Below are 288,358 nucleotides of genomic sequence, written 5' to 3' on the forward strand. Positions count from 1 at the left end.
GGAAACCACCGCGCCCCTGCAGCAGGCGCTGGCGGGGCGGAAGGCTGCGTGGGTGAGACAGGGGGCCTCCCCCAATCGATCAGCGGAGGCGCGTCTGCACCCTCGGTCTCATCACCATCTGACTCTGAGTCAGAGGTGTCTGAACTAGTGCTTGACTCTGGCGGCTTGCGAGGTGGCGGCTCACTCTTACAGGAGCCGTCTGCAGACGAAGCCGACCGAGTTTCCTGAAGCGCGTGCCGTGCCTCTAGCAGGGCAGGGAACGGACTGAGGCCCGTAGCAGCTTCTGCCTCAAGACAAGCACGGACGGTTTCCCAGATAGGGACCAGGATAGGGTCCATGCATAGGCCCGTCCGGCGCGCCCGATCTATGTCCTTACCAAGCTTTATCCAAGAAGGCAAACTGAGGCTCCCGGAATGGACAAACCAAGGGGCGAAAGCTGCAACATCGTCAAGGAACCGCAGGAGGGAACCCTTCTTAACCGAGATACCCCGCTGCTTCAAGAGGGTCTTTAAAGGAGCTAACAAAGGTGAACTTCCTGACTGCCCCATGCTTGCAGTCGGCACTGTACCTTACCCACTCGGGGAGCTCTCCCGAGCCACCGGGGCTACCTGAAAACCCGCGGCCCTTAGCTCTCGCGTAACAAGCGGCACTCACCTTTCCGCGGTGATCAGGCGCGAAAAGACTACCGTGAACTCCAGAAGCGCGTCCTCACCAGCAGGTCGAGCGAAGAGATTCCCCGTACGGGCCACCACTTGTCCGGGACTTCTCGCTCAGCGTCAAGCCCCCGGCCGGCGAAGGGGACAGAGGAGAGAGAGACAGACGCAGACAAACCGACTTGAATGGCAGACACGAATCCGTAACACGCGGCGGTTGTGAGCACAGACCTTTACTGGAGCTAAGCTTGCATTCTTTGTAACAGGTTCCACGCGGGCTAAAATACCCCACGGGGGAGCAACCTCTATGCGGCCGTCAGGTACGGCTCCCTGCGGGTCGTCTCGCTTTCCCCGTCCGGGTAACGCCTTTATATACAAAATCCAAACCCAATGGGCTAACGCCACGTATACAAGGGTGATTGGTAGACAGGGTTGGCGGGCGCGTACGTCATACGCGGAGGCAGGATGCGGGCGCCATCTTGGCTCACTCGATGGGCGGGGGGAACTCTAGAGCAGGCTGCGGCGTGTCCACTAGGCCCGACCCGGGAGGCGGCTCTCCACAGAAGACCTCCTGGGCAGAGTGCCACTAGATGCCACTTCTAAGTTTCTTCTCTGCTCCTGGCCCCACGCCAGCCCTGGAGGTTCCTCCCTGTGTGCTCCCCCATACCCTGAGTTCACCCCGAGGCTCACCAGCATTCACCCCAATCCTCCCCTCTCTCTGGCCTGGCCTCCGTGGATACAAAGGCTCAGGCTGCAGAAGGAGAAGCCGTGTCTTATGTTGCAGCTCTGAGCCTGGGATTTTGATCCGGGCTTAGCAAAGCGGTACTTTGACACTAGCGGAGCTTAGGGGCTGAGAGATGTCCCCCCTGGGGTGGGCCAGCCGGGTTCCAGGATGGAAGAGAGGGGGCCGGGTGGAGGGGAGCGGGCTGCACATCAGAGACGCCCCCAGCCATTGTCTACACCTGTTAGTGTATGTGTGTCCGTGGGTGTGCCCCGCGAGGACGCGCTTGTGGGCTGCTGAGGAGGCAATGGCTTCACATGGGCAGGAGCAGGCAGGGGTTCCCCAGAATTTAGGGGCTCTCAGAGCCAAAGCAAACCACCGGGGAGGGGGCTAAGCCCTGGCCTAGTTTGCAGGAAACTTCAGGTCTCTGGGCTAGTCCCTGCCTCTCTGGACTTCACTTTCTAATTCGTTTAGGGGGTTAGACACGCTCACTGGGGCCGGGGTGCCTGGCTCCCTCACCCAGGCAGGGTGGTGCAGTTTAAGGGCATGCACAGACCTGGACTCCCCTAGCTCAGGGTCACAGTAGACCCGGTGGGACCGCGGGGTGGCGGGACCCTGCCCATGCGGGACAGAGGACGGTGACGTAATGGGATACCACACACCCCCTACCGCGTGCACATGCACTGCACCGACGGCCCACCCCCGCCGATGCCAACGGATTCCCTGCCACACCCGTACTGGTGCGTGTCCTCCTCTCTCCCTGAGTCCCTGGGACAGGACAGGGGCAGTTGGGCGGGATGGGGAGGCTGGAGTTGGTGTGCGTGGGAGCCTGAGAACCAGGTGGGGGCTCTGCGGACCAGCAGGGGACAGTGGCCCAGGAGGTCAGGAAGAGGCAGGTCAGGGCCCTCCCCTCCCCTGCACCTCTCCCCATAGCAGGTCTGTAAGGGGGGAGGAGACCCAGGGGAGGAGGGAGCCCCCTGGATTGTTCCAGGTTAAGACACAGTTTCTGAGGACGGGGAACCCCTCCCAGCCCAGTGCTGTGCCCATTTTGCAGAGGGGCCATAGGCTCCAGCCCTCAGGGCCCCCAGCTCTGGGGAACCAAGCGCAGCCTGAAGGTGGGACCCAAAGACCCTGCTCTGTGCCATCCCTGGACAAGTGCTGAACCTCAGGGGCTTGTTCTGGGCTGGAATCCCCAATTCCAGCGGCTCTCCAGAGTCCAGGTCCCTCAGACCCTCACCTACCTGTCTTTCATCCCTGCACCCACTTTGCCATGGAGGAAACTGAGGCACTGGGAGGCCCTATATTGTTTCCTGTTACAAGGCTCTGATGGGGCTGAGCAGTGGTTCTAAACCCCAAATCCTGTGCTTTGCACAAGAACCCTGAGGATGGGCCCCTTGGCTCAGCTTTGAAGGTGAGACAACATGGATGGGGGTCAATGCATGGGGGGAACACTGAGCAGTGGGCTCTGAGTGAGGATAGCCTGCAGCTGTTTGGATGCTCCAGGTGTGGGGTGTGAGACCTACCTGTGGGGTCTTTCCTAGCAGGGTGCTCAGGGGATGGGAGGTTGTGGGCATCAGGTCACCGACTCCGTGTCTTAGCACCTACCCCTGCAGGGATCCAGACAAGCCTTCCCCTGGTGGCAAACAGGGTCTGGAGGTGGAGGCTGCTATTCCCAATCTTACAGGTGAGGAAACTGAGGCTCAAGACATAGCCAGGCAGATGGAGCCAGAACCCAAACCTCCACGGCTTCTCCTTCCCTCCCTGAAGCTTCTCCGATGATGACAATGATTGAGACCTTTTCTGAGGTTCAGTGAGCAGAACCCACAAGGAAGGGAAGGGCTGCAGCCACATCCACAAGCTGTTGTGCAAGTGGAGTGTCTATACCTTGTCTTAAATGTGGACTCATCCATGTGACGCCACCCCAGCCCCTTCCTGCCATCCTTGGGGAGCATCTGAGGAGCCCTTTGTCTGTCATGGTGACCACCCCCAATAAGGTGTGAGCCCAGAGCCCAGCCTGACCCACCCAACATTTGCCTTACAGGTGGGCCCCAGGTACAGGGAATGAAGCTTCAGGGGGACATCGATGGGGACTCAGCTTCTTGGGATTGATGGCCACATCTGCAAAGTCCTCCTTTTTGCCACCCCCAAACCCCAGCAGAAAAGCAAAGGACACTCCAACTGGTAAGGTGTGAACTGATGATGCTTGGCAGGGCCTGTTGGTGGGGTGAGGTGGGGTGGCAGGGAGCTGACCTCACACCAGGTCCTCCTGTCACCTGCAGGGACCTTGTAGGACAAGGACTTTGAGGAGTGATGCTTGCAACCCTCCATCATCAAGGGCAACACATACAGAAATGAGGACTTCATGGACCACCATGCTGAGGGCCTGCTCACCCACCATTCCCTTCCAGCCCCCTGCACCCTGCAGGAACTGCACCAGCAGCCAGAAACCCAGACCCTGCCCTGTTGTTCACGTGTGGAAGCTCCAAAGCTGAACTGTCTAAAGTCAGCACAGAGACAGGGATGTGGTGCAGGAAGGGTTCTCATGGTGTTCCCCAAGCCTGTTGCATGGCAGACCTTGGTGCACCTCCCTCAGGCCATACAAAGCACACCCTCTGCCTGGGGCTTGAGGATATGGTCACATGAGCTCTGATCCCACAAGGGGACACTCTCAGATCCCCTGTTCCCGAAGCAACTCCTAAGAGTCCTACAAAATGTATGCTCTGAAAAATGTATGACAGGATACAAAATTTTCAGAATGTTATCCCTAGAGCAACAAAGCTGGAATTGAATAGTGACATGCCCAAGACCCTGGGTGTCTGGAGAAAAAGGAAAGAGACAGGAAGAGAGAGAAAAGCTAAGACTCTGAGAGAGCAAGTGCTAAGTCTGGTTCTTAAGCTGCTTTGGAATTCAGAGTTGGTGCTGGAGATGCTCGTAGCTCTTGAGTTGGTGCTATGGCCACCTTCTCTGTGGATCAGGCACTGAAGCTGGTTCTGACTCTCAGGTTGGTGCTAGAGCTGGCTGTTTCTGGCTAATATCTGTCACTGACTCTATCTGTGGAATTGGTGCAGGAGCTGGCCTGTGACATGGCTTTATCACTTGAGTTGAGATTGCCTTTACCTTGGGAGTTAGCACCTAAGAAGGCTGTACCTCTGAAGCTGGTGTCACAGCTGGAGTTGGTTCTACCTTAAAGCTCATGTTGACATGAGCTCAGGTTTTGCTGCCTAATGGACAGTAATTGGTGCTCTATCTGGATCTGGACCAAGAGCTGGTGCTAGAGCTGGTGCTATAGTTGGCACAGATGCATTGCAGCTGGGTCTAGCACTGGACTTGCTGGTAGAACTGATTCAGAAATTTGTTCTCTGTCTGCATATGTGCTCAGATTGTTTTGCAGTGGGTTGTTATCAGAAGCTGGTGTTGTGTCTAACACTGGAACTAGCCTTGAGCTGGAACTGGAGATGACTCAAGTTTTGTATCTGTATGAGAGCAGGTGCTGGAATTTGTTTGGGTCTGTACCTGACGCTCACTCTTGTTCTGTCTTAGGTGGCTCATGATCAGTCTTCTGAACACCACTCCCCTTCTTCAGGGACCCCTGACCCATATTTCCTCTGCCTCTTCCAACAGGCATCTGGGCTCCATGATGGCAGGAGGGCCAGGGTCATCTCTGCTCATTGCAATGCACTTGCAACAGTAGGTGCTTCCTAATAATTGCTGGGTGGGGGCTACTTGCAGCAGTCTTCTTGTGGTGCTCATTGCACCTCAACTTAAAGCTCATGTGCCAAGTGCTGCCTTATCTTTGCATGCCTTGAGGGTCTCCTCCCTCTAACACTGTCCTCCTGGCACCAAGAGAGTGAGATGGGGTCCTGTTTGTGGGGAAGAAATGTTCTGGAAGTGACAGTGATGATGGTTGCCAAGATTGTAATGTACGCAGGATGCTGAAATGCACACTTCAATAGAGTGTTAAAATACAATATTTAATTTAAAGTTTGTTCTAACACTAAAAATTAAATATAACCACATATGACATGAAACATACTTATGAATGTAGTTAAGAGGAAGAAAACTACCTTCACTGGAGAGGGTTAAGAAGGTTCCTTTTCTCCAGTTCCTGGCTAGAGCAGGGTTGGCAGCTTCAGTTGGAGGAAGGGTTGGCTGGAGCTTGTCTGCTCCCTCTCCCTCGGATGCAGCTGCTCCTTCTGAACAAGGGCTCCCTGCCCAGGGATTGGGGTGGGGGGTGGGGGCAGCCAGTGTTCCTTCTGCTTCGTGTGTGGTCCTGGTCTTGTCATTTTGAGCTGGCTCAAAATCCAGAGCTAGCGATAGTGTTGGTGCCAGCTCCATAGCTTGTGGAAAGCCTGGAGCAGTGCTAGCTCTCAAGGTATTGCTTGCTTTGATGCTGGTGGGAGAGCAGGAGGTAGACCTCACAGAGCAGGTGGCCCTGGAGCTGCATAAGGAAGAATATATTCACCAGCATGATGGCCTTCCCTGGGAGCGCTCCAGAGTCAGAAAATGCCTCACTACCTGTGCAATGTCCAAACCCCTGATTCCCAGTCCAGGAGTCCTTCTCAGTCAGAAGCTCAAATAAATATTCTGACATTCCACTTTGCCCCTAGCCCAACTCCAGCCCTGGAGGCTCCTCCCTGGGTGCTCCCCCATATCCTCCCCTCAGACTCACAGTTACCCACCACAGTCCTCTTACCCTCTGGCACAGCCTCCTCTGATATCCTGGAACATATGGTGAGAGCTGGTAGGAGCACAGGTGAAGAGGTGCAGGGCACTGACCTGTTGACCATGGCCAGCCACACCAGCAGTTGCAGTTGTGGTATGCCCTGGCTCATGGTAGTTCTGCCCACCCCCAGCACCTCCAGGAGTTCATCACACAGGGCCAGGCAGGGTCAGCCTTCCTATAGCTCATCTCCCTCGGTCCTCATCATGACCGTGAGATGTGTGTCCTCTCACACCCGGCCCTCAGTGGACAACCCTGAGGCTCAGAGGAGTGAAGTTACATGCCAAGGCATGTGGCCCTGGCTGGCAGACTCAAGTGTGAAGAGGGGCATGGCACTGACCTGGTGACCAGCTGGACCATAACCTGTTGGTGTGGGATGCCATGCCGTATGTTCCCCTGGAAGGTAGAGGGGACAGAGCACTCCCTGCCCAGGTGAGGGGGCACCAGACGCTGCCCTGGCTCTTCCCACCTGCTGGTCCTGAGGACAGGCTGCACCCATATGGTCTCCACATTCCAGCAGACTCCTCTTCACACTGTGGGTGGGTTTGGGGAGGGGAAAATGCAGTCACCGGCTCCACCAGGACCACCAGGAGGGTGGGGAAAGGAGCTCAGACCTGGAAATACCAAGTATTCAAGGACTGAAACAGGAGATGGGACATGGATGTCTCTAGTAGAAGAAAGTCTCAGCTTTTTGGGAGAAATTGTGGTGGGGTAGTGATATCGTGTTAGTGCCCTCAGGTTATTTGGTTACCTGAGTGATAATAGCACCTCCCTTCTAAATAGCCTGTCATAAGAGCAGTATCCCCTGAGACAGAACCCAAACCTCCACCAGCTGCTCCTTTCATCCCTGAAGCTTGTCTGATGATTACAGTGACTGAAGGGGCCTTTTTTTGAGGCTCAGTGAGCAGGATCCCCAAGGGAGGGGAGGGGGTGCTGCCAGGTCCACAAGCAGTATGTACAAGGCAGGTGACTGTGCCCGTCTTAAATGTGGAATCACCCATGTAATGCTATACTAGTACCTACCTGCTGTACCTGGGGAGCAAAGGAAGAGCCCCTTTGCCTGTTGGGCGGCCCCTCTCTATCAGGGTGTGAGCCTAGAACCCAGCCTTACCCACCCCAACCCTACCTCACAAGTGGGCAACGTGTACAGGGAAAGAGACTTTAGGAAGCCATCGACGGGGACTCAGCCCATTGGGATCAATGCCCATATCTGCAAAGTCCTCCCTTTTGCCACCCCCAAAGACCTGGAAAAACCCCATAGCCCCCTGACTGCAACATGTGAGCCAGTCATGCTTGGCAGGGCTCTGCAGCTGGAGTGTGGTGGCAGGGGGCTGACCTGGTGCCTGGACTGGCTCAGGCTCATCAGCTGGCTGTCCTGTGAATGGGAAAAACACACACTTGACATTATACCCAAGATGGCACAGAAGCTTGTGAGTGAGTTGTCTGTATCCCTGAGGCTGTTGGAAGAACAGGAACTGAAGGTGGTTGTAGCTATGGAGATGTTGTTGGAGCAGGTTCTGGGGCTGCATGTGGACCTCTAGTTTGAGACTTGCTCCTAACTCTAGAGCTTTCTAAAGCTGGTGCTAGACATGGTGCTGGAGCTGCTTGTATTTCTGGAGCTGCTTCTGAATCTACAGCTGGCTCTGTGGCTGGGCCTGGAGCGAGTGAGCACTAGAGCTGGTGCCAGAGCTGTGGGGTGTGAATGTGTGAGGAGCTCTGTGTCTTGCTGGGGAGCATCAGAGAATTTCTCCCTCCATTGCTTGACTCATGCAGGGAAACGCATGGTGTTCCAACCCCAAGTCAGGAATGGGGGGTGGTCTCTGTGTAGTCCGCCTGCACTTGGAGGCAGGGAGAATGCGGTGTTTACAGAAGTCCTCTGAGTAACAATGCAGCCAGACCCGAGGATGGGGGACACAGTGCTGTAGGGGAGGCAAGCTGGAAGCTGAGTCAGAGGACTGTCCTGTCCCCATCTTTGCCCTCTGAGGATAACCTGAGGGCTGGTCCCCTGTGCCTGAGCTGCCCCACCAAGCTGAGTGCTCCCCATGTGCTCTGCCTCAGTGAGCAGCTGGGCATGACACTGCATGTCAGAGCCACAATGGTGAGCTCCATGTCAGACAGGCTCCCTCAGGGGCTGTCTCTAAGCCACCAGCCTCCCCTATGTACCCAAGAGGTACAGACCCCATTCATGTGTCCTTCTGACTCCTTTCCTCCTGAGGAGATGCCCCCAGACCCAGGCTTCTGGTGGAAATCGTAAGATATGTGGGAACAGCGTCCTGCCCAACCTCTCCCAGGGACAGTCCTCCAAACTCCCTATCTGGTCTGTGGAGCAGGGGCCCCTCTTCCTGACGCAAAGCCCACTATCCTTTTCAGTTTACCCTAGAGGTTACCTGAACTGTTACAACATGGGAAACGCATCCTTATCTATAGGCCCTTCAGGGGTCCCCTCTAATGTGCTGTGCCCCTCTTTTCTCATGTGGTCTGGGGTCTTGTCTGACTCCCCAACTAGAATGGAAGCCCAGGAGGCAGGAATCTTTGTCCGGCTCACTGTGTTATGCTTAGAGCCTGAAATGTGCCTGCACATAGTAAATGCTCAGTAAATTTGTGTTGATTGAATGAGCCATGACCAGAATCATTTCAGTAATGAGTGTACCTGGGTCCTGTGCCAGGCCTTAGGTGATCATGTACTCAGTGTGCCAGGGATGAGGGCCCCCTAGATGGAATCTCAGATCTCCCATACAAAAGGAAGAGTAGGTTTACCCACATTTACAGGGTCATGAGGGGTGTGTGAGATATTGATCCATAAGCCCCCCGCCTTTCCAGAGTGAAAACACCCATCTGAGTGGGATGATTAGTAAGGCTGGGAGAAGGTGTGGCAGGGCAGACCAGCAGATTGCTCTCTGGATCCCTGGGGTCAGAGGGTGAACTGTAAATACAACGGTAGGCCATGAAGATGAATGTGACACGATGAGAAAAATAAACAGTATAAATCCTCCTTTCCTATATTCCATCTAATACGGAAAGACTGACTTTGTACCTTGCCAAGGCAGACAGGGTGTTGGGGTCATGGATGGGGAGGGGCAGAGGTCCCAGTGCTTGGGGGGAGGGCTGTTGACCAATCCAAGGGCAAGTGCAGGGCGTGAGCTCAGGCTGGTCTGCAGGTTGGAGTCTGGGCCAGGTGCCCTGCTTTGCCCTGCAGGGCTCTGGGAGTGGGAGGAACACCCCACTGCACCCACCCTCACCCTGGGCCCGTGCTGCATCTGTGTTCCACGTGGGGATCCAGCACCTGGCAGAGGGGGCTGGTGTGGACCACCCTGTCCACCGGCCCCTCACTGACCCTCTGTATGGAGTTCTGCAAATTGGAGACCAGCAGTGGGACTCGAAGGCATCAGGGCAGGCTTGGCCATGACCTCAGGAGTTCCCCCAGGGGACCTTCTCCACTCAAGTCAGACTGGTCATGGGTCTGGACAGATCTCCAGCCTGTGGGCCATGAGCTGACAGATGGAGGTTCAGGATGCATGTAGGTACAGATGCCTTCCCCTCAGTACTGGTCTTCCCAACATGCTGGGTAGATCTGGGTGGAATTGTTACTCTCCACACATACATGGAGGCTCAGTGGGGCAACCCATCCAAGACTGTGCCCCCGTCTAAAGGCAGAGTCCAGACCCCAGTGCCCTGGCCCAGACTGGCCGGGCACTGCCAGACAGACACCTGCACCCCATCAGAGAAGGAGCCTCTCCCTGGCGCTAGGGCCTGTGGCCATCCCCATACTCATCACTCATCTGTCCACTCGCAGACTTCCTGTGCTGGGCATGGGCAGCTCCTCTTGGCTGGCCTGTATAGCCCTCGGTCAGCCTGTTGAGTCAGAGGAAGGGTTGCCGGGTCCCCAGCACCCACATCTGCTTCCTTTCTTTCTGCTCACAGAGGCCCTTGGACTCAATTGAGTGACACAGGAGTTCCCAGCTTCATCTCTTCATGAGACTGGGGTGGGGTGTGAAACGGGACAGTTCTCTGATTTGGCTGACAGCTGGGAGTTCCAGAGACCACCATAATGGGGTCAATTTCCTTTGGGGTCTCCTCTGGCTGTCCCCCATATCGCCACACAGAAAGGAAATACCCTGGTTTGGAGGCATTGATTCTCCCAGTAGGCGCCAGACCAGGCACTGTCTTCAAGTTCAGGCCAAATCCACAAATCAAGGTCACCCTGGGCCCTGCAGCCCCAGCTCCCCCTCCACTGTCCAGGGAAGAGCCAAGCTTGCCATGGGGAGGAGGAGACTGGGGGCTGGGGTGGTCATTAACCTCTGGGAGGTGCAGGGAACATCTGGGATCTTCTAACCATGCACAGGTTTACCACCTCACAGTCAGTGCCACAGCAAGTACTGTGGGGTCCTGCCCCCCGACAAAGCAAGTGGGAACTCAGGCAGGGACCAGCAGAAAGTGCTGGAGGGCCTGGGCCTACCCGCAGTCTCTTCTCCCAAACCCTGGGCCTGACCTGGGACCCCGGGATGGGATCTCTACTGTTTTATACGCCACAAAGCTGCAGCTATGCCTTGACCCCATCTGCTCTCCTCTCCATGCCTGACAACCATGACCCTAGTCCTGCAGCTGTCTGACAGCAGAGAGGGAAACAGCCTGGACAGCAAAGAAATAAATGAACAACTTCAGGCTGGAGGTATCCCTAGTGTCCCACTCACCCCTCCCCTTCCTCCTCAGGCCCACGAGGACCCTCCACTGCCCCTGCCCTGACCATAAAGCTCAGCTCACACAGGTCTTCCTGGGAATGGAGCTCCAGTCTCTCTCCTGCTTTAGCCACCCTGGAATAGAGGCATCTTTGCCTGGGTTCCCTTGTCCAGCGCAATTTTGTCTTTGCCAGTAGGGACCAGGTGCCCAGCTTCCAGAGGGCTGTGACCCCCAGTGTCTGTGCCTCTATAGGGGGGGACTTGGGGGTCCAGGACCTCTTGCTTCCTCTCCAAACCTGAGAGCACTCTGGGGGGCCCAGGAACCTTCCCCTGAGAGTCCGTTTCCTCTGACCCCAAGCCTCCAGCACACTGTGCCTTTCTTACCCACCAACCCCCTCAGCAGCATTCCAGGGAAGTCTACATCTATTTTTAATTAATACATTTTGTTATAGAAGGTGTAGATTTATAGCAATTAGCATTAAAAAGAAAATACAGAATTCCAACATACCACCCTATTGTTAATACCTTGCACTAGTAAGAAATATATGTTATAATTCATGGAAGAATGTTTTTCAAATATGCTATCAACTATAGACCATCATTTACTACAGCGTTCATTGTGTTGTACAGGCCTAAGTATTTTCCTTTAATTTTTATTCTAGTAACCTTAACCATACCATAACCCTAACCCCTAATCTTAACCCTAACTCCAACCCCAACCCTAAACACTGACTCTGACCTAACCCTGACCCTAAACCTAATCCTAAACCCTAAAGCCTAACCATAAAGCCTAACACTAACCTCAACTCACCTTTCAGTCTGTACTGTAAACCTAATCTATTATACCCTATTATTTAATAGAACCCTAACCAAACCCTCATTCCAGTACTCTCCATAATCCTGCATTGTTGGTGCACACCCTGCCTAATCTTTCATTTCACTGTTGTCCTAAATCATAGCTTCTAACTCCAACCTCAACCCTGAGCTAAATATTATTCCTCTCCTCTGACCTGTAACTCTAACTCCTAACCTCTAAATGTAACCCAAAGTGTTATGATCATCAAAACTCAATTCCACTCAATTCCAAGCACAAGTTTAATTCTCACTTGAATCCAAACTCCAGCCCCAACCACAACCCGAGCTGTGCTTTACCCTGACTGATTAATGCCAAATGTCAGTTCTCACCTTAACCCTGATTCGCCACCTGATCCCACTTTCCCAGTGTAAACAGGCTCTAAAGGCACTTTCTGCTAAGCTCCCAATTACATTTACTCAAGAGCAAGTCCTGCCCACACAGCACACTAGGATGGAGACACTCCTGTCATCACCCAGCCCTGAAAGGCCCCAATCCCTCTACACACCACCGAGAAATAGGATGTGCTTCTGTTTCTGATTTTTTTTGCTAAGTTTTTATTTTAATCCAAGGACTTTGCTTCATACAAAATGTCATTGTAGAAACAACAGCAGAATTCAAAGTTTGGTTGATAAATAGCATTCAGGCAGCAAACTAGTCAATCACAGAATTTTTTTTTATGTAAGTCCCAATTGAGTTGCATGGTTGGGACCTATTTTTTTTAAACACTGTTCTTAAATATAAAGTTTTGCAACAAACCTTTAATTTATATCAAATATAATTAAAAATTAACAAATAAAGAATACATTGTATCAAAAGTACGAAGATATACATTTTCATGCACATACTTGTATATATGTATATATGTATATATTTTACATGCACACATAACTTGTTCAAACTACAGCCACTGCTTGAATGGTTCCAGATGCAGAGAACTGGTTGATGCATTTCAAATTTGGCAACTCACTGTGAGATTTCAGGGGAAACATGATAACTTGAGAAGAGACAGTACAGTCCATAGTAGGAAAATAAGATAAAATATATTTTCCCCCTCTCCTTGTAATTTCCACCATCTCCAAATCCTAGAAGAATTCAAACAAGCCAGTGAAGCTGTGTGGGTCTAGAAAAGGAGTCTCAACCCAACCTAGTCTGGGGAAGCACAGCTGTGGTTCTGCACAGAATGGACCCAATCAACACCCAACAACAGAACATGGGCTTGGGGACAGGGTGAAGAAACTGGAGACAAGAAAGGATCAGAATACACCTCCCTCTACTATGCAATATGAGCACAGCAATCACGTGCACAGAGATTCCTGTTTAATTTTATCCTGTTGGGATAAAACGCTGTTAACTTCAAAGTTTCGGAGTGTTGTGCCTTTGTGGAATGAAAATCTATGAGAAGGCTTGGTCACAGTCATGCTGAAACCCTAGAACAGGTGGCGGCCTCATTTTATTTCCACGGAACATGCATCTCTTGTTGCACAGCCCTGTGGGCTAAGGGCACCCATAAACCTGGACACACACACCTACACACATCTGCACACAGGCAACACACAGGTTTCTTTAAGGAGAATCATGAGGCAAGAGCCAGTGGGAATATCACAGAGATCCAACAAAGAGATCACCTGAAACTTCGAAATGTGGAGGACACTGCAGAATCTACCACCTCCATGCCCTCTTCCCTGTGGGGTGAAGGGCCTCTCCTTTGCACACACTGAGCACTGCGCTGAGTAGGGCATCCATTCTGACCAGGGCCCATGAGGATGGATTTCATTTGACCACAGCTTTTCCATATTTGCATCTGAAGCCAGTGCTGAGCTTTTGGTGCCCCCACCTCACTGCACTCATGCGAGTTTCCCCTCAATGAGTCCCCTGCTCTGAGATCTGGCCACCAGCATTCCTGGTGCCTTCCTCCTGTTCAGATGGACCCCCCCATGATGGCCCCATACCCCATACCAAGCTCTGCATCTTCTCTGCTAGCTTTTTCCCTCTGGGGTCTCATGTGAAAGGAAACTTAGTTCCACACACAGCAGACTGTGCCCTCCTTCCCTGAAAAATAACACACAGGACGGGTTGGAAATGCCTGTGCCCAACTCACAACCCCCGGCCGGTGCCGCAGGCAAGGCCTGCTAGCACCCCACGGCTCTGCGGCTTCCCAGGAGACTCCAGGCTCCTGGAAGCCAGCAGGGAAGTGGCTGCCTCATCTCCACCTCGCGCTTCCTCCTGGCTGCCGCTGGCGCGCTCTGCATGGACGCCAGTTTGCTAGTTGGTCGCTGGGAGGGCCCCACGGGGTGACGAGAGTCCAGAGTCAGGCACTTGGTCTGCGGGAGCCCCTGGTCGCTGCCTGCCGCTCCAGGGCATCCCTCACGCAGGTTACGGAGACCCACGATGGGCGGTTAAGATCTTTCTAGTGGTTTGGTTTGTAAAAAATTATGTTAACATTCCCTTCCCCATTTTTCTGGTTTTCTATTTTTTCTAAATCAAGTATATAGAAATGACAAAAGAGTGAGGGTGGTGTGGTTAAAACCCAAAGTCGCCAGCATGGATATTTTCCAGATCTGGGCCCTGCCAGGGCTGACGGCGCCCCGGGAAAGGACGAACACGCCGGGCCAGGCTCCCAGGGCGCCGGCTGGAAGGGCGCGGAGGACAACTGATGTGCGTGTGTCCGCTGACACTGACGAGGAGGACGGAGCCGCGGGCTCTGGGGTCCCCTGGCTGCGTCCCGAGGCCTTGTCAGACCTCCAGACAGGCTCCGCCCGCCCATCCGGGAGCGCACGGGTCCCCACCAGACTCAGATCTCGGAGACAGGGCGGCACCGCAGCCGCAGACCCCGGAATCCCTTACAGAGAATGTGGGTGCACCGCGCCCCTCTCGGCCGCAGCGTATGGGGCGGACAGAGACGGCACGCCCCGTGAAGAAGGGGCTTGTCACCCAGCAGGACCCCCAGGAGCCGGCGCCCGGGGGGCAGGCCCTCGCCCGCCCCAGCGCCCCCGGAGCGCGGCGTGATGATAAAACTCATCAGCGCCCCCCACCCGCGGGAGCTGGTGCCCGGCCAGGCTAGCACCAGTCGTCGTGGGCGGGGGGCTGGTGGCAGCCGTGGCGCGCGCGGGCGCCCGCGCCGAGCCCCAGGGAGCAGTGGTAGCCATTGGGCACGCGGCGCAGGTGGTGGGACTGGGAGGTCAGCGAGGAGACGTAGGACGTCCTCGAGGAGCGGCCTGAGTTTGTGGCCACGGCCTCCTCGAAGGTGAGCGTATCCTCCGGCGGGGAGCGGGCAGGGCCCTCGCTGCCCAGGCGCTGGCCCAGGGACGGGTCGGAGCCGATGCGGGCGCCGGGCACCAGAGGCTGGCTGGGCGCGTCGCGCTGCAGCAGGGCGTTGTGTTCCGAAAGGCCCCGGCTGAGCCGGCCAGGGGAGAAGGCGGGCAGGCTGCTCTGGGCGCCGGCGAAGTGGATGGGTGAGGAGTTGGCGGTCTTGTAGGTGATGCTGGGGCGGGGGGTCAAGGGGGTCTGGGGGAGCTGCCTCCGCCCACCACGGCCTGGGGTGCTAGCACCAGATGTTGACAGCAAGGGGCTCCCGTTACCTGAACCACTGCCCTACACGGAAACGGAACAGAGCAAATCAAAGATAAAACCCAGACAGACACAGAGCACGTGGTTGACACACAGAAGAGGGGCCAGCAAGGAGGGGCAGGAGGAGGGGGTGGTGTGGAGGGACACGCACAACGAGGACAGAACCGAAGGCCACACAGGACAGTCGGGGAGGGACATAAAGAAGCAGTTGGGAGAGAGAAGTGAGGACTGGGGCAAAACAGCCACCATTCCCGACAGAGCCACCTTGGAGGGTCAGGGAGTGGACGGGGACCGAGACCACCTGGGGAGCAACCGAGGGCCTTGAGGGCAGGGGCAGCAGGAGGGTGGGGGGCAGTCCTAGGGCTGGGGGTCTGCAGCCCCTGCTCACCTGCTTCTGGGGACCCTGTTCCTGCCCTGCCGTTGGGGACGTGGGGTGGCTGCTGAGGCAGGACCGGGGCTCCCGGCCACCAAAGCGGTCGCAGGAGTAGAAGCGCTGCTTCTCGGAGGAGGAGGAGGAGGACTGTTTCCGCTCCTGGGACCGGCCGCGCTCCTGCCTGCGCTCACGCCGACATGGGGCAGGGCCCTCGCCTGTGGCGCTGCGTGGGGCTGCCCAGAAAGAGGGAGTCAGCGCAGCCAGGGCTGAGGGAGCCCTCCCCCGAGACCGTGCCATGGCGGGGCTTTGAGCCGCACCCAGCCCGCGGGTCCATGGGCAGTGGCCCCATTTGGCTGGGACCCAGACCAGGGACGCACCCCTATTCCCAGACTGGCCCGGACGCCGCCAGGCTCGGGAAGGACTGCTGGGACCCCCAGACTGGCTGCAGTCACTGGAGGCACCTCCCACCCAACTCCCCACTCAGACCCAGGGACAGTGTCCAGGGCACACGCACCGCCGTCCACGTCGGCAGCCAGGCTGGGCCCCTTGTCCAGGGACTTCTGCTTCTTGTCCCTGCGCCGGTGGCAGCGGTGGTGGTGGTGGTGGGGGCCCGGGCCGGCCGGAGCACGGTCCAGGGCAGCGTAGACACGGAGACAGGGCCGCTGGGGGGCCAGGGTGGAGATGGAACGCTTCATGGGGCTGGTGCCGGGGGCAGGCTGCGGGAAGAGGGGCACGGTGGGCTCTACACACCTTGAGCCAGGCGGGGCTGGGACCGACACCCCCCACGCCCTCCCTTAGGGGGCCTTCCCAGACGGCCCATGTACGCTGACAGCTGTCTCCAGTCTGCCCGTGCCTGGGGGGACTGGGCAGCCCAGCTGACCCACCATGGACCCTGGCACCCCACTCACCTCCTCTACTAGGAGGCCAGAGAGGGGCCCAGGGAGGCAAGGCCCTTCTTGAGCCGCATCCTTGGCCCTGGCAGCCCCTGTCCGTGCCCACAAGACCCATGCCCATTCCCAGCCATGACCAGGGTGCAGCCCTGTCTGTGTCCGGGGCTCATTTCACAGCACCAGCCACTCCCAAGCCAGACTGTGGCCACAGGGCAGCTGGAATTGGGCCTGTCGTGTAGGTGCCTATAAGTGACCAGAAGGAAGCAGGCAGCTGTGGGGGGTCTAACGGCCTTTCTGGAAGGGCTCTAAAGAGGGGGTTCTGCAGATGCCACGCAGTGGCGGTGGGGTCCACTAGGGCCTCTTGGCTGACCTGCTGCCCCTCTGTCTACTCCTCAGGAGCTGTCAGGCTGGCCCACGGCCACCTGTCTGTCCAATGAGGAGACCAATGCCAGACACAGGCCTGACCTACAGATGGCCAGGGGACCCCCAGGGTGTGTGGGCAGGCAATGGGCTGAAACTGGCAAAGAGAAGGTGGAAGCAAGGGTGGAACATACAGAAAAGTCAGCAGAGAGGAAAGAAGAAAGTAGTTGAGAAGGCTGAGGAGGAAACGCATTTTGCAGGCGATGAGAGAGAAAACCAGAAGCACGGAGACAGCAAGCCCAGCCCAGCAGGAAGTGAGAGGGGCAGTGAGTCGTGAGAACAAGGTTCAAATTAAGAGGCCCAGAAGCAGAAACCACAAAAAGGAACCAGGGACAAGCAGATCAGGAGACAGTGACTCTCCAGCAAGGGAGAGGCAGAGGCCCTGGTCGGGCCTCGGATGTGCCAGGCTGCAGACGGGAGGGGTGAGGCCACCGGACCCCCAGGCAGGGTTCACGGCCTTCCCACAGCCTCCGCTACCTGAACCCCTCTCTGGCCCCTCCTCAACAACGGGAACAGGTGGGTCCGCAGAGTTCACCAGCAGAACGCTGGTGTCCTGCCCTCCATGGACCTGGGCCTCCAGACAACCCACCTGTGTTTCTGCGGCCAGGCGGGGCATGGAGGCGGCTCGGCCCTGGGTCTCCAGTCCGGGTTGAGGCTCCCCATCGGGGCCTCTCAGGGCCATATCCTGCATTTGGACACCCACAGCCTTGGGACAGTAACAGAACCCACCAGTTAGCACCTACCACAGCACTGCCCAGTTACCCCCCACCCCCATCACACCTCCCCCCAGCCCAGTCACCCCCCTGCCAGGCCTGATCGCACAACCCCAGTCGGTCACTACCTCCCCCTCAACCCAGGGAGCCCTCACCAGTGGTCCTGGCTGTACCACAGGGATCTCCACAGAGTGGCCACGTTCTAGTGGCACCCGTGCCTCGAAGGGCACATCCTGGGTCCGCTGAGTTCCCCAGGAGACAGATTCCTTGATGCCACTCTCCTGCGTTGGCCTGTGGAGCAGAAGGATGTCCTCAGGTTTAACAGCTGTAGATCACAGAATACCCACCAGGAGCCCAACCCCTCAACCTGCTTCCACCCATCCATGGAGGGCTGGGCCTGCCCGGAATCTTCACTGGCTGCAACCATGGCCAAGCTTTGGGGCTTCAGTCAACCCTGCCCTGGGCATCCCTTGAGTACAAGACCTCCAGTACAGGACCAAGCAAAGGCACAAAGGTCAGGACTCAAACTGCCTCAGAGAAACCAAATGCTGCAGGTTCACCTTGGAGAAGCAGGTAGAACCCTAAGGCTGACGGAGCAAAAGATCATCAACCGTGGTGCTCTGGAGCCCACCACATGGTGCTCTGGAGGCTGATGAGCCCTAGGTCCATTCAGCGAGTTCCCTGGCCTTCTGAGTCTAAGTGGTCTTCAGTGAAAAGGGTGCAGGGATTGTCTCTACCTCATAAGACTGCTGTGAGAAGGGTGAGGTTGCATGTGTAAAGCTTGCATAAATGGCTAGGAGCTGAAGAAATAAAGAAACTGGCCATGGAGGCAAGAGGCTGGGAAAGAATTGACATGACCCCCCTCCCAGCTTGCTTCCTGGACCTCGGCTGACTTACTTTCAACCTTTTGGGAGGCTCCTGGGCCTCACATCTAAATTAACTGACTCAACCTCCACCCAGAGGGCCTTTGCACTCCCAGTTCCCTAGAGTGACCCCAATCTTCCCAGGGCTCCATCATTTAGATCCCTGCCCAAATGCCACTCCTGTGGAGGACACCCCACCTGCCTTTCTTCAGTATCCCCTTATCCTCTTAATATCTGTATTTGCTACCAGCTAGAATCTAAGTGACATGATGCTCTATGAGGACTGGAAATTTGCCTAACTCACTGCTCATTCTCAATAAATATTTATTAGGTGAAGCACTGAATAACTCCAGACATACAGGCTGGTGGTGCTGGTCACTCTTCGAGCTCCAGAGGTGGAACCTCAATGTGTCCGTGTGAACTGTTTTGCACCCCAGAAAAGCCATGTCCTTTAATATTGATTCAATATTGCTGGGGTCTTTTTGATTAAGTTGTTTCCATGGAAATGTGACATACCCAATTGTGGGTGGAAACTTTTGATTAGGTGGTTTCCATGGAGATGAGTCTTCACCCATTCAAGGTGGGTTTTAATCCACTTACTGGAGTCCTTTAAGAGGGAGTCATTTTTGAAAAAGCTACAGAACTGACACAGCCAGAGACATCTGGAGATGCAGAAAGGAAATGCCTGCAAGGAAGCCATTTGAAGAAGCAAGGAGAGAATACTAGCAGATGTCACCATTTGCCTTCCCAACTGACAGATAAACCCTGAACATCATCAGCCCTTTCTTGAGTCAAGATATCTTTACCTGGTTGCCTTCATCTGGACATTTTTATAGCCTTAGGACTGTAGACTTACAATTTAATATATTCCCTTTATAAAAGATATTCCATTTCTGGTATATTGTATTCTGACAGGTTTAGCAAACCAAAATCAGATTTTGGTACCACAGAAAGTGCATTGTTGAGGTTTGCAAATGCCAAACAAGTTGGAACAGTTCTTTAAATGGATAAGGGGAAGATTCTGGAAGAGTTGTGAAGAGCTTGATAGAGAAGGCCTAGAATGCTTTGAAGAGACTGTTGGTAGAAATGTGGACTCTAAGGATACTTCTGATAAGGCCTAAGACAGAAATGACGCACCTGTTATTGCAAATGGGGAGAAAGGTGATCCTTGTTTTAAAGTGGCAAAGAATTTGGCAAAACTGACTACTGGTTTTGGATGGAAAACAGATTTTAAAGGTCATAAGCTGAGATATTTAGCTGAAGAGATTTCCAAATTAAATGTGGAAAGTATTGCCTTGTTTTTCCTTGCAGCTTATAGTGAAATGTGACAGTAAAGAGATAAGCTGAGAACTGAACTCTTGGATACAAAAAAACCAGAAAATGATGGTGTGGAAAATTCTGGGCTTCTGGAAAGGGAGGCCCCAGAGAACAGTGCCCCACATGAGGATTTAACCAAACATAGAAGCAGTCAGACATTACTGGACAAACAAGGATTTGAGATGGAATTGTCCAGAAAGGATGTGTGGAAAGTTCTATTATTTGATGGACATGATCCCAGTATACTACATAGAAAACCAACAAGAGTGTTGTGGGATCTGTATAAATGGAATCACTGCCAATCTGGACAAAAAGGGACAGAAAAGGGACAAAGTGAAGGAGAAATGACTTCAGAGGCAGAAGCACGGAAGCTTAGGTCTGAAGCCAAGAAATGTAGGCCCAGGAGAGGGTGAATTCACCCCAAAGGCAGAGGGTGGGCCTTCTGCCTTGAAGAGTTTTGGTGCCTCAGGCCACAAAGAGGGTGGAGCACATTCTTTGGTGGTTGGGGAGAGCCTTGCTGCTATCACATTGTTCTAAGGGGGTTGAACATGTGCCCCAGAGATGGCAAAGAGCCTGGGTGCTGTCCCAATGTTTGGAGAGAGTGAACCCAAGACAAAGGTGGTCTCCCCAATGTCCTCCAAGGTTGTAACCCTTACCCAGTGTTTGGAGAGAGTAAGGCTTCTTTGTAGGTCCTTGTAAAGTGTGGGACTGCTACTCTCTCAAACCCTGGGGATAAATGACTCTCAGACTTTGAAATCTAATGGAGTTTGCCCTGCGGTTTTCAGAACTGTTTGGGTCCAGTGACCCCTGTGTTTCTTCCAGTTCCTCCCTATGGAAATAGGTACATTTATCCTATAAATGTCCCTCCTTTCTATACTGGCAGTGATAACTTGTTCTGAGGTCCAGAGACAGAGGAGAATTTTGCCTTAAAACAAGACCATGCCTGTAGTTGACTTTGATGAGCTTTTGTACTGGTTTCTTTGTATTGTAATTGCATTGTTCTTGAAATGGTTTAAGGCTTTTTGATTTGTAGTGAATAAATGAATTTTGTATGTGCAAAGAACATGTCTTTTTGGACTCCAGAGAGTGGAACGTGCCAGTTTGAAACCTTTGTGTACCTCAGAAAAGCAATGTTCTTCAGTCCTGAGTCAACATTATTGGGTGGGATCTTTTGATTAAGTTGTTTCCATGGAGACATGACCCACCCAATTGTGGGTGGGACATTTTGGTTAGGTAGTTTCCATGGAGCTGTGTCTCCATCCATTCAAGGTGGGTAACTCATTGGAGTCCTTTAAGAGGGAATCGTTTTGGAAAAATCTGCAGAGCTGACAGAGTCAGAGACCTTTGGAGATGCAGGAAGAAAATGTCCCCTGGGAAGCCATTTGAAGAAGCTGGGAGAGAAAGCTATCAGATGTCACCATGTGCCTTCCCAGCTGAGAGACAGAAACCCCAAACATCATCTGCCCTTTCTTGAGTCAAGGTATCTTTCCTTGGAGCCTTAGTTTTGTCATTTTCATAGCCTTAGAACTGTAAACTTGCAATTTAATTCCCTTTATAAAACCAATCCATTTCTGGTATATTGCATTCCAGCAGCTTTAGCAAAACAAAACATTCATGGTCTAAAAGGATCAATATATCCCATTTTTTGGCCACAATGGTAGGCTTGGAAATGGGCATAAGACCAGTTCAATCACTTGCTGAAGTTTCTGAGAAGAAACATCTTTCCAAATCTTCTGAAAGAGGTATGCTGGGATGAGGACGTGAAGGCTAGAGTTGCTGTAGCCCGTGCTGGTGTGTACAGAGAGCTGCCTGCAGGAAAGGCTGGCCCTGAGAGGAAAGGACCATTGGGAAGGTGGAAGCGAGGCCACGATGGCATTGCTAACCCTGAAGTCACACCATGTCCAGAGCCAGGTATGTGTTGAAACTGCCCAGTTTAATGGCTCAATAAAAATGCCCCCAGAGGAGACTGTGGGAAGATGGCCAAATAGGAAGCTCCAGAATTAGGTCCATTCACCAAAATGACCATCGAACTGCCTGAATCAGCTATTCTGGAACTCCAGAGTCTAACGGAACACTTGCCGTGCACAGAGAAGATCTGGATGAAGAGGATGGTAAATTTGTAAACATCAGTGAGTCTCACCTTCCTCACCCCCCTGTAGGTGATCGCTCACCCCCTGACCATGTGGTGGCAGCTGCGGAGACTGCAGCCCATATTCCTAGTGTGGCCCACAGGTGACAGGGTGGACAATAAGGACCACATCATCCAAAACCTGAAGGTGTGTGGACTGACTGCTGATTAATGCTTTTTATTGTTTCAAAGCCTATAAGCAGAAGCTGCAGAGGATCTAAAGAGACAGGCCTTCCCTCCCTCCCTCCCTCTCTAATTTACTTTCCTTTCCCCATTTGGGAGCAAACATGATGTGGAAAAGCCACAAACCGATGGCTCCAGCCCCCCAAGTGAAAAAAGAGCAAGCACAGAAGAGAGGGAGCATAGGATTTCTAGAGTTACAGCAACATAATACTCAGAATGTCAAGTTCTCAACAAAAATTCACACCCAAGAAAACAGGAAAGTATGGGTCAAATCTGACAGAAACTATCCCTGAGGAAGCTCTTACATTGGATCTATTAGTCAAAGCTATTATATCAACTGTCATTAATATGTTCAATGAAATAACGGAAACCATGGGAGAAGAACTAAAGGAAAATAGGAAAATATCATCTGGGTAAAATAGAGAAAGAAATTTTAAAAAGGAAGAGAACAGAAATTCTGAAACTGAAATTAATAATTGAAATGAAAAATTCACCAGAGGGATTTACTAGCACATTTGAACAGAGAGAAGGAAGGAGCCACAAATGTGAAGACAGGACAATTGAAATTATCCAGAGCAAGGAGTAGAAAGAAAAATGAATAAATAAAAGTGAACAGAGCCTGAGGGACGTGTGTACACCATAAGGTGTACCAACATAGGTGTCACAGTCTCCGAAGGACAAGTGAGAAAGGGACAGAAAAAGAATTTGAAGAAATAATGGTGGATAACTTTCTAAATCTGATGAAAGACATGACTATACACATTCAACAAGCTCAATGAACCCCAATCAGGATAAACTCAAATGAATCTACATTTAGATACTTTGTAATGAAATTGTCAAAATCCAGAGAAAGAAAGAGCAAGAGAGAGGTGAGGGGGAAGAGAATACTTTGAAAGCAGCAAGAGAGAAAGAGAGAATATTTTCAAAGTTTAGCAAGAGAGATGCAATGATTCACCCGCAAGGGATCCTGAAGAAGATTAGCAGTCTATTTCTCATCAGACACCACGAAGCCTAGAAGGCAGTGGAATGACATATTTAAAGTCTTTAAAGCAAAAAAAAAACTATCGACCAAGAATTCTAGATCCAGAAAATTATCCTTCAAGAATGAAAGACAAATTAAGATATGTATAGAAAACAAAAGCTGAGTTTATTGCCAGAAGACCTGCTCTATAAGAAATATAACGGGTCTCTTTCAGGCAGAAATAAAAGGACAGGAGTGGGCAGTGCAATGGTGGGCTCAGTGGCAGAATTCTCCCCTGCCATGCCAGAAACCTGGGTTCGATTCCCAGTACCTGCCCATGTATAAAAAAAAAAGAAGAAGGACAGGAGGCAGCAACTCAAAGCCATAAGAACCAATAAAGAACAATGGTAAATAAAGAACAAAGGTTCCTGTCTTACTGTACTTTGGGTTTGCAACTTCTTCTTTTTTCCCCTTTATGACTCAAAAGGCAAATACATAAACCAAGAATTAAAATCTATGTCAATGTACATACAATGTATAAAGATGTAATCTTTGACTATACCATTATAAAAAGGGAGTGGGAGAGATTGTATCAATTGAGTACTTCATGTACTCCTGCAATTAAGTTGGTATTAGACAAACTAGGTTGTTCTTAGCTTAAGATATTAATCACAAAAGTGACCACTAAGAAAATAAGTAGGAAATAGAGAGAAAAGGAAAGAAGGGAACCAAAATGGTACATTACAAAAAACACTAAATACAATAAAGGTAGTAATGGAGTAGTTGGAAAATACAAGACAGAGAGAAAAACAAATGGCTAAAGTAAAGTAAATCCTTATCAGTTATTACTTGAAATGTAAATAGATTAAACTCTCCTATTAAAAAGCAGAAATTGAAAGACTGGATGAAAATAAAAGCACAATCCATCTATGTGCTATTTGCAAGAGAATCACTTTAGATGCAAAGATGTTGAAAGTAAAAGGATGGAAAAGATATTTCACACAAATAGTAAGAAAAACAGAGCTGGGAGAACTATATTATTGCCTGAAAAAAACAGACTTAAAGTAAAAAAAATGTGTGCTGCTCTGAAAGGATGTATGGACCCTAAAAAAGCCATGTTTTAATCTAAATCCCACTTCATAAAGGCAGAATGATCCCTATTCAATACTGTATGTTTGAAACTGTAATCAGATCCTCTCCCTGGAGATATGATTTAATCAAGAGTGGCTGTTAAACTGGATTAGGTGATGACATGTTTCCACCCATTTGGGTGGGTCTTGATAAGTTTCTGGAGTCCTATAAAAGAAGAAACATTTTGGAGAATAAGAGATTCAGAGACAGCGGAGCAGAACGACATGGCCACAAGAAGCAGAGTCTACCAGCCAGCAACCTTTGGAGGTGAAGAAGGAACATCCTCCCGGGGAAATTCATGAAACAGCTCCCAGGAGAAGCCAGGAGAAGCAGCTAGCAGATGACGCCGTGCTCACCATGTGCCCTTCCAGATGAGAGAGGAACCATGACTGTGTTTGCCATGTGCCCTTCCACTTGAGAAAGAAACTCAGAACTTCATCAGCCTTCTTGAACCAAGGTATCTTTCCCCAGATGCCTTAGATTGGACATTTCTACAGACTTGTTTAATTGGGACATTTTCTGGGCCTTAGAACTATAAACTAGCAACTTATTAAATTCTCCTTTTTAAAAGCCATTCCATTTCTGGTATATTGCATTCTGGCAGCTAGCAAACTAGAACAAAAAGTTTACATGATACAAAAAGGACATTATATATTGATTCGATCCAGAAAGATAAAATAATTATGACTATATACAGACCTGTGGTGGTTTGGAGCTATGTAACCCAGAAAAATGTTTTTTAAAAAATTAATCCAAAGACTGCATGTGAGGGCAGGGCCAAGATGGTGGCTTAATGAGGAGTGGGATTTATTTCGTCCTCCAGAGCAGCTAGTAAATAACCAGGGACAGTACAGAACAACTGCCGGGGCCACATCAGTGACTGGACACACAGCATACACCAGTCTGGACCAGCTGGACCAGATGCGAGCCCACCCAGAACCGTGAGTCCCCCAAGCTGCAGCAGCCAGTGCCCCTCTCCCACAGGCTGCTTCCCAGAGGGGAAAGGAAAGAGATTTTACTAGCAGCAGGGGCTGAGCACAACCAAGCCCCAACTGTGGAATTAATTAACAAATTCTGACTACTAATAATAGGCCCCCACTCAGCTGAACCGTGAGTAAAAGCTGAGGTTGCTGGATTTTTGCCCCAGCGCAGAGGGAGCAAGGCTGATGGAAAAAGAAAAAAAAACAGGGTTTTTTTTTGGTTCAGATAGCACATAATACTTAAAAGGGTCTGGACCCTGAAGGAAGGGAGGGGGCACATAGGACCTGGAGATACACAAAGCAACATACCAACTTAAACTCTTGGTTGGTAAACCTGAGGAATGGGGGTCCTGCTCTGAAAAGGATTCTTTTTTTTCTTTTTTGTGGCTGTGTTTCTACAGCTTGACTGCTCTTTGGATACTGCTGCAAGGCTTCTCAGGCTCCACTGCCCCAGGCATAGGCAGAATTAAGCTTGTTTGAGAGTTTGTCTGGAACCTGTACCTTCCCCAGGTGAGGGGTGGGGCCCAATCAAGTGGAACCCCTCCATCAAGGAATTTAGACCCCAGGGTCTGGAAAACTGAAGCGATTACATCCAGCCTACAACCTCTCCTCTGTCTCAACCACGCCCCCAGCAGGGAGAGTCTGCTGAAGTTAAACATACGGCATTAACTTACGTGGGACCTGCAGGCAGATAAGCGACACATATCAGGCAGGACAGGAAAAACACAGAGTCTAGAGGCGTCACAGGAAAGTCTATTGACCTGCTGGGTCTCACCCTCAGGGAAAACTGATGCAGGTGGCTCCTTCCTCCTGACAGGAGTCAATCAAGTCTGGGAAAATCTGACTGGAGTCTGGAATACCTAAGTAGACCCTCCTAAGAAAAAAAAAAGGCACCAAACAGGGCAAGAAACAAGAAAACAAGAACTGAAAAATTCTGATCTGTTAAACAAAACCTAAGCTAGAGGTCTAAAATAAGCTGAACTGAATGTCAAAGAACAGATAGAAAACAAAGCCATCCACCAAGAATAACCTAGGTTAAAAAAAAAGTAAAAACAATCTCCAGAATAAACTAAATAAGGAAATTAAATGCCTAGATGCCAGCAAAAAATAATGAATCATACTAGGAAAACTGAAGATATGGCCCAGTCAAAGGAACAAACCAACAATTCAAATAAGATAAAGGAGTTGAAACAATTAATTCAGAATGTTCGAAAAGACATGGAAAACCTCATCAAAAATCAAATCAATGACTTGAGGGAAGATACAAAGAAGGCAAGGAATAAACAATAAGAAGAAATTGAAAGTCTGAAAAAACAAATCACAGAAATTATGGGAATGAAAGGCACAGCAGAAGAGATAAAAAAAATGGGAACCTACAATGTTAGATTTCAAGAGGGAGAAGATAGAGGATGGGATATCTGAAATCTGACGAGCAAAAGAAAATATAGGGAAAAGAATGCAAAAATATGAGCAGGGACCCAGAGAATTGAAGGACAACATGAAGCACATGAATATATGTGTTATGGGTGTCCCAGAAAGAGAAGAGAAGGGAAAAGGAGGAGAAAAACTAATGGAGGAAATTATCACTGAAAATTTCCCAACTCTTACGAAAGACTTAAAATTACAGGTCCAAGAAGTTCAGCGTACCCCAAACAGAATAGATCCAAATAGACATATTTGGATCCAAGACACTTGCTAATCAGAATGTCAGATGTCAAAGAAAAAGAGAGACTCTTGAAAGCAGCAAGGCAAAAGCAATCCATCACATTACAAGGGAAGCCCAATGAGACTATGCATAGGTTTCTCACCAGAAAACATGGAGGTGAGAAGACAGTGGTATGATATATTTAAGTTACTAAAAGAGAAAAACTGCCAATCAAGAATTCTATACCCAGCAAAATTATCCTTCAAAAATGACAGTGAAATTAAAACATTTTCAGGCAAAAAATCACTGAGGGAATTTGCAACCAAATTCGTGGCTCTGCAAGTAATACTAAAGGGAGCACTAGAGCTGTCTCTAGAGCACTAGAGACAGATAGGAAAAGACAGGAGAGAGAGGTGTGGAGAATAGTGTAGAAAGGAAGACTATCAGTAAAATTAAAAAGAAGAAAAATTAGATAGGACATATAAAATCCAAAAGGCAAAATGGTAGAAGAAAGTACTGCCCTTAATAACACTAAATGGATTAAACTCTTCAATCAAAAGACACAGACTGGCAGAATGGATGAAAAAACAGGACCCAACTCTATGCCATCTACAGGAGACACATCTTAGACCCAAGGATAAACATAGGTTGAAAGTGAAAGATTGGGAAAAGATATTTCACGCAAACAACAATCAGAAAAGAGCAGGAATAGCTATACTAATATCCAACAAATTAGACTTTAAATGTAAAACAATTAAAAGAGACAAAGAAGAACACTAGGTATTAATAAAAGGAACACTTCAACAAGAAGACATAACAATCATAAATATTGATGCACCAAGTCAGAATGTTCCAAAATACATGAGGCCAACACTGAAAAAAGAAATAGACATATCTACCATAATAGTTGGAGACTTCAATTCCCCACTTTCATCAACGGACAGACCATCTAGACAGAGGATCAATAAAGAAACAGAATTTGAATAATACAATAAATACATGCAATAATAAAAACAATAAATGAGCTAGACTTAACAGACATTTATAGAAAACTGCACCACACAATAGTAGGATACACCGTTTTCTAAAGTGCTCATGGGCCATTCTCAAGGATAGACCATATACTGGGTCAAAAAGCAAGTCTCAATAAATTTTAAAAGATTTAAATCATACAAAACGCTTTCTCAGATCATAAAGGAATGAATTTGGAAATCAATAATAAGCAGAGGGCCAGAATATTCACAAATATATAGAGGCTCAACAACACACTCTTAAACAACCAATGGGTCAAAGAAGAAATTACAAGAGAAATCAGTAACTATCTTGAGGCAAACGAAAATGACAACACAAAATAACAAAATTTATGGGATGCAGCAAAGGCAGTGCTCAGAGGGAAATTTATTGCCCTAAAATGCCTATATCAAAAAAGAAGAAAGCACAAAAATCAAGGAATTAACCATCCATGTGGAATTACTAGAGAAAGAACAGCAAACTAACCACAAAGCAAGCAAAAGGAAAGAAATAATGAAGATCAGAACAGAAATAAATGAAACTGAGCACATGAAAACAATCGAGAAACACACAAAAACCAGAAGTTGGTTCTCTGAGAAAATCAATAAGATTAATGGACCCTTAGCGAGGTTGACAAGAAGAAGGAGAGGATGCAAATAGATAAAATCAGAAACGGAAGAGGAGGCATAACCACTGATGCCACAGAAATAAAGGAAGTAATGAGAGGATACTAGAAACAACTTTATGCTAATAAACTAAACAATGCAGATGAAATGGAAACTTCCTAGAAAGGCATGAACAACCAACACTCACTTGAGAAGAAATAGACGATCTCAACAAACCAATCACAAGTAAAGAAACTGAATTAGCCATTAAGAAGTTCCCCAAAAAGAAAAGTCCAGGACCAGATGGCTTCTATATTAGTTAGGGTTCTCTAGAGAAACAGAATCAACAGGGAACACTCACAAATATAAAATTTATAAAAGTGTCTCACGTGACCATGGGAATGCAGAGTCCAAAATCCTCAGGGCAGGCTGTGAAGCTGAAGATTCCGATGTGGGGTCTGGATGAACTCCACAGGAGAGGCTTGCCAGCCGAAGCAGGAAAAGAGCCTCTCTCTTCCGAATCCTCCTTAAAAGGCTTCCAGTGATTAGATTAAGCATCACTCATTGCAGAAGACACTCCCCTTGGCTGATTAAAAATGGAATCAGCTGTGGATGCAGCTGACATGATCATGATTTAATTCTATGAAATGTCCTCATTGCAACAGACAGGCCAACACTTGCCCAAAAGACAAACAGGTACCAAACCTTGGCCAAGTTGACACATGTACCTGACCATAACAGCTTCACATGTGAATTCTACCAAACATTCCAGAAAGAATTAGTACTAATCCTGCTCAAACTCTTCAAAAAAACTGAAGAGGAGGGAAGGCTACCTAACTCATTTTAAGAAGCCAACGTCATCCTCATTCCAAAGCCAGACAAAGATATTACAAGAAAAGAAAATTACAGACCAATCTCTCTAATGAATATAGATGCAAAAATCCTCAACAAAATTCTTGCAAATCGAAATCAGCATCACATTAAAAGAATTATACACCATGATCAAGTAGGAGTTATCCCAGGTATGCAATGACGGTTCAACACAAGAAAATCAATTAATGTAATACACCATATCAACAAATCAAAGCAGAAAAACCACATGATCACCTCAACTGATGCAGAAAAGGCATTTGACAAAATTCAACATCCTTTCATGTTGAAAACACATCAAAGGATAGGAATAGAAGGGAACTTCCTCAATGTGATAAAGGGAATATATGAAAAACCCATAGCCAACATCATCCTCAATGGGGAAAAACTGAAAACTTTCCCCCTAAGATCAGGAACAAGACAAGGATGTCCACTATCACCACTATTATTCAACATTGTGTTGGAGGTTCTAGCCAGAGCAATTAGACAAGAAAAAGAAATACAAGGCATCAAGATTGGAAAGGAAGAAGTAAAGCTCTCACTGTTTGCAGATAATATGATACTATATGTTGAAAACCCTGAAAAATCCACAGCAAAACTACTAGCACTAATAAATGAGTACAGCAAAGTGACAGGTTACAAGATCAACAGTCAAAAACCTGTAGGGTTTCTATACACTAGTAATGAACAATCTGAGGGGGAAATCAAGAAAAAAAACTCCATTTACAATTGCAACCAAAAGAATAAAATTTTTAAGAATAAATTTAACTAAGGATACAAAAGACCTGTACAAAGAAAAGTAAAGGAAATTGCCAAAAGAAATAACAGAAGACCTAAATAAATGGAAGGGCATACCATGTTCATGGATTGGAAGACTAAATATTTAAGTTGTCAATTCTACCTAAATTGATTTATAGATTCAATACAATGCCAATTAAAATCCCACAAACTTACTTTTCAGAAACAGAAGAACCAATAACCAAACTTAGCTGGAAGGGCAGGGTGTCCTGAATAGCAAAAATATTCTGAGAAAGAAAAATGAAGTTGGAGGTCTTACAGTACCTGACTTTAAGACATGTTACGAAGCTATAGCAGTCAAAACAGCATAGTACTGGCATAAAGATAGATATACTGAACAATAGAATTGAATAAAGTGGTCAGATGTAGACCCTCTCATCTATGGATAATTGATCTTTTTCTTAAAACATTTTTTATTGTATAGTATAACATATACAAAGCAAAGAAATAAAAAAGCAACAGTTTTCAAAGTACTCTTCAAAAAGTGGTTACAGGGCATATCCCAGAGTTTGTCATGGGCTACCATACGATCCTCTCATATTTTTCCTTCTAGCTGCTCCAGAATATAGGAGGCTAGCAGGCTTAAATACTTTTTTTATCATCACAATAAACTTTTTTCCTTCTTTTTTGTGAACAATAACATATATACAAAAAAGCTATAAATTTCCAAGCACAGCATCACAATTAGTTGTAGAACATATTTCAGACTTTGATATGGGTTACAATTTCACAATTTTAGGTTTTTACTTCTAGCTGCTCTAAAATACCGGAGACTAAAAGAGATATCAATTTAATGATTCAGCATTCATATTCATTTGTTAAGTCCTATCTTCTGTGTTTAATTCCACCATCACCTTTGATCTTTCCATACCTTTCATTGGGGTTGTTTGGACTACAGCAATTCTCAATTTCTGATATTGGAAGGGTCCGTCACTAAAATGGGGTAGGGAGACAGAACTCTCTGATGTACTGGAGAGGCTGGGCTAGATTTCAGGACTTATCTGGACCAGGGACCCATCCGGAGGTTGTAGGTTTTCAGCAAGTTACTCTAGTGCCTGGAACCTTTGTGGAATCTTATCAATCGCCCTAGGTGTTCTTTAGGATTGGCTGGAATGGTCCTGGTTGGGGGTTGGCAGGTTATGATAGGTGGCAAGGTCCACCTGAAGCTTGTATAAGAGCAACGACCAGAGTCGCCTCTCAATTCTATTTGAACTCTCTCTGCCACTGACACTTTATTAATATACACTTCTTTTCCCCCATTTGTTTAGGATGGAATAGTTGATCCCACAGTGCCAGGTCTGGATTCATCCCTGGGAGTCCTCTCCCATGTTGCCAGGGAAATTTTCACCCCTGGATGTCATATCTCATGTATGTGGGAGGGTGATGATTTCACTTGCAGAGTTGAGCTTAGAGAGACTGAGGCCACATCTGAGCAACAACAGAGGTCCTCCAGAAGTAACTCTTATGCATGCCTATAGGTAGTCTAAGCTTCTATGCTAGCTACATAAGCTTCACAAGAGTATGGACAATTGATCTTTGATAAGGCAGTCAAGCCAACTCACCTGGGACAGACAGTCTCTTCAATAAATGGGTGCCTAGAGAACTGGATATCCACATGTAAAAAAGAATGAAAGAGGACCCCTATCTCTCACCCTATAAAAAAATTAACTCAAAATAGATAAAAGATCTAAACATTAGATCTAAGACCATAAAACTTTTAGAAGAAAATGTAGGGAAATATCTAATAAATCTTAAAATAGGTAGCAGTTTCCTAGACCTTACACCCAAAGCATGAGCACTGAAGAAAGAAAGAAATGGAAACTCCTCAAAATTAAACACTTTTGTGCATCAAAGAACTTTGTCAAGACACTAAAAAGCCAGCCTACACAATGGGAGACAATATTTGGAAATAACATATCAGATAAAGGGCTAGTATCCAGAATATATAAAGAGAATATTCAACTCAACAACAAAAAGACAGACAACCCAATTACAAAATGGGCAAAAGACATGAACAGAAAATTTCTCAGAAGAGGAAATACAAATGGCTAAAAGGCACATGAAAAGATGTTCAACTTCCCTGGCTATTAGGGAAATGCAATCAAAGCCACAATGAGATATCATCTCAAAGCCACCAGAATGTCCATTTTCAATAAAACAGAAAACGGTAAGTGCTGGAGAGGATGTGGAGAAAGAGGCACACATATCCACTGCTGATGGGAATGTCAAATGATATAACCACTGTGGAAGGCAGATTGGCGGTTCCTTGGGAAGCTAAGTATAGAACTGCCATATGATCTAGCAATACCATTGTTAGGAATCTACTCAGAGGACATGAGGGCAAGGACACAAAAGGACATTTGCACATCAAGGTTTATAGCAGCATTATTTACAGTTACCAAGATACGGAAATAGTCAAAATGTCCATCAACAGAAGAGTGGCTAAACAAGCTGTGGTATATACATACAATGAAATATTATGCAGCTGTAAGACAGAATAAAGCTATGAAGTATGTAACAACATGGGTGGACCTTAAGGACATTATGCTGAGTGAGTCTAGCCAAAAACTAAAGGAAAAATACTGTATGGTCTCACTGATATGAACTAATATTAGTGAATGAACTTGGAGAATTTCAATTAAGACAGACACCATCAGGAGATAGAAACAGGGTAGATCTTGGGTAATTGGAGCTGAAGGGACAAAGATTGTAAAACAGTCCCTTGTAAATCAGTGATTTTAAAAATTCAGAAATGGACAGCACAATACTACCTAACTTTAATACAATGCTAGTACACTGAATGAAGCTGAATGTGAGAATGATAGAGGGAGGAGGGCTGGGGGCACAAATGAAATCAGAAGGAAAGATAGATGATAAAGACTGAGATGGTATAATCTAGGAATGCCTAGCATGTACAATGATAGTGACTAAATGTAAAAATTAAAAAAATGTTTTTGCATGAGGAAGAACAAAGGAATGTTAATACTGCCAGGTGTTGAAAATAGACGGTAATTCATAATTTAAAACTCTAACTTATATGTGAGACTAAAGCAAAAAAAATGTTTATTTGTTATAAATTTATATTTTGACTAGTGCATTTCCTAATATAACTTATGTGGACAGTTTAATTGAACACCATAAATACATGGAACCTTGAGTAGGGCATGAGATTTTGTAGGTTTGGCCAGAGTGGTGTCCTGATAAATCCCAGAGTAATTTGAACAGTGAATAAAGAAGTATTTGCAAAGTTCAAATACTTGGGGGAATGGCGAGAAAGGGGGGAAATTCAACTTTCCCATGTGGAGAATTCCTGATATTCTCACAAGCAGTGGGAACAACCAAACTAATAGGTTGAGCCCTCTATCTTGGGGTTTGTTCATATTAATGTATCCCCACAAAGGATAGGCTAAATCTACTTAAAATTAGGCCTAAGAGTAATCCCCAGAGAACCTCTTTTGTTGCTCAGATGTGGCCTCTCTTTCAGCCAACATGACAGGCAAACTCACTGCCCTCCCCTTCTCTACGTGCAACATGACTCCCAGGGGTGTTGACCTTCCTGGCAACATGAGAGAGAAATCCTAGAATGAGCTGGGGGCTCAGCATCAAGGAATTGAGAAAAATTTCTTGACCAAAAGGGGAAGAGAGAAATGAGACAAAATAAAGTGTCAGTGGCTGAGAGATTTCAAACAGAGTCAAGAGGTTAGCCTGGAGGTTATTCTTACACATTATATAGATATCACCTTGTTAGTTAAGGTATAATGGAGAGGCTGGAGGGAACTGCCTGAAACTGTAGAACTGTGTTCCAGTAGCCATGTTTCTTGAAGATGATTGTACAATGATGCAGCTTTCACTATATTATGATTGTGAAAACCTTGTGTTTGATGCTCCTTTTATCTACCTTATGGACAGATGAGTAAAACATATGGATTAAAAATAAATAAATAAGGGGAACAAATGTTAAATTTAGTAGATTGAAATGCTGGTGATGGGGGAGGGGGAAGGGGAGGGGGAGGGGGTGGCATGTATGAATTTTTTTGTTTTTTCTTTTAATTTATTTTTCTGGATTGATGCAAATGTTCTAAGAAATGATCACGGTGATGAATATACAACTATATGAAGATACTGTGAGTTATTGATTATATACCAAGAATGGAATGATCATATGGTAAGAATGTTCTGTGTTTGCATATTGTTATGTTCAAAAAAATTTTTTTTCTTAATTAAAAAAAAAAAGTTCATCCATTCCTGTGGGTGCAAACCCTTGTAAATAGGACCTTTTGATGAGGTCATTTCAGTTAAGGTGTGGCCCAAGTCAGGGCCCAACTCAGGATGGGTCTTAATCTTATTCCTGGAGTCCTTTATAAGCAGAATGAAATTCAGACAGACAGACAGCCACAGAGGGAGAAGCCAGAAGCTGAAGGTCAACAGAACCTGAAAGAGAAGGGAGAGGCCAGGAGAGGCTGTCATGTGCACTGCCATGTGACAAAGGACCAAGGGCCAAGGATCACCAGCAGCCACCCCCAAAATACAAGTCTTTAAGAAGAGCGCATTGCCTTGATGATGCCTTGAACTGAAATTCTCCATGTCTCACCACAAGCTAACAAATTCTCATTGTGTAAGCCAATCCATTGTATCATATGTGCTTTAGCAACAAGGAAATTAAAATAACATGTAACAAGAAATCCAAAATACATGTAGCAAAAATTGACAGAATTGAAGGGAGAAATAACTCTACAATAATAGCAGAAACTTCAATACACTATTTACAATAATTGATAGAATATCTAAATGGAAGATCAATAGGGAAATAGAGGACTTAAAACTCTAAATTAATTACACTTAATGGACATCTATAGGATACTCCACCTGCACACGCATCATTATCTACGGTAGGCCATATGTTAGGTCACCAAAGAAAAATCTTAATGAATTTTAAAAGATTGAAATCATACAAAATATATTCTCTGACTCAATGTAATGAAATGAGAATTCAATAACAGAAAGAAAACGGGAAAATTTACACACACATGGAAATTAAACAACGTGCTGTAAACCACCAATATGTCAAAGAAAAAGCTCATAACGGAAATTACCAGTGAGTGAAAATGAAAACACAACATACCAAAACTTATAGGATGGAGCAAAGTGTGCTAAAAGGAAAATTTATAGATGTAAATGCCTACCTTAAAAAGAAGAATGATCACAAATCAGTAACCAAAATTCACACTTAGAGGAACCAGAAAAAGAATAGAAAACTAAGCCCAAATCTGCAGAATGAAGTAAACAGCAAAAGTCAGAGTTAAAACAGTGACAGAAAAACAAGAAAGAGAATAAATGAAATCTACAGTTTGTTCTCTGAAAAGATCAATAACATCAACAAACCTTTAGCCAAATTGACAAAAAATCGAGAGGACACAAACATCATACTCAACATAGCTAACATCATATTCAATGATGACAGATTTCAGAAATGAAAATGGGGATATTTACAACCAACCTTACAGAAATAAAAAGGATTATATAAGAATACTATGAACAACTATATGCCAATGAATTAGATAACCTAGATAAAACAGACAAATACTTCAAAACATACAGATTACCTAAACTGATCAAAGAAGAACTAGAAAATCTCAACAGACTTATAAAAAGTAAAAGAGATTAAATCAGCAATTAAAAAAAAAAACAACAAAGAAAAGTTCAAGACTGGATGATTTCAGTGCTGAATTCTCTCAAATGTTGAAAGAAAATCTAACACCAATCCTCAAACTCTTCAGAAAACACAAGAGGGGTAAATTATTCCTAACTTATTCTAGGAGGCTAGTTTTACCCTGACACCAAAGCCAGATAAAGACAGCACAAGAAAAGATATTAAGAGACCAATGACCAATATACTTTATGAAAATAGATTCAGAAATTCTCCATAAAATACTGGCACGCTGAATCCACCAGTATATGAGAAGGATTATATACCATAACAGACCAAGTGGGATTTAGCCTAGGAATGCAAGGATGGTTCAACATACATCAATGTAATAACGCCACATAAATAGAATGAGAGGAAAAAAAAAACCCACTATTAGCTCAATAGATACTGAAAAGGCATTTGAAAAAATTCAGAAACCTTACATGACAAAACACTCAGAAAACTAGGGAAAGACAGGAGGTTCCTCAATACCAAAAGGTCACTTATAAAAAACCCACAGTTAACATCATACTCAATGATGGCAGATTTAAATCTTCCCTCCTAAGATCAGGAACAAGACAAAGCTACCTGCATTCAATGCTGATATTCAATTATGCACTACAAGTTTTAGCCAGAAAAATTAGGCAAGAAAAGGAAATAAAAGGAATCCAAATTGGAAGTGAAGAAGTAAAATTATTTCTATTTTCAGACAGCATGATCTTATATGTAAAAAATCCAAAGGAATTCACAATAAAACTGATAAATGAGTTCTGCAGTGTGGCAGGGTATGAAGTCAACGTGCAAAAAAAAACAACTGTGTTCCTAAACACCAGTAATGAAAAATCTGAAGAGGAATTAAAGGAAACAATTTCATTTACAATAACATCTAAAATATAAATATAAGAGATAAAACTACAAGGGTCTTAGATAATAACAAAGGGGCATATCTTCATGACTTGACATCTGGCAATAGAGTCTTATATTTGATACCCAAACCATGAGCAACGAAAGAAACAATAGATAACATTTGTTTTCATCAAAATTTAAAAATTTGTGCATCAAAGGACAGGTTCAGAAAATGAAAAGACAATTGACAGAATAGGAGAAAGTAGTTGCAAACCAAATATTGGATAAGGGCTTAACATCCAGAATATATAAAGAAGATTTACAATACAACAACAAAAAGCTTAATATCCAGAATATATAAAGAACATTTACAATGCAACAACAAAAAGCAGAACCCCTATTTAAAAGATGGGCAATTAGCTTGAATACCCATTTCTCTGAAGAAGATGTACAAATGGCAATAGACACATGAAAAGATTCTCAACATCATCAGCTTTAGTTTAATGTAAATCCAAACCACAAAGAGATAAAACATCACATCCACTAGGATGACTATTACTAAAATAAAAAAAGCAGAAAACAAGTGTAAGAGAGGATGGGGTGAAAATGGAACTCCAGTGGACTACTGATGGGAATAGAAAATGGTGCAGCCACTTTGGAAAAGTTTTGTGGTTCCTCAGAAAGTAGCATAGAATTACCATATGATCCTCAATTTCACTCCTAGGTATATGCCCTAAAGCATTGAAAACAGAGACTTGGACAGATATCTGTACAATAAGATTCAGTGCAGCATCATTCACAATTGCCAAAGGGTGGAAGCAACCCAAGGATACATCAACAGATGAGTGGATCAACAAAATGTGGGCCATCCACGCAATGAAATATTATTCAGCCATAAAAATAAGTGAAGCACTGGCATATGCTAAAATGTGTGTGAATCATGAAGACACCAATAGAGCGAAATAAGCCAGGCACAAAAGGACAAATCTTATATGATTTCCCTTATATGAAATTCTTAGAATAAACAAATCCATAGAGGCAGAAAGCAATCCAATGGTTCTCAGGGATGGGGAGGATGGGTATTTACTGCCGTATTAGCTTGAGTTTTGGTTTGGGATGATGAAAATAGTCTGGAAATAGTGGGGAAAGTTACATTGTATTATCCTTGCACTTAAAATGATTTTTAGGTTATATATATTTTTACCACAACTAAAAATAGATTTAGATGAAAAATCTACAAAAAGAAAAAAAATACAATCCACTCCCACTTTACTTCAGTGTCTTCTTTCACATGCATTAATTACCCATATCTATATAGGTATGTTTCTGGATTCCATTGCTCTATTTGTTTGTTCTTCAAACAATGCCATACTACCTTAATTTCTGTAGCTTCCTAATAAATTGTCATTTCCAGGAAAAAATGGTTAAATGATTTCTATATTATGTATATTTTATTGCAATTTTAAAAAACATCCTTATTGCCTAAACCAATTTGGTTGAGTATTCCCTTACTTGCAAGAAAGAGTTGTGACTCATTTATGTGGAAACTATAATCAGAGAAATAAGTGAAGTGCATTTTCCTAAACTGAAAGCCTGGCTCAGATCAACAAGAGAGACAAGACCACTGCAGCTCCTCCACCCCCCCAAAATGAGCACATGCCCCCCCCCACGCACATGAACACACACACACACACGCACACTCAGAATCAGCTGACCACTTTTCTTGAGAGAGCTCACTGTCTTAATCAGAATCTCCATCATACACTAGCTTTAGAAATTACTACAAAAATGGAAACGTCTTAAAAGAGTGCGAGAGGTTAGAACGCCAACATGCCATTTAGAGAAAGGGGTGAGCACTCTGAGGTGAAGACAGGTATGTCTTATGGTCTGCAGGCACTAGCGGCTGAGGTCCAAGCAGAGGCAAAGAGATTATGTGTGTGCAAAATGGAAAACAGTCGGAAATGATGGAAACTGAAATCACTGGTTTCAACATTCTTGGAGGAGGCACCTTGTCTCATAGTAAAGGCATTATTTTATATGTATACATATATATATATATATATATATATATATATTTTTTTTTTTTTTTTGGTGGGGTGGGGGATACATGGTCTGAGAATCAAACCTGGGTCTCCTCCTTGGAAGGAGAGCATTCTACCACTGAACTACCTATACACCCGAGGCATTACTTTTAAAATTCACCACAGTAAATAGGCCATGAGCAGAAACAAAACTTGATCAGCTTTCTGGCAGCACAGATAATACGTGCATGGCTGAGGTGCCCAGGGGTGCGGTGGGGTGTGTAATCTGGGAGGGCCCTGCCCACTGTGTACACAGAATACTCACACGGCCCCGCCATTGCTGAGGGAGGCGGAGCTCTTCTGCCGAAGGAACACGCGGGCTCCTCGGAGCACAGCCGGCTGAGCCTGCTCCAGAGTGGACTTCAGAGGGTGGAACAGGGACACAGGGCCCATCTGCAAAGGGGCAGAGGGAATAGGCCATGCTCTGAGGTGGGGGGGACAAGGCCACATGCCTGTGGCACCAGCACAGAGTCCTGACCACCTGCTCCAGCTGCACCTCAGGACAGGGGTCAACTTGTGCCCAGGCCCAATAGTGGAGACCTTTGCTCCTCTGTGAGTTCAGATCCATGGGCCTCCTGCCTCCCCCTCCCCTAAACAGGCATGCCTTCCAGCAGACAGGGCTCAGGCAGCAGCTGGCTTGAAGGGGCTGCTCCTAGTCTTGCCAGCCAGGGACTTCGGGAAAGGCTTTTTACTTTGGGGAGCCTTGGTTCCCATTCTGCAGAATCAAGGGATTGGGCCAGAACTGGAGGGCAAAGATCCCACCTCTCCATCCACTGGAACCAACTGGAAGAGGCTACCTGGAGCACTGGGTTAAGCTGAACTCTGGGGAGATTTCAGGACTGGGGGAGGGTGCTGCCTGCTCAGACATGCGAAAGGGGCTGTGAATTCCTTCCAGCTCTGAACACCTGGACAACCTTCTAGACACATGGTCTATCCCACACGGTGACTAGAGGAAAAAAGGCTGAGCGGGAAGCTCACTTTCGTTGAAGGATGACATCAGGAGGGCTGGTCCCTAGTCAGAGCAGAACAAATCATGGTCTGGACCCAGCAACTGAGATCTCTTTGGGTGCAGGGAAAGCAGATTCTACCTTCCCAAACAACACTCACCAAGTATTCTTCATAACTTCCTCCTTTCTCACACTACTTTAAAAAGTGATGTTGCCGAGGCCTCTGTTCTCAGGCCCTGAATATGAGCTTCCCAATATCCAGGGAAAGCCAGCTAAAGGTAAACAGAAAAGCTGTACTGGTTTCTAGACTTTGGGAGCTGCAGGGGCCTGAAAGAATCCCTCATCTTCCTTCTTCCACTGCACTTGCTCCCAGAAGGGGCATGGGTTTCTCACCACTGCCAACCACCCGAGGAATTCAGAGTCGTAAGGTCTGGGAGTTACTTCTTGGAAACCTTGGGATCACAGTACCTGGGATAGGCCTCCCGGAGCTTGGTGAATCTGGTCTCTGGTGGTTTTGTTTTGTTTGTAGAAGTCAAATATCATCAGTGCTGCATAGACTTTCCCCACTGTCATCTCATCAGCTGAGAGAAGAACAGGGAAGGAACAGAGTGATTGCAGGTTGGGAGGAGAAAAAGGGACAGAAAAAGCACAGCATATGTGGGGGTGGAGAAAGGTAAGCCGTTCCCCCATGCCCCCTGCTGCCCCCACCCTCCTAACTCCTCCTGTTACACCCCCTGCTACCACTCTGACCCTGTCCCCTCCACCCCACCCCAACTCCCAACCTCTTACACCCCCACTCCCATCTCACTGCCCCGGCACAGGGAACCCTAGAAAATGCCCGGGATGGAAGGGGCCCTCAGGCAGGCCACGGGGCTCCTCCATGAGGAGTTCAGTGTCAGGCTGCTGAGACCCTGGGCTCACTTCAGCTGCACTGATGCCCCCTCATTCCCCCCACCCCACCCCTCGGCTTCACCCAAGGTACTTAGTCAATTCCCTCCTAAGAAAGTGGAGTCAAATTTTGCCCTTAAGCATCTCTAGTCCTTTCCCGTGTCTCTAACTTTAGTTGAGCCCCGCACTGGAAGTCCAGTTCCCCTCTGCGCAATGGAATCAACTCCGGACATTTCCCCCCATGGCCCTTCTCCTGTGGGTCAGAACAACCAGGACGAGGAGGGCAGCCCACCTCTCCCAGGAGGAAGGGCCTGTGAGCAGCCCCCTTGGCCCCTCCCGAGCCCTCCCTGCTCTGCTTCTGAGCAGGACACAGACTGGGGGAGGGGCACCTCTTGGCCCACACTCACGTTTATGGGGTGGCACCAGCAAGTCCAAGGTCTTCTGGGGCAGGTTGGCCCACACTGAGGAGATCTCCTTCCTCAGCTCCGCATCCCACTGCTGCTGCTTCGTCCCGGCTAAGGCAGGACCAGGGCAAAGGAAGAGACAGACGTGAAGAAGGACCCCACGACTCCCGTTGCGGGAAATGCAGAGCCGGAGCAGGCAGAGACGTGTGCGGCAGGAAGGTGAGGCGGGGTGGGGGTGGAGGGTGGGCTTGGGGGAAGTGGTGGTGAGCAGAAGCATGGCCCTGCAGGCTGGGAGCCCTCTAGAGAAGGTGGTGTGAAATGTGCATGTGCACGCGCATACCAAGCGTGCCCACGTGGGTGTGTGCATTGCATGTGTGTGCTAGCAAAGGGGTGGCGACTGGGTGGGCAAGGGATGAGGCAGTGTACAAATCATTCATCACCCACGCATTCAGTGTCTGTGGGTGCCCACTAAAGATCAGGTGCTGGGGCAGAAAAACAAGAACAGAACACTGCTCTTCTGGACTTCATGCTACAAGAAAGCAGGAATAGGTTAAAAATAAGTTTGTTGGAGAGTGAAAAGTGTCAAGGAGAGGAAAACCAAAGCAGAAAAGAGGGTAAAACGTGCTGAGAGGGTTTACAACTTGGCGTAGGGTGGTTGGAAAAGGTCTTATCAGGAAGGTGGCTTTGTGTGTGACCCTGAGGACGGACCGGATGGGATGTCAAGATCAGGGCCTTGCAGAGGTCAGGGGCATGAAGTGAGGGGTGGGGCAGAGGGAGAGGGCCAAGACTGAGGCAGGAAGCCAAACGAGGGTTATGAGCAGAGGAATAAAATAATTTGATGTGTCTCGTTTAAAAGCCAGGTCTATTAAGGTATAAATTATGTACAGTAAAATTCACCCTATGGTTACACTACTCTAGGGATTTTGGCAAATGTAAATACCACGTATCCACCACCAGTTTCATCACCCCCAAAATCCCTCCACACCTCCTTGTATTCAGTCTTCTAGTTCTACTCTTAACCCCTGGCAATCACTGAACTTTTTTGTCTCTTTAGTTTTGCTTCTCCAGTATCTCATACAAATGGAATCATACAGAATGTATCTCATACAAATGGAATCATACAGAATGTATACATTATGTAGCCTTTTGACTCTTACTTCTTTCACTTAGCGTGATGCACTTGAAATTCTTCCATATTGTTATATGTATTAGTAGTTTGCTTTTTTTTATCACTATTGTTCCATTATATGAATCTACCACAGTTGGTGATTCATTCCTTAGATGATGGGCATTTGTATTGTTTACAGTCTGGGGCAATTATGAAAAAAGCCACTGCAAAAGTTGTATACAAGTTTTTGTGCGGATATAGGCTTTCATTTCTCTTGAATAAGTACGTAAGAATGGAATTGCTGGGCTCTATGATAAGAAACTATCAAACTGTTTTCCCAAGAGGCTGTACCATTTTGCATTCCCACCAGCAATGCCTAAGAATTCCAGTTGCTTTGCATTCTTACCAGCACTTAATATTGCCATTTTAAGCAATTACCTTAGCCATTAGAGTAGCTGCAGTGTTATTGTGGGTTTGATTTGCATTTCTCTAATGATCAATGATATCGAGCATCTTTGCATGTCTTTTTTTTAATTTTTGCCTTTCATATATCTTCTTTGGTGATTTATCTATTAAAATCTTTTGCTCATTTTTATTGGGTTGTTTGCATTCTTATGACGGAGTTGTGAGAGCCATTTACATATTCTGGATACCAATCTTGTATCACATATGTACTTTTCAAATACTGTCTACAAGTCTTTGACTTGTCTTTTCATTTTCTTAAATGTCTTTTGAAAAGCAAGTCTTTAATTTTGATAAAGTTCAATTTATAAACATTTTTCTTTTATGATTCATACTGTGTTCTAAAAAATCTCTGCCTAACCCATCATTGCCAAGATTTTTTTCCTGTATTTTTTTCTAGACGTTTTATAATTTTATATTTTATATATAGGTCTATGATCTATTTCATGTTAATTTTTAGATGGTGAAAGGTATGGGTCAAGATTCTTTTTTTTTTTTTTTGTATATGGATAGCCAATTTTCCAGCACCATTTGTGCTAGAAAAGATTATATTTCCTCCATTAATTGCCTCTGCAACTTTGTCATTAATCAACTGACCATAAATTGGGAATCTATTTATAAGTATTCTGGTCCATTGATTTATGTCTATGATTAATGTAGCTTTTCTAGTAAGTCTTTTAATTATGTAGAGTGAGTTCCTCAACTTTGTTTCCTTTTTTCCAAAATTGTTTTGAATATTCAAATTCTCTTTTAAAAAATAAATTTTAGAATGAGCTTGTAAATTTATACAAAAAAAAAACTGTGAGAATTTTGATTGGGATTACACTGACTCTATTGATCAACATGGGGAGAACTGATCTCTTAATAATATTGAGTATTCCAATCCATGAACATACTATAGCAGTCAACCTATTTAGATCTTTGATTCCTCTGAGCAACGTTTTGAAATTTATATCCTATATATCTTGCATAGCTTTTTTAGTTACCCAGCAATAAGTAAACATTTCATGGTCTTGGTGCCACTTTAATGGAAATTGAAAAATTTTCAATTTCCATTATTAATTGTTAGTACATAGCTTTTTGTATATTGACCTTAAATTATGCAACCCTATACCTATTGATTAGTTTTAAACACTTAAAATAGATTTCTTATAGGGGTAAGGAAGATATTGTCTATATTTTAGAAACACACATACTCTTTGAGACCAAAGGAAGAAGGTTTATTTTGTCCAAAACATAAATTTTCTGTAGTACATAATCTAACTTAACCTGTCTGAATAGCTCATTTGAACAACTGAAACACAGGGAGCCCAGAATAAGAACGAGGGCCTTTAATCCTGTATAGCATAATGTAATAGCTGAAAATATCCTAGAATATATTAAGCAGATAACCAAAAAGTATCAGCAAAGTCCCTTGAGGGATGGGAGAAAAAATTTGGAAGTATTAAACTTTACCATGGGGGAAACTCTTGATACTGTGTCAAACATCAGAGACACCCAAATCAATAGGCCACGCCCTTAATCTTGATGCTTACTCTTGTGAAGCTTATGTAGGTAGTGGAGAAGCTTAGCCTGCCTATAGGTATGCCTGTTACTTCTGGAGGACCTCTGCTGTCGCTCCGATAATGGCCTCACTCTCTCTAGGCCAAACTCTGCAAGTGAAATTGTCCTCCCTCCTACATAGGACATGATATCCAGGGGTGAAAGTCTCCCTGATGGCATGGGAGATGACTCCCAGGAATGAGTCCAACCCTGGCACCATGGGATCAACAATGCTATCCTGACCAAAAGGGTGAACAGAAGTGTAACTTATCACATATCAGTGGCTGAGAGAGTTCAAATAGAGTTAAGAGGTTACTCTAGAGGTCACTCTCGTGCAAGATTCAGTTAGACATTACCTATCATAACTTGCCAAACTCCTACCAAAACCATTCCAGTCAATCCTAAAGAACACCTAGGACAATATATAAGACTCTACAAATTTTCCAGGCGCTAGAGTAACCTTCCTGAATCCGATGACTTACCCTGGACCAGATAAGTCCTGACGCCAAGAGGGCCCAGCCTCTCCAGAACATCATCTAGTTTTATCCCCCTACCCCTTATTATCGACAGCCTCTTCCAACATGAAAAAGTTAGAATGACCATAGTCCAAATACCCCTAAACAGTGGGATAGAAAGATCAAAGGAGATGGTGTAGTTATGCAGAGGATATAGGTTTAACAAACGAATATGATTGCTGAATCATTATACTGATATTTCTTTTAGTCTCCAGTATCTTAGAGCAGCTAGGTAAAAACCTAAAATTGTAGACTTGTAACCCATACCAAACTCTGTTCTACAACTAACCATTGTGATGTGTTTTGAAATTTATTGTTTTGTGTACATGTTATTTTTCACAAAAAAGAAAAAATCGATTTTGATGATAAAAAAAAATATTTATTCCTTCTAGCCTCTTAAATTCTGGAGCTGCTAGAAGGAAAAATCTAAGATGATGGTATGGTAGCCCATGACAAACTCTGAGGTCTGTCTGGTAACGACTTGTTGAAGAGTGCTTTGAAAACTATTTCTATTTTTTCCCTTTGCTTTGTATATATGTTATATTATACAATAAAAAAGTTAAAATAATAGAATTCTTGGGATTTTCTGCATAGATAATCGTGTCAATTGTGAGCACAGGCAATTTCATATCATCCTTCCCGATAGGCAGATCACTTTTTTTTCTTGCCTTATTATACTAGCTAGGACTTCAAGCGTGATGTGGCATCAGGCATCCTTGCTTTGTTCCTGATCTTAGGCAAAGGATTCAGTAACAAAGGTTTATGTTCGCTTTCTGTGCATTTGAATTTTAAGCCATACAGAAGTAAAAGACACAGCACTACAAATAAAAAAATGCAATAATACTGGCATATAGATTTACCCATATTGTTACCTACATCAAAGGTTTTTATTTCATCATATGGCTTCAAATTATTGTCGAGGGTCCTTTCCTTTCAACCTAAAGGACCCCCTTTAGCATTTCCTATAAGGCAGGACTACTGATAATGAACTTCCTCAGCTTTTGTTTGTCTCCATATGTTCTACTTTCTCCTTAATTTTTTTATTCATTCCAATGGAGTTCACTAATCTTATTTAAAGCATAAATTACAAATTAAGGCACTCCAATATTGAGTGCATAGAATTCCTCATGTGTAATTTCTCTGCCTAGCTTACATAGTCATAGATTTGGACTTTTCACTTCTATTAGATGTATCCTGTGAGTTCTCTCACATGGTGTATCGTCACACCAACCACAAAGGGCCTTGCTAACAGCATTCATATGGATTCTTTCCTGTGTGTCTCCTTATTTTACCTGCAATAGTACTGATGACTAAAGCCAACAACATGCTGATTTCAGACAGTTTTTTTTTCTTCAGTATGCGTGTTCTCTGGTGTGCTGAAAGGTTAAAACTATGGCTGAAATCTCTTCATATTCCAAATGTGTAGTGTGAATTCTCTCATTCCCTCTACAGTCAGAATATTAAAGTCTTCCCCACGCTGATGACATTCATAGGTCTCCTCTCAAGTGTGAATAATTTCATGTTGTTTTAGGTTAGAAAAATTAAGGTGTTCCCGTATAGATGACATTCTTATGGCTTCTATCCACTGGGCATTATCTCATGTGACCTAAGCGCAGAACTATAAATGAAAGCTTTCCCATATAGACGACATTCATGGGGTTTTCCCCTAGTCCAAGGTCCCTCATATTGTCTGAGTGTAGAATAATAACTGAAGTTGTTTCCACACGATGGCATTCAAAGGGTTTCTCTCCAGTGTGAGTTCTTTCATGTCATCTAAAATGAGAAAACTGGCTGAGGGCTTTCCCACATTGAGGACATCCATAGGGTTTCTCTCCAGTGTGAGCTCTACCATGTTGTCTGAGGAAATGACAATGAATGAAGACCTTTCAACATGTATGGCACACATATGGTTTACTCTAGTGTGTGTTCTTTCATGTTGTCAAAGATGAGAAGATTGACTGACGGCCTTCCCACATGTATGGCATTCACAGGGTTTCTCTCCGGTATGAGTTCTCTCATGTTTTTGAGGATCACAAAGACTGACTGAAGGCTTTTACATTCATAGGGTTTCTCTCCAGTGTGAGTTCTCCAAGGTTGCTTGATGTCAATAAATCTAATGAATGCTTTCCCACATAGAAGGCTTTCATATAGTTTACCTCCAGTTTGAGTCCCTTTGTATTGTCTGTGGACAGAGCTTTCAATGAAGGTTTTTTTTTTTTTCCTTTTTTTTCATGGGCAGGCACCAAGAAGCGAACCCAGGTCCTCTGGCATGGCAGGCGAGAACTCTGCCTGCTGAGCCATCGTGGCCCTCAATGAAGGTTTTAGTACTCTGATGGCATTCATTTGATTTACTTCTAATGTGACTCTACTTATGTTCATTAATAGATGACTTGTCACTGAGGACTTTTCCAAGTGGATTGCTTAAATGTAGTTTCTCTCTCATGGGAATCAATCCATTTGGAGTCACTGTGGAACTTTCTTGCAAAAAAATACATCTGAAGGAATTCTTTTGAGTGAGTTATCTCTAATGACCTGACGTCATAATTGCCATACCTATAGGTAAGTTGTATTAATATGATTTCTTGCTTTTCATAGGCAATTTTCCTGCCTGGAGTCTGGTTTTGGAGCAATTCCATTCCTTCTCTCCACACTGCGTCTTCTCGTGCCAACTGGGAAAACACATATGATTTGCAGACCTGACATCCTACTGAAACCAGACTACTGACATTCTCCTATATCACTTATCTGAACAGCTTTCTCTAGGATGTCTCTAGCAATGCCCACCCTTCCTGGTGAAGTCTATAGTAACACCTTTGAAGGTCATTAACTCTTGTGTTAGCACTGTCAATAGCTCAGCTGAAGTGGCCTTTCTTTGGATTTTCACTCACAACCAGACAAGCAGTAGATGTGCAAAGTGTATGCTTCAGGCTTATTTTCTTAATGGGAAGGAGACAACCAGCCAAAGCAGAAAGGTGAAGACACTGAAAGGTGATTTTTTTGCCTTAGTTTATTTGTGTTGATTTGCTCCACTTTTCCTGGCACTTCTTTTGCAGGGGGGAGAACAGGTTCTCAAAATGCAGGACTGAGGTGTTCAGAAGTGGAGAGGGTAGGGTTCTCCAGAGAGCATGAGGTATACACTTTATAGTTTTCAACTATTTAGCTGTGGGGGATATACAGTAGTGCCCTGAAGTCAAAAGCTATAGTCACTGTTGCCATCTTATGTCCACTGTGGCTGGCTTGCATGTCACAGGGTATTGCTCCCTTTATTGTCTCACAGGTCTCCTTTATTTTTGATGGATAGCTTTGCCAGGTATATTATTCTTGGATAATATTTTTTTTTCTTTCAGCACTTTAAATATGTCATCTCAATGCCTTCTGGCCTCCATAATTTTTATTGAGAAACTGAATGTTAATCTTATTAAGAATCCCTTGTACATGGCACATCGTTTTCCTTTTGCTGTTTTTAAGAGTCTATCTTTCTCCTTGATATGTGATATTTTTGTTATGTCTTAGTGTAGATCTCTTTGGATTCATCTGCTTGGTATTTGTTGAACATTTTGGATTTGTATATTCATAACTCATCAGATTTGGAAAGTTTTCAGTCATATTTCTTTTAATATTTTTTCTAGCCCTTTGTCTCTCTTTTCTCCTTCTAGGACTTCTATGTTGAAAATACAGGTATGTTTGATGGTGTCTCAAAGGTTACTCAGGCTCTTTTTTCTGGTCTTCAAACTGAACTATTTCAGTTCTCTTATCTTTAAGCTCACTAATCCCTTCTTCTGCCTCCTCCAATATGCTGTTGAACACCTCTATTAAAATTTTCTTTTCAAGTAGTATACTTTTAAGTTCCAGTATTTTCATTGGGTTCTTCGTTATCATTTCTATCTCATTATTAAAGTTCTCATTTTGTTCATATGTTGTTTTCCTGATTTCTTTTGATCATTTGTTCAGTATTCCTTTAGTTCATTTGTCATTGAGAGAGTTGTTCTAGGATCTTTAATTCGTAATTCCAGGGACTGAACTTCTTTCAAAATGTTTTCCATCTAATTCATTTTTTCCTATGATTGGGCCATGCTTTCCAGTCTCCTTGTATGTTTTGAGATTTTTTGTTAAGAACTGGACATTCTGTTGGGTCATTCTGGGAATCTTGTTCTCCCAATCCTTAATCTTCCATACCAAGAAGAAAATAAAAGAAAAAAGGAAAAGAGAGAAAGAGAGGAAAAGAGGAAAAAACCACTAACAAGCATACAAAACATCCACACACAAAAAAAAAAACCAAAAGAATTTTTTTTAAAAACTGCGCACTCCCTCTCCAAGTCTCTCACTATGTGTCAGTGGGAAACCAGAAGCTGCTGCTGCTGTTAAGGCCAAAACCTAGGCCAGCATTTGGTGTTTAACTCTCAGGGATCCACCAGAACAAAAGATACAAAAAAGAAAGAAAAAACCCAATCAACCAAAAAGAGAGAAATAAAACATGTGCTGGCTCTTTATGTACTAGTATGCTTATGTAAGCCTAGATGCTGCTGCCAATAAGGCCAAAACCAAACCTAGTATCTGCACTGGGTCCTCAGAAATCTTCCAGGCAAGGAAATGCTCACACATGGAAGGAACAAAAGCAGCCAAAGATGGTGCACTGGTCCCTTATGTCTGAAGGGGTGCTGGTGGGAGGGCTGAGACTGGGGCCAGTTTCTGCACTGGTCTCTGAGGGATCCCCCAGACTGAACTTGACCCTCAACCTCAATTTGGAGCATGAAGTTTACTCAGCTGCCCTGGTCCAAGACAGGTGCTCTGGGAACCTCTCCTGCATTTTTGCAGCCACTGCCATGGGGATGAGCAATGGGGGCTGGTTACTTATTCATCCTTTCACTCACTAAAGCCGAACTCTCAGCAGCCTCTCACTTCATCTGGCTATCCCACAGTTGCTCTAGGTGGCCAATCTGGTTCTAGGGTTACCATCTAGTTAATTCTACTTTCTCTTCTCAGCTTGTTCATTTTTCTCATGGAGGGAACAATCTGTAGAATTCTCTACTCTACCATTTTGTGCTTCACTAATTTTAATCTGATTTTCAATAAGATCATCCCAGCAGTTGTATTTAAGGTAAACTGGAGGGGCAAAAGCAGAAGCAGACCAGACAGAAGCTACTGCCACCATCCAGTCACGAGTCAACAGTGCTGGGTAAAGGCACTGAAGTAAGGAGAGAGTGATTCATCCACGATCTAGCAGCTGGCAAGGGGAGAGTCAGTGTTTAACCTAGCCAATCTTGGTCCATAGACTAACTTTTTAATCTCTATGTTTTACAGTCTAACAAGGAGAAATGTGCTGGGAGAAGGAGAAACAGAAAGAGTAATATCATCCTTCTCCGTTGTTGGCAGATTCTTTTATATGTGGAATAGAAAGAGAAATATAATTTGAGACCCATTCCTGATTCTCTTCTTTCTGGGTATGTTATGGACATGTGCACCCAGAAGAGACATATTAAGGTCCCTTCTACCTCAGAATGTGACCTTAATTGGAAACAGGGTCATTACAAATGGAATTGCCAAGTTAAAATGAGGTCACAGTAGTGTATGGTGGATCCCAATCCAATATGGTTAGTGTCCTTAAATAAAGAGGAAATTTGGATCCAGATAGAGAGATAGGGGAGAGCACCACGTGACAACTTAAACAAAGAATGCACGGACTTCCAGCAGGGAACAGATTCTTCCCCATAGACTTCAGAGGAAACCTGGCCCTCCAGCACCTTGATTTCAGACTTCTAGGCTCCAGAACTGTGAGACAATAAATTTCTATTGTTTAAAAAAAAAGAGCAAACAAAAAAAGAGGGAGGTACCACTGGAGAAAGAGTGACCATATCCTGGGTATATTCTGAAGGTGGAGTCAGGAAGATCTGAGAAGAGATCAAATAGGCATCATAAATGGGGTGAGGAATAAAACAAGGAGATGAGGATAACTCTAAAGTTTTGGAGTTGAGCAACTGTAAGAATGGAGTTTCCATTTATAGAGATGGGGAAGACTGTAGAAATACCAGGTGCTCAAAGTGGGCAAGTAAACTTTGGAATGCTTAACGGACCTCCATCTGAAGATGCTGAATAACTTGTTGGGTACATGGGTCTGGAGTTCAGGGGAGAGGTGATAGATTTAGATTATCTTTAAATATATAAATATCTAAAGACGTAAAATTAGAATCCACGGTATTAAAGCCAGGAGAACAGATGTAATAACAAAAGAGTGAGTATAGATTCTAAGGAGAAAAGTGAAGATACACGCACACTCAGAGATTGGGAGGTAAGAGAAATAAGAAAGTTTCAAAAAGCAAGGGATACGAGATGTTAAACAACCCAGAACCTGGAGAGAGCCAAGGGAAGCCAAGAATGAAACCCAGCCCTGGGGAAGCAAAGGGAGGAACCTCCACAGAAACCTAGGCTGAAAGCAATGGAACCAAGGAGCAAGGAACCAGGAGATGCCAGCCACGTGACTTTCCCAGCTGACAGGTGTTCTGGACGGCATCAGTCTTTCTTAAGTCAAGGTAACCTTTTAATGGTGCCTTAATTTAGACATTTTTTAGACATAGACTGTAAACTTGTAACTTATTAAATTCCCCTTTCAAAAGCCAAAAGAAAAAAAAAAAAGCAAGGGATGATCACTTGAGAGAAAGGCTGCAGATAAGTCAAGTAAGATGACTGAGAACTGGCCACTGGTTTAAGAATGTGAATGCAATTGGTGATCTTAAAATGGCAATTTCAGCAAAGTGTTGAGCTGAGAATCTAATTGAAGCAGATTCAAGAGAGACTGGGAAAAGATAAGTTTGAGACAATATAGATGAACCTCTCAAAGAGACGGCTATTGTGAAGGAAGGAGGAAAACTAGGGATGGTACCAGAAGGGTCCAAGAAGGACATTCAGTCACAGCACGTGTATAGATGGGCAGAGAAGAATTGAGAGTGCTGGAGCGGAGCCTTGGAGCAGGAGCCGTGGGGTGGCTGTGATGAGGCCATAAAAGGGAAAAGGTAGAGCTTAGAGCACAGGTGCAAGGATGTGAGGCAGGGTAGGAGAGCCTGATTTTCTCTGCAAAGCAGGAAGCACAGAACAGATCGGGGGGAGAGGGGAGCTCATCCTCTCCTAGCCCTCACGCAGGCCACACCTGAAGACAGTAGGATGGGGAGTAGCAGAGGGCTTGCTGGCTCATAGGCTGGGATGGCCGGAGGGACGGCAGCTATGGTGAAGCTGGCCAGCCTGCACTCATCTGCATCCTGCCTCACCACTCACCCACTCTGGGCAACAATGGGCAGGCTGTGTGACTTCACTCCTCTCTCCAACTCCACCCATGTGCAGTGCTAACCCACAGGGCAGTGCTCAGAGGACAAGGTTGCCACAGAGAAGTATGGGGCAGGGCCTGGCCCAAGTGGGCACCAGTATCCTCAGACCCCACCTCCCAGCTGGGGTGTCCCCTCCTGGTCTCGCGGCCCCTGTGGCGGCATCCACGGCCCCAGTGCCACCACGCGTCCTGCTCACCTGGAGCCAGCTTGATCTCCAGGGCAGTGCGGATCAGGGCCATCAGTGTGGACGTGAAGTGGACCGTCATGTCCTCGGTGGAAATGGGCATGTTCATGCGAACCAGGCGCTGGGGAAGGAGAGGGGCGGGTCAGGGCCCAGCTTTGCAGCCACATCTCCACACACATGATCAAGCAGTGTTGGGGTCCCCAGAAGTGGGGGCTGAGTCCCAGGGGTGGTCCCTGCAGGTGCCTGGGCTGGGGCCAGGCTGGAGTTTTGCCAGCATTTGGACTCACCCTCATCTGAGCTGAGGACTCTCCTGCCTACAGAAACAGGAAATCCCAGGGAAGGGCTGTAAGCTTGCTGCCTCCTGAGGAATGGGCTGGCTCCAGCCAGGGACCTCTCTGCACTGCCGCTGGCTGAGGCGGGGCTGTGTGGCCAATGCAGGTGGGACCTAGGTGGCAGGGGCCCACCCATGATGGGGGTAGGGTGACCACAAGGCCATCTCTAGTAAGGCCTTGAAGGTGACAAGCTGGCTTCAACTCAGTTCCAGGAAGACTTCTGCCCTGGGGCTCTTAGCAGCAGTGCGTGTCCTGGCTAGACGGAGGGGAGGCCCAGAACCTGGGCTTCTGTTCCAAGCAGTCAACAAGCTGCATGGGGCCAAGAGGGAAACAAGTTCTCCAGCCAGATCTGGGGGTGCCCTGCAGTTCTGCTTCCCCATTTCCCCTGAGATGACCTCGCTGTGGTTTTCAGAGACAGAATAGCTGGAGCCAGCACGTGCCCTGTGACCTTCAGGCAATAGGCAGCAGCCTGGAACCAGGATACAGTGTGACTCTGGCAGTGACTTCTCCAGGAACCAAGAGGACACCAGGGTAAAGTGGTGTCCCCAGTGTGTTGGGAAAGACTCTCTCCCAAGCCTGCACCTGCTCTCTGGGACACAGGACAATGCTCCCTGAGACAGGGCAGCCCCCTCAGCTCCTCCAAGGAGGCCATGTGGCCCTGCCCCCACATACTGATCCACAGCCTGAGTCCTCAGCCTACTGGCGGGTTAGGGAGACACCTGCACAAATCGGGGCCCAGAACTTGCCCCCACTGGAATGCTGGCAAAGGTCCACTTGGCAAGGCCAGTCCCAGGCTCCAGGACCTCATGGGCCTCCTGTGTGACGTGCAGGAGAGTCTGGCCCCGGAGCCCAGCGCTGTGCTGAGGCAGGGGCACTGCTCTGCCAGGAAGATGGCGTGCAGAAGGGAAGAGGAAGAGCAAGTCGATGACCTTCCACTCCAGAGAGGAGAACTCCGTCCAGGGCACGCCAGGGCCACACTGGGGCTCCCATGGCCCACCCCAGACCCCAAGGGCCAGGATGCTCTGGAGAGGCAGAGGGACCTCCCTTTGAGCATCTGGGCCTTCTCCAGTTGCTAAGCCATCCACCCCCACCCTGCCTCCTGGTGCCCAGCTGAGAAGGAGCCTCAGTCCCCACTCCCCACTGCAGCCTGCGCTTGCCCTACCCCTGGTGCCTGTATGGACAGAGCTCTCTTCTTTGGGGCACGGCTTGGCATGCAGGGCCTCAGGCAGGCACAGCACACATGCATCAGTGGAGGGACTGAGGGGAGACCTGACATGAGTGTGTTAGAGGCCTCAGAGTGGGGCCTGGTGAGCTTGGGGTGGCTGGAAGGGATGGTGACGGAGGGCGGCCAGGACAGGGTGGGAGCAGTCTTGGGGCTGGGGCCCTGGTACCTGCCGTCCTTCAAGGAGTAAGCCCTGGAAGGGTCCTCAGTCACCCCTCCTTATCCCTCGGCTGCCTGCAGCTCCTCCCCCTGCCTGAGGCTGCCCCACTGCACAGTGGCTCTGAGGGTCCAGATGTGACAGCAGGCACTGCCCCTTTGCCCCTGCTTCTTTCTTAACCCCCTTTTCTGCACTCCGAGGCTGGGAGACAGCTCCCCCACCCCCAGCAGGGTCTGCAGCCTGGGATAGGTCCTGCCGCGTGTTCCAGGAAGCTTGGCCTGGGTGAGGACCCGCTGAGGGCAGCCTCACGTGATGTGGACTGCAACGTCTAGGGAAGGGGAGGGCAGAAGGCAGTGTGGGCTCTCAGAGAGGCAGCCCAGGGGTACCGTGTCACTACAGCCATGTCCCTCTGTTTGGGAAGGAAACAGAGATGGAGGAGCAGAGTAAAAACAGTCACCCAGCCAGGCGCAGACGGCCAGAGAGGCAGATGGACAGACAGACAGACCACGAACTACAGGACATCCCTGAGGGCTGGGCTGGCACATCTAAGGAGAAGACAGAGAGCCAGAAGGACCCCAGCACCAAACCCAGCCCTAGCAGCCTCCCGGGGTGGGCAGAGGGGACGGCGTCTACCTTATATGCAACTCGAGCAGGGCATTTCTTCCCCAGGCCCAGAGGTGGGGACATGTGTTTCAGCATCTCAAACATGTCACTGTAACTGATGCGCCCACTGGAAACCCATCCCCGAGAGGCGGAGCACACATGCGGTCCACGGAAGGAGCCGGGGGTGGGGGGGGGACAGGGAGATGGGGGAGGAAGCAGACAAGAAAACAGATCCAGTTAATCAAAAACATCCGACCAAATGTCCAAAATAAAAATAAGTAAGATGAGGGATTCCTCTGCTTTACTTTTGTCCCCACCGTGGCACCCTCTCCGCCCACCCACCCCCTCCCTCCTCTTCCTGGAGTTGACGGAGAGACCCCAGAATCTCACCTCCACGCTCCAGCCCCCCGGCAGGGCAGTGGGTGGGATGGTTGGTGTCTAAGCTAATGAACATGGAAGGGGTGAGGAAGGGCTGCGTGGGGCTGGCTTTGGGTTGTTAATTTCTTATTTTACTTTTATGAAACCACAGATTGTGCCAAATCAGAAAACAGCTGTTTTCACCATGCCAGGGAGAGCTGGTAGACAGAGTTATGTGACAGGTGGGGCTGGGGCTTGGAGAATCACAGAAGAAACATCAGCTTTCTTTCATGGTCAAGATTTGCTTCCAAATTAGCCTAGAGGCTAAAAAGACGGAGAGAAATCCAAAGCAAAGCAGAAAACTAGAGGGGAGCCACACTGTCCTGAAGGGAGCCCTGAGACTCCAGGGCCAAACTCATCATGGGCAGGTCCTCACCCTGGCCCAGAGATGCCCAGAGGCAGGGCCCAGGGCAGGACACGGGATCAGAGTGGGCGGGCAGCCTGCCAGGACGTGGCCTGATGCCCACTCGTGCCCCCTGAGGCAGTGCCAGGCGTGGGGCCCAGGTTCCAGCAACCTCTGGACTCGGGGCGTCTCCTCCGATGGCCAAGTCTTTCTGAAGCACAGAGGCCGCCAGGCCTGGCTCCTGTCCCTGCACCCCCGGGAGACCTGCCCTGTGGGCCTGGGGGACAGAGTCATGGCCAGAGTGCAGAGAGAAAAGGGCAGTCTCTCCTGGCAGGGGGCCGCCGTGGCCTTGCCCAGGAGTGCCCGGAGCTGGTCCTCTGGATGGGGCAGGTGGCTACCCCTGCTCCCCAACTCTGGGGATGCCTCTGGCCTGGTCCGTAAAGCGTGGCCCAGAAGGACAGCAGGGGGAGACACTGCTCTTTGGGGCAGGCTGGCCTCGCCCCACAGCCAGCCCAGAAGGCTGTCCTGTGCACTGTCTCATAAGGCTGCCTGTCCCCAGCCAGCTGCAGGAGGGGGGAGGAGACGGGGAGCCCAAAGCGTCACAGAGGCTGAGGGGGCGGGGGAGAGGCGAGGTGGCATCAGTCCCGACCGGGCCAGGCAGGCAGGGCGCGGGGCGCATGTGCCGTGCCTGCGCCTCGGGCAGGGAAGAGTATGTTGGATGGAGGCTCTGAAGTTGCAAACCTTGTAGGCCAACCTACGAGGGCAGCTCGTCCCTAAGCCAACGGGTGGCGCAATACAACGCAACAAACTGTACAAATCCTTATAATGAACGCGGCAACTGGAAAGGAAACGTCAGAGGTTACGGCCACAGAGGCACGAGGGAGCCCGCCCGCCCACCCCGCCTGCGGTGGGAAGTTGGGCTTTGTGCAGTTGGGGTGCAGGCTAGGGTTGGCCACCCTGCGGAGGGACAGAGTCAGGGCACTCGGGAGGCGCTGGGGAGACTCCTGGAGCAGGCAGGAGGCAGGCGTGCCCAGGTGGGACTCAGAGGCACCTCTGGCCTCCACTCACCGCCTCCCCCAGACCTTTCTGGTACCCACCCAGCCCCTCATCTGGACCCCTCTGGGCTGCATGGTTGCTGCTGCACTCAGGGCCCCTCCCTGACTGCACAAGTGCTCTCGAGTACTGTGGCCGGCCCAGATGCCTGTTCCACTTGGTCCCGTTACCCCAAACCCCATCCCACTCTAGGCCCACCAGCCTGGCCAAGGACCTTCCTCTCCCACCCCCATCCCAGGGCTACTGCACTTGCACCCTGGGCTCCTCACTCCAATCAGTGCCAAATCAGGCTGAATCTACTCTGAGAATGAGGGGAGGAAAAGGGAGCCCCATTTTACCCACGAACCCCAGGCACTTGCTAATGCACGAGGGGCTGAGTGCGCTGTGAGTGCTCTGAGCCCCACAACAGCCCCTGCCCCAGCTCAAGCCTTCTCCTTGGCACCTGTCATCCTGGTGCCAACTGAGCCCACCAGATGCCACCAGATGAAATCATAGGTCTGATGCTGCCACTCCCTGAGTCCAAAACTACCCAATTCTCCCCACTGCCTAAAAACTAAATTCCTGTTTTACCCAATTTCAAGGCCCTTCTCAACTGTCCTGCTTTCCTTTGCAGCCTCTCTGAAATGCTTCTACTCTCCAGCCAGACATGGTGCCTCAGGGCCCGTCGCCTTTCTCTGGGGCCCAAAGGCTACACCCCTGGAGGCCAGCTGGGTGTGGCCTCTCCCTCCACAGGCCCTGGCTCAGAACCAGGGGCCCCTGCCACCCCTACCGCCCCTGGCCTGGGCTCAGCCGAGAACACTTTGAGTCCCAGCCCCCAGCACACCATAGCTGCTCAGGAAATGGGGACTGGATGGATGGGTGAACATGAAAGTGTGCACGGAGTTTGCTCAAAGCAGGTGTGACTGCTACTCTGACTCCTTTCCAGGTACCACACATCACACTTCACAACACACCGAGGCAGCAAAAGGGAGGCGGGGGGATGGAACAGAGAGCAGCAACTCAAAATCTTCTTTCTAATCCCTGCACACACATGCACACACCCATGAACACATGTATGCATGCACATGTGCACACACTCATGCACACCCTTGCATACAAGTATGTACACATACATGCACTACATATGCACACTGCAGACATGTGCATGCACAAAGCTGGCACGCACTCACATCACTCACAAATGCATGTGCATATGCACTGACTATGGATACACATATACAATGCACACATATGTGCACACATGCCTGTGTATGTACACATGCTTATATGTGCACACATGTACAACAGACATGCACACATAACAGATACACACCCACACATGCACTTGCACACACTCCATACACATGCACACTTGCAGCCCACATGTGTGTATACATATGCAGTACATATGTGCATCCACACATGATGTACACGCATGTGCATACATGCATGGAGGCTTTGGAAATTTCACAAAGTTTTGTGATTTCAAAATTTTTCCTAAAGAAGAGGGACAGATCCAAGTAATCACCTGGGCAATAAAGATAACTGCACCCACCGTGGAAGCTACTTAAAGTTTCAAGGCACACCTGGCCTTCAAGGAGGCAGCACCAAAACCAGGGATGCTGTGCCATCTCTGCAGGAAACCCTCACCCAACCTGTGTGGAGAGAGGCTGTGTTTTCTGCCTGGGCCAAATGTGGGAGCAGTGAGTTCGTGTGGGAGCGTGGGCTGTGGTTCCTGACTGTTAGCCTGTAGGTCTCCTCTTGGGCGAGGTTTATAGTTTGTATTTTACTCTTCAATAAGCTCTTTCTGCATCATGTTGCCAATGGCCTCTGCCTGCCAGGGTTCCTGCTTCTAAAGCTCTGGAATTTGGAAAACAATCTGCACCCTCCCTCTCCACATCCACAAAGCTGATTCCATTTCCTGCATCTCCTCCTTCTGCTCTTGCATGAGGGAGCTTCAGAAGACCTGGGAACACCAATGTTCAGGGGCTGCATCTGTCTCTGCATGGCATGACCTACATTTGCCCGTTAGACCAAACGATAGTCTACAAAGCCTCTGTAGTTCTCTGCAACATGAGCTCCTTCAGAAAAATGTTTCAGAAGGCTACTTCAGATCCCAGAGTCAGGATGGCTGCCTAGAATTCACCAAATCCTGCCCATTGCCCGACAAGTCCTGCCCTCCGAGCTGAGGAGAGACCTGGCAGATGTTCTGGACATTGCAAGGGAAATGTGTGACTGTCAGCACACAAAGGACCGGGAGAACAGCTGGGCAAACCATGAGATATAATAACAGCCAAGCTTGGCCTGCAAATAATGTGGAAAACACAATGGAGAAACTGTAGGCTGGGAGAGTCTAGGGCTCCTGTCAGAGGCCCTGATGCTGCATGTGCCCCAGGAGTTGTACAGATGGGTAGGGCCTCGCACCCCTTTCCTCTGGGCCCTCTGGGGAGCTGATGAGAAGGATGAGGGAGCCTCGTTCCACAGCCCAGACAAGCTCCCAGGTCCTCTGGGCCCTGGGGGTCAAAGAGCTCCACATACCACCCCTGCTGACTTTCCATGCAGAGAGATGCAGCAGCACCTGTGAGACCCTAGGACTGGGCAAAAGGCTGCATCCAGGCTCAGGGCTGTCAGCAAAGGCACGGAGCCCCTCCCCTGACTGTCTCCTGCAGGCCCTTCCACAACAGGGAGTATGGGAGATGGGGCCATGCGAGGGGTGAGGGCAGCAGCCAGGGCCTGGGAGAGGAGGGCACGGGCCACGCTACATGTGGCTCCGCGTCTTCGGGGAGTGCCAGCCTCACTGCGCACTCACACACCCACTCATTCACTCGCACCCTCACTGGCGATGGGGCTCTATGGTCTCACTCCAGAGCCAGATTTTTAGCCACCTCCATTCCTGGTACTGCCTTGCGCAGAGCCCTCAGCAAACACTGCTTGGTGAATGACGGAGGGAGGGAATGAATAAATGAGGAGGGAGTGGACGGACAGTGGACAGGCAGTGCCCATGCGTGTTGCTAGCATCTTCCTGAGGGCACGCTCAGCTGTGGGTGTGTAGGAGTCTCCCAGAAGGCGGCCTCACCTGTCCCTCCCAAGCCACACCACCCCTTTTTGAGACCCTTGTTGTGTGTAGAAACGAACCCCCTTTCACCCACAAGCGAAGGCTCTCAGCCCCAAGCTTGTGCAGTCGCAGGGGGGTCCACCAATGGCAGCATGCCAGACTCTCCAAGACGGAGGGGAGCAGGCAGCAGGAGACCACCAGTCCCTATGGGAGAACTTCTTAAGGCTCCGACTGCTTTTTCCCATGACGCCCTGAGCTCGCGAGGATGATGGGACCAGGAAAGCGGGCCTCCTCCTGCCCCACACCCTCTCCTGCGAGGTGGGCATGGCCGCCGAGGACACGGGGCCACTTACCACGCGGCCGGGTCATATTCAGCCCAGACGCGGATGAACTCGTCCAGGTGGTGAGGCCCTAGGATGGAAGAGTCCCGCGTGAGGTACTCAAAATTGTCCATGATGACGGCCACAAAGAGGTTCAACATCTGCAGGCAGGATTAGAGAGGGGACATGGAGAGGGGCCTGGCCAGAGCGCACGGGCATAGGGAGGGGCAGGCAGTGCTGCGCTGGAGGCTGTTCTGTGGGGCGTGCCACCAGCCCATCCCCCTCCCCTCCCCTGCAAACCCCACACCCCCCGCCAGGGCAGGCTTTGCCCAACCCTGGGATCCTTGTCCTCTTTCCCTCAGACCAGCCTTTAAGGAAGGCTTTGCAGCAAGCAGCTCCGAGCTTGAGAGGTAGGCAGCATGGGGCCTCAGCACAGGCTGACCATCCCGGAAGTGAAGAAAGCCAATCCTGCTAAGCCCCTGCTTCTCCTCTGTGCCAACATCAGTGGTAGTCTCGATGCTTCAACTGTTTCCAGGGCCTGGCCCCAGCGTTGCTGGCAGGCTGTCACAGCCTCACCTCTAACTACTTCGTCGGTTCCCCTCTATTCTGATCATAACCAAACCTCAACCTTAGCCCAGCCACCCCTCATCACAGTTTCGCTTTCTCCTCACACTACTACACTCAGAGCAGCCTGGCCCAAGGGCTGTGTAAGACAGCAGCACACTCTATGAGGGGCGCCTGGGGACAGTGCTGCCAGCCTCATACCTTCTCTGTTTTAGTCGTGGCCAGCGTCAGCTGGGAGCAGGGACAACACTTCCAGGGGAAGAAGATACAAAGGACAGTGGCCACCCAACACCCACTTCTGTGGGGAAGAGGAAAGACTAAGCATGGGGATTTTCCCCAATTCGTTCTGGCCATGTCCAGGGATTGCTAGCCCCTGGGTGCTGTGGCCTAGACAACGTGGCCAACTGCATGCTGGCCTTACCTTCTTCCAGAGGGCCTCCCTGCTGCCTATGGATCTTCGGTGGCTCAGGGGGTGATCCCAATGTGCAAATCCTTTCCTTGCTTTCTAACAAAGCTCTGTACTTCTCCCACCTACAGTCAAGCTCATCTGTCTCACTGACCACCCTTCTGTGTCCTCCAAAATTCACAACCCAATGTCAGCAGAAATCCCTACATCTTCATCATACCTGAATGTTCTCTGCATCTTCTCAGCCTGGCTCAACACTGATGTCCCCTCTCCAACCTCTTTGAAAAGTCACCTGCTCCATAATGCCCTTGTCATCTACCAACCCCCTCTCCTCAGCTATGGAAAGCTTAGCTCCTGGCTCACTGCTTTGTCCTCCTTGTGCTCCTGTCATTGTTCTCGTGATGGGCAACAGCTGCCTGGCTTCTCAGGGCCAATTCCTCATGCCTGCTGCCCACCACCCAGTCCCTTGTTCCTGGGCTTGTAGACTAGGTCACTCCAGGCAACTACCAAAAGCATGGCCTGTACCACTTCCAAAATCTAGATTCCAAATGCCCTGTTCTCACCATTTCTTCTGTCTGTGCAGCTCACTTCCTCTGGTCCTACATTCCAAAAATCCTTTGTCCACAAAGGCCCTCCAAAGCTCTGACCCTGCCACTTTCTCTGTTTTCACTTCCCTCTTGACTCTGCTTTGGCCCAACCCCAATTATACTCTTACATACTTTCGGAGTCCCAGGACCTTCTTTCCCTTCTTATACTTAACTGGGAAATTCCATATCTGAAGAATCCCCTTCTCTGCCCACTCGACCAAGGGTGAACATGGCTGGAGGAGAGCATAAGTAATGCCGCCTGACTCACTCCAAGGTCACGAGCGTGAACCTGAGTGCCCCACAGCACTGGCCATGGTCTGGAGGACTTGTCTACTCTTGCTGTTTTCCTCAGCTCACGTGGTCTTTTGAACCTGCTCCAATATGGCTTTTAACACCACTTCACAACCAAAGTGCTCTTGTGAAGGTAACTTTCCAAACCCAGTGAACGACTGATTCTCAGGCAGGGGCTTACTTGGTCTCCCAACAATATTTCACGTTATTGATCATTCTTTCCCTCTTGAAATGCTTTCCTCCCTTGGCTCTTGGGGCTTCTCCTGGTCCTGGTCCTGACTCTCCACTCTTTGCTGACTATAACATCTCAATTTCTGAATCCAATGTTTCTTTTTGACCCCTAAATGCTCCAGGGCTGAGTCACCCCCTCTTAGCAGTCCATGCTCTTGCTGACATCAGGGCTTCTGACACACAGATTCTCCTAGAGAACTTGTGAAACTCAGAACCTTGGGTCCCATGGCCAGAGATGCTGATACAGCAAGTCTGGGGAGGGGCCCAGGAATCTGCATTTCTAACAAGCTCTTGGGTGATGCAGTTCCTGGCCCACGCTGGGCAGCAGGGCCCAGGGAGACCATGCAGCCCATGAACACACAGACTCAGACAGTGCCTGATTTACAGCTCCAACCCACAGTCTGGGAGGCATCACAATTCCCTCCCCCTCTAGCCCCACACTGCTGCTCCATGGTCTCCCTGACTCGGGATCAGCCTGCACCCCCAGTTTCTCTCACACCATGTCCAGCCCATCAGCTGTGTCAACTGCACCTTCACAATCCAGTCTACTGCCACTGGTCATGCCATTTCCATTTTGGCCTAACCTTTTTCCAGGGCACCTGCATCTCTAATTGTCTCCTGGCTCACTGTATGGCCCCTTCCTGATGAAGCACATAGAAACCAGAGCAAGGTTTTAAAACACAAAACAGACCATGCCACTCCTCTCCTTGTCTCCTAGGGGCTTCTTGCCGGGCTTAGAATAAAGTCCAAGCTCCTAGAATCTAGCCCAGCATATGCTTGCCCTGTCCCACTACTCTCTTTGGCAGACGCACCCCCAGCATGCTGACTATACAGCTGCCTGTTTGTATCTCTTTGCCACAGTGGGAGCCTGTCTAAAAGGTGGACACTAAGGGATGACTGCCCCCTGGGAACTTAAAACCCTTTCCATAGAAATAAAGGCAGGTGCTCTCTCTCTTTTTTCTTTTTTTTTTTTGCACGGGCAGGCACAGGGAATCGAACCCAGGTCTTTGGCACTGCAGGTGAGGACTCTGCCACTGAGCCACCATGGCCCGCCCAGGTGCTCTCTCTTGATGAGTCCTTTCTAGGATTAAAAAGGCCATCATCTCTGGATGGCCACCAACATGGAACCTGCTTATAATGTGACGGATCAAAATTGGTGCTCACCAGGTGACACAGGGTCCCAAGATGGCAGTGGAAGGTGAGGCAGGCAGACGCAGGTGAGACAGCCCAGGGACCACAACTCACCAGAAAGGAGCAAAGAAAGATGAAGGAGACGAAGTAAAAGTAGGCAAAGTCGCTTCCACACTCAGTGGCATTGGCATGCTCGTCACAGGCCTGGTTGCTGAGACAAGACAGCATGATCTCATGCCAGGCCTCCCCGGTGGCACTCCTGCAGAGAAAGGCAGAGCATATAAGCCCAGAGAAGCACAACCCTGAGCTCCAGGCTGAATAGAGGCCCCCATGAACAGGTAGGAGTACCAAGCACAACCCTTTCTGGTCCCCACATGAGAGCTGGCACATGGGCCAGGCCTAGCTAAAAAGTGGATGCTTCCTAGGAATCTTCTGGCATTACATTTCCAAATTGACCATTAATTGATAAAGCACTAATTTATAAAAACAGTCTACTAAGCTGGAAGTACGGTGCCACAGTGAACTTTCCTTTGTGGACACCCGGCACTGCAAACCTAACATGCCTAAGCTCCTGATCTGCCCCCAAAACTTGCTCCATCCCAGCCCTCCACGTGTCCGCAAACAGTGATGGTCCTTCCAGTTGATCAGGGCAAAGGCACTGAGTCATCCTTGGCTCCTCATCTCTCCTTGTCCTCATCCTCAGCAGCTTCTACTGGCCACAATTTAATTAGCAGCAGACTCTTCACACCTGATCCACAGACCATCTCCTCTCCCTGGAACTGCTGCAGGAGCTTCCACCTCATCTCAGGTCTACCCTTAGTTCCTAGAGTCACTTGGCGCAGCAGCTCAGTGGGCCATCACCAACACAGGTCAGTCATGGAGCAGAACCTCTGATGACCCCTGGCACATGGCGAGAGTGGCAAGCCTGTGACCCAGCGGCCATCATCTCTGACCTCCCCTCTGGCTGTGGCCCAGGCTTCCTCAGCTTCAGCCACGCTGGCCTCAGAGGCCCTGCAGACACACTGCTGCCCCCACCATCAGGGCCTTTGTTCCTTCACTCAGGGCCAGGAGACACAGCTCTACCAGAACTGCAGAAGATTGGGCAAAAGTGGGGCCCACTACCCCCTGGCCACAGCGGGGAGCTGCCCGTAGGAGGGTGCTTCTGCTGGGTCTGGCTGATCGGGGCTCCTGTGATATACAACACCAGGCAGGATATTAATAGATAAAGAAATAAAATTAACCTATCAGCTAATGCTGGCCCGGGTCAGGAGGGTGCTCTGGGCATCCCTTGGGCTGAGCTGAGGCCTTGCCTTGATGCATGTCCATAAATGAACAGAAGTGGTTAAACCACTGGAAGGGCCCTGTGCTGGCTTGAAACTGCTGTGTACCCCAGAAAAGCTGTGTCCTTTAATCCTGGTCAATATTGCTGGGTGGGAGCTTTTTTGATTAAGCCGTTCCCACGGAGATGTGTCTCCAACAGTTCAAGGTGGGTTACTTACTGGAGTCCTTTAAGAGGGAACCATTTTAAAAGCCTAGAGCAGACAGAGTCAGAGACCTTTGGAGATGCAGAAAGAAAATGCCCCCCTAGAAGCTGAAATGAGAAGCCTGGAGAGAAAGCTAGAAGTTGTCCCAGCTGACAGGGGAACCCCGAATGTCACTGGCCCTTTCTTGAGTCAAGGTGTCTTTCTTGGATGTTTGGACATTTTTATGGCCTTAGAACTGCAAACTTGTAACTTAATAAAAATTCCCTTTATAAAAGCTGTTCCATTTCTGGTAAATCACATCCTGATGCCTTTGACAAACAAAAACAGGCCCCAACACAGGGTTTGAAGTCAGAAACCCTAGGTCTGAAGTCAGCAACCCCTCACCAAAGCTCTTCTCTTCCATTCTAGGCTAGGGTGGTAGCCTTGGCTGAAGGAGGGATTTAGAGGCAGGGAGATACGTCCCCCTCCTGTCCACAGGATGCCAGGATAGGCCCAGCTCCCACTGACAGATGGCAAACCATACCTGACAGCAGCAGCTGAGCTAAATGCTTCCTCATCAGGGAGGTGCCAGAGCTTGGGCCAAGGGTCTCTGAGCCCAGAGACAAGCTGCGTGGCCCCCAAGGCTCTACTCTGGCTGCCTGGCTTGGCTATATCACTGGCGCCTAGGGACTTCAGCGAGCGATGGGGCAGATGGAGAGCGAGTGCTGACCTAGCTGCTTTGGCCAATGTTCTGTCTGTCTCACCACACCTCTCAGACCACAGTCCCAGTGGAGGCCTCTCTGCTGCCCCCAGGGCACAGAGAAAGACTATGAGGTTCCTAGGTCACTCTCCCTTAGCCACTTCCCTTCAATCCATCCTTAAGGGAGCAGGCACTGGGAGCCCTATGGAAAGAAGGAGAGAGAGAGAGACAGAGACAGAGACAGAGAAGAAGGAGGAGGAGGAAAAAGAAAGGAAGAGGAGGAGGGTGGAAAAGGAGAGGGAAGAGAAGAGGGAGGAGGAGGGAAAGGAGGAAAGTGAGGAGGAAAAGGGGGGGGAGCTGGAGATGTCCAGACAATTTGGGACTGGAGGGGTGTGGTCCCCCAGGCTGCCCCTGACCCCTGTCCTCCCCGAGCCGGCCCACGGGGCTGGGGAGAGCCATCCAGGCTCAGAGCCCAAGCAGTATACCTGAACAACAGCATCAGGGCTTGTAGGAAAGTCCGGAAGTTGTTGTGCCGATTGATGCTGGTGTCGTCGTCCAGGGCAATATTCCCAAAAACCTGAGGTGTGAAGAAAGACAGTGGGTGGCCAGTGCTCTGCAGGCCTGGAGTGTGGGGGCACCCATGAAGGGCCTCACGAGCTGGGCCGCCCCTCCCAGCAGAGACACCACTGGTCTCTGCACATACTGTTGCCCTCTTGGCTGTCTGGCTCCACCTCTGTGCCTGCCCATGGGTGTGAGTTGATGGGGCTGGTGGAAAGACGGCCTGAAGCTAAGTTTACATGGGTTCTGATTCCTGCAAAGGAAGTGGCTTCAATTCCTGCTTTCATCAATGATTACAAAGCAGTGATGAAACTGGCAATAGCTCTGAGAGATAATTTGAGAATTTCTTTAGAAGTTTCTCTGCAAATAACACAAAGGATTGAGAATTTCTTTGGAAGTGACTCTGCAAATATCACAAAGGATTCTTTACCCATTTTGTTTTTTTCAGGATAAGAAACACAATAATTGAACTTAGTGTACAATTTGGCATTCAGCTGAAAAACTTACAGAACTTTAGTATCTCCACCAAAAAACAAAGGTTGGTGACATACCTACTGTTGTAAAGCACAGGCCAAAACAGGAAAAATATATACAGTTGTTTAGAATGCTATCTGATCTCAACAAATTTTAAACAGGAGACATTTCCCTGAAATAGATCAGCTTTCACCTAACTTCTAAGACACTGATGCTATCCCACGATACATTAACATTTAGGTCCTGTAAAGATTTTTCCATTCCTACTGCTGCAAAGAGCCAGATGCCACATAGTCATGACTGGTGCAGGAGTTTGCATCTTTTCAATGTTCTTCCAAAACAAGGGACAATAAAAAAGGTGTAGATGACCTACATGAAGCATCTGACATGGCAGCGACAGGATGCAATTCTGGGGGCCTCCCAGGTGGGGAGTAATAGCTGCCTCCCCAGATAAGGGGGGAGGGACTGTCCTCCAGAGTGGATCCCAGGCCACTGCTCAGCAGGGCGGAGGCAGCTCAAATTCCTGTGGATGTTCTCCCGCTCCCCCAGCCTCACCAGCCCCACAACACTGGCCAGGTCTGAAGGCCACTCACCAAAGTGGGGTCCCACTTGAGAGCGGGACGATACATGTTCTGGGAGGGAAGGAGGTGAGGGGTTGGGTGCAGAGCCCTGTGCCGCCCAGATCAGCTACATGGCCGCAGGCAAACTGCCTCGGAGGCCTCACCCCTAACAGTTTTTCTGAGAACTAAGTAAGTACAAAAGGTAATTAAAACGATAGCTGGGTCAGGACAGGTGCTCATCACATGCCTGCATGTGACTCCTGGATGCCCGGGGCTGGGAGCAGGCACCCACCTGCATGCCGATGATGGCGTAGATGAAGAAGAGCATGGCGATGAGCAGACACACGTAGGGCAGGGCCTGCGGGGACACAGGCTCATCAGGGGCAGCCGATGGCCGCACACAGACCACCGCTGACCCCCTGACCACCGACCATCCAATGTCTTCAACTATACATTGGGATCACAAACCTACCTCAAACCTTTGGTGAGAATTAAAAAGGTCACCTATGGACAACTTAAAACCTACGTATGAATGGTGATAGGACAGTAATTACTAATAAGGAAATGTCTGCTCCGGCCCTGGCCTGGCCCTCGGAGGAGAGCCCTGGGTTTGCTTCCCGCCCCAGGGCTCCCCGCGGCTGGGAAGGAGGTGGGAGGCCTGCACGCTCCGGGGTGCGGCCCCGGCCGGGCTTCACCTTGAAGGACTGGACGAAGGTCCACAGCAGGATGCGGATGGTGTAGCCCTGGCGGAGCAGCTTGATGAGCCGCGCGGCCCGGAAGAGGCGCAGAAAGCTCAGGTTGATGAAGTTGTGCTGCGGACAAGAGAGGGGGGGGCCTTCGGAACTCAGCGCCCTGCAACTTCAGGCCAGCTGTTCCCACCCACAACTTCTCCCAGGTCCCTGTGGCCCCGAAGATAAACCATTCAAAAGAGAGGTTCAAATAAAAAATTACCACTTCACAGTCTAAGCAGCAATCGGCCACCAGGAAACCTTTAAAAAATAAAGCTCATCACTGCAAACCGCTTCTCATGCAGCAAACCAGAGAAACCCCACCACAGGAGAAAAGCACTCCAAAGCAGCTCGCAGCTGCCAAGGGGAAGCTGGGATGAGGTCACCAGGGACCTGGCCTCAAAGTAAGGACCCTGGACAGTGACCGTCTCTTCAGGACACAGCGGCACTGGGTGCACCTACAGGGGCCTCTTCTGGACTCACTGGCCGTGCCCTGCCCTTCCTGGCTCAGCTGGGACAGCAGATGGTGGGCAGTTCTCACAGGCACCTCAGAGCCGTGCGGGTCACAAGGGAGGTGGCCAGGTCTGCTCTGGAGAACCCAGAGAAGGCCTGAGCACTGCCCCCTCATCCAAGGGGCTCAAAGTCAAGCCCCAAGATCAATCCATAGACACCCCCCAATGTCTGGGAGTCACGGGCTCTGGGGATGTCTGTGCTCAGGTGGGGCACCATGTGCAGCCGGCCAGGGCCTGCCCTCTGTCTACTCGGCAAACGCACACACAGAGCCTGCAAGCAGCTCCTACACTGGGGTTTTCAAATGTGCAGACAGCTCAGGCTCAGATGCATTTACACTGTCAGAGTCAGTCCTCAAGGAGGGAGGAGAGAACACAGCACACGGGGCAGGTGGAGGCGTCTCTCTCCCAGTGCTCACAGACACTCCAAACTTTTCCATCTCACAGCAGGATCTCTGACTGGTTTCTCCTGGACACAGGGCCTTCCAGGCTCGAGGGCAGGGGCATGGGGGCCATGGGGAACCCAGGACAAGAAGGGGCCAAGCATGATCTAGATCAGCAGAAATGGACCTCAGCAGGGTGTGGGGCGTGCACTGGCGCTCCAGCCAGTTCCCACCCACCCTGCCGGGGAGAGTCACAGGTGGCAGCTGCCTGGGTCCAGCTCACAGGCAACCCGTGGCGAAGCAGCTACCCTGACGAGAGGAATCCTCGGGGAGATGGTGGGGGACAAACTAGTAGGGAGGGGCGCTGCAGAGTGGGAAGCCAGGCCGAGGACTCCAGCAGCAGCTCCCACCCACCTCTGAGCCCAGCTCCATGGGCACTGATGTCAGAGGTGGGGTTAGGAAGCCCCAGGGAGTGTAGGAGTGGGGTAAGGATGCCCCCGCCCTGTCACCCTGGCCTTGGCTGGGCGTCTCCTCTCAACACCCCATGGTTCTGGGGCACAGGCAGCAGATGCTGAGCCCTTCCTCACACCCAGAGGCACCCAAGGGAGCAGGAAGCTCTGTGTCCTAGTGCTCTACGGGTTGGGTCAGGTCTGCCCCACATAGAACTCCTCCTGAGCTCCTGCTGGGCAGCTGGGATCCCTGCACTGCAGAGGCTGAGCCCAGGCTGGGGCATCGGGGCCGGCCACAGAAACCTGCTTGCATTACTCAGCTGCCATTCCAAAAGGGACCGGAGATCTCTTTTTGGAAAAGAAAATATATCCACATCCACGTGCATACCCATGTGGTCTGAAAAGAGGTGACGCACACAATGAGGAAGGGGTAGAAGGTGTGGGTAAGGGGTGGGGCTGCACAGACAAGCACTGTGAGAGGGGGAAGAGGCCTGAATCAGTGCAGTCTGAAGCCAACAGGACATCATCTAGACATTTTCATGGCATCAGATGATCTCAAAACTCAAGTTCTTCCCCTCCAGCTGTAAAACTCTACTCACAAAACGACGGCTTTCTCTAAAAGGACTCCCAAGCACCTGCTACTTCGTACGGTTTTCCATAGCCCAAACTGCAAGTTTGCTCTGCTTGCAAACACCCTTGCTCTCCTCTCAGAATTCCTGAGTGCTGCCAGGCAGCCCCGAGCAATACAGTGGGCGGCCGAAGGAACCTCGAGCTCCTGCTATGCGGCTCCTGGGGCTGAGCCACCTCATGCTACCTCAGCCATCCCTACATGACCCTGACTCAGGAGGACACTCTCCAGCTCCCTCACATTCCACAGTGGCCACCAGCCCTCCCAGCCCGTGCCTCGGGCCAATCCCCAAGGCAATGTGTGGCCACACACAATGTCTGCCAGCGGGACGGGGCCAACGCAGAAGGCAGAAAACTGTGCTGAAGAACCCAGGCTCTGCAGGTGTCAGGACCAAACTCATGTCCTGCAAACATCCCCAATTCTGAGCCAATCCTAACAGGGGAATGTGCCTTGACACTCCCACTCCAGAGACCCCTGTCTCCCTCCTCAGCCAGTTCCCAAAAATCAAACAGTCCCTGGGAGGGCTCTCAGAAGCCCCTCCGGACCCCCCCCCCCCCAGGAGCCGGGAGAGTGCAGAAGAGGCCAGAGGTCCCAGGAGGGCAATGGGCCTGGAGTCCCAGGAAACGAGAGAGGAAGAGGAGCAGAGCGAAGCAAAGCAGAGCAAGGCAAAGCAAGGCATTTTAAGAACAGTTTAAAGTCATGAAACCAACCGTGTCCTATATGTGATGTTTTCATGGATGGATATTTGCATATTATTTACAAAGTGATGGTTTGAGCAGCACAACACACAGACGGAGACATGGGTTTTCGCATTGCATGTTGATTGGATGGCGCGAGTCAGCAGGTAGGTTAAGGTAAATCAAGAATAAGAACAGAAAACAAAAGAGAAAATGAGTCATTGGACAAGCAAAAACTCAAACTCTGAACATATCACTGGGAAATTTTAGATTTTGGTAAACTTGGCATATTTTTCTTAAAATGCATCAAATCAAAACATTTTTGAAACCTGTAGGCTATGAAGACAGGGTGACAGTCATTTGCATTTCTGTTTGTAATGCAAATTCAAAGATGATTCACAGGTACTTTTTAAAAATATTTCCAGGCAAAGAAATCAATGTCAGTTTTATGCTTCTTTGGAGCCCTCTCCCTTGGTGCCCTTGCTTAAGACTATAAATCTATTTTGACTTTTTAGGTTGGTGATGGGAACTGACACTCATATTTTTGCCTAAGGAAAAAAGTACATTCACAAAGCAAATGTATGAAGTGACTGCTTCATGAAAAAAAACCACGAATCCACACGACGGGTTTTGTTTCATCTTTTCTCCTCCAGGCAGCACAGGTGATGAGCTGAGCTGAGAGCAGGGGCACCGGGCACTGTGAGCTTGCAGATGGGGCAGCTGCTCAGAGTCATGCCCCACCACCAGCCTGAACTTTGAGGGCCTGGTCAAGAGCTGGAGGTGGCCCCCGTGGAGGGGTTGGTTTGAAGGAAGGCCCAGCAGCCGAGGGGCCACCCGCATCATGCGCCTTGCGTGCTGGCCTCTTTGGGCAGCAACTCCCCACAAGAGACCCCTGCGTACAAGCGGTAACCCCCAAAGCTGTGTCCTCAGAGGTGGGAACTTAGGGCTTGGATGGCTTCACCGGGAAGAATAAAGATTTCTGTTTCCAAGGAGACCTGTAGGAATGAGAAATGCAGCCTACCTGCTCCTCTCAGAAACCACCTGGACTAAACAGCCCTGGGCAAGACCCACACACAGCGAAGGGACGGGGACTGGGGAAGGCATGGCACCAGGCCATGTGGACAAAACCACCTCAGCTTGGCCCAAATGGCAGCACTGGGCTTTTCTGCCTGGGTCACTCAGATCATTAACCTTCTAAAACCATGAAATATATCACACGAACAAAGGAATATACATAAATGAATGCATACACACACACACACTTAAAAAATAATGAAACAAATATCCATGTATTTGTCAACCAGCTTAATAGAGAGAATATCACCACAGATTTTCAAGCCCTTCCTGGCTGTCCCCTCCCTTCTCCCCAAATGTAGCAACTATCCTTCATTCTGGTTAACCGTTGCCTTTATTTATATTTTTATCACAAACTCTTAAAATGCCCATTTTAACCTACACAAAGGGATCATACTGTAAGTCATCTTCCCAGGCTTGCTATTTTTGTGCAACATTTCTGAGAAGCAATCATATTGACGTGATGTAACTGACTCATCTGTCCCTGCTGCTGGCATTTCACTGAATCAACACACCCTTGCTGATGAACACCAGTGGACACGTACGAGTTCCAGAGTTGTGCTGTCATGAGCAATGCTGTCACAACCTCCTGGGCAAGTGCCTCCAGGTTCACCAGTACAAGACCCTTCCTGGGATACACACTGAGAAGCGAGGTTGCTGTAGGTGTGCATATGCTCAACGTTCCTGGTAATGCCAAACTTTTCCAGGGAAGTTGAACCCATGGCCACCCCACCTGCAGTGAGAGTTCTGACTGCTCCACATCTTTGCCAAGACTTAGTATTATCAGGATTTCTGATGTCTGACAAACTGGTAGGTGTGTAATGGTATGTCAATACCATTACAGTTTGCATTTCCTTGATTTTATTTTCCTGTTTTTTTGGTCATTCATGCATTCTATTCTGTAAAATGCCCAATCATTCCATTTGTTCATTTTTCCACTGGTTGTTTTTATTTTTCTGATTGGCATCAACCCTCCGCCAGTTATGTGGAAGTCCCATCACCCTCCGGCCATGGCTTTGCAGCTTCTTCTCAGATGCCCGGCTCCTGAATGCTGAGGTGTCCCAGAGCTCAGCTGTTTTTCTCACCTTCATTGATTTCATTCAGTCACATGGATCTGATACCATCTTGTATGCTTGTGATTCCCAATTTTATGTGACCAGCTTTGTCCTCTCTTCCAAGCTCCAGGCTCATATGTTCAGCTGCCAACTGGGCAACTCCTTTGGGAAGTCTAGGGGGTGTCTCAAACTTAGCCTGCCCAAGTTTGACCAGCTGATTTTTTCCACCTACATTCTTTCCCATTTCAATTAATAGTAATTCATTTTTCCAAGTGCTCAGGCTAAAAAGTTTGGTGTCCTTCTTGCCTCGTCTCTCAGGCCTACAGCTGGTCCATCAGCAGCTCTACCTTTATACATATATCCAGAATTCGATAACTTCTCAGTGCCCTAGTCCAAGTTAGGGAGTGCTCCCCAGCACTGATCCTGCACCACCCACACGTCCTCAAGCCTGAGCATCCCACATCTCCATCTTTTTTTCCCAAGGGTGTTTCCAGGTCAGGCTGGAAAACTAATATTCTCTGAGCACCCCTCCCAGCAGCCTTCAAGCAGCTGCCAGTACCCCAAGCAACTTGCTGCGTGAAGGCTCGCCCTCTCCATGGCTCTCAGAGCTCCCTACTAGGATTCAGCTCTGTTACCACTGGGTGGATCACGTGGTGACAAGCCTCCTACTGGCTGCCCTCCTTCCCCACCTCACTTCCCCCCAGGATCCACTCTGGAGAACCGCACAGAGACAACCCCCGTGGTCTACCCACTTTGCTTACAGTCTCCAGTGGTCAGTGTATCTCTTCAGAGGTCAGTCAGAGCACACCACAAACTCTCTGAAGGCCCCTAGCTCACTCCAGAGCCAGTCTTAGTTGACTTCCCCTCTGCCCTTAGCCTCACTTCCTTTCCTTCCTAACAGATGCCACAAGGTATCTGTGCTCATGGCTGCCCTTAGAAGGTGCCTTCTCAGCGAGCGAGCTCTGTCACCTACCCAGCTGGCCACATTCACCAACCTCTTGAACCCCTTCTCTGCTTTGTTTCCTCCTTACACTTAATGCCCATCTGGCAGGGTATACATTTCCCTTACTTTCTCACTTATCTGTCCTTCCCACCAGAACGAAGCTCCAGAAGGAGGTAAGCCTTTTTCTTTTAGCACCAGTGCTCAGAATAGAACCTGCAACATGGAAAGCAATTAAGTGCACACGTGAAGGGGGTGGCACAACGTCATCTGCTCACGGCTTGGTCTTTCATTTTCGGGGTGACCAGAAATTTAATTTTTCAGCATTGTTTTGTTTTAATAATGGCGAGTGCATTTAAAAGTCGTAAAGACAATTGCCTGTATTTTCTTCTAAGAGCTTTAAAGCATTGCCTTTTATACTTGAGTCTTTCATCCATCTAAACTGACTTTTGGTGAATGGTATGAACTAAGACCCGGGTCTGTTTTTCTGGCATTGATTACTGACCACGCCCACATCAATTGTTGGACCCTCCCTCAGAGCAGTGCCAGTGCAGTCATCACAAATCAACTTCCATAAACGTGGGAGCCTGACTCAAGACTCCTGGTGCCTTCATGATATGCCCAGTGATCTTTATGCCAATGACACAGTCTTACATATCAGAGCTTTATAATAACCTTATCTCTGGCCAGACATGTCCTTCCTGCCACCTCAGCCACCCCTTATTCTTCTTCTTAAGTGTCGTGACTCTTCTTGTGCCTTTGCTGTTAAAAAGTTTTGAACCAGCTTGTCAAGTTTCAAAACAAAACAAAAATCATTGCTATTCTGTAGGGACTGGATTGAATCTATAGATCAATTTGGGGGAAATCAACACTGTATATTAGGGTTTTTTTTATACACTGCTGGCTCTGGTTTACTTACGAGAAAAGAAATAAAATAAAATGGAGTCATTATGGCTAAAGAGATTTTAAATAGGGTTGGAAGGCCATTCAGGAAGTCATTCACTCTACACACTCGTACACTGGCAACCGAGGGACAGGACAGAAATTCACCCATACGGATTCCACACTGCACCAACTCCGGATAAGCCATGACGTGCAAAGGAGGCCCCAGTGTGCCATGGAACCCTCAACTCCACACCGTGGGCCTGGGAAATGCTGCACAGTGCTAACAAGAACACTGGCATGTCCTTCACCAAGAACTAGTGTCAGTGCTCAGTGGTGGGTGCCCACAACTGGACGCATGGGCCCAGAAAACAAAGTTCCCCAGGCAGCACCCCAGGGGCCCAGGGGCGAGGTGAATGGGGACTCCAGGTGTGAAGCCCCAGTCCCTGCGCTGGCCCTAAGCCTCATCCCTCTCACTGCCAAAGCAAGAGAGAAGTCTGCCCAAAGCGGGGGTGCTGGGGCCTTCCAGATGTGGGCTGGGTCCCGGCAGCCCGCAGTTAGGGTGTGGGGCCTGAGGGCCAGGGCCCCTTGGCCAGGCGACCGGAACAGGAGAGCAGAGGGTGGACACTAGCCCAACGGGGGCCAGCACAGTGGCCTTGAGTGCCTCTCACCAGCCCCAGGTGCAGCTTCCTAGATATGGGGACAAACCCCTTCCAGGCCCTCCCCAGGACTGAGGGAGCAGCCTGAGGTGGGGATGCACTGAGTCTAGCCCCTGGGGACACTGCTGCCCTCCTCACGATTCACCTCCCAGCCCCTATGGTTCTGCTGGGAGCACTTTGCATGAGCCCTCACCTCAGAGCCTGTTCCTGGAAAAAGCAAAAGAACAGCCACAGATGAATTTTTCTGCTATTTATGCCTAACTTAATGTCTTGTACTCCAAGGGTGTTGTCTTTATGAATCAGAGTCTTTGAAATTTGTTGAGACTAGTCAATTCTCAGAAAAAATTCACATTTGATAGAATAAGAATCTCTAGGCGTTGGGGCTGTGCTTTATATATGCACATTAAATAAGCCTAATATTTTAAAATGCTCTAAGTTTTATGGTTTTCACTTATGTATTATTTAATGCCAATTTATTAGACTCACAGAAATATAAAGCGTGCACCTTTTCCTGTCGACTGCTATTCCTGAGCTCCAGGTGACTCTCCACACAGCCTGGCGGACCATGGGGGCCACTTTCTTATCCAGGAAAGAGCATGTGCTGACACGATGCCAGTCCCCGACTCTCCCCTGGAGAGCAGCAAGTGCTCCCGGGGCCTGGGGAGCAGCCTCCAGAGGCAACCACTTTGGGGCACTGGAGGGGGCAGGAAACACCACTTACCGCAATCTCCGTGACTAAAATATCAGTAATACTTCCCAGCACAGTGACAAAGTCAAAGACGTTCCAGGCATCTCTGAAGTAGTTCTAGAGAGAAAGAAGGGCCGTTAGGGCGAGGGTGGGGGGCTCTGCAGGCAGGGGCACAGCTAGCGGCAGGAGGGAGGGAGGAGGGTGAGCACTGGACACTCAGCACTAGCTGGGAGGGCCGCCCAGCAGAGAGCGGGCCCCAGTCAGGTGCCTGGACACTGGGACGTGTGGTAACACCAAGGCACAGTGTCTGGGGAGAACGGCCCGGCCCAGGCAGGGGGCACAGAGTGCGGGTAGCTGTGGCGTCCGAGCAGCCCTCCCAGGGCCCCTGCAGCTTATGTATGATCTTGGGGGTTCCAGGAACCCCAGCTCTGATGGTGAGCCCCGAGCACCTCTGCAGGGGAGACAGCAAAGCCACGCACCAGCACCCCAAAGGCAGTGATCTTCAGCGCACACTCCATCGAGAACATGGACGTGAACATGATGTTCAGGCACTTCAGCATCACCTCATACTCGTCGGGCGCCCCGTGAAACTGCCGGAAGACGAGCGCTGTCAGCCGTGGGCACAGCCACCTCGGGCGCCCCACGCCCGGGCTGACGAGCCCTTCCCCTGCTGCCACTCACCTTCATCATCAGCACGACCGTGTTGAGGGCTATCATGGCCATGATGAAGTACTCGAAGGGTGGGGACACCACGAATGTCCACGTCTTGTACTGGAACGACTGCTTGTTCTGCGGCATGTACGTCGTCAGGGGCTTGGCACTGATGGCGAAGTCGATGCATGCCCTCTGTGCAAGGCCAAGGGGGCAGGTGAGCAGGGAAGAGACACGGGGAGCAAGCGGGCACCAGCAGAAGGAGCTCGCTGTGCCCACCTCGCCCAGGCCCCGTGCAGAAGGAGCACCGACAGCTGCCCGGAGCAGGCTGCGCACCTCGTTCTTTTCCAGGCTGCATTCGGACATCACCTTGTCCCCCTGCTCCTGGAAGGTGATGATGATCAAGGCCACGAAGATGTTGACAAAGAAGAAGGGGAAGACCACAAAGTAGACGACGTAGAAGATGGACAGCTCCATGCGGTACCCAGGACTCGGGCCCTGCTCCTCGTAGGTGGCATCCACGGAGTGCTTCAGCACCCTGCGCCAAGAGCCAAGCCTCGGGAACGGGCACCGGCCGGGGCCAAGACCCACATTGCAGGGTGGAGGGAAGCGACACCGGGCCCAGCAGCCCTGCTACACTGAAGTTGATGCCCTGTGGTGGGCTCAACCCTTCCCTGCAGGGCTCCTGCCCAGACTGGAGGAGGACCCCACAGGGAGGGCTCCAGGGTACCTGAGCTCCACCCCAGAAACAGAAGGTAAAAGAGGCTTGGCCAGTCCACTCACCTCAGCCACCCACTCACTCCCAGTCCCCTGCCCACCACCCAATCACTTCCAGCCCACTACCCACTGACCTCCAGCCCATCCAACTCATTCCAGGCCACTACCTGTTCAGCTCCAAACTACCTACTTATCCCCAGCCCACCCACTTACCCCCAAGTCCACCACCCACTTACTCCCAGCCCACCCATTTACCCCCAGCCCACCACCCACTCACCCCCAGCCCACGTACTCACGCCCAGCCCACCACCCACTCACCTCCAGCCCACGTGCTCACGCCCAGCCCACCACCCACTCACCCCCAGCCCACGTACTCACGCCCAGCCCACCACCCACTCACCTCCAGCCCACGTGCTCACGCCCAGCCCACCACCCACTCACCCCCAACCCATTTGCTCACGCCCAGCCCACCATCCACTCACCCCCAGCCCATGTGCTCACGCCCAGCCCACCACCCACTCACCCCCAGCCCATGTGTTCATGCCCAGCCCATCGCTCACTCACCCCCAGTCCACGTGCTCACCCCCAGCCCACCACCCACTCACCCCCAGCCCACATACTCACGCCCAGCCCACCACCCACTCACCTCCAGCCCACGTGCTGATGCCCAGCCCACCACCCACTCACCCCCAGCCCATGTGCTCACGCCCAGCCCACTACCCACTCACCCCCAGCCCATGTGCTCACGCCCAGCCCACCACCCACTCACCTCCAGCCCATGTGCTCACCCCCAGCCCACTCATCTTCAGGAAAAAGCCCTGGGCTCAGAGGGTTCCTCCCATGGAGAGTCTGCTCCTGGCACACTGATTCTACCTTCTAAGGGGGAAGCCCTCCCCACCCCAAAGGGATACTGCCCACAACCCAGTGTGGCACTGAGCCCACCCCTCAGGGCTGTCCTTAACCTGGGCCAGTTCGTTCACTCAGGGAGAACCAGGGGCACACTCTTGGGCCTCCAGCCCCTGAAAAGGCCCCTGTGACGTCCTCTCTGGTCTAATCTCCTCCTCCCCCAGGCTGCCAACTCCTGGAGGGCAGGACCATGCTTCGCGATCCTGCACCTCCAGCCCCTGGCCTATCTGGCCGGCCAAGATGAGACAGTGGCCACTCACATGGGCCACCCTTCTCCCGTGGACACGGTGAACAGTGTCAGCAGAGCCCAGAGCACGTTGTCGTAGTGGAAGTCGTATTTCTTCCACTGCCGGGGCTGAGCCTCCACTTCCTCCTTTTCATAATCCAAATACTGGCCCCTGGGGGTAGAAGCACAGAGGAGGGAGAAGTTAAATCAGGATCCAGAGTAAACCCAGAGATCTATGATCAACTGACCTTATGAGAGCACCAAGACCATTCAATGAAGGGAAGGACAGTCTCCCGAACAGACGGTGCTGGGACACCTGGAAATCCACACGCAACAGAGAGAAACTGGACCTCCCAACTCACAACTTGTACAAAACTTAATTCAAAATGGACCAAAGGCCCAACTAAACTAGAAAATTCTCAGAAGGAAACATAGAGATTACCTTCCAGATCTTATATTTGGCAACAGTTTCTTAGATATTCACCAAAAGAATAAGCAAAACAACCAAACAGATAAATTAGTCTTCTTCAAAAGTGAAAGCATTTGTGTTTGAAGGACACCATCAAGTAAAGCACATAGACAGTCCACAGGATGGGAGGAAATGTCTGCTATTCATATATCTGATAAGGGACCCAATAAATAAACAACCCAATATTCACATATCTGATAAGGGACCTGATAAATAATAACCCAATACATAAATAACCCAATAAAAAAAATGGGCAAAGGACCTGCATAAATTTCTCCAAAGAAGTTATACAAATGGCCAATAAGCACATGAAAAGATGCTCAACATCACTGGCCATCAGGGAAATGCAAGTCAAAACCACAGTGAGACACCACCTTGCGCTCACTGGGATGACTAGAATCAAAAGGAAAGATAATACCAAGTGCTGGTGAGGATGTGGAGAAGCTGATTCATATGTTGCTGGTATGAATGTAAAATGGTGCAGCCACTTTAGAAAACAGGATGGCAGCTCCTCAAAAAGGCTAAACATAAAATTTCCATGTGACCCAGCAATGCGACTCCTAGGCACAGACCCAAGAGAAGTGAAAATGAATGTTCGCTCAAAAACACACACAAATGTTCACAGCAGCATCGTTCACAACAACCAAAAGATGGAAACAACCTGAATGTCCCTCTACTGATGAGTGGAAAAACAAAATGTGGTCTATCCATATGATGGAACATAATTTGCTGCAAGAAGAAATGAAGTGCCATGACATGCTATAGCATGGATAAGCCCTGAGAGCATAACACCATGTGAAAGAAGCCAGACACAAACACCGGGCATGATATGCTTGCATTCACGTGGAAGCAGGAGGCAGCTTAGTGGTTGCCGCGGCCTTGGGGTGGGCTGTGAAAGACAGGGTGTGCTAGCTAAAGGGGATGGTATTTTTTTGAGAAAATGAAAATGTTCTAAAATGGATAGTGGTCAGGGTTGCACAAATCTATAAATATGTGCAATTGTGCACTTTAAACAGATGAACTGTATACTACGTGAATTGTATCTAAATTAAAATATCCCCAAGAATAGAAGAAAGGCTGCATTGCAGTAGGGAAGGATGGTTTTGTCAAATAAATGGGCCAACTGGAGAAAAATTATCTGAACCTCATGCAACACACAAACATCAACTCCTAACAGATGCAGATCGAGATGTGAAAGGCAAAAATAAAACTTTCAACACATAAGAGAACATCCCCCGATCTTGGAGCACATTCTTAAACATGGTTAAAAAGAAAAAACTAGACATAAAAGAAAAAAAAGACAAACACTGGACTATATTGAAATAAAGAACCTTGTTCTTTAAAAGAACAAAGAATTTAAAAGAATAGAAATCCCCCTGCAGAGGGGAGAGGATGTCTACCAGCCACAGGCCTGGTAAAGAACAGGCACTTACCAAACAAGGGTGCTGAGGTCAAACAGCCAGGAATCGAGGCTGCAGCTGGGCAGGACACCCAGACACCGCCCACCCCAGGCACCTCCCAGCATGGCTGCTGGCTCGGGGCTTGGAATTGGCCAGCCCAGCACTGGGGTGCACGGCAGCCCCATGAGACCACGGCGGGAAGGGTGGATGGGTGTTTTCAGACAGAGCATCCACAACCATGCACAACAACATGGAAGAAGCTCACAGACACGAGGGAGCACACAGGGACTGACCCCACAGTGCATGGACTCTACGGCGGGAGGAAGGGTGCAGAGGGCTCTGGGGTACTGTGCTGCGGTCAGAGGGCAGGCTGAGGGTCCAAGGAGTCAGCACCTTTCTGTACGTACACTCAAAGGCTGCGGAGCTCTGTGCCCACAGACAGCAGGGCCCTCTGGCTTTAGACAGCTGGGCTCTCTCTGGCTACAGTCCTGGGATGCCTGGAGCTCATCTGAGGGTTCCTGGGGCGGCAGTGGGAGCAGAAGAGCACCCTGCCTCTCTCCAGGGTGGAGGCTGGTGCACCTCTCGCCCACTCGGAGCCTTGTCGGCATCCCCTGACACACACACCTGCCCAGCCTCAGTTTACCTGCAGTCCCTCTCCAGCTCCTTGGACTTGTCAGTACAGTAGAAAAACTTCCCCTTGAAGAGCTGCACAGCGATGACCGCGAAGATAAACATGAAGAGCATGTAGACGATGAGGATGTTGAGCACGTTCTTCAGGGAGTTCACCACGCAGTCGAACACAGCCTGCAGGCGAGGGGGCATGTGAGGGGCCACTGAGGCCCAGATCTTGCAATGCCTGCAAGGAGGGTGGTGCCACACCTGGAAGTGGGAACCAGACTGCGATGGCTCTCTCTTATGCAGGAGGCCTGCGCCTGAGCTCGTCCCCAAGTCTGTATGTGGGAAAGCCCCGGGTCCTGCCAGAGGCTCTGTTGGTTGCTGGAACCAACAGGGGACAGACTAGAGGTAGCTGAGCAGGTGCCGGGCCCAGCTGCCAGGCAGAGACTCTGAGAGAATTTCATGGCCCTCTCATCTGTGGCAATCACCACCTGGGACTGGGGAGAGGGTCTCACATTCTCCAGTTTCTCTGAACATGCTAAGAAGACAGCCCTTTGGGTTTTCTGAAATGTGTCTGTTTGCCTGCAACAAGACAACAGGCCACCACCATCTTCTAAGCTCCTGCCCAGTGCCACCCACCCCCCGCCACGAGTCAGCAGCAACCCAACCAGCCCAACTGCCACTCACAAGACATCTGTTCCTGCCAGACCAAGTGCCAACTCCTCACCTGGACCCACAGGGCCCCTGGCTGTCTTCTCTAGTCACCTCCCAACCTGGCCCCTGCACACACAGATCCTAAGCAAATTGTCTTTGGTATGTTCTCATGTTGTTTAATGTTTCCAAAGCTCAATTTTCAAGCTGTTAATATTAACACCCTACCATGCAAGGTTTTGGAGGCTTGGATGAGTTAAGGCAAATAAACGAAAGCACTTGGTTCTCACTCTTTCCCCTTCCCAGGGCCCTCCCTAGGAACCCTGCTTCCCCTGAGTCTCCATCCCCTCCCATGCTTCTCTGCTGCTCCTGGCACTCTTGCCTCAGTACACAACAGCTGTTGTTGAGAATACTCTGCTCCACCAGTTAAGGAAGAGAAATCTTACCAAGGGGACCTAGAGCTGAAAGACACCCCTGCAGGGCTGAGATCTGAGAAGTTAAATGTGGGACCTTCCCTCCACTCTGCAATAGGGACCAGTCACATGGACACACACACACAGCACTCAACCACAACTGCACACATGTGAATGCACACATTCAGGCACATGTGCACATATCCACACACACGGACAGGTGTACAGCACTTATGGATGCATATGCATAAGTGCACAATCAGGCACACACAGTCCTTATGTGCACACACACAGATACATGTATGTGCGGACATGCATGCACATTCACACATGTTCACAGAACATACTATGTAACATCCACATGCACATACATGGACGCATGGACACATGCATGTGCACACAACACATGCACACACAGTCCATACATGCACATACATGCATATACATACGGACATGCTGACGTGCATACCTGCACACTGTATACACACAGGCGCATGCACAAGTGAATACTTGAACACATGCATGCACACACGCATACAGAGAATATGCACAAACATCCAAGCCACATATGCATGATGCACACACCCACACACCCATTCACACTCACATACTCACAGCACACACTCATAATCCACATACAAACGTGCACATATATGCATGCACACATGTGCAAACATACATGCATATACACACATGCTGACATGTGCATACACATACATGCACACTATACTATGCTCACAGCTCCTCCATAGGCACATATACACACGTGAATACATGAGCCTACATACACACACATGTATACAGAACAAATATACACACAACCCACACATACACATGCACAGATGAACACATATATTCACACCTGCAAACTGCTCACAGCATACACACTCACCAACATACATACACTCAGGTGTACAAATGTGCACACTAAACAATCCATACATGCCCACATGTAGGTACATGTGCAAACACTTGCACATGTGCACACACACATGCATGCACAGATGCACACATGCACACCAGCCTGCCCCTCCACTCTGACTCTAGGCTCCAACCTTGAGTTTAGGCAGCCGCTTGATGGTCTTGAGAGGCCGCAGGACACGCAGAACTCTGAGAGACTTGATGGTGCTGATGTCTTTCCCTTTGGATCCTCTAGAAGGGAGAAGCCACAGATGCAGGCGGGCAGAGGACACACAGGTGTATGGCTCCCATGCAGCTCACCGCCAGCTGTCACACACCTCTTTCCCACAGGCTGTGAGGCCTCTGCCTCTCACTTCTCCAGCATCACAGCAGATAGAGACCAGAGTAGGGTCAACAGATACTTGGGGGTCGGGGGAATCCCAGGAGGGAACGAATCCAGCCTCTGGGGCCATCACCCCTGAGCTCCCCTGACCCACCCCAAGACCAGCTTCCTCTGGCCACCGTGCTGAGGCAGAGCGCTGAGCAGCATGTGTAGAGGGTCCAGAGGACACACTTTCTCTCCTGCCAGCTCTGTGCCTGCTTTGTCTCTTACTAGGAAGCCTCCTAGATCTCACCCCTTCCCCTCCTGAGTTGGGGGCTGCCCCTAATCCCCCTTCCAGCTGCAGCATTCTCACTACAAAGTTCCTCATGAGTTCTGACAAAGCCCTCACTTCCTTTATCATAAAAGGAGGGTCCCCTAAGACATCCAGAAGAGTCAGCTGGACTTGCAAGGGGCAGGCTTGGGTGGGAAGAGAAAAAAGAGTGTGGTCTGAGGGGAGGAGCCACATGAGACAGCACCACTGGGGCTGCAGCACCCACCCAGAGCCCCACACCGGCCCCGGGGCCAAGTTCCCAGCTTGCAGCAAGTGTGAGGAAGCGCTGCCTTCCCGGGCCTGAGGAGGCAGGAAGGCAGGCAGAAGGACTGGCCCTGGCAGCATGCGGCAGGGGTGGGTGGGGTGGGACCCCGAGAGGGCCGGCAGTGGGTGGGGGCGTGGGAAGAATTACCCCATGAAGCTCCTACGGAGAGTCCAGCAACAGGAAGACAGAGAGAGCACAGTCAGCAGAGACAGGAGGGGAGCCCCCGGAGGGCTCAGAGAAGACGAAGACCCTTTCCCTGGTCCCTGCCATCTGTCGGGGGCCATCCTCACGTCTGGACTCACCCCACAACTTCCCAGGAGTCTCCCCAACCTGCCCAGCCTCCTGGTGTCTTCCCATCCCCAGCTACCCCCAAGGCCCCAAATCCCAGCCTTATGAAGCTCCCCCTCTGTGAGGGTCACGATGGCCCAAAATCCTGGCCAGGTGATAGGGAATTCAGCCCAAAATCCCAAAGGGGAAGGGTGCACAGCTGACCATGCCGTGCAGAACAGTGGAGGGCTCCTGGGCCAGGTCCTCACCTTGGAGCTGCTAGAGCTGCTCCAAAGGACCCACATGACAGGCCAGTGGAGGCCCAAGACAAGTGTGGCAATTCCAGGACCAGGGGCATGTCAGGGACTGGCCTGGGCACCCCCTGCCTCAAGCACAGACGGCCTCTCAGGGCAGGGGAGCCAGGACAGCCAGGGAAGCCTACAGGGTTCCCCTCTGCACCCCTCCCATCTCCTGGAGCTGCAGCCTGGCTGGAGGCCAGCGCAGACGTGGGTACTTACGAGAAGGCAAACGCCACGAGGGCCCCACTGACCACAATGAAGTCCAGGATGTTCCACAGGTCCCGGAAGTAGGCCCCAGGGTGCAGCAGCAGCCCCAGGTCAATCATCTTTAGGAGAGAAACATGCCCTAGGGTGAGGACTATCCCAGAAAAGAGGCAGAGCCAGGCCCCAGAGGGGATGTGTGTGGCCTGCATCACACCCAGCAGGGGAACAGGACATAGCCTCTGAGGACTCTGGGGGCACCAGCATCCCATGGCCGCTGGTACACACATCCCTCAGAGGTGCTTGCTTGGCGAGATCCACCTGGGCCAGCTCACGGGACAGACCCTCAGGGGGACAGTGGTTGGAGGGACAGCCAGCAGGCTCTGATGGACCTGTGTGCATCCTGCCCTGCCGGCCCTGGCTGATGGCTCTGGCAAGCACAGAAACCCCTCTAGGGCTCAGGCTTCTGGTCCGTAGTAGGGGAGCCGCCACGCCCACTGCAGGAGCCGCGGAGCACAGGGGCGCCTGCTCACTGTGCTGCACACACACCCTACCCTCAGCCACGCCCAGGACCACCACAGAGCTCACCTTTATCACCATCTCGAAGGTGAAGACGCCTGTGAAAATGTAATCCAGGTATTTCAGAGCCTGGAACCAAAAGGAGGCTCTTCTCAAAGGCTGAGCCCAAGGGCCAAACCAGGGGCCTGAGGGCAAAGGTCTTGGGGCGGGGCGCTTTGGCTCAGGTGTCCCGCTGGATACAGACCCCTCCAGCCTCAGCCCCAGCTTGACCAGTAGCCCCCCGCCGCCCACAGGCAGCCCTCCAAGCAAGGTCCACAGGACGGGTCTGCACACCCAGCCACGGGCCCTCACATTGTTCCTGGGCGAGTCCGTGCGCACAGGGTCCTCGGCAGCCAGGGCGATGCTACTCAGGGTGATGACCACGAGGATGACCATCTCGAAGTAACGCAGGCTCACAATGTAGTGGCAGCAGCGACGGAGCCTGGGGCAGGCAAAGTTGGTCACAGCCCCAAGGTGGGCCAGGCAGGGTCCCGGGCTGCACCTGAGCCCCGCTGCGTACTCCCGACCCAAGGGATCCATGAGGAGTCCCCGGAAGAGGCGGGAAAAGGCTGGGGCCAGCTAACTCTACCTGTCGGCCAAGTCAGGCAGGCCACTGCTTTGTAAATAAAGCTGTACTGGAATGTAAATACACCTTCCCATATGTTCAGCCCGAGGCTGCTCTCATGCCTACAAAAGGAGAGACCTCAGGGCCAAAGTGACCAGCTCCCATCCTTTTCAGTCAGGCATCCAGAGAGGAGCCTTTGGCCAACGCTCTTGTGGAGAGCAGGTCTCACCCTAGGGCTTCCTCTGATCCCACTGGGTGCGGCATCCTGCATGTGAGCACAGCCCCTATTTCAGCTGCCATCCCCTCCAGCTGCTCGACCAGCAGTGGTGGATCAACCGCTCGTACTGGACAGCTCTCCTGCTCAGCGGCCACTTGGACCGCCACCATCACATCCCAGGCCCTCACTTCCTTTGGCCACTGCCCTCTCTCTTCTGCTGCCCCTTCCCACCACGCTCAGCTCTGGCCCACTGACCACCACCCGGCACTTCAGCTCAAGGCACTGCTCACGGTGCCAACCACTTCTCACCCTCATTATGGGAACACGCTTCGCCTTCAGCCTCGCTCTGCTAATACAGAATGCATTCTGGGCTGATGGTCTTTCTCGCGGCTGTTTCCATCTCAAGCTCACCTCTACCCCAAACTCATATTCCTGCATCCACTTCCCCGAGTCACCCCCACTGCTCCATCCCACAATCTGCCCTTCTCTTATTAAGGAGACATTCTGGATGTGTCCTTGACATCTTCCCCTTCCATAGGTAATTTATCATCAAATCCTGGAGTTTTTGCCTCAGAAATTTCTCTCCAAACCTCTCCATCACTGCTGTCCTGTGCAGCCCTCCACCCTCTCTAACCTGAGACTGTGACAGCTGGCCAAGGCCCCCCCCCCCCCCACTGCGTCCTTCATCCTTGCTGCTCCTTACTCTTCAAGGGTCATCCCAATTCCTGCCTCCTTCTGTACATGTCCACCTTGCTGTTCCCTCTGCAAGAAATGTTCTTTCTCCTCTTTCACCCGAACCCCATTCACCCTCCAGGTTTCAGCTGTTAGAGAAACCTTAACCTCAGTCTGGGTGATAGGACTGCTGCCCCCAGCACAGGAGCCTGCACACACCTCCTCGCCTGCACACACCTCCTCGCCTGCACACACCTCCTCACCTGCATGCCCTCCTCACCTGCTCCCTCCCCGATGCAGTCAGTGCTGACAGCACACCATCTTTTTCCAGCACTGCCCTACTTCCCACCTGAGTGGGCCAGTAGCAAATGCACAATGGACCCACAACTGTTGACTGCAGATACATGGATGTATGTGCAACGTGAACACAATGCATGTGTGCATGCCCAGGGGTGCTGGTGCAAGAGAAAAAGGTGTGTGTGAAGGGTGGTGTATGCAGGGGGGACACGCCTGGGGTAGGACTGGCATTGGGGCTCAGGGCCCTGGAGCAAAGATGGATGAGCAGGTTCTGTGTACCTCCCAAAGGCCCCTACATCTTGACCTTGGGTGTGACTGGTTAGCTGAGGCTGAGATGGGGGCACCTGTGGGTGTGGACAGCAGGAGCAGGCAGACTGACCAGCACGTGGTTGGGGGCAGACCAAGGGCAACTCACAGGTTTGTGGGGCTCAAACAGAACATGGAGCTGTACGGGACGATGGGCCGGGGGCCACTCCTCATCGCATCATCCGCGTCCACCTCCTTCCTCCCCTCTGCCTGGCTCTCCAGGTCCACGCTTCCACCTGCAGAGACACAGGTCACCCGGGGGGATGCCGTGTGTGCACCCAAACTCCCGCCCCACAGGAGCACACCGGGAAGCAGCCCAAGTCTCGCTGTCCACCCCACCACAGGGCATGTGGCTAACAGCCAAGCGGCACTGGGAAGCCCCCCATGCTGTCAGTGCCCCCTGGGTGGTGATGGCCAGGACTGCCCATCAGAGACCCAGTAATGCACCTGGAGAGAGGCAAGTGGCTGCTGCACTGGGAGGGGCAGCCAGGTAGCAAGACCAGCACAGGGCACCTAGGGGGACAGAGGCAACAGCCCTCTTCCTGGACAGGCCCAGGGCAGTAGAAGGATGCACAGAGAGGAGGCATCCGCTGCAGCAGGGGAGCAGGTGGCCTCCCAGGCTCCATCTTCCTGTCCAGCCTGGCTGGACCTGCCTATTAGGACCCTGAGGAGGGCTCTATCATGCCAGGAAGCTGAGGGGGCTCTGACCCAGCATGCCAGCCCTAGGAATTCTCACTCCTTTCTGGCTCCCCTTGTCCCACCCTTGGGCCTCTCAGCAGCCCCAGGCTCTGCTCCCCACAAACCAAACTCCCAAAAGTGAAAATGGCTGTGGCCTGAGCTATCAATCTTGGGGTTTGTTCATATGAAACTTACCGCTGCAAAGGATAGGCTAAGCCTACTTAAAATTAGGCCTAAGACTCACCCTCAGAGAACCTCTTTTGAGGCTGGGATGTGGCCTCTCTCTCTCAGCCAACATGGCAAGCAAACTCACTGCCCTTCCCCTCTCTATGTGAGACATGACTCCCAGGGGTGTAAACCTCCCTGGCAAAATGGTACAGAAATCCTAGAATGAGCTGGGACTCAGCATCAAGGGATTGAGAAAACCTTCTCAACTGAAAGAGGGAAGAGAGAAATGAGACAAAATAAAGTTTCAGTGGCTGAAAGATTTCAAACAGAGTTGAGAGGTTATCCTGGAGGTTATTCTTATGTGTTATATAGATATCACCTTTTTAAAGGTGTATTAGAGAGGCTAGAGGGAACTGCCTGAAACTGTAGAGCTGTGTTCCAGTAGCCATGTTTCTTTAAGATGATTGTATAATGATATAGCTTTCACAAAGTGTGTGATTGTGAAAACCTTGTTCTGATGCTCAATGGTATGGACAGATGAGTAAAAATACGGATTAAAAATAAATAAATAATGGGGGAGAACAAATGTTAAAATAAATTGAGTAGAGAGATATACTAGTGATCAATGAGAGGGAGGGGTATGGGATATAGTATGTATAAATATTTTCTTTTTTATTTTTATTTCTCTTTCCAGAGTGATGCAAATGTTCTGAGAAATGATCATAGTGATGAATATACAACTGTGTGATGATATTATGAGCTACTGATTGCACACAAAGTATGGAATGTTGATACGTTAAGAATATTCATGTTGTATGTTGACTGGTTTTATTAATAAAAAAAAGTTAAAAAAAAAAATAGCTGTGGCCTTTGTTTTTTTAAGGTAGATTTTGTTTTCCCTGCCTAGTTTTTTTCTCACAATGATTTTAACAATCTGATACATACTTTAATTTTCATGGATGACAGAATTCTTGTGACCTTTTCTAGAAACTTCCAGCTCAGGGACACCAGGGAGATAGCACAGAAACTTATAGCACTTCCCAAGACTGTCTCATTTTCATTTCTTTAAAGAAATATGCAAGCACGGGTGCACAAGTGGTTCACTGTTAGAATGTTCACCTTTCATGCCGGAGACCTTTCTGAACCATGCACCACCACTCCCTCCCCCCACCAAAAAAGGAAATATGGAAGCACAGGGACTGCTCAAGAGCTCTGGGAAAAACGGTGATGCCACTGGAGCCTGCTCAGCCCAGCACCCACTATGGGGACCAGGGCTACCAGCCTCCCCAACCTGTCCACCAGCCATGCTGAAGTCCTGCAGAGGGCAGCAGGGGATGAAGGACAGGGGGGCTGTAGAGAGTGGTGGGGGCTGCAGGGGGCAGCTGCAAACAGCAGAGGCCACAGTGGCCCAGGCTTGCACCCCCAGGCTGTTGTCTCCAGAGAGAAAGGCACCTCCCCCCAGCACAGAGGCATTAAAATCTTCATTTTTGAAAGGGATGCCTTCAAATTTCTCTACTGAAAGTATACTTTATATAATCTCCTAAGAAAACAATTTGGCAAAACTTAAAGTCCCCTAAAAATATTTGATCTATTCATTTAATTTCTAAGACATTGCCTCCTAAGGAAATCAACTACGCACACAAAAATCTGAATTCATGTAGAAGTTTCTTATAAGTCCTATTATGAAAACCAAAAATTATAAAATGTACAGCCATAAAGACTAAGTAAAGGATGCAATATCTATATGAAGCACTATAATACGAAAACTGAAAATGCTTAGATTTTCAATGATACAGGAAAGGCTTATGATATGAGAAGTTAAAAAAAAAGGATGGACTACATATTTGTATATCCTAGATGAGCCAATTGTCACTATACCTTCAACATAAAGAAAAAAATTTACACAATGATCATATTTTACTTTCAATTAAGGAACATTTATTGTTCAAAAACACACTTTTTCAAAGCCAATCCAAGAAATAAACAAATAGGAAAAAAGAACAAGTCTGCACCCAACAAAGAACTCTGCTGCTCAAAAGAAAAGGGACAGGGGTACAAGGGTAGCTCAGAGGTAGAATTCTTCAGAGATAGAATTCCTCAGAGGTAGAATTTCCACCTGCCATGTGGGAGACCTGGGCTTGATTCCCGGTGCATGCACTTCCCCCAAAACAAACAAACAAACAAACAAATCAACAAATGGTGCTGCAATGACAGGATACTCACATGGGAAAAGAACAAAATGTAACCCAAGCAATACAGCATACTAAAAAAAAAAAAAGAGAGAGAGAAGAAGAGGGATAAAGATGCGAGACCTGAATGGAAATACTTCTCATGAAATAGATTTACTACCACAAAATCAAAGACAATTCATCGATTAAATCAAATCAGACCAAAAAAAGAGAGAGGATCAAAATGAAAACTGCAACAGACTAAATAAAATTCATCATTGGAAGTAGGTTATATAATTAAAATTAAAAAAAAGACTTGGCAGTAACAAAAATTAAACCACTGAAATAGCCAGAATCGGAGGGGGCAACAGAGAAAAGAAGTGATTTTCCCTAAAAACAACCACATGTTCTGGATGCTTCATTCTTGTAACAACATTGGGTGAAATGTATTATTTTCCCAATTCTCCAGATGATGAAACTGGGAAGATGCCCTTCTACCAGCCCATAACATGAGTGGTAGAACCAAGACTTGAGTTTAAGTCAACGTGACTTTCCAGGCTATAATGAAGTTTAAAAAAGAAGCAGATGCCGGTCTTCAAGTTAGTCTCAGATTCCGAGGCAGCCGCAGTTCATGAGCTCCTCGGATGCAGGGCTGTTTTATTCAGCAGTGAAACCCTCAACTCCAGCACGGGGCCTGGAAAAAGTATATATATTGCCCTGAGCAGACTGACGGCAAAGTCACGGAAGAGACATCCTGGAGGACAGACACAAAAGTCAAAGGGAGTGACAGAGGCATTTGAATGACAAAGAGAAAATAAGCAGAATGGATATTCAAAGCGTTTCTCAAAGTGAAAAACAAGGAAGGTTCACCACATACTAGGTAAAGTTAGTAAGCTGCAACAAAACACCAAGACTAAGCTTGTCACATTTTTTTTAATCCAAAAGGAAAAATAAATGATCCACAATAATAACTTTGGTGGGGAGGAAAAAAGGACTCTCACAGACCTGCCAACCCTCAGATCTCCCACACAGCACAAGGGAACGGGCATCACTGCGGGATCCAGGGTAGGCCCCCCATTCCAGGCCAAACACTGTCTCTATTGAGGCCCGTCCATGGCCCATGAGGAGGCCAGGCTAGAGGAGAAGCAAGTGGCACCCCGAGACACAGGTGCACTGCCACCCCGCCGGCCACGAGGAAGAGGCAACAGTCAGACAAGGCCACATACACCTGCCAGTGGCCGCAACTCTGACCAGTCATGCAGCCCAGGTCAAAAGCAATATGCACGACAAAAACTTGCTTTTAACTCTAATGTTAGACGCTCCACAGAGCATTTAAATGTAAGTAGTGAACAGCCTAGGGTGTCCAGGCTATCTTGTTCTAATTGCAAAGTTCTTATTTCTTTCATGTACATACAGTAAAGGTATTTTCCCTTCAGTTTAACAGTTCTGTGAGTTGAGACAAATGAAGTCAGGTAATTCAGGCCATAACCAGGATACAGAAGAGCTCTCTCGCCTGTCCCCACCCCAACCCCTGGGAGTCACTGGCCTGGATACTCTCTCTGGTTCTGTCTTTGCCAGAATGCCATACAAAGGGAACAATACAGTAAGCAAACATTTTAGTCTGGCTGCCTTCACTTAGGACAATGCATTTGAGATTCACCATGTACTGCTTGTAACAACAGTATTTTTTACCTATGAGTGGCATTCCATTATGTGAATGTTCCACATTTGTTTATCCATTCACCCACTGGAACGCATTTGGGATGCTTGCAGTTTTTTGGAGGTTATAAATAATGTTTCTATAAATATTCAGGTCAGGTTTGTGGGTAGAAACAGGCTTTTATTAATTCAGGGTGGATTCTCAGGGGTAGAATTTCTGGATCATATGATGCGCTCATGATTAACTATCATTTAAATTAAGTATAACTTACCTAGGTAAAATTTATCTGTTTCTACGAGTTTGGACAAACATGTACAACCACATAAACACAACTCCAATCACAATTCACAACTGTCAAAACACCAAAGCAACCAAAGTGTCCATCAACTGATGAATGGATAAACAAAATGCACATGATGGAATATTATTCAGCTGTAAAAAGGAATGATGCTCTGATGTATACAGCAATATCTTGAGCTGAATGAAAACATATCAAAACTTGTGATATGCAATGGACAACAGAATGAAAGAGGACACTTACCTTACACCCAATACCAAAATTAACTCAAAGTGGATCAAAGAACTAACTATAAGAACCAGCATCATAAGGCTTCTAGAAGAAAACATAGGGAAACATCTTCAAGACCTGGTAATAGGAGGTAGCTTCCTAAACTTTACACCCAAAGCACAAGCAAAAGAATCAAAAATAGATAAATGGGAAATCTTAAAAATAAAGTGCTTCTATGCCTAAAAAGGCTTTGTCAAAAAGGTGAAGAAGCAGCCAATTCAATGGGAAAAAATATTTAGAAATCACGTATCAGACAGACAAAGGTTTGTTAACCTACATACATGAAAAAATCATACAACTAAATAACAACACCGACTTCCGGAGAAGATGGCGGCTTAGTAAGAAGCGCAGATCTTAGTTCCTCCTCCAGAACAGCTACTAGGGGAGTAGAAACGATACAGAACAGCTCCCAGAGCCACGACAGAGATCAAAAAGACAGCGTACCCCATCCTGGAATGGCTGACTGGCTGAGAGAACCCGCTCCGGTGAGATTGTCGAGGGGCGCGGGCTTCACCGGGCAGGGCGGCAAGCGGCCAGAGTTCTTCCCTTCCCCCTTCCTGGGCCGGCTGGGAGAATTGGACAGGCGGTCCCCTCAAGCCGCGGCGGCTGGCGCCGACACAACGCGCGGCCCCCCGGACCAACTGAGAGAATTGGATCGGAAATCCCCAGGCCGCGGAGAACGGTGACGGGGGGGGCCCTGCCAAACACATGACTCTCAGGGAACGGTGCATGCTCCCGGGCGGGCCATGGCGGCTGGCGCCCTCCCGCCGCGCTTGGCGCCCCAGGCCAACTAGGAAATTTGGACGGGCACTCTCCCGGGCTGCGGCGGCCGGTGACCCTCCCCACGTTCGGACCCCGGGCCGGCTGGCACTCTTCCAAGCCGCTTCGGCTGGCGAACTTCTCCGACGGTGAGAGTTTACCAAAGTTAAAGGACCCACAGCACCTTTTACTGGTGGGACCCACAGACAAACGTGTGCCACGAGCACCACCTACTGGGCAGAATAAGAAAAACAGAACCCAAAGATTTCACAGAAAAATCCTCCAAATTGTTGGGTCCAACACCCAGGGAAATCTGACTAAATGCCCTGACGCCAGCAGAAGATAACGGATCACGCTCAAAAAATTGAAAATATGGCCCAGTCAAAGGAACAAAACAATAGTTCAAATGAGATACAGGAGCTGAGACAACTAATGCTGAATATACGAACAGAAATGGAAAACCTCTTCCAAAACGAAATCGATAAATTGAGGCAGGACATGAAGAAGACATGGGCTGAACAAAAGGAAGAAATAGAAAAACTGAAAAAACAAATCACAGAAAGACAGTGGGATGATATATTTAAGTTACTAAAAGAGAAAAACTGCCAACCAAGACTCCTATATCCAGCAAAATTGTCCTTCAAAAATGAGGGAGAAATTAAAACATTCTCAGACAAAAAGTCACTGAGAGAATTTGTGACCAAGAGACCAGCTCTGCAAGAAATACTAAAGGGAGCGCTAGAGTCAGATACAAAAAGACAGAAGAGAGAGGTATGGAGAAGAGTGTAGAAAGAAGGAAAATCAGATATGATATATATAATACAAAAGGCAAAATGGTAGAGGAAAATATTATCCAAACAGTAATAACACTAAATGTCAATGAACTGAATTCCCCAATCAAAAGACATAGATTGGCAGAATGGATTAAAAAACAGGATCCTTCTATATGCTGTCTACAGGAAACACATCTTAGACCCAAAGATAAATATAGGTTGAAAGTGAAAGGTTGGGAAAAGATATTTCATGCAAATAACAACCAGAAAAGAGCAGGAGTGGCTACACTAATATCCAACAAATTAGACTTCAAATGTAAAGCAGTTAAAAGAGACAAAGAAGGACACTATATACTAACAAAAGGAACAATTAAACAAGAAGACATAACAATCATAAATATTTATGCACCGAATCAGAATGCCCCAAAATACGTGAGGAATACACTGCAAACACTGAAAAGGGAAATAGACTCATATACCATAATAGTTGGAGACTTCAATTCACCACTCTCATCAATGGACAGAACATCTAGACAGAGGATCAATAAAGAAATAGAGAATCTGAATATTACTATAAATGAGCTAGACTTAACAGACATTTACAGGACATTACATCCCACAACAGTAGGATACACGTTTTTCTCAAGTGCTCATGGATCATTCTCAAAGATAGACCCTATGCTGGGTCACAAAGCAAGTCTTAACAAATTTAAAAAGATTGCAATCATACAATACACTTTCTCGGATCATAAAGGAATGAAGTTGGAAATCAATAATAGGCAGAGTGCCAGAAAATTCACAAATACGTGGAGGCGCAACAACACACTCTTAAACAACGAGTGGGTCAAAGAAGAAATTGCAAGAGAAATTAGTAAATACCTCGAGGCAAATGAAAATGAAAATACAACATATCAAAACTTATGAGACGCAGCAAAGGCAGTGCTAAGAGGGAAATTTATTGCCCTAAATGCCTATATCAGAAAAGAAGAAAAGGCAAAAATGCAGGAATTAACTGCCCACTTGGAAGAACTGGAGAAAGAACAGCAAACTAATCCCAAAGCAAGCAAAAGGAAAGAAATAACAAAGATCAGAGCAGAAATAAATGAAATTGAGAACATGAAAACAATAGAGAAAATCAATAAGACCAGAAGTTGGTTCTATGAGAAAATCAATAAGATTGATGGGCCCTTATCAAGATTGACAAAAAGAAGAAGAGAGAGGATGCAAATAAATAAGATCAGAAATGGAAGAGGAGACATAACTACTGACCTCACAGAAATAGGGAGGTAATAACAGGATACTATGAACAACTTTACGCTAATAAATACAACAATTTAGATGAAATAGATGGGTTCCTGGAAAGACATGAACAACCAACTTTGACTCAAGAAGAAATAGATGACCTCAACAAACCAATCACAAGTAAACAAATTGAATTAGTCATTCAAAAACTTCCTAAAAAGAAAAGCCCAGGACCAGACGGCTTCACATGTGATTTCTACCAAACATTCCAGAAAGAATTAGTACCAACTCTCCTCAAACTCTTCAAAAAAATCGAAGTGGAGGAAAAACTACCTAATTCATTCTAAAGCCAACATCACCCTCATACCAAAACCAGGCAAAGATATTACAAAAAAAGAAAACTATAGACCAATCTCTCTAATGAATATAGATGCAAAAATCCTCAATAAAATTCTAGCAAATCGTATCCAACAACACATTAAAAGAATTCTACATCATGACCAAGTAGGATTCATCCCAGGTATGCAAGGATGGTTCAACATAAGAAAATCAATTAATGTAATACACCACATCAACAAATCAAAGCTGAAAAATCACATGATCATCTCAATTGATGCAGAGAAGGCATTTGACAAGATTCAACATCCTTTCCTGTTGAAAACACTTCAAAAGATAGGAATACAAGGGAACTTCCTTAAAATGATAGAGGGAATATATGAAAAACCCACAGCTAATATCATCCTCAATGGGGAAAAATTGAAAACTTTCCCCCTAAGATCAGGAACAAGACAAGGATGTCCACTATCACTATTATTCAACATTGTGTTGGAGGTTCTAGGCAAAGCAATTAGACAAGAAAAAGAAATACAAGGCATCAAAATTGGAAAGGAAGAAGTAAAACTATCACTGTTTGCCGACGATATGATACTATACGTCGAAAACCCGGAAAAATCCACAACAAAACTACTAGAGCTAATAAATGAGTACATCAAAGTAGCAGGTTACAAGATCAACATTCAAAAATCTGTAGCATTTCTATACACTAGAAATGAACAAGCTGAGGGGGAAATCAAGAAACGAATCCCATTTACAATTGCAACTAAAAGAATAAAATACCTAGGAATAAATTTAACTAAAGAGACAAAAAACCTATATAAAGAAAACTACAAAAAACTGCTAAAAGAAATCACAGAAGACCTAAATAGATGGAAGGGCATACCATGTTCATGGATTGGAAGACTAAATATAGTTAAGATGTCAATCCTACCTAAATTGATTTACAAATTCAATGCAATACCAATCACAATCCCAACAACTTATTTTTCAGAAATAGAAAAACCAATAAGCAAATTTATCTGGAATGGCAGGGTGCCCCGAATTGCTAAAAACATCTTGAGGAAAAAAAACGAAGCTGGAGGTCTCGCGATGCCTGACTTAAGGCATATTATGAAGCCACAGTGGTCAAAACAGCATGGTATTGGCATAAAGATAGATATATCGACCAATGGAATCGAATAGAGTGCTCAGATATAGACCCTCTCATCTATGGACATTTGATCTTTGATAAGGCAGTCAAGCCAACTCACCTGGACAGAACAGTCTCTTCAATAAATGGTGCCTAGAGAACTGGATATCCATATGCAAAAGAATGAAAGAAGACCCATATCTCACACCCTATACAAAAGTTAACTCAAAATGGATCAAAGATCTAAACATTAGGTCTAAGACTATAAAACAGTTAGAGGAAAATGTTGGGAGATATCTTATGAAACTTACAATTGGAGGCGGTTTCATGGACCTTAAACCTAAAGCAAGAGCACTGAAGAAGGAAATAAATAAATGGGAACTCCTCAAAATTAAACATTTTTGTGCATCAAAGAACTTCATCAAGAAAGTAGAAAGACAGCCTATACAACGGGAGACAATATTTGGAAATGACATATCAGATAAAGGTCTAGTATCCAGAATTTATAAAGAGATTGTTCAACTCAACAACAAAAAGACAGCCAACCCAATTACAAAATGGGAAAAAGACTTGAACAGACACCTACCAGAAGAGGAAATACAAATGGCCAAAAGGCACATGAAGAGATGCTCAATGTCCCTGGCCATTAGAGAAATGCAAATCAAAACCACAATGAGATATCATCTCACACCCACCAGAATGGCCATTATCAACAAAACAGAAAATGACAAGTGCTGGAGAGGATGCGGAGAAAGAGGCACACTTATCCACTGTTGGTGGGAACATCAAATGGTGCAACCACTGTGGAAGGCAGTTTGGCGGTTCCTCAAAAAGCTGAATATAGAATTGCCATACGACCCAGCAATACCATTGCTGGGAATCTACTCAAAGGAATTAAGGGCAAAGACACAAACGGACATTTGCACACCAATGTTTATAGCAGCGTTATTTGCAATTGCAAAGAGATGGAAACAGCCAAAATGTCCATCAACAGACGAGTGGCTAAACAAACTGTGGTATATACATACGATGGAATATTATGCAGCTTTAAGGCAGGATAAACTTATGAAGCATGTAATAACATGGATGGACCTAGAGAACATTATGCTGAGTGAGTCTAGCCAAAAACTAAAGGAAAAATACTGTATGGTCCCACTGATGTGAACAGACATTCGAGAATAAACTTGGAATATATCATTGGTAACAGAGTCCAGCATGAGTTAGAAACAAGGTAAGATAATGGGTAATTGGAGCTGAAGGGATACAGACTGTGCAACAGGACTAGATACAAAAACTCAAAAATGGACAGCACAATAATACCTAAGTGTAAAGTAATCATGTTAAAACACTGAATGAAGCTGCATCTGAGCTACAGGTTTTTGTTTGTTTGTTTGTTTGTTTGTTTTGTTTTTGTTGTCTGGTTATTTGTTTGTCTTTTTTTTTTACTATTGTTATTACTTTTATTTTTTTTCTCTATATTAACATTCTCTATCTTTTTCTGTTGTGTTGCTAGTTCTTCTAAACCAATGCAAATGTACTAAGAAATGATGCTCATGCATCTATGTGATGATGTTAAGAATTACTGATTGCATATGTAGAATGGTATGATTTCTAAATGTTGGGTTAATTTTTTTTCTTTTTTTTCCGTTAATTAATAAAAAAAAAAAAAGAAAAAAAAATAACACCGAGAACAAACAACCCAATTATAAAATGGGTAAAGACATGAATAGACATTACTCTGAAGAGCAAATACACATGAAGAGATCCTCATTTTCACTAGCTGTAATGGAAATGCAGATCAAGACAACCTCACACCTGTAAGAATGGCGGCTATTAAACAAACAGGAAACTACAAATGTTGGAGGAGAAGGAGGAGTTATACAGAGAAGGTAGGGTTTTACAAATGAGTACAATTACTATATCATTATACTGATATTTCTTTTAGTACCAGTGTCTACAGGAGAAGGAGGAGTTATACAGAGAAGGTAGGGTTTTACAAATGAGTACAATTACTATATCATTATACTGATATTTCTTTTAGTACCAGTGTCTACAAGCAGCTAGAAGGAAAATCTAAAATTGTGGAATTGTAACCTATACCCAACTCTGGAGAGTTTGGAGAGGATGTGGAGAAATTGGAACATTTATTCACTGCTGGTAGGAATGTATAATGGTACAGCCACTATGGAAGACATTTTGGTGAGTCCTCAGAAAAATAAATCGAGTTGCCCTACGACCTGGCAATACCACTACTCGGTACATACCCAGAAGAGCAGAAAGCAGTGACACAAACATCTGCACACCGATGTTCATAGCAGTATTATTCACAATTGCCAAAAGAGGGAAACAATCCAAGTTCCTATCAAAACACGAGTGGATCAACAAAATGTGGTTTATACATATGATGGAATATTATGCAGCAGTAAGACGAAATAAGGTCCGAAAGCATATGACAAGATGAATGAACCTTAAGGACATAATGCTGAGTGAAATAAGCCAGACACAAAAGGATAGATACTGTATGATTTCGCTGTTATGATCTTGGTAAAGGTAAACTCGGAGGCTTATGATACAGAACATAGGGCACCTAGAGTTACCCGGAAGCTAGAGGTAGGTGAACGGTTAGCTAATGAGGTTGAACTTAAATGTAAGGAATAGATAGAAATGTAGGCAAGTTTGTTAGTGGGTCCATAAGTAATACGGCCATATTGAGGGTGAACATGATTGAAAGGGGTTGTATAGACCCATGTGTCCCAGCAATTAATACTACAAACGTAAATAAGTTCTTGCATGAATTTCTTCAAAGATATGAATTTTGTACAAAGTGACAATAATAGAAAGGTATGGGGGAAAACTACTATTGGATGCTATGGCCTATATTTAACAGGAAGACATCAACAGTATTGCAGCAATACCAGGGGTAATAATTGTAAGGAGGGACAAGAATTAAGGGGAGGTTTGGACTTTCTATTTGGTGAGGGTGTGTTCATCAGTTACTTTTCTCTTTGGAGCAGTGAAAATTGTCTAAAATAGAGTGTTGATGATTGTACAACTAAGTGAGGATAATGTGAGAAATGGATTGTTGACTTTGGTCATTATCCTTGATGCCCAGTGATGGAGGTAGCTGAAGGATACACTGAATGAGAAGTAAAATGGTGAACTGTGGTGTACACATAGGGTAGAATACTGTGCAGTTACAGAAAGGAACAAAGTTGTGAGGCATCCAACAAGGTAAATGTACACTGGGGACATTATGTGGTACACAATAAGCCAGAAACAAAATAACAAATATTGTATGGTCTCTTTTAGAAGATAACCTATAAGAAAACTGTGGGCCTGGCAACATGGGAAATGACTCCTAGGGGTGAGTCTGGCCCTGGTACTGTGGGATCAAAATGCCTTCCTGACCAAATGAGGGGAAATAATTGTAACAAATAAGGTATCAGAAGCTAAGAGAGTTCAAACAGAGTCAAGAGTCTACTCTGGAGGCTATTCTCATGCAAGCTTCAGTCAGATATTGTTATTTACCATGGTTTGCCAAGCTCCAACCAATACCATTCCTATTAACCCTGAAGAATACCTAGGGCTCTATTTGAGAATCTACAAAAGTTTCATGTACTAAAATGACTTTCCAGAAACCTACCACTCCCAGATGGGTTCCTAGGCCAGATGAGTCCTGAAAGAAGAGGGGTCAGCCTCTCCAGAACATCAGCTAGTTCCATTCCCCTACCCCATATCATTGACTGCCCTTTCCAACAAGAAGAAGTTAGAATAGGCATAGTCCAAATACTCCTACAGATTGGGAGAAGGATCAGAGGAGAAGGAGGAGTTATACAGAGAAGGTAGGGTTTTACAAATGAGTACAATTACTATATCATTATACTGATATTTCTTTTAGTACCAGTGTCTACGAGCAGCTAGAAGGAAAACCTAAAACTGTGGAACTGTAACCTACACCAAACTCTGAAATCTGTTCTATAACTAATCATTATAATGTATTTGGAATTTATTGCTTTTTTGTATACATACTATATTTCACAATAAAAATATTTTTAAAAACTTATGATATGCAGTAAAGTTTGTTACCTGCAAACTTAACCCTAAGTTTGGATGTGGGTAAATGTGTAGCCCTAAATGCTTACATTAAAAAAGAAGAAAGCTACATTCAAAGACCTAAATGCATACCTGAAGGAACTAGAAAAAGAATGGCAAACTAAACTCAAAGTAAGCAGAAAAAAAAAAAAAATATTAGAGCAGAAATAAATTAGAGAATATAAACAATAGAGCGCATCAATAAAATCAAAAGTTGACTCTTTGAAAAGATCAGTAAAATCAATAAACCCTTAGCTAGACTGGCAAAGAAAAAAAGAGAATACATAAACAAAATAAGAAATGAGAGGAAGACAGCATTATTGACCCCATGGAAATAAAAAGGACCGTAAGAGGATACTATGAACCACCATATGCCAACAAATTAGATAACCTAGATGAAACAGAAAAAATCCTAAAAATACACAAGCAATCTACACTGACTCTAGAAAAAAACAGAAGCTCTGGACAGAGCAATCATAAGTAAAGAGATTAAATCAATCATCAAAAACCCTTCCAACAAAGAAAAGCCCAGGACCAGATGGCTTCACAGGTGAATTCCACCAACATTCCAAAGAGAAGTAATATCAATCCCCCTCAGTCTCTTCCAAAAACTTGAAGATGAAGGAACACTAATTCATTCTATGAGGTCAACATCACCTTAATATTAAAGTTAGAGAAAGATACTACATGAAAATGAAATTACTGACCAATTTCTCTGATGAATATAAATGGAAAAAACCATCAACAAAAATATTAGCAAATCAAGTCCAACAGCACATTAAAATAACTATACAACATGATCAAGTGGGATTTATCCCAGGTATGCAAGGTATGCAAAATAAGAAAATCAATTAAAGTAATACACAACATTAACAAAATGAAAAGGAAAAAAACACATGATCATCTTGATTGATGCAGAAAAGGCATGTGACAATATCCAGCATCTTTTCTTAATAAAAACAGTTTCAAAGATAGGAACAGAAGAAAACTTTCTCATCATGATAAAGGGCATTTATGAAAAAACCACTGCTAACATCATACGCAATGGTGAAAGACTGAATGCTTTTCCCTCTAAGATCTGGAACAAGACAAAGATGCCATGCTCACCACTGTAATTCAGAATTATACTGGAAGTTCTAACCAGAGCAATTACACAAGAAAAAGAAATGAAAGCATCCAAATTGGAAAGGAGGAAGTAAAACTTTAACTATTTGCAGATGACATGATCCTATACATAAAGAAAGTCCAGAAAAATCTACAACAAAGCTCCTAGATCCTGCAAAATGGGGGAAAAGAAGTCCAACAAATAAAGTATCAGTGGATGAGAGAGTTCAAATAGATTCAAGAGGCTACACTAGAGGTTACTTGTACGTATGCTGGAGTTGGACACTGCTACCTATCATAACTTGCCAACAACATATTTGAAGAGAAGGAGGAGTATAACAGAGAAGACAGGATTTAACAAATGAACAAAGCGCTGAATTATTATATTGATATTTCTGCTGGTCTCTAGTGTCTTGGAGCAGCTAGAAGAAAAAACGAAAAATTGTGGAACTATAACCTATACCAAACCTTTTTCAAAAAGTTTTTAAAAAATCCCCCCCCAAAAAAGCTCCTAGAGCTAATAAAGAAATTCAGCAAATTGTCAGGGTACAAGATGAACACATGAGAATCATTAGTGTTTCTACACACTAGTAATGAGCAAACTGAGGAGGAAATGAAGAAGAAATTTCATTTGCAATAGCAACCAAAAGAATCAAATACCTACAAATAAATTTAGCCAACAATGTAAAGGGTCTTATATATGGAAAATTACAAAACTTTGCTAAAAGAAATAAAAAAAGAGTTAAGTAAATGGAAAGACATTCTAGGCTCATGGATTGGAAGGCTAAATATTATTAAGATGTCAATTCTACCCAAAATGATTACAGATTTAATGCAATCCCAATCAAAATGACAACAGTCTACTTTGCAGAAATGAAAGCCAATGATCAAAATTATTTGGAATGGTAAAGGGCCCTAAATAGCAAAAACATCTTGAAAAAGAACAAAAGTGGAAGACTCAGACTTCCTACTTTGAAGCTTATTACAAAGTTACAGTAGTCAAAAGACAGACATATAGACCAACGGAATCAAATTGAGAGTCTGGAGATAGACCCTCAAGTCTATAGCCAATTGATTTTGACAAGGCTGCCATGCCAGGTCCACTCAATTGGGAAAGAACAGTCTCTTCAACAAATGGTGCTGGGAGAACAGGTTATCCATATGTAAAACAATGAAGGAGGATCCCTATCTCACACCATATACAAAAATTAACTCAAAATGAATTAAAGACCTAAATATACAAACCAGGACTGTAAAACTCCTAGAAGAAAACATAGGGAAGCATCATAAGCACCTTAAGGATCTTGTGTTAGGCAATGGTTTCTTAAACTTTAACACCCAAAACACATGCAACAAAAGAAAAAGATCAATGGTACCTCATCAAAACTTAAAACTTTTGTACATCAAAGGACTTCATCACAAAAGTGAAAAGATAACCTACACAATGGGAGAAAATACTTGGAAACTATGTATCCAATAAGATTTAATATTCTGAATATATAAAAAAAACCTTCAACTCAACTATAAAAAGAAAACAATCCAATTTAAAAATGGGCAAGAGACTTGAATAGACATTTTTCCAAATGGCTTAAAAGCAAGTGAAAATATACTCATCAGCATTGGCTATTAGGGAAAAAATGCAAATAAAAACCATGAGATACCATTTTACACCCACTAGAATGGCTACTATTAAAATAACAGAAAATTACAAGTGTTAGGATATAAAGAAATAGAACACTCATTTATTGCTGGTGGGAGTGTAAAATGGTATAGCCACTGTGGAACAGTTTCGAACTCTTCAGAAAGTTAAGTACAGAATTACTATATGACCCAGCAACCCCACTACTAGGTATATATATACCCAAAAGAATCAAAAGCAGGGACTTGAATAGGTATTTGCATGCCAATATTCACAGTGGAATTATTCACAATTGCCAAAAGATGGAAGAGACCCACACGTCCATCAAGTCATGAATAAACCCAAAGTGGTATAGGCATACAATAAAATATTATTCAGGATTAAAAAGGAACGAAATTCTGATTCATGCAACAACACAGATGAACCTTGAAGACATTATGCTAAGTGAAATAAGCCAGACACAAAAGGACAAATATTGTATGAGCTCATTGATATGAAATAATTAGAACAAGCAAAACTAGTCAGAATCTAGAATATAGGTTACCAGGGGCTGGACTGGGGGTAGGGAATGGGTAGCTAATGCTTAAATTTTACAGAATTTCTATTTGGTTTGATTACAAAGTTTTGGGAATAGATGATTGTGATGGTAGCACAGCATTGTCAGTATAATTAACAGCACTGAATTATAAATGTGAATGTGGTTAAAAAGAGAAATTTTAAGCTACATATATGTTACTAGAATGAAAATTAAAAGGAAAAACAGGACTGTACAACACAATGAACCCTGTTATGGATGAACTATAGCTAATAGTACAAGTATAAAACATTCTTTTGTGAATTATAACAAATATACTTCACTAAGGCAAGCTGGTAGTTACAGGGCAGTGCATGAAGATGTCATTTTTGATGTATTTTACGCATGATATTTCTGTAAATCTACAACCTAACAAAAGAAATCAATAAAAATATATAATTTTTTTTAATGTATACCATTTCGACCTTCACCTACTGTATGAGACCAAAAGCAGAAAGCTTTATTATGCATAGAACCTAAATTTTCTGTTAACATACAATCTAAATCAACCTGTCTGGATAGCTCATTTAAACAACCCAAACTCCTGGAGTCCAGAACAGGAGGAATGAGACCTTGTAATTCTGGACAGCTTAATATAATACCAGGATACATCTCAGACTGAGGTGGACTGACAATTAAAAAGTATTGGTAGAGCCTCTTGAGGGTCTGAAGGAAAAAAATTGAAACTATTAAACTCTCCCAACTGGGAAAACCCAGGCACCCTCTCAACCACTGAGGACTCCCTAGAAAATAGGCCAAGCCCTGGATTTTAAGGCTTTCCCTTAGGAAACTTATTTCTGTAGGGAAGAAGCTAAGACCACCTATAACGAGACCTAAGGGTTACTTCTGGAGGACCTCTTTTGTTGCTCAGATATGGCCTCTCTCTCTCAAAGCCCAACTATGCAAGGAGAATTGTTGTTGTCCCTCTCCATGGGACATGACATTCAGGGATGAAAGTCTCCTGACAATGTGGGGCGTGACTCCCAGGGATGAGTCTAGTCCTGGCACTGTAGGACTGACAATGCCTTCCTGACCAAAAGGGAGAAAAAAAGTGTAATGAAACAAGGCATCAGTGGCTAAGAGATCAAATAGAGTCGAGAGGCTATTCTAGAGGCTACTCTTATGCAAGCTTCAGTTAGACAGTGCTAACTGCCATGGTTTGCCAACCAACATGACTTCTGTTAACTCTTAAGAACACCTAGAGTGCAAACTGAGACTCTATAAAGGTTTCATGCACAAAATTTGCTTTCCTGGAACACATAATTTCCAGAGGGTTCCTAGGCCATAAATCCTGAAACCCAGAGGGACCAGGCTTTCCAAGATTATCAATTAATGACATCCCCCTATCCTTTAGTGTTGATACCCCTTCTCAATGTGAAAAAGTCAGAACGAGCATTCCCTAAAGATCCCTATAGGTTGGAAGAAGGCTCAAAGGAGAAGGAGTTATAACAGACAAAATAGCGTTTAACAAATGTGTGTAACTGATGAATCACGACATTAACACTCCTTCTAGCTTCCAGTGTTTTGGAGTAGCTGGAAGGTAAAATCTGAAATAGTGGAATGGTAGCCCATGACAAAGTCTGAAATCTGTTATGTAAATAACTGTTAAAGAGTACTTTGAAAATTATTGCTTTTTCTTTCTTTTATTTGTATAAATCTTTTATTTCATAATAAAACTTTTCTAAATGTCCAATTTTTATTTGGGATGATGGACAGTGTTGATACTAGATGGTGGTGACGGCAGCACAATGGCGTGAACACAGTTAACACACTGAGTTACGCATCTGAACGTGATTAAGGAAGAAATTCTATGTCGTACATATGCAACTATAATAAAAATTTTTTAAAACCCACTGAACTGACAATGCAAACAGTGAACTATGTTAAACCATGAACTATATTTAATAGTGTGATTATGATATTTTCTCATCAATTGTAACAAAGGTACTACAATAATGCAAAATGTTAAAAATGGCAGTGAGGAAAAATAAATAAAAAGGAAAAATAGATAAATAACGGGGGATAAAGGGTAAAATAAATTGGGTAGATGGAAATACTGGTGGTCAATGAGAGGGAGGGATAAGGTGCATGGTATGTATGAGTTTTTTCATTTTCCTTTTTATTTCTTTCTCTGGAGTGATGCAAATGTTCTAAAAAATGATCATGGTGATGATGTGATGACATTGTGAGCCACTGACTATACACTACGTATGGAATGTCTGTGTATAAAGATTAATCAATAATTTTTTTTAAATATGGGTGAGTATATGGGAACTCTGTATTTTCTCCATAATCTTTCTGAAAACTGACAAGTTCTCTAACAAAAAATTTTATTTGGGAAGGAAAAAAAAGGTTTTTTTTTACAACTTTAGACAACCTTGTAACTCTAGAGCACAACTACAAAGACCTATGATTGTGGTTCATCTTCAGCTGGACTGAACACCCACCTGGCACCCACTGTTCCCTCCTGCTGGGCCCCCAGCACCTCACCATGCACCTGGCACTTAACCAGTAACCTACAAATCTTTTGGGAAGAGAAGAATAGAGCCTGAGTTACTTCTGGGCACCTGGAAGCAAGGGACAAAGGGACAGGCGTTGACAGCAAAAGCCTTTCTCTCCAGCTGGGAGTGACCACATTGGTTCACTGGGTGCCCAGGCAGGGGCCAACGGAGGAGGACGGGGGCCCTGCTGGAGCAGGGAGACACTCACTGGGGACAGCCGTGCTCTCTCCAGGAGGGCCTGTCAGCATAACTGGGGTGTGCGCGGTAGCACTCGGGTCTGAGGGCTGGCTGCCCATCCGAGAGACGTTTCGTTGATTGTCAGCATCCTCTGGCTGCTCCACCACCTTCTGAAGAGAGGTGCTGGGCAGTGCGTGCACAGTGCCCACACCCATCATCCCACTGGCCTCCACATCGCAGTGCGGCTCCCTGCAACCAAGAATGACATCCCAGGGTCTGACACTGCCCCAGACTCCTGTTCAGTCTGCAAGCCCAGCTCCTTAGTTCCCTACCCAGACTGAGAAAACATTGACCACCTCCTCTGCTCCTCTGGCATTTCGTAAAATTCTTATCATCTGTGCACTTCTGTGCCTTTGCATGTGAAAGGTGGCAAGAGTGGCATCATCACACACGTGAGCAGCAAAGCCATCTGCAGGATGAAGAGGCCTAGAGTTTGAGGCTTCCTAAACCCCAGGCTAGGCCTTGCACTGACCTCCCAGCTATGCACGGGGCTTATAAGGACGGCTGGCTTAGCCAGGCCTCTTTGACCCAAAGTGCTCACAGCCAGGACCAGCCCACCGGGGATGCCTCCCTCCTCCACAGTGTTCCCTCATTTTCTCTTGTCCCTGGCCACTTTACTCTCCTCTCCTACCATTCCCAAGTCAGGGCCTCCCAAGCCAGTACCAACAATCTCTCCACAACCCCTCTTTTCCTCCCGGGCTCCTTGCAATGATCAGACCCTTCTGCCAAGCTCCATACCTCAGCCCTGAAAGGTACCCACAGACCACCGCAAGGGATAGGGCGGCCTGCCTGTAGGTCTCCACCCCATACCCGAGCTGCCCCACTGTCTCCCGGACTCGCCCCTGTGGGCCCAGGGGCTCACCTGGGCTGATGGTTCCGGCCGGCATCCTGCTCCTTGCCCAGAGCCTCGCCTTCCTTCTCCACGACCTCCTTCTCCAAGGACTCATGCGCAGACAATGCCTTGTGCCGCTGCCGGTGCCGCCGCGCGGGCTCCTCGGCGCTCTCCGCCTCCCTGGTGCCCGCCCGCAAGCCGCCGCGGTGCCGCGCCCGCCGCTCGGCCTTGGCCCCGGCACTGGGGACATCCTCGCCCCGCTCGGGTGCGTGCCGGTGGGTGCGGTGGCGCCGCGGCTCCTTTTCGGGCGCTTCCTCCGGAGAGCCCCTGCGGTGGTGGCGCCGGCCGCCCTCCGGACCCTGTCCCGATCCACGCGCGCGCTCACCCCTGCCGTCGCGGGAGCCCGCGGCCTCCTTGCTGTGGCTGCGGCGCGGCCGAGGCCGCTCCTCCCGGGCACCGGGCTCCCCGCCCTCCGCCCGGGGGCCTTCGCTCCGCTCCTGCTCCCCAGCCGCGGGGGTCGGGGCCTTGTCCTTGTCACGGTGGCGGTGGTGCCTGCGGGGCGGGTCCGCCGGGGTGCACGGCGGCCGGGCGGGCTCGGCAGCGTCGGAGCCATCGGCACCAGGCCGGGCCGTGCCCGCCGTGGGAGCGCGCAGGCCGTCACGGCCCGTCTCCACCACCAGGGGCCGGTCCAGGTGCGTCTTCATGTCCGGCCGCAGGTGGAGCGTGGTGGCCAAGCGCAGCCGCTCCTCAGGGTCCAGCTCGCTGTAGAGCGCCTCGCAGCTGGCGCGCAGGTTCTGCAGCCGTAGCTGGCTGGCGCGCTGCTCCCACACCGAGCGCGCCTTGGCGGAGTTCTGCTGCCTGCTGTGGGGAGGACCACGGGTGAGCGACTGGCACCTGTGCCTGCCGGCTGCCCCGCCGCTCTGCCTAGCGTGGAGAAAGCCACAGATGGACACACAGCAATGGAGGGATGGAGGGTGGTGCCAGGGAAGGAGGGAGGAGGGGCAGCAGGAGCCCTCAAGACCCCTCCTCAGAGTCGAGGCAGAAGAAGATGTAGAGAGGCCCACCCAGAGCTCTGGGGAACCGGCTTCCAAATGCCCTTCGTGGAGTCCCTCACCACCCCCCAGACTGACTGCCTGCCTCGGTGGGTGCAGGCTGTGGGGACAGCAGGCACCAGCAAGATGGCACAGACTGGCTCCCAGGATTCGCACCCTCAGCCCAGAAAAGACAAAAGGGGGAAGGAGGGAGAACACCATTCAAATGGGGCAGAATGATGGAGAGGCAGGAGGCAGCCACCCATTCCCAGCCTGCCAGGGGGACCTGAGTGGAAGGGCCCAAAAACACAGCCATTTCTCCAAAAGGCACTCCCCCATATCCACCCCCCAGGAAAAAAGCCACAAGCCAGAAGCAGGAAGGCATTTGTGAGGGGGTCAGAGGAGAGATACGTCCTGATGTGAAGGAAGCCGGGACAGCCAGTCCCAGTGGAGCCGACGTGAGGTATGTGGTGTACCAGGGCACTCAGCACTGCCTGGCAGCCACCACTTTCAAGAGCCCAACGTTGGGACTGGGGCGGGGATGGGGACATGGACGTGCCCCTCTTGGCCACCGATGCCCCCTTTCTTTGGCCCACATAGAGCCAGCAACACCGAGTCAGCCCCACTTCCAGGATAGTAAAGGCTCTTACCCCCTCCCCCACCCCATGTATACTCTACAGCCCCAGTGGGCAAGGGAAGCCTTTGGCATCTGGCTCCTATTGAATAAGCCCCCCAGGTAGGCGACCCCAAGCCCACGCCCCCCTCTCGGCCAGCATCACAGCCTTCAGTCTAGTGAGGAACTCTCCCAACTGGCATGCAGGCCTCAGCTACCCGCACCTCCCTTCACCCAACCCTCGCAGCAACTCCGAGCCCCAGGCACTACTGCTGTCCCCATTTTACAGAGCGGGGGACTAAGCCTATGGAGGGGGTATGTGCTCAGGGCCCCTCAGCGAGGCAGTCAGGGAGCCAGGTTCAGGCGAAAGGGGAGCCAAGTATCTGACGGAGATGTGTGGTCTAGCCAGACCTGGCCACGCTGGTCAACAAGGCAGAGTCGCAGCCCAAGGAGGCCACAGGTGACCTGCAGAGGGCTGGGACGAGCTGGGCCTCCAGCTGGCCCCTCCAAGGCTAATGAGCACCAAGCCTGGCCCCTTCTCAGAGAAGTCTGGGCTACAGGGGTGTGGGAGCCTATGTCGGAGGGTAGCTCACATGTCCGTACAGAACAGAGGAGCCCAGTCTGGGGGCCAGGCAGGGTAGTGTGTGGGTGGCCTCTCTGGCCATCTGACCGCAGCCCTGGCAGGCATGTGCCACCCCAGGCCAGGATCTACTCGTCTCCCTCTGGAAATGCAGCTGGGCCAGTTCCAGAGACTTCCTGCAACTGACCCACCTTCTGTTTCTCTGGCTTCAACCCACAGCCTGTCGCCAGTGGGAACCAAAACAGAAAGTCTGACTCAGCCATTCTGAACCTCGTGAAAACATATGGCAACAAAGAGGACAGTTCATCAAGCTTAGGGAGCGCTGAAGGGCTGGAGGCCAGACACTGCCTCAGGCCACTGAGTCCAGAAACCCGTGACTAGCTTCTGGGGAGGGGGTCCACATGGACGTGGATACAAGTCCTGGGTCCAGCCACAGTTTACTATGAGGAGCGGCGATGGGGCAAAAGGCGAGTGGCTGGAATCCCATGGGCTGTGTCACAGGGCAGGCAGGGGTGGCCCTTCAACCCTTCGCCTGACTATCCCTCCCGGCAGCACCCATAGCATGGAGAGGCTGGGCCATCAGCTGGACCGAAGGGTGCACAGGCTGGCAGGCTCTGGGGCAACTCCCGGGAAGCAAGAGTTGAACCGCGTGAAGTGCTACAGCCAGAGCAGACACAGCTATCCCCACCAGGGCCACACCACGGCTACCCTAGCCCTGCTCCAGCCACGTCCACCAGCCTTTTGGTGCCCTCACATCCCCAGAGACTGCCATCCAGATGCATCTCACTGGACATTCCTGGGCACATGGAGCCCCTCGAGCATCTCCCACTGCTCTCGAATCCGCACGCCCTGCCTCCCTCTGCGGTTGGTATCTCAGCATCAGCCCAGGCCTACCCACTCCTGCCTTCCTGAGACTGCCTCTGCCTGCCCTGGTGCTTGCTCTGTCTGACATAGGGCATCCCATTCTCTGCCCCTGTCTAGCCAAGCACATGTCTCTCACCCTCTGCCCCTCCCCACCAAGTTCACCAGCAGCACAGAACAGACAAAGGCAGTGGGTCGCCTGCCAGCCTGTGGTACCAAGTCCCCCTTAGGGCCTCTTTGCAGAGGCCACATGGAGGAGCCTCTCCACACCTTCCCAAGGCGTGACATGCCGGACAGTCAGCCGTGCCAAGGAGGACAGCACCATGGCTAATGCAGCAACCTTAGGGCCTTGAAAGAAGGTGCAGCAGTTCTAAGCATGGCCCTGCTCCAAGGTCTCTTGCTGGGACAGCCAGCTCCCCTCCAGTGCTTACCACATGCAGCAGCTGCTGTGTGACCCACTGACACCAATGCCTGCATCTTATTCCACCATGTGAATTCGTTATTCAGGATCCAACACACATCCTTACCCTGGGAGGGCACTTGGCCCCTCTGTCCAGGAGCCTGACCCTCCAACCACCCCTCACCTGAGCACCTGGCCTCCTCCTAAGCAGTCAGTCCCGGGGGACGAGCCATCTAGGAGCAGCTGCCCATTGTGAGTGTCTAAGCAGGCAGCTTGCCAGCCAGGATGGGCCACTGCCAGGGGAGGCACCCCAGGGCACCTCTGGCCCCAGTTGGTCTAACGCTAGCCTCGAAGTTGCCCAGCTGCTCTACGCCTCTAAAACAGAGGCTTCCCAAGAACCACAGGTGCAGCTAGGGAAGGAAGGTAGGGCAGGCAGGACTGGGAGGGCCCACAAGTATACTGGCTGGTGCTATCTGCCACCCCTACCCTCTGAGGGCCCTTGGGTGGGCAAGCAGAGTCCCAGCTCCATGTGAGCCACAGAGAGATGATGAGGCCAGCAGCAGCCTGAGCAGTCAACTCAGGAGAGGCAGACACGCTCGAGATACCAGTGATGGCACACGGACAGAGAGCAGACATAGGACAGACAACGCAAGTGAAAGAAGAGGAGGGGCTGAGCCAGGGGGCATCAGGATGCCAGGACGTGGGAAGGCTGCCTGGGAGCTGCCCCATTAAGCAGATGAGTCAGGGGTGGAGGGAAATGTTTGCAGTGTGTTCACAAAGCCACGTTGGGACATCGCAGCAGAGCGACTCACGGTGAGTTCACGCTGGAGACGGATGAGCTGCGAGATACAGTACCTCGAGCTTGCTTTACAAAACTGCACATGCAAGAAACAAAACAGAACACAGGTGAGAAGACAGAGAGAAAGTCCCAGGAAACACAAGGGGCGTGCACCATGCTGGGCCGGGCACGTCCATGAGAAAGCACACTGCTGTGTCCTCTAGGCCAGAGGCGTTCAGAGGGAGAAGGCAGCCAGCTTCTTCCCCCACCTATGCGGAGAAGTCGAACAAATCAAGTGAGCCTCACGTGTGCCAGCCAGCACACACAGCCAGCTCAGGAGGGCTATCTCCCATAGTCAGGCACATGCTGCAGCTTGAAGGGCCACAGAGGTTTTGAGAGAGCCAGCACAGCTTCTCCCTGCAAACCCTAGGGCCTCCTGCCCTGCTGACTTGAGCTCCTGACCCTCCCACAGGGCTGCACCCTGTCTCCTGCAGGGCCAAAAATCGGCTGAGCCCCTTGGCAGGGTCCTTACCTGAGGGGTTTTGCTAGCCCGGCTGCCTGGCCCACCTGCCTCCTGGTGGAGTGCCCTCTCCCGGCCTCCCTGCTCCCCAGAGTGTAGACTCAGCTGCTTCTAGCTCCCTCTGACACTTCCCGGGGAAAAGAGGCTCTTGCAGACCCACTTTCCCTTTGGGTGTGACTCCAGCCATTTCCACATGACTTTCTGGAAGCTTTTCCAAAACCAAGAGAAGCCGAGTGTCCCTCTACAGTCATTTCACTTCACTTCCGCACCCCTGAGAAAGGACCAGCTGCGTTTCAAGTCGCTCCTTCTCAAGGCTGAAGTCCACATGTATCTGTAAGGAGCCAGAAGAAGCTCCCCTGCCCATAGGCCCTGGGTGCAAACAGGCATGTGTGTGAGTGTTTGTGTGGATGTGAGTGTGAGTGTATGAGAGGGTATATGTGAGGGCAAGTGTGCAATGTATGTGCAGGTGTGCTGTGTGTGTGCAAGTGTGTATGTGAAGCAAAGTGTATAAGAGTTATGTGTGAGGGCATGTTGAGTGTGAGTGAGAAGGTATGAGTGTGTAAGACAGTATTATGAGTGTGAGTGACCATGTGGCTTATGAGGGTGTAAGAAGGTATGTATGGGTATGAGTCTGTTGTGGGTGCATGTGTGCATGTTTGTGTGTTTGTGAAGTGGGCTATGGATGTGAGGATATAAGTACATGTGAGGATGTCAGTGTGTGCATATGTGAGTGTATGTGAGCACTGGGAGCATATGTGCATGCAAGTGTGTGAAAATATGTGTGTTTGTGCACGAGTTGTCAGCGTGTGTGCATATGCACAGAGGTTGGGGTGTTGACACAGCGAGAGCCGGGAGGACACGTCGAGCCTGTGCTCTTCCCATATGCCTTGGTGGCTGCAAGCTGAGGGCAGGTTTAGGCAAAGCAGGGGCCGCGGCCTCGGCCAACACAAGCGGGATTCCCACACGGACCCTGTCTCCCGCACACTCATAGGGCCCAGCCGGGTCCTCTCGTAATCCCCAAGCAGCCGGAGGTCCTCGCAACGCTGAAAATGCTCATCTCACACAGCCCACAGCGCGTCTAGGGGCACGGGCTCAGGGCAAGGACAGAGAGCAGCTCACCCTCATGGGCAGGGGACAGGCCTGGGCATGGCTGGCCCCAGCCAGCATGAGTCACCAGGAGAGCAGGCAAGGAAGGGAGTGGGGAGGAGGGCGGGTGGAGGGCAGGCAGCGTGGGCTGCACCCTGGGAGGTCTCCCATCACACTCCTGGGTGCTGGAGGTCAGAGTAGTCCACACTAGGCAGTGGCCTGCTGCGACTGGCTACAGAGAAGGGCACCTTAAAGCCACGTCCCAGGCAGAGCCTGAGAGACCCACAGCTGGCCCTGGGCGAGGGGCACAGCAGGGGCCCTTTCCTGTGTGGAGAGCAGTGTCTCTGACAGGCCCCTGGAATGCTGGTGCTGGCTGCAGAGCACCTACAGGTCCCAGGAGCCCACTCCAGGAGAGGAGAAGGGCATCTCCATGGTAGACCTGAGCAAGTCGCAAAGCCCACGGCTGGTGCCTCTCGAGGAGGGTGGGGAGAAGGCCAGGGGGCCCCCAGACCCCCTTCCACAGGACAGCCCAGTGTCCACCCAGCTCAGGACTGGAGTCGCAGCCTCTCTTCTCAGGACACTAGGGCCACAGGGAAGTGGACACACCCCAGGACAAGGCAAGCAGCAGGGCCCCCATGGCTCGCATGGGCCTGCCCTCTCCTGTCACAGGCCACCACCCTGGCTTTCAGTGCTTAAGGGACAGGGGCCAAGGTGGGGCATCCTGAGATGAGTGCAACCCCAGGGGCAGGTGGCCAAATTGAAGTGACGAAATAACCAACCAACCGTAGACTCAAACTGACCAACTAAGCGCCTGGACAACACCACAAAGCCATGAGCCCACCCGCAGGCCCCCCAGGCCAACTCCTGCAGCCCCTCCCACGCCTGGCCTACCCCAGGAGCCACCTGCTTGGCCTGGAGACAGGGCTGTGGGCCCTGCAAACACCCCCCTGAAAATAGGCAAGAACTGGCCACCACACAGACACACGTTCTCAGCACATGCCAAGGGCACACGAGTCCTAGACCCCCACAGACCCCCACGTGCCATCACACACACTCAGTGCACACATACTGCACACCCGCTCCCAGCACCAAAAGTCACTCATGGTCCAGGCACTCTAAAAAGAGAGGTGGCCAGCTACAGGGTAGGGCCGATGAGCATGGAGTGCTCATGATGCTGGCAGGGGCCTCAGCGCCTGCCCAGGTATGGCGTCTCTGTGAGTAGACCAGGCTCTGTACCCTGGAGGTGCACCGCAGCCAGGCCATGCCGGAGTCCTTGCCTCCTTCCACACACTGTCTTCCCTGGGCTCATCTGCCCCAGCCCTCTGAGGTGCTCCGCCCAGGGAAACCCTGAACACCTAAAGAAAAGTGACTACAGCGTGGCTGGGGCTCTGCTGAGCACCAAAGCCTGGGTTCTGTCCCATGGAAGCCCCTGCCTGCTCCCACCTTTCCTGGTCAGGGGGCTGCCCGTCACCTGTCTTCCTGTGGTCTCTGACCCAACACTGGAACTGTGCAAAGACATCTTTGGAAGCTGTAACAAGACTGTCAGGCTGCCAAGACACCACCTTCAGTCCCCTGAGAGCTTGTCTAAAGCAGACTCCCTGCCTCAGCTTCAAGCCACCAGGGGCAGCTGCAGGGGCCTCAACCACCCTGAGGTTGCCCAGCCAAATGACTGCCACAGCTGGCCCCGGCCTACCCTTTGCTCAACGCCTCCCCTCTTCCCACAGCCACCTCGGGGTTCACAGCTCCTGGGGAAGGGCCATGTCCTCACAAGCTACAGCTAAGGCTGGGGACCTCTATGGAAACCTCCAGAAGGGGTACCCTGGTGAGGACCCAGGCCTGGGATGCTGTGGCAGCCCCTCTCCCACCCCCACCTCAGAGCCTTACGCGGCAATGGAGAGATTGGCGGCAGACATGGGGCTGACTTCAGCCACTTCTTTGGCCTTCTGCAGAGCAAGCTTCTGATTCGCTGCCTCTTCCATCTCCTCTTCATCCTGTTTGAAAGTACAGAAGCTTCTAGTGGCCACCAAGCCCTGTGTTCACTCTGATGCCACTGCATCTCCTTCCTGGAACCCCCCACACCCTGCAGCAGGCAGACCTCTGGGTCTCCCCTTTCCTCGTCCACTGCGTGAAGAGGAGGCCCTCAAGAGTCTCCCTTGGTACCCTCCTGCTTTCTAGGCACAGGCACTCCCAGGTTGGCCCCCAGTGCAGATGTGTGCCCTGATCCTCCTGAGCTCCAGACCCAGGTGCCCAACTCAGACTGGACATTTCTGCTTGTTCGTCCCTCAGCACTTCAGACTTGACCTGCTGAAATCCAAATTCTTCTCTCCTTCTATCCTACTTGCTCCTCACAAGAGTGGGCATGCTGTCCTTATGCTGGCCTCGTCTGCAGAGCGTGAACCCCGAGGACAGAGAGCAGGCTCTGGACCCTGCACCCCCCTGGCCCGGTTGCTGAGCTGTCTCCAGTGGGGCCAGCACTACCTCTGGGCTTCCCCACCTGACCTGGCTTCCCCCAGGGCTCTTCACTGCAGAGGCTGGGTGTGTGCACATGTGCAAGGAGGGGAGCAGATGGCTCCTCGACTGACCCTCTCGTCTGACCCCCAAGTTGCTAAGTGGAACCCATAGGCTCTGCTCCCAGGGCCTGGAGACAAGAGCTCTGAGTGTCCGTGGCTCCAGGTGCAAAGCTAAGGACTCCACGCTGCCCGTCTGGCTGCTGGGGCTACTGCGTTTCCTCCCACGTGGACATGGTGGCCCAGGACCGCGGGGTGCCTCTGGGCACCCCAGCACACAGTCCCCTAATGTCCTCAAATCTGCTTTCAGTACACAAAGATGGCTAGAACTAGGCCACCTGCTGGCTACCTTCCACTCTACCACTGCTGTGAAAAGACCTTCAGGCTTCAGGACCAGAGAGGAGATAAAACTGGACATACCACAAAAGCCCGGGACCCAGGGTCCCTCCTCAGAGCTACAGAATTGGTCCTGGTTTATGACCCTCTGGGCAAAGGACTTCCCCAGTCACTCCAAGGGGTCTCCTGAAGTTCCCCAAAAAGGTCCACAAACAAGTCCTAAACTTGAACTGGCTCATTTCAATGAATAAATAATGCTGTAAGATGTTTTTGAGGGTATAAAGAAGGGGAGAGTCAAGTGGTGTCCTTTGGGCTCATGGCCACTCAGCAAATGCCTGCAGCCAGCCAGCTGGGCCTCCTCCCGTCCTAACTGCCCAAGAAAGGGAATTCTCAAACAAGGGCCGTTCGCCTGAAGGTCGGGCTGCATCAGGCGTGTCTGTTCCCATAAGCAAGGCTCTCACCCATAGCAGACCTCAAAGAGACCATGAGAGCCTCAAAGCTCAAGCAGACATGCCCCTGACAGCTGGGGGGCAGATAGCCAAGTTCAGGGTGTCCTCAGGCCTGGCCCCCGCCCAGGAAACCCTGACACCACAGAGCTCTCCCAACACAGCCACGACTCTCCAGCCCTGCCTGGGGCTTAGTAGAGGTCCAGTCTGGCCCAGTTCTCAGAAGTGGGAAGCCTGAGCAAGGAAGAAAGCTGGACTCGTGGACTCGCAGGCACCGCCATGGACCAGGGCAAGGACCAGGGTGGAAAAGGAAGGCTGGGCAGAAACCAAGGGCAGGTGAGTGCCTAAGGACAATGAAGGCACAAGAAACACTCATGCCACTGCGGATGATGCGGAGCTTCCTACCCAGCATAGCTCCAAGAGGCACCTATGCCTTCACCTTCCTGGCTCCAGGCTTCTGGATCTTCTGTCAGGGAGGGCCTGGGCCAGGAACAGGACTGCTGAACTGTGCTACAAACTCCTGTGGGGGCATACGTGTGTGGCAACACAAAATCACGCAGACATTGGTGCAGCAGGGACAGTGCATGCTGGCAGGGCTCGGGGGCGGGCACGGTACAGGGGTGGAGCGCAGGCGGAACTCTGGGGTGCACACAGTGCAGAGGTGGGGCCCAGGCAGAGCTCAGGGGCGTGCACAGTGCAGCGTGGGGGGGGGGGGGCACACAGTGTAGGGCACATACACAGGCAGCAGGTGACAGCCAGGTTGCAGAGCAAAAGCACAGCTCAGGCAGCTGCAGCCCACAAGGGGCCAAAGCACAAGGAGGGGAGCCTGGGCTGGAGGCCACAAAGCAGCGAGATGCCAGCAGTGCTGTGCTCAGCACCACAGGGGAGGGCCAAGCAGCGAGAAGCCGTGTCCCCAGCAGGGAAGTCACAGAGGGGGACATGTGTTATCCCATCTCCCACTGGGCCTGGACCAGAGATGAAGAGCGAATGGTGCCTGTGGAGGGGAGAACGTAGAGGCACCACCCCACAGCCCAGGGTGCAGCAGGTGGCCCTTTGCCCTTATGACTGCAAGTTTCCCCTCACTGACCAGAGATGACCACTGGTGTCCTTGCTCTGCCTTTAGGGTCTTTAGACCTGGAATTCCGCTAGAGCCCACCTAAACCTTCCCTCTCGTGTCTGACTCCCCCTTCCTCACACAGCTATCCTGAATGAAGCCTCAGTCGTGAGGCTGCAAGGGCTCCCTCCAGGCGACACAGCCCTTCCGGCTCCCCACACTCTATCCTGCCTTCCAGGCCACTCTCCCAGGCAGGGATGTCTCGGGGCCATCTGCCCAGGTTTCCCTCAGCGTTCCTAGCATAGGTCTCTCCAAGCTGCCTCTGCTCTCTCCCTGCACACTCCACGTGGCAGACTGACCTCTGCCTGCCCAGATGCTCAGGGACTCCCCTAGACAGGTGACCTGAGCTGCACCCAGGCCCACAGCGCCTCGGGCTCCACAGGCTTCACCAGAGAGATGCGGGTCCCCTCCCCTCCCCTCCCTGCCCAGCATGGGGCTGAAGGTGGCCTCCTGCCCACATACCTTGGTTAGCTCCTGGGCGTTGGCAAGATTGTCCACCGCGATGGCCAGGAAGACATTCAGCAGGGTGTCTGGTTGGCCCCAGCTAAGGAAGGGAACTCGGCCCCCACACCATCCCCCCAGCCGAGCCCCGGTCCCCCTTGGATAACAGGTCCGTCAGCCCTTGGCATCCGCCTGCCCACCCAGATCCATCTGGCCCCTCAGGCCCTGTCGCTCCCCTGAACACAGGCCAGCCTGGCCTCCAGGACCCACCAGGCTCCCAGACTCTGCTCACTGCCAAGCCCTCTCTCACAGTCTTCCCAGACTCCCCTCCACTCAGTACCGGACCATCCACCCTCCTCTACTGCCCCTAAGCCCAAGCTCTTCAGCCTGAGCTCTGGGGTTGTGCTAGGTACACCCGCACCTGTTGCCCCTCATGAGGGCTTGTGCTCTGCTCACATCTGCCCCTGCATCTGTTCCTGCTCCTCCCCACAAATGCCCCCTGCCTTGGAAGTCTCCAGGGGGCTCCATCACCTGCTGGGTCCTACGGGCTCCAGCCCTTGGCTAGGCTTGGGTCCCTCCCTCTCTGTGGTGGAAAGCAGCTCTGAGAGTCTGCTGAGTGCCCAACACTACACCCAGGACTCTGAGAGCCCCATCAGAGCCCCAAGGAAGGGCTGCCCCCATCCCTATAGGACCACTTGAGGCCACCTCCTCCCCAGCCTGGCCCTCTGAATCTCTCTAAGGTGCCCTTGTGCTGTCACAGGCCTCTCCTTGCACAAGGCTCTCTTGTCCTACCCTGGGAAGTACCTTTTCCCACAGCTCATGCTACCACTGACTGGCACCATCCCCTCAATCTGCGCCCTACATCAGGGCCCTGTAGAGTCGCCCCAGCTGCGCCCAGCCCCATTCCTGCCCACCTGCCCATCTGCCCGGGGCGCCCACAGCTGCCCCCTACTTATCTCTTGGTTCCAGGGCTCTCAGCCCAGCATGGCTGCTTCTGGGTTAGGAATTCTCCACAGGGCCAGCCTGGGCAGTGCAGGGTGCCAGGCAGCACCTTTGACCTCCATCCACTTGAGGGGAGCTGCACTCACTACCCCATCTCCAGACGGTCCTGGGGGCAGCTGCCCAGCTGAGAACCTCATGCTCCGTAGAACTGTAGTGACTAGAGCCACTGTCCCAGTGACTGTGTGCAGGGACAAGGCGATGTCCCTGCTGGACAGAGCAATCTCAGGCTGGGGCAGGCCAGTGCTCCCCCCAGTTGGACTCAGGTGAGCTGCGTCCCAGGGGTCCACCACAGGTAAGTGTGCTTAGGGTATCAGCAGAGCCCAGAGGACAGGACACCCCGGCACAAGGCACAGATTTGAGGAGGGAGAGCACAGTCGCTGGAGATGACCAGAGGCACGCACTGGGCAGCAGGAGAGACTAGGGTGGGGAGAGGCCCGGCCTCTGTCTCAGGGAGGTGGTGCCTCATTTTGGAGAGCACAAGCTGGTATATGTCTAGGGGGATGTCTGTGGCCACCACTGAGTCCCCTCCCTTGGGCCTCAGCCTCCCAGGGGGACGCAGACCTCTCCCTGGGGACCAGAGTCTGCACATGTGACTGAGGACCCGTCTGCGGCCACAGCACAGGGTGTGGGAGATGAGGGGTCACTGCCCGTGACAGCTCAGGGGAGCAGACAGAAGCAGAGTGCATGAGCCAGGTTGTGGGCCACAGATGGGAGAGAGCGTGCAGGACGGACAGGGAGAACAGGCAGGGAGAGCAAGCACAGGGAGAGCAGACAAGACAGGGAGAGCGGGCAGGACAGACAGGGAGAGTGGGCAGGCCAGGGGCCAGCGGGTTGCTCAACATGCTCCTTCCTCAGAGATGACAGCAGGGCACATGGGCCACAGCTCAGGACTTTCCTGGCTGCAGCTAGCAGCACAACAACACCCAGGCTCTGCAGGAATGTGCCTGCCTGGGCCCTGGGTTGGGGCTGGAGCATCTGCTTTAACAGCCTCCAGGGACCAGGCATCGGCTCTCGCTGCAGATTCACCCCTGTGGGTGTCCGAAACACTGCTGCTGCCCACCCGCCTCTCCTGCCCTGCCGAGTCCCCCAGCCTGACCCTGTCATTCTCCTACATGCACCTTTACATTTCTCTGCAACCGAGGAAGGTTTTCTAAGACTAATGCCAGAAATTAATGGATCAACTATATTCCAGTTTAAAAAACAAGCCAACTGCTGCTGTTGGTGACCGAAGCGCCTGCGGCCTCACTATGGCAGGCCCCACCATTTGCCACTGGCTCCCCATGCTTAGGCCGTGTGCCCTTCCTGGTCTGCAAAGCCCATCTCCTCCTCCCAGCTCTCGACGCTCACATTCCTAAGAGCCTCTCTGGTTCAGAGTCCTCCTCACCCTGTGCTCCTGGAGAAAGCTCAAAGCCCATTAACTTCCCAGAGAAGGATACAATTTCCAAACAGCGTCAGGACAATGAAGTAAAAGGACGAGAACATGCCTTTGCTGACTCCGCCTTGCGACTCGATCCCGTGGTACATCACCACATTCCAGTCCTCCCCGGTCAGGATCTGTGGGGCAGACGGAGCAGCAGGTGGACGCCTACAGCTGGCACACAAGCACCCAAATGCCCGCACTCAGCACATACACCCACATGCCTGCATAGCAGCCTGTATCTGGCATATGCACCCATACACCTGTACGCTGCCTGTACTAGGCACACATGTACACCCACATGCCTGCAGGACCACCTATACCCCACACAAGCATCCACACGCCTGCACCCAGCACATGCCTGCACCTGGCACACACGTACACCCACATGCCTGCAGGACCACCTATACCCCACACAAGCATCCACATGCCTGCACCCAGCACACGCCTGCACCTGGCACACACACACCCACACGCTTGCACCCAGCACAAGCACCCACACACCTGCACCTGGCACATACCTCACCCAACACAAATGCACCCACATGCCTACAGGACCACTTGCACCCAGCACACACACAAACACCTACACACCTGTACCCAGTACATACACCCACATGCCCACAGGGCTACCTGCACCTGGCACACACCTGCACCCAACACACACACCCACATGCCTGTATGGCCACCTGCACCCTGCACACTTGTACCTACATGCCTGCATGGCCGCTTCCACCTGGCACACACGCACCTACACACCTGCACCCACCACATGCACCACATGCCTACAGGGTGGCTGCACCTGGCACATGCGCAATCACACACCTGCACCTGACACACCCACATGCCTGCAGGGCCACCTCACCTGGCACACATGTACCCACACGCCTGTGGCCAGGTTTGCTACCTCTGCAGCCCCCAGCAAACTTTCACAAGTGCCAGGAGCCAAGCTGGTCGGACCTGAAGAGGTGAGCACAGCCTAGGTGTCAGCCAGGAACAAGGGGCTGTTCCACACAGGAAAACGGGGCAGTGGTGCCCAGGGCGGCTCAGAGGCAGCGCTGAGCACAGGAGGTGTCAGGCCCAGAGCTGCCCTCTGGCTGTTGACCATTGAGGGAACTGGGCCTCCCTGAGGGCCCCACATCGGCCTGCAGGGCAAGGACACTAGGTGCAATCTCTGTTGCATAGAACACCACTCTCTTCTGTGGCTGTTTTTGGGAAAGTACAAGAGGATCAAATAACACACACTCGTAAGTCCACACCCAAAAGGAAAACTGTTTCTCTCGGGTCATGTGTGCGTCGGGGTCCTTTGGGAAGTTCTACACCATCTTGCTCACCCCAGTGCCTGGTGAGGACACAAGACACCTCCTGTCTGCAAGAAAATGCAGCGGGTACCTCCAGACACTGAGGATGGGCTCAAACTGAGCACACCCTGCAGCTTTCTGTTTGTATTCCATATTATATCTTTGCGGTTTATTCATTTTGATACATATAAACCTACTTTTTCCCGCAAACCAATGCATCGTTTTCCTTCAATTTACTGGTGCATCCTGACAGATAATTCGGAGGTTTCCAATTTTTATTCAGGGTCCAAAGTGGCTGGATCTCACCTCAGCAGCAGCACCCGTGCCCCCAGTCCTCACACCTTCACTGTTTCCCAGTCTGGTCCTCTTCACCGCCGGGACCCGCGCTCCTGGGGGTCTCCTCACTCGCTCTGCGAGACTTCCTAACGCACCCTCGCATATATGCATCCATCTGCAATGCCTGCTGTAAATAATGTCTTCATGCCTTCTGTCTGTTTTAAACTTATTTTTGTATTATAAAGAAGTTTAGCTAATAAATTTTAGTAGTCTTTTCCTTTATGGTTCCTGCTGTTTGTGGTTTAAGAAACCCCTCCCTATTCCAAAGGTCATAAATACTTTCCTCAAATACCTTTAAAGTTTTAGTTTTCGTATTTACGTGTCTATTCCAACTGGAGTCTGTTGTTGTTTTACATATGCATGGGGGTGAGGTGAGAGTCCATTTCTTTCCATATGGAAACCCACTTTTCCCAGACCCATTTTTTTAACACACCATCTTTCCCCTATGGAATTATAATGCCATCTTGCTGCCATAAATCCCTGTCTATGTCCGGGCTCCCTGGTCCGTTCACTTGATGTTTTGTCTTTATATATATATAAAACACAATGTCTTCATATGTGCAGGGGAAACTTTCCCTTCTTGCTCTTTAGAAATGTCTTGACTGTTCTTAGACATTAGCTCTCCCATATTGGAATCAATATGCTAAATTCCAAGAGTAGTCCTGTCGGCATCTGATTTGGATTGCACTGAATTCACAGACTAGACTGGGGAGAACTGACACATTTATCATTTCAAGCTTTCCCATTATAACGCATCTCTCCACATCATCAGTCCTACTCTGAGGTCCTTCTCTAACATTATGTTATTATCCCCATACAAGTCTGACATAATTTTTGTTAGATTTATTCCTGGGTACCTTATAACATATTGTGTTGCTACTATGAATTAGAGTTTTCTTATTTAAATGAATAAGGTTATATAGAAAAGCTACTGATTTTTATACTTCAACCTTGGGTTTAGTGAACTCTCTCATTATTTCTAACAGATTATCTTGGACTTTCTATGTGAACAATCAAATCACTTGCAAACAATAACAAGTTTGTCTAATTCTTTCCAGACTTTCTCCCTCACTTCATAACACTGACTTATAATGCCTGAATACTAGGTACTTTAGTTTGCTAATGCTGCCACAATGCAATATTCCAGAAATGGCTTTTATAAAGGGGATTTATTAAGTTACAAGTTTACAGCTCTAAGGCCACAGAAATGTCCAAATTAAGGCATCCAGAGAATGATACTTTGACTGAAGTAAGGCTGATGCCTGTTACATGGGAAGGCATGTGGCTGGTGTCTGCTGGTCCTCGTTCCTGGTTCCGTTGCTTCCAGCTTCTGATGCCAGTGGCTTCCTCTCTAAGCATCTGTTGGCCCACAAGACAGCTGTTCTGGGGCAAACTCTGGATTTCATCTCTGAGCTTAGCCTCTCCCAGGGCTGGAGATTTCTTCTCTCCATGTTCTAGCTATTTCTGTGAGTCCTTGCTTAGCACCAGGGCTATGTCTGTCAGCACTGCCTGCATCTCCAAACGTCTGCATCCCTATTGACTCAGACCTTTTTCTCTGTGAGCTCTTTTAAGGACTCCAGTAAACTAAGCACCTTGAGTGGGTGGAGTCTCATCTCTATCTAATCAAAAGGTCCTACCCACAATTGGGCATCTCCACAATTGGGCAATTCACATCTCCATGGAAACAACCTAATCAAAGGTTCCACTCTGCAATATTGAATCACGATTAGAGATTGGCTCTTCTGGGGTATATAACAATTTCAAACCAGCACATTAGGCCCCTTAGTTTTTTAATGATAATGTTTCTAATATTTTACTATTATTTATGAGGCTTGCTATGAGTTTTTAAAACAATAGTTTTCTTGAAGTATAATTCACATACAATCCATCCATTTAAAGTAGGCAATTCAATGGCTTTTAATATATTCACAGATATGTGCAATGATCATTACAGTCAATTTGAAAACATTTTCATCCCCCCACACTTACTCCACCCCCCAAAAGGATCCTTTAGCTATCACCCTTCTTATTATGGGTTTTTGGGAAATAATCTTTATGAGGTTTTTTGTAAGTCCAATTGATTTTTAGCATGATAAGATGCTGTTATTATGAATGAAAGTTGACATCTATCAATGATATTTTTCCCTGCATCTACTGACATGACTAGTTTCCTCTTTTAACCTGTAAAGACAGGGAATTCCACTGATAAATTACTGTTTAGCTATGAGGTTCTGTTTTTTAATACCCAGCAGGGTTTGAGTTTTGATTGTTTTATTTTGGACTGTTGGTGTCCACCTGACCAAGCCAATGTGTAGGGTGTCCGCTGTGTGGGGCAGTGCTTAGGGGCCAGGGACACATTGCTTTGCCTACTTCTGGCTCTAGGATCAAGGCTGTACTAGTCTCATGAGTGATTCATTCCCTTCTGTGAAATGAGTTAAGACAGTTATTATCTGTTTTCTGAAGTTGGTAAACTCACATCTGTAACTGACTGGATCCAGGGCAGGAAGCAGACAGGCTACAGTTCAATTTATTTAATGGTTATGACTTTATCCAAGTTATGATTTCTTCTTCAGCCAATTTAATTAATTTATCTTTTCCTATAAAAATGCATCTAAGCTTTCAATCACCCTTGCATTCTTTGGGGTTTCAAAAAAATCTCCCACCTTTCTGTATCATATCTCCCTTTAGAACTATAATTATTTGTGCTTTTTTTTCCTTATCAGACTTGCTATAAAGTTTTCTACTTTATTAGTTTTCCTGAGAACAAGCTTATTATGATTTTGTCAACTGGGTTTTTAGTTTTCTATTTCATTCATTCCTGCTCATATACTATGATTTTCCTGCCCTCAGGTTTTCTTCAGTTTATTATTCATTTTTCTATATTCCTGAGATGAGTACTTAATTATCTTTAGTCTTTCTTGCATTTTGATCACTCCATTTAAAATCTAAATTTCCCTCTAAGTATTAACTCAGCTTTATCTCGTAAGTTTTTATGTTCTTGTTCTATTCTAAACATTTTATAACTTCCATTGTGATTTCCTCTTTACCCCAATATTTAGTAGTGCACCTTTCAGATTTCAAATATAGGGAACGCTTTTTCTCAATGGTCTCTAGTCTATTTAAATGATATGAAGAATGTGTTCTGTAGGGTAACAATTCTTTATTTTGTGGGAATTTTCATTGTAATCTAACAAGTGGTCAATTTCTGTGAGTGTTCTGTGTCTCAAAATAATGAATATGGCATTTGTTCTCTGTTGGGTGCAGAGTTCTACATACGTCAATTGGCTCATACTTATGATCATCAGCGCTTTCACTTTCTTTATAGTCTTTTACCAGCGTCATTCTTCACTCTATAAAGACAAACTTGAAATCTCTTACACAATGGTGGGCTTTTAATTTCTTCTTGTAATTCTATCAATTTTTGTTCAATGCATTTTGAGACTGTTGTTAAGTCATATAAGGTCATTACTGCAAAAGTTTCTTCATGGAGATTTTTTATCATTATGCGATATGCTTATTCTTACTAAAGCTTTTATCTTAACTTCTATTTGGGGCTGATATTTATTTCCAATAACAGCTTTCTTTGGTTAATGTTTACTTAGTTAATCATTTGTATTTCTTTGTTTTTAATTATGTAATATTTTAAACCTTCAGAAAGATAATTTAACAAACATCTACCACCCAGCTTAAGAAATAAAATATCAAAATACGGTCAAAGTTTCTTGACCAGACCCCTCCCCACCCCGTCTCCTTCCTCTCCGCTCAGCTTTCCAACAGTCCCCTCCAGCCTAGACAGGTAAATGGAGTCCTGAACTTGATGCTTACCATTCCTAGGCAAGCTTTTATACTTTTACTGCATGTTGATCATGAATAATATATAATACTGTTTTGTGTTTTTCAACCTTATTTAACTAGTATCTTATTCTGTGTATAATTACAAAACCTGCTTTTTTCTCAGCATTATGTTTGGGACTTATCCATGTTGAGACATTTGGTTCTAGGTCGTTCCTTTTCCCTGCTCTACAAATGCAGCACACTCTTCCTACCCATTCTCCTGGTGATGACCACTCGGGCGTTTTCCCAGTTCTGCAACTACTTTTCACGCTGCTACGATGGTCTTGTAGGTGTCCCTCTGTGCACGTGGGCAAGAACTTTCCAGGGACAAGAACTGCTCACATGAGGCTCCAAGGGGCCAACATATGCAAGTGCTCTCCACAGTGGTCCACCACCTGCCGGCAGTGAAAGGAGTCGCTTCCGTACATCCTCTCCAGAACTCTGGTCTATTCTTTAATTCCAGCCAAATGATGGCCAGGAAAGGGCGTGACATTATGGGTATGATTTTCATTTCCCTGACCCCTGAAAAGACTGACCATAGCTTTAGAGGTTTATTCATCAGCCCTACTTTGAGTTGTTTATATCCTCTGCTCTCTCTTATCACATTAATTTCTTTTGGATTTGTAGAAGTTCTTGATACATTCTGAATACGAACCCTAAGTTAGTTATTTGCTGACACTGGAGATACTTTCTTCTAGTCCATGGCTTGTTGCTTTATTCTAAAAAGTATTTTATTGTGGTAAAATTTGTACGATATAAAATTACCATTTAAAATTACCATTTTATGATATAAAATTTTGGTATACAATTCAATGACAGTAAATACATTCACAGTGTTGTGCAACCATTATGACTATCAATTTCCAGAACTTTTTCTGCACCCTCAAACAGAACCTCCGTACCCAGTAAGCAGTAACTCTCCTCCCTCTCTGCCCAGGGCCCCCAGCTGTGGGGAATCTCTAGTTTTTCTGTCTCTATGAATTTGCCTATTCTAGACATTTTGATAAGTGAAATTATGCAGTATTTATCTTTCTGTGTTTGGCTTATTTCACTTAGCATAATTTTTTCAAGATTCACACATGTTGTAGCATATATCAGAACTTTATTCTTTTTTATGGCTGAATAATATCCATATATATATTTATACACACACACACTTCATTTTAGTTTCTCCATTAATCTGTTGAGGGACACTGAGGTTGTTTCTACCTTTTGACTAATGTGAATAATGGTGCAATGAATACTGGCATACAAGTATCTGAGTCCCTGTTTTCAATTCTTTGGAGTATATATTTAGCAGTGGAATAGTCAGGTCATATGGTAATTCTAAATTTGACTCAAAAAGTTAAACCACCAGAGCAGTGGCTGTACCACTTTACATTCCTGCCAGCAATGCAGGAGTGTTCTAATTTCTCTGCATACTTGCCAACACTTATCTTCTTTTGTTTTGCTTTGCTTTTGTTGTTGATGTTCATAATTGCCATCCTAGTAGGGTGTGAAGTGGTATCTAATTGTGGTTTTGATTTTCACTTCCCTAATGACTAAGGACATTGAACACCTTTTCATGTGCTTGTTGGCCATTTGCATATCTTATTCGAAGTGTCTATTCAAATTCTTTGCTGCTTTTTTACTGGGTTGGTTGTTTTTTAGTTGTTGAATTTTAAGGGTTCTTTACATATCCTGGATATTTATTATTTATCAAAGATATGACTGGCAAATATATTCTCCTATTCTGTGGGTTCTCTCTTCACTCTCGTTACAGTATCCTTTGATGCACAAAAGTTTTTAATTTTGATAATGTTCAATTTATCTAGCTTTTCTTTTTTGGCCTGTATTTTTGATGTTATATTTAAGAAACCATTGCCAAATTCAAGGTCATGTAGACTTGCTCCTACATTTTCCCCTAAGACTTTCATACTTTTATCTCTTAAATTTAGGTCTGTAATCCATTTTGAGTTAATTTTTGTATGTGGTGTGAGGTAGGGGTTCATATTCATTCTTTTGCGTGTGGATATTCCATTTTCCCAGCACCATCTTTTGAAGATACTTGAATGGTCTTTGCACCCTTGTCAAAATTAATCGACTACATATGTGATGGTTTATTTCTGGGCTAACACATATATCCTCTATCTCTATCTTAATACCAGAGCCACAATGTTTTGATTACTGTAGCTTTCTACTTAGTTTTGAAATCAGGAAGTGTGAGTCCTCCAATTTTCTTCTTCTTTTTCAAGACTGTTTTGGCTACTTGGGGCCACTGAAATTCCATATAAATTTTAGGATGGGTTTTTCTATTTCTGCAAAAAACACATTGAGATTTTATAAGGATTGCATTGAATCTGTAAATCATTTCATGTAGTATTAACAGCTTAACAATATTGTTTTCCAACCCATGAACATGGAATATGTTTCATTAATTATGTCTTCTTTCAGTAATGTTTTCTAGTCTTCAGAATACATGCTTTGAGCTCTTGGTTAAGTTTATTCTAAATATTTTATTCTTTTTGATGTTACTATAGATGGAATTATTTTTAGATTATTCATTGCTAGTGTATGAAAATATAGCTGATTTTTATATACTGTATGGTGAGGGTCACGTTTCATGCTTTTCCCACGTCTATCCTGTTTTTGCAGCACCATTTGTTGAATCTTTTTTTTCGGAAGTGCATGGGCCAGGAATCAAACCTGGGTCTTCCGCATGACAGGTGAAAATTCTACCACTGAACTACTCTTGCACCCCTGAATTGTAACTGATTTTGTTGTGACTTTGCATCTTGCAATGTGATATGTTTGCTTATTAGCTCTCACATTTTTTGTGGATTAGTTAGGGTTTTTCAAATATAAGAACATGTCATCTGCTAGAATAATTAATGTTAATTCTTTCTTCCAATTTGGATACTTTTTATTTCCTTTTCTTGAATAATTTCTCTGGCTGCCTAGAATTTCCAGCATTATGTTGAAGAGAAGTAGTAAAAGCAGCCATCCTTGTCTTGTTCCTGATCACAGGGGGAAAGCTTCCAGTCTTTCACCCTTGACTTGATGCTAGTTATGGGCTTTTCAAATATGGCCTCTTTCATGTTGAAAAAGTTCCTTCTACTCCTAGTTTATTAAGTGTTTTAATCATGAAATGGTGTTGGATTTTGTCAAATGCCTTTTCTGCATCAACTGAGACGATCCTGTGGTTTTCTCCCTTCATTTTATTAATCAAATCATTTATTGAGTTTCATAATTTGACCCACATTCCTGCATTCTTGGGATAAATCCTACTTGGTTGTGATGTATAATCCTTTGAATAGGCTATTTTTTGTTTGCTAGTCTTTTGTTGAGGACTTTGTATTATAATCATAAAGAATATTGGCCTGCAATTTTCTGTTTGTCTGGCTTCAGTATCAGGATAGTAGTGGCTTCACAGAATGATTTAGGAAGTATTCTTCCCTCTTCAATTTTGTGAATGAGTTTGAAAGGAATTGATGTTAAATATTCTTTAATGTCTGGCAGAATTCACCACTGGCTTCATCTGGTATGGGGCATTTCTTTGTTGGGAGGTTTTTTGGATACTATCTCAATCTTCTTACTTGCTATATAGATCTATTCATATTTTCTATTTCTCTTTAAATCACTTTTGGTAGTCTGCATGTTTCTAGTAGTTTGTATCTTACATCTAGGTTATCCAATTTGTTGGTATACAGTTGTTCATAATTTTATCTTATGAACTTTTCTGTGTATCTAAAGTTGAAAGTAATGACCTCACTTTCATCTCTGATTTTAATAATTTGAATCTTCTCTCTTTTTTCTTAACCTAGCTAAGGTCGATTGTGTGGACTTTGCAGAGAATCAACATTTGGCTTTGCTGATATGTGCTATTGTTTTTCCATTCTATATAGCATTTATCTCTAATCTTTATTATTTCTTTCCTTCTGCTAGCTTTGAGTTTAGTTTGTTCTTCTTTTTCTAGTTCCCTAAGGGGTCCACTTAGGTTATTGAGGTGAAATCATTCTTCTTTTATAACACAGGCACTTACAACTATAAATTACCCTTCTAGCACTGCTTTTGCTGCATTCTATAAGGATTGGTGTGCTGGTTTGAATCTGTGTGTACTCTCAGAAAAGCCATGTCCTTTAATCCTCACTCAGTATTGGTGGGTGGTATCTTTTAGATTGTTTCCATAGAGATGTGACCCACCCAAGTGTGGGGTGTTAACTTTTTATTAGATGGTTTCCATGGAGATATGTCTCCACCCATTCAAGGTAGAATTGCTTCCCGGAGCCCTTTAAGAGGGAACCAATTTGGAAAGAGCTACGAGAGCCACCAGAATGGACAGAGTCAACAGAATGGACAGAGCCCTGGGGAAGCCATTGAAGACTCCTGGAGAGAAAGCTAGCAGAGGGTGCCATGTGCCCTTCCAGCTGAGAGAGAACCTGAACATCATTAGCCTTCTTCAACCAAGTATCTTTACCTGGATGCCTTAGATTGGACATTTTCATATTATTGCCTTAATGTGAGTATTTTCACAGCCTTAGAACTGTAAACTTCTGTCTTATTGTTCTATCCATTATTGAAAATGGGATACTGAATTTTCCAACTCTTACTGTAGAATTGTGTATTTATCCCTTTAGTTCTGTCAAATTTTGCTTCATATATTTTGGAACTTTGTTTTTAACATTTATATGTTTATAATCATTGTATCTTCTTGATGGATTGACGTTTTTAGCCATATATATAATGTCCTTCTTGTAACCTTATTTGACTTAATTTTTATTCTGACAATAAAGCCACTCCAGTTACCTTCTGGTTACTATTTGCATGTGTTCTAGTTTGCCAGCTGCCAGAATGCAATATACCAGAAACAGGATGGTTTTTAAAAAGGGGAATTCAATAAGTTGCCAGTTTAGAGTTCTAAGGCCAAGAAAATGTCTCAATTAAAGCAAGTCTATAGAAATGTCCAATCAAAGGCATCCAGGGAAAGATGCCTTGGTTCAAGAACACCAGTGAAGTTCAGGGTTTCTCTCTCAAGTGAGAAGGCACATGGCAAACACAGTCAAGGTTTCTTTCTCATCAGAAAGGCACATGGTAAATACAGTCAGGGTTCCTCTCTCATCTGGAAGGGCACAATGCAAACTTGGGTCATCTGCTAGCTTCTTCTCCTGTCTTCCTGTTTCATGAAGTTCCCTGGAAGGCATGTTCCTTCTTCATCTCCAAAGGTCGCTGGCTGGTGGACTCGGCTTCTTGTGGCTATGTTGTTCTGCTCTCCCTCTGAATCTCCCATTCTCCAAAATGTTTCCTCAAACTAATCAAGACCCACCCAAATGTGTGGAGACATGCCTCTATCTAATCCAGTTTAACAACCACTCTTGATTAAATCACATCTCCAGGGAGATGATCTAATTACAATTTCAAACATACAATACTGAATAGGGATTAGAAGAAACGGCTGCCTTTATAAAATGGGATTAAGATTAAAACCTGGTTTTTCTAGGGTATATACATCATTTCAAACCAGCACAGCATGGGCTATCTTCTTCCATCCTATTACTTTCTAAACTTCATTATATCTTTGTATCTAAAATATGTCTCTTGGGACATGAATATAAATGGATCTTTTTTAATCTACTCTTACATTCTTACATTTTTAATTGCAGAAATTAATGCATCTTTATTTAAAGTAATTAGTGATATGGAAGAACTTACTTCTGCCATTCATTTGGCTACTTATTTTCTGTATGTCTTGTATTTTTTTGTTTCTCTATTCCATTACTACCTTTTTTGTATTTAGTTGATTTTTTAATATGTATCCATTGATTCCCTTCTTGTTTCCTCTTCTGTATACTTTTTAAAAGTTATTTTCTTAGTGAAATAACTGAGTATAATCTTGGGGATTATAGTTAATATCTTAAACTTTTAACAATCTAGTTTGACTAATACCAGCTTATCCTTCCATAGTATAAAAACACTCTGCTCCTATGCATCTCTATCACCTTTTTTATAACATTATGGTAAAATATTACATATTTTCACATTGTGTGCCAATAATATAGATTTATAATTACTGTTTTATACATTTCTTTTAAATTATACAGGAAAAAAGAGGCATTACAAACTAAAAGAACAATAATACTGGTTTTTCCATTTACTGATGCAGTTATCTTTACCAGTGTCCTTTATTTATTCATTTGGCTTTGAGCTACTGTCTAGTGTCCTTTCCTTCCAGTATGGTAGCTTCCCTTAAGCATATTGTAGGGAAGGTCTACAAATAACAAATTTCCTTGGGTTTTCCTTTTCTGGAAATGTCTTAATTTCTCCCTCATTATTGAAGGATTGTTTTGCCATATAGCAAATTCTTGGTTCACAGTCCTGAAAGGACTTTAAATGTCATTCCATTGCCTCTGGCCTCCAGGATTTCTGATGAGAAATCAGTTGCTAATCTTATTGAGGATCCCTTATACTTGAGGAGTTGTGCCTCTCTTGCTGCTTTCAAGATTCTTTGTCTTTTTCTTTCAATAATTTGATTATAATGCATCTCATTGTGGATATCTTTGAGTTTATTCTATTTGGAGTGAATTGTGCTTCTTGGGTGTGTATATTCATGTTTTTCATAAAATTTGGGAAGTTTTCAGCTACTATTTCTTCAAAAATTTTTTACTGTCTCTTTCTCTCTTCTCCTTCTCAGACTCTTATGATGTTATTTTGGTACGTGCAATGGTGTCTCACAATTTTTTTTTCAGGTCTGTTCATTTTTCTCATTTTTTAAATTTCTGATCCTCAAATAGGATAATTTCAGTTGCTTATCAGCAAGCTTGCTGATTCTTTCTTATACCTATGCAAATCTTCTCTTGAACCCCTCAAATGAATTTTTTTCTTCTTTCTGCATGGGAAGGCACTGAGAATTGAACCCGGGTTTGGCATGGCAGTCGAGAACTCTGCCACTGAGTCACTGTGGCCCGCCCTAATGAATTTTTCATTTTGGCACCTGTACTTTTTTACCTTTAGAATTTCACTTGGTTTCTTTTTAAAATGTCTGTCTCTTTATTGGCATTCCCTATTTGTTCATACCTAATCCTGATTTCCTTTAGTTCTTTGTCCATGGTTTCTTTTAGCTCATTAAGAATATTTACAACAGTTGATTTAATATCTTTGACCAGTAATTTCTATGTTTAGGCTTCCTCAGAAATGACTTCTGTCAAATATTTTTTTCCAAGAATGGGTAATAATTTCCTGTTTTCTTTGTATGTTTTGTAATTTAAGGATAGGTTTAGCCACATAACCTTTCCTAAGGACTGTGATCCACTTGGTGATTGAGCAAAGGAGGCTGATGAGGAGAGGTTACTTCTTCCTGTGTGGCCACAGGACCACAACTGTCCAGAGGAATTTTGAATGGCAAGCAAAGGGAATCAGAAGGAGGGCGTACAAGGCTAAGCAATAAGAATGGTGAGCTGAGCCTGGGCTGACAGGAACTCAGAGCAAGGGACAGGAAGCACAAAAACAAGTTCCATAGGATTGATAGCCTAAGAGGCTAGGGGCATTAAGCAAAATCTATGGCTTAGAGGTCATGCAGCCTGTGAGACTTTCCCAAGGGTCATGGTGGTGAGACGACATGTTCTCTGATGTGGCACACAAAGAGGGTCAGAAGAGTGGAAATACAGTGGTGTCAACATATTGGTGAGGTCAGTCATGGCAGAAAATGGGCCCATAGCCTTGACTTCCAAGGAACTTGGTTGGAGCATGGGCTCCAGATACAAAACAGAACTGAGGGGCCTCTTATGGTCTTAGACACTGGGGAGAGGTGTTTATGGAGTGTTTGTGCTTTTGTTCTCGGAGAAGAAAAGAGAGCCATGATGCCAGGCCTGAGATGTCAAGAAGATAAGTTAGTGAGTTGAAGCCCAGTATCTGCCAGACAGTCTGGTCCCTAAGGAGCTAAACTCGCCCCTTAGATGGCACTGTAGCATCCAGCTTCCCTCCCAATCAGCCTGGGGTCTAGAACTGGAGACCCACACATTGCAAACCTGCCTATGGTTACTTCCTATGTGATCTCTTTTTCTTTTCTTTTTTTTTTTTATTGCATGGGCAGGCACCTGGAATCAAACCCAGGTCTCTGGCATGGCAGGTGAGAACTCTGCCTAATGAGCCACTGTGGCCCACCCCCTATGTGATCTCTTACGTATTATGGAAAGTTTGTCTGATATGCCAGCTGTCTGAGCTGTGCTCAGGAACCAAGAAGAGGATACCTTCCCAGCACCCAAGGAGATGAGAAGTGAGCAGACCAGGAGTGTGCAGACAGCCTTACCTGGAAGACAGTGAGGATGGCAGCTGGGAAGGTGTCAAAGTTGGTTGTCGGAGTCTCATCTTGAAAGTTGAACCTGAGAAAAACAAGAAATCTTGGGAAGCAGCAGCTCCATCAGAAGCTGTTTACAGACTGCAATGGGCTGCTTTCTCAGAGTCACCAGCCTGGGGGTAACTCCCCAAATCCCCAGTGAGCACCTTCAGGGAGGGAAGGCAGGTGGAGGAGATCAGCAGCAGAACTGTCTGCTCAGAACTCAAACTCCAAGTGGAAGGCTGCTCATACCCTCTCCTCTAGGGCACCACTTACTGTCCCCCGAACAGCTGCATTCCCAGCAGAGCAAAGACCACAATGAAGAGGAAGAGCAGGAAAAGGAGGCTGATAATGGACTTCATGGAGTTGAGCAGTGACACGACCAGGTTCCGCAAGGAGTTCCAGTACCTGGAGGGAGACAGGCAGGTCTGCACACTGAGCTTCACCCTCATCTGGCCCTTGGCTCTCAGCCTGTGCCTTCTGTGCCCTTCTGAGCCCTGATGCTCCCACTGAAATCTCCCCTGGAGTTCGAGACCCACCATCCTGGACTTCTCTACCTGGAGGCCCACTGGGAGGCACAGACACGTGTCCAGTGCTCAGCTCACCATTTCTACTATCTCAAACCTGCTCCTCCTCCTGTCACTCTTCTCAGCAGGAAAATGCCACCATCCATCAGGCGGCCAAAAAACCCAGACTTCATCCTTGGCCCACTCTCCCTCTCCTTCTCCCTGCAACATCCATTGGCCACAGGTCCTGGAATTGTCTGTTTTCAGCAGGCCGATAACAGAGCTGAGCCAGAACACACACCAGCCTTCAGCAGCAAGCTTGTGATAAAAGCTTGTGATAAAAGCACAGTTGCACCAGGCAGTGTGTTCAGTGGCAAGCACCTCCAAGACCCACGAGTAGTATGGAGCCTGCACTTGGGGTGGGGATGTGACAGATCGGTTTCTTAGCCTCCCCCAATGCTCTTCTCCTCCCCATCCTGCCACACAAATACTCCTGAAAGGCAGAAACTGTCCATCTCCTTTACATCTGCATCTCCAGAGCCTCCAACAAGGTCTGGCAAGCAGGCTCCCACCGGAATCTGCTGATGGTCTTGCTGGTGACAAGTCAGTGACTGGCCTCCTCCAGGCATAGCCTCCAGTCCTGGAGGGAACATTCTCAGGAGACCCAGGGTGCACAGATTTCTCAGAAGTCCAAGGGAGTCACCCCCAGGCCCCCAGGGACACGCTAACATGCCTCTGTTCCTTTGTATATGCTATACCCTCACCCTGGAAAGCCCCTCCCTTCTTAAACTGAAACATCTGTTGCTCCTTCAGCATTACTTCAGGTACGAAGAAAATATTAGTAACAATAACATCAACAGCTAACACTTATTAGGCATCCACCATTTACAAGACCCTATAGCGAACATTTTGCAAGTGTGATTGAAATCCTGGAGGTAAACACTACTTCTGTCCCCATTTTACAGGTAAGGAAAGCAAGGTGCAGGCCTGATGACACGAAGCTGTGCTCCTGACCCTCATCATCCGCTGTTCCTATTTCTTCTTCTTCACCTCAGGCCTGCCCCCTGTGCTGCTCTGGGCTCCCCAGAGCTTGCGCTGCATCTCTTGTGGTTGCCAAGCCCTGCACCCAGGCTGGAGAGCCCCAACCAGGTCCAGCCATCCACTTCGCTGAGCTGGCCATGACTGGGTAAGAGGTCACCACTCCAGGTAGAAGGAAACATAAAGCTGTACATGGTCCAGCATCCAGGAGGCCCAGGCCACTCCCAGGTCTTCTACTCAAGGTGCCTGAGGGCTGGCGGGCAGAAGGACCAAAACATTCTGGAAAAAGAATCCAGCCACCTGCCTGGGCGAGTAGGGGTCTGAACTGGCCCTCCTCCAGGCAACTGAGGACTATCCTCGTCCTGAAGCCCCTGAGACAGTGTGCTCTTGGCAGCCTTTGCTGGCACTCACCGGGCCCCTCTCCCTTGGAATCTCAAGGAAAGTGGCGGAAGACTGAGGACATGCCACCCTAAATGCTCAGCAAATGCTGGCAGACCTAACTGGCCTGAATTCCCACAGAAGACCAGCCCAAACTCTGCTGTACATACACCCTCGTGTCCACAGCGGTCTTGGGCTGAAAGTTCAAGTGGATGGTGAAAGACCGATGGGACTTGCTCTATTCAGAGAGATGTCCCCATTCATGATGGGTGGTGCCCATGTGGGACCGAGTGGGTCCTGTGGCAGCAGGTCTGGTGCTTGACCCTGCAAGGCCATGGCCCAGGCTGCCAAGGACACTGCAGGGCCAGGGGACGCTGGCATCCTGCACTTCAGCTGCTGGTGGCATCGCAGCCTCAGAATCCAGGGTGAGGTGAACCCAGGGCAGTTGTGGGTTCCCAGTTGGTCAACCATGGTTAAGAGAGGGTGACCTCCAGCTTTTGCTACTGGTAGAATTGTGGTGGAAAAGTTTTTGTCCCTCTTGCCCTCCACTCCAACCTCTGGCAGGACTGGGACCAGATTTTGTCCCAGCTCCCCTCACTAACTGCATTCCATCAGTTCTTCTATGCAGAATGGAGCAACATGCATACGGGGTTATCTGAGAATCAAATAGGTAAAACTGGAAATTCAGCATCCTCATCTCAGGAGACTCACAACATAGGGTCACGCCCAAGAATGGAGAGAGCAGAGGAAGCAGGCTGGGCAGGGGGGCCCTGGAGGCTCCAGGCTGGTTCTTGGAGGCCATGGGTTCAGGGCTCAGGGGCCACTCCAACACAGGCCTGCACAGGTCACCCTGAGCTCTCTCCCTTCTCTAGAGTGGGGGCTGCAAGGTAGGTGGGTAGATTCAGGGACAGCAAGATGAAAATACTTCCATCTGTTAACATGCATTTTCTCTATTAATTCATCTTTTGAAGGTTGGGGAGACAATAAAGGGGGTTTCATGAGAGGGGATGGTCTGAAATAGCGGACTGCAAGCTATTTGGAGAACTAGAAAGAGGGCTGGCAGCCCCGAGCTAGAAGCGGCTCCAAGGCAGACGTGTCCTGCTGGGATGCACTTGTATCTTAGCATGTGCTGCTTCATAACCATCTTTTAAAATGTAAGCTAATTATAAGCCACAAAAAGAACATCCCGATGGTTGAGATCCAGGCTGGAACCCTGAATTCCTTGCACTATAGCTGGCAAAACTCGCTGGGCCAGAGCTGCCTACCTCCCGCCCTGTCCCGCACCAAGAGCACACATTCCACACCTCACACCCTGTCCCGCACCTGGGAGCACAAAGACCACGTACTTGGTGACTTTAAAGATCCTCAGCAAGCGGAGCGCCCGCAGCACGCTGATCCCAAAGGAGGTTCCTGGCTTGATGGCAGCCCAGACCACTTCAAAGATGCTCCCCACAATGACCTACAAAGGAGACGGCGTTGTGTGTACGTGTCAGCGTCCCCACATGTGGTCACCCTGCATCTCTAGGCATCGCCTGCCCCCACTCCCCGCCTTCCACCCTGCACAGGTCAAGCTCCTTAATCTTCAGGACAACCTGTCCTTCCTGTCACCTCTCAACCCACAGACACTGGAAGTTGGCAAGGAGACAGGACATGGGGCGGCATTATACCTGTCAGTTTCCTGACCTTAAACCCACTTGTCTAATGTCTCATCTGTGCTTTGCCTCAGGCAAACCATTTCAGACAGCCCTGACCACCAACCAGTTCCTTGTAACTTCCCCTCCCTGTCCTGCCACTGCTTGGAGGTTGTCAGATTCATGAATTGTGGTTGACTCTTTCTTCCCGCTGACAGGAGTCCGCACACGGTCACCAAGTGTGCCCCATGTGCTTTATGGTGGGGTAACCCACGGGTGTGGAAGCTGGGGACCCAGAGGTCAGCAGGCCTCTGGCACCTATCCAAGGTGACCATCACCCCTCACATATACTCTGAGAAGGGCCATCCGGCCAGTCCTGGGGGAGTGACTCAGAAAGAGTAGGGGAAAGATTTAAAGTGTTGAAGGAAAAACCCACCAATCTAGAATTCTATACCCAGCAAAATTATTCTTCAAAAGTGAAGGAAAAATAAAAACTTTCCCAGAGAAACACAAATTAGCGGAATTTTCTTAACTATCAACCTGCCTTGCAAAAATGTTAAGTTATTGAGTGAAAAAGAAAATTACATGGATCAGAAATGTGGACCTATTTAAGGAAAAGCTAAGCATTAGAGAAGTAATAATGAAGGTAAAATAAAATATTTCATTTTTTATTCTTTTTTTCACTTTTTATTGTGGCAAAATATATGTTAAAAACATCTTACCCATTTTAAGTGTATGTTTATGTAACATAAAGCATATTGACAATGTTGTCTAACTTTCACCACTATCTATGCAGCACTCTTTCATCATCCCAAACAAAAACACATTATCTGTGAAGAATGCTGCTATAAGTGCTGGTGTGAAAACAACAGTTTGGTTCCCAGTTTCCAATTCATTTGGATATATTTCTAGAAGTGGGGTTGCCAGGTCATATGGCAATTCTTTGCTTAACTTTCTGAGGAGCCACCAAACTGTCTTCCACAGCAGCTACACCATTTTCCCTTCCCACCAACAACAAACAAAGGTTCCTATTTCTCTGCATCCTCACCAACAATTGTTATTTTCCATTTTTTAAATAACAGCTATCCTAGCATGTGTGAAGAGTTATCTTACTATGGGTTTCATTTACATTTTTCTAATAGCTAAAGATGTTGAGCATCTTTTCATGTGCTTACTGGCCATTTGTATATCTTCTTTGGATCAATGACTACTGACGTCTTTTGTCCATTTTTAAATTGGGTTATTTGTCTTTTTATTATTAAGCTGCAGGAGTTCTTTATATATTCTGGATATTAAACCCATACCAGATAAATGATTGGCCACCATTTTCTCTCATTTTACAGATTGTCTTTTCAGTTTCTTGATAATCTCCTATGATGCCCTGCCTTGTTCAAGGTGGTAGAAGGAGAAGCTTCAGGGCTCTATCTGTGCACAGACTCTTTGAACAACCAGCAAGAACTGAAAGAAACATCTTTCTCAAAGCTCCAGAAAACAATTAAAGGATTGCAGTAACGGTGTGTGCTGAATCAAGAAAAAGGCAAGTTTAGAATGACAGGAACTTGTGGTGCCTTGATTGGCTCCTCCCCCGTTCCCTCATCAGAGCAGCATGGAGCTGAACTGGGCTCCCAGTGCAGGTCCCTGGTCTGGGTTCCAGAGGGAGCAGAGTAACCCTCAAGCACAAACTAGGAGCATATATGCTAGGACCAGTCTGTCTGGTGGCAGCCAGAGAGACTGAATCAGGACACTCTTTACAGGACTGCCATCCCAGAACTTGTCTTATGTGTAGAAGGCAGCTCAAAGAGCGGTCCTAAAGAATACTGTGGGAGAAAAACTCAATTCATGGCTACCCAAGGCAAGGATTCTTGGCTATAGGACATAGTGTGCAGTGCCAGGGACCTTAAGGAAACTATTTCCTAGGGAAGAGGGGACACTCATATCCTTGTAAATGGGAGAATTCCTAGGGCCACATGTGCATGCCAAAGATAAAATACATGCAGAGAAATGATCAGGGAGTCAGTCCCCTACATTCTAGCTTCAAGCTATTCTTTAATTCCATTGTATGGAAAAGCTGTGAAACAGCACTCACAGAGACCAATCTGCAAAGACTGGTGTTCTCATTTGCTAGCTGCTGGAATGCAACACATCAGAGACGGATTGGCTTTTAATAAAAGGGGATTTATTTTGTTGGTTCTTCAGAGGAAAGGCAGCTAACTTTCCACTGAGGTTCTTTCTTACATGGGAAGGCACAAGGTGATCTCTGCTGGCCTTCTCTCCAGGCCTCTGGGTTCCAAAAACTTTCCCTGGGGTGATTCCTTTCTGCATCTCCAAAGGCCTGGGCTGAGCTATGAGTGCTGAGATGAGGTATGCTGAGCTGCTTGGGCTGTGCTAGGTTGCCTCTCTCATTTAAGCACCAGCCAATTAAATCAAACATCATTCACTACAGCAGGCACACCTCCTAGCCGACTGCAGATGTAATCAGCAACAAATGAGGTTCACGTACCATTGGCTCATGTTCACAGCAACAGAACTAGGTACTGTCACCTGGCCAAGCTGACAACTGAATCTAACTATCACACCTGGGAAAGCCATTTTCTTTTTTGCCATACTATTTTTGTTGTTTGCTCCTGGGATTCAAGGAAAGTTCTGTAATAATACTTGCTGGCTACTAGTTAAAGGAACAGATGCCTCAGAGTCTAAATTTCAGTGATAACACATTAAAATAGCAAAACGTCCAGTTTTCAATAAGAGATAACAAAACATACAGAGAAATACAAAGTAATCGTTCAAGCAAAGGAGAAAATTAAAGCATTATATACCATCAATGGGGACAACCAGACCTAGGAAACACCTAATGTTTTTTTTTAAATGATCCTAAACATGCTCAAATAACTGAAAGAAAACATGGAAAGGGCTGAGGGAAATCGGGAAAATGATGGATGAACACAAAGAGAGTATCATTAGAAAAAACAAATTTAAAAAGGAACCAAACAAAGCTGAAATTAACAGAAATTAAAAATTCCCTACAGGGACGAAGAGCAGATCAGAGCAGGCTGGAGAAAAAAGTCAGTGAAGGGGATAAACCCAAATAGACTCACACCACAACATATTATAACAAACTGCCAAACGCCAAAGATAAAGAGAAAATTCTGAAAGACATGAGAGAAATAATGCGCCAAATCCAAGGGGCCTCAATAGGACTAAGTACCAATTTATCATGGAAACCATGGAGGCCAGAAGGCAGTGGAATGGCACATGTGAAGTGCTGAAAGCAAGAAAAACAGCAACAAATAATTCTATACCCAGCAAATCTGTTTTAAAAAAACAAGGGAGGGCAGGCTACAGTGGCTCAGTGGCAGTATTTTCGCCGGCCATGCCCGAGACCCAGGTTCGATTTTCTGTGCCTGCCCATGCAAAAAAAAGGGGGGGGGGGGGAGACTTCTGAGAAGATGACAGAGCAGAGTGGAATGAGTTCACCCCTGCTCCATGGAACAAGATAGGCAACAGGGAGAAAATGACCAAGACTGCAGTCCTGACGTATGTAAGTAATCAAACAGGGTCTCTAGAGTCTTTGGGGGAGGAGAATGGTGGGGAAGTATAGGGACAGGGACAGGGAGGTGGGTCAGGTGACTAAATCCCCACTGGGACAGGCTGCACTGTGGGGGGAGGTGCAGTAGGAGGGAGCTGACTGTCCTCGGCTCCAGCCTGCCCAGCTGTGGGATGGGGAGACCTCCCCACACAGGTTATAATGGACTCACAGAGTGCTCACAGAGACTCCGGAGGCAGACCTGATCATTCATCATAAGGGAGAAATAATGAGGGGACAGGCCTCTGGGCACTGGGAGTGATCGCCTGGCTGGGTGCGGGAATATCCACCCCATAGGCGTGGTATCTGGTGGACCCAGCAACATGCAGGTCAGCTGACCCCCAGGTACTGGTCGACTCCCGGTCCTGCTGGCAGGGACCAGCAGTCCACCCACTTCCAGATGGGAGCAGCCACCTTCCCAAGCATTCCATCCTTGAGGCCCTGTGGTCAGGAAGGGGAAGCCGAAGGGAGGAGCCTCGGGATTGCCACCTGCTGGTGAGAATGGGTAAATGCAGGCTGGCAAACATGGCACTGCCCTTTTCTAAATATTCTTGTTATTCTTTTCACCCTTTTTAAAGGGACATTCTTTCTATATATTTTTTACTAGTAGTATAATTGTTTTCATTATTTTTATAGCTATTTTATTTTTATTGATTATTTTTATTTCTTATTTTATATATTATTTTTATTTTATTTTATTTCATTTATTTTTTTCTTAAATTTCCTCTCCCTTAGGTGTGCACCAGTCTGAGTTCACTCCCAATATATCTTGGGGTGTCTCATTTTGCCTCTGGGGCCTATTACTTTTGAGGTGTGTTTTGTTTTTGTTCTCGTTGGTTTTCATGTCTTTATTTTATTATTATCTTTCTTTATTTTGGGGGGAGTGCACGGACTGGGAGTTGACTCTGGTCTCCTGTGTGGTGGGCAGCCACTCTGCCATTGAACTACCCGTACATCCAAACCTAGCTTCTACCAGACCTGCAAGTTGAACTGTACCCCCCACATGAGATCTGGACCTTGATTTGGCGGGGAATTATTGGCAAACCAAGTACAAAATGAAACCTTCAATGAAAACAAAGTTAAATACAAAACTTTAGATGAGTAAAGGAAACCAACTTGCAAGATAAATATGACAAGATATTAACAAAGGCCCAGAACACAACAGAAAATCACAAAGCACCTGAAGATCTGGGCAGTAATGACCCAGCCAAATGACCAGATAAAGGTTCCAGAGGGAACATAGACTATGGAAATACTCAAAGATATTTATAACGAAACAGATGACTGGGAATGGCAATTCCAGGGTGTAAGTCACCTGGAAGAATCTTCTACCCCACATAGGGAAACCCTGGTTACAAAAGCTGAAGAGCTGAGACATAGAGACCCAGAGACCATCCAGCTGGTGCAAACAGCCTAACATGCCCATCTCCAAATGGAGGCCAGGAGCCCTCAGGAATGCACAGAGCAGGAGTCAGGGATGAGGAAGTAAGTAAAGGAACCCTATCAAGGTATTTACCTGCCTCCAAGGCAACAGAAGCTCACCAGCCATGTGAGGATGCAGACAGATCACACAGGATCTGCAGGAGACACAGACTTTGGAACAACCAATCAAAGATGTTCATATAACTTTGCTAAATAAAATCAGATGGATGGCTAGTGACATAAAGGAAATCAAAAACACAATAGAAGAGCACAGAGAAATTCGAAAGTATAAATAGAAAAATAGCAGATTTCATAGAGATTAAAGAGGCAGTAGATCAAATAAAAAATATACTAGGGACACACAACAGCAGATCTGCAGAGGCAGAAGAAACAGCAAGTGAATCAGAGGACAGGACAACTGATTTTGAATGCACAAAAGAGCAAATGGGAAAAAAGATGGAAAAATTTGAATTGGCTCTCAGAGAAACAATGGACAAAACAAAGTACACAAATATAAGAATCATCAGTGTCCCAGAAGGAAAAGAGAAGAGTAAAGGGCTAGGAAGATTAGTTGAGGATATAATGGGAGAAAACTTCCCAACCCTTACAGTGGATATAAATATGCAAATCATAGAAGTTGAATGAACTCCAAATAGAATAAATCCAAATAGGCCTTCCCCAAGACACATACTAATCAGTCTGTCAACTATAGAAGTAGAAAATCCCAAAAGTGGAAAGAAAAAAATACTACACCAAGGGAAACCACACAAAACTGAGTTTGGACTACTCAGTCAGTACTATGGAGGTGAGATGGCAATGGTATGATATATTTAAGATACTGAAAGAGAAAGACTTACAGCCAAGAATTCTGTACCCAGACAAATTGTCCTTCAAAACTGAGGGAGAGATAAAAGTTTTCACAGACAAGCAAATGCTGAAAAAATTTGTCAACAAGAGACCAACCCTACAAGAAATACTAACAGTAGTTCTGTTGGCTGGAAAAAAAAAAAAAAAGACAGGAGGGGGAGGTCTGGAGGAAGGCACAGAATTGAAGAGTACCAGTAAGGGTAACTTAAAGAATAAAAAGAGAAAGAGGGAAAAGAATATATAGATCTGACAAGTAAAATCCAAAGGATAAGATGATGAATTCAAGAAACGCTTTTACAGTAATTACTTTGAATGTTAACAGACTAAACTTAACCACTTAAAAGACAGAGATTGGTAGAATGGATTAAGGAATATAATCGAGCTATATGCTGCTTACAAGAGACTCATCTTAGAAACAAAGATACAAATAGATTGAAGGTGAAATGATGGAAAAAGATGTTCTGCACAAGCTCAAATAAAAGAAAGCGGGAGTAGTCATATTAATATCAGACAAAATAGACTTTAAATATAAAGGCATCATAAGAGACAAAGAGTGACATTATATATTAATAACAGGGACAATTCACCAAGAAGAAATAATGATCATAAATGTCTATGCTCTGAACCAAGGAGCTCCAAAGTACATGAGACAAACAATGGCGAAACTGAAGAGAGCAACAGACGTTTCAACAGTAAGAGTTGGAGAGTTCAATACACTGCTCTCCTCTACAGAACAGCCAGACAGAGGATCGCAAGGAAATAGAAAAGTTAAACAACTTGATAAATGAATTACATCTAACAGACATATGTAGGTTGTTACACCCCAAAACACCTGGATATACATTATTCTCTAGTGCTCATGGAATATTCTCTGGAATAGATCATATGCTGGGACACAAAACAGGTCTTTACAAATTTAAAAACATTAAAATTACTCAAAGTACTTTCTCTGATCACAATGGAATGAAGCTCGAAATTAAAAACCACCAGAGAAAGAGAACTTTCACAAATACAATTAAAGGATATCAGAAAGATATCAGAAGAGCATAAGGAAGAATTTGAAAGATTATACAGTAAAATGGCAGAGCTCATAGATATGAAAGACACAATAGACAAAATGTGAAATATACTAGAGACACATTATAGCAGATTCAAAGAAGCAGAAGGAAGAATAAGTGAGCCAGAAGACAGAACAATTGAACTAGAGCACATGAAAGAATAAATGGCAAGAAAGATGAAAAAAAAATGGAACTGGATCTCAGGGAAATGATGGACAATGAGAGATGCACAAATATAAAAATCACTGGTGTCCCAGAAGGAGAAGAGAAGAGTAAAGGGCTAGGAAAGTTAGTTGAAGATATAATCAGGGAAAATTTCCAAAGCCTTATAAAAGGCATAAATATGCAAATCAAAGAGGCCCAATGAACTCCAAAAAGAACAGATCCAAATAGGCCTACTCTAAGATACATACTAATCAAACATCAGTTGGTGAAGAGAAACAGAGCGTCCTGAAAGCAGCATGAGAAAAGCAATCTACTACATTCAAGGTAAAACATATACGACTGAGTTCAGACTATTCAACTGGCACTATGGAAGCGAGAAGGCAGTGGTATGATATATTTAAGATCCTGAATGAGAAAGGCTTTCAGCCAAGAATTCTTTATCCAGCCAAATTATCCTTCAAAATTGAGGGAGAGATTAAAATCTTCAAAGACAAACAAAGATTGAGAGAACTAGTCAAGAAGAGACTTGCCCTATAAGAAATACTAAAGGAAGACCTGTCAGCTGAAAAAAAAGACAGGAGAGGGAGATCTGGAAAACAGCAGAGTTGAAGAATATGAGTAAAGATAATTTAAAGGATAAAAAGAGAGAGAAAGAAAAGAATATACAGATCTGACAAATAAAATCTAAAGGATAAGATGGTAAAGTCAAGAACGGCTTTTACCGTAATTACTTTGAATGTTAATGGACTAAACTCACAAACTAAAAGATACAGACTGGCAGAATGGATTAAAAATATATAATCCATCTATATGCTATTTACAAGAGATGCATCTTAGACTCAAGGAAACAGGTAGATTGAAAGCGAAAGGATAGAAAAAGATCTTCTATGCAAAGCTGTAATCAAAAGAAAGCAGGAATAGCTATACTAATGTCAGACAAAATAGACTTAAATGTAAAGATATCATAAGAGACAAAAAAAGGACACTATATATTAATAAAAAGGACATTCACAAAGAGGAAATAACAATCATAAATGTATACACTCACAATCAAGGAGCTCCAAAGTACATGAGGCAAACATTGGAAAAACTGAAGGGAGCTTTACATGTTTCAACAGTAATAGTGGGAGACTTCAATACAAAACTCTCCACTGTAGATAGAATGACCAGACAGAGGATCAACAAGGAAACAGAAAAACCAAACAATGGGACAAATGGTATATAACAGACAAACATAGATCATTACACACCAAAACACTAGGATATACATTCTTCTCTAGCACACAAGGAATATTCTCCAGGATAGATCATATGCTGGGACACATACTGAGTCATTAAAAATTTAATAAGACTGAAATTAACCAAAGCACTTTTCTGATCACAATGGGATAAAGCTCAAAATTAATAATCACCAAAGAACCAGAGCTTTCACAAATATATCGAGCTTAAACAACACACTCTTAAATAATCAGTGGGTCAAAGAAGAAATTTCTAGAAAAATCAGAAATATCTGGAGACAAATGATAATGAGAATACAACATATCAAAACGCATGGGATGTGGCAAAGGCAGTGCTGAGAGGAAATTTATTGCCCTAAATGCTTATATGAGAAAACAAGAATGAGCAAAACATGAGGATTTAACTGCTCACCTGGAGAATTAGAGGAAGAACAGCAAACTAACTCCAAGCAAATAAAAGATGAGAAATAATGAAGATTAAAGCAGAAATGAACAACCTGGAGAACAATAAAACATTACAAAGAATCAACAAAAGCAAAAGTTGGTTCTTTGGGAAAAAAATCAATAAAGTTGATGGACTCCTAGCTAGACTAACAAAGAAATGAGAGAGGGATCATTAACACAGATCATAAAGAAATAAAAAAAAAATCATTAGAGATATTAGAACTATATGCTAGCAAACTGGACAACTTAGATGAAGTAGACAAATTCCTAGAAATACACTAATTACCTATACTGACTTGAGAAGAATTAGATGATCTCAACAAACCAATTACAAGTAAAGAGATTCACTCAATCATTAAATATCTTCCCACAAAGAGAAGCCCAATACCAGATGGTTTCACAGAATTTTATCAATCATTCCAAAAAGAATTAACACCAATCCTGCTCAAATTCTTCTTGAGGAAAAAAGGAATGCTACCTGATCTAGTTTATAAGCTACCAGAGTGCAATATACAAGAAATGGAATGTTTTTTTAAAAAGGGGAATATAAGTCGCAAATTTAAGTTCTAAGGCTGTGAAAATGTCCAAATTAAGACAAGACTATGAAAATGTCCAAATTAAGGTATCCAGAGAAAGAAACCTTGGTTCAAGAAGATCAGTGAGGTACAGGGTTTCTCTCTAGCTAGAAAGACACACAGTGAGATCTGCCAGCTTTGTCTTCAACAGCTTCCCTGGGACTCTGTCTGTTCTGTTGGCTCTGGTGGTTCTGGTAACTCTCGTGGCTCTAAAGCTTTTTCCAAAATGGTTCCCTCTTAAAGGGCCAATAATCCCACCTTGAATGGAAACCATTCTAATAAAAAGTTACCACCTATAATTGGGTGGGTCACATCACCATGGAAACAATCAAAAAGTACCACCCAACAATACTGAATGAGAATTAAAGTAGAGTCAAACAGGCACACTACCTAACTCATTTTATAAAGCTAACATCAGTCTAATACCAAAATTGGACAACACACTACAAGAAAGGAAAACTAGAGGCAATTTTGCTAATGAACATAGATGTAAAAATTCTTAACAAAATACTAGCAAATCGAACCCAACACCTCATTAAAAGAATTATATAATATGACCAAGTGAGATTTATACCTAGAATGTAAGGGTGATTCAACATAAGAAAATCAACCAATCTAATACAACACATTAACAAACTGAAAGGGAAAAATCACACAATCATATTGACTGATACTGCAAAAGCATTCAACAAAATCCAGCATTCTTTCCTGATAAAAACACTTCAAAAGTTAGGAAATGAAGGAAACTTTCTAAAGATCATAAAGGGAATATATGAAAAACCCACAGTCAGCATCATACTTAATGGTTAGAAACTGAAAGCATTCCCCTTAAGCTTGAGAACAGCACAACGAAGCCCACTGTCACCACTACTATTCAACATTGTATAAGAAGTCCTAGCTAGAGTAATTAGACAGGAGAAAGAAATAAAAGGCATCTAAATAAGAAAAGAAGAAGTAAAACTTTCATTATTTTCAGATGACATGATCCTAAACTTAGAAACCTTAAGAAATTTTCAGCAAAGTTACTTGAGCTAATAAATTGAGCACAGCGGTGGGATACAAGATTAATGTACAAAAATCAGTAATGGTTCTAATACAATGAGCTGTATAAGGTGACAAGGAAAAATTTCCATTCAAAATAGTGACCAGAAGAATCAGGTATCTAGGAATAAGCCTAACTAGGGATGTCAAGGACTAATACACAGAAAATTACAAAAAATTGCTAAAAGAAATAAAAAACTACCTACATAGGTGGAAAGATATTCCATGCTCATGGATAGAAGGGTTGAATATCATTAAGATGTCAATTCTACCCAAATTGACATACAGATTCAATACAATATCAATAAAAAATTCCAATACCCAACTTTGAAGACTTGGAAAAGCTGATTATCAAATCTATATGGAAGGGAAAGAGACCCCGAATAGCTAAAGATATCCTGAAATGCAAGAGCGAAATGGGAGGACTATCACTTCCTGACTTTAAAGCTTACTGTAAAGCCACAGTGGTCAAAACCGCAAAGTATTGGCACAAAGACAGAAGGATCAACCAACGGAATAGAATCGAGAGTGCAGAGATAGACCACCAAACTTATGGGCATTTGATCTTTGACAAGGTCCCCAAATCCACTGAATTGGGATAGAATAGTCTGTTCAGTAAATGGGCATGGGAGAACTGGACTTCAACCGGACCCCTACCTTAAACCTCAAACAAAAATTAATTCAAAACAATTAAAGATCTAAGTGTAAGAGTCAGAACCATAGAACTTCTAGAAGAAAATCTAGGGAAACATCTTCAAGATCTAGTAATAGGAGGTAGCTTCTTATACTTTATACCTAAAGCACAAGCTGCAAAAGAAAAAAGAGACAAATGGGACCGCCTCAAGATCAAGAGCTTCTGTACCTCAAAGGACTTTGTTAAAAAGGTGAAGAGAGGGACTTCCGGAGAAGATGGTGGCTTAGTAAGACGCGCGGATCTTAGTTTCTCCTCCAGGACAGCTACTAGGGGAGTAGAAACGATACAGAACAGCTCCCAAAGCCACGACAGAGATAAAAAAAGACAGCGTACCCCATCCTGGAACGGCTGGCTGGCTGAGAGAACCCGCTCTGGTGAGATCGCCGAGGGGCGCGGGCTTCACCGGGTGGGGCGGCAAGCGGTTGGAGTCACTCCCTTCCCCCTCCCCGGGCCGGCTGGGAGAATTGGACAGGCGGTCCCCTCAAACCACGGCGGCTTGCGCCCACACCACGTGCGGCCCCCCGGACCAACTGAGAGAATTGGATTGGAAATCCCCAGGCCGCGGAGAACAGCGACGGGGGGGGGGCCCTTCCAAACCCGTGACTCCCCAGGAACGTGCACTCTCCCGGGCGGGCCGCTGCGGCTGGTGCCCTCCCGCCAAGCTTGGTGCCCCGGGCCGACTAGGAAATTCGGACGGGCGCTTTCCCGGGCTGCGGCGGCCAGCGACCCTCCCCGCGTTCGGACCCCGGGCCGGCCGGCACTCTTCCAAGCCGCTTCGGCTAGCGAACCTCCTGGACGGCGAGAGTTTTCCAAAGTTAAAGGACCCACACCACCTTTTACTGGTGGGACCCGCAGACAAACGTGTGCCACGAGCGCCACCTACTGGGCAGGATAAGAAAAACAGAACCCAGAGATTTCACAGAAAAATCTTACAACCTTGTTGGGTCCGACACCCAGGGAAATCTGACTAAATGCCCAGATGCCAGCAGCAGAAGATAACTGTCCACGCTCAGAAGATTGAGAATATGGCCCAGTCAAAGAAACAAACCAATAGTTCAAATGAGATACAAGAGCTGAGACAACTAATGCTGAATATACGAACAGAAATGGAAAACCTCTTCAAAAATGAAATCGATAAATTGAGGGAGGACATGAAGAGGACATGGGCTGAACATGAAGAAATAGAAAAACTGAAAAAACAAATCACAGAACTTATGGAAGTGAAGGATAAAGTAGAAAAGATGGAAAAAACAATGGATACCTACAATGATAGATTTAAAGAGACAGAAGATAGAATTAGTGATTTGGAGGATGGAACATCTGAATTCAAAAAAGAAACAGAAACTATCGGGGAAAGAATGGAAAAATTTGAACAGGGTATCAGGGAACTCAAGGACAATATGAACCGCACAAATATACGTGTTGTGTGTGTCCCAGAAGGAGAAGTGAAGGGAAAAGGAGGAGAAAAACTAATGGAAGAAATTATCACTGAAAATTTCCCAACTCTTATGAAAGACCTAAAATTACAGATCCAAGAACTGCAGCGCACCCCAAAGAGATCAGACCCAAATAGGTGTTCTCCAAGACACTTACTAGTTAGAATGTCAGAGGTCAAAGAGAAAGAGAGGATCTTGAAAGCAGCAAGAGAAAAACAATCCATCACATACAAGGGAAACCCAGTAAGACTATGTGTAGATTTCTCAGCAGAAACCATGGAAGCAAGAAGACAGTGGGATGATATATTTAAATTACTAAAAGAGAAAAACTGCCAACCAAGACTCCTATATCCAGCAAAATTGTCCTTCAAAAATGAGGGAGAAATTAAAACATTCTCAGACAAAAAGTCACTGAGAGAATTTGTGACCAAGAGACCAGCTCTGCAAGAAATACTAAAGGGAGCGCTAGAGTCAGATACAAAAAGACAGAAGAGAGAGGTATGGAGAAGAGTGTAGAAAGAAGGAAAATCAGATATGATATATATATAATACAAAAGGCAAAATGGTAGAGGAAAATATTATCCAAACAGTAATAACACTAAATGTCAATGAACTGAATTCCCCAATCAAAAGACATAGATTGGCAGAATGGATTAAAAAACAGGATCCTTCTATATGCTGTCTACAGGAAACACATCTTAGACCCAAAGATAAACATAGGTTGAAAGTGAAAGATTGGGAAAAGATATTTCATGCAAATAACAACCAGAAAAGAGCAGGAGTGGCTACACTAATATCCAACAAATTAGACTTCAAATGTAAAGCAGTTAAAAGAGACAAAGAAGGACACTATATACTAATAAAAGGAACAATTAAACAAGAAGACATAACAATCATAAATATTTACGCACCGAACCAGAATGCCCCAAAATACGTGAGGAATACACTGCAAACACTGAAAAGGGAAATAGACTCATATACCATAATAGTTGGAGACTTCAATTCACCACTCTCATCAATGGACAGAACATCTAGACAGAGGATCAATAAAGAAATACAGAATCTGTATATTACTATAAATGAGCTAGACTTAACAGACATTTATAGGACATTACATCCCACAACAGCAGGATACACGTTTTTCTCAAGTGCTCATGGATCATTCTCAAAGATAGACCATATACTGGGTCACAAAGCGAGTCTTAACAAATTTAAAAAGACTGAAATCATACACAACACTTTCTCGGATCATAAAGGAATAAAGCTGGAAATCAATAATAGGCGGAGTGCCAGATAATTCACAAATACGTGGAGGCTCAACAACACACTCCTAAACAACGACTGGGTCAAAGAAGAAATTGCTAGAGAAATTAGCAAATACCTTGAGGCGAATGAAAATGAAAACACAACATATCAAAACTTATGGGACGCAGCAAAGGCAGTGCTAAGAGGGAAATTTATTGCCCTAAATGCCTATATCAGAAAAGAAGAAAAGGCAAAAATTCAGGAATTAACTATCCATTTGGAAGAACTGGAGAAAAAACAGCAAACTAATCCCAAAGCAAGCAAAAGGAAAGAAATAACAAAGATTAGAGCAGAAATAAATGAAATTGAAAACAATAGAGAAAATCAATAAGGCCAGAAGTTGGTTCTATGAGAAAATCAATAAGATTGATGGGCCCTTATCAAGATTGACAAAAAGAAGAAGAGAGAGGATGCAAATAAATAAGATCAGAAATGGAAGAGGAGACATAACTACTGACCTCACAGAAATAAAGGAGGTAATAACAGGATACTATGAACAACTTTACGCTAATAAATACAACAATTTAGAGGAAATGGACGGGCTCCTGGAAAGACATGAACCACCAACTTTGACTCAAGAAGACATAGATGACCTCAACAAACCAATCACAAGTAAAGAAATTGAATCAGTCATTCAAAAGCTTCCTAAAAAGAAAAGTCCAGGACCAGACAGCTTCACATCTGAATTCTATCAAACATTCCAGAAAGAATTAGTACCAACTCTCCTCAAACTCTTCAAAAAAATCGAAGCGGAGGGAAAACTACCTAATTCATTCTATGAAGCCAACATCACCCTCATACCAAAACCAGGCAAAGATATTACAAAAAAAGAAAACTACAGACCAATCTCTCTAATGAATATAGATGCAAAAATCCTCAATAAAATTCTAGCAAATTGTATCCAACAACACATTAAAAGAATTATACATCATGACCAAGTAGGATTCATCCCAGGTATGCAAGGATGGTTCAACATAAGAAAATTATATGTTTAATGTAATACACCATATCAACAAATCAAAGCAGAAAAATCACATGATCATCTCAATTGATGCAGAGAAGGCATTTGACAAGATTCAACATCCTTTCCTGTTGAAAACACTTCAAAGGATAGGAATACAAGGGAACTTCCTTAAAATGATAGAGGGAATATATGAAAAACCCACAGCTAATATCATCCTCAATGGGGAAAAATTGAAAACTTTCCCCCTAAGGTCAGGAACAAGACAAGGATGTCCACTATCACCACTATTATTCAACATTGTGTTGGAGGTTCTAGCCTGAGCAATTAGACAAGAAAAAGAAATACAAGGCATCAAAATTGGAAAGGAAGAAGTAAAACTATCACTGTTTGCAGATGATATGATACTATACGTCGAAAACCCGGAAAAATCCACAACAAAACTACTAGAGCTAATAAATGAGTACAGCAAAGTAGCAGGTTACAAGATCAACATTCAAAAATCTGTAGCATTTCTATACACTAGCAATGAACAAGTGGAGGGGGAAATCAAGAAACGAATCCCATTTACAATTGCAACTAAAAGAATAAAATACCTAGGAATAAATTTAACTAAAGAGACAAAAAACCTACATAAAGAAAACTACAAAAAACTGCTAAAAGAAATCACAGAAGACCTAAATAGATGGAAGGGCATACCGTGTTCATGGATTGGAAGACTAAATATAGTTAAGATGTCAATCCTACCTAAATTGATTTACAGATTCAATGCAATAACAATCAAAATCCCAACAACTTATTTTTCAGAAATAGAAAAACCAATAAGCAAATTTATCTGGAAGGGCAGGGTGCCCCGAATTGCTAAAAACATCTTGAGGAAAAAAAACGAAGCTGGAGGTCTTGCACTGCCTGACTTTAAGGCATATTATGAAGCCACAGTGGTCAAAACAGCATGGTATTGGCATAAAGATAGATATATCGACCAATGGAATCGAATAGAGTGCTCAGATATAGACCCTCTCATCTATGGACATTTGATCTTTGATAAGGCAGTCAAGCCAACTCACCTGGGACAGAACAGTCTCTTCAACAAATGGTGCCTAGAGAACTGGATATCCATATGCAAAAGAATGAAAGAAGACCCATATCTTACACCCTACACAAAAGTTAACTCAAAATGGATCAAAGATCTAAACATTAGGTCTAAGACCATAAAACAGTTAGAGGAAAATGTAGGGAGATATCTTATGAATCTTACAATTGGAGGCAGTTTTATGGACCTTAAACCTAAAGCAAAAGCACTGAAGAAAGAAATAAATAAATGGGAACTCCTCAAAATTAAACATTTTTGTGCATCAAAGAACTTCATCAAGAAAGGAGAAAGACAGCCTACACAATGGGAATCAATATTTGGAAACAACATATCAGATAAAGGTCTAGTATCCAGAATTTATAATGAGATTGTTCAACTCAACAACAAAAAGACAGCCAACCCAATAACAAAATGGGAAAAAGACTTGAATAGACACCTCTCAGAGGAGGAAATACAAATGGCCAAAAGGCACATGAAGAGATGCTCAATGTCCCTGGCCATTAGAGAAATGCAAATCAAAACCACAATGAGATATCATCTCACACCCACCAGAATGGCCATTATCAACAAAACAGAAAATGACAAGTGCTGGAGAGGATGTGGTGAAAGAGGCACACTTATCCACTGTTGGTGGGAATGTCAAATGGTGCAACCACTGTGGAAGGCAGTTTGGCGGTTCCTCAAAAAGCTGAATATAGAATTGCCATACGACCCAGCAATACCATTGCTGGGAATCTACTCAAAGGAATTAAGGGCAAAAACTCAAACGGACATTTGCACACCAATGTTTATAGCAGCGTTATTTACAATTGCAAAGAGATGGAAACAGCCAAAATGTCCATCAACAGACGAGTGGCTAAACAAACTGTGGTATATACATACGATGGAATATTATGCAGCTTTAAGGCAGGATAAACTTATGAAGCATGTAATAACATGGATGGACCTAGAGAACATTATGCTGAGTGAGTCTAGCCAAAAACTAAAAGACAAATACTGTATGGTCCCAATGATGTGAATCGACACTCGAGAATAAACTTGGAATATGTCATTGGTAACAGAGTTCAGCAGGAGTTAGAAACAGGGTAAGATAATGGGTAATTGGAGCTGATGGAATACAGACTGTGCAATAGGACTAGATACAAAAACTCAAAAATGGACAGCACAATAATACCTAATTGTAAAGTAATCATGTTAAAACACTGAATGAAGCTGCATCCGAGCTATAGGTTTTTGTTTTGTTCTTACTATTATTACTTTTATTTTTTTCTCTATATTAACATTTTATATCTTTTTCTGTTGTGTTGCTAGTTCCTCTAAACCAATGCAAATGTACTAAGAAACGATGATCATGCATCTATGTGATGATGTTAAGAACTACTGAGTGCATATGTAGAACGGTATGATTTCTAAATGTTGTGTTAATTTCTTTCTTTTTTTTTTCTTTCTTTCCGTTAATAAAAAAATAAAAAATAAAAAAAAAGAAATTATACAGCTCAACAACACAAGAACAAACAAACCAATTGTAAAATGGCAGAGTATATGAATAGACACTTTTCTGAAGAGTAAATTCAGATGGTTAAAAAGCACATGAAGAGATGCTCATCTTCATTAACTATAGGGAAGATGCAAATTAAGAAGACAATGAGATATTATCTCATGCCTATAAGAATGGTGGCTATTAAACAAACAGACGACTACAAATGTTGGAGAGGATGTGGAGAAATAGGAACACTTATTCACTGCTGGTGGGAACATATAATGGTGCAGCCACTGTGAAAACAGCTTAGCAATTCCTTAGGAAACTAAATATTGAGTTGCCCTATGACCCAGCAATACGACTACTACGTATACACCCAAAATAGCTGAAAGCAATGACACAAACAGCTATTTGCACACCCATGTTCATAGCAGCATTATCCACAATTGCCAAGAGATGGAAACAATCCAAGTGCCCATCAATAGATGAATAGATAAACAAAATGTGGTATATATACATACAATGGAATATTATGCAGCAGTAAGATGAAATGGAACGTATGACAACATGGATGAATCTTGGGAACACAACGCTTCACAAAAGGACAGTTACTGTATGATTTCATTATTATAATTCTATGACTTATTATAATTCTGGTAAAGGTAATCTAAGAGGCTACACTGTAGAATATAGCAGATACACAGAAGCTAGAGACAGAGAAAGGTTACCCAATGAAGCTGGACTTAAAAGTAAGGGGATAGAAATTATGGTAACTAATTAGCAGGCTAATAAGTAACATTGCCATACTGAAGGTGAATATGACTGAAAGGGGATATATAATACCATGTATCCCAATGATGAAATTTATGATTATAAATAAGTTCTCACACAAGCTATTTCAATGGTTTGATAGTGGACAAGGAGTCAATGGTAGAGGGACATAAGGAAGGAACCAAAAACGCATGCTATGGCCAATACTTAACAGGAAGACATCAACAGTACCTCAGCACTACCAGGGAAAGTAATTGTGAGGAAGGGACAAGTGATAAGGGGTAGCTTTGATTTGATAGTTGGTGACGCTGTGTTTATTGGTTCTTTGTCATTATGGACCAATGAAAATTGTTTAAAATAGAGAGTGTGATTGTATAACCAAACGAAGATACTGTAAGACATGGTTTATTTTGGACATTAACCACAATGCCCAGTAGATGGAGAGAGCCAAAGGACACAGTGACTGAAAAGTGCAATGGCAAACAGTGATACATTTACATAATAGAATTCAGCGTGGCTACAAAAAGGAGAGACGTTAAGGGGCACACAATGAGCTGAATAAACCTTGGGGGCAATGGGCTGTGCAGAACGGGCCAGAAACAAAAGAGCAAACATGCCAAGGTCTCTCTCAAAAAACACTTATTAAAAAATGAAAGCCTGGATTGTGGGCCCCTATAGCAGCCACGTTTGATCTGAAATTGTGGATGTATTTCTGGATTCTGAGACATTGAGCTATATATGTATCAGCTGGTATTTCCCTGGAACCTTGAGTAGCCCTGTGACACCTGGGTGCCAGAAATGGAGGGCTGCAGCCCTGTATATAGCATAGCTATATACAACAACAGTTAAAGTAGCCAAAAAAGAGATCAGATCAGAAAAACTAATCCAATCTGGCTGGGTCTAATGTAAATTAGAATGCAGTATAAAAGATGATCGTGTATGTACTCTAGACTTTCACCTAATGTATGAGACCAAAGGCAGAGAGGTTTATTACATCCAGAACCTAAATTTTCTCTGACACATAGTCTGCATCAGCCTTTCTGGATAGCTCATGTAGACAGCCCAGACTCCTGGAGTCAGCAATGGGAGAAAAGCCTTGTAATTCAGCATAGCTTACTGTAATACCAGGATATATCTCAAACTATGGTGGGCTGATCATTAAAAAGTATCGGTAGAGAGCAGACCATGGTGGCTCAGCAGGCAGAGTTCTCAGCTGCCATACTGGAGACCTGGGTTCAATTCCTGATGCCTGCCCATGCAAAAAAAAAAAAAAAAAAAAAACTTGGTAGGGTCCTTGAGGATCTGATATACAAATATACATATATGTGAAATTATTAAACTCTCGCATCTGGGAAACCCTGGGTACCCTCTCCACTACAGGGACTCCCAAGAAAATAGGCCAAGCCCTAGATTTTGAGGCTTGCTCTTATGAAACTTATTTCTGTAGGAGAGAAGCTAAGACTACTCCTAATGAGGCCTAAAGGTTGCTTCCAGGAAGCTTCTTTGTTGCTCAAATGTGTCCTCTCTCTCTGAGCCCAACTCTGCAAGGAAAATCATTGCTCTCCCCCCTACCTGGAACATGACATCCAGGAGTGAAAGTCTCCCTGGTGACATGGGAGATGAGTCTGGGCCTGGCACTGTGGGATCAACAGTATCTTCCTCACCAAGAGGGGGAAAAGAAGTGTAATAAAATAAGGTATCAGTGGCTGAGAGATAAAATGGGGTCAAGAGACTATTCTGGAGGTTGCGCTTATGTAAGCTTCAGTTAGACAGTGCTAATTGGCACGGTTTGCTAACCCCTCAACCAATATCACTCCTGCTGACTCTTAAAAACACCTAGGTCTCAAACCGAGACTTTTATAAAGTTTCATGCACCAGGTCTGCCTTCCTGGAACCTGTAATTCCCACAGGGTTCCCAGGTCAGATCAATCCTGAAACCCAGAGGGACCAGCCTTTCCAAGATTATCAATTAACTACATTCCTATTCTTTAGTGTCAATAGCACTTCTCAAGATGAAAAAGTCAGAAAAGGCATTCCCCAAAGATCCCTATAGATTGGGAGAAGGATCAAAGGAGAAGGAGGAAGAATAACAGAGAAAATAGGATTATACAAAGGAGTAAGGCTGCTGAATCACTATATTAAGATTTCTTCTAGCTCCCAGTGTTTTAGAGCAGCTAGAAGGAAAATTCTGAGATGGTGGAATCATAGCCCATGACAAACTCTGGGATCTGATCTGTTCTGTAACTACTTGTTGAAGTGTGCTTTGAAAATTATTGCTTTTGTTTTCTCTGCTTTGTATATATGTTATACTTTACATTAAAAAAAGTTTATTTAAAAATAAGGGACAGATTAAAACAACCCCAGACAAACCAATGCTGAGGAAGTTAATCCCCACTAGACCAGCCCTACAGGAGTTGCTGAATTGAGTTCTGCCAGCTGAACTGAAAGGACACTAGGCAATACACCAAAGCCACGCAAAGAAATAAAGACCGCCAGTGAGGGTGATGGCATGGACAAGCGTAAATGCCAGCACTACTGTATTTCTGGTTTGGTTTATAACTATACTTTCTACTTCTACAGGATCAAATACATAAAAATGTAATGATAAATCAGTGGTTTGGGACCATAATGTAGAAGCACGCAATGTGTGACAAACTACAAAAGGGGGGACAGAGGGGTATAAGGAACTGTTTGTCTATACTACTGAAGTTAAACTGGTAGTAAAGCAAACAAGTTTGTAAAATATTCAAGATGTTAAATTGAAGCCCCATGGTAACTAAACAGAAGACTGAATAATACGCAAGCACACAGAGGTAGAGAGCAGAGCCCGGGGCAGGGACACTGGGGAGTTCATTTATATTGGGGGTAGGGTTTCATAACGGGGAATTGGCAAGAGGACCACAACATTAGGAATGTAATTAATCCAAGTGAATGGAGTACCTGGGAGTGGTTCATATGGAAAGCGTATACTGTGTTTATGTTCCTAATCTTAAAAAAAAAATTAGGAAGAACAGCTAAAGAGACAACAACCATTAAATGCAATATGTGATCCTGGACAGATCTAATAAGGGAAGAAAAAAGGCTCAAATGGACATTATTTGGACATATGAAAATATTGGAATATAAGACAAAAAGCTTTACATCAATATTAAATTTATTGAACTGGATAACTGCACTTGAGATGGTTACATAAGTAACCCTTATTCTTAACAATATATGCACTATTAAGTGTTCTGCACACAAGTGTTCAGAAACAGGTTGATAGATGGATAGACAGATAAATGATAGATAATAGTGGGGTGACAGATAGTTATATATAGATCGAATGACGGCAAATGTGGCAAAATGTTAAAATTAGCGGATCTGGGTATCTCTGGGATAGGGGAATACTGGAGCTCCCTGAATGGGATTTGTATATTTTTTTAACTGCCCCGTAACTTTAAAAGCATTTCAAAACAAAAAGTTTAAAAGTCCAGATTATCTTTTACTATTCATACTATGGGTGTAAAATCTAAGACTCTACTGCCTAACAGAAAGTCCTCAAGATATTTTCCTGAGGTTCTTTTTTGTAAGTGTTTACAGTATTAACCCTTTTATTTAGGTTATTGATCCATTTTGAATTAAATTTTATATGGTGAGATTTAGGTGTCTAAATTTATTCCTTTGCATGTAGAATTCAAGTTGTCCCTGCACCATTTGTTAAAGACACTATTCTTTCCCCAGTTAGTGGGTTTGGCATCCTTGCCAAAAATCAACTGGCCATAGATGTAAGTGTTTATTTCTGGATTCTCAATTCTATTTCATTGGTGTATGTGTATATCCTTATGCCAGTAATAGTTTTAATTACTGTTGTTTCATAGTAACTTTGAAATTAGTAGGTATGTGTTCTTCTTTTTCAAGATTGTTTTGACTATCTGGGGTTCCTTGCAATTCCATATGAATTTGAGGATCATCAGCTTTTCCACCTATGTAAAAATGGCTGCTGGGATTTTGATAGGGAGTATACTGAATATGTAGATTGTTTTAGGTAGTACTGACATCTTCACAATATTAAGTCTTCCAATCCATGAACACAGCATGTCTTTCCATTTATTTAAGTGTTTAATTTCTTTCAGCAATGTTTTGCAGTTTTCAGTATACAAGTATTTCACCTCCTTGGTTAAATTTATCCCTAGATATTTTATTTTTTAGATGCTATTGGAAGTAGAATTGCTTTCTTCCTTTCCTTTTCAGATTGTTCATTACTAGTTCATAAAAACTCCACTGATTTTTAATGTGTTGATTTTGTACCCTGCAAGTTTGCTCAACTTGTTTATTATTTCTAATAGCTTTCTAATAACTTGTTGGGATTTATTAAATATATGATCATGTCATTTGTGACTAAAGATAGTTCTTCTTCCTTTAAAGTTTGTATACCTTTTCTCTATATTTTTTAGTGATTACATTTGTGATTACAATTAACACCTGATACTAATAACAACCTAGTTTACATACTACCAACTCGTTACAATAGTACACACTCTACTTCTATACATCTATGTCCCTCCCCCTTTTAATGTGATTGTATTCTATTATGTCTTTTTATATTGTATGCCCATTAACACAGATTTTAATTATTGTTGCACACATTTTTTAGGTCATAAAGGGGAAATAAGCAATCACAAAAGTACAATAATATAGGGTCTTATATTTTCCTATACAGTTACCTTTACCAATGTCCTTTATTGCTTCCTTTGACTCTGAGTTTCTGTCCAGCATCCTTTCAATTCAGCCTGAAGGACTCTTTTAGCATTTCTCATAAGGTAGAACTTCTGGTAACGAACTCCTGTTTATCTGTAAATGACTTAATTTCTCCTTCATATTTGAAAGGTTATTTTGCTTGATGTAGAATTCTTGGTTGATCTTTTTGTTTTTCTTTAAGGACTTTAAATATGTCATCCCGCTGCTTTTTTTGGCTTCTGTGGTTTCTGATGAGAAAATCTGCTTGTAATTTTATCAAGGGTCCTGTGTACATGACAAATTACTTCTCTCATGCTGCTTTCAAGATTCTTTTTCTTTGGATTGTGACAATTTCAACATAATGTACCAGTGTGTGGATCTCTCTGAGTCCATCCTTTTTGGAGTTCACTGGGCTTCTTGAATGTGCATATTCATGTCTTTCATCAAATTTGTGTAGTTTGGGGCCATTATTTCTCCAAATACTTTTTTCTTTTCTATTCCTTACATTGGATAATTGTTTGTCTTCAGGTTCACTTATTTTGTCTTCTGCCTGCTCAGGTCTGTTACTGAAAACCTCTAATGAATTTTCCATTTCAATGATTGTACTTTTCAGGCCCGGAACTTCTGTTTGGTTCCTTCTTATTTCTTTTTCTTTATTTTGATCAGACAACATTTTTCCAATTTCCTTAGTTCTTTATATATGGTTTCCTTTAGCTCACTGAACATATTTAAGGCCTTGATTTAAAGCCTTTAAACTAACAGTTCCAATGTATGAGCTTCCTCAGGGATAGGTCTGTCTAATTCTTTTTTTTTTTTTTTTCTTGAGAATGGACCATACTTTCCAGTTACTTTGTGTATTTTGTAATTTTTTGTTAGGAAATGGACACTCTGAGTATGAAGTTATTATAACTCCAGAAATATTATTCCTCAGCTCTCTGGGATTGCTGTACTTTTCTCCTTGTTGAAGGTTGTAGCAATCAGTTCTTAAATTTTCCGCATTATTTTTACATTCAAATAGAGAATGGAAAGAAAGAAAAATGGTACTATTTCTTTAATACTAGTCTCCAATCTTGCCTGTGGATTAGGAACAATGGCTACCCTCCTTGCCAGCTACCCAGTGATCAAAAGGAGCAATTAAAAGCAGTGATCAGCAGTCAAACCACACACCCCAGTATTTTGGATGGCAAGGTCCTATTTGCCCACCCTGGCACCAGAAGCTGCACCAGGAATCCGGGCTGTAGTCCCCACAGCTGCATGCCACGTGGTCAGGGGATGGGAACAGTAGCTACTACACAAAAGATAAAATTCATTGATACTTAGTCCACTTTACCAGCCTCTCCACCCAGCTCCTCCCTGGATGCTGCAAGTGTTCCTCTAGACTCCACAGTAGCCCTTTTGATAGAGTTAGCAATTGCTGGAGTTTTCTACTCTGACATGTTTCTATTTTTCTCATTCTTAACTGGTCTAACAGCTAACAGTGCATTCAAAATAATAATAGCAAAAACTACATTGCATTATTATAGCTTAAAGATAAGTGAAATGAATACCAGCAATGTTATAAGGAGCAGAGGAAGGAACCAGGATAATTCTGTTTTAAGATACCTGCTCCACCATGAAGTGGTATAGTGTTACTTGAAAATGAACTTACTCTAGGAAAAAAGATTGTAAAAGAATTGTAATTAATATGCTAAGAGAGGAAAAATGAAATCCTATACAATGTTCAATTAAACTAGAAGAGGTAAAAAAAAGAAGACAAAAAGAAAAAAAAAGACAAGGGCAATAAATGGAAAACAGTTGCAAATATGGTAGATATTAATCCAACCATATCAACAACTGCTTTAAATGTGAACATTCTAAATATACCACTTAAAAGACAGAAATGCCAGAGTGGACAATAAAATCAATAACCAACATATATTCTCTACAAGAAGTACATTTTAAATATAAAGACATAATAGATTAAAAGGGATGTAAAAAGGTATATCATGCTACCACTAAAAAAAAAAAAAGCTGGAGTATCTATATAAGTTTCAGGTAAAGCAGATTAAATAGCAAGGAAAATTATCAGAGATAAGGAGGGTCATTACATAATGTTAAGTGGTCATATATTCAGGGTGTATGTACCCAGCAAAGTGCCAAAATATGTGAGGCAAAAACTGATAGAACCACAACGAGAAGTTGACAAATCCACTATTTTATTGGAGGCTTTAATGCACTTCTGTCAGGAAGAGACAGATCCAGCAGGCAGAAATCAGTACATGGACAGCTCCATCAGTAAGCTGAATCTAATCAACATTTATAGCATACTTCACCTAACAACACCATCAAAATCACCCCAAAAATCAACCAAGATAGATAGACAGATCCTAGGCCCTTAGACACACTTTATTTGTTGAATAAATTTAAAAGAATAGATATCACAGAAAGTATGGTCTCAGACTAGAATGGAACTAAATTATAAATTAATAAAAGAAAGTCTAAAATTATTTATATATTAAAACAATACACTTCTAAATAACACATAGGTCAAGACAGAATCTCAAGGGAAAAATTTTAAAATATTTTGAATTAAATGAAATTGAAAACACTACTTTTTGAACTTTGTGGGATACAGAAAAAGCAGTACTTACAGGGAAATTTAAGCATTAAATGTGTATATTTGAAAAGAAGAAAAATATAAAATCAATAATCTGTGCTTCCACCTAAGGAAACACAAGAAAAAATTAAATTTAAAGTAAGCAGAAGAAAATAAATAATAAAAATTAGAGCAGAATACAATAAATCAATAGAGAAAATCAACAAAATCAAAAGTTGGCTCTTTCAAAAGATCAATAAAATTGACAAATCTAGCCAGGCTAACCAAGGAAAAAAAAACAGAAGACACAAATTTTACGAATGTCAAGAATGAAAGAGGGGCCATCACAACTGAAACTACAGCCATTAAAAGGATAATAAAGAAATATTGTAAAAAAATTTATACCCACAAACTTGATAATTTTGATTTAATGGAACAATTCCTTGAAAACACAATCTACCAAACTTCACATGAGGAGAACTAGATAATCTGAACAGGTCTACAACTAGTCAAGAAATTTAATTGATAATTAAAAATCATCCAAAACAGAAAGCACCAGATGCAGATGGTTTCACTGGTGAATTCTACCAAACATTTAAATAAGAAATGATACTAAATATCTACAATTTCTCCCAAAAAGTAGAAGCAGAAGGAATATTCCCTAACTCATTCTATGAGGCCAGTTTTACCTCAAAACCAAAACCAGACAAAGCCATTACTAGGAAGGAAAAACAACAGACAATATCTCTCTATATGATCATAGAGGCAAAAATCCTCAACAAAATATTAGCAAACCACATTCAACAATGTATAGAAAGAATTATGCACCACAACCAAATGGGATTTATTCCAGGTATACAAGGCTGATTCAGCATTGAGAAATCAATTAATAAGGCTAGAAAAAATGAATCATACAATCATATCAATAGATGCAGAAAAAGCATTTGACAAAATGCAACATCATTCATGAAAAAAGCTCTCAGCAAACTAGGAATAGATGAGAATACCCCCAACTTGACAAAAAACATCTACAAAAGGTCTACAGTGATGCTTACACTTAAAGTGAGAAACTAGATTTCCCCTCCCTAATATCAGGAACAATAAAGGGTGCCCTGTCTCACTATCCCTATTCAGCACTGGATTGGAAGTCCTGGCTGGTGCAATGAGACAAGAAAAAGAAATTAAAGTATACAGAGTAGAATTTCTGGGAAGATGGCAGAGTGAAGTTGAGTGAGTTTACTCCTGCTCCATGAAACAAGATAGGGGACAGAAAGAAAATGACCAGGACTGTTGCCCCAGGGTGTGAGTAAACAAGGAGGATATTGGGGAGAAGAGCGGTGGGGGGATCAAGATGGGGAGAGCAGGTGGGTCGGGTGACCGAGATCCCCACGAGGGCAGGCTGTGGCACAAAGGGAGGTGTCATAGGAGAGAACAGACAGTTCTCTGCTCCAGCTGCCCCATCTGCCAGCTGGGGAGACCTCCACGCATAGGTCCACAGTTGTCAGAGCCTGTGGGGAGCCTGGAGGCAGACCCAATTGCATACAGCAGGGGGCCAGGCCACAGAGGGGGGGAGCAATTACCCAGCCAGGTGCAGGAATAGCTGGCCCTCCAGGTGCAGTGTCTGGCAGACTTGCCTGCATTCTGGATCAGCTGATCCCCAGGCGCTGGTTGGATCCTCTCAGCAGAGACCAGCCACCTAACACTCCACTGGGTTGGGAGAAGCCCCCACCCCCACCCCAGCATGCCAGCCTCCAGCTGCTGTAGCCAGGGTGGGTGGGGCTGAAGGAGGATGAGCTTTGGGATTGCCACATGCTGGCAAGAAGGCATAAGTGCAGGCGGGCTAACTCCATACCTGCCTAGGTTTTCATTTTTTATTTTTAATTTTTCATAATATTCTTTTTTCTTTTCCTCCTTTTTAAAATATATTCTTTCTATATATTTTTATTAGTTGTATAATTGTTTTTTTCTTTATTTTTATGTTTAAAGATAGTTTATATTTTTATACTTCATTGATTCTTTATTTTCTATTTTTCATTTCACATGTTTTTATTATTCCATTTCATTTATTTTTATTGCTATTTTTTTGTCTTCTCTTAAATTTTCTTTCCCTTTGGTGGGCACCAGTCTGACTTCAATCCCAGTATATCTTGGGGTGTCTCCTTTTGATTCTGGGACCTACTACTGTTGAGATATGTTTTGTTGTTTTTCTTTTTTTGTTTTTCATGTTTTTATTATACTCTTATTTTATTACCTTTTTTTTTGGCTGCAAGGGCTAGGAGTCAAGCCTGGGTTTCCCGCCCGGCAGGCAGTCATACTGCCACTGAAGTACCCATGCATCCCAGGCTAGCTTTTAACAGACCCTCAAGTTGAATTATAACCCCTACATGAGATCTGGGACTTAGTTTAGCAGTATAACTGACAAACCAAATGCAAAAAGAAACCTTCAGTGAAAACCAAATAAATACGAAATTTTAGAAGAGTGAAGAAACCAACTTTCAAGATACCCATATCAACATAATCAAATGCCTAGAACACAACAGAAATTCACAAAGCACGTGAAAATCTAGGCACAAATGGCCAGCCAAATGACCAAATCAAAATTCCAGAGGGGACATAGAACATGGAACAACTACTCAAGGATATTTATAAGAAATAAAGAATATCAGGAAGACACCAGAAGGGGATAGAGAAGAATTTAAAAGATTGGACATAAAAATGGCAGATCTCACAGAGATAAAAGACACAGTCTACAAAATGTGAAATATACTACTAAAAATACATAACAGATTCAAAGAAGGAGAATAAAGAATAAGTGAGCTAGAAGACAGAACAATTGAACTAGAGCACATGAAAGAACAAATGGCAAAATGGATGGAAAAAATGGAACTGGATCTTAGGGAAATGATGGACAAGAGGCTTACAAATACAAGAATCATGGATGATAAGATCAAAGGGTTGGAAAAGTTAGTGGAAGATATAATTAGGGAAAAATTCCCAACCCTTATAAAAGACATAAATATGCAAGTCAAAGAGGCCCAAAGAACTCCAAATAGTATAAATCTAAATAGGCCTACTTAAAGATACATACTAATCAAACTGTCAGCTGTTGAAGAGAAACAGGAAGAACTGAAAGCAGCATGAGAAAAGCAATATACTACATGCAAAGGAAAACAGATAACACTGAGGTCAGCCTACTTAACAGACACCATGGAAGCAAGAAGACAGGGGTGTGATATATTTAAGATGCTGAACAAGAAAGGCTTTCAGCCAAGAATTCTTTATCCAGCCAAGTCATCCTTCAAAACAGAGAGAGAGATTAAAATATTCAAAGACAAAGAAAGATTGAGAGAACTAGTCAACAAGAGATTGGAGAGGAATAAGCAAAATAAGTAAAAGGTATAAATCTAACAATATGTACAAGATTGATATGAAGAAAACTACAAAATTCTGAAGAAAGAAGGGAAATCTAAATAAATGGAGAGCTATCCATGTCCATGGATGGGAAGACGCAATATCATTAAGATGTCAATATTTTTGTTTTTTTGTTTTTTTTCTGTTTTCGTTTTATTTTTCTGTTGTCTTTTTATTTCGTTTTCTGAACTGATGCAAATGTTCTAAGAAATGATCACGATGATGAATATGCAACTATGTGATGATATTGTGAATTACTGATCATATATGTAGAATGGAATGAGCATATATTAAGAATGTTTGTGTTCCTTTCTTGTAATTTTTTTTAATTAATAAAAAATTTTTTTTAAAAGATGTCAATATTTCACAACTTGATAAACAGATTTAACATAACCCCAATCAAAATCCCAGCAAGTTATTTTGTAGATATCAACAAACTGTTTCTAAAGTTTATACGGAGGGACAAAAGGCCCAGAACACCGACACAATACTGAAAAAGAACAAAGTCTTCAAGACTCACTATAAGGCTGCAGTGGCCAAGACTGTGGTATTGGTGAAAGAATAAAGAAACGGATAAATGGAACAGAATAGGCAGCCAAGAGACTGAACCATACAAACTTATTAACTGATCTTTGACAAAGGAACAAAGAAAATTCAATAGAGAAAAGATAGTCTTTTCAATAATTTGTGCTAGACCAACTGGACATCTACATGCCAAAATATAAAACAAAAGAATCTAGCCATGGAACTTACACCTTTCAGAAAAATTAACTCAAAAGGGAACATAGATATAAATGTAAAACTCAAAACTATGCAACTTTAAAAGATAACAGAGGAGATAAGTAGGTCCTCGTGGTTTTGGCAATGATATGACATCAAAATATAATCCATGAAAGAAAAAATGAATGTTTGACTTCATTAAAATGAAAAACTTCTTATCCATGAAAGACACTGTTATGAGAATGAAAAAGAAAAGACACAGACTGGAAAAAAATGTTTGCAAAATGCACATCTGATAAAGGACCAGTACCCAAAATATGTAAATAACTCTTAAAACTCAACAACAAGGCATATCAACCCAATTAAGAGATGACATATAATCTGAAGAGAAGATACACACCAGGCAAATAAGCACATGAAAGAATGTTCAATATCCTATGTCATTAGGGAACTGCACATTGAAATAATGATGAAAATTAAACACAATACTGAAACAAGATACCTATTAGAATGGCTAAAACACAAAACAATGACACACCAAGTACTGACACAGATGCAGAGCAAAAGGGAACTCTCATTCACTGCTGGTGGGAGTGCAATATAAAAAAGCCATGTAGGAAAACATATTGGAATTTCATACAAAGCTAAACAGGCTTTACCATACAATTCAGCAATCATACTCTTAGGTATTTATCAAAATGAATTGGAAATTAATATCCACACAAAATCTACACACAAATGTTTACAGCAGCTCTATTCATAACTGCCAAACACTGTAAACAACCAAGATTTCCTTCAGGAAGTGAATGAATAAACAAACTGGTACAGCCAAACAATGATATAATGTTCAGCTACAAAAAGAAATGATCGATCGAGCTAAAAAAAAAGGCAATGGAAAAACTTTAAATGTGTATTGCTAAGTGAAAGAAGCCAGTCTGAAAAGGTTAAATACTGTATGATTCCAACTATATGACATTCTGGAAAAGAGAAAACTACAGAGAAAGCACAACAATCAGTGATTGCCATGGGTTCAGTGGGAGAAGGTCAGTTTAGGGAAGTGGAACTAATTAATCCGTATGATACCATAATGGTGAACACATGACATCACGTACTTGTCAAAACCTATAAACAAAATACTAACCCTAATGTAAACTAACAACTTTAGTCAATAACAATGTATCCACTATGGGTTCCTTAATCGTGACAAATGTACCACACTAATACAAAGTGTTAATAGTAGGGGAAACTGTGGCTATAGTATGTGTGTGTAGGGGGGGAAATAGGGGAATTCTCTCTACTTCTGCACAAATTCCCTGTAAACCTAAAACAGCTCTAAAAACTAAAATCTAATTTTAAAGAAAAACACAAATGAGGTAAGTGTGCCAAAAATGTGTAATCAGTGGCCATGTACCGGCACCAGCCAACCAGTTTTTCTCAGTGCTCACAAATCATCCACCTGTGTGCCGTGTTTTCTAAACCTTTTAATTAACAGTATTCAAACATCTCCCCTGCTTTCTATTCATCCTCAAAAATTTCCCCATATGCTGACATGATAGGTGGCCTCTAAAGTGAGTCCCAGTGACCCCACCTCCTGGATGCACCCCCTTGTGTAATTCCATCCCCTTGAGGATGGCTTGGGCATAGCTGCTCACATTTAACAAACAGAATGTGGCAAAAATGATAGGTGTCACTTTAAAGATCACGTCACAAAAAGATTGTGGCTTCCATCTCGGGTGCTCTCTGGCACTCTCTCTCTCTCTCTGTCTCTGTCTCTCGCTCTCTCTCTCTCCCTCTGGCGCTCTCTCTCTCTCTCTGGCACTCTCCCTCTCTCTGGCGCTCTCTCTCTCTGTCTCTCTGCCTCTCTGTCTCTCTCTCTCTCTCTCTGCCCCCTGCTGCCCCGTCCTGAGGACCCACAGGCAGCCTCTGAGACCCACTACAGAGGAGACTATGCCTGGCCGCATCACGTGAGTGAGGCTGGACCTGATGCCCTAAGGGCTGCCAGTAGCAGCAAGAATGCTTAGAGGTGGATCCTGCAGCGGCGGTTCAGCCTGGGAATGACTGGTCACCGCCTTCACCCTGACCACAACCCTACAAATGCCCTTAGCCAGACCACTCAGTTCAGCCCCACCCAGCTTCCCAACCCAAATGAACTAGGAGGCATTAAATGTTTGATTTAAGCCACTACGTTTTAGAATACTTTGCTATGTAGCAATAGATAACTAGTACATTTCACTAATCTTATGTGAAAATAACCCCCATGTCCTGCAATCCATTAGTTCAAACCAGAAGATCAGAACTCAGTTAAAGATAAGCTATCACTGGCATCTCCTCAGTTCTATGCCAAGAAGACTAAAAGATAAGGAGCAGCCCCATCTCTTCTCAGCCACCTACCAAAATCGCAGGTCAGCATGCAGCCCAGCACAGTGTCAAACCACCAGCTAGGGCAGAACACCTGCCCAAATGCTGCCTCCACCGAAAACCAGCTGGGCAGTACTAGGCAAATCACTCAACTTGTCCAGTAATTCGTCTATAAAATGAAGGCTTTTGTGAGGATTTAACATGTGTTTTGTCAACTGCTGAAGGTCAGTGCTAATACGCAAGAGCCAAAGCCAGACGTAAAGTTAAATCGAAGTTTCAGGTTAGAGTTTCTCTTCTACCTTGGTCCAAGGTCCCCTCCCTGGCCACTGTGAACCTTACAGAGATGTAAGTCCATGCTTGGGGTCCCAGCACCTCCACTTCTCCTGCAGAGGAACCAGACTCAGCCTCAGGCAGTGATGGAAGAGCCACATCCTGGGCCCTAGGCTCGGCACCCGGAAGGAAGCACACATGGTCTGCCTATGCTAACCCTGCCCTGCTGACCTCAGCACTGCCACCCCTCGAGGTTTCTCTGAGCCACAGCCATGGCTAAGGGTCCTACAGGGGGGCCACTGCACCTTTTCCTCCTGGCAGTGGTGGCCCTGGGGCATATGCCCTCGTCTACCCCTGAGGGCCCACAAGGCAGTGGGAACTAGGACCACATCTCCTTGCACTCAGGGTGGGGCACAGAGCCCCCCATAGGTCAGCAGGACCCCTGAGATGGACAGGGCTGCAAGGCCTCGGCCATGGGTGATGCCACAAGAGTAGAAACTGAGCGGGGCCAGGGGAAGTCGGAGGGAGGTGATAACAGGCACAGGAAAAGAAATGGGGACATTCCTGTGGTCCTATGTGGGGCTCAAAATAAAACGTGTAGCCCTGGAAGGAGATGGGGGAGGCATGGAAAGCATGGCAAGAGAAAGTCTCCACAGGGGTGAAAGCAGCTCCAGCAAGGAACAATGAGGACAGATCCAAGATCTGCCCTAATAAACCTGGCCTTTACCTGGCCTTTGTCAGTGGCCAACACCTTCCCCGAGGCCCTGAACCTCTGAACTGTCTGACCCACAAAGGACCACAGCCCCCACCACCCGGGCACAGCATAGTGGGAGTGGGGGATGCTGTCCGCCCCTTCAGGTATCCACAGCCAGGCATCTCACTCACCCCAAAATCGAAGCAGTTGAAGGAGGACCGGAAGTAGCTCCTGGGCCCCAGGCCATACATCTTCAGAGACATCTCTGTGAGGAAGAGACCCAGGAAAACAAACTCTGCAAAGTCTAGGAGAAGCCGGAGAAGAGGGGGGTTAGCTCGCGGCCTTCCCCATCCTGGCTCCAGTCCAGACTGGAAGCACCAGACCTCAGGAACCTTCTGGGGTAAGCCCTCCAGGCCTGCAGACTCCCGGGAAATGTGAGCCCAGGAGAGGGTGGAACGAGGCTGGGTCCACCCAAAACACGGTGTGGTGGCAGAGGTCAGGGCACACTGGGAGACAGGCTCCACAGGTGGGCACCCTGCACCCCGCTCAGGTGGGGCCACAGGCGGGGCTTCTGTATTCTGAAATCCTTCTGCCACGTCGTCAGAACCTTCTGTGTGCACAGGCCTTGCCCAGCCCATCTGCCAGACTTTCGCCTCATTAGCACCCTCTACACTGACACCCCCAGACCACTCAGTATGAGGCTCCCAGGAGGTGCTATTCCCTTCCCACCTGCCAACAAGGCATCTGAAGGCCTCTGCTGACCCTCCAGGGCCTTGGGACTAAAGGGGGCCCCCAGGGGTGCAGGGACATCTCCAGCTCACACCCAACAGCAGCCCACAGGAGCACAACCAGGGCTACACTGGTTGAACCCCAATGCCTGCCGAGAGTGAGGCACTGGCCTCCACGTCCCCCTACAGCGCTGGGCTGGCATATGCTCTATGCCGTACAGTCCCCGCCGGGTGGCCTCAGACCCAGAAAGAGCAGGGTCCGGGGAGCAGCTGCAGAATGGCAGCTTCAGGAATCCAGTCCCTGGCAGACAGGCCCTGCCACCTAAGGTCCTGCACAGAGCCACTCTAGACAAAGCAGAGGCACGCCCAGCTAGCCCCATCCCTTTGTGCCCTGAAATCTGACTTTCATCTCCAGTTCTACCAAACGCCCAGCTGCGGCTGAGCCCTCAGCCCACTTTTCCTGCACAGCCAGGGGTGGATGCCCATTCCATAGTGCCCCCACACACCTGTACACGGAGGGTCCCCTAGCAGGGTCCTCACTTCTACCACCTGTGTACACGGGCCCCACCCCCACAAGCTCGGAGGTCAGGCCACCAGGTACCTCGGTACTTGCAAGGAGCAGTTTCCAAAATGAACCTTTTCAGAGAATAGCCCTCTTCAGCCCTTTTGCTCTCATCAGGAAAAGGTCCTCAGTCTCCCATACTCAGCCCCTCTGAGCCCGGAAAGGTCAGGGTCAGGCGCTCACTTTGCATTCCTGCAACTTGCACCTGACAGACAGACTCTGGGACTATAGGGAGCAACTGGCCCCTCTCCAGGAGTACCCACGCCACGGGAGAGGGGAGCAGACAGAGTCAAACATTGTTCATCTGGGGAAAGCGAGAACACAAAGGGGCCGGCAGTGGGTGGGTGTGTAAGAAAAGTGAAGCGTGAAGGCTGAGCCGACCCCCACCGCGTGGGGCACAGCACCATTGGTCCTCCCTACCCTGCCCCCATCGGGTCCAGGAATCCTGCTGCACGGAGCCCCTTTCATAACCAGCATTGGGGTCTCTGCCGATAGATCAGAAACCCCAGGAGCCTCCAAGATCCCTGCGAGGCTGGTGTCAGAGCCTGAGGCACCTACAGCATGGGTCAGGGAGGGGCCAGTCAGGCGCCGAGCCCTGCCCGCGTCGCACCCCCCAAGCCTCTAAAGAGCCACAGAGAGCTGGTGTGCACGAGGACGCGGGTCACTGCTGTGGCTCCTCGCTGAGGGCCGTAATGGGGGCGCCAACTCCAGGCCACCCCGTAGCCTACTCCCCAACCCTACTCAAAGCCGCACCCTGAAGGTCCTCCAAACGGGCCGGCCTTTTCCCTGAGCCTGCCTGCTTCTGCAGCTGCATCTCGTGGGGACCCCTCCGAACTCCCATGCCACAGTATACACAGCACCCTGTGCCTCCATCGGGCTCAACAACGTGCGGCCGGATTCGGGAGACGTCACCTGTGCCCCGGGCTCCACAGCGGCTGTGCTAACTGCTCTGTCTAGCTCAGGGTATTGACAGGTGCAGTTACTCAGGTCGGCAAGGTGAGCGAGGGGAGCCAACAGGCCTGACGGAAACACCCGCTCCCCACCAAGGAAGAGAGATGCTGCTTTCCGGCAAATCCAGTCCAGGCTGCAGCGGGAGGCGGGAATCTCGTCGGGTGACGTCACCACCCGGCCACGCCCGCTGCCGCCCCTTCCTGCAGGGTCCGGCCCTGCCCCGCTTGCTTCCGGGAGACACGCCCCCGGGACCTCTCCGAGCCCCGCAGTCTCCATCGCCGGGCAGGGGCGGGGGCGCCGGCGGTTTCCTCCCAGCCTCCGCTAACTCGAGGCCACGCTGACCCCGGGCGGCCTGAGGAGGGGTCCACGAGCCCGGAGCCTCGGGCGTGGCGGGTGGGTGAGCCCGGTTGGGTGTGCTGCACGCAGAGGCACTTGCGCTCCGGGCCGGACCCACGGAGGGCACCGCTCCTCTGGGCTGCAGGAGGAAGAGGCGCTGGGGGCTCGCGTCCCGCGGTTAGAACCCGGGCTGTCCCCGGAACTTCAGCTACGGCCACCAGAAAAGAAATTCATCTCGGACTCCAGACCTCAAGCTGGGACTGTGCACAGCACACGGCAGTCTTTCCGGAGCCAGAAGGGGCTCTCAGGATTTACAGACTGGCGCACCACTGGCCCTGAGGAGCTGGAGGGTGCAGGGGCAGCGCACGCAGGGACCTTGCTGGCTTCTGCCTTTGCTTTTGTTTTTTACCAGGGCTTTTGTTTTTGTTTTTGGGCTTCTGCCTTTTTTAACCCTTTTCCCGAGGTAGGGCAACCTCAGCTTCAGGTTCCATCTGCCGGCACAGCCCTAAGGGATGAAGGACCCGCCCTCGAAATTTCAGTGCTGGTCCCGGGTGGGGAGCGAGGAGCACCAACCACCGGTTGAATCCCTCTTCGCCTTGTATGAACCATTTCTGGAGCTAGAACCGGAGTCGTGCCTGACTCTGTGGCCTGTCCAGAGGCTCGTAGCCAGAGGACCACAGGGCAGGCGCGCCTGGAGGCAGCGACGGGCAGTGCCCTCTCTAGAGGAGTCAGAGCAAGGGCGGCAGCGGCCAAGGCCGCAGGAAACCAAGCACCACCTCCTAAGGGACACGGTTGCATCTGCTGGCGCGCCCCCTCCGCCCCGCACAAGGCTTAAGCTCCAGGTGCCCCATGCCCCCCCTAATGTCATGCCTCTCTCTAAACTAGAGGATCAGCAGGGCAGGGCCGCCATCACGGGAGGTCTGCCTCAGGCTCTGGACACAGCCCAGCACTCCACGGAGGTCGCCAAGGGGACTGACCAGGTCTAAGCTGAACTATGGAGGAGGCTGCAGACCAGAGCTGGTTCAGCAAGTGCAGTAGGGAGAAGTTGGGGGTGGTAAAAGCGGGAGGGAGAGCCTGCATGGAGGTACAGGGGGAAGAGAGTGGTGAGAAGGGCTGGTAGGTGCATGGGGGAGGGTAAGATTGGGTGGAAGAGCGGACCAGCAGGCACAGGGGAGAGCGGGAGAGGGCGCGGGAGAGGGGGTGGACAGGCGGGCACGTACACAGGGCGGTAGTGAGCCGCTGTGGCTGGTTGTAGTGCACCATGGCGACGCACAGCGTGTTCAGGGCCACAACGCACAGCACGACCCAGTAGAAACTCTGCGCCTTCACCATGCGGCGGATGAAGAAACGAAACATCTTCTCTTTGCGCCGAAAGTAGGAAGAGCTCTCGTTCTTCCCGCTCTTGAGGCTGGCTCGGGCGAAAGGAGAACCTGGGAGAGAGGACAGGGCAGGCAGAGCTGGGTTCACACAAGCCACCTTCCAGACAAGGAGGCCAATGGACACAGATCCTGGGCAGCCCCCACTCTCCGCCACTGTCCACGGCTAGCAGCGCTTTTCTCTTGACACTAACCAGTCCCTGTTCCTCCTGCAGGTACCCCTCCCTGGCTCCCTAGCTGGGGCTCAGCAGTTACTGGAGGTGGTTTTACTGGGGTACCCAATTCCAGTCCAGGTGGTCTTAGCTTCTCTCCTGCCAGGACAGCAGTACTGAGCAGCTATGTCATTATAGCAGGGACCCTTTAACCCACACAGTCCAAACAAATGCTGCCTGGAAACGTTCGGTGCTCAACTCTCTCCTGCACCTCTCTCCCTACTCACCACCCAAACCCAGCAACCTTCCGGCATGTTCTGGTACACACCAGCGCCATTCCTCCCAGGCCCTCTGCCCCTTCCCAGACCCGGCGCAGCACCCTTTCCTAGCCATGCAGTCTAAGCTCAAGCCCTCGGGCCTCTCCCTCCCAATGCTCACAGTGACACTGCATCACTCCATCTCGCCTGCTCTGTACCCAACTCCCAGGCCAGGCCGCAGGGCCCTGAGGACAGGCTCACCCTGGTCTATTTCACATCAAAACTTTCAGGATAAGTGTGTGAAGATAGCAACACAGTCTGGGCTGGGGCGCCAGGTTGTGGGGCTCCATGGGAATCTGTCTATTCAGGGTGCCCCTCTGCCTGGATAAAGAGCTGGGTGTGTGTCTGTGTGCCTCTGGGCATGTCACTGCACTAATCCAGGCACTGGATGAGCACCCAGCTGTGCCCAAGTGATGGGTCTGTCAGCTCTGAACATCTGGGCCTTGGACACAGATAAGTACTGGGAGTGCATATTCATGCACCTGTGTGCATGTGGGTAAACATATTATGTGCATGTATGTACACATGTGGATGACCGTCCATGTGTACACGTATTATGTGCATGTGTATACACGTGTTAAGTACATGTCCCTGCAGACTTGTGTTTGTGCGAGTATTATGCCCATGTCCACATATTTGTGCATGTGCTGTGTGCATGTCTGTGTGTGCAGTTATACTTGTGGATGTGTTATGTGTATGCCTATGTGTATTTGTACACATACATGTGTGTGCACATCCACGCTCAGTGACACACTAAGAGCAACGTGAAGCTGGCATCTACTTGGACAGACCCCCGGGACCTTTGGAGAGTTGTTTATAAGCTGAGGGGCCGCATCTGGCAACACAGGAGGGTCCAGAGGCGCACCCATGACAGGGCCCCCGCAGCAAATTATGTGGCCTCCCTACCACAGAGATCCTTTGCTCTGGGTGAGGCCCAGGCATGGATGCACTGTCAGTGACCAGCTGCCGCTGCAGCACCACTGCCAGCAAGGGCTCACACGACCCTCAGGGCCACCCTGCAGAGGGCCAGGAGCCACCACGGCCACATGCCGAGGCTGAAATAAAAGGACACCAGTGATTAACTTGAAGCTTTGAGAAGAAATATGGAACACCAGGGAAGCTAACTACAAAGGCAAATATCAAATCCTGTATTATTGTACTTTTTGTATTGTGACTGCCTCCCCTCCCCTCATATGACTTTAAAAAAATGAGTGAAGTAACACTTAAAATCTACGTAATGAGCATACAATGTATAAAGACATAATCTGAGAAAACAATATAAGGGGGGAGGGATAGAGATATATATGAGTACAGAATTTGTATACTCCAGAAACTAGGCTGATATTAGTTGTTATTAATTTAAGATCTTAATTGTAATTACAAAGGAAACCACTAAGAAAATAAGTTAAAGATACAGAAAAAAGGAAAGAAGAAGGGAATAGAAAGGCTTCTAAAAAAGGCAATTAAATACAAAAAAGGCAGTAATGGAGAATTGAGGATCAAAAATATATACAAGGCACATAGAAAACAAATATCTAAGTAGAAGGAAGTAAATCCTTCCTTCTCAGTTATTACCTTAAATGTTCATAGATTGAACACCCTTATTAAAAGGCAGAGATTGGCAGATTGAATGAAAAAGCATGATCCATCTATATGCTATCTATAAGGTTCACTGTACGTACAAATGACACAAAAAGTTTAAATGTAAAAGGGAAGGAAAAGATATTCCATGAAAACAGTAAGCACACAGAGCTGGAAAAGCAATATTATTTTCAGACAAAATGGACTTTAAGCCAAAAAAGAAGACAAGAGACAAAAAAGGATATTACAGATTGATAAGGTTCAGTCAAGCAAGAAGATATAACAATTATAAACATATATATGCACCTCACAGTAGAGCCCCAAAATACATGAATAAAAATAGAACTGAAGGACGAAATAGATGTTTCTATAAGAAGTTGGAAACTTTAATAACTACGTTCAATAACTGACAGAATATATAAACATAAGATCAATAAGAAACTAGAGGACCTGAGTAACACTTTCTCAATTAGACCTAATGGACAAGCAGGGAACACTCCACCCAACAGCACAGAATTCGTGTTCTACCCTAGTGCACACGGAACATCCTCCAGGAGGGCCCACATGCTAAGGCTACAAAGTCTTAAAAAAAACAATATTGAAATCATACAGAGTATTTTGTAAGATCACAATTTAATCAAGTTAGAAATCAATAACAGAAAGAGCTCTGGAAAATTTATAAATATGTGAAAATTAAACAACATACTATTAAACAGTTAATGGGTCAAATAACTCAAAAGGGGAATTAGGAAATGTCTTAAGAGAAATGAAAATGAAAAAAAGATAAAACATACTAAAATTTATAGGATGCAGTGTACACAGTGCACAGTGGGAAATTTATAGCTCTAAATGCCTACACTAAAAAAGTTTCGATTCCCGGACCATGCACCCCCCCCCCCCCATAAAAAAGAAGGATCACAATCAATAGCAACCTTAAATCTAAAGAAACCAGCACAAGAAGAGCAAACTAAACCCAAAGTTAGTAGAAGGAAGGAAATAGTAAAAATGAGAGCACACATAAATGAAATAGGGAACAGAAAAACAATAGAGAAAATCAACAAAACCAAAAACTCATTTTTTAAAAAAGTTCAATACAATTAACAATCCTTTAGCCAGACTGACAAAGAAAAAGAGAGGACACAAAGAACTAAAACCAGGAATCAAATTGGGGGCATTACAACTGACCCCACAGAAATAAAAAAGATTCTAAGAGGGTACTATGAACAAAAAATTATATGCCCACAAATTAGAAAACCTAGATGAAATGTAAAAATTTCCTAAAATACACAAATTACCTAACCTGATACATGAAGAAACAGAAACTCTTAACAGACCTATAACAAGTAAAGAGATCGTACCAGTAATTTAAAACTTCCCAACAGATAGAGGTCCAGGACCAGATGTTTCCCTGCCGAATTCTACCTATCATTTTAAGTAGATTTCATACTTCTCAAATTCTACCAAAGGAACGAGAGTCCTCACATTCTACCAAGAAATACAAAGAGGGATTACTTCCACATACATTTTAGAGACCAGTATTACTCTGATACCAAAGCTTGATAGATACTACAAGAAAAGAAAACTGCAGACAAATATCCCATATGAATATAGATGCAAAAATCCTCAATAAAATATCGGCAAACCTAATCCAACAGTGTATTAAAGGGATTATATACATGAGAAAGTGAGATTTATTCCAGGAATGTAGGAATGGTTCAACATAAGAAAATCAATGTAATGTAGCACATTAAAAGAATAAAGTTAAAGAAAAATACATGATCATCTCAATTGACACAGGAAATGCATTTTACAAAATGCAACATCCTTTCACATTAAAAAAAAAACAACTCAGAAATCTAGGAATAGAAGGGAACCTTCTCAACATGATAAAGGGTATTTATAAAAAGCTCACAGCAAATACCATACTCAATGGTGGAAGACTGAAACTCTCCCCTAAGATCAGACACAAGACAAAGATGCCTGCTGATGTTCAGAATTTTACTGCAAGTTCTCACCAGAGCATTCAGGCAAGAGAAGGAAATAAACGGTGCCAAACTAAATGGAAGCAGTCAAATCACCCCTATTTCCATTCCACATTTACCTACATGTAGAAAATCCAAAAAATTCTACAAGAAATCTACTAGAACTAAAACAAATTCAAGAAAGTTGCAGGGTACAAGATAAACATGCAGAAATCATTTGAGTTTGTATACACCAGTAATGAACAATGTGAAAAGGAAATTTTTTAAAAATTCTATTTATAGTAACATCTAAAAGAATGAAATATCTAGGAATAAATCTAACCAAGGAGGTGAAAGATGTATACACTGCAAACTACAAAACATTGCTGAAAAAATAATTAAAGAAGCCCTACATAAATGGCAAGACATCCCATGTTCATGAATTGGAAGATTTAATATTGTTAAGATGTCAATTCTGCCTAAAGCAATCCACAAATTCAATGCAATCCCTATCAAAATCCCAGCAGTCTTCTGTGTATAAATGAAAAAGCTGATCCTCAAATTCATATCAAATTTCAAGGGGCCCCAAACAGCCAAAACAATCTTGAAAAAGAACAAAGTTGCAGAAATCACATTTCCTGATTTCAAAGCGTATTGCAAAGCTACAGTAATTAAAAGTGTGGTACTGGAATAAGAATAGACATTTACATCAGTGGAACAGGATTGAGAGTCCAGAGGTAAATGTGTATATCTATGGCCAGTTAATTTTTTGACAAGGAAGCCAAATCCATACAATGGGGTAAAGAATCATTTCTTCAACAAATGGGGCTGAGACAAATGGAAATCCATAGGCATAAGAAAAGATGTGGACCTCTACCTCTCACCACATACAAAAATTAATTAAAAATGGATCCACAACCTAAACACAAGAGCTAATACTATATAAAACTTTTACAATAAAACCTAGGAAAACCTAGGAAAATATCTGCAGGACCTTGTAGTAGGAATGGATTTTTATTTTCACCAAAAGCACAGCAACAACAAAAAATTAGATAAAATCGACTTCATCCAAATGAAGAACTGTTGTGCATCAACAGACATTATCAAGAAAGTAAAACAACAACCTACAGAATGTGAGAATATTTGGAAACCATCTATGTGATCAGTGATTATTATCCAGAATACATAAAGACATCCTATAATTCAAGGGAAAAAATTTTTAAAAACAGCCAAGGATTTGAATAGAGGTTTTTCCAAAGAAGATATTCAAATCACCAATAAGTAATGAAAGGATATGCAACATTATTAGCCATTAGAGAAATGCAAATTAAAACTACAATAAGACAGCACATCACACCCACTAGGATAGCTAATATTTTAAAAATGGAAAACAGTTGTTGGTGATGATGAAGAGAAAGAGGAACCCTTGTACACCGCTGGTGGGAATATAAAATGGAGCAGCCACTGTGGAAAACAATTTGGGGCTCCTCAGATAGTTAAATGTAATATTATCCTACGACCGGCAATCCGACTCCTAGGTCTCTGCCCAAAAGAATTGAAAGCAAGGACTCGAACAGATATCTGCACACCAGTGCTCATCGCAGAGTTACTCACAATAGCCAAAAGGGGGAAGCAACTGAATTGTCCATCGACTGATGATGGACAAACAAATGTGATCCATCCACACAATGGCATATTACTCAGCAGTAAAAAGAGGCAATGTGCTGGCAGGAGGGAGAGAGTTACTGCTAAATGGCTGTGAGTTTTGGTTGGGGATGATGATAATAGTTTAGAAATAGTGAAGGTTACATAGTATTGTCAATGTACTTCATGTCATTGAATTGTCCATTTAAAAACCGTTAAAAATATTTTATGTTATGTATATTTACCACAATTAAAAATAAATTCCTGGTGCCTGCCCATGAAAAAATAATAAAAATAAAAAATAAGGTAAAAACTTTTAAAAGAGATTCAAAACTACAAGTAAGTGAAATGAGAATCACAATCCCCAAAAATTACAAATGAAATCATAGAAATGGAAAAAAGTGAGAGGGAGCTAAAACACCTACCCAGGATATGGGGAATGCTGGTTTGAAACTGTTGTGCACCCCAGAACAGCCTTTTTCTAATCTTGATTCAATACTATACGGTGGGACCTTTTGATAAGATGGAGATGTGACTCCGTCTACTCAGGGTGGGTCTTAATTAGTTTACTGGAGCCTTTAAGAGAACTCACGGAGATGTTTGGAGATGTAGAAAATGCAGAGCCCAGCAGATGTCGCCACATGCCTTCCCATGTGATGCTGAGCAAGGACCCTCAGTACTGAAAAGACAGAACCTGGAGAGAGCCCAGGGCAGCTAAGAGAGGAAATCCAGGATTGCCCAGGGCAGCTAACAGAGGATCAGCAGAAACCACCACATGCCTTCCCACGTGACAGAGGATCTCCAGGCACCACCTGGCCCTTTCTTCAGAGTCAAGGTATCTCTTTCTGGATGCCTTAGTTTGGACATTTTTATGGCCTTAGAACTATAAACTTATAAGTCTCCTTTATAAAAGTTTATCTATTTCTAGTATTTTGCATTCCAGCAGCTTTAACAAACGAAAACAGGGCAAACATACTCCCATGGGTACAGAAATGTAGAGTATTACAGCCTTTCTGGAAAAGTATGGAGACAACTCCTAGAACTGTCCACCCTTCCCTTCCCTCAGCCACCCTGCTCCTGGTGTTGGTGAGTAAGGACGAGTGTTGACAAGGACTTGGGTAGAGGGCAGCATCTTCCATTTGTAGAAACTGGGGATAAGTGAAGAGTCATCAGAGGGGACAGCGGAAAAAATGGCAATGACCCCATAAATACTATGCAGCCATTTACAGGAATGAGTTAGGGTTAGACTAACCAACTGGGGGGGTTCTCCAAAGGGTACTGATGAGAAAGGGCTGTATAAAATCTTTTGATGTAAAGAAAAAGACCCATAACCCTGTGTGCATGTCTGAGACGAGTGTGGAGATATAAGGAAGGCCCATTCCAAGCTGATAACTGGGCCACATGGACATGGGGTCTCATAGGGACAGGGAGCCCCCATGAAAGGGGAAACTGCTATTTTAAAAAGAATTCTGTTTCTCAGCGTGATGCAGCTGAAACATCTCCTTTACACAGACTCACTCACCACCACTGGAGGGCAGGAGCATCGGTCCGGTTCCTGCTTCCCAGGGCAGCGCCTGTTCTCCCCAGGATGTACCAAAACCAGCAGAGGGACAGCGCTGCCCCACGCCTGCTTCCCTACCCCCAGGGAGAAATCAGAGGACTGGGACAGCCCCCATGGGGCAAGGGGGTGGGGGACCCAGATGAGGCTCACCCACAGCACAGAGGTCGGCGCCACCCTCTGCGTGGATCAGATCATTTCTGCTCTTCCTGGTGGCCGCTCTCTTCAACACTGCTTTAAACAAAGGGCAGGAAGAGGTACATGAGAGGGGCCAGGGGATCAGGGCTGGGGGAGCCGGGGCTGGTGGGGAGGGCAGGGAGTTGGGGTATGAGGAGCAGAGAAGGGGGCAGCAGGGATGGGGGAAGCCTGTGCTGGGGGAGCCAGGGCTGGGAGGCACCAGGGGAGCAGGGAAGCCAGGGCTGGGGGTGCAGGGATGGGGTAAGCTGGGCTGGACCATCCCCTAGTCAAGTGGGGCCCAGGGAGCCGGTGGCCTCTCCCTGGCTCCTGCTATCCAGGCTGAGGCGGGTGTTTCCTGACCTCTTGGCCCCTCTCAGTCCCCAGGGCAAGAAGAACAAGATATGAGGGTGGGTCCTTGCGGTCCCCTTCTCTCCAAACTGAAGTCCATGGAGCAGTCCTGGCCACCAGGACAACTGGACTACGCTGACGGGGCAAGACCAGGGATGTAGCCCCATCCGGACCACCCCATTCAAGCCCTGAGCCGCCTATGCCATGGCCCCAGGGTGCAGACACCCCTCCCAGGATGGGTACAGCCACACTCTCCCTACAGTTCCCAGGCCACGCAACACCCCATCCAGTGGGACTTGCTATGGGACGGGCTCTCTCTGTCCTGAGCAGCAGAGGGCTGTCATTGGCATGTGCTGCCATGACCCAGGACCTGGCGTGAACTGTCACCCTACTCGGTCGGCTTGCATGGCCAGCATAGACTCTCAGCGTGGGACCAGCTGGGTTTGTGCCTGTAGGTGGGGACCCTGCTGAGCTTAAAACAGCCACGTCCACCCCACGTCAGGGACACACAGGGCCTCCAGCCAGGGTAGGAGGACAGCGTTCAAACCCCCAAGGAAGAGTCAGCACCCCCCTGCTAAGTGCCCCTGTCCCGCGGCCCTCACAACCCCATAGCACCTATGTGGCCCCCAAAGCAACCGGGAGCTGAAGGAAAAGGGCCCGCATCACAGCGGGCAGCCAGCCCTGCCCCAAAGGCCCTGAATGTGTCACCATGTGGGTGTGTTCATGCCCTGTGTGTGTCCACATGCCCAGTCCACTCCCACACATGGCACACTGACAAGGGGCACCTACCATCCAAAGGCGACTTCTCCTCTGCGTTCTCATCCTCCTCGGCCAGCATCACCTCCTCTGCCAGGGAGAACAGCCTGAGGGGGGCCCGCCAGGGCCTGGACAGAGCGCCCACCCCCCCACTCACAGAAGTCAGTAGGACCCACATCAGAGGGCCCACATCAGCTCCTCCCACAGCCCCCTCAGGCCTTCGCTGTCCTGTTTCCACCTGCAGTGCCCCCTATTCCCACCTGCAGTGGCCCCTGTTGGCCCCTGTGCACGAATCCCCCAGAGAGTGGCCCCTGAGAAAACTCCCAGGATGAGGGGAGTTGGACACTGGGAGGAGAGGGCTCGGCTCAAGGTCAGCCCACAGGGTACAGCTGGCAGGGCCAGGCTTGAGGACAACGCGCTCAGGGCCACCCAGCAGGTGGCCAGGGTACCATCACAGGACTGGCCAGTAGCCCTGAGGTGGCCGCCCCCGCTGTCTCACCAGCCTTGAAGATCCACTCCAGGTACCCGTTGAGCTCCCGCTCAATCTGCTGCTGCCGGCGCAGCTTCAAGAATGCCCGGCGGTTCTCCACCCTCTCACGCTCCTTGGCAAACTCGCTGCACAGTAGGGGAACCAGAACAGCACGCAGGCCAGGTGAGGGAGCGCCCCGTCCTGCACAGAGGCCAGGTGAAGGAGCGCCCCACACACAGGCCAGGAAAAGGAGTGCCCCACCCCACACATAGCCAGGTGAGGGAAGGTCGCGCACCCAGGCCAGTTGAGTTCCCCACCCTGCAGACCCCACAGGAGCACCTCCCAGAGACAGAGGGGACCAGGTAGGGGCTGGGATAGGAGGCGCAGGGCAGGGGCTGCAGGGAAGGGAGGAGCCAGCAGGGCTCCTGCTCCCGCCTGGACAGTCCCCAGACTCCCACCACCCAAGAACAGCGCCTGGATCCTGGAGTGGATGCTCGGGAGGGCAGGGCAAATGTACCACCCTGCCCATGCCTGGGGAGAACTCTGGGACAAAACTCTCCCAGAGAAGAACGTTCACTATGCCACTGCTAGAAGCAGGAAAAAGAAGGGACTGGATCAGGACTGGCCAGAGGCAAAAGGAAAACATCTGCAATGCATGCAGCCTCCTCAACAAAACCTTTGGGGCTCACAATAACCAGGAGAGAAGAGAGACCTTCTGCCCACCTGAGTCCCCCTGACCCTCTATGGTCACAGTGACCAGGAGAGAAGAGACTCTCCCTCAAAGCCCAGCACTCCCACCCCAGCCCTGGCCTCCCAGCACCGCAAACTATTCAATGCACAACTGCACAAGCACTCAGACACATGCACATATGCACACAGACACACAAGCACACAGAGACACATGTACAGAAACACATGCACATGTACACAGAGTGCACATGCACACAGAAAGATGTGAGCATACACACATGCACATGGAGACACGCACAGAGGCACATACACGCACACATACATGAACACATACATGCACACATATGAACAGAGACATGCACACATGCTACAGAAACACATGTACACATTGCAAACACACATGCACACAGAAAAACTAGCACATACAGATGCACACAGAGACACACTTGCACACATTGCACACAGAGACACATGTGCATACACACGGACAGACCTATGCACACGCACACAGACAACACCCAGCCTGGCCCAGCTTCTAATGGACCAGAGTTTCCCAAAGCTCCAGCAGGTGCTGCTCACTTGCCTACAGCAAACAGGCAATGCCTGTTCTCAGGAAAGCAGGAGAAGCAGCTTCTAGGTTGAGTGGGCCTCTGGCACACAGCCCCAGCAAGAGGGAGAGCTTGGCTTTGAGCCATGCCTGACCCCGAGCTCACAGACACAGATGCCAGGACCTGCACAGCTGCAACCCAGCCAGGAGAGAAGAGCCACCGGCCCTCCAACCAGGCTAGCCCCTCAGCCACACCTACCCACGCCAAGGGCCCCCAGGTAGGGGAAAAAGCTGGGAAGACAGGAGGCTCCTGACCCCATTTGTAAGGGGCTGCCCTCCAACCTCTGCTCTCACTCGACCTCTAACCCTTCTTGCACATCCTCTGGGGGGCTGCACAGCATCACCCTGACCAGGACACTAGCCACCTCGCCTACCTTGGGGGCTGGCCCCCAGCAAAAGCTCTGTACCCTTCCCCATTCCTGGCATGGGCCCTTGCAGATGGGGCTTTGGGAAGAGGCTCCTTCAGCTCAGGTGCAGCCCCGCTGAATCCAATGGTCCTTAACCCTGTCCAGAGGCCTCTTAGGGACAGGAGAGAGAGCCAGACCCCAGAAGGGAAGGAGCCCCAGGACATCCCCAAAGGCAGCCTTTCAGTGCAGAAACCACCAGCCAATCACTTCCAGCTGCCCAGCCACACAGTAGAGCAGCTGAGCACTATGCCACTCACAAGTCCACCACGTCACCCAGGCCCCATCTCCTCAGTTTGGGGTCCCCACTCACAAGCCACCTGCTGCCCCGCACCACCGCACCCTCGAGATCCAGCCCTAAGTGTGCCCACCACATACACACCAACACACCAGCCCCGAGTGTGCCTCACACACACACCCTGCCCTTCCACCTGAATGTGCCTTGCACAGATACCCTATATCTCCACTCCGAGTGTGCACTGCACACACACCCCTCCACCCTGAGTGCCTCACATAAGCACCCCACCCCTCTACCTAGAGTGTGCCTTACACATGCATCCCACCCCCCACCCCACTTGTATATTGCACAAATACTCTGCCCCACCACTCTGAATATGCATTGCACACGTGTGCACCTCTCATATCTCTAACCTCTCCCCAAGATAATCTCTACCTAGAATACCTGCCTCCCTCCTCCACCCAGCTCCTTTCTGGTTCCTCTGGGTCCAGCTGAGGGGCTGCTTCCAGGGGTCTTCACTGAGTTCCAGGCTTCCCTCTTCCCGTCCCAGCCCAGACCATGTGACTTCCCACCAGACTAGGAGCTCTGCACCAGGCCCTGGCTATGGGGCCCCTTGGAAAGATGCTGGTGGCAGGCCTTCCCTTCTGTGCAGGGAGTGAGGCCGGAGAGCAGGCCGGCTCCCTTCCAGGCCTCAGGACAAGTACCCTCAAGCCCACCAGACTCTGCACTCCCCTACACGGGAGTCACCCCAATAGTGCCACATCACGGTGACAGAGGTGCTCCCTGGGGTCCCCATGGCTGCCCACTTCCCTGAGGCCAAGAGGACAGAGGACAGAGGTCGGGGGAAGGCCAAGGGTGTGATGGAGGACTGAGCAAGAGGACAGCCAAGCAGGAGGCCAGGACAGAGGCTGGGGGAGAAATCCCACAAGAGCCTGGATAGGGATACGAAAGCAAGGCTGGCCAAAGTCCAGAAGGCTGGGAGCATCTACAGAGGGTGGCACCCATGGGCCTGGCTAGCCCACCTACCCTGGCCTGGGAGGCAGGAAAAGCCAGGGCCAGGGTGAGGGCCAGGGTCAGGGTGAAGGCTTGAGCTCGGGCTCAGGCTCAAGGTCAGACTCAGGCTCAGGCTCAGACTCAGACTCAGTCAGGGCCAGGCCAGGGGCAGGCTCATGCTCAGGATCAGGGACAGGGACAGGGGACCCATCTTCTGTTCCCTCACCCTACGAACACAAGGACACACTACACATCCACACCTGCACATCCACACCCACATGGCCACAACTGTGCATCCATGCCCACATATCCATGCCCGCATAGCCACACCCACACATCCACACCCACACATCCATGCCTGCCTGCACAACCAAACCTACAGGTCCTCACCCACATGGCCATGCCCACAGGGCCACGCCTGGCCTCTTACCCTGAGAGCACGCCTAACACCAGGTTGAGCATGAAGAAGGAGCCTATGATGATGAGAGGGATGAAGTAGAGCCAGTTCCAAGTATTGCCTGCTGCATCATTTGTCTGGAAGCAATGAGAAGAAAATGAGAAAGGACAGGTGGTCAAGACACATGCCCTGGCTGCAGAGGCTGGCTCTGCAGGGCAGGCAGATCAGGCCAGCCTCCTGGGCTGTATCTGAGCTCCTGTCAGGGTCCCAGACTGGGCATACTCTTAGGCAGCATCTGTGCAGTGCCAGCAGACAAGTCTAGGTGGGCTCTGAGCCCCATCACAGCCTTAACCAGGGCTGTAGGTCCCGCCCAGCCAGGTCTCAGCACTGCAAAAAAGCCTAAGGGTCCCCCAGTGGGCCAGAAGTCACCAAATCACATCCGGTAGGCTGTTATGTCCAGCCTGTTCCGATGCCTCCCAATAGGACATGCACATCTCCCCAGGCTGCCCCATCTACCTGGGAAGCTCCAAGGAAACATCTTCATGAAGGGAGGCTCTGGGCCCCTAACCCTCAGGTCTGACCTCTGCCTGCTGTGGCCTCCACACTTGGGGCAGCTATGAGCCCCATGCCTTGGTTTCTCCATATAGACTGAGTCCATCCCTTGACAAAAAGCTCCCCCATGAGCTCTCACCATTAATTCTCATCACATGACTGGTGCAAGACAGAAGCTAACATTCAGATATAATCTGAATAGCTGAGAGACCAAAGTGGTCCTTTATCTTTTGCTTTTTAAAACACAGACTGCATAAGCATACTTATTAACAGGCTAAGAGTTATTTCCAGAGAAATTCTTTGGTTGCTCAGATGTGGCTTCTCTCTCTCTCTAAGCCCAATTCTGTAAGTGAAATCACTGCCCTCCCCTCTTCGTGGGACATGACATCCAGGGGTGAAAGTCTCCCTGGAAGCATGGGAGATGACTCCCAGGGATGAGTCCAGCTCTGACACCATGGGCTCAACAATGCCATCCTGACAAAAAGGGGAAAAGAAGTGTAACAAATAAGGTATCAGTGGCTGAGAGAGTTCAAATAAAGTCAAGAGGCTAGTCTGGAAGCTACTTTTATGCAAGTTTCAGCTAGATATTGCTAATTGCCACAGTATGCCAAGCCCCAATCAACAATATTCCTGAAAACCCTAAAGAAAACCCAGGGCCCTATCTAAGATTCTATAAAAGTCATACTAACTTTATTTTTCAGAAACTTAAAACCTCCCAATTGTTCTTAGGCCAGCAAAGCCCTGAAGCCCAGAGGCACCAGCCTCTCCAAGAACATCTAACAGTTGTACCCGCTACCCCATAATGTCAACAGCCCTTTTCAACATGAAGAAGTGAAAATGGTAATGGCCCAAATACCCCTGAAGATTGAGAAAAAGATCAAATGAGAGGGAGGATTTGTAACAGAAGTTAGGATTTCACAAAGGATTATGACTACTGAATAATTATATAGGTATTTCTCTTTAGTTTCTAATGGATTATAACAGCAAGAAGGAAATACCTGAAATTAACCATACTCCATAGGGTGAAATTTGCCCTATAACTTACTTGTTAAACTGTACTTTGAAATGGATTACTTTTCTGCATATATATTTCACAATAAAAAATGTTTTAAAAATAACACAGCCTGCAAAAGGGTGAGCTCCTCTGAATCCAGTTCATTTCCTGGCTGCTGCTTGTTGTTTTCTATGGATCCCTGGCAGAGTAGGTGCTGGAGGCAGCCGTGATGGAGCCAGGGCCACGGGGACGCCCCAGGCACCTCTGTCCTTTTATTCATAAGCAGTCCACAAGTCCCGGGCCAGGTGCCAATCAGGGAAGGGCAGGAGAGGGGCAGCTGGGCACTGGCCACAGCTGAGTGGAGCACCAAGGGCTGCCTCCCTGCAGGTCCACCGGCCTCACAGGGCTGAGGGAAAGCAATTCCTCTTTCCATGGTAGATGTTTGGTCCCTGGGCTGGCCAGCTTATGGCTTCTGACCCCTGGATGCTAACTCTAGGCTGAACATCAAGATCCCTGGCCCCAGAAAAAAGTAGAACTCCCACCCTAACCATGCTCACAGTCCCTCACCACAACCCTGCCCAGCCCCGCAGGCAGCTCAGAACTGTGGGCTCTGACACCTCCAAAGCCTCCAGCCTCCCTGCAAGCAGCCCTCACCCCCTCCCCCTCCCCAAACAGAGGGGGTGCTGCTGCACTCTCACCCTCACCTCCACAAACTGTTCCTGCAATTCTCCCCCAACCAAATTACTTTTACAAAGAGGACTCCGTGTCCGGGAAAGTGGACTAGACATACTTTTCCTTATCCCTCCCACTAATTACAACGAAATACTTTGAAAACCACAGAAAGCAAACATAAGGTCCTGTGGCAGGTTGAATTATGCACCCCACAAAAACATGTTCTTAATCTGAGGGTGGAAACCCATTGTAAATAGGACCTTATGAAGATGTTATTTTCTATTAAGGTGAAGCCATGTGAATCAGGTTGGGCTTTAATCCAGATCACTGGAGTCTTTCATAAGCAGGATGAAATTGATATTGAGACAGAGACAGACAGAGAAAGAGAAAGAGAGAGAGAGCGCGCACAAGCGAGCCACAGGATGAAGATGGAAGTAAACAAACCCTGGAGAAGGGAGAAGATGCCGCCATGTGCGTCACCATGTGACAGAAAAGCCAGGGACCCAGCATCACTGGCAGCCAAACCTGAGAATGATATAGTCTTCAGGGAGAAAGCAGCAGCTTGCTAACACCTCAACTCTGGACTTCTCCTGAACCATAAGCCAATAAATTCTCATTTCTAAATCAACCCAGCGTATGGCATTTGTTTTAGCAAATGGGAAACTAAGACAGATACCAAAACCACACAAAAAATTTTAAAAAATTAAAAATTAACAAATAGCAATATATAAGAAGAATCACATACCATAATCATATATGGGTTTTATTTGAGGAATGCAAAAGTGGTTCAATATTCAAAAATCAATCAATGAAATCCATCAATTAACAGGCTAAAGAAGAAAGTCACATGACAACATCAGTGCTGAAAAAGCATTTGACAAAATTCAACACCCATTCACAGTAAAAACTCAGAAAAATAGGAAGAGAGGGGAGCTGCCTCAACTTGATAAAGAGCATAAAAACCCAGCTAACATCATACTCAATAGTGAAAGACTAAATGCTTTTCCTTAAGATGGGAACAAAGCAAGGATAGATGCTTTCACCACTCTTATTTAAATAACGCTGGAAATTCTAGGCAGTGCATTAAGGCAAGAAAGGGAAATAAAAGGCATACTCTTCAAAAAGGAAGAAATAAACTGTTCCTGTTTGCAGATGATATGATCGTCTACATAAAAAATCCCAAGGAATCTACCAAAAAAAAACACCTCTTAATAAGTGAGTTCAACAAGGTCACAGGATACAAAAATACAACATACAGAAAGCAATGAACACATGGACACCAAAATTAAAAATACAAAAAACCATTTGTAATTGCTCCCAAAAAAGAAATACTTAGATATAAATCTAACAAAAACAGGTACAGGACTTATATGCTGAAAACTAAAGAAATCAAAGAAAACCTCAATAAATGAACAGACATACCATGTTCACAGATTGGAGGGCCCAATGTACTAAAGATGCTAATTCTCTCTAGATTTAATAAAGTGGAAGAATCAATCTACCCAATTTCAAGACATTACATATCTACAATAATCAAGACTGCCTGGTAGTGAAAGGAGGAGACACATAGTTCAATGGAACAGAACAGAGAACCCAGAAAAAAATCCATATAAATATGCCCAATTGATTTTTTGCAAAGATACAAAAGTAATTCAATGGAAGAAATACAGTCTTTTCAACAAATGATACTGGAGCAATTGGACATCCATAACCCAGAAACAAACAAATAAAAACCCTCAACCTAAACCTCATACCTTATACAGAAATTAAGTCAAAATGGATCATAGACTTATATATAAAGCACAAAATGATAAAACTTGTAGGAAGAAACATGGGTGAAAGTATTTGGGCATTAGATCTAGACAGAGTTCTGTCTTTGACATCAAAAGCCTAATCCATAAAATAAAAACCTGACAAACTGGATTTCATCAAAATTAAAAATGTTTATTAAAGACCATGTAAAGAGTATGAAAAGCCAAACTACAGACAAGGAGAAAATCTGTGCAAAGAACTAGTATACAGAATATATACAGCAAAGAACTAGCATCCATAATATATATAAGACTTCTCAAAATTCAACAGTAAAATATTAGCAATCCAAACAGAAGATGGGCAAAAGATAAGAAGAGGCTTTTCATCCAAGAATATAAGAAGGCAAATAGACACATGAAAAGATGCTCAGCATCATTTACCATTAGGGAAATGTAAATCAAGACTACAATGAGATATCAGTGAAACACCACTTCACATCCTTTAGCATGGCTAAATTGGTCACTCGTACACTACTGGCAGGAATGTAAAATAGTACAGCTTTGTAGAAAAATTTTAATTTATTAAAAAACTAAGCATACAAGTACTAAGCAGATGCACTCCTGGGTACTTATCCCAGAGAATACCTGTATACAAATGTGGAAAGCAGTTTTATTCATAATAGCCAAAAACTGGAAACAACCCAGATGTCCTTCAAGAGGGGGATCTGTGGTCCACCATGGAAACTCCTCAGCAATTAGAAGGAACAAACTACTGATACCCACAACCATATGAACAACTCTCCAAGCTCGATGCTGAGTGAAAACAGCCAACCAAAAAAGGCCCCTACCGTATGGTTCCATCCACACAACATTCTTGAAATGATAAAACTATAAAAATCAAGGCCAGATCAGTGTTTGCCAGGGGTTGGGGGGGCATAAACAGAGGGTCCTGTGGTGAAGGGACAGTCAGTATAGAATCCTGGCTGTGATGTTTTCCCAGGAAACAGGGAACAGAGCACATGGGAACTCTCTGTATTATCTTACCCACTGCCTGTGAATCTACAATTATCTCAAAATTAAAAGTTTATTTAAAAAAAAGAGCCATTTCCCTTGAGCCAGATCTCCCTAAGATACTGTCCCACTGCTCGGCTCTATCTCACAGGTAAACTCTCTGAGGAGTTGCTGCTTTACTCCTCTGAACTCCACATCTCAGAGCTGTATCCCCAACACTGAAACTGCTCTTGCACAACAAGACCAGCCACTGCCATGGTCAAAGTTTCTCTTCTCACCTTTTATAACTTCTCGGCAACATCTGATCTGCTTGGTCACTTTCTTGAAACTCTTTGCTCTCTCTGCTCCAGGGGTCCTACCCGCTGAGAAGCTCCAACTTGCTCTCTCTGGCTGGCTCTTTCTTTCGTCCTGGGTTTCTGGCCTTTGGCTCTCCCCAAGACTCAGTCTCTGGCCTTCTTGTCTTCTCCATCTGTACTCTTCAGCTAAGTGGTCTTACCCCACATCTCAGAGTTTTAAACTCCCTCCACGTGTCCCTAACTTCAAGTATATACCTAACCCGTGCTGTCTCTTCTGAACTCCCAGCTCACATGTCCAGCTGCATACCAAACACCTCTACTTGGATGAAGACAGCTCTCTAAAACTTTACAGATCCAAACAGAATCCTAAGTTCTACCACACACTAAAACTAAACTAAACTATCTTTCCCCTTCTCGGTAAATAGCACCACTTTTCCCAATGGCCAAGTCATAAATCCAGTATTAGCTTTGACTCTTTTCCTTCTCTCAAGTTGCACATCCAATTCATGGACAAGTCCTATCTGCTTTAACTTCAAAATACAGCCTCTGCACCTATATATCTGAATACTCCTCAATCTTTATGCAACCTGTACATGAAAACTGTGAAATAATATGTATATAATCATAAACCAAACAGGACATTTATCTCCCACTGTCTCTCTAAATACAGTAAAAGTGGGGGTCCTTCCCATACCCCTGGATGAACACTTGGGCAAGTCCATGACTTCCCTGATGACTCCTGCATAACAGAAAGTCCTACAACCACATCAAGCTGGTGTCACAATCTCAATTCAGTAATTTAAAGTGTCCAGCCCCAGCAGGTGCTCTCAGCTTTACACTCAGAATCTCTTTCCTCAGCCAACGTGCTGCTGCCTTCAATGGGAAGGAGAGCCACAGCCCTTCTTTTCTCACCCACAACGAGCATTTTTCCTCCTCCCTCAGCTCTCCAGCCACCAGTGTCAAAGCAAGGAAGGGTGCACAAGGGGGCAAGCCAGTTTCGTGTTGCATGACACCACGAGATAACCTCACCATCCCTTGGGGCCCAATGAGAACTGGCTGTGGCACCATCTCTCTTAGCACTCCTGGGGGTTCCTCAGAGACTACACTGGACTTCAATTACTCTTTAAAATACAAGAGATGTCCTGGAAAGCACCTCTTGGCTGCTCAGTGCCCAGCAGAACAGCTATAAGGATGCTGTCTCTTGGGGTCCCATCGTTCCTGTGCCTCTGCTGCCCCTACTCAGCCTCTCCCTTGCACCCAGGTATAGGACAGCACCTCTGGCCTCTTGGGGCCTTCCAAACTCAAGAAACACAAGGGGTGGGCATGAAAGCCCTTCCCGCTGGGTAGGGGGTGAGGGGCAGGCACTCTCAAAAAAAACACTTAAAAAAATACCCCCCAGTCTCCCAGAACTGGCCCTGCTGTGCCCTGGCATGAGTGGCTTAGTCCAGTCAGTTCTGGGCCACCAGACCTGGGAGCCCTGCCAGGCCCCACCCTCCCTGCTCTCTGCAAGCCACTGGGCCTGGGTGCTGTGGCCCAACTTCCAGGGGGCTGCACGGGCCTCCCCCTCCACCAGCTCAGGGAACCTCACCTCTGCCCCCCTTCACTCTGCTCCATGCATCTGCCATCATAGGGCCCTTGGGCATGGAAGCCTCCTGCTCACCACGGCACACTCGGCATCATGATCCCAAGCAAACGTATTCAGGGAAGTCTCTGCAGCCTCCCTGACCAGTGTCCTCCTGCCACAGGATCTGCTTCCTGCCCCCCCACCCCCCACTCTGGGGACATGGAGACAGGCTGGGGAGCATGAGGCACCTGCAGCCCTGACCAAATGTCTGGGCGGGGGCTGGTAGGGTAAGGCCAGCTCAGGGCTATTTTTAGGCTTGTCTTCGTGGAAACTTTCCTTGGCCAACTGTGGGGAGAGAACAGCCGGGTTTCTCGTCACAGCCTTTGTCCCCGTTCCCTGTTCCCTCGATCAAACACATCGTCAGACATGACTCCCACTCCAAGGAGGAATTCTGATTCAACGGACCCTGTGCCAGCTTTCCCTGTGCCAGCTTTTCCTTAACTCCTTGTCTGCTGTTGGTCTGTAGGCAGTGAACCCTGGATGCACATTTACCAAGTGCCTGCTGCATGCCCAGCCCCAGGATCTGTCTGGGTCTCCCTGGACCCACGGAGGAGATGCAGGGTAGAGGGTCCCACCTCCCCCTTTCCCTCTTACCCACCACCCATGCCACCAGTATGCAAGCAGTGCAGCTGCTGGAGGGAAGCTGACGGTCCCGGCACACAGCTGGCCAGGCTCCGGGAGACAGGCCCCTCCCAGCAAGAGCAGAACACTCCCCCCCCCCAGCTTCCAAGATGCACCCCTATGCCAGCCACCCTTCCCCCTCCTTCTCCACCTCCCAAGGCCCCTGAGATGCGACTTCAGCTGCTCTCTGGCCCTGCGGCTCACAGGACTTGGGACTGAAAGGTGGCAGGGAGGCACATCAAAGGGGCCCGCGGTCTGCGCAGGTGTCCAGGGGTGCCCTGGGTAAAGCTCAGTGCGAGGAGGGTTAGGGACAGGGATCACTGCTCCACAGACATCGCGGGCCAACACGCCAGGCTGTCCGGCAGCGTTGATACGGCTGGGACGACCCGAGAGAATACTACCAGATGGCCCCGAATGAGCTGAACAAAGGCCCACGAATCCGCTGGGAGCCTTCTGGGCCAGAGTCCCCACCCGCCCTCAGTGCTGGCCAAGCTAAGTCGGAGCGTGGGGGTGGGGTGGGGGCGCACGCGGCACCATTCTCGGCAGCAGCAGCACCAGCTCCGGTTTCCTGTCCGGTCCCCGCCCACCCTCAGGACTGGGGGTTGCCACCCAGAAGGAGGTGGGAGTGGCAGGCGGCCTATCCGCAGCCAGGCTGGGGAGGTGCCCAGGCCCGTTCCCAGAGCGGAGGAGCTGCCGGGATACCCCAGCCAGGGGAGGGCTCAGAGGCAGCGAGAAGCGGGCCAGTGGGGGCCCAGGACCAGCGCCGGGAGGAAGAAGCCTGGTGCCTGGCACGAGGCAGGGCTGCGAACCGGCGCCCGGCTACGCCTCCTGCCCCCCTCCAGGACTCCGCCCCCTCCAGCGGCTCTGTCTCCACCCCATCCCCCAACCCCCACCCGCACCCCACCCCCGCGGCGACCCACATTGTAGAGGATGTCGGTCCAGCCCTCCATGGTGATGCACTGGAACACCGTCAAGATGGCAAAGAGGATGTTGTCGAAGTTGGTGATGCCGAAGTTGGGTCCCGGCCAGTACTCACGGCACTCGGTGTCGCCCCCACACAGCCGGGCGGGGGCCTCCTTGCCACAGGGGAAGTCGCCCACAGGCTCTGCGTCTGTGAGGAGGAGAAGGCACAGCCCCAGCTCAGGCAGGAGCCAGGCGCACAGCGAAACGTCCGACCCCTCCCGTCTCCGCGCCGTTCCCTCTGCCCAGGGCTTGTCACGTGCACATCCACACGGCCCGGGCTCCGTGCATTACAGCAGAAACGACAGGGCCCAAGTCCACACCTTGCTGCCACAGCCACCCTGACTGCTCCCCCCACAGCCCCTGCCAGCCCAATCCCTGGCCTGGGGTTCCCCGCATTAGCAGCCAGCAAAGTCCCCAGCTGGACCCAGCTGCCCGGCAGCCCCAGGGCTTGTCACCGGGTCACCATGTACCAGGAGATGGCCTGCAGGGGGTCTGCAGGCTGGCAGGGGAACACCCAGACCGTGGACAGAGAAACACCAGAAAACCACTGCTAACTTGTGAAACAGGGTGGCAAGCAGCACGGCCCACTTCCCAGCTGCCAAGGTCCCTCTGAGAGCAAAGCAAAACTACTTCAAAACAGTACATTTATCACAACACATGACAATTCTCCCTATTACCATGAGAGACACTTTGATGAATTTCTAGGGTGGAAGCAAAGACTCCTAGGTTTAGAGGGCAAAACTGACCAAGTTTGTTCATCTCCTCCAAATATCTTACGTGTGTGTAAAAAATATGAAATCATCAATTTTCTGTTGGTAGATGACTGTATCATCTGAGAGTAATGCCAGGCTCATCTCCTGCTCTCCAGGTCCTGTAGAGCCTCCCCATCTCTCCAGAGCCTCACTGCACTGGCTGTGACAGCCCATGGTGTGGGGACTACAAGTAACCGTGTGTGCCCTTGTTTTGCTGTTGACTTTAAAGGAAAAGATTCTCAAGTCTTACAAATAAATAAGATGTTACGGGAAATTTTAGGGAGTCTAAGGAAGTTCTTTTTCCTTCTACTTCAATAAGAGTTTTTTTTTTTAATCATGAATGATTTAAAGTTTAGTAATTGTTTCTTCTGTATCTATCAAGAGAATCATATGGGTTTTCTCCTCTAATCTGTTTGCAGCACAAGCCAAAAATCTTATCGTCATGTTTAGCACTTCTCTTTCTCTCATACTCCACATACAATCAGAGAACTCCTCACCCACAAAATACATCCCAAGCTGGACCCTTCAAGTCACTTCTTCCCTGACACACTGAGCCAGACCGGATCAGCTCTAAGTGGAACCTTCTCCACATTAGCCCAGAGCAGCCAGAGGATGCAGATGACGTCACTCCCTGCCCAGCCCTCTCAGAAAGGTCTGCGGGGCACGTGAGCTTCCCCCATCTCCTCCGCACCCTGTAAGGGCGACCCTCAGGTCTCCACCCCACCCCACTTTAAGTACCTTTATGCTTCCTTCCTAGAACTTGCTACACCTACAGGCACTTCCTCTGCATGTGTTTTGCTTTGGGTCTGCCGGTCATTATCTATGTGACCACTGGAACACGAGGGGCACCTTGGTGTCCATCAGCAGAAGGGGGCTCTCCACCCAGAAGTGAGCCCCTGCTGGCCTAACCAGCCCAGGCCTCACCTGAGACGGCTCACCTGTGCCGTTGGGGAAACAGGCCTTGTGGAATTTGCCCATGTAGAACTCGAGACCGATGATGGCGAACATGAGGATGGCGAAGAAGAGAAGCAGCCCGATCTGCAGGAGCGGGGCCATGGCCTTCATGATGGACTTGAGCACCACCTGCAAACCTGGACCAGGGCATGGTGGGCTAGTTAGGGGCAGCAGAGCGGGCCTGAGGGGCAGAGTGTGAGCCCCAGGCAAGGTGGGCAGGACAGTAAGTGTCCAAGAGGACAGAACCGAGGAATTCGAGGAGCAGTGAACGGAGGGGGCATTGAGTCCTACAGGGAGGCAGGCGCCAGAGCAGGGTGTCTACTGGGGAGTGAAACATGGAAGGCTCAGGGTAGGAAGAGCTCAGGGGAACCTGGGAGAAGAGCAGGGGATCCTGGGAGAGGAGCAGGGGATCCTGGGGGAAAAGCAGGGGATCCTGGGAAAGGAGCAGGGGATCCTGGGGGAAGAGCAGGGGATCCTGGGAGAGGAGCCGGGGATCCTGGGAGAAGAGCAGGGGATTCTGGGGGAGGAGTGAGGGATTCTGGGAGAGGAGCCGGGATCCCGGAGGACCCAATCCTTGGGGAAAGTGAGGGTGGCCAGCGGCTTGTGGCAATCAGCCCTGGACAGAGGAGGCGGTGACCCCACTCCCCCTCCACTCCCCAGCCTGGCCCCAGGCCTTACTGCATGCCCAAGCCCGTGCCTGGCAAGGTACCCGGGGTGACCAGGGCACAGACCCCAATGGCCTGCTGAGCCTGAGCCCTTCTGCTGCCTTGAACGTTTCTCCGGCATCCTAACCCCCAACCCTGCTCCAGCAAGGTACTAGCTTGTTCTCTGCCTGAGCCCAAGCGCCCCCGGCTCAGGGGTGGTGGGGGGTGGAGGGGGCAGGTAAGGATGGGAGAAGGGGAGGCCATGCCGGGACAAGGCGGGACGGAGGCGGAGTCCCTGCGGGGCGTGGCCGGACTCACTGGGGATCCCCGACACCAGCTTCAGGGGCCTCAGCACGCGCACTGCCCGCAGGGTTCGCAGGTCGAAGTCGGTACCCGCCGTCGCCAGGATCCTGGCAGGGAAGGAGAAGGCGGGAGAAGGACTTCAGCATCCGGTCGGGAGGTGTGCACTCCTCCCAGCACCGCATCCTTTCCCTCCAAACTAGGGCCACCTTCAACCCACGCCCCCACCTCCCACGCACAGGCCAGGGCTTGCCAGGCAGAACCTGAGTTCAGACCCCTCATCAGCAGGGTGGCGTTTTATCTGTACGACCCTCCCTCTGATTCAAAGGACACCTGGTCCCCGAAGCCTGACCATGTCAGGAACCTGTCCTCTCATCAAGGGCTAACCAGCCCCAACCGCGCTCCAGGCTGCCTGATACATGGGGGTAAGAAGGTGCTGGACAAAACAGGCTGTACACCATCATCACATGTCACCATCCTACACGAACTCCAGGAGGTGAACAAGGGAAAGGGGCCCAAGATGGTGGAGCAAGAGGTGCAGAGGACCCAGTAAAACCAGCACGATCCATTTCATCAACATAGAAATGTGCCTCAGTGTCTCTCATCTTGGAAACAAAGCTCCTCTAATCCATACCCACCTCCCATTGTGGCACATTTTTCTGCTCCCTTCATATCAAAACTCATTCGTTCAGTTTCTCCACTCCTCACACTTCAGGGTCTCCTTAACTGCCTCAAGCTAGGCCCTCACCCCACCACTCTACCCAAGTGCTTTTGCCAGGCCATGCGGTGAAACCTCTTTCTTCTCTTTGAACCTTTTGGCAATGCTTCCATTTTCCTCCTAATCCTTCAGGGGTTCTTTCATGGTCTTTTTTGCTCACTTTCCCTCCTCCACCATACTCAAAGTTGGATGCTCCAGGGCTCACATTTAGATGTGTATGCCACTGCATCCTTATTATTCCCAAATTTACATCTTTAGTCCAAACTTGAAGCTCCAAGCTCATATACTACTTTTATTTTTTAAACATTTCCACTTGATTATCAAAATAGCGTATCAAACATTACACAACTGAAGAACTCTTGATCCTCACTCCCAACGTGCTCCTTCCTGGGTATTCTCCAGCTCAATAAGCAGCACTACTCACCTTTGTCTAAAAAAAATTGTAGGGGCGGGCCGCGGTGGCTCAGCGGGCAAAGTGCTTGCCTGCTATGCCGGAGGACCTCGGTTCGATTCCCGGCCCCAGCCCATGTAACGAAAAACGGAGAAACAAAATACAATAAAACAAGAAAATGTTTAAAAAGATGTTTCCCTTTCTTCCTCTCTTCCTTCCTTCTATCCTTCCTTCCTTCTCTCTGTCTTTCCTTTAAAAAAAAAAAATTGTAGCTTTAGCCTAGACTCCTCAGGCTCTCTACATCCCCACCCAATCACCCACCATCCTGTGGGCTCTACCTTCCAAAGGCATCCAGGAATCTTGGTGCCGAAGGCCTTATGCCCCTACCCTAAATGCATGGCCATGAGAGAGAAAACTTGAGACAGATCTGGGGTCAAAAATAACGAAATAATATCTCATACAAAAGAAAAGAGGGGCAACGAGGAAACCTCCTCTCCCAACCAAAACCCATCAGCACACAAGGAACAGCAAGGGCATTCGGCAGCATCAACGACTGGAAGGTGAACATGGCTCCAGTGAATTCAACAAATTATGAAATAAAAACAGGCAGAAACCAAAAGATACAGAGAACCAGCTAGAAGGTTTGGCAATAAATAATTAGTGGAATTTTTAAAAACTAAATAATAGTAGATGAAAGACTCCAAGCTGAGACAATCTGAGAGTCCCAAGGACAGAACAAGGAATTCATGCACAGATGTCAGAAAGGCAAAAGTGATACGGAGTTCAAGCAAGAGATTCCACATACATCAAGTCCCCAGCTCCAGAAGAAGAGAACAGAGGGGATCTGACAAAGTGGTATTTGAAGAGGTAGCAGAGAGGGAAATTCCAGAATTAAAGACACAAGCTTCAGATTTAAAGTGTACTACAAGTACCAATTAGACAGAAAAAAATCTATAGCCAGAAATAGTGTTAAGAAATTTCAGAACATCAAGTATAAAAAGACAATCCTAAAAGCTACCAGATAAGAAAGATAGAATGTCTAGGAAAGGATAGAGGATTTCACGTCAGCAAAAATATATGTTAGAAATCTATGCTGAATAATACATACAAAGCTCAGCAGGAAAATAACTGAAAAATGTATATCCAGCTAAACTGTCAACAAAGACTGAGGACAAAATAAACATATTTTGGGGCATAAAATAAAGCCATCACCCCAGACCCTCAGTAAATGATAAAACAATAAGAAAACTGAACCCAAAGGGAATGTATACAATATAAGAAATAATGGTGAACACAGAAAATTATTTTAAGTAAATTTAATTAGCCATTCATTGTTCTATTTTTTTTAATGTATGCTATCCAATTTTTTCTTACATTTTTGTGGGTTTTTTTCATGTAAAACTTCCAACCCAAGCAATAATAAAACTATTTACAGAAGGGGTTGTTTTCTGTGTACTTCCAGCAAAGGATGTTAGAAAGGCTAAATCACTCTTCATTGTGCCAGATCAGAGGATAATAAACATTTCCTATAAAGAAGATACTTAGGGTTTGTGAGCCTACGAGCTCCATCACAACTATTCAACTCTGCCACTGAACACAAATGCAACCATACATAATATGTCCATGAATGGGCATGGCTGCTTTCCAATAAAACTTTATTTACAAAATAGGCAGCCAGCCAGATGGCCAGTAGTTCACCAAGCCTTGCATTAGACAAATAGATAGCTACATATATTTTTAAATGTTAAGGCTATCCAATAAATTGATAGAAATATGATCTATTTCTAAACCAGCAGAGGGAGTTGTTTTAGTTTGTAAAAGCTGCCAGAATACAATGTACAAGAAACAGAATGGCTTTAAAAAAGGTAATTTATTAAGTTGCCAGTTTACAGTTCTAAGGCTGTGAAAATGTCCAAACTAAGGCATCCAGGGAAAGATACCTTGATTCAAGAAGGCTAATGTGTTCAGAACACCTCTGTCAGCTGGAACGGCACTGGGCATCTGCTAGCTTTTTCTCCTCATTTCCTCAGGCTTCCCTGGGGGCATTTTCCTTCTGCATCTCTAAAGGGCTGTGTGGGCTCTGGTGACTCTAAAGCTTTTTCCAAAATGGATCCCTCTCAAAGGACTCGAGTAAGATACCTCACCTTGAATGGGTGCAGATACATCTCCATGGAACCACCTATTCAAAAGTTACCACCCACAACTGGATAGGCCACATCCTATCCATGGAAATAATCAAAAAGATACCACCAAGCAATACTGAATAAAAATTAAAGGACATGGCTTTTCTGGGGTATATAATAGCTTCGCCAGCACAGGGGTGAAGTGGGATAGATTGAATAGGTAATATAGAACTATTTTTCAATCCACAGAAGTGAGGAAAAACCAGGAAAAAAAGAAGCAAAGAAATAATATAAAGAGAAAAAACAAAATAAGGTAATATAGTTAAGTCCAACTACATTGGTAATCATAAAAATGTAAATGTATTTTAGATTAGATTGGATTTTTGAAAATCCAACTGTATGCTATTTACAAGAGACATACCAAAGCAAAAACATACAGAAAAGCTGAAAATAAAGGAATAAAGATGATATACTAAGTAAATATTCTAGAAAAAGAAAACTAGTATAGTAATACTCAGGACAAATAGAATTCAAGGCAGAAAGCATTAGCAGGGCTAAAGAGAGACCTACTGCATAATATAAAAGGTTAATTCCACCAAGAAATATAATAATCATTAATTTTATACACTTAACCCCAAAACCTCAAAATAAATGAAGAAAAAATGAAAATTTATCCAATATAGAAGACTTTATTACAAACAAATCACTATTAGAACCTGGAAGACCAAACAGATGGAAATTTAGTGTGGCTATAAAAGATTCAGATGAAATCAACAACTTGATTCACCAGAGTCATAACCATTTCCTATCTGTCCAATTCTGTTCCTAAAAAACAGAGAACATTTATTTTTTTCAAATACACTAATATCTTTGAAAACTGACCAGCCTCAGAAAATTTCAAAGAACTAATATTACTGCATTTCTGCAATTAAATTAAAAGCCAACAATAAAAACGCATTTTAAAAGAAAATCCACATGTATAGAAACCTCAAAAAATACACACCTAAAAAACTCATGAATTAAAGAGGAAGTAACAATGAAAATTGCAAAATATTTAGAAATCATCAAAGAAAATAATACATACTCAAATATGTGGACTTCAGTTAAGGTGATATTTGGGGAAAAATTTATAAACTGAAGTAAATTTATTCTTTTAAAGATTGAAAATAAATAAACCAAATATTTAAATGCCCCTACAAGTCTTTAAAAAAAAAAAAGGAGCAAATTAAGTGAAAGTGGAAACATGTTACTAATCAAGAGTAGAAAAGTTAAAATAGAAAATAAAGAAGCAGGAAAAGCCTGAATAATCAGGAAGAAGGAAATGCACTCCTGCACACAGAGGCCACAAATGCATAGGCTGCAGCAACAACGCCCACCAATGGGGCTTCACCCAAGGCTCTGCCTGGATCCAGCAGGCTGGCCACCCTGGGGACAGCCCTGGGGGGAGAGCCCTGGGAGATGCCCCCACATCACACCCTGCATGCGCCCTCCCCCCCCCACAAGTCCATCTTCTCCTGTGCGTGCACCTGCCGCTGCCCAACCTCAGCACAAACCTGCGCTTGGGGCCCTCCCACGCAATCCAGGATCAGCTGCTTTCCTCAAGATCCTTAACTCAATCACATCTGTAAGGTCCCTGTTTCGGGTATTAGGGCTGGATATCTTGGGGCAGCCACTCAGTCCATACATGTGCACTTGTACATGCACACAGGCAGATGCTGATACACACATGCACTCATACATGCACAGGCACGCATTGGTACACACACACAACATGCACACAGGCAGACTCTGGCACACATGCAGCACACATACACAACACGCTCACAGGTAGATGCTCATACATGTGTGCACTTGCACATAGACAGGCAGACACTGGCACACATGTGGCACACATATACAACATGCACACAGGCAGACACTGGCACATGTGCACACATATACAACACACAAACAGGAAGGTGGTGGTATTCACACATGCACACTTTTATAAAAGTAATAAGGAAGCATCACGACAGACAGGAGAGCATTCTAGAGTCCCAAGGCAACATTATTAATGACTTTATGCCAATTAATGTTAAACTTTGATGAAATAATATGTCCCTCAAAAATACAAATAACCAAGTGTACCGGTTTGAAAGGATTATATAACCCTACAAAAGCCATGTTTTAACCCTAATCCATTTGTGGAGACAGACATTTCTTTTAATCCTATTTAGTTAGAAGCTTGGTTAGATTATCTCCACGGAGATGTGACAAGCCAATTGTGGGAATTAACCTTTGATTAGATGGAGATGCAATTCTAGGTGGGTCTTGATTAGTTTACTGGAAACTAACATTCCAGGTAGGTCTTGATTAGTTTACTGGAAGCCTGTAAAAGAGGAAGCATTTTGAAAAAGCTTCAGAGCATGAGAGCCACAAGAACCATGAGAGCGCATGCAGCCAGAGACTTTTGGAGATGAAGAAGGAAAACATTCCAGGGGAGCTTCATGAAACAAGAAGCCTGAAGAGAGAGCTGGCAGATGCTGCCATGTGCCTTTCCAGTTGAGAGAGAAACCCTGAACTTAATCGGCCTTTCTTGAGTGAAGGTAATCTCTTGTTGGTGCTTTAACTTGGAAATTTTTATAGACTTGCTTTAATTGGGACATTTTCTTGGCCTTAGAACTGTAAACTAGGAACTTAATAAATTCCCCCTTTTAAAAGCTGTTCCATTTCTGGTATTTTGCATTACAGCAGCTAGCAAACTAGAACACCAAGTGATCCAAGAAGTGGAAAAGCTGCACAAACCATGAATCACTGTGCTAGATTTCTATTCCTGAATTAAAACTTACCACAGTTTAGTGACCTAAAATGCACTCATTTAGTAGTCACAGTTCCATAGACCTGAAGTCACCTTCAGACTCAAGGAGGGGAGAGCCTCCTTCCCAGCCTCCCCAGCTGCTTGGCAGAGTTCACGTCCTTGCAGCAGGAATGAGGTCCTGCTCTTTTACCGTCTGCTGGGGACCCCACTCCAGTCCCTGCCACCTGGACACTCCACAAGCCTCTCCTACTCCATCTCTCTACTGTAGGACAGGCCCAGTCCCTGGCAAGTTTCACCTAATGAGTACAGGCCCACCTGGATTCCCATGTTAACACTTGTATTAACTCAGAGTCAGTGGGTTAGTAAGGTAATATGGGAGTGGCATCAAAACTGGGCAAGGACAAGAAAAGAAAACATTATACACATCTCAATCAGAAACACAAATCTTAAGTAAAATAGAAAAACAAATCAAATTCAAAGGTACATACTTCAGAAACATGAGTTTGTGGCAGGAGTACAAGAAAGTTCAACATCAAAACAACTATTAATTTAATCTACACACCAAAATTTAAAAGAGAAACTATACGATCTTCTTCTTTTTTTTTTTGCATGGCAGGCACCAGGAATTGAACCCAGGTCTCCAGCATGGCAGATGAGAACTCTGCCTGCTGAGCCACCATGGCTCAAGTATTTGATGAAATTTCAACATCATTCATGATGAAAACAATTAGGAATAGAAGGAAAATTCCCTGATACTAACAATTGGGATCCATTAAAAAATATTAAGAGCATTTCTCTTTAAATTCAGGGACAGTGCAAATGCACCCCAAATATATAATATGGAGGGCTTAGTCAGGGCAATAAGACAAGAAAAAGAAATAAAAAATATTGATTAAAAAGAGGAAAAACTGTCTTATTCACAGACAATGAGACTCTCTATATAGCAAATCCAAAAGCATATACAAACTGCAAGAACTAATTAGAAAGTACAGTAAGTTTCTAGAATATAAAAAAAATAGGCAAAGAAAATTGTTTTCATTTAAATTTGAAAATATACTTTTGAAAAAGATTTTGTTCTAATGGGTATTTTCATCACCCTTTTTGGGGTGATGAAAATGTTCTAAAATTAGATAGTGGTGATTTCTGTACAACTCTGTGAATTATACCAAAACCCACTGAATTGTACATTTTAAAAGGGTAAATGTTGTTGTGTGTGAGTTATATCTTAATAAAGCCATTATAAAATATTATTTATAACAGCAAAACTATTGAAGTGTCTAGGAATAAATCCAACAAAATATGTGTAAGACTGATGAAGAAAGTAACAAAACATTCTTAAAGGACAAAAGAATAGTGAAGAGAAGTGTCAAATTAATAGATGAAACAACTTCACATCATGCAGATGTCCCCTTCCGTCAAATTAATCTATAAATTCAATGCAATTCCAATCAAAATCTCAATGGAGTCTTGGTGGAACTTACAAAGCTCATCTTTAAATTCATACCGATGAACTAAGGGCCAAAAATGGCCAAAACAATTTCAGAGAAGAACAAAATGAGAAGCTGGCCCTGGCTTTCATTTTAAAGACTTATTGTAAATATATTATGCGGTATTAAACAGGGAAGGATTGAGACAGAAATGAGAGCCCAGAAATAGCCTGATGTCAGACAAAAGTGGAATGACCAAGGGGCAAGCCTAAGGAGCTGATGCTGGGAAACTAAGCTTTTCCATATTGAGAGAGACAAAGAAAACATACAAAATTTGAGCTCTGTGAAAGACAAAAGTGTGGAGAGCAAACTAAACTTTGAAAAGAAGAGCACCATGATTTTGGGGTAGGGATGGGTTTCTAAATAAAATATAAACATCATAAACCATAAAGTAATAGATTGATAAATTTGACTACATTAAAATTTAAACTGTACCACAAAAGATACTGTGAAAGTGAACAGAAAAAAAAAATTTGCAATTTATATAACTGACAAAGAATTGGTTTCCAAAAACTATAAACAATTCCTAAAAATCAATATGAAAAATACAAATAAGCCATCAGAAAAAAAAAATAGCAAATTACAAGATGGAAGAAGATGCTCAAAACCCACTGGCTTTTGGAGCAATTCAAGTTAAAACAACACAGAGATACCATTCCACGTCACCAATTCACATGTAACGATGTGAGGCAGTTGAGCTCCTGGTAGAAGGGAAAGTTGGGGGTCATTTCAAAGATCCTCTGACTGCCTCTACTAAGTGCTGAAAGGGCCCCCCCACGACCCAGGAGAGCCCCTTCGAACCACACCTGGGCCTCACACATGCGCACTGAAATATACAGACAGGCCTGCTCTGGCAGCACCAGGGACAACTGTGAGAAATGGAAAAAACTGACCTGCTCATCACCAGGAGAGACAGAGAGTTAATTCATGCATGCATGGAATATTACTCTGCAATTAAAAACGGATGAGCATGTAAAATTAAATAGGCCTGCACATAATAACACAAAAAAATCTTTAAAATAATTGTTGAGAGGGAAAAAGACAAGTCATGAAGTGATTATATATCTCCATGTAAGCACAGTTAAATATCATACCGTTAATGGATACAAACGTGTGTGCACCCACATGTAACCACACACAAGCGCATGCACTGAAAGGGTAAACACAAATCAGGACAGTGCTTACCACTAGGGAAGGGAAAAGGGGAGGAGAGAAAGAGAAGATAATTTTATCAGGGGGAGGAGGGTGGCATTCAAAAGACTTCAACAGGGCGGGCCGCGGTGGCTCAGCGGGCAAAGTGCTTGCCTGCTATGCCGGAGGACCTCGGTTCGATTCCCGGCCCCAGCCCATGTAACGAAAACGGAGAAACAAAATACAATAAAACAAGAAAATGTTTAAAAAAGATGTTTCCCTTTCTTCCTCTCTTCCTTCCTTCTATCCTTCCTTCCTTCTCTCTGTCTTTCCTTTAAAAAAAAAAAAAAAGACTTCAACATATCTAATGTCTTCCTCTAAGAAAAATCCCCATTATACAGCTGCCAATTTATAGGAAAATACAAGCGAGGGGGCCTGCATGTGAGTGCCCCACATCTGTGAAAAGGTGAGCCATCCATCAGGGAATGGCGCTACACAGGCTCCAACGCCCTGTCGAGAGGAGGTGAATCAGAGGAAGCCAAGCCGTACCAGCTCCACCTTTTAGCTCACCTGCACACCAGGTGTGACCACACCGGCAGCACAACCAGGCAGTCAGTAAAAGTAACAAACAGGTCAACAGACGTACTCATGTGATGTTTAAGGGTGGTTGTGGCCTTGTCAGACAGGAAAATTTTATTTGTTTCATTTTTAATGAAGGGTTCACAGGTGTTTAGACCCAGGCAGGGTTATGTCCTTTAATCCCAAAGAGCCTCGACAGCACCAACTCAGTGGGGACAACAAAATCAACAGGCCGAGCCCCTATGAAACTCATTCCTGCAAAGGATAGGCTAAGCCTACTTAAAATTAGGCTTAAGAGGCACCCCCAGAGAACCTCTTTCGTTATTCAGATGTGGCCTCTCTCTCTAAGTCAACTCAGCAGATGAACGCACTGCCCTCCCCCACTACATGGGGCATGACTCCCAAGGGTGTAAATCTCCCTGGCAACATGGAACAGAAATCCTGGGATGAGCTGGGACCTGGCATCAAGAAATTGAGAAAACCAAAAAGGGGAAGAGAGAAATGAGACAAAATAAAGTGTCAGTGGCTGAGAGATTTCAAATACAGTCAAGAGGTTATCCTAGAGGTTATTCTTAGGCATTATATAGATATCACTTTTTTAAAATTTTTATTGCTAAAACAAAACAACATACAAATGCAAACATCCCCAACATATGAACATTCCATACTCGGTATATGACCAATGGCTCACAATATCATCACATAGTTGAATATTCATCACCATAATCATTTCTTAGAACATCTGCATCACTCCAGAAAAAGAAATAAAAAGAAAAAAGAAGAAACTCATACATACCATACCTCTTACCCCACCCTTTCATTGACCACTAATATTTTAGATATCCCTTTTTAGTTTATGGTATATTAGAGTGACTACAAGGAAGTACTTGAAACTGTAGAGCTGTGTTCCAATAGCCGTGTTTCTTTTTTTTTTTTTAATTTTTTTAAACATAACAACATACAAACATGAACATTCTTAACATATGATCATTCCATTCTTGGTATATAATCAGTAACTCACAATATCATCACATAGTTGTATATTCATCACCATGATCATTTCTTAGAACATTTGCATCAATTCAGAAAAAGAAAAAAAACTCATACATACCATACCCCCATCCCTCCCTCTCATTGACTGCCAGTATTTCTATCTACCCAATATACTTTAGCCTTTGTTTCCCCTATTTTTTTCTATACCCCTTACTACTCCCTTTCATTGATCACTAGCATTATTTGCTCCCCCTATTATTTATCTTTCAATCCACATTTTACTAATCTTCCCATACCATCCAGTAGCCATATTTTTTGAAGATGATTGTATAATGATATAGCTTCTACAATATGATTATGTGATTGTGAAAACCTCGTATCTGACACTCCTTTTATCTATAGTATGGACAGATGAGTAAAAAATACTGATAAAAAAATCAACAAATAATAGGGGGAGCAAAGGTTAACATAAATTCAGTAGATTGAAATACTAGTGGTCACTGAGAGAGGGGGTAAGGGTTATGGGATGTATGAGTTTTTCTCTTTTCTTTTTTATTTCTTTTGCTGGAGACATGCAAATGTTCAAAAAAATGATCATGGTGATGAACATACAACTATGTGATGATATTGTGAGCCACTGATTGTACACCAGGTATAGAATGTTTATATGTTGTTTACAATACAAATGTTTTTCTTTATTTCTTTTTTCTTTTTCTTTTTGGCGGAGCGCACAGTCCAGGACTCAAAACCAGGTCTCCCGCATGGAAGGTGGGTATTCTAACTACTGAACTACCTGTGCACCCCTTACATTAAAAATATTACTTAAAAAAAAAAAAAAAAGCACAAACTCCAGCCCAGGTTGAGGGCTGCACCTAGGTTTGGGACCCAGCGTCTGAGCTGAGGCTGCAGCACATCCAGGCTGGGAGCCCTCAGCAGGGTGATGAGGCAAAGGGCTGGGGAGAAATCCTAGCCACCGCCACCCCAGGAAGACTTAAGATTACTACACACACTTTTGAAAATCAAGTCTTCCATATTCATACTCTGAGTTATGTTAAAAGAACCTATGCGAGTTCACCAACATGCTAAATGTAGCATCCCCTTAACCCTGTGACTCTATCAAAATACATAATGGAATAATTGGTTTACACGTATTTTGTTAAGTAGTAAATGTATTGTTTGTAAAAAGTATTGGAATATTTATTCGATTCCCAGTGCCTGCCCATGCCAAAAAAAAAAAAGTATTGGAATATTTAAACAAATTTATGACAGCATATTTTCACTTTGATTTACAATATTTAGTACTTGAGACGGTCTAGTTATAGTAAATTTAGAAATGAAATTTTAAATGCTTACCATTAATTAAGTTTATAAAATGGGATAAACATTACTCAGAGATTACATTAAGTTTATAAAATGGGATAAACATTACTCAGAGATTCGAAGATGGTTGTAAAAACTTGCTGAAATTATAAATAGATTATTTTCATAAACTCAATCTGAGTTAAAAAAAGTTGTAGATCTGTAACTTTAATAAGTTGATTGTTGATTTTTAGAAACTCAAGTAGTATCTGAATAATCTTTTCTATGCACAAAATTCACTCTCAAGAGAATTTTAAAACTCACATTTGTCATAAAGAATTTTCTTTAAAATCAGAGAACAAAATAAGAATTACCACCAGAATTCCCATTTAATTTCGTGAGTTCTGGCCAACACAGAGGCAGGAAGACAGTGGGATGACATATTTAAAGTGCTAAAAGCAGAAAACTGCCCATCTAGAATTCCATATAAGCAAACTGTCTTACAAAAGTGAGGGAGAAAAAAAAAAAGTGAGGGAGATCGATGTTCATAGCAGCATTATTCAAAATCTCCAAAAGATGGAAACAATCCACATGCCCATCAACAGATGAGTAGATAACAAAATGCGGTATATACATACAATGGAATACTGTACAGCAGTAAGATGAAATGATGTCCTGAAGCATATGACAAGATGGATGAGCCTTGAGGACATAATCTTCAGTGAAATAAGCCAGACACAAAAGGATAGATACTGTATGATTCCACTTTTATGACCATAGTAAAGGTAAATTCAGAGGCTTATAATACAGAACATAGGGGATTTATAGTGGGTCTATAAGTAATATTACCATATTGAAGGTGAATATGATTGAAAAGGGTTGTATAGACCCATAGGCCAAGCCCTTGATGTTGAGGCTTACTTTTGTGAAGCTCATGTATGCAGTGGAGAAGCTTAACCTACCTATATCTATGCCTAAGAATTACTTCTGGAGGACCTCTTTTGTTGCTCAGATGTGGCCTCAATCTCTCTAAGCCCAACTCTGCAGGTGAGATCATTGCTCTCCCTCCTACATGGAACATGACATCAAGGGATGAAAGTCTCCCTGGTGGCATGGGAGATGACTCCCAGGGCTTAGCCTGGCCTTGGCCCTGTGGGATCAACAATGCCATCCTGACCAAAAGAAGCGTAACAAATGAGGCATCAGGGGCTGAGAGTATTCAAATAGAGTCGAGAGGCTACTCTGGAGGTCACTCTCATGCAAGTGTTAATGAGGCACTGCTACCTACCATAACTTGCCAAACACCAACCAAAACCATTCCAGCCAATCCTAAAGAACACCTGGGGCAATATATAAGCTTCTATAGAGGTTCCATGCACTAGAGCAACTTTCCAGAAATCGACAACCTCTGGATGGGTCCCTGGACCAGAGAAGTTCTAAAATCTAGAGGGCCCAGCCTCTCCAGAACATCAACTAGTTCCATGCCCCTACCCATATTACAGACAGCCCTTTCCAAAGTGAAAAAGTTAGAATGGGCATAGCCCAAATACCCCTAAAGAGTGGGATAGAAAGATCAAAGGTGCTGGTGGAGTTACACAGAGAAGGTAGGTTTAACACACGAGTATGATTGCTGAATCATTAAATTGGTATTTCTTTTAGTCTCTTGTATCTTAGAGCAGTTAGAAGTAAAAACCTAAAATTGTGGAACTGCAATCTATGCCAAACTCTGAAATCTGTTCTACAACTAATTGTTGTGCTGTGCTTTAAAATTAACTGCTTTTTTGTATATATGCTATTTTTCACAAACAAGAAAAAAAGTCGAATGTGATGATAAAAAAATATTTATTCCTTCTAGTCTCCAATGTTCTGGAGCATGGAGAAGGAAAAATCTGAGATGATGGAATGGTAGTGCATGACAAACTCTGGGAACTGTCCTGTAACTACTTGTTAAAGAATGCTTTGAATATTATTCTTTTCTCTTTCTTTGCTATGTATATATGTTATATCATACCATAAAAAAAGTTAATTCATTTCCTGGACCATGCACCCCCCCCCCCACAAAAAAAGTTAAGAATAAATGAGGGAAAGATTAAGACTCTCAAAGATAAATAAAAGCTGAAGAAGTCCGTCACCACCAGACCAGCCCTACAGCAGATGCCAAAGAGAGCATCAGCAGCAAAGGGGATAGACTGAAGCTACCTGAAGGAAGGAAAATCTGCCAGTGAGATAACATAGGCACACAGAGATGTCAGGACTGCTATATTTTTGGTTTGTAACTATACTCTACACTCTGTACAGGATCTAAAAGGCAGGTGCACAAAACGTAATGATAAATTAGTAGTGTTGGACTCATAAAGTATAAACATCAATTTGTGGGGGACAGAGTGGTACAGGGGCTGTGCTTGTTTGAAGCCCTATGTACCCCCAGAAAAGCTATGCTCTTCTGATCCATCCCTGGGGTACAGGCCTGTTGTGGATGGGACCTTTTGATTAGGTTGTTTTCATGGAGATGTGACCCCACCCATTCGAGGTAGGTCTTAATCCTTTACTGGAGTCCTTGATGAGAGGACACACAGAGCTCAGAGCCGACAGACAGAGAAAGAAAATGCCCTGGGAAAAGCTTAGAGGGAAAGAAACTCCCAGAGGCCATTTTAGAGCAGTCACTGAAACCAGAGGCCAGGAGAGGACAGCAGATGTCGCCATTGCCTTCCCACATGGCAGAGGAACCGATGCGCCCCCCCCCCGCCCCCCCCCAACCTTTCTTCAGTGAGGGGATCCTCTTGTGGGTGCCTTGGTTTGGACCTTTTCATTAATCAGAACTGTGAATTTGTAACCTAGTAAATTCCCATTGAAAAAGCCAACCCATTTCTGGTATACTGCATTCCAGAAGCTTTAGCAAACCAAAACGGGCAGTTTGTCTACACTATTAAAGTTAAGTTGATACCAAAGCAAACAAGCTTGTAATAGATTTAAGATATTCAATATAAGCTCCATGGTAACTACAAAGAAATTGTGGTAAAATAGGCCAGCTTAAAGAGTCAGAAATGAGAGTACAGGTAAGCCAGGGGCAGGAGACAGGGCACGGGAGTGTTAATACATGGCAAGTGCAGGGCTTCTACCTGGGGAGATGGGAAAATTTCAAGAATGGCGGGTGGGGAGAGCACCGCTGCACAGAGAATAAAATTAGTCCAAGGCATGGTGTGCTTGGGAGTGGGGAAGATAGGAGAGTTTATGCTGTATGTGTGTTCCCATGATTAAATAAAAGAAAGATCTGAGAATGGAGGAGGAAAGGTTCAAAAGGACATTACTGAGACGTCAGAAAACTGGAACATGCAGACCACGGTGGCTCAGTTTGCAGAGTTCTTACCTGCCATGCCGGAGACCAGGTTCGACACCTGGTGCCTGCCCATGCAAAACAAAAACAAAAAAAAAAAAGAAAACTGGAATATGGACTGTAAGCTTTACATAAATGTTAAATTTCTTGAACTTGATAACTGCACTTACAGTAGATATATGAATATCCCTGTTCTTGGGAAATGTATGTGGAAGTATTAAGTGTTGAGGGAGCATGAGGTATACAATCTACACTCAAGTGTTCAGAAAATGGATTGATACACAAGACAGACAGATGGACTAATATACAGAATGAAATGACAAATGTGGCAAAATATTAAAATTGGTGGATCTGGGTATCTGGGTCTGGGAGGGTTAAGGGTATGTTGGAATTCTCTATATACTAGTTGTATTATTCTTGTTAACTGTCCTATAAACTTGAAGGCATATCCAAATAAAAAGTTTTTTAAAAAGCAATATAGCACACATCCATGATTCAACAAATATTTCTTGAGTGTCCACTCTGTCCCTAAGTGTTAGGCATTTTGACAATCCTCCTGGAAAGCAAAGAAGCAGCATCCACTGGGGTGGGGGGGTGTGGCACATGGACAGGCCAGGGGCCCGCAGGGACTGCACTCACCTGACTGTCCCTCCTGCAGGTGTCACCACTGCCCAGGAAAAGTGCACGTTCTACAAATGTTAGTGAAAAAGATCTGGAGCTTCCAAAACTAACTAGGCAAAGAACCCACACAGACAACTCATGAACGTAAGCCCAGTTCAGTAATGTGAGCAGGCGCTGCCACTTGTCGAAGGGCCGGAGGGCAGTGCGGCTGGCGGAACGATGCTCACAGCACATTCAAGTGAAAAGCGCCGCCACTGCCCGCAGCACCCTCAGAGGGGCACGCTAGCTCCCCTGTCTTACAGAGGAAGAAACTGAGGTTCAGAGAGCCCATCCAACACATACAGGCTCCAAACAAGAGAGGTGCAGAATTCATGAAGCAAAAACCGATGGAACACCCTTGGGGAATGGTGAGAATGGGGGAAAATTCAACTTCCCCAAGTTGAATTCTTGATATTCTCACAAGCAGTGTGGACAACTAAAGCTACAGGCTGAGCCCCCAGTCTTGGGGTTTGTACACTTAACCCCACAAAGGACAGGTCAAGCTTATTTAAAATTAGGCCTAGGACAACGTGGGACAGAAATCCTAAAATGAGCTGAGACTCAGCATCAAGGGATTGAGAAAACCTTCTTGACCAAAAGGGGGAAGAGTGAAAGGAGACAAAGTATCAATGGCTGAGAGATTCCAAACAGAGTTGAGAGGTTATTCTGGAGGTTATTTTTACACATTAAGTAGATATCACCTTGTTAGTCAAGATGTAATGGAGAGGCTGGAGGGAACTGCCTGAAAATGTAGAGCTGTGTTCCAGTAGCCATGTTTCTTGAAGATGATTGTATAATGATACAGTTTTCACAATGTGACTGTGTGATTGTGGGGAAAAAAAAAAAAAAAAAGAAAGGCAGAGAAACAGACAAACCCCAATGGTGGCTGGAGCCTGGAAGGAGCCTCTCTCAACCAATAGAACAAGATGGAAATAGAAAACTGCAAGGGTACAAAAGACCTCAAAACACCAGCCAGCAGGATCTAATCCACATTTATAGGACATTCAGCCCAAAAGCAGCAGTACACACATTTTCTTAAGTACCCAAGGAACATTTACAAAGAACAAATCCTGGGCCACAAAACAAACCTAAATCAATTTAAAGAATTTAAATCATATAGAGTGTGTTATCCAACAAGAATGAAACCAAACTAAAACCAATAACCAAAAAATAAGAAGAAATTCTCCAAACACTTGGACACCAAATAACATACTAATTATATGACAAAATAATCCATGGGTCAAACAGGAAGTCTAGGAAAATTTAAAGATATATGGAAGTGAATTAAACTGAAAATGTAACATCAAAATTTGTGGGACACAGCTAAAGCAATTCCTATAAGCAAATGTACAGCACTATTTGCATTTATTAGAAAATAAGAAAAGTCTCAAATTAATTCTCTAAATTCCCACTGCAAGGACTGACAGAAAGAATAAGAGCAGGCCGCGGTGGCTCAGAGTTCTCGCCTGCTATTCTGGAGACCCTGGTTCGTTTCCCAGTACCTGTCCATGTTAAAATAATAATAATAATAATAATCCCAAAGCAAATAGTAGGAATATAATAAATGCAAGGGCATATATCTATGATATTTAAGAAAAAAATCAATGAAACAAACAGTTGGTTCTTGGAAAAGCTCAATAAAATTGACAAATCTCCAGTAAGACTGACAAACACAAAAACAGAGAAGATGCAAAACACTAATATCAGGCATCACGCAGGGAGCATCAATTCACACCCTTTAGACATCTAAAGGATGTGCAAGTACTAGGGACAATCAACACACAGTCAAGCTGACAACTCAGGCAAAATGGACCACCTGACTTTGAGAAACAAATGACCACAACTCACCCAATATGAAATAGAGATAATTTGAATATCCCCTGAACTTTTAAGGAAATTGAATTCACAATTTTTAAACTGCCCAAGAAGAAATCTCCAGGCTCACCTGGTTTCGTTGCAGAATTTCACCAAATATTTAAAGAATTAACACCATTGTTATACAAAATAAAAGAGGGAAAACACATCCAAATTCATTTTATGGAGCTTATATTACCCTGATACTAAAATGAGATAAAGACAGCATCCCAAAAAACTACAAACCAATAGCCCTCATGATTATAGACACAAAAATCCTCAATAAAATATGAGCAAATAGAATTCAGGAATATAGTAAAATCATTACATGGTATGACCATGTTTATGCCAGGGGTGTAAGTCTGGTTCAATGTTCAATAATCAATCAGTGTAATCCACCATGTTAAAAGACTAAAGGAAAAAAAAATCACTTGATCATATGAACACAGAAAAGGCATTTGAGAAAAGTGAACACCCACTCATGATAAAAACGCTCCGAAAAGTAGGAATAGAGGGGAATTGCCTCTACTTGATAAAGAGCATCTACAAAAAAATCTACGGCTAGGATTACATTTTAAAGTGAAAGCGTAAGTGTTCCCCTAAGACTGGGAACAAGTCAAGGAAGTACTCTAAGGTGAGAAAAGGAAAGTAAAGGCATACAAATTGAAAGGAAGAAACAAAACGGTACCTTTTTGCAGATGACATGATTGCCTACACAGAAAATTCCAATGCTACCAAACATCTCCTAGAATTAATAAGCAAGTTCGGGTAAACTGCAGGATACAACATCAACATGCAAAAATCTACTATATTTCCATATACTGGCACAGACGTGTGGAAACCGAAATTAAAAACACAATGCCATCTACAATCATTCAAAAATAAATAAATAAATGCTTAAATGTAAATCTAACAAAACACACAAAACTCGTATGTGAAAACTGTAAAATGTTGATGAAAGAAATAAAACAAGATCTAAATAAGTGGAGAAATACACATGTTCATGGATGGGAAGACCCATTGTAATAAAGAAGTCAATCTTCCCCAAACTGATACACAGCTTCACACAATTCCTATCAAGATATGTTACAGTTATTTACTTTTTATTTTTGTACTTATTTACAAGATTATGATTTATTTGAAAAGTAAAGAAAGAAGAATAAATTTAAAAAATTTTTTTTAATATTTAAAAAAACTTTAACATTTTTTTAAAAATATAGCATGAGGGATCCACCTACCCAACTTCAAGACTTATCATATAGCTATAGTAATCATGACTGTTTGGTATAGACAGAGGAATAGACACAAAGGCCAATGGAGCACAATATTTCTGAGAAAAACCTAGAAACAGCCCCACACAAGTATGTCCAGCTGATTTTTGGCAAAGGTACAAGGGCAATTCAATAGAGAAGATAAAGCCTTTTCATCAAGTGGCGGCGCTGGAGCAATTGGACATCCTTAGGCAAAAAAAAACTCAACCTCAACACTAAATCTTGGCCTTGACACCAACAGCCTGGTCCATGAAAGAAAAAATTGATAAACTGGATTTCATCAAAATTAAAACTGTTCTGTGAAAGGCCACGTGAGGAGTGTGAAACAACAAGCTACAAAACTTACAACCTCCAGATGGGTCCCTGGACCAGATAAGTCCTGAAACCTAGAGGGCTCAACCTCTCCAGAACATCAGCTAGTTCCATCTCCCTACCTCTTATTATTGACAGTCCCTTTCAACATGAAGTTAGAACGGCCATAGCCCACATACCCCTAAAAAGTGAGAGAGATCAAAGGTGATGGTAGAGTTCTACAGACAAGATAGGGTTTAACAAACAAGTATTACTGCTGAATCATTATATTGGTATTTTTTAGTCTCCAGTACCTTAGAGCAGCTAGAAGTAAAAACTTAAAATGGTGTAACTGCAATCCATACCAAACTCTGAAATCTGTTCTACAACTAACTGTTGTGCTGTGCTTTGAAATTTATTGCTTTTTTATATATGTTATTTTTCACAAAAAAGAAAAATACATATTTCTTCGAGCCTCCAGTGTTTTGGAGCAGCTAGAAAGAAAAATCTGAAATAGTGGAATGATCAGCCATAACAAACTCTGAAATCTGTTCTGTAACCGCTTATTGAAGTGTTCTCTGAAAATCATTGCTTTTTATTATTTTCTTTGTACGTATGTTATATTTAACAACATAAAATGTTAAAAAAAAAAAAAAGACAAGCTATAGACTAGGAGGAAATATCTAAATCCATGTACATGACAAAGAACTAGTGTCTAAAATATAAAAACAACTCCTAAAATTCAACGGTAAAAGAACAAATGATCCAAAATAGAAGAAGGAAAAGCCAAAAAAAGAAAAGACATGTCACCAAAGTAGATAAACAGATGGCAAACGAGCACATGAAAAGATGCTCAGCATTATTAGTCATTAGGGACATGCATATCGAGGCCTCAGCGAGAGACCACCTTACACCCTTCAGAAGAGCTAAACAAAAAAATGGTAAGAACACCAAATGTTGATGAGGCTGTGGAGAAACTAGGTAGTGGGCACATAAAAGGGTGCAGCCACTCTTTAAACAAGTTTGGCAGCTTCTTTAAAAAGTAAACATGCCACCCAGCAGATGCATTCCTGGGCACTTATCCCAGAGAATACCTGTATACAAACGTGGAAAGCAGTTTTATTCGTAATAGCCAAAAACTAGACACAATCCAGATGTCCTTCAACAGGGGAATCTGTGGTCCACTCAGACCATGGAAACCCCTCAGCGGTTAGAAGGAATCAACTATTGGTGCCCACGACCATCTGAACAACTCTCCAAGCTCGATGCTGAATGAAAACAGCCAACTCCAAAAGGCACCTACTGTACGGTTCCATCCACACAACATTCTTGAAATGACAAAACTATGAAAATCGAGGCCAGATCAGTGCATGCCAGGGGTTGGGGGGATGGCGTTGAGGGCCGGTGGGGTCCATAGACAGAGGGTCCTATGGCAAGGGCACAGTCAGTGTAGAATCCTGGCTGTGATGTTTTCCCAGGAAACAGGGAACAAGGGCACGTGGGAACTCTTTGTTTCTTAACAACTGCCTGTGAATTTACAATTAACCCACAATAAGAACTATGGGGGGGTGTTAATAATGGTGCCTCTAGGATGGTTACCCCCATTGGGAGAGGCCTGCATCTGTAAATACTCTCCAGTGGCTCAGGGGCTTGTGCGCCCTCCCCACCCCATCCCAGAATCCTCCTGCCTCAAGCCTGTGCCCGTCCCAGCCCCCACCACCTGGGCCCAGGCGGGACTGGGTCAGCCCTGGGGCACAGCAGGGACAAGGAGCTCAGGTTCAAGGCCCCTTGGCAGGGCCTGAGGGCCATGGGCGGCGCCTCTCGGGCAGAGAAGGGCCAGGTACAAGATGGGTGAGCAGAGGAGAGGGCAAGGGGCACAGAACCCCAAATCGAAAGGGCACAACCAGAGGTCGGAGTCCTGGGAGGTGGGCATGTGTCCTGTCGTGAGGTGTTGGGGGCTCTGTGAAACCACAGCCCTTCCTTGGGTGGGGCCCACTGGTGACCTGAGTCCTGGAGACCCCTGTCGGGCTCCTGACTAGAAGGCTCCTGCCTGCCCTCTTCCGTCCTGGTACCAGCTCACCACAGCTCTGGGCCTCTTCACACCAGAAGCCATTAGCAACCATTCTCACCTCAGTGTGAATTCGCAGCTCTGGAGGCTCCCAGGGAAACCTAAGGGGAGGGAGGGCAGGAGGCCCTAGGGTCCCTGGAAGCCAGCTGCTCAGGCTCAGGAGCCCACAGGGGCAACAGGAGCCGGCTCTCCCCTCCCAGTGACCAGGCCTGGGCATTGCCAGAGAAGGCAGAGCCAGTTGTCCCTGATCCACGAGGCCATTCCAGGCCTGGGACCCCCAGGGCACGGGGCTGCAGAGGCTCCTGGAGAAGAGGCCACGGACCACACTCAGGCTGGCCTGTGCAAAGGGGCAGCTCCGAGGCAGCCTCCAGCACTTGGCACTGGCCTCCTGGATGCAAGGTGCCCCCCTCCACCCTAAGGGAGTGCAGGTCCCAGGGACGTACCCCAAACTCTCCAGACAAGGACTGGGAACTTCTGTGTTACATCTCCTCCCAAAAGTCGCCACCCTCGCACAGCCATGTGGAAGGGGATGTGGACTCCCCAAGGCCTCTGTTGGGGTAACCCCCGGCCTAGGGCTCGGGGTACCGTGGACTCCACATCTGTAGCCCACAGACCCCTGCACTTGGCCCTGATGCTCCACCCCAGCCCCGCATCTGCGTCCCCTTCCCAGAAGTCCAAGGAGGTCCCTTAGACTGTGAGTCTGTCACCCCACCACAGTGCTATTTCCTCCAGATCCTGGACCCCCCATCCCCAGCTGCCTCTTCCACCACCCTAGCAAACGCAGCTCCCTCTCATCTGTTCTCTCAGATCCTTGAGCTGCATGGAGAATCCCAAGAGGCAGCCTGGTAGTGTGTGTGTGGGGGGGGTGTCCAGGCTGGATTGGGGGTGCGAGAGGGACTCTGAGCACACCTCAGGTTAGCATGCCTCAGAACCTACTGTACGTGAAGCCCAGCCAGGATGGGGGTCCCTTTCCAGGACCACAGCTGGCTGAGTCCAGGGTGCAGCAGAGTGGACACTAAGGGAGCTCAGGGTGCAGCAGAGTGGACACTGAGGGAGTCAGGGTGCAGCACAGAGGACACTAAGGGAGCTCAGGGTGTAGTAGAGTGAATACTGGAGGAGCCAGGATGCAGCAGAGTGGACAATGGAGGAGTCAGGGTACAGCAGAATGGATACTGGGGGAGCTCAGTGTGGCAAAGTGGACTGTGAGGGCTAGAAGCCTCAGCTGCTACCAGCGCATGAGCATGGCGAGGGCAGGGACCAGCTTCCATCATGCCCAGGGAGCCCTGAACTTAGTGACGAATGAAGCAAAGGTCATCTGCCCTAGGGCCCCATACCTGCTCAGAGCCAAGCAGCCGACCTCTGGGCATGACAAAAAGCCCTTCTCTGTGTCTACTTGAGGCCTCTTTCTCCACCTGCATACCCACATTGTCCCTTAGGAAGGCCACATATCTCAGTCTCCGGACCCCTCCCTGCCCGGTAAGCTCCAGCCAATATTCTAGGGCCCACAGCTCATGCCCACTCTGGCTCCAGGGTCAGCGGGCCCCTCCCTGCCCCCATAGCCCAGGGGAAACGCTGAGGCCCCAGAACAGTGACCAGGAGACTGGCACTGCCACAACCAGCCCTCAGGACCCCCGGACCAAAGCCTGAGGCTGGGTCTGGGGGCGGGAGGGGGCCCTGCTTCCAAGGGGCCAGCGCAGCCCACTCCCTACCTCTCCCAACCAGGATTGGGGCTTCTCCCTTGGCCCGTACGCCCCTCTGCATGTGTGGATGGGGGTCTGCAGTCAGTGCCAGCACCCAAGAGGGGTCTGCTCTGCCTCTCCTGCAGGAGAGAGTAATGGGTTCTACGTCTAGGAAAGAAGAGGCAGTGGGGGGTTGGGAGTAAGAGAGCACGAGCAGGGGGTGAGCAGACCACGGGGCCCTCCCCGCCCCCACTGAACCTGATGTACCCTTACATGACCTGTTGTGGTCCCAGGCCTGTCCCCAGGACACGCGGTCAGCATGGGGACGAGAGGAGGCGCACTCAGCACAGCATCCCGGCCAGTACCCAAGTCACCCCAAGTGGCACCCAGGCTCACGAAGTAGTGGGTAGTGGGCAGTGGGGGTAGGGAGAGGGAGGGGAGGGGAAATGGGGGAAGGGAGAAAACAGAAGGGGAGGGGGAGGGGACAAGGGGAGGGGGAGGGCCCTCCTCTAGCCCAAGGCCTCCAATCGAACCCCAACCTGACCAGGCATCCAAGATCCCCCATTTGAGAGGCAGCTTGGGACTCAGTGGCAAAGGATATGTGGAAATTCACAGAATATGGTACTGGCCCAGAGCCCATGGCCGCCTCCTACTCAGGTGGTCACCTCCCCGGCACTCCTGCCCCAATGCTGGCCTGGGGGACTGTCCTTCCCATCCTCCTTGCTGGCCCAGCTCTTCTCACTGGAGGCCCAAGTCCGGGAGGGGAGGGGAGGGGAGCTCTAATTACAGGTCCCGCAACAAAATCCCAGTTTAATTTGGAGTAAAACAAGAAGCTGTGGTTGGAAACGTCCCCTCGGGAAACCACCTGTCTGGGCTGGGACACACTTGTCTGCTGTTCCCCAGGATGGAGAAGGAAAATGTCACGTTGAGGCCACTCGGGAGGGGGGGCACCACAGGGGGGGGACCCACAACGGGGAGGGCACAAAGTGGGGGAGTCTTGGGTTCTCCCTGCAGCAGCAGGAGCCTCCTGGGGGCCCGTAGCCCAGCAGCCACTTCACGGGAGGCCTGTCCTGACCATGTGCAAGGACATGACCCACCCCCTAACCTGTCTTGCACCCCATTCATCCCCGCATTAGCAAAGCCTGGTGCAGCCCCGCTGCTTGTCTGTCTGTCTGTCTGGAACGCAGCCTCTGTCTGCTTGCTCACTGCCGCGTCTGTGTCCCAGCCATGGCTACTTATCCTCTCCCACCCCAACCCCCCGCCCCTGCGTTGCTATTCCACGCGTCTCCTCACCCTGCAACCTTTGACCTTCTTCCCACCGTACTCTCAGCTGAGCTGTCTGGTGCCACACCGCCTCCACCGACCCCCCCAAAACCCAGCCGGTCAGACGTGAACTTCCACACCGCCTCCATCGGCCGCCCCAAGCATCCAGCCGTGCCACATCCTCCTGCCACCTCCATTGCAGCACGAGCATCCCTGGGGATCGTGGGCTCCATGTCTCCTCCCCCACCCCAGGACACCACTCCAGCACTGGCTGCTCTAGGCCTGTGCATCCTCTGTCCTTCCATCCGCATCATCCCTGGTGGTGTGCATACAACTTAACAGAACCTCCTCACCTTCGTCCCCCCCCATCTTCCACCCCACCCCTGCTTTCCAGCTCCCAGCAACCTTCCATCTCCCTCCCCACCTTCCCTCTCCCCCCACCCTCCCTCTCCATCCCACCCTCCGTCTCCCCCCACCCTCCATCTCCACCTGGACCTTCCATCTCTCCTCACCTCCCACCTCTCCCACTCTCCATCTCCCACTTTCCATCTCCACCCCACAAAGATGCATGTCCCCCACCCCTAACCTTCCATCCTCCTCCTGCCACTACTCCTCTCTCTGCCCTGCTTTGCTGCAAACTCCTTAAAAGGTAAGAGTTGCCTATGTACCGGCTCTGGAAGCCACTCTCATGGACCCTCCACCCTCCTCATGACCAGCAAGGCGCCCCTCAAGGACACTTAACTCCATGATGCTAAATGCAATGCTCAATCCTCCTTCCTCCTACTTCTGTTGGCCCCTTGCACAGAGTAAACTTGCTCTTGCTTCCTGAAGCACTCCTTTTGGTCCCTCACAGCTTCTTCCACACCAACCGTGGTGGCCTCACCTGCTCTCAGGTCTAAAGGTCACCCCACCCCAATGCCCTCATGCTTGCGCCTCCAGCCAGGGCCACGCCTTGCCCAAAAGTCACCTTCTTGCCGAGGGCCACCTGGTTGCCCTACAGCTTGCACTCCCTACCCCTTGTCATGTGGGATAAAGCATGATCCTTGACACCACCCCTCCGTCAGCAGTCTTTATTCTGCACTTGCACAGCTGGGCTCTGTGATGGGGCAGTGCCTAAGGCAGAAAAGACCTGTCCCATGCAGGCCACACTCAGAGGTGGGGGTGGCGGGGAGACAGCCTTCAAGAAGTAAACAGCAAGAACGGAATGTTATGTTCACACTAGAAGGCATCTGCGTGGGAATAGAGTGGGCTGTGCTGCTTTGTCCACTACCATGTTCTCAGGATCTGGCAGAGACCTGAGAATACTGAATAAATGTGTGAACTAACGCAGGAGAAATACGGGAGAGCACACCGAAGGGGGACAGCTCAGTGGCTGGACAGATGCATGGACAAAGAAAAGAGAGGCCCACAGGGGAACGGAAAGGAGGGTGAATAGAAGGATGGAAAGCAGGACAGATGCTCAGCTTCCTCCTACCTGAGCCCCACACCCCAACACCCCCTTCCTTTTGACGTGAGGGTGTTTAGAGAGCCTCTGGGGCCCCCCACAGAGCATCTCAGAGACCCACCGAGGTGACACCCCGAGACTGCCCCTCATCTGGGGCTCTCTGTGGGGGCAGCTGGCCAGCCCCACACATCCGAACTCCCCTGAACGTCGCTGGGCAGACCCAACTCCCCATCCCAGCCACAGAAACGGGCCAAGAGCCCTTCTATCGATGGGGCAGGGTCAGCCTTAGGGACCCCCCATGCTGCCCCTCTCCACCCATACTGGCCCCCTGAAGCCCCTAGATGGCCATCCTCAGACGGGGCCACTGGCTCTGCAGCCCTCCCCAGGGAACAGCATCCTCACCCGGGGGGTCCAACTGGCCCAGGTCAGAGAGACCCCTACGGGTAGGCCCTGGGGTCCCTCAGAAACCTCTCTGGTCTCCAGCCCACTCACCTCAAGGACCACGCGCCTAATCCAAATCCTTCGCCCAGCTCCCCACATCCAGGGCTGACCAGCCAGAGGCCACTCAGCCCCTGACACTCCCGAGATGACTTCCCAGAAGCCCAGAGGAGGAGGATGGAGCCCCCCAGTCTTGGTTTACAGGTAAATGTGCTAAAGCCTAAGGGGGTGCCCAGAGACAGGACTGGGGCACCACTCCCATTCAGCGCTGCTCCCACAAACTCCACAGCAGTCCCACGAGCAGGTGGATTTAGGGTGTGGGGTTCAGGCTGTCTCTGCCTCTCCCATCCACCTCCAAGCACCAATTCAGTAACCCTAATTAAAAATAACAAAGGAACCAGAAACAAGCCCCAGCATCTACCCACCAGGGACCTCAGCCCAGAGGGGTGAGGGTCCTTGTCCACAGCTCAATTACCCCCAGAGAAGACCAATCCACCCCTCACAGGCACACACACACACACACACACACACACACACACACACAGTGCACATGTGCACGTGCACTCAGACACCATGCACATTCGTGCACACATGCATACAGGCACACACAGACACATGCACATGCACTCAGACATGCCTGTGTGCAAGCATGCATGCATACAGCACTCGCACACACACAGGTCCGTGTGTCCCTCTGCACTGCAAGGAAGAGCAGCAGAGTGGCTCCCCTGTTTAGCTCTGGGCCTGTGCACGAGCCCTGAGGGACATAAATGCACCCTCAACAGGGGAACCCCTTTCCCTCCAGCACCCCCTCTGGGGATGAGGCACAGAGTGCCAGAGAAAAGAGGGAGCCTGGAAACCATCGCTGTCAACTCCCCATCCTCCAGCACCAGGTTCAGAGAAACAGCAGAAACTCCTGACCCAGAACAGAAAAGAGAAGGGGAAAAAAAAAGAAAAATGGGAAGAGAAAAAAACCAGAAACACACAGAGACACAAGTATAAGGAAGGGAAAAAATATAGAGATGAGTGCTGGAGAAGAGATAAAGTGTCAAAGAGTGAGGGAAAGATAAAGATGGACAAGCAGAGACAGACACAGCATCACAGAGTGAGACAGAAACCTGGAAAGAGAAAAGACAGAAGCAAAGAGAGATCTGAATGAGGGGGAGGTGGAGAAACCGAGAAGAAGATGGGGGGGGGGTCTCCGAGGCTGAGGGGACTGCAGTTGACAGAATGAGGTGTTGGGGCCCTGGGAGCCTCTCAGGGGGCTGAGGGAAGGTGAGCCTGCCCAGCAGCTTGGGCACTGTGCGCCCTCGCATGCCCCCACCCCCAGCCCTCGCTCCGGGAGCACCAGGTGGAGGCGTCTCCCCTGGACACGGGGTGAGCGTGGGGCGGAGCACCCCTGCCCCTTCCCTAGCACCTCAACGCTCAGCCCCACGGACCACGTGGGGCAGGCCTCCTTCCCCCAGGCGGGTAGCTGAGCACAGAGCTAGGCACGTGCCCACAGCCCCTTAAGCTTCAGGCCTGCCGATATGCCAGAAGTGCCCGCCCATACATGGCTCCAGGAACGCTGAAAAATACAACGCGGTTCAGTGCCCAAGGGACCCGCGTGTCAAGGGAGAGAGGGACGTAAACAGCCCCGGCCCTTCCTGGCACCACTGGCAGTTCCCACAGAGCCCTAAACGCACGGAGCACACAGAGGGCCCCCCTGCCGGCAGCCCCAGCCCCCGCCCCTGCCCCAGAAGGCCTCATCAGCGGAGCCCCCGCAGGGCCTCCGAGGAGCTCCACGGGTGCGCGCCGCAGGAAGGACTTGGGGCTGGCGGGTGGCGGGTCTCCAAAGGCTCCACCAGCCGCAGGGAAGCAGAACGGAGATCAGAGGATTACAAGAAAGGCCACAGACTCGATTCCAGGGGTCCCACCCCAGCCAAAGCAACGGCAGACTAGGGCCTTGGTCTGAGACGGGGTGGGAGTGGGGCAGGAAGCCTGGCCTGGACTTATGGTGAGCAATAGCATACCCAGGGGCAAGGGCAGCCAAAGGGGGTACCTCGCCATCAAGGTGGGGGTGAGGCATGCCACAGACACTCCCCAGCTCTGCACACACCATCCTCACCCGACACAGAAGTAGTCCAGGGGCTTATTCCTGGCACCAGAGCCATGCAGGAAGGATGCTCAGGCCTGGTGAAGGCAGCAGGGGTTGCAGTGGAGCCCCCTGAGCCCTGCCTTGGAAGCCCAGGGGCCATCTGGCTTTGTTTCTGCACCACGCACAGGGAGCCCATGTGGGCCCCAGATCCAGATGTTTCTGAAGCCACCTCCTTCCTCCCCCCCCCCGCAGCCAGCCCTCTTGATCCGTCCTTGCAAGCGTCATGGCTGCAGGGGTGCCTGGGCAGCCCTGGGTGCAGACACCCTCCCAGCTGGGTCCCCAACCCTGGCCGGGACCACAAGTTCTCAGGCGAAGAACAGATGCAGCCCCTGGCCCAGGAGTCGGGCCTCTGGGAGGCCCCTGGGATTTGGGTTGTACAAACAGGCTCCGTAGGAGCAAGTCCCCAGGCACCCCCCACCCCCCCACCAGGCACCACAGCAACAAGAGCCCAGCCTCAGCCCAATGGCCAGGGGAAGGGCAGCCCCGAGGGGAGGGACACACGACTAGGCTCGCCCCCACCTGTACTCCCACCCTCCCCCCACCATCCCCCTTCCCCCCCAAATCCCCAAATCGACTTTCTAGATCTCCTGGGCTATCTGGGTATTGTAGGCCGATAATCATTAGGATCCATTTCGAGGAGAAAAGTATCGGAGGAACGAGGCACTTGCGGGGACTTTCTTAGAGCTGCAGAATAAGAGCGTGCAGCAGACATGGCCTCAACGAGGGGCGTGAAGGAGGCTGCTGCCAGGTGGGCCAGGAAAGGGAGCTCAGAAGCTGAAGTGCCGCTGCCAGGCCACACATGACAGAGGCTAGGTCCACCCAGCCCCGGGGGCCCCACTCCACAGCCCACCGCCGCCCCTCCCTCCCCAGCAAGCAAACCTCAACACAGGGCACAAGGTTAGGAGGCGCTTCTGCAAGGGCGCTGCGTGGGCACTGCCTGGGACGATACGTGCCGTGGAGCAGCGACCCGCGGTGCCCTCCGCACGCACGCGGGATCTCACGCCGCCCTCCGCACGCACGCGGGACCTCACGCCGCCCTCCGCACGCACGCGGGACCCCACGCCGCCCTCCGCACGCACGCAGGCCCCCACGCCGCAGGCCCCACGGCAGGCCAGTGCCAGGGATCCTAGCACCAACATGCCACCCGCCCCCAGCTCCCGGGCCCGCCACTTACCCCGTGAGAACCACCACGAAGTCCATGACGTTCCAGCCGTTCCGCAGGTAGGAGCCCTTGTGGAAGACGAAGCCCAGCGCGACGATCTTGATGCCAGCCTCGAAGCAGAAGATCCCAATGAAGTACGGCTCTGTGTCATCCTGGGGGCAAGCACAGGCCACGGGTCGCACCGGCCCACCTACCCATCCCCCTCCCCGTGGGCCACAGCGGCTGGACTCGGGCTGTTCCTGGCCTGGGTGGCCTCACCCGTGTCCCCATCTGGCCCTCTGAGACCTGCCCCTGTCCTCAGGTGTCTCCAGCCTAGCACTGAGTCTCCTTCTCCACCAAAGCCTGCCTACCAGAGATGCAACCATCAGAGAGGCTGGTCCCACTGAGTAGTACCTGCCCCCCCACACACACACACCTTGGCCCCTCTTCAAAGAGGTCAAGCTCCACCAGTCAAAAGCACTCCACTGGGGTCTACTTTGCAGAAATGGAAAAACCAACCTTCAAATTCATATGGGATTAAACGGGGTCTGGGACAGCCAAAACAATCTTCAAAAAGAACAGAGACAGAGCCTTGCACTTGCCAATGTCAAGACTTACTGCAAAGCTACAGTTATCAAGTCAGAGTGGCGCTGGCCAAAGGACAGACACATGGACCAATGGAATGGCATTAAGAGTCCAGAGATAAATCTTCACATTACAGCCCACTGATTTTGATGGATGGTGCTGGGAAAACTACAGAGCCACAGGCAGAAGAAGGAAAAGGACCCTTACCTCACATCATGTACAAAAAGTAACTCTCACTGTATCAACGGCCTAAATATAAGAGTTAAAAACCATAAAACTCTTAGAAGAAAACATGGAGAAAAATCTATAGGACCTCAAATTAGGCAGTAGATTCATAGATGTGACACCAAAGGCACAAGCAACAAAGAAAAATGTAGATAAATTGTACTTTGTCAAAATTTAAAACTTTGGGGCATCAAAGGACATTAACAATTGGGGAACAAATGTTAAATTTAGTTTGAAATGCTAGTGATCAATGAAAGGAAGGGGTATGGTATGTATAATTTTTTTTCTCTGTTTTCGTTTTATTTTTCTGTTGTCTTTTTATTTCTTTTTCTGAATTGATGCAAATGTTCTAAGAAATAATCATGATGATGAATATGCAACTATGTGATGATATTGTGAATTACTGATTATATATGTAGAACGGAATGAGCATAGTTTAAGAATGTTTGTATTTCTTTCTTGTAATATATTTTTTTAATTAATTAAAAAGAGGACATTAATAAGAAAGTAAAAAGCCTACAGAATGGGAGAAATATTTGGGAACTGATATTTGATAAGAGTTTAATACCCCAAAAATATAAGGAACTCTTAACAAACTCAACAGCAAAGACAACAAGTCCAAGTAAAACATGGGCAAAAGACCTAAACAGACATTTCTCCAAAGACAATATTCAAATGGCTAATAAACACATGAAAAGATGCTCAACATCATTAGCCATCAAGGAAATGCAAATCCAACCCACTTCACACCCCGTAGATGGCTACTATGAAAAAACACACAAAATAAGTGTTGGTGAAGATCCAAATAAATCAGAATCCTTGAAGACTGCTGCTGGGAATGTAAAATGGTGCAGCATTATGGAAAACCATTTGGCTAGTCCTCAGAAAGTTAAACACAGAATTATCATATGACCCAGCAATCCCACTCCTAAGTATATGCCCAAAACAACTAAAAGCAGTGGTGATCACAGCATTATTCACAACAGCAAAAACAATACCAAACTGTCCCAAAGGTGGAAACAACACAAGCGGTCATTCACAGGTGAGTGGGTCCACCCACACAATGGAATATTAATCAGTCTTGAAAAGGAGCGAGGTTCTGATGCATGTGACAATATGGATGGATGGGTCCTGAAGTCCTCACAATGAGTGAAATAAACCAGACATGAAAGGACAAAGATTTTGTAGTTCCATTTATATGAGATACATAAAAGAAGCAAATTCATAGAGACAGAAAGTAGATTACATTTTATCAGAGGGTGGGGAAATAGGAAATTGTTGCTTAATGGGTGCAGAGTTTACATTTGGATGAAGAAAAAGTTTTGCTAGTGTATGATCGTGGTGGCACAACATTGTGGATGTAATTAATGCAACTGAACTGTACACTTAAAATGACTAAACGGCAAATTTTATTGTATATATCATACAATATATATAATGTACGATATAATATGATGTATAATATACATGGTAAATATATACACACACATCACCATAAAAAAGGATGGAAAAAGAGTCACTGCCACGTGTTTATGGGATGGCAATGATGATGGTAACATTTGTTGGGCACTTGTAATGTACATCTTTCCTGTGTTGAGTTGGGTCATCCTTTTGACACCCCTATGGGGAAAGTGCAGTCACAGTTCCCATTCTAAAGACAAGGAAACAGTGGCACAGAGAGGTTAAGATACGGACCCAGAGACTCACAGCCAGTCAGAGGCGGAGCTGTGATTTAAACCCGGCGGTGACCTGGGGCTGACCTGTGCTTCGACCTCAGGGCCACGGGCCTGGAGAAAGCCCCAGCTCCCCACAGCAGCGTCCAAGACCCATTCATTCCCTTGCTGCCCCTCTTCTGGACAGTCAGAGTGTGTAAACCTTGTCAGGGAAGCAGAAGTAAAGGCCTCAGTGTGGCATGGGCTGGACAGGGCATGAGGCCGAGGGGTCGGCACACGGTACTTGGACCAGGGCAGAGCCTCGGAGGGCATCAGGCTGAGTTTCCAGAAGAGGAATTCCAGGTGGAGGGAACAGAGCGAGCAGAGGAATCTGAACGGGCAGATGCCAGCGCCCTCCCCCCAGCCCAGGTACGGGCCTCCCTGCTCAGGGCAGACCCCAAGGGCTGCACAATAAACGGGGGCAGGCAGGCGGCTGCTCACAGGCTGCCTGGGTAAGGACGCCACTGGGCATGCAGAAGACAGCAGGTGAGAGACATTCCTGGAAGCATGGCAGGTGGGCCCAAGGGGCCAAGGTGAAGGTGAGGGTGGGAGGGAGCTGGGCAGGAGAACTCCTGCCTGAGAAGGCAGAGGGGCCCTGGGGATGAGGACGCTTGAGGGCTGTTCCACTGGGACAGGGTCTTTTGCCCTCGGGGCTAGGGGCCTCTGAAGACTCTCCCTTCAGGGAGCCGGCTGTCCCCATCAGAGAAGAGCCGGACAGAGGGGAGGGAGGTCCGCCATCCGGGTATGGGTCCTGCCCTCTCTTGGGCTCCCCTCCTGGGCCTCCTCCCAGCTCCTGCAGAAGGCCTGGCCCTCCAAACCTCCCCACCTGCCCTACTACAGCTCCCAGCCTGGATGCCTCGTCTCCTGCCTTGAGCTGGAGCCAGCTCTCAGGCCAGCTGGTGGCAGCGACGGGCGGAAGCTGCCAGCACCCCTGGAGCCCAGCAGCCGAGCGTCCTCCTGGCCAGCTCCCCTCCGGCCACCCTGATGCTGACACATGGCCAGAATGAGGACCCCGAACCAGGTACACACCCTTCTTGGCCTTCAGGCTTCTGGTCTAGCTCATGGGGAGGCCCCCTCTCCCCAAGTGGAGAGACTGCCGGCCACCTGCCCTGGGAGAATAGCTGGATCACAGCAAGCACAAGCCCACACAGAAGCTTCTGGACCAGACAGAGAAGACCAGCCAGGACCCCAGGACAGAATGGCCAGAGCCAGCAGATGAGGAGGGAATCCACCCACGCCCACTTTCTCACAGTATTGCCTGTCTCAGGCCCACCCTCAGCATGCACACAAGCTGGGGGAGAGGGCAATCAGTGTGCAGGCAGCCTCAGGCCTGGGACAGGGTGGGATGGCAAGCTAGGGGCTCTGGCAAAAGGCCAGGGCCAGCAAACAGCTGCAGCCTTTGCACCTTTTCTCCCACAGCAACCCCAGCCCCCAAGCTGGCCTCCCCTCCACGCTGAGAGCCTATGTGGGCCATGTCTGCTTCAGGACTGGGCCCAAGCAAGGGCTCCTTTCAATGCTGTGCCATCCCAGGGTGGGCACGTCTCTTTGTTCCTCTCCACAGCTCCCTGCCAACAGGAGCCGCCCAGCCCAGCTCCCAGAAGGGCCCCAGCAGCGCAATGCAAACGCCCACCCTCAAAAGCAGGAGCCCAGACCTGGTTGGATGCCCACCCACCCCACCACCCAAACATCACCTGGCCAGGCCAGGCCAAACCCGAGCTGGCTGCTCACACCGGACTCTCTGCCCCTACCAGACTTGGCAAAGACCCTGGGATATGGCCACGCCCTGTGGCCCAGCATTCAAGGCTGTCCACCATGCAGTGCTAGCTGCACTGCCCCCTGCCTGTAGCCCCTGCTCCCACTCACGCTCACCCTTACTCTGGTTCCACAGTGGACATGCGGCAGAACAGACAGGAGTCGGGGCGCTCACCTCGCCAGCCTCCTGCGGCTTGACTGTGCTTTCTACCCACTTCTCCCCCCTACTCCCTACTACCTGAACCCCACTTTGCCTTCAAGGTTGTGCTTGAAGATCAGGTGCTTCATAAACATACCTGTCCCCCTCGCCTTGGGCAGCCTTCCCTGTCTCCCCCTCCTCACTATGGAGGCTAGGCACCGAACTTGCATTATCTTATTATTCCTTGTGTCAGTTTGAAGTTTGAGAGAAGGGGCAGCTCTGGATACCATCTCCTGGGGAAACAGGCAGCTGAAGCCCCAGGCTGTAAGCCCCTCAGCCTTCTCTCCAGAACCCTGCACTCACTTCTCCCTGCTCTGCAGTTTCACCATCTCTGAGTCCTCTAGGGACTCACACCAAGCCCAGCCAGAGAGACCCAGGCTCAGCAGGGAGAAGCTGGGCAGGGGACGTGCTCTCCTCAAACACAAGCCCTGGCCAGAGGCCCCAGCCTGCTGGCCCTACAGACCTTACCTTGAATGGTTCCTGCTGGGTGGGAAGGACACGTGGTCATCCTTCACTCACACCCCTAGACTGACCTGACCCTGACACCTTGAGGCTTGACAGAGGACACTGCAAGTACTGGAGTCTTGGAGAAAGTTCAGAGGGGGCAAACAATTCAAGACTTTTGGGAAGAAAGCCTGAGGAGAAGGGTGCCCCATGGGAAGGGGTGGTTCCTATAGGGAGGGATTCCAAGCAGGGCCACAGAAGATGGCTCGCCAGGTCTCTAGAGCCAGGGCTGCAGGGCCCTTTACAACTGCCCCCTACAACTGCCCCCACCCACGTTTGGAACTCAGATTCCTAGATCAAGCCTGATGCCAATGTCTGGATGGCCTGTTTGGAGTATAAGGGTGGCACAGGTGGACCAGCCAGAAGCTGGTGTGTCCTCTATCAGACCGCCTTTCCCCACCACCCAGGCCTTGGGGGAGGCATTAACTGTTAGCATTCTACCGCTTCTGACAACTGAAGGAAACAGCACTTGCCAGACTGCTCAGCCAGACCCAGGCTAAAGGCCCACCCACGGCTCCACCACCTCTGCCTCTGGGCACTCACCAGCCGCTCGGACATGGGCGTCTTGTCCCCGTCGGGGAGGTGCTGCTCCAGTGCTAGCACGATACAATTGGCGATGATGGTGGCCAGAATCATGTACTCGAACGGAGTGCGTGGGTTAAGGACCGGCCGGGAAGTGCCAAGGGCGAGGGGAGGGGAAGGAGGAAGGCCGAGGAGGCCGACAGAAGCGACAGAAGCGCAGTGCAGCAGCCCGGGCCAGGCCGCCTCCCGAGGGGCTGCTGAGAAGGACCAGGCCTGGAGCCCACCCCCTCCCGCCGAGGAAGGCCGTTTCCTGGCTCCCCGCCCCCATCCTTGGGGATGGCCGCGAGGCGGGGCCTCTGCAGTCGCGACGGCCAGCCCCCTCGGCGGCCCCAGCGGCCGTCAGCACCGCGGACAGCGCCACCCGAGCCTCCGCCCGGCTGTGGCGCGGTGAGGGGAAGGGGCTAGGGCGCCCCCGGAACGAGACCAGAGGAGGGAGCAGCGCAGGCGCACACTCCTACCTAAAAGCACACGTATCCACATGTACCTACACAGGCACGTGAACATACATGTACAGCGAATCACACGCGCGCACGCACAATCCAATGCACGCGCAGCACTGGGTTCGTGTTCCATCCATAGCACACATGCACCTGCCACCAGGCACGCGCACGGGCTCGCGTCCACACGTGGACGCACACCTACACAGACACGAATTCGCCCTAGGGTGCCCTCCGGGCTGGCCGTGGACTCCGCGGCGCAGACCAGGCACCTCCAGGGCAAGTGAGGGCGGGCCGAGTCAGCTCCCGCCGCCGCCGCCGCCGAACCGCACACACGCACTCACACACACGCGGGCGCACCGTGAGGGGGCTGCCGAGACCGCCCCGCCCCCTCTCCGCGGAGCTGCGGTCCTCTCCGAGGCGCCTCGCTCGGGTCGCACCCTCCTCCCGCCCCAGGAAAAGATGGCCACTGGGCGCCGCACGCGCCCGGGCCCGGGCCGCCCCACCCCGCCCCGCGCCCCTCCGCCCAAGCCGCCCCTTCCAGGCCCGGCGGGGCGCGCCCGGTCCCCAGCCCCGGCCCCGCCCGCCCGCCCGGCCCCGGCAGGATATGGCCACTCGGTGATGCGCTTGGCGTATTTGCGGACGACGTTGTCCTCGCTGAAGATGAAGAGCGAGCGGTTGACTGTGAAGCAGTTCTGCTTGACCGGAATGGGGTTGTACAGCGCCATGGTCCGCGCGCGCTGCGCGATCGACTGCTTGTAGAGGACCCGCTGGCCGGGCTGCAGCCCCCCGGGGCCCGGGCCGCCCGCCCCGCTGGCCCCGCCGCCCCGGACCCGCTCCCCGCCGCCGGTGCCCCCATAGCGGCCGCCCAACTCGTCTCCGAAGCGGACCATGGCTCCCCGGTGCGCCGGGCGCCGCGCGCATCCCACGGGCGGCGGCCCCGGGAGGGAGGGCGCCGGCGCGCGAGGCTCTCGGAGCGGGAGCCGCCCCGGAGCCGCACCCGGACCTCGCCGGCCGCCGCCGGCAGCTGCTGCCCGCTCCCCGCACCGCCGCCGCCGCACCCGAGTCCGCGGCCCGCGCCACGCCCTATAAGGGGCCGGTCACGTGGCGGCGCCCGGCCAATCGGCGCCCGCCCCGCCCACCCGGCCGCGGTCGGCCTCCCCCGCCTGGGGACCTCCGGGCTGCGCCCTGGGACCCCCGGCCCTCCCGGCTGCCCTCCAGGCGCGGGGCGAAGGGAGCCGGCGCCCACCCACGCCCGCCCCACGCCCCAGCCAGGCCCTGGCCAGAGGCTGAACGCAGCAACCGTGGCCAGGAGCCGGGGCGGGGCTGGTAGTCCTCGACGGCGGAGCTGAATGCCGAGCCCCAAGGACCCCGCCCCCGGGTGCCCTCGCTTCGACTCCTCAGACTCTGCCTGAAGGGACCCCTTCCACCCCCAAACCTCCTCCTGAGTGGGGGCATCACCAGCCGCCGAGATGCTTTGACCAAAGCGGGAGGGTCAGGCGCCAGGTTTCTCACGCCTCTTCCACGTCTCCCTCCTCCAGGCGGCCACCTCGTCGGCTCCCTGACCTCGCTGCGCGCCACCGGCCTCTTCCGAGAAGATATTGCCCCTGGACCGCTCCTGCCCAACTCCACTTGTCCTCCCACATCCTTTTAATACTTCCAACTCCCCGGTCTCAGAGTCTTCCTGACGCACAATCCTGTCCTGGGGTCCCTCGGCCCCAGACATGGCCATCACCAGACACCGAATCACCTCCAAAATCTCATCTTCAGGGATTCCTTCTCCTTCGACAAGTATTTAATGAGAACCTGTGTGCGATGCATCCATGCATTTACGTATTCGTTCTGCAGACCTCTGGTCAGCACCTCTCCACAGCCAAGCCCTGTCCTGGCGCGGCCCTGCCTTCGCAGAGCTGCATTACCCTAGTGCGGGCAGACGTTTCCGTGTGTCCTGGACACTGCTCTGCGTGGCTTGTCCCAGGTGATCCTCACAAAAGAAGGAATGTGAAGCTCCATTCACGCCATGCCCTCCTAAACAACACGTTTGAGAGCAAAGAAATACCTGTATGCGCCAGGGAGTAATGATTGCTGAGAAGAAAATGAAGCAGGGAAAACAGTCAGGTGCTGATGGTGGAGTTGGCTTTTCTACCAAGGGGTCAACGGAGATCTCCCCTGGGACATGATAACCGGGTGGACCTGAATGTCCTCAAGAAGTGAGACACACAAAGACAGGGAAATGGTTCCAGACACATGGGTGGCAGCCCGAGGTGGAGGCTATTTGCAGACTCCACCTTCTGTTCCCAGGGTGCTGGGGAGTCACTGCAGAGCACATTGTCATCTGATCTGTGTTCTAGAAGATCCCTTTTCCCTCTGTGTGGGGACCAGGGTTGCATCACCTAGAGTTCATTTGACTGCAAGCAACCCAGCCATCAGCAGCTTAAACAAAACAGACAGCGTTCAGCTCACTTCATAAAAAGGCATAAAGTGTCCAGTTTCAGGAACCAAAACCCTCCCCACCCTTCCTTTCCTGCCACCATGTACATTTTTGCCGTCTCATCTGTCACCTTCTGGCCTCACGGCAGCTGCCACAGCACCAGGCATCACATCTTTACATGACCCTCTCAAACAGGAAGGGAAGGTCGAGCATGTCAGGATATCCACTGTTAATGAACTTATAATATCCTTGTATAAAGAAAGAAGGATTTATTCAGAAGCCTCCCAGAAAACCTGTCTTTACACCCCATTGGGCAGACCTGGGTCAAGGAAGGTGGGAAAGTGAATGTGTGGTGAAGGAGGCTGGGCTAATAATTCACCTATTCAGATGGGCGCGAAGTCACATCAGGCTCAGTCAGGGTACACATTGACGGGAAGTGGAAGGAAGGCCTCAGGGAGACTGGTCAAGTGGCTCTGATAGTGGTCCAAGAGCGAGGTGGTGTGGCTTGAATCAAGGGAAGGGACTTAGAGGCAGTGGCAGTCTTCTTTTAAAGCTCGAGCTGATGGAGCTGCTGTCCAGTGGACATGAGATGGGAGAGAAAGAAGGAAATCAAGGATTGTCCTTTTCAACCCAAACCACTCTGTGCTTAGTGGGGCCCTTTACTGAGATGGGGAAGAGTTTGCTAGTCATAGGCTCGCAATCAAGAAATGAATATCCAGCATGCAGTGGCAATGGCCAGCAGGTAGTTGGGTGACGCAAAGGAAGCTCTGACTACACACCAGTCGCTGCTGGAGAAACAATTCAGAAATGGTGCCGAAGGCTTTGTGTTCACCCCCTGGGAGCCTCTCCACTCTACTCTCTGCCCTTAGGTTGACCTGCGCCAGCTTGCCCCTTTTTCTCTGCTTCTGGTCATGCTTGGCTGATGGGGAGAACCTGCAGACAGAAGGAAGAGGAGAGCCAGGCCATGGTACATATTCCCTTGGCTTCCTCCTGCCAGGTCTGCAGAGGCTGGCTAGCCTTGGAGGCAGCCTCTCCACCCTTCCTGTCCTCTCGGGTGCCGCTGGCCATTGCTCCCTCCCCCTGTTCTGCAGACCCAGGGACGGCTACACCTCGGCTGCCTCTTTTCTTGAGTGTGTCAGCCTTCCTCCCCAAGTCCTACCTGAATCCGAGTCATCGACACTGAAGGAGCGAGTGTAGACAGAGAGGAGTGGGGGCCAGGGTGCTGACCAAGAATCAAGCAGATGAAAAGGAGACTGTGAAGGATTGGCCGGAGAGGCAGGAGAGCAGCATGAGAGTGCAGTGTCCTGGGGCCAAAGGGGTGTGGGTGTAGACAGATCCAGAGGGAGGAGGACCCTCAGCTACTAGGAAGATGGCCACTCTGCCATCTTGACACAGAGGTTTCCAGGACTGGGAAAAAAGCCTAAATGGAGGGGATTAAAGAGAATGAGATGTGAGGAAGTGCACACAGCAAGTTTAGGCAACTGAGTTAATGAACAAGTGCATGAAGCAAGTGTAGATAGCTCATTCAATAAGGAAGTCATCCAGGTAGATAGCTAGGACAATGAGTAAGTACAGCCAGCAAGCGTGGAAAGCTAAGTCAATGAAGAAGTGCAGCCAGCAAGTATGGACAGTCAGCAAGAGTGGACAGCTGGATCAATGAGCAAGTGCAGCCAGCAAGTGTGCAGGTAGGTCAATGAGAAGTGCAGCCAACAGGTGTAGACAGCTCAGTCAATGAAATTTGCCGTGAAGGGGCCCAGAGATATGAAACAATAGCTCAAGAGAAACGTGGCATTAGGGAAGTTTTCTTTTTTAAAGGAGATATTAGTGGACCTTTATATACTTGTGGGAATGATTCAATAGAAATAAAAATTGATGATGCAAGAAAAAGGATATATTGTCTAGTCTAAGCAAGAGGGTGGAGGATTGGAAGGAACTCATTTGTTGTAGCAGAAGGAAAGACACATGCAGTTTCAGGCAACGGGAGGTTTGTCAGTTAATGGGGGGGGGGGGGAGTGAGGACTTTGATTTCTCTACTTTCTCAATGAAATAAGAAAAAAAGATAATTGACTGAACCTAGGCAGAAGGTCTGTTGCAGGTTGGAAGAGAGAAGGTTCAAAGGTGCTCACCCATGGGTGTGGGAAAGGCAGTAAGACCCACAGGAAGTACTATGAGTCTGAGAGGGGAGCAGTTGGAGGAGAACTTCGGGAGGCAGGGAAGAGGGAGCTGTCTTTGGGGGTGGGTCTTGAAAGGTACCATCTGCACAGATGTTGCAGCCAATAGAGAACGACGAGAAGAGCTTGTCACCCCTTCACCTGGACCCCCGTGCCTCACCCTCCCTTTCGTGACCTCAGTGCCCACCCCCCGTCCTCCCTCTGCCTCTTTCCTGGTCAAGAGCCAGTGTCCCTGCCCCACTCCCATGCTTGCTCTCCCTCCGTCCTACTCACCTGGCAAAATGCCAACTTCGAACCTCCCGGAATGCACCCAAAAGGCTTCAGCTGCTGGGAAAGGTTAGTCACTGAACAAACCAGGCAGTCACAGTCCCCGCGAAATGCTACTGGGGTGCCCACGTTGGCTCATGCCCGGCACTGGCAGGTGTGAGTGTGGTCCACTCTCAAAGCTCGGCCAGTCTGCCCACCCTCCGTGTGGAGTGGTCTGTCTGTCTCGCCTTCCCTTCCCTACACCTGCCTGCCCGGCCACCTCTCCACTTGCTCCTGATATCCTCTACCGTTGAACTCCCACTTGCCTCTGTGTGTTGGGGAGGTGAGGGAAGGAGAACTATTGGGAATTTTAAGCTTTCATATAAAATTAATATTTAATTTTAAATATAAAAGAAATTCCAAGCCAGGGCAAGCCACAGTGGCTCAGTGGCAGAGTTCTCACCTGCCATGCCAGAGACCCGGGTTCGAGTCCTGATGCCTGCTACTTAACAAGTCCCTTTTGACCCTGTGCCTCTGCTCAGGCACCAACAACTTCTATTCCTCTGCAAAACCCAACTCCTCTGTGGGCCCAGCTGCCTCGCAGCTCCCCTCCACCCAACCTCGCCCCACTGCTTTCAACGCCCTCACTACTGGCCTCCACATTGCTGTTTGTTTACTTTTTAAATTCAAAAATGAATGTGTCCTACTGCGTGAGGCTCAAAGATTAAGATGTACAATACTTGAGCACCCACTAACCAGCTTAGGGATGGGACCCGCGAGCCTGCAAAGGCTCTTGAATGCCCGAATCCGACCAGACCCACCCCCCCTTCCCCATGGTCCCTGAGGTTTGAGTTTATCAAGCATATTCCCTCTTTTTGATTTACCAAATATATATGTATCCCTGTGCAATACAGTGCATGGGTTTAAATGCTTTTGAACGTCACAGAAAATAGAACCAATAGAACCAATAGAATAGAATACATGTGTGTATTCTTCCATAACGTGTTTTCTTCACTAAACATCATGTTGCTGCAATTCACACATGCCATTGCATGTATCTGTGAATCATTTGTTTTCACTTCATATATTAGTCCAGCCTGCTTGTGGTGGACATTTGTGCTGCTTTCCGTTTTCTGCCATGTTTAACAGTCCTCCAGTGAATATTTAATGTAGCTCTCTTAGTGCACAAGTTCGAGTTCCCGTAAAATCTAACCCTAGGAGAGGACTTGCCAGGCCGTGCTTGGGTTGTTTCCAGCTTTGGCTACTGAGATTAATGCTGTTATGAATATGGATGCACAAATATCCGTTTGAATCCCTGCTCTAATTCTTTTGGGAATATACCTGGAAGTGGAATTGCTGGGTCATATGGTAATACCATATTCAACTTTCTGAGGAACCACCAAACTGTTTTGTACAGCTGCAACACCATTTTGCATTTGCACCAAAGTACAAAGATTCTGATGTCTCTGCATCCTCATTAACACTTGTTACTCTCCTTTTTAAAATAATAACCATTCTAGTGGCTAGTGACTAGTGATGTTGGGCATCTTTTCACGTGCTTATTGGCCATTTGTATATCTCCTTTGGAAAAATGTCAATTCAAGTCTATTACCTATTTTTAAATTGGATTGTCTCTATTGTTGAATTGTATGAGTTATTTATATATTCTATACATTAAACCTTGTCAAATATTGGCTTCCAAATATATACTCTTATTCTGTAGGTTATTGTGGTAGTTTGAAACTGTAATATACTCCAGAGAAGGCCATGTTTTTTTAATCCATTCCTGCGTGTGTAGGCCTTTTGTGGGAGGGATCTTCTGACTAGGTTATTTCAGCTGAGATGTGACCCACTTCATTCAATGTGGGTCTTAACGCTTTAACTGGAGTCCTTTATAAAAGGATGATTAAACACCTACAGAAACAAAGAGATGGAGTTAAGAGAAGCTCACAGAAAAAGTGCAAAAGAAGCAGAGAGGAATCCAGTGAAGCCAGAAGTCGAAAACAGTGAAACCTTGGAAAGAAGTACCAGTAGACATCTGCTATGTGCCTTTCCATGTCTTCAGAGGCCAGGTGTCATCATATTGATGCCATGAGTTGGACATTTTCACGGCCTCAAACTGTAAATTCGTAAGCTAATAAATTCCCATTGTAAAAGCCAATCTATTTCTGGTATATTGCATTCTGGCAACTTTAGCAAACCCAAACAGTTATCTTTTCCCTTGATAATGTACATTGACACATAAAAGTTTTTAAATGTAATGAAGTCCAATTTATCTATTTTTTTCTTTTGTTACTTATACTTTCGGCATCATAGCTACAAATATTGCCTAACACAAGGTACTGAAGATATTTCCCCATGTTTTCTTCTAAGAATTTTACAGTATTAGCTCTTATATTAAGGACTTTGATCCATTTTGAGTTAATATTTTAATACAGTATGAGGTAGAGGGGTCCATTTCCATTTTTTGCATGTGGATATCCAGTTTTCCTAGCAATATTTGTTGGAGAGACTATTTTTTTCTCCATTGAGTGTAACTGGCATGCATGTCAAAAATTAACTGGCCATAGATGTGAGGGTTTATTTATTTTTTTATATTCCATTGTTTCATATACCATTTTATGCTATAATTACACTGGTTCAATTATTATAGCTTCGTAATAAACTTTAAAATTGGGAAATTATGAGGCCTCTTACACTTTATTCATCTTTTCCAAGATAGATTTGGCTATTTGGGGCCTTCTGCACTTCCCTCTGAATTTGATAATTGGCTTTTCATTTCTGCAAAGAGGTTTGTTAGTATTTTGATCAGAATTGCATTGAGTCTATAAATTGCTTTGAGTAGTACTAATATCATAATGATATTAAGTTTTCTAATCCATGAGCATGAGATGTCTTTCCACTTATTTAGATCTTTGTTAATTTCTTTCAGCGATGTTTTATGGTTTTCCATATACAAGTCTTTTACATCCTTAGTTTAATTTATTCCTAGATATTTTATTGTGCATGGAATTGTTTTCTTAATATCCTTTCAGAATGCTCATTGCTGATGTAAAGAAATACAACTGATGTTTTGAGTGTTAATCTTGTACTCTGCCATATTGCTGAATTGTTTTATTAGCTCTAGTAGCTTTCTTGTAGATTCTTTGGGATTTTTTATATATAGGATCAAGTTATCTGCAAATAGAGATCGTTTTACTTCTTCTTTTCCAATTTGAATACCTTTTTTTTCTATTTCTTGTAATTTCTCCAGCTAGAACTTCCAGTACAATGTTGAGTAGCTGTGATGAGGGCAGGCATTCATGATCCTAGAAGGAAAGCTTTAAGTCTGTTACCATTGATCATGATGTTGGTTGTGGGGTTTCCGTAGACAACTTTTATCATAGTGAAGAAGTTCTTTTCTTTTCCTAGCTTTTATCAAGAAAGGATGTGAATTTTATCAAATGCCTTTTCTGCATCTATTGAGAAGATGTGTGTATTTTCCCCTTTATTATAATAATGTGGTCTATTACTTGGTTGATTTTCTTATGTTGAACCACCCTTGCATTCCTGGGATAAATCCCACTTGGTCATGGTATATAATTCTTTTCATGTGCTGTTGGGTTCAGTTTACCAGTTTTTTGTTGAGGAATTCTACATCAATATTCGTAAGAGATATTGGTCTGGCCTCATGGATTGTTAGGAAATGTTTTCTCCTCTTCAAGTTTTTGGAAGAGTTTGAGAAGATTTATTGTTAATTTCTCTTTGAATGTTTGCTAAAATTTACCAGTGAAGCCATCTAGCTCTGGACTTTTGATTCATTCATTACTTGTTTAATCTCTTTACTTTCTATTAGTCTGTTGAGATCGTCTATTTCTTTTTTAGTTAGATTAGGTAATTTGTGTGTTACTAGGGTTTGTTAATTTCATCTAATTTGTTGGTGTACAGTTGTTCATAATAGTCTCTTATAGTCCTTTTTATTTATGTACTGTCAGAAGTAATGTCTCCATTTATTTTCTGATTTTAGTTATCTGCATCCTCTCTTTTTTTTTCGTTGTCAGTCGATCTCAAGGTTTGTTAATATTATTGTTCTTTTCAAAGAACCAACTTTTTATTTCATTGATTCTGGTGTTTTTCTATTTTCTACTTCATGTCTCTCTGTTCTGACCTTTATTATTTCTTCCCTTGCACCCTGGGTTTAGTTTTCTCTCTTTTTTTTTTAGTTCCTCCAGTTATAAGATTAGGTTAGTGATTTGAGATCTCTCTTCTTTTTAATGTAAGCATTTACAGCTATAAATTTCCCTCTGCACACAACCTTTATTGCTTCTGTGCTGGTTTGAAAGGAAGTATGCCCCCTATGAAAAGCCATGTTTTAATATAAATCCCATTTCATAAAGGTAGAATAATCCCTATTCAATACTGTATATTTGAAACTGTAATGAGATCATCTCCCTGGTTGATGTGATTTAGTCAAGAATGGTTATTAAACTGGATTAGGGGATGACATGTCTCCACCCATTTGAGTGGGTCATGATTGGTTTATTGGAGTCCTATAAAAGAGGAAATATTTTGGAGAATGAGAGATTCAGAAAGAGCAGAGAATGCCGCAGCACTATGAAGTAGAGAGTCCACCATCCAGCGCTTTGGAGATGAAGAAGGAAAACACCTCCTGGGTAGCTTCATGAGACCGGAAACCAGGAGAAGAAGCCAGCAGATGATGCCGCGTTCGCCATGTGCCATTCCAACTGAGAGAGAAACCCTGAACTTCATCAGCCTGCTTGAACCAAGGTATCTTTCCCTGGATGCCTTAGATTGGACATTTCTATAGATTTGTTGTGATTGGGACATTTTCTCTGCCTTAGAACTGTAAACCAGCAACTCATTAAATTCCCCCTTTTAAAAGCCATTCCGTTTCTGGTATATTGCATTCCGGCAGTTAGCAAACTAGAACAGCTTCCTATAAGTATTTTTAACTTTTTAAATTGTAGAATATAACATATATACAAAGCAAAGAAAGGAAAAAGCAATAGTTTTCAAAGCACTCTTCAACAAGCAGTTACAGGACAGTTTCCAGAGTTTGTGATGGGATACCATATCATCATCTCAGATTTCTTCTGGTTGCTCCAGAACATGGGAAGCTAGAAGGAATAAATATGTTTTTATTATCACAATCGATTTTTTCCTTTTTTGTGAAAAATAACATATATACAAAAAAAGCAATAAATTTCAAAGCACAGCATAACAATTCAGAGTTTTGTATGGGTTACAATTCCACAATTTTAGGTTTTACTTCTAGCTGCTCTAAGATACTGGAGACTAAACGAAATACCAATTTAATGATTCTGCAATCATATTCGCTTGTTAAACCCTACCTTCTCTGCATAACTCCACCATCACCTTTGATCTTTCTACCCCACTGTTTAAGGATATTTGGGCTATGGCCATTCTAACTTTTTCATGTATGAAAAAGTTAATATGAGGTAGGGAGATGAAGTAACTGATGTTCTGGAGAGGATGGACCCTCTAGGTTTCAGGACTTATCTGCTCCAGGGACCCATCTGGGGGTTGTAGGTTTCTGGAAAGTTATTCTAATGTGTGGAACCCTTGTGGAATCTTTTATATTGCCCTAGGTGTTCTATAGAATTGGCTGCAATGGTTTTGGTTGGGGTTTGGCAAGTTTTGAAGGTAACAACATCTAACTGAAGCTTGTATTAAGAGTGACCTCCAGAGTAGCCTTTTGACTCTATTTGAACTCTCTCAGCCACTGATACTTTATTAGTTACACTTCTTTTCCCCCTTTTGGTCAGGATGGAATTGTTGATCCCACGGTGCCAGGGCCAGACTCATCCTTGGGAGTCATCTCCCACGCTGCCAGTGAGACCTTCACCCCTGGATGTCATGTTCCATGTAGTGGAGAGGGTAGTAATTTCACTTGCAGAGTTGGGCTTAGAAAGAGTGGGGCCGTATCTGAGCAACAGATGAGGTCCTCCGGAAGTAACTCTTAAGCATACTTCTAGGTAGGCTAAGCTTCTCTGCTACATACATAAGCTTCACAAAAGCAAGCCTTGTGGCTTATTGATTTGGGTGTCCCTAATATTTGATGCAATATCAGGGGTTTCCCTAGTGGTAAATTTTAATTTACCATATTTTTTCTCCCATCACTCAAAGGACTTTGCCAATACTTTTTGATTATCTGCTTAATATATTCTGGGATGTATCCAGGAATTACATTAAGCTATACAGGATTAAAGCTATAAGTTTTTGTATGTTGTTTTTCCATTTTCATTAGCCTCAAGGTATTTCTTAATTTCCCTGTTGACTTCTTCTTTGGCCTCTTGGTTGTATAAGAGTATGTTATTTCATTTTCCACATATTTGTGAATTTTCCAATTTTCTCTGTAATTGATTTCTAACTTCACTCCATTATGATCTGAGAAGATACTTTGCATGATATCAATCTTTTTTTTGGGGGGTGTATATTTTTTAAGTTTTTTATTGTATAGTATAACATATATACAAAACAAAGAAATAAAAAAGCAATAGTTTTCAAAGCACTCTTCAACAAGTGGTTACAGGACAGATCTCAGAGTTTGTCATGGGCTACTATACAATCCTCTCATATTTTTCCTTCTAGCTGCTCCAGAATAAAGGAGGCTAGAGGGCTTAAATATTTTTTTTATCATCACAGTTGACTTTTCTTCCTTCTTTTTTGTGCGAAAAATAGCATATATACAAAAAAGCTATAAATTTCAAAGCACAGCACCACAATTAGTTGTAGAACTAATATTTCAGAGTTTGACATGGGTTACAATTTCACAATTTTAGGCTTCACTTCTAGATGCTCCAAAATACCGGAGACCAAAAGAGACACCAATTTAATGATTCAGCATTCATATTCATTTGTTAAGTCCTATCTGCTGTGTATAACTCCACCATCACTTTGCTCTTTACATACCTCTCTTTAAAAGGGTGTTTAAGCTATGGCAATTCTAAATTTTTGATATTAGAAGGGTCTGTCACTAATGTGGGGTAGGGAGATGGAACCATCCAATGCTCTGGAGAGGCTGGGCTAGGTTTCAGAGCTTATCTGGACCAGTGACCCATCTGGAGGCTGTGGGGCTCCGGAAAGTTACTCCAGTGCTTGGAATCCTTGTGGAATCTTACATATTGCCCTAGGTGTTCTTTAGGATCAGCAAATTTCAATCTTTTAAAGTTTATGGAGACTTAGTTTGAGATCAAACACATGGTCTATTCTTGAAAATGATAAATATGAACTTGAGAAGAATGCTTATTCTGCTGAAGTTAGGTAAAGTGTTCCACATATGTCTGTTAGGTCTGTAGTATTTGGTTAGTTTATAGTATTGTGCAAGACTTCTGTTTACTTGTTGAGCTTCTGTCTAGATGTTCTACCAATTATTGAAAGTGGTGTATTGAATTATCCTGCCATTAATATAGAACTATTTCTCCTTTCAATCTGTGGCTTCATACTTGCCAAGCCATCTCTTGCAGCAGCTGTACCTTTTTACATTCCCACCAGCAGTGAATTTGTTCCTATTTCTCAACATCTCTCCAATATTTGTAGTTACCTGTCTTTTTAATAGTGGCCATTTTAATAGGCATGAAATGCTATCCCATTGTGGTTTTGATTCACATTGCCTTAATGGCTAGTGAAAATGCACATCTATTCGTGTGCTTTTTAGCTATTTGTATATCCTCTTTGGAAAAATGTCTATTCATGTCTTTTGCCCATATTTAAATTGTGTTTTTTTTTGTCTTTTCTTGTTGAGTTATAAGATTTATTGTATATTCTGGATATCAAACTCATATTTGCTTCATATATTTTGGAGTTCTGTTGTTAGGTGCATATGTGTTTATAATTGTTATATCTTATGAACTGACCTTTTAATCAATATATAGTATCCTTCTTTGTCCTTTGTAAAAATTTTTAAATTTTTGTTAGTTTTGTCTGAAATTGGTATAGCTACCCCAGCCTTCTTTTGGCTACTCTTTGCATGGATATTTTTTTCATCCATTCACTTTCTACCTATTTGTGTCTTTGGATTTAAGGTGAGTTTCTGGTAAACAGCATATAATTGGGACATACTCTTTTATTCATCTGCCAATCCCTGCCTTTTGACTGGAGAATTAAATCCATTTAATTAATTTAAAGTAATTCTGATAATGTAAGTTTTACTTCCACCATTTTGGTATTTAGTTAAGTCTCATAACATTTTTATTCCTCATTTTTCCATTACTGTCTAGTTCTTTTAATTTGATTGATCTTTTGTAGTGAAAAGTTTAGAATCCCCTCTCATTTCCTTTTTTTAAAAATATTTTTATTTAAGAAAAACAATACCCATAGAACCATCAAAACTGTATATGTTAGTTAGCTTAACCATAGGCATATTTAAATACAGCATCCATACAATCAATGTAAAACCTGTGTTTGTGCAATAGGTTTCGTAAACCAATTTAAAATTAAGGCAACTAGGAAAAAACCTACAAATTCAGATAGGAAAGTCCTTAAATTCTAAATATTAAGCACTAACTTAAATATCATTTGATCATCTGTCAAAATGTGAATGTTCTCAAACTATCAAGTAGAAAGTTATTTCAAAATAACTTTCCTTTTGCATATATTTTTCAGATTAACCATGGGGTTATCTGAACTTAAATTTAGCATCCTAAATCTATACTAGTCTCATTTTATTTCATACCAACTTAACCTCAATAGCATATACAAAGTGTGTTCCTGTACCCCACTGTACCCCTCCCTTTATGGTGTACTTGTCACAAATTATGTCTCTATATGTGTATCCAAAACCATATAGTTATCATTACTTTTCATACATATGCATTTTAGATCCTGTAGGAAGTAAAAAGTGGAGTTATTAACCAAAAATACAATAGTATTGGAATTAATATTTACCCATGTAGATACCTTTCCCAAAGAACTCTATTTCTTCACATCGACTTCAATAAACTATATAGTGTCCTTGCTTTTCAAGTTGAAGGACTCCCTTTTGCATTTCTTGTAGGGCAGGTCTAGTGGTGATGAACTCCTTCAGCTTCTGTGTATCTAGGAATGTCTTAATCTCTCCCTCATTTTGGAAGGACGGTTTTGCTGGATATAAGATCTTGGTTGGCACTTTTTTCTTTCAGTACCTTAAATATGTTGTTCCACTTCCTTCTTGCCTCCATGGTTTCTGTTGAGAAACCAGCACTTTATCTTATTGAGGCTCCCTTCTATATGATGAGTTGATTCTCTTCTGCTGCTTTCAGGATTCTCTCTTTTTCTTTGACATTCAACAGTTTTATTATCAACACTTTGATTATAATGTCTCTCAATGGAGGTCCTTAAAAATTTATCCTAGCTGGCATTTGCTGAGTTTCTTGGATGTGATATTCATGTCTTTCATTAAATTTGGGAAGACTTCAGCCATTATATTTGCTTCAAATATTCTTTTTGACCCTTCTTTCATTTCTTCCTTCTTTCCTCCCTCCCTCCCGCTCTCTTTCTTCCTTTCTTTTTCTTCTCCTTATGGGGCTCCCATGATATGCATATTGATGTGCTTGCTGGTGTCCCATAGGTCTCTCAGTTCTGTTCAGTTCTCTTCTTTTTTTCTTTCTCCTCCTTGGACTGGGTAATTTCAAAGTTTGCAGATTCTTCCTTCTGTCTGCATGAATCTGCTGCTGAACCCTGGGAATTTTTAATTTTGGTTACTGTGGTTTACGGCTCCTGCATTTTTGCTTGCTTCCTTTTTATGATTTCTGTCTCTTTATTGAAATTCTCACTTTGGTCACATATCATTTTCCAATTTCTTTTTACCATATTTTCCTGTAGCTCTTTGAGCATATTTAAGACAAGTTTACAAGATTCTGCCTGGCATGTTGAAACTCTGGGTTTCTTCATTGATGTTGTCTGTTGCTTAATTTTGTTGCTTTGAATGGGCCATTTCCTATTTCTTTGTATACTGTGTGATTTTTTGCCACAACCTTTACATTTGAATATTTTAATGTATTAACTCTAGAATTAAGTCACCAAAGTGTTCCTTAAGCTTACATCCAGGAATCTCTTTTAACAGAGATTCCTTTGACTGTCAGGTACTAATAAAAAAACATGAACACACATTCAAAAGGGACAGAGGGAGAGGGAGAGAGAGAGAGGAAACATCTTCCCCAGTTTTTGCAGGTGGTCTCTATGTGGATATGCTCCTTCAGAACTTTTCTGAGCATGTGCTTGTCCTGAGCATGCCTGAATGACCTTATGAACCCCCTCTTTACACAAAGGAGCACATATGCCCCTTTTCCTCCAGGACATTTTTAGTCTTTCCTTCAAGACTAGACACTTAAATAATGTCTGTATTACACCACATAATGTCTTTTTCTTGATTCAACGCTTGCCCAATTACTGCAGTCTTTCGTTTTCTTGAGAAAGGTGTGTTCTAGTTTGCTAGCCGCTGGAATGCAATATACCAGAAATGGAATGACTTTTAAAAAGGAGAATTTAATAAGTTCCTTATTTACAGTTCTAAGGCTGAGAAAATATCCCAATTAAAACAAGTCTATAAAAACGTCCAATCTAAGGCATCCAGGGAAAGATACTTTGATTCAAGAAGGCCGATAAAGTTCAGGGTTTCTCTCTCAAGTGGAAAGGTGCATTGTGAACACTGTCAGGGTTTCTCTCTCATCTGGAAAGGCATGTGGCGAACACGGCATCACCTACTAACTTTCTCTCCTGGCTTCCTGTTTCATGAAGCTCCCCAGGAGGCATTTTCCTTCTTCATCTCCAAATGTCACTGGAGTGGACTCTGCTTCTTGTGGCTATGTCATTCTCCTCTCTCAGAACCTTCTTTCTCCAAAATGTTTCCTGTTTTATAAGATTCCAGTAAAGTAATCAAGACCCACATAGAATGGGTGGAGATATGTCTCTATCTAATCAAGTTTAATACCCACATTGACTGAGTCACATCTCCATGGAGATGACCCAGTCAAGCTTCCAACCTGTAGTACTGAATAGGGATTAAGAGAAACAGTTGCTCCCACATGATTGCTTAAGATTAATCATGGCTTTTCTAGGGTACACAAATCCTTCCAAACCAGCACAGACAGATTCTTCTTCATATTTTCCATGGGAGAATGAAATCCTGGAGTGTCTCACTTCACTACTTTACTGACATCACCTCTTGTATATTCTTTTGCAATATTGAGAATATAAGTTCCTATATTCTCTTCTAAAACTTACATGTTTTACTTTTTGCACCTTAATCATTTACAATTTATTTTTGTACAATATGAGATAATTCACTTTCATTTTCTATATAATCAAATTTCATAACACCTTTTATTGAGAAGTCTGACCTTTCCCCACTGCCAACTCTGAGACATATATATATGTATATGTATATGTATATGTATATGTATATATCCCTTGTTTTAGTTTTATTTTGCTATTTCAGATAGATATTTAGCTCATTTTATTTTCAGCCCTGTTCTTCTGATGTAAACAGCTAAGGCTATAGATTTCTGTCTAAATACTGCTTTATCTTCATTCCACCTGTTTCAATTTTTTTTTCTTTTTAATTGTGGTAAAATGTATATAACATAAAAATAATTTTAACCATTTTAAATGGACAATTCCATGACATTAAGTATTTTGACGATGTGGTGTAACTTTTATGTTATCACCAGGCTATTTTTATCACCCCAATCCAAAACTCATACTTATTTAACAATAATCCCCATTCCACATCCCTCAACTCCCCAACTACCATTCTGCTTTCTATCTCTATGAATTTAATTATTCTAGTATTTTATATAAAAGAAATCATGTAATATTTGCCCCTTTGTGTCTGGCTTATTTCACTCAACATGATGTCTTCAAGTCTCATTCAAGCTGTAGCATGTACCAGCATTTCACTTCTTTTTATGGCTGATTAATATTCCATTGTATGATAAAACATGTTTTGTTTATTCATTCATCTGTTTGCCTACACTTAGGTTGCTTCCATATTTTGGCTATTGTGAATAATGCTGTGATAAAAATAATATTTAGCTGAATCCCTGCTTTCAGATTTTGGGAGGTATATACCTGTGAATGGAATTTCCAGATCATATGGTAAGTCTATGTTTAACTTTCTGAGGAAATACCAAATTGTTTTCCACAGTGGCTGCACCATGTGAAAGATGTGAAATGTGAAAGATTCCTATTTTTCTGCATCCTTGCCAATACTTGCAATTTTCAGTTTTTTAAATACTAACTATCATGGTGGGTGTGAAGTGGTATCTTTTTTTTTTTTTTTTTTTTTTTTAGAGGGAGGAAGGGAAGGAAAGACAGAGAAGGAAGGAAGGATGGAAGGAAGGAAGGGAGGAAGAAAGGGAAACATTTTTAAACATTTTCTTGTTTTATTATATTTTGTTTGTTTGTTTGTTTTTTACATGGGCTGGGGCCGGGAATCGAACCGGGGTCCTCCGGCACGGCAGGCAAGCACTCTTGCCCGCTGAGCCACCGCGGCCCGCCAAGTGAAGTGGTATCTTACTGAAGTTTTAATTTTCACTTATCTAATGATTAATGGTGAGCATCTTTTCATATACTTATTGGCTATTTGAATATCTTCTTTAAAGAAATTTCCATTAAAATCCTTGGCACATTTTTAGATTTGCTTATCTTTTTGTTGTCAAATTGTAGGTGCCCTTTACATATTCTGGATATTAAATCTTTATCAGATATATGGGTTCAAAATACTTTCTCCACTTCTGTAGATTGCCTTTTTACTTTCTTGATAATTTCCTTTGGTGCACATAAGTTTTTCAAAATTGAAGAAACCTGTTGTTTTAGTTTTCCTGTTGTAATGTGTTGGCTTAAGAACTGGAATTGATTGGCTCACGGTTTCAGAGGCTGGATAGTTTGTTTCCTCCAGGGGTTATCTTCTGCCTGGCTGGCAATCCCTGGGGTTCCTTGTTTTTTCCATCACATGACGGTGCTTTTGGCAACATCTTTCTCTTCCAGGTTCTGTTGACTTGCAGCTTCTGGCTGGTCCCTGAGACATTTCTCTGTGTGCCCTTCCCTAGAAGACCCCCAGCAATAGGGTTCAGGTCCACCCTGATTAAGTAGGGCCACACCTTAACTTAAATAACTCCATCAAATTTCCTATTTACCATGTATTCACACAGTAATGACTTGAAGCTGAGATAATATTTTCTTCGGGTATGTTAACTCCAAGCCACCTGCTTTTATTTTATCTATTTTTCCTTTTGTTGCTTGTATTATGTTATAAAATCTGAAAATCCATTGGTTACCTCAAGGTCCTGAAGAGATTCCCTATGTTTTCTTATAAGAGTTTAATAGTATTAGCGCCTATATTTAGGCCCTTGATCTTAAAAAAAAAAAAAAAAACTTTCGATTTTGTTGATTCTCTTGTTTTTATATTGTCTATTTGATGAACTTGTACTCTTCACTATTTTGTTCCTTCTACTAATTTTGGGTTTCATTTACTTTTCCTGTTCTAGCTTCTTTTTTTTGTTATTTATTTATTTATTTTTAAACATAACAATATATAAGCACGAACATTCTTACCATATGACTATTCCATTCTTGGTATATAATCAGTAATTCACAATATCATCATATAGTTGCATATTCATCATCATGATCACTTCTTAGAACATTTGTATCAATTCAGAAAAAGAAATAAAAGGACAACAAAAAAAAATTCATACATATCATACCCCTTACCCCTCCCTTTCATTGATCACTAGCATTTCAATCTACTGAATTTATTTTAACATTTATTCCCCCTATTATTTATTTTTAATCCATATGTTTTACTCATCTGTCCATACTATAGATAAAAGAACATGAGACACAAGGTTTTCACAATTACACAGTCACATCGTGAAAGCTATATCATTATACAATCATCTTCAAGAAACATGGCTACTGGGACACAGCTCTACATTTTCAGGCAGTTCCCTCCAGCCTCTCCATTATGTCTTGAATAACAAGGTGATATCTACTCAGTGCATAAGAATAACCTCCAGGCTAACCTCTTGACTCTGTTTGAAATCTCTCAGCCATTGATACTTTATTTTGTCTCATTTCTATCTTCTACCTTTTGGTCTAGAAGGTTTTCTCACTCCCTCGACGCTGAGTCCCAGCTCATTCTAGGATTTCTGTCCCACATTGCCAGAAAGTTTACACCCCATGGGAGTCATCTCCCACATAGACAGGAGGAGGGCAGTGAGTTTGCTTGTCATGTTGGCTGAGAGAGAGAGAGGCCACATCTGAGAAGCAAAAGATGTTCTCTGGGGGTGACTCTTCAGCCTAATTTTAAGTAGGCTTAGACTATCCTTTGTAGGGATAATTTTCATGTGAACAAACCCCAAGATTGAGGGCTTGGCCTATTGCTTTGGTTGTCCCCACTGCTTGTGAGAATATCAGGAATTCTCCACATGGGGAACTTGAATTTTCCCCTTTCTCATCATTCCCCCAAGGGGAATTTGCAAATACTTTTTTATTCACTGTTCAATTCACTCTGGGATTTATCGGGGCATCACTCTGAACAAACCTACAAAATCTCATGCCCTACTCAAGTTCCATGTACTTATGGTGTTCAATTAAACTGTCCACATAAATTATATTAGGAAATGCAATAGTCAAAACATAAGTTTTGTACAAAATAAACATTTTTTGCTTTAGCCCTACAGATAAGTTAAAGTTTTAAAATATGAATTACTATCTGTTTTCAACACCCTGCATTATTGACATTCCTTTGTTCTTCCTCATGCAAAAACATTCTTTAATGTGTACATTTAGTCACTATCACTGTACACTCTAGGCATTTGTTTTGGTTTGCTAGTTGCAGGAATGCAATATACCAGAAACAGAATGTGTTTTGAAAGGGGAATTTAATACAGTTCTAAGTCCGAGAAAATGTCCTAACTAAAGAAGTCTATAGAAATGTCCAATCACAGGCATCCAGGAAAAGACACCTTGGTTCAAGGCTGTTGAAGTTCAGGGTTTCTCTCAAATGGAAAGGCACATGGTGAACATGGTCAGGATTTCTCTCTCATCTGGAAAGGCATGTGGTGGGCAAGGCGTCATCTGCTAGTTTTCTCTCCTGGCTTCCTGTTTCATGGAACTCCCTGGGAGGCGTTTTCCTTCTTCATCTCCAACGGTCACTGGCTTGTGTGCTGTCTGCTCTCATGGCTCTGTCATTCTTCTCTGCTCTCTCCGAATCTCTCATTCTTCAAAGTGTTCCTTCTTTTATAGGACTCCAGAAACTAATCAAGACTCACCCAAATGGGTGGAGACACATTTCCCCCAATCCAGCTTAACAAACACTCTTGATTGGGTTATGTCTCCAGGGGGGTGATCTAATTACAGATTCAAACATACAGTATTAAAAAGGGATTATTCTGCCTTTAGAAAATGGGATTTAGATTAATACATCACTTTTCTAGGGGACATACATCCTTTCAAACCAGCACAGCATTCCTACATTATACCGTCTGTCTTTATCATCTATCTTTCCTTCTGATTTCATTTGTGTCCCCAGCCCTCCTCCCTCTATCATTCCTACATTCAGTTTCATTCGCTGTACGAATATTACAGTATTACAGTTAGGTATTATTGTGCTATCCATTTCTGAATTTTTACAATCAGTTCTGTTGCACAATCTGTACCCCCTTCAGCTCCAATTACCCAATATCTACCCTATTTCTATCTCCTGATGGTCTCTGTTCTTAGCTGAAATTCTCCAAGTTAATTCACAATTGTTACTTCATATCAGTGAGATCACAGAGTATTTGTCCTTTTGTTTCTGGCTAGTCTCACTCAGCATAATGTCCTCAAAGTCCATCCATGTTGTTATATACTTCATAACTTTATTCTGTCTTACAGCTGCATAATATTCCATCATATGTATATACCACAGCTTGTTTAGCCACTCATCTGTGGATGGATATTTTGACTGCTTCCATCTCTTGGCAATTGTAAATAATGCTGCTAAAAACACTGGTGTGCAAATGTCTGTTTGTGCCCTTGCCCTCATGTCCTCTGAGTAGATACCTAGCAATGGCATTGCCTTATCATATGGCAATTTTATACTTAGCTTCCTGAGGAATCACAAAACTGCCTTCCACAGTGGTCATAGCATTTGTCATTCCCACCAACAGTGGATAAGTGTGCCTCTTTCTCCACATCCTCTCCAGCACTTGTCATTTTCTGTTTTATTGATAATGGCCATTTTGGTGGGTGTGAGATGATATCTCATTGTGGTTTGGATTTGCATTTCCCTAATAGCCAGGGACATTGAGCATCTTTTCATGTGCCTTTTGGCCATTTGTATTTCCTCTTCTAAGAAGTCTCTGTTCGTATCTTTTGCCCATTTTGTAATTGGGTTTTTGTCTTTTTGTTGTTGAGTTGAACAGTCTCTTTATACATTCTGGATACTAGACCTTTATCTGATATATCATTTCCAATTTTTGTCACCCATTGTGTAGGCTGTCTTTTGACTTTCTTGACAAAGTTCTTTGATACACAAAAGTGTTTAATTTTGAGGAGTTCCCATTTCTTTCTTTCTTTCTTCAGAGCTCGTGCTTTGGGTGTAAGATCTAAGAAAGCACCACCTATAATAAGACTTCTTAGATATTTCCCTGCATTTTATTCTAAAAGTTTATGGTCTAGATCTAATGTTTAGATCTTTGATCCATTTGAGTTAATTTTTGTATAGGGTGTGGGATATGGATCCTCTTTTATTCTGTTGCATGTGGATATCCAGTTCTCTAGGCACCATTTATTAAAGAGACTGTTCGGTCCCAGGTGAGTTGGCTTGACTGACTTATCAAAGAGAATCGTAGATGAGAGGGTCTACATCTGAACACTCTATTCAATTCCACTGGTCAGTATATCTATCATTATGCCAGTACTTCAATTTTGTTGAATATAGAATTCCTTGTTGGCAGTTTTTCTCTTTTAGTATCTTAAATATATCATACTACTGTCTTCTTGCCTCCATGGTTTCTGCTGAGAAATCTATGCATAGTTTTATTGGGCTGTCCTTGTATGTGAGGGGTTGTTTTTCTCTTACTGCTTTCAAGATTCTCTCTTTCTCTTTGACATCTGACATTCTGGTTAATATCTTGGAGTATGTCTATTTGTATCTATTCTGTTTGGAGTACACTGCATTTCTTGGATCTGTGATTTTAAGTCTTTCATAAGAGTTGGGAAATTTTCAGTGATAATTTCTCCATTAGTTTTTCTCCTTCTTTTCCCTTCTCTTCTCCTTCTGGGACACCCACAATACGTATATTCATGTGCTTCATGTTGCAATTCAATTCCCTGAGTCCCTGCTCATATTTTTCCATTCTTTTCTCTATATTTTCTTTTGCTTGTTTGATTTCAGATGTCCCATCCGTCCTCCAGTTCACTAATCCTATCTTCTGCCTCTTGAAATCTGACATTGTAGGTTTCTATTGCTTTTTTCTTCTCTTCTACTGGACCTTTCATTCCTATAAGTTCTGCGTTTTGTTTTTCCGGACTTTCAATTTCTTCTTTTTGTTCATTCTATGCTTTCTTTATATCCTCCCTCAATTCATGATTTGATTTTTGATGAGGTTTTCTATGCCTGCTTAAACATTCTGAACTAATTGCTTCAACTCCTGTATCTCATTTGAATTGTTGGTTTGTTCCTTTGACTGGGCCATATCTTCAATTTTCTAGTATGGTTTATTACTTTTTGCTGGCATCTGGGCATTTAATTTCCTTAATTAGTTTATTCTGGAGATTTTTTTCAAGTTTTTTACCTAGGATTTTCTTGCTGGATGACTTTGTTGTCTGTCTGTTCTTTGACATTCAGTTCAGCTTATTCTAAACCTCTATCTTAGGGTTTTGTTTAACAGAGCAGAACTTTTCAGTTCTTGTTTTCTTGTTTCTTGCCTTGCCTGTATAGTGCATTTCCATCCCCCATCCCCATAGGAGGGTCTATTTAGGTATTACAGACCCCTGTCAGATTTTCCCTGACCAAACTGGCCTCCTCTCAGGAGGAAAGAGTCACCTGCATCAGTTTTCCCTGAGGGTGAGAGCCAGCAGGTTGAAAGACTTTCCTATGAAGCCTCTGGACTCTGTGTTTTTCCTGTCCTGCCCAGTATGTGGTGCTCTCTGCCTGTGGGTCTCACCAGCATAAAGTGATGTAGTACCTTTAACTTCAGCAGACTTTCCCTACTGAGGCATGGTTGAGGCAGAGGAGAGGTTGTAGGCTGGCTTTAATCGCTTCAGTTTTCCAGACCCTGGCATCTGAATTCCTTGAGGGAGGGATTCCATCTGAGCTGGGCCCCACTCCTCTCCTGGGGAAGGCACAGCCTCCAGACAAGCCCTCAAACAAGCTTACTTCTGTCCATGCCTGCAGCAGTTGGAGCCTGAGAAGCCCTCCAGCTGTATCCAAAGAACAGTCAAGCTGTAGTAGCAAAAAAGCCACAAAAAAGAAAAGGAAAAAAATCCTTTTCAGAGCAGGACCCCCATTCCTCATGTTTCCAATCAAGAGCTTAAGTTGGTACATTGCTCTGTGTATCTCCAGGTCCTATGTGCCCCCTCTTTCCTTCAGGGCCCAAACTCTTTCAAGTATTTTGTTCTGTCCAATCAAAAAAACCTCTGGGTTTTGTTTTTTTTTCCCATCAGCCCTGCCCTCTCTGTACCACGGCAAAACCCAGCAAACTCAGCTTTCACTCAAGGTTCAGCTGAGCTGGGGGCCTATTTTTAGTAGTCAGAATTTGTGAATTAATTCCACAATTGGAGCTTGGTTGCACTCAGCCCCTGCTGCTAGTGAAGTCCCTTTCCTTTCCCCTCTAGGAAGCAGCCTATTGGGGGGAGGGTGCTGGTTGCCACACTTGGGGATCTCACGGTTCTGGGTGGGTTCGCAGCCAGTCTAGTTTGTCCAGACTCAGTGCTGTGTGTCCAGTCACTGATGTGGCCCCAGCAGTTGTTCTGTACTGCTCCTGGTTATTTACCAGCTGCTCTGGAGGACAAACTAAATCCCACTCCTCACTAAGCCGCCGTCTTGACTCCTCTCCTGTTCTAGTTTCTTTAGTTGTGGAGTTATATTGCTGATTCATAGTCTCACTTCTTTTTAATATAGGCATTTAGAGCTACAAGTTTCTTACTGAGCACTCCCTTTACAGCACTCCCTTTGCCATTACCCATAAATTTTGACACATTGTGTTTTCATTGATCTCAAGAAATTTCTTAATTTCCCTTGTGATTTCTTCTTTGACCCAATACACTGCATAACAGTGTGTTGCTTAATTTTCACATATTTGTAAATATTCCAGATTTCCTTCTGTTATTGATTCCTAACATCTCTAACTTTATTCCATTGTGGTCTTAGAAGATATTTTGTATCATTTCAATATTTTAAACTAATTAAGATATGATTTGTAGCTAACATATGGTCTATCCTGGAAAATATTCCATGTGCACTTGAGAAGAAAATGTATTCTCTTGTTGTTGGGTGATCTATATAGATCTGTTAGGTTGAATTTGTTAATAGTGTTGTTCAAGTCCTCTTTTTCCTTATTGATCTTATGTTAGATGATCTATCAATTATTGAAAGTGGTGTATTGATTTCTCCAACTATTATTGAACAACTGTCTCTCCCTTCAGTTCTGTTATTGTGCTTCATAAATTTTGGAACTCTGTTATGAGGTGCATATAGGTTTATAATTGTTATATAATCTATAATATTTTCCTTTTTTTCTTGTAATTATTTTTGCTTTAAGGTCTCTTTTATCTGGCAATAATATAGCCACTCCACTTCTCTTTTGATACTATTAACATAGATTATCTTTTTCTATCTTTTTACTTCAACCTCTTTGTGTCTTTATCCCTTGAGTCTCTTATAAACAGCATATAGATGGATCATGCTTTTTCATCCAATCTACCAATCGCTGTGTGTGTTTTAACAGGGAATTTTAACCCACTGACATTTGAAACAATAACTGAGAAGAAAGAATTTACCTCTCCCATTTATCTATTTGTTTTTGGCATGTGTTATGTGTATTTTGCTCCTCAATTACTCCATTACTGCCTTTTTGCATTTAGGTGCTTATTTGTAGTGTATCATTTTGATTCCTTTCTTTCCTTTTCTCCAAACCTTGAACTTACTTTCATATTGTTTGATGTTAAAAAAAAAAAAAAAAAAGTATGCCTTCCAGCCTCTTGTATTCTGGAGCAGCTAGAAGAGCACATCTGAGAGGATGGTATGGCAGCCCATGACAAATTCTGTGATCTCTCCTTTAGCAATCTGTTGACAAATGCTTTGAGAACTATTGCTTTTTTCTTTCTCTGCTTTGTACATATGTTACATTATACAATAAGAAAGTTTTTAAAAAGTGGGTCATAGATTTGAATATATATTTCTCCAAAGATGATATTTGAATGGCCAATAAGGATATGAAAAGATGCTCAACACCATTAGCCATTAGAGAAATGCAAATTAAAACTATAATGAGAGAAGATGGTGGCTTAGCAATGTGCGCGTTTTAGTTCGTCCTCCAGAACAACTACTAAATAACCAGAAACAGTACTGAACAGCTCCCGGAGCCACGTCAGTGACCAGACACACAGCGTACCCCAGTTGGGACCAGCTGGACCAGCTGCAAGCCTCCCCAAAACTGTGACTTCCCCAAGCCATGGTGGCTGGCGCCCCTCCCCCACAGGCGGCTTCCCAGAGGGAAAGGAAAGAGACTCTAAACCTGGTCAAGGCAGAGGTCGATCATTGGGCTCATGGAAAAAGAGGAAAGGGGAGGAAACGGAGGCTTTAGTGGCTGTGTCTCTACAGAGACTTGGCAGCCTCTAGATTCAGCAGCGAGACTTCTCAGGCTGCAACTGCCCCAGGCATAGGTAGAAACGGGCTGCTTTCAGGGCTGTCTCCCACCTGTGCCTTCCCCAAGAGAGGGGTGAAGCCCAACTCAGGTGGAATCCCTCCATCAAGGAACTCAGATCCCAGGGCTTGGCAATTTGAAGCCATTAAAACCAGCCTACAACCTCTCCTCTGTCTCCACCACAACCCCAGCAGGGAGAGTCTTCCAAAGTTAAAAGTGCCACAACATCTTTTGCTGGTGCGACCCGCAGGCAGACACGCCACATACTGGGCAGGATAAGAAAAACAGAGCCCAGAGACTTCAGAGGAAAGTCTTTTAACCTGCTGGGTCTCACCCTCAGGGAAAACTGATGCAAGTGACTCCTTGCCCCTGATAGGAGGCCAGTTTAGTCCGGGAAAACCCGGCTCGAGTCTATAATACCTACGTGACTCTCCTAAGGGTGGGGAGGGAAAAGGCACCATATAAGCAAGGCAAGAAACAAGAAAACAAGAACTGAAAAATTATCCTCTGTAAAAAAAACCTAAGCTAGAGGTCCAGAAAAAGCTGAACTGAAGGTCAAAGAACAGATAGACAACAAATTCATCTAGCAAGAAAACTCTAGGTAAGAGAAGTGAAAGCAATCAACAGAATAAACTAATTAAGGTAATTAAATGTCTAGACACCAACAAAAAATAACAAATCACACCAGGAAAATTGAAGATATGGCCCAGTCAAAGGAACAAAACAATAGTTCAAATGAGATAGAAGAGCTGAAACGACTAATTCAGAATATACGAACAGACATGGAAAACCTCATCAAAAACCAAATCAGTGAATTGAGGGAGGATATGAAGAAGGCAAGGAATGAACAAAAAGAACAAATGGAAAGTCTGAAAAAACAAATCACGGAACTTATGGGGATGAAAGATATAGTAGAAGAGATGAAAAAAACAATGGAAACCTACAATGGTAGATTTCAAGAGACAGAGGTTAGGATTAGTGAACTGGAGGATGGAACATCTGAAATCCAACAAGATACAGAAATTATAGGGGAAAAAAAAGGAAAAATACGAGCAGGGACTCAGGGAACTGAATGATAATATGAAGCGCACAAATATACATGTTGTGAGGGTCCCAGAAGGAGAAGAGAAGGGAAAAGGAGGAGAAAAACTAATGGAAGAAATTATCACTGAAAATTTCCCAACTCTTATGAAAGACCTAAAATTACAGATCCAAGAAGTGCACCATACCCCAAAGAGAATAGATCCAAATAGATGTTCTCCAAGACACTTACTAGTTAGAATGTCAGAGGTCAAAGAGAAAGAGAGGATCTTGAAAGCAGCAAGAGAAAAGCAATCCATCACATACAAGGGAAACCCAATAAGACTATGTGTAGATTTCTCAGCAGAAACCATGGAGGCGAGAAGACAGTGGGATGATATATTTAAATTACTAAAAGAGAAAAACTGCCAACCAAGAATCTTATACCCAGCAAAATTGTCCTTCAAAAATGAGGGAGAAATTAAAACATTTTCAGACAAAAAATCACTGAGAGAATTTGTGACCAAGAGACAAGCTCTGCAAGAAATACTAAAGGGAGCACTAGAGACAGATATGAAAAGACAGAAGAGAGAGGTATGGAGAAGAGTGTAGAAAGAAGGAAAATTAGATATGACATACAAAATACAAAAGGCAAAGTGGTAGAGGAAAGTACTACCCAAACAGTAATAACACTAAATGTCAATGGATTGAACTCCCCAATCAAAAGACATAGACTGGCAGAATGGATTAAAAAACAGGATCCTTCTATATGCTGTCTACAGGAAACACATCTTAGACCCAAAGATAAACATAGGTTAAAGGGAAAGGTTGGGAAAAGATATTTCACACAAATAACCAGAAAAGAGCAGGAGTAGCTATACTAATATCCAACAAATTAGACTTCAAATGTAAAACAGTTAAAAGAGACAAAGAAGGATACTATGTACTAATAAAAGGAACAATTCAACATGAGGACATAACTATCATAAATATTTATGCACTGAACCAGAATGCCCCAAAATACATGAGGCAAACACTGAAAATGGAAATAGACACATCTACCATGATAGTTGGAGACTTCAATTCCCCACTGTCATCAAGGACAGAACATCTAGACAGAGGATCAATAAAGAAACAGAGAATTTGAATACTACAATAAATGAGCTAGACTTCACAGACATTTATAGGACATTACACCCCACAACAGCAGGATACACCTTTTTCTCAAGTGCTCATGGATCAGTCTCAAAGATAGACCATATGCTGGGTCACAAAGCAAGTCTCAACAAATTTTAAAAGATTGCAATCATACAATACACTTTCTCAGATCATAAGGGAATGAAGTTGGAAATCAATAATAGGCAAAGTGCCAGAAATTTCACAAATACGTGGAGGCTCAACAACACACTCTTAAACAATCAGTGGGTCAAGGAAGAAATTACAAGAGAAGTCAGTAAATATCTCGAGGCAAATGAAAATGAAAATACAACATATCAAAACTTATGGGATGCAGCAAAGGCAGTGCTAAGAGGGAAATTTATTGCCCTAAATGCCTACATCAAAAAAGAAGAGGTACTTCCAGAGAAGATGGCGGCTTAGTAAGACGTGCGGGTCTTAGTTCCTCCTCCAGAAAAGCAACTAAAGAAACAGAAACAATACGAAACAGCTCCCGGAGTCACGACAGAGACCAAAAAGACAGCGTACCCCATTCTGGAACAGCTGAACGGGCAGGGAGAATCTGCTGTGGTGAGATACCCGAGGGGCGCGCGTTTTCCCGGCCGGGGCAGCTGGCGACTGGGGTCCCCTCCACGCACGTGGCTCTCCGGTCTGACTGGGAACGTTGGATAGCGGGGCCCTCCTGTCACGTTTGGTGTTTCGGGCCAGCTGGGCAATTAGGACCGGCACTCTCCCAAGCCGCGGCGGCCAGCGACCCCTGCCTCCACGCGCGGTTTCCCGGGCCGACTGCCGTGCAGACAGGCGAGCGCCACGAGCGCCACCTACTGGGCAGGAAAAGGAAAACAGAGCCCAGAGATTTCACAGAAAAAGCTTTCAACCAGCTGGGTCCCACACCCAGGGAAATCTGATCAAATGCCCAGACACCAGCAGAAAATAATGGATGACGCTCGGAAAATTGAAGATATGGCCCAGTCAAAGGAACAAACCAATAGTTCAAATGAGATACAGGAGCTGAGACAACTAATGCTGAATATACGAACAGAAATGGAAAAATTCTTCAAAAACCAAATCAATAAATTGAGGGAGGACATGAAGAAGACATGGGCTGAACAAAAAGAAGAAATAGAAAATCTGAAAAAACAAATCACAGAACTTATGGGAGTAAAGGACAAAGAAGAAAAAATGGAAAAAACAATGGATACCTACAATGGTAGATCTAAAGAGACAGAAGCTACAATTAGTGAACTGGAGGATGGAACATCTGAATTCCAAAAAGAAACAGAAACTATAGGGAAAAGAATGGAAAAACTTGAGCAGGGGATCAGGGAACTGAATGCAATATGAAGCGCACAAATATACGTGCTGTGGGTGTCCCAGAAGGAGAAGAGAAGGGAAAAGGAGGAGAAAAACTAATGGAAGAAATTATCACTGAAAATTTCCCAACTCTTATGAAAGACCTAAATTTGCAGATCCAAGAAGTGCAGCGCACCCCAAAGAGAATAGACCCAAATAGGCGTTCTCCAAGACACTTACTAGTTAGAATGTCAGAGGTCAAAGAGAAAGAGAGGATCTTGAAAGCAGCAAGAGAAAAACAATCTGTCACATACAAGGGAAACCCAATAAGACTATGTGTAGATTTCTCAGCAGAAACCATGGAAGCTAGAAGACAGTGGGATGATATATTTAAATTACTAAAAGAGAAAAACTGCCAACCAAGACTCCTATATCCAGCAAAATTGTCCTTCAAAAATGAAGGAGAAATTAAAACATTTATAGACAAAAAGTCACTGAGAGAATTTGTGACCAAGAGACAAGCTCTGCAAGAAATACTAAAGGGAGCACTACAGTTGGATACGAAAAGACAGAAGAGAGAGGTATGGAGTAAAGTGTAGAAAGAAGGAAAGTCAGATATGATATATATAATACAAAAGGCAAAATGGTAGAGGAAAATATTATCCAAACAGTAATAATACTAAAAGTTAATGGACTGAATTTCCCAATCAAAAGACATAGAATGGCAGAATGGATTATGACCCAGCAATACCACTGCTAGGTATCTACTCAAAGGACTTAAGGGCAAAGACACAGATGGACATTTGCACACCAGTGTTTATAGCAGCATTATCTACAATTGCAAAGAGATGGAAACAGCCAAAATGTTCATCAACAGACGAGTGGCTAAACAAACTGTGGCGTATACCTACGATGGAATATTATGCAGCTTTAAGACAGACTAAACTTATGAAGCATGTAATAACATGGATGGACCTAGAGAACATTATGCTGAGTGAGTCTAGCCCAAAACTAAAGGACAAATACTGTAAGGTCCCACTGATGTGAACCGACATTCGAGAATCAGCTTGGAATATATCATTGGTAACAGAGACCAGCAGGAGTTAGAAACAGGGTAAGATAATGGGTAATTGGAGCTGAAGGGATACAGACTGTGCAACAGGACTAGATACAAAAACTAAAAAATGGACAGCACAATAATACCTAAGTGTAATGTAACTAGGTTGGAACACTGAATGAAGCTGCACCTGAAATATGGCTTTTTGTTTGTTTGTTTGTGTGTTTGTATCTTTTGTTTTTGTTTTTTTCTTTTTCCTTTATATATATATATATATATATATATATATATATATATATATATATATATATATATATATATATATTATTAGTATTATTATTTTAATTCTCTTCTCTATATTAACATTCTATATCTTTTTCTGCTGTTTTGCTAGTTCTTTTCCTAAATCGATGCAAATGTACTAAGAAATGATGATCATACATCTATGTGATGATACTAAGAATTACTGAGTGCATTTGTAGAATGGAATGATTTCTAAATGTTGTGTTAATTTCTTTTCTTTTTTTTATTAATAAAAAAAATAAAAAAAACGCTAATCAAAAAAAAAAAAAGAAGAAGAAGAAAGGGCAAAAATACAGGAATTAACTGTCCACTTGGAAGAACTGGAGAAAGAATAGCAAACTAACCCAAAAGCAAGCAAAAGGAAAGAAATAACAAAGATTAGAGCAGAAATAAATGAAATTGAGAACATGAAAACAATTGAGAAAATCAATAAAACCAGAAGTTGGTTCTATGAGAAAATCAATAAGATTGATGGGCCCTTAGCAAGATTGACAAAAAGAAGAAGAGAGAGGATGCAAATAAATAAGATCAGAAATGGAAGAGGAGACATAACCACTGACCCTACAGAAATAAAGGAGGTAATAACAGGATACTATGCACTATGAAATACAACAATGTAGATGAAACGGACAACTTCCTAGGAAGGCATGAACAACCAACTTTGACTCAAGAAGAAATAGATGACCTCAACAAACCAATCACAAGTAAAGAAATTGAATCAGTCATTAAAAAGTTTCCCAAAGAGAAAAGTCCAGGACCAGACAGCTGCACATGTGAACTCTACCAAACATTCCAGAAAGAATTAGTACCAATCCTGCTCAAATTCTTCAAAAAAATTGAAGAGGAGGGAAAGCTACCTAACTCATTCTACGAAGCCAACATCACCCTCATACCAAAACCAGGCAAAGATATTACAAAAAAAAGAATACTACAGACCAATCTGTCTAATGAATATAGATGCAAAAATCCTCAACAAAATTCTAGCAAATCGAATCCAGCAACACATTAAAAGAATTATACATCATGACCAAGTAGGATTCATTCCAGGTATGCAAGGATGGTTCAACATAAGAAAATCAATTAATGTAATACGCCATATCAACAAATCAAAGCAGAAAAATCACATGATCTCAATTGATGCAGAGAAGGCATTTGACAAAACTCAACATCCTTTCCTGTTGAAAACACTTCAAAGGATAGGAATACAAGGGAATTTCCTTAAAATGATAAAGGGAATATATGAAAAACCCACAGCTAATATTGTCCTCAATGGGGAAAAATTGAAAACTTTCCCCCTAAGATCAGGAACAAGACAAGGATGTCCACTATCACCATTGTTATTCAACATTGTGTTGGAAGTTCCAGCCAGAGCAATTAGACAAGAAAAAGAAATACAAGGCATCAAAATTGGAAAGGAAGAAGTAAAACTATCACTGTTTGCAGAAGATATGATACTATATGTCGAAAACTCTGAAAAATCCACAGCAAAACTACTAGAGCTAATAAACGAGTACAGCAAAGTGGCAGGTTACAAGATCAACATTCAAAAATCTGTAGTGTTTCTATACACTAGCAATGAACAAGCGGAGGGGGAAATCAAGAAACGAATCCCATTTACAATTGCAACTAAAAGAATAAAATACTTAGGAATAAATTTAACTAAAGAGACAAAAGACCTATACAAAGAAAACTACAAGAAACTGTTAAAAGAAATCACAGAAGACCTAAATATATGGAAGGGCATACCGTGTTCATGGATTGGAAGACTAAATATAGTTAAGATGCCAATTCTACCTAAATTTATTTACATATTCAATGCAATACCAATCAAAGTCCCAACAACTTACTTTTCAGAAATAGATAAACCAATAAGCAAATTTATCTGGAAGAGCAGGGTACCTCGAATTGTTAAAAGTATCTTGAGGAAAAAAACCGAAGCTGGAGGTCTCACACTGCCTGACTTTAATGTATATTATGAAGCCACAGTGGTCAAAACAGCATGGTATTGGCATAAGGATAGATATATTGACCAATGGAATCGAATGGAGTGTTCAGATATAGACCCTCTCATCTATGGACATTTGATCTTTGATAAGGCAGTCAAGCCAACTCACCTGGGACAGAACAGTCTCTTCAATAAATGGTGCCTAGAGAACTGGATATCCATACACAAAAGAATGAAAGAGGACCCGTATCTCACACACTATACAAAAGTTAACTCAAAATGGATCAAAGATCTAAACATCAGGTCTAAGACCATAAAACAGTTAGAGGAAAATGTAGGGAAATATCTTATAAATCTTATAATTGGAAGTGGTTTTATAGACCTTACACCTAAAGCAAGAGCACTGAAGAAAGAAATAAATAAATGGGAACTCCTCAAAATTAAACACTTTTGTGCATCAAAGAACTTCATCAAGAAAGTAAAAAGACAGCCTACACAATGGGAGACAATATTTGGAAACGACATATCAGATAAAGGTATAGTATCCAGAATTTATAAAGAGATTGTTCAACTCAACAACAAAAAGACAGCCAATCCAACTACAAAATGGGAAAAAGTCTTGAACAGACACTTCTCAGAAGAGGAAATACAAATGGCCAAAAGGCATATGAAGAGATGCTCAATGTCCCTGGCCATTAGAGAAATGCAAATCAAAACCACAATGAGATATCATCTCACACCCACCAGAATGGCCATTATCAACAAAACAGAAAATGACAAGTGCTGGAGAGGATGTGGAGAAAGAGGCACACTTATTCACTGTCAGTGGGAATGTCAAATGGTGCAACCACTGTGGAAGGCAGTTTAGCGGTTCCTCAAAAAGCTGAATATAGAATTGCCATACGACCCAGCAATACCATTGCTAGGTATCTACTCTGAGGACATAAGGGTAAAGACACAAAAGGACACTTGCACACCAATGTTTATAGCAGCATTATTTACAATTGCAAGGAGATGGAAACAGCCAAAATGTCCATCAACAGAAGAGTGGCTAACAAACTGTGGTATATACATACAATGAAATATTATGCAGCTTTAAGACAGAATAAACTTATGAAGTATGTAACAACATGGATGGACCTTGAGAACATTATGCTGAGTGAGACTAGCCAAAAACTAAAGGACAAATACTGTACAGTAGTCTCATTGATATGAACTGACATTAGTGAATAAACTTGGAATATTTTGTTCGTAACAGAGACCATCAGAAGATAGAAATAGGGTAAGATATTGAGTAATTGGAGCTGAAGGGATACAGACTGTGCAAGAGGACTGGATACAAAAACTCAGAAATGGACAGCACAATACTACCTAACTGTAATATAATTACGTTAAAACACTGAATGAAGCTGCACATGAGAATGATATAGGAAGAAGGCTGGGGACATATTGAAATCAGAAAGATAGATGTTAAAGATTGAGATGGTATAATCTAGGAATGCCTAGAGTGTATAATAACAGTGAAATGTACAAGGTACAATTTTAAAAATGTTTTTGCATGAGGAAGAACAAAGGAATGTCATTATTGCAGGGTACTGAAAATATATGGTAATTAATATTTTTAAATGTCACCTTCTGTGTGAGACTAAAGCAAAAAAGTTTATCTGTTACAAAATTAGTATTTTGACTACTGCATTTCCAATATAACTTATGTAGATAGTTTGATTACATGCCATAAGTACTTGGAATCTCAGGTAGGACATGAGATTTTGTTGGTTTGTCCACAGTGATGCCCCAATGAATCCCAGAGTGATTCGATCAGTGAGTGGAAAAGTATCTGCAAAGCCCCCTTCAGGGAGTGGTGAGAACGGGGAGAAATTCAACTTTCCCAAGTTGAATTCTTGATATTCTCACAAACAGTGTGGACAACCAAAGCTATAGGCAGAGCCCCCAGTCTTGGGGGTTGTTCATATGAAACTTAACCCCGCAAAGGATAGGTCAAGTCTACTTAAAATTTAGGCCTAAGAGTCACCCCCAAGAGAGCCTCTTTTGTTGCTCAGATGTGGCCTCTCTCTCCAGCCAACACAATGAGCAGTCTCACCACCCTACCCCTCTCTACGTGGGACATGACTCCCAGGGGTGTGGACCTTCCTGGCAACGTGGGACAGAGATCTTGGAAGGAGCAGAGACTCAGCATCAAGGGATTGAGAAAAACCCTAGAATGAGCTGAGACTTAGCATCAGGGGATTGAGAAAACCTTCTCGACCAAAAGGGGGAAGAGGGAAATGAGACAAAGTGTCAATGGCTGAGAGATTCCAAACAGAGTCGAGAGGTTATCCTGGAGGTTATTCTTATGCATCAAGTAAGTATCATCTTGTCATTCAAGATGTAGTGGAGAGGCTGGAGGGAACTGCCTGAAAATGTGGAGCTGTGTTCCAGTAGCCATGTTTCTTGATGATGATTGTATAATGATATAGCTTTCACAATGTGACTGTGTGATTGTGAAAACCTTGTGTCTGATGCTCCTTTTATCTACCTTGTCAACAGATGAGTAGAATATATGGAATAAAAATAAATAATAGAGGGAACAAATGTTAAAATAAATTTAGTTTGAAATGCTAGTGATCAATGAAAGCGAGGGGTAAGGGGTATGCTATGTAAAATTTTTTTCCCTGTTTTTGTTTTATTTTTCTGTTGTCTTTTTATGTCTTTTTCTGAATTGATGCAAATATGTGGGAAATGATCATGATGATGAATATGCAACTATGTGATGATATCGTGAATTGCTGAGTGTATGAGTTGGGAATGTTTGTGCTTCTTGTAATTTTTTTTTTAATTAATAAAAAATTAAAAAAAAAAAGTTTTTGCAAAACCCCCTTGAGGGACTGGGGAGAAAAGAGGAACTATTCAACTTCCCCATCTGGGGAATTCCTGATATTCTCATAAGCACTAGGGACAACCAATTCAATAGACCAAGCCCTCCACCTTAAAGCTTGCCCCTATGAAACTTATTCCTGCAAAAGGGAAGCTAAAGCCTACCTACAGTTATGCTTAAGAGTCACCCCCAGAGAACCTCTTCTGTTGCTCAGATGTGGCCTCTCTCCCTAAGCCAACTCAGCAGGTGAACTCATTGCCCTGCCCCCTACATGAGACATGACTCCCAGAGGTGTAAATTTCCCTGGCAATGTGGGACAGGACTCTCAGGATGAGGCAGGACCCAGCATCATGGGATTGAGAAAGCCTTCTTTGTCCAGGGTATTGGACAGATGAGTTTAAAAAAATAAATAATGAGGGTGGGTATAAGGGGTTAAAAAAAATTGGGTAGAGTGCAACACTAGTGGGTCAATGAGAGGGAGGGGTAAGGGATATGGGATGTATGACTCTTTTCTTTTTATTTCTTTTTCTGGAGTGATGCAAATGTTCTAATAATGATCACGGTGATGAATACGTAACTGTGAGATATCGTGAGCCACTGATTGTATGCTTTGGATGAACTATATTTCAATAAAAATATTTTTTAATAAAAAAACTATAATAAGACACCTTTTTACACCCACTAGAATGGCTCTTTCTTTATCATCACATTGACTTTGTGTGTGTGTGTGTGTGTGAGAAATAATATATATACAAAAAAGCAATAAATTTCAAAGCACGTCACAACAATTAGTTGTAGAATAGATTTCACGGTTTGGTATTGGTTACAATTCCACAGCTGTAAGTTTTCATTTCTAGCTTCTCTAAAATATTGGAGACTAAAATAAATAACAATATAATGATCCAGCAATCATACTAATTTGTTAAATCCTACCTTCTCTGTATAACTCCACTACTACCTTTGATCTTTCTCCCACTCTTTAGTGGTATTTGGGCTATGCCCAATCTAACTTTTTCATTTTTGGAAGGGACTGTCAAGAATATGGGAAGGGGATGGAACTAGTTGAAGTTCTGGAGAGGCTGGACCCTCTGCATTTCAGGGAACCTTTGTAGAATCTTATATTGCCCCAGGTGTTCTTTACAATTGGCAGGAATGGTTTTGGTTGGGGGTTGGCAAGTTATGATAGGTAGCCATGTCTAACTGAAGCTTATGAAAGAGTGACCTCCAGAGTAGCCTCTTGACTCTATTTGAACTCTCTCAGCCATTGAGGGAGTTATTAGTAACACTTCTTTTTCCTCTTTGGTCAGGATGGACTTGTTGATCCCATGGTGCCAGGGATGGACTCATCCCTGGAGGTCATCTCCCACACTGCTAGGGAGACTTTCACCCCTGGATGCCATGTCCCATGTAGTGGGGAGGGCAATAGTTTCATTTGCAGAGCCGGGCTTAGAGAAAGAGAGAGGCCACATCTGAGCAACAAAGAGGTCCTCCAGAAGTGACTCTAAGGCATACCTATAGGTAGGCTAAGCTTATCCACTACTTCCATAAACTTCACAAGAGTAAACCTTGAGATCAAGGGCTTGGCCTATTAATTTGGGTGTCCCAATGTTTGACACAGTATCAGGGATTTCCCCAGTAATAAAGTTTTAAAGTTCCATATTTTTTTCTCCCATCCTTCAAGGGACTTTGTCAACATCTTTTAATTATCTACGTAATATACTCTGGGATGTATCCAGGCATTATATTAAGTTATGCAAGATTAAAAGCCCTCATTCTTATTCAAAGTTCCCTGTGTTTGGATTAGTTAAATAATTTATCCAGACAGTTTGGGTTAGATTATGTGCTACAGAAAATTTACGTTCTGCACAAAATAAACCTTTCTTCCTTTGGTTTCAAAGAGTAGAGAGGTTCTAAAATATAGACAATGTCTTCCTTACCCTTGTAATCTGAATGACCTTAATTCCAACCTGATTGGCTTCATTCTCATCTCTAAATACCAGATAATACATAAATAAAACAGCCTCTCAAACTCCAGAATTAACAATTAGCACTCCGGATGAAATGTGACTGCTGTAAGAGCTTACAATCTAGGCCCCTGTTTTCTTATGAGTATTTTCTAAATGAGACCATACAATAATGGCTCTTTTGTTTCTGTCTTATTTTGCCTCACCAAATGTCCCATAGGTTCATTCACAATGCTGCATGCCTCATGACTTCATTCCTTTTTGTAGCACACAATATTGGATCATATGTCTACACCATCGTTCGCCAGTCTACTTCTCAGTCAGTGCCTCCTTCAGCCACCTCCATTCATTGGGCATCATGTATATGCCCAAAGTCAACAGTCCACAACACTCTCAACTTAGAAAAGTTCATTGTTACCAAGAGAAAGATAACCAATAAACATACCTCACCAAACAGGAAATCTAAACCTCCCCTTAACTCTTGTCCCTCTCCCCCTATTATTTAACTCTGGTGTTGCTGTGGTACTGTTGATGTTTTCCTGTTAAGCATAGCCCATAGCATGTAATAGCAGTGTTCTCCCTATACCCTGAACTTATACACTCTTTGTACAGGATTCATACTTTTGCAGTAGTTCATGCAAGAACTTATTTATATTTGTAGTATTAATCGGTGGGATACATAGATCTATACAACCCCTTTCAGTCATGTTCACCTTCAATATGGTAATATTACTTATAGACCCATTAGAGAATGGCCTTCACTTCTATCTATTCCCTTACAATTAAGTACAACCTCATTAGAGATAGATGAATGGTTAGCTAATGAGGTTGAGTTAAATGGCTCTTATTTTAAAAACTGAAAATAACAAGTGTTGGAAAGGATATGGAGAAATAGGAACACTTGTACCTTGGTAGTGAGAATGTAAAATGGGGAAAACAGTTGGTGGTTCCTCAGAAAGTTAAACATAGAATTACATGACCTAGCAATTCCACTCCTAGGCATATATCCCAAAGAATTAAAAGCAGGGACTCAAACTGCTATTTGTACCCCAATGTTCATTACAGCATTATTCACAATTGCCAAAATGTGGAAGCAACCCCAGTGTCCATCAACAGCTGGATCTATAAATAAAATGTGGTCCTTCCACACAATGGAGTACTATTCAGCCATAAAAAGAAATGAAGTATTGGCACATGCCACAACATGGATGAACCTTGAAGACATCATATTGCGTGAAATAAGCAAGACACAAGGAGACAGATGTATAATTTCTCTCATATGAAATACTTAGAATAAGCAAATTCATAGCGATAGAAAGCTGGGGGTACCAGGGGAGATCAGAGGAGAATTATTGCTAAAGGAGTATGAGTTTCAGTTTAGGATGATGAAAACAGTTCAGAAATAGATAACGTGGTGGAAGTATTGTCAGTGTATTTAAGTCAAAGAAGTGTTCCCTTAAAATGATTTTTATATTATGCACATTTTATCAGAAAGATGAATAAATAAACTCACACAAATGGAAAAAAAGAAAGTCTTTGACTACTAGTTCCAGTGTATGGGCTTCCTTGGAGATGGTTTCAGGCACAATCTTTCTTTGCTGTGAATTGGCCATGCTTTCCAGTTTCTTTGTGTGATTTATAAATTTTTTTAGAAATGGGTATTCTGAATATTATCTTGTTATACTGTGGAAATCTAGTTCTCTAACTCCTCTAAGATTGCTAAGTTTTCATTGTTATTGTTGATAGCTGTAGGCATCAATTTGTAACTATTCCACACTATTTTTGCTCCCGTGTGGGGGCTGGAAAGAGAAAACCAGTGCTGACTCTTTGAGATTCCTCTGTCACTTTTGCCTACAGTGGGTTAGAACAGTGGCTGCCATCAGCACTGGCCCCCCAGTGATCTGAAGTAGCTGGCCGAAAACAGTGGTCGATGTCCAGCTCTCACTCCCCTGGATTTGGAGGCCTGGGTCCTTACAGCCCACACTGGTCCTGGCCAGCTGCACCTGGAGCCCAGGCTGCAGCCCCCACTGCCACCTGCCTTGAAGCTGGAGGATGGTGAATTGTAGGCACTGTGTGGGAGTGTAAAATTCACCAATATTCACTGCAACTTACCAGCCTCTTCCTCCAGCTCTTTCCTGGATGCTGCAGAGTGTGCCACTGGACTCTGGAGTTTCAAAATAGCTGATTTAGAGTTCCTGCCAGTTCAGTAGCTGTTTTGGTGGAGGGACCGATTCCTGGAGCCCCCTACTCCACCATCATCCCACAATCCTTGATTCCACTTGTTTCTATATGTTTCAATTTCATTGTTATTCAGTTTTAAACATTTCCTGTTTTCCTGGTGTTCTTTTCTTCGATTTGTGAATTGAGTGTTTTAATTTTCAGGCATTTCTAAAATAGTTCTCTTTTTGTTATTGATTCTTAACAATGCATTTTAGAAGAGAAAAAGTCTGCATGATATTTTTTTAAATTTTTTTATTAATCAAAAAAAAGAAAAGAAATTAACACAACATTTAGAAATGATTCCATTCTACACGTGCACTCAGTAATTCTTAGTATCATCACATAGATGTATGATCATCATTTCTTAGTACATTTGCATCGATTTAGGAAAAGAACTAGCAAAACAGCAGAAAAAGATATAGAATGTTAATATAGAGAAGAGAATTAAAATAATAATACTAATAAAAATATATATATAAATATAAAAAGGAAAAAGAAAAAACAAAAACAAAAGATACAAATAAACAAACAAACAAACAAAAAACTATATTTCAGGTGCAGCTTCAGTCAGTGTTCCAACATAGTTACATTACACTTAGGTATTATTGTGCTGTCCATTTTTGAGTTTTTGTATCTAGTCCTGTTGCACAGTCTGTATCCCTTCAGCTCCAATTACCCATTATCTTTTCTAACTGTTTCTAACTCCTGCTGGTCTCTGTTACCAATGATATATTCCAAGCTGATTCTCGAATGTCGGTTCACATCAGTGGGACCATACAGTATTTGTCCTTTAGTTTTTGGCTAGACTTGCCAATCCGAATCTCGCAGTCGGCCCGGGAAACCGCGTGTGGAGGGGGGGTCACCGGCTGCCGCGGCTTGGGGGAGTGCCGGTCCAAATTGCCAAGCTGGCCCGAGACGCCAAGCGTGATGGGAGGGCCCCGCTATCCAACGTTCCCAGTCAGACCGGGGAGCCACGTGCATGGAGGGGACCCCAGTTGCCAGCCGCCCCGGCCGGGAAAAGGCGCACCCCTCGGGGATCTCACCACAGCAGATTCTCCCTGCCCGTTCAGCCGTTCCAGAATGGGGTACGCTGTCTTTTTGGTCTCTGTCGTGGCTCCCGGAGCTGTTTCGTATTGTTTCTGTTTCTTTAGTTGCTGTTCCAGAGGAGGAACTAAGACCCGCGCTTGCATGATATTTTTTGACGTTTGCTTCAGAGCCCAGCGTGTGATCAATTTTCACTGATTCTCCACAGATACTGCATAGTGACTGAAGAGGTCACAGCCTCTCTACATGTGGGTGTAGACATGTTCACATATGTTCAGCAACGTTTCACATATGTTCAAGCCTATTAATTTTGTTGTTCAAATCATCTATATGTAACACTGATTTTTGTCTGTTTGATCTAGTAAGTACTGAGACTAAGTAAGAACTTAATGTATACTAATGTACAAATCGTAATGGTAAACTTTTCTTTTTCTCCTTGCAACCTTCAGTGTTTCCTTATTTTTTTAATCTCTATTATTAAATGCATAGAATTTTAGAATTTTTATCCCCTCCTGAAAATCAAGTTTTTTGTCATTACACAGTTACCCTCTTCATCTCTAACTCTGCTTTTTGCCTTGTTTATATTGTCTTATATCAATGTCACAATACCTGCCTTCTTTTAGTTAGTATTTGTCATGTGTATCTTTTTCCATTATTTTCACTTCATCATTTATGTGTCCTTAAGTTTTATAAGAGTCTCTTATAAACAGTATGTGATTTTTAGTTTCTGATGTCAACGTGGCCAAATAATGACGTCTGGTTGTCTGGTCAGGCAAGCACTGGCCTGACCACAGCTGCAAGGACATTTCATGGCTGGTTGATAAACCAGAAGGTTAGTTTATTAAATCATCAGTCAGTTGATTGCATCTGTGGCTGATGACATCTTCGATCACCTAAGGGGGTGTATTCCACAAGAGAGAATCCAATCAGTTTGGATTTAATCCAATTAGTTGAAGACATTTGAAGAAGAGAGAACTTTTGCTTTTTTTTTTCCCACCCAGCCTCTCCTGGGGAATTCATTGGTGACCTTCATCAGAGTTGCCAGCTCACAGCCTGCTCAATGGAATTTGGATTTGTGGATCCCCACAGTTGCATGAGAAATTTTTATAAAATCTCATATTTACAGATATCTCTTATTGGTTCTACTACGCTAGAGAACCCCAACTAATACATAGTGTGTAGTAAAAATTTTGCTTTTTAAAAACTCATCTGGGGTGGTGCAATGGTGGCTCAGTGGCAGAATTCTCACATGCCATGCCAGAGACCTAGGTTTGATTCCCAGAGCCTGCCCATGTCCCCCCAAAATAAAATAAAATAAGCAATTAAAAAATAAATAACTTTTCCTTGCCCAACTGCATTCTGACTCTTACGGGAATTAAAGTATAGAGTTGTATATTGAGGATATAGTACTATGGGGTTTGCATTTACTCTTCTTCTACTTGTTGAAGAGTGCTTTGAAAGCTATTGTGTTTTTCTTTCTTTGCTTTGTATATGTGTTATATTATACAATAAAAGAAGTTTAAAAAGAAAGCTAGACAAGTACTGTCTTAGCTCATCATTTTAATTTCATTAGAAGTGATGGTATAAAGATTTGATAACATAGGCATGCTCACTGGTAGGACTTACTCTAAATTAATGAAAATTTCATCATAGATCTATACAATTGTACAAACAATTGTCAACTACCCACACATTATTTGACAGTAGGGAAACAGTTAACTCATAATTCAATACAGAGATTAATCCAGAGTTTAAGGAAAAGGGATACTAGACATGAAAATTATAGAGTTGTAGAGTGGAGCAAAAACAATATAAAAAGGGGGAACAGGGATATGGGAGCAGTTAAGTTGGTATCTTTTCAAATTAGTAGGTTATCAACTTAGGTTGTGTAATATAAATACCAGGGTAACCACAAAGAAAGTATTGAAAAATATACAGAAATAGAAATGAGAAAGGGACTTGTCAGATACATCCCAAAAGATCAACTATATGGAAAAGGAGGTTGTGATAAAGGACAAAAGAAAGAAAAAAATATATGACATATAAAAAAAAAATAATAAATAAATAAATAAATAACTAGCCAGATAATCTTTATAGTTTGTCTGGAGCATTTTGCCCATTTGCTATTATGATTTATAAATTTTGATATTGTAATTTCAATATATTAACCTGCCCTTTCTATTCGTTCAGCATTTCTACCTTTCTAATTTATCTTTCTGTCTTATTTTGCATTGTTTTATGTTATCATGTTTTTCCTCTTAAAGTCTAATTTTATTCAATATCATTATCTCCCCCTGGTCAATGCACAGTCTACAGAATACTAACTTTGATCATCTGTCCTTCATGTATATTCTATGGTAGTTGTGCATTTTCACTCTATCTCCTTTTCAAAATCTCCCACAGGAAATTATTTTTTAAAGTTGCAGCTGCCATGACAACATGTCTTGCAGACCACCAATGACAGAAAACAAGATTGACCAAGGGCCCAGCTGCTGCACTTTGAACCCATCACTGTTCACCAAGGCCGCACTTCTCACCAGTGGCACTTCTCCCTGCCCATGACTGAGTGCAGCAGAGGAGTGAGGCAGACCCATTTCCGGGACAAGAGGGTCTCCTCTGGCAGACAGTTCGGCTTGAGGACTCCCCATGATGTGACTGAATCTTCCTTAGACTGTCTCTCCCTCTCCCCTTCCCCAGAAGCTGAGGTCCATCACAGTCTGATAGTTTTTCAGCCTTTTCCACCTCACTATCTTCTCTCTAATAATAGTCACATCAACAACATCTAATAATAATTTAATACAATCTAATAAGATCCTTGCATATATAATCCCATCTTCACCTTGGAGGACATCGACTCATATAAGTGTTATCAGGAAAGGACTTGGGACTGGCTCACCCATTACCAAGTAGGTGAAGAGGATGCAGTCCCAGGTGGTAGGTAGAGCACAGACAGTCCCTGGTAACAGGTGGTGGCTCAACTGCTAGAGGTTTTGTGGATGATGACATGGGAAAACATTCTGGTAGAGAGGCACATGGCTCATGGGATGATGCAATCATTTGAAAGACAAAGGGTAGAATGAGGCTTACAAAGAAAGGGAAGTTGACTGGTTACTGCCAAGTTGTGTTGACCCCCTACAGAAGGATAGTGAAAGACTGAGAGTTGTTATCAAGAAGCTTGTGGGTGGGCGGGCCACGGTGGCTCAGCAGGCAAGAATGCTCGCCTGCCATGCCAGAGGGACCCAGGTTCGATTCCCGGTGCCTGCCCATGTAAAAAAATAATAATAATAAAATAAGAAGTTTGTGGGTAAATGTGAGAAGCAGAGAGCCTTGGTGGTAGATATAAAGAGGCTCTTATGCCCTATAGTCAGAGAGCTGCCAAGGTAAGTCTGCTTGGAAAAAGTCAGGATTCTGATGGGAAAAAATCTGGGTTCCAGAAAACTGGGACAGAGACATCTGAATGGATGCCCACAATGATGAGTATACTACAGTCCATTCTGGACTCTCTGGGAGTGCAGCTGTGGCCCACCTTTCCCAAGTAGGGGTTAGCACTTCCATTGTGTTAGAAGATGCTGTAGAAGGAACATGTTCCCTCCTCAGGTGCTACCTCACTGGCTGACAGGTCAATAAGTAGGGTGCAGTTGCTGAACCTGGTAAGGGAGAAAGGCAACTATACAGCTAAGCAATTATAAGAACTAGTTGATGACAATCAGCAGCAGCTTGGGAGTGACAGATCACAGGGGATGAAACTCAGGCCCCCACCCCCTCCTCACCCTGCAGCAATGGCCAAAACTCATGGTCCACTCACTCGTGACCCTTTCCCTTCCCTCTCCTCCTTGTCACAATGGCACAATGCCTCTTGCCAAACACTGCCTGGGGCAAGAAACTACATCAAAGAAGGACATAGCACAAACTCCACCAATAAAGAGCAAACAATAAAGAAGGAAGCAAAAACACCAGCCAATGGTAATCAGATGAGTTGCCAAATGCAGAATTCAGGACCAGTTAGGGTCGGTGAACTTTAGAGTATAAAAGGAGAAATACATCACTGCGCAGGTGGACATTTTCTTCTGGCGCTTGAAAAAAGTGTTCCTTTACCCTTTTCCCTTCTCCCCCTTCCTCTTCCCTCTTTCCCCTCCTCTTCCCCTTCCCTCCTTTATAATAAACCCCTTTTAACCTCAGCTTGCTGCATGGTCATGAGTGTTGGACCAAACCCCGCCAAATTGTTCTAACAGAGAGAACTCCTGGAATTGGAATGTAAGGGTGCTTGCTGCATGGTCAAAGGTCCAGAATATAAGACTGAACCAGCAAGATGTCATTGAGTTGGGAGCACTTTCTCTGGATTCAAGATTTAGTACTATGGTAAGAAACTCTGGGGATGGAGCAAAATTTGCTGCTGGTATGGCTCTTAAAAGCCCAAGAAATGTGATGGCCAAATTTCAATGAAATAGAAACACCCACATTGCTGTGGAAGATGGTACAGGAAGAACCAAAGAGTCGGAGAAAGATAGACATGCCTGAATGGATATGTCACAGAGGGCCAGAAGACCCATGAGATGATACGTTCCCTGAGAGGGCTCAGAAGATATCCTAACCCCCCAAACCATTGGGGAATTCTGGGGAGAAGCTCCGGCATCATAAGTAATTTGGTGGAGACTCCTATGCAGGTAGTGGGCCCAGAGCCAGGTTCGTCAATGCCCACGGGGATGATGGGGCCACAAAACAATAGAAGCCAGGTTGCCACAGTTATTGTAAAGACCAGCAAGGCCAGAGAAGCATCCAAGGGGGGTTGACTCATGAGGAGCATGGCATCAGGAGTACCTTCCTCATGGAGTTGTTATGAGGATTAAATGAGTTAATATATGTAAATCACCTAAAACTGTGCCAAGTACATATCAAACATATAATTAGCTCCTGTTATTTTAGTTAGTATTCTCTAAATGCACTAGATTTCAAAGATACAGAAATCATTTTTTAATTGTTCACGTTTGCTTTGCTTTCTGGGCATCTTCTGCTTTCTATCAATGTGACTGATGATGTTGAGTTATCTGTATTCTTTATTGAAACCAAATGCAACTAAATGCATTAAAATTAAAAAAAAAAAAAAAAGAGCACAGTGTCCACAGTGGCAAAGTAGGCAGCCAAGAAAGGGACTGCTTAACATGTTAAAGTAAAAAATAGCATGGAGGGAGGAACAGGGACTGAAGGTGATTGCCCCAATAAAATGTCAAAGTCCTTGATCAGTTTGAGTCCATTTCCAGGTCTGGAACTCACTGATCAAAGAGGTTGCTGGATGCCTAGACCCTGACCCGGAACACCTTGGAAAGTGTATCATGTGATGATTTCCTTGTGCTATGGGGGACCCAGGGCCATTTGTGTGTGTGTGACTGTAGACTGGGGAAAGGGAATAATCAGACGTTTAGAGGATTTTTTTTTTAAACAGAGGGTCTGAGTTGACAGATACCCAGAGATCTAATAGTGTCATGATGGGACTCCTATCAGAGAGAGAGCTATGGAGATCAGGTAAAAAATGGAGTCCTGACCAAAGTATGTTTCCTAGTGTGTCCCTGGGTCTGCAGACCCATCTAGTAGTCATGTCCATAACCCCCCAAGCGTCCCTGGAATTGATCATGTTGACATTGGAGGTGCTGCCACATTGGAACCCTAGTCTGGGGAGTGAGGGCCAACATGGTGGGAAGGCCTGAGTGGAACTGAAATGGCCCTCATCCCACCCAAGACTGTCAATCAAAACCAAATTCAAACCAGCAGTCAGAATTTGGCAAGAAAGCATCACCTGATAATGCCTTGATTTGGACGCTTTGCTTAGCATCAAACTATGAGCTTGAAAGCTAATAAATTCCCACTCTTAATCATCAACCCATTTTATGGCATCTGCTTTCAGCAGCCTAACAAACTAGAATGGCCACTGTATATTAATAGCGGCTCCTGGCTACAGAGTACCAGTAAAGATTACCCTCCAGTTGACAGAAGCCCTAACTTATCCCTGTAAAATGTGTTACTATTTAATTTTTCCTCCCTCAAACTCTGTGACATTTGCATTATTGTCTTCATTGGCAGATGAGTTAATCAAAGCTGAGAAAATTTAAGGGCAGTCAGCTGAAAGTATCACTACTTCCAACTATTTGATATTAGCCTCTCAATAAACCTTCCTGCCCATAAAAAAAAAAAAACAAAGCAAAGCAAAGTCATATCCTGAGATGAGGAATGATATACATTTGCATCACATTAAAGGCCTAAAGTGTGCAGGGCTGGCCCCTGTCATATCTCCATTTTACTCACCAGGCTGATCTCTGCAGAAAACAGATGGACCCTGGAGAACGACTGAGCCATTGCAGACCAAACCAGGTAGCAGCCCCAATCACAGCTGTTGCAGTAGACCTGGTGTCACTACTTGAGCAGATTAATAAGGTCTCAGACACATGGTATATGACCACTGATTGGGTGAAAACATACTTTCCCGCTCCAAAGAGTATCTGAAACTGTTCAAGTGCACATTAAACAATGTTTATGAACAGTCTTGACTTATTCTTTGTATTTGCCCTGCCCTCGGTCATAATTCAGTCTACGGACATCCCACAGAATGCCACACTGATCCATTGCACTGTCAATAGGCAGTATTCTTTTCTGTTTCTGGGAGGGTGGTAGTCCTGATTGTTTAGAGCTCGCTATATGATGGGTGTAGCTTTTTAGGAGCCTCAGTTAATGAAGAGTCTCCTATCATATTCTGCATTGAGTAGAGAGCACCCACAGATTAAAGAACTGATTCAGAATTCTGCCATCATTCTGGATTCCATTTTCATTTTGTATTGGCCTCAGCAAAATCTTTACCATCTTATCAACATGTGATACATTTAAAACATATTTTTCACACTTTTATTTAACATTTTAAGTTGTTGAGTTGTTGGAGGAGTTGGTTAGGAAACCTAGTCCACAATTTTGCTATACACGGAAGGCTAATGGGAATCTATCAATAATCAGTTGACCACCTCTCTTTGAAACACTCTTCCACTACTTTCCACACTTACCTGGCTTTACTTACCCTTTATGGCTGTTCCTTGGTCATCTGTGTTATCACTTCCCCTTCTATCCAACCACTAAATTCATGGGCTCTGTGATCATCAGGTTCATGTGTCAACTTGGCCATATGATGGTGCCCAGTTGTCTGGTCAAGCAAGCACTGGTCTATCTGTTGCTGTGAGGACATTTCATGGACTTAAATCATGAGCACACTGACTGCAGCAATGGCTGATTACATCTGGAGTTGGCCAAGGGAAGTGTCTTCTGTGACACTTAATCTAATCACCCAAAGGCTTTTAAGGAGAATTCAGAAGAAAGAAACCCTCTTTCTGTTTCAGCCAGCCAATCTCTCCTGAGAGTTCATTGAGCACCTTCATTGGAGCTTCCAGCTTGTGGCCTGCCCTACTGATTTTGGAGTCTTATGTCCCCATGTGTCATGGTCAGGTTCATGTGTCAACTTAGCCAGGTGGTGGTGCCTGTTTGGTTGGGCGAGTGCTGACATGTCTGTTGCCATGAGGACATTTCATAGAATTAAATCATGATCACGTTGGCTGCATCCACAGCTGATTGCATTTGTAATAAGTCAAGGGGAGTGTCTTCTGCAATGAGTGACATGTAATCTAATCATTGGGAGGTTTTTAAGGAGGATTCAGAGAGACAGTCTCTCTTCCTGCTTCAGCTGGCGAGCCTCTCCTGTGGAGTTTGTCCAGACCCTTCACGGAGTCATCAGCTTCACAGTCTGCCCTACAGATTTGGGGCTCTACATTCCTCAAAAGTCATGTGAGACACTTTTATAAATTTTATATTTGCGAGTGTTACTGTTGATTTTGTTTCTCTAGAGAGCACTAACTAATACATTTTGGTACCAGGAGTGGTTCTTAAGAAACAGAATCTTAAAAATGGGTTTTTATAAATGGTTTTCTACTCTGACTGGACTCAAAGGCACTAAGGACTCTGATTCTCATAATCAGAATGACACTCCCAATCCATGGAGTGAGTTGGCAAAAGAGATAATCAAAATATCACCATTGGATTCTTCTAATGCTTCGTTTGTATGAAGCCAGGCTCTGGGGGATAATGTTTTTGATAGCTTTAATGAGTTTTGTGGAAATAGGAGATAGAGAGATGGTCACTGGTTGTTGTTAGATATACTCTATACATTAATGAGTGAAAGGGGTGGGCTTAAGGCTACAAATGAGAAGCTTATGCGCTGACAGATGTAAACGTTTCTATCAGTGTCCTGAAGGAAAATCTTATTTCCTGTCACATGTACTTGAGATCTCTGAAAATCAGATTCAGAATCTTATTGTTAGAGTAGCAACTTTACAACGTAAACTGAAATCTCAATGTTGCATTGTGTTAGCCATTAAAGTAAGGGCATTGATTGGAAAGGAATGGGACCCTGAAAAATGGGATGGTGACATATGGATTGATAATGATATCAGTGGAGAGGAAGAAACCCTAAATCATGCTGAGTCTTCTCTAGATAACCCTGTAGTAGTCTGTGCTGAGGACATAGTCACCCCACCTCCAGCCTTCCCTGAGGAGTTGGCAACCCAACTTCCATCTGAAGAGATTAGCCCTAGAGTGATTAATCATGGGTCACCAGATAAAACTGCAAATGAATGCCCTGAAGCAAATGGCTTGGAAGATATTTCTAATTCTTTTCATGACCAACCCCCACCACCCATCATTTCTTCCAGACCTATAATTAGACTAAAATCCAAACAGGCCCCAAAAGGTGAGGTACAAAGTATCACCCATGAGGAGGTATGTTATACTCCAAAAGAACTGTGTGAGTTTTCCGATTTATATAGACAGAAATCAGGGGAATATATGTAGCAATGGATTTTAAGGGTGTGGGATAATGGTGAGAGAAATATAAAGCTGGATCAGGCTGAATTTATTGATATAGGCCTACTAAGTAGAGATTCTGCATTCAATGTTTTAGCTTGATGGGGTTAGAAAAGGCATTAAGAGTTTGTTTGGATGGTTGGCTGAAATATGGATCAAAAGCTCGCCAACATTACTTGAGGTTGAAATTGCAAAACTGCCCTGGTATACTGTAGATGAGGGGATCCAGAGGCTTAGAGAGATTGAAATGTTAGAGTGGATTTATCATGGAAAGCCTGCTCTTACACCCCAGGAATGTCTGGAAGATGTGCCTTTTATCAGAACTGTGAGAAATAAATTGGTGAGACTAGCACCATCATCCCTGGAGAGCTCTGTAGTTGCACTTCTCTGTAGGTCAGATATTACTGTTGGAACAGCTGTCACCAAGCTGGAATCCTTAAACACAATGGGGATGACCAGATCCCGAATTGGCAGAAGCCAGAGCTATGGCCTCTTGGGGAGTTCCTTACAGTGAATTGACTAAGAAAGAGAAAACTTAGTTTACAGATGGTTCTGCATGATATGCAGGTACCACCCAAAGGTAGACAGCTGCAGCACTACAACCCCTTTCCCGGATGTCCCTGAAGGACAGTGGTGAGGGGAAATCCTCCCAGTAGACAGAACTTCAAGCAGTGCACCTAGTTGTTCATTCTGCTTGGAAGGAGACCTGGCCAGAGGTGCATTTGAATACTGACTCATGGGCTGTTGCTTATGGTTTGGTTGGATGGTCAGGGACTTGGAAAGACCATAATTGGAAAATTGGTGACAAAGAGGTCTGGGGAAGAGGTATGTGGATAGACCTTTCTGAGTGGGCTAAAAACATGAAGATGTTTGTGTCCCATGTGAATGTGCACCAGAGGGTGACTTCAGCAGAGGAAGGTTTTAATAATCAAGTGGATAAGATGACCCGTTCTGTGGATACCAATCAGACTCTTTCCCCAGCAACTCCTGTCATTGCCCAATGGGCTCACGAACAAAGTGGCCATAGTGGTAGGGATGGAGGTTATGCATAGGCTCAGCAACATGGACTTCCACTCACCAAGGTTGACTTGGCTACAGCCACTGCTGAGTCTGCCAGCAGCAGAGACCCACACTCCGCCCCTGATATGGCACCATTCTCCAAGGTGATCAGCCAGCTACATGGTGGCAGGTTGATTACATTGAACCACTCCCTTCATGGAAGGGAAGGGGCAGCAATTTGTTCTAACTGGAATAGTCACATACTCTGGATATGGGTTTGCTTTCCCCGCACACAATTCTCCTGTCAAAACTACCATCTGTGGGCTTACAGAATGCCTTTTCCATCGTCATGATATTCCACACAGCATTACTTCTGATCAAGGAACGTACTTCACAGCAAATGAAGTGTGGGAATGGGCACATGCTCATGGAATTCTCTGGTCTTACCATGTTCTCCATAATCCAGAGGCAGCTGGATTGATGGAATGGTGGAATGGCCTTTTGAAAATTCAATTACTGTGCCAACTAGGTGGCAATACCTTGAAGGGCTGGGGTAATGTTCTCCAGGAAGTTGCGTATGCTCTGAATCAGCGTCCGCTGTATGGTGCTGGGCATCAATGGGTCCAGGAACCAAAAGGTGCAAATGGGAGTGGCACCACTCATATTATCCCTAGCGATCCACTAGGAAAATTTTTGCTTCCTGTCCCTGTGCCCCTGAGCTTTGCTAATCTACAGGTTTTAGTTCCAGTAGGGGGAGTGCTTCCATCAGGAGAAACAATGATGATTCCATTGAACTGGAATCTGAGACTGCCACCTGGTCACTTTGGGTTACTCATGCTCCTGGATCAACAAGCCAAGAAGGGGATTACATTACTGCCTGGGGTGATTGACCCTTACTATCAAGGGGAAATGGGACTGCAACTATCAAACAGAGGTAAAGAGTTTTCCTGGAATATAGGAGATCCCCTAGGGCATTTTTTAGTATTACCATGCCCTGTGATTAAAATCAATGGAAAACTGCAACAACCCAATCCAGGCAGGACTACCGATGGCTCTGAAAATTCAGGAATGAAGGTTTGGGTCACCCCACCAGGCAAAGAACCACAGCCAGCTGAAGCGCTTGCTGAGGGTAAAGGGAACATGGAATGGGTAGTGGAAGAAGGTAAGATAAATACAAACTACGACCATGTGATCAGTTACAGAAACAAGCACTGTAATGCTGTTTTGTTTATGTTATACTATATAAGTTGTAAGATATCAAGTTTAAGAATGAATATTACCCAAGGACTTGCACCCTATTCTGGGGATATTTAATGCATTTCCAGTTGTATGTGGGACAGTTGAGTATTGTTTAGCAAGGAAAAAAAATGTGTCTTTTATTGTTTTCTATTTTGAGATTAAGTACAGTTTATGGTGATGTGTGTAGCTGCCAAGTTGACAAGGGGTGGACTGTCACGGTCAGGTTTAGGTGTTAACTTGGCTAGGAGGTCATACCCGTTTGTCTGGTTGGGCAAGTGCTGACCTGTCTGTTGCTATGAGGACATTTCAAAGAATTAAATCATGATCATGTTGGCTGCATCCACAGCTGACTGCATTTGTAATCAGCCAAGGGGAATGCTTTCTGCAATGAGTGACATTTAATCTAATCATTAGAAGGCTTTTAAGGAGGATTCAGAAGAAACAGTCTCCCTTCTTGCTTCAGCCAGTGAGCCTCTCCTATGGAGTTTGTCCAGACCCTCCATCAGAGTCATCAGCTTCACAGCCTGCCCTACAGATTTTGGACTTTACACTCCTCAAAAGTTATGTGAGACACTTTCATAAATCTTATGTCTACGGATATTTCCTGCTGATTCTGTTTCTCTAGAGAACATTAGCTAATACACCATGGTTGCATGGGACACTTTTACAAATCTCATATTTACAGATATCTCCTGTTGGGTCTGTTTTTCTAGAGAACCCTGACTAATACCGGCTCATTTAAGAAATTGAACTTACTAGGCCAAGGCTTCAAATCAATTATCTTGAAATTGCTGAAGAGCTAAAGAAAAGCATAGACAAAGAATTAAAGGAAACCAGAAGAATTAGCAGAGTTAAGCAGGGAAGAGAATGAATCAGCAAACCTGAAGATAGGTCAATTGAAATTAGTTTGAGGATCAGAAATAAAAAAGATTGGAAATGAATGGACGGAGCCTAAGAGACCCATAAGATCACCAAGCACACCAATGCGTGCAGGATGGGAGTCCCAGAAGAAGGGAAGAGAGAAGAGGCAGAAAGAGTATTTAAAGAAATAATGGCTGAAAACTCTCCAAATTTGATGAAGGCAAGAATATAACCACCCAAGAAAGTCAACAAACTCTTAATATGATCAATCAAAAATCCATACCTACAGACATCATAAACTGTTGAAAGACAAAGACAAAAAAAAAAAAGAATCTTGAAAGTACTAAGAGAGAGATGACTCACTAGATACAAGAGTTGTTAACAGCTTGAATTCTCATAAGAAACTATGGAGGCCAGAAGGCAGTGGGATGGCATAATAAAAGAATGGAAGTTATTTTTTAAAAAAAGGTCAACCAAGAATTCTATTCCAGTAAAACTATTATGAAAACTTAAGGAGAAATTAAGATATTCCAAGAAAAAAATTGTGGAGGACTGTCACTACTAGACAGATCCTATAAGAAATACTAAAGACAGTCAGTCTTATTGGCTTACATGAGAGGACGTGAGATAGTAATTTGAATTCACATGAAGAAATAAAGAACATGAGAAGGGACTGTGGGAAGATGGCAGAGTAGGAAGCTCTGGAAATCAGTCCCTCCATGAGAATAACTATTAAACAGGCAGGAACTATTTGAATCAACTGTTCTGAAACTCCAGAGTCCAGTAGAACACTGTACAGCATCCAGGGAAAAGGAGGAAGGAAAGGTTATGCCGTGCTTACTGTCACCCAGCACCCACTCTTATGGCAGGAAGGAGTGGGGTTTGACCCCTGGTGTATCTTGCTGGTGCCTGTAAGTGGCATAAAAATCCATTTCTCCAAGATCTGGGGTGGGCATGGGCCAATTGCTAATCATAGATTTTGATTAATGACTTCAGGCTAATGGAGACCCCAGCTCTGAGGGTGGCCATTGTTCCAAACTGCCCCATAAAAAGGTGATATAAGAGACTTAAAGAGAGTATGCTTTCTCGGGGCTTCATAGGACAGTTGAAGGATGTATTCACTGGGCAGGCCAGAAAGCACACTGTTGGGGAGCCTGCAAGAAGCTTCTGGCACCTTTCTAGCACCTTCCTTATCCCCTCTCAAGGGAAATTTGGAGATGGCTGGTGTTCCTTTTGTGGGTCCCTGAACTTGTTCTGCCTGTGAAAGACTGACTTGGGAAACTGGTCTCTAGCATGCCTGACTACCAGAATTTGCCCGCTAGAAAAAAACAACAAAAGCAGTGGAGGAAACAATTAAGGTGGATGGCCTGGAGCAAAGTCTTGCCTGTTTTAAACAGAAGCTATGGGAGAGAAAGGTCTATTTTCTGGGAAGTGGAGGAGGCATTCAAATGGGGGAACACCTAACCACAAGATACAGAACCAGAAAAGACAGGGAAGACTCTGCATTTTCCATCTGCCTTTGGTAGACCTTCCTGATAGGGAGGAGACTGAGACTCAGGGAAATCTCTGTCATATCACCAGCTGGTTACAAACTCAAGAAACAGACACCCCAAGGAATAAATCCCAGAATTCACATTTTAAAATGTTTAAGTATACAATGCACACACAAAAAATCACAAGACAAATGAGCAGGAAGTGATGGCCCATTCAAAAAGAGAAGCTAAAACATCCAGAAACACCAACAAAGAAGACCAGACTATGGACATTCTGGACTAAAAGACTAGAAAAACAGATCTTCTCTGTGCTCAAGGAGATGAAGGAAAATACAGAGAGAAAATAAAGGATATCAGAAAAACAATGAATGGACAATTTGAGAAGGCTTATTCAAAGAAACAATGACAGAAATCTTCCCAAACTTAGCAAAAGATGTGACTCTATATGTCCTGGATTGAAACTATTATGTACTCCCAGAAAGGCCATGTTCTTTTAATCCTAATCCAACCTATTGTTGGGTGGGACCTTTTAATTAGGTTGTTTCCATGGAGATGAGAACCACCCAGTTGTGGTTGGGACCTTTTGATTAGATGGAGATTTTATTCCACCCATTCAAGATGGATCTTGATTAGTTTACTGGAGTCCTTAAAAGAGCCCACGGAGAGAGACAGAGCTCAGAGCTGAAAGAGAGAATAGATGCCTAGGCACAGATGTTTGAAGGTGCAGAAGGAGGAGGATGCCCCAGTGGAAACCAGAAAGCTCCACAGGAGCTGTGAGAGCCATTTGAAACCAGGAGCCAGGAGAAAAGGACAGCAGAGGTTTCCATGTGCTTTATCATGTTAACAGAGAAACCCTGGATGTCATCTGCCTTTCATCAAAGTCAAGGTATCTTCCTCTGGATGCCTAAATTTGGATATTGTCACAGCCTTAGAACTATAAATTTGTAACTTAATAATCCTTTAAAAAGACAATCCATTTCTGGTATAATGCATTCCAGCAGCATTAGCAAATCAAAACTATACATAGCCTAGAAGTAAAAAAAAATAATAACAAACAAGATAAACTTGAAGAAAAATACACCCTGTTACTTATTGATCAAACTGTCAAATGCAAAGGAGGAGAGAGTTCTCAAAGCTGCAAGAAAAAAGCAACATATTATGTGCAAGATGTCCCAATTAGATTGGATGCCTATTTCTCATTTAAAAAATATAGAGGCAAGAAGGCCATTGGTTAAAATGTTTAAAGTGCTGAAAGAGAAAACTGCCTATCAAAAATTTTGTGTCTGGAGAGAATTTCTTTCAAAAATGAAGAAGGAAATTAAGACATTTTCAAATAAATAAAAACTGAAAGACAATTTCAAAATAAATAAAATCACCACTAGACCTGAATGACAAGCAATACTAAAGGGAGTTCTTCAGGCTGAAAGAAAAGAACACTAGATAGTGGTTCCAAATGGCACAAGGAAGTAAAAATTCCTGGTAAAGGTAACCATTAGGTAATTATAAATGCCAGTACTATTGTATCGTATTTTAGTATGTAGCTCCACTTCCTACTTCCTATAGGTGATAAAAAT

The 288,358-nt window shown here is 45.8% G+C and overlaps 1 protein-coding gene across 1 annotated transcript; it reads right to left on the minus strand.

Moving 5' to 3' along the window:
* Nucleotides 1-12,168: 12,168 nt before the first annotated feature.
* CACNA1B (calcium voltage-gated channel subunit alpha1 B) lies at nt 12,169-233,596 on the minus strand. The gene is made up of 46 exons (XM_077148869.1): nt 233,313-233,596; nt 232,228-232,333; nt 226,741-226,880; nt 197,628-197,719; nt 196,650-196,802; nt 194,917-195,107; nt 186,509-186,612; nt 183,177-183,292; nt 182,711-182,767; nt 181,550-181,627; nt 174,028-174,237; nt 170,422-170,534; nt 137,066-137,178; nt 134,074-134,205; nt 133,771-133,843; nt 120,038-120,155; nt 117,621-117,688; nt 114,640-114,746; nt 106,917-107,747; nt 106,026-106,243; nt 86,536-86,662; nt 84,682-84,811; nt 84,400-84,459; nt 83,830-83,936; nt 82,282-82,378; nt 80,191-80,351; nt 77,713-77,850; nt 76,166-76,367; nt 75,860-76,024; nt 75,658-75,768; nt 75,212-75,295; nt 67,202-67,318; nt 66,799-66,864; nt 65,400-65,491; nt 62,866-63,010; nt 59,575-59,702; nt 54,405-54,501; nt 52,073-52,181; nt 40,937-41,044; nt 40,110-40,222; nt 38,960-39,087; nt 17,745-17,880; nt 17,466-17,582; nt 16,081-16,282; nt 15,582-15,799; nt 12,169-15,217 (listed from the first exon to the last, which is right to left on the minus strand). The coding sequence occupies exons 1-46, from the start codon at nt 233,594-233,596 to the stop codon at nt 14,684-14,686; spliced, it is 6,996 nt and encodes a 2,331-aa protein (XP_077004984.1). The 3' UTR covers nt 12,169-14,683.
* Between the last annotated feature and the right edge of the window lie 54,762 nt (nt 233,597-288,358).

The sequence above is a fragment of the Tamandua tetradactyla genome, chromosome 2, assembly GCF_023851605.1.
Source record: "Tamandua tetradactyla isolate mTamTet1 chromosome 2, mTamTet1.pri, whole genome shotgun sequence".
Lineage (NCBI taxonomy): Eukaryota > Metazoa > Chordata > Mammalia > Pilosa > Myrmecophagidae > Tamandua > Tamandua tetradactyla.

Coding starts and splice junctions, on each gene's coding strand:
- CACNA1B (XM_077148869.1), bottom strand. CDS start 233,596: ATGGTCCGCTTCGGAGACGAGTTGGGCGGCCGCTATGGGGGCACCGGC. Junction 183,293..186,508: donor GTGTTAGGCGTGCTCTCAGG/GTAAGAGGCCAG, acceptor CCTACTGTGCAG/CGAGTTTGCCAAGGAGCGTG. Junction 63,011..65,399: donor GCCCTGATGCTGTTGTTCAG/GTATACTGCTTG, acceptor CTTTCTCTGCAG/GAGTGCCACCGGGGAGGCCT.